The sequence below is a fragment of the Myotis myotis genome, unplaced genomic scaffold, assembly GCF_014108235.1.
Source record: "Myotis myotis isolate mMyoMyo1 unplaced genomic scaffold, mMyoMyo1.p scaffold_m19_p_3, whole genome shotgun sequence".
NCBI lineage: Eukaryota > Metazoa > Chordata > Mammalia > Chiroptera > Vespertilionidae > Myotis > Myotis myotis.
In genome coordinates, this window is record NW_023416335.1 from 151,532,956 (window position 1) to 151,776,721 (window position 243,766).

The 243,766-nt window shown below is 40.3% G+C and overlaps 4 protein-coding genes, 1 long non-coding RNA gene and 1 pseudogene across 20 annotated transcripts; 3 read left to right on the plus strand and 3 right to left on the minus strand.

The window, feature by feature from the left end:
• Positions 1 to 26,781: 26,781 nt before the first annotated feature.
• On the minus strand, positions 26,782 to 75,515 carry TBK1 (TANK binding kinase 1). Of its 7 annotated transcripts, XM_036301634.1 has the most exons (22): positions 72,368 to 72,486; positions 72,129 to 72,230; positions 69,317 to 69,390; positions 67,653 to 67,793; positions 62,792 to 62,921; positions 57,798 to 57,979; positions 56,064 to 56,224; positions 50,780 to 50,890; positions 45,079 to 45,258; positions 44,068 to 44,264; positions 42,791 to 42,849; positions 42,288 to 42,379; positions 39,683 to 39,781; positions 38,789 to 38,867; positions 31,147 to 31,268; positions 30,971 to 31,047; positions 30,334 to 30,373; positions 29,763 to 29,864; positions 29,539 to 29,635; positions 28,803 to 28,909; positions 28,500 to 28,571; positions 27,218 to 27,287 (listed from the first exon to the last, which is right to left on the minus strand). In XM_036301634.1, exons 3-22 carry the CDS (start codon positions 69,338 to 69,340, stop codon positions 27,236 to 27,238), a joined length of 2,124 nt encoding a protein of 707 aa, XP_036157527.1. In that variant the 5' UTR covers positions 69,341 to 69,390; positions 72,129 to 72,230; positions 72,368 to 72,486; the 3' UTR covers positions 27,218 to 27,235. The 7 variants fall into 7 exon arrangements, with proteins under 7 accessions (XP_036157525.1, XP_036157527.1, XP_036157526.1 ...); XM_036301632.1 differs by lacking the exons at positions 69,317 to 69,390; positions 72,129 to 72,230 and adding an exon at positions 75,359 to 75,515 and having other exon boundaries at positions 26,782 to 27,287; XM_036301633.1 differs by lacking the exon at positions 72,129 to 72,230.
• Positions 75,516 to 78,118: 2,603 nt separating this feature from the next.
• XPOT (exportin for tRNA) lies at positions 78,119 to 118,284 on the minus strand. Of its 6 annotated transcripts, none has more exons than XM_036301626.1 (26): positions 117,900 to 118,284; positions 117,164 to 117,406; positions 114,119 to 114,252; positions 109,795 to 109,877; positions 106,296 to 106,352; positions 105,515 to 105,584; positions 104,270 to 104,488; positions 102,836 to 103,020; positions 102,587 to 102,755; positions 100,638 to 100,874; positions 99,499 to 99,537; positions 99,302 to 99,364; positions 98,224 to 98,348; positions 97,460 to 97,604; positions 97,187 to 97,306; positions 96,718 to 96,812; positions 96,071 to 96,140; positions 94,099 to 94,334; positions 92,992 to 93,277; positions 91,121 to 91,310; positions 88,534 to 88,650; positions 88,248 to 88,363; positions 87,542 to 87,589; positions 84,760 to 84,831; positions 82,997 to 83,053; positions 78,119 to 78,737 (listed from the first exon to the last, which is right to left on the minus strand). In XM_036301626.1, the coding sequence occupies exons 2-26, from the start codon at positions 117,189 to 117,191 to the stop codon at positions 78,711 to 78,713; spliced, it is 2,988 nt and encodes a 995-aa protein (XP_036157519.1). In that variant the 5' UTR covers positions 117,192 to 117,406; positions 117,900 to 118,284; the 3' UTR covers positions 78,119 to 78,710. The 6 variants fall into 6 exon arrangements, with proteins under 6 accessions (XP_036157519.1, XP_036157518.1, XP_036157521.1 ...); XM_036301625.1 differs by having other exon boundaries at positions 94,099 to 94,337; positions 117,900 to 118,283; XM_036301628.1 differs by lacking the exon at positions 117,164 to 117,406 and having other exon boundaries at positions 94,099 to 94,337; positions 117,900 to 118,283.
• LOC118652276 lies at positions 109,065 to 109,165 on the plus strand (annotated as a pseudogene).
• Positions 118,285 to 128,640: 10,356 nt separating the features above from the next.
• Positions 128,641 to 188,658, plus strand: CUNH12orf56 (chromosome unknown C12orf56 homolog). Its single transcript, XM_036299816.1, has 13 exons — positions 128,641 to 128,994; positions 149,856 to 150,015; positions 152,918 to 152,990; positions 159,761 to 160,166; positions 162,975 to 163,048; positions 168,225 to 168,369; positions 170,895 to 171,001; positions 171,627 to 171,716; positions 179,105 to 179,228; positions 181,678 to 181,752; positions 182,077 to 182,151; positions 186,015 to 186,193; positions 188,532 to 188,658. Exons 1-13 carry the CDS (start codon positions 128,743 to 128,745, stop codon positions 188,656 to 188,658), a joined length of 1,887 nt encoding a protein of 628 aa, XP_036155709.1. The 5' UTR covers positions 128,641 to 128,742.
• On the minus strand, positions 128,907 to 217,391 carry LOC118651065. Of its 4 annotated transcripts, XR_004966096.1 has the most exons (6): positions 217,286 to 217,391; positions 168,149 to 168,226; positions 155,773 to 156,334; positions 130,467 to 130,603; positions 129,705 to 129,940; positions 128,907 to 128,991 (listed from the first exon to the last, which is right to left on the minus strand). It is a non-coding gene; the product is annotated as an uncharacterized LOC118651065 (long non-coding RNA). The 4 variants fall into 4 exon arrangements; XR_004966094.1 differs by lacking the exon at positions 128,907 to 128,991 and having other exon boundaries at positions 129,458 to 129,940; positions 155,773 to 155,919; XR_004966093.1 differs by lacking the exon at positions 128,907 to 128,991 and having other exon boundaries at positions 129,458 to 129,940.
• An 81-nt stretch (positions 217,392 to 217,472) lies between these two features.
• Positions 217,473 to 242,364, plus strand: CUNH12orf66 (chromosome unknown C12orf66 homolog). 2 transcript variants are annotated; one of them, XM_036299817.1, is made up of 4 exons: positions 217,473 to 217,823; positions 221,951 to 222,007; positions 227,045 to 227,330; positions 238,682 to 242,364. In XM_036299817.1, the coding sequence occupies exons 1-4, from the start codon at positions 217,589 to 217,591 to the stop codon at positions 239,496 to 239,498; spliced, it is 1,395 nt and encodes a 464-aa protein (XP_036155710.1). In that variant the 5' UTR covers positions 217,473 to 217,588; the 3' UTR covers positions 239,499 to 242,364. The 2 variants fall into 2 exon arrangements, with proteins under 2 accessions (XP_036155710.1, XP_036155711.1); XM_036299818.1 differs by lacking the exon at positions 221,951 to 222,007.
• The last annotated feature ends 1,402 nt before the right edge of the window (positions 242,365 to 243,766 follow it).

The following is a 243,766-nucleotide window of genomic DNA, read 5'->3' on the forward strand; positions in this document are numbered from 1 at the left end:
CCAGACACGGACAAGACGCCGAAGATCATGTAATGCGCGTGTCCCCAGCCTCCTGGAAATAATCCACCGACTTCTCAAGAAAACTCCTGCTGTGCCAGGAGAGGAGACGCTAGAAATCACCACGTTGGCAGAGACACGGGCATCGCTGCCCATGGTGCCCCTTTCCCGCTGAGAACGTCAGCAAACCAGGGAGAGCAGAGTGGGTAGGGGTGCAGCAGAGACAGGCTGAGGCTGCTGGACGGAGAGAACAGCCTGCTAGCTGGAAATCCTGCCTTTCATGGGACCAGGGGGAGGATGGAGCCCCTGCAGGGCGTTCACGCTGAGGTTCCGCATCAGGGACACACACACACACACACACACGCACACACACGCACACAGCGGTGAGTACATCTGTGAACACGGCCACATCCTGAATCGCGAAGATCCAAACCTCTCATTTTATCCCTAATCTGTTGGATTAACTACTGACACATGCCATCGTTTATTTCTAAAACCACACCCGGGAGCACAGCTGAGCTTCCACGTGGCACAGAGAGAACCGGGATCTGCGCAGGCACACGGGGAGCTGAGGTGAAGGCCCTCCGCGGGCAGGTGGGTGACGCGCCTGCAGCCAGAGCCTGGGGCGCCCATGGAGCCTACCTGGGGGTGTTGGCCGCGGGGACGGCTCGTTTCACCCGTGCGCACGCAGCTCAGCGATTTCCCGTGTTGTGGGCAGTCCAGGTGCACCAGGTCCCGGCAGTAAGAAAGGCACATCGACTTGCCCTCTGGAAGAGAAAGCGCGGGGCTCCTGGTTAGAGGTTTCATGGGTCTCTCTCCATCCAATAGGCAGAGGGAGATCGAAGCCCCCAAACCAAAAGCCAGCATCCGACCTGGACTAAGGAGAACAATGATGCTCTGAACCATTCACGCCAGACTGTCTCGGCCTTCTCTGAAATTAAACATAGTATCAGTGAGTGCGCTTCACAAAGGCAGGAAAGTAGGCGACTGTAAAAATGTTTTGCAACTTTCTAATTGAGATAACATTCACCATTTTAAGTCATAAAATGCAGTGCTTTTTAGTGTATGCATACTGTTGTGCAACCATCACCACTAGCGAATTCCAGAACATTTCCGTGACTCCAAGCACAAATCCCTGACCGTGCCACAGTGACTCGCCCGCCCCTTTCTTCTTCCTCTATCCCCTACTACTCTCTCTGTGGATTTGCCTATTCTGGACATTTCCAACAAATGGAATCATACAATAGGTAGCCTTTTGTGTCTGGCTTCTTTCACTCAGCAAAATGTTTTCAAGGCTGGTCCTTGTTTTAATGTGTATCAGAATGTCATTCCTTTTCATTGTTGAATAATATTCCGTTGCCTGGAAGTGCCCCATTTTGTTTATCTACTCATCGGTGGATGGACATTGGATTGTTTGGATTCCCATGAGTGGAATTTCTGGGTCACATGGCGACTCTGCTTAATTTCTTGATGGACTGACAAAGTACGTAAATATTTTTTAAAGAGCTCTTACAACAGCCACATTACAACACAGAGATAAAAATGTCTGCAACTCTATTTACCAGCAAACATAATTCTCTAAACAGTAGTCAACAGGGATCTTAGATTATGAAATATTTAAGGGGCTTTATTATGAAATAACTTTACCGATTACAGTGGTGTCTGGGCAAGAAGAACCCTGGAGGGAAATTTAGAGGGGGCTCCACATGAGGTTCTTATTCGGGCCCAGGATAAAGCAGTCTATGTTGTCACCATCATCTTGAGATGGTGCGGGAATAAGCAAGATTTGAGGGAGATGAGTGGCTCAGTGGTTGAGCATCAACCTATGAACCAGGAGGTCACGGTCAATTCCCCAACAGGGTATATGCCGGGTTGTGGGCTCGACCCCTAGTAGGGGCGTGCAGGAGGCAGTCGATCAATGATTCGCTCTCATCATTGATGTTTCTATTTCTCTCTTCCTCTCTGAAAATCAATAAAAATATTTTTTAAAATGAATATAATCTCTACAGAAAAATCTCTAAACATTCTGGAACCCACACTACTGTCAATGAAAAATATATATATTGAGCACGTACCTCCAACATATGCAGATGAAGATGGAAAGTAAAATGTTAGGGATACCTAAAAGCTAGTATTATGGGATGAATTTTGTGCTCCTCACCTTCATATCTTGAAGTCCTAACCCCCAGTACCTCAGAATGTGGCTACAGTTTGAGGTAGTGCCTTAAAGAGGTAACTAAGATAAAACAAGTGACATGGCTGGGCTCTAGTCTAATCTGACTCCCAGCCTTATCAGGAGAGGCTACTGGGACACAGACCAAGGGGCAACCACGTGAGGACACAGTGAGAAGGTGGACATCTACAAGCCAATCAGAAAGGCCTCAGAAGAAACCAATCCTACTGGCACCTTGATCTTGGACTTTAGCCTCGAGAACAGGGAGAAAGTACATTTCTGTTGTTTGAGCCCCTGATCTGCATGTTTTGCTATGGCAGCCCGAACAGGCTAATATAATAGCATTGTCAGGCTTCGGATCTGGGGTGAGAGGATGCCAAGATGACTCCAGGTGAGGACTTTCACGAGGTGAGAGCACTGGGAGGAAAGGTGACTGAGCTCTGGGCGGAGTGAGACTTGGGTGCCCAAGGACTGTGAGAGGATGTCCAGTAAGTCATTGGGTGTGTGAGCCCGGAGCGGGGGGAGCCGAGGTGGGCTGTGGAGTGAGCATCATTGAGCCCATTGGGTGGACGGGGAGACGAGTGTGACTGAGAAGAGTCTGAGAAAGTGGCACACTGGAAAGAGCATGGTTGGTTGGTCACATGTTCTGAATTTCAATTCTGCCTCCACCTCTTACTTGAGGCTTTGCACAAGTTACTAATCCACTCTGACCCTCGTTACCACCTGTGAGCAGAGGGGGAAATGGGGCCTCTGAGAGCTCCTGTGAGCCATAAATGATGCAACATGTTGTGTCCTCGAATGTTCTGGGATAGGAACTCGTACAAAGTGGCAGCTACTCCTACTACAAGAAGAAATAGGACAAGGAACAATCACTGATACAGAAAGGGTGCTCAGAGGGAGGTGGGCATCAGGAGGAGTGTGAGGAGTGAGAGCAGAGGTAAGGGGAGAAGTAAGCTAGAGCAGGGGAGGAGGACAAGAGGGGAGGATGTTTCAAGAAAACAATCAGGTCAGCTCTGTCAGGCATCACTGAGGTCGAGTCGACGAGCACAGAACAGAGCTCAGAGATTTGGCTGTTAGGAAGTCAGAGTAAAGAGAGATTGTCCTGAAGTAATGAGAGCTAGGGAGTGGGGACACGGAGTGCCGACCATTCCTCCCAGAAGTTGGACTATAGTCTGGCAGGCAGTGGAGGGGGGAGGAGGGGATCAAGGGCGGATGGGACTAGGTCCTGCCTGCAGACACACCAGCCATGTATTGGGTTATTCCGTAAAATACAGGCATGATATTGAGAGGAAAGGGGCACCCAGTTCTCCACTTGTCTGCATACCTTCGGTTCAAGTCAACACCCAAATGGAACTGGAGCTAAAATCCTACAGAACTCCTTACAGTAGGTCCTCGGGTTACGTCGGAGATCCGTTCCTTCAGCTCGACGTAACGCGATTTCAGCCGTAAGTCGGAACCCACCTACATAAGCACCTACGTCACTCACATGGAGCACATACACAGCCGTAATGATGTGACACAGTAAAAAAAATTTAAAAGAAAGATAATTCCTGACCTTTACTTGTGGTAAATAAATAATAAAAAACATAAAGCACATATGTACATACGTCGAAATGACAGATTTTATAAATAAATGAGAGATGGCGAAGTAACCACGAAATGATGTATGTCAACTCCGACGTAACCGGAGGACTGTCTGTATTTAATGCAAAACAGAACGGGATATACAATATATTCCAATCCCTTATTCCGTACTTTTCCTCTTTCAAGATTCATCTTTTATCTTTTTTTTTTTTTAACTTATCTGGGAACTAGATTGACACTGTTACCATGTGCATGAGCCTCTGTGGTAATAAACCTCACAGACAGATTGCATTAGAGAGCTGTGTGCTCCCCGGTGCAGTGGTAAGAGGGGATTAATTCATTACTGATGTAGAAAACAGTTTCTCTTTTGATGCATTTTTGTTTCTCATTCTTAATTAATGTTCATCTCTAGCTCTGCAATGCCGAGCCTACAGCAGGCCACTCTCTCCTGTCCAAAGCTCCCTTGACAGAAGGGAGGCAAGTCCACGCAGCGGGGAACTTTTCTTCTTAAGGTAAATGCAACTTTAATAGGACAGGACACCCTTGTGAGGAGGCACCGAATTATACGACTAAAAGGAACTAACTTAGGGCAGCTCTCTGCTAAATGTCATCTATATTAAAAACACTTCTTTTTTCACAGATAAACATCTCTAAAGGGGGCAAACACCTTACAGTGAGTGGCATGTCGAAGTGTAACCGACAGCATGGTCCATAGAATGGTGTCTCTACCGAAGGTGTCTTAGATGTGATGAAGCCTGGTAATGCCTTGCCCCACCACCAGGCAAGCTATTCTAGAAATTCAACTATGTGTTGTTGTTGTTGTTGAAAGCCTCTAATAGTAACATGATATTCGGTGATGTGGCAGACACGCTGCCCTGGCAACATTTCTCATAGCTTAGCGTGAAGGCAGGCATCTTGCTGCTCACGCCAGGCAACAAGACAGGTTGTGGCAAAACCAGGCAGGATTCCTCTTTAAATTCATGCTAGCCCGTCCTACCCTAAACACACGCACACCCCCACACACATTTATGCGCATGCACACACGCGCACACACACACCTCCTTCTCACTCCCAACCTTGCAGCGGTCATTAGCCTTGGGATGGGCAATCTATCAGCCACTGGCAAGAGAAAAGTGAAGACACCTCTCTTTTACGTAATCTTTAATTACGTAATTACCAAGCTTTTGCAGGTGTGTTGCTGTGCCTGGCCACCTCCCCCAGTTCTCCCAGCCCTGCAACCCCCAATGCATTTTCTGTTGCTTCTCAAGAAAGACTCAGGAGCCGTGGACTAAAGCCGGGAAGTCCTTGAGCCCTTTTAGGAAGAATCTGAACTGCAGAACACATGTCTTTGATATTTATAACTGGTCCGAATAACGCTGGAGTTAGTGTTCCATCTGTTATGGAAAATTCAGCCTTGGAGCTGTCCTGTGCGAGAAAGGAGCTGCGGGGCTTGGGGTCTCCATCCTTTGTTTAACTCGGGCAAAATTTGAAAGCACGTTTGCCTACAAGGAGTAAGGCTTCCTTGTGAACTGGCTTCTAATGGAACTCAGCTGACAAGAAACCAACACAGCAGGCCCAACTGCACCTTCCTCCCCAACCTGAAAGCCAGCCGGGTCCTTCGTTAACATCAAAGGCACACACGGTGGAACCAGCGGGCGCTCCTCACCTCCCTGTGGCCCCACTGCCATCAGACTGTCAGAAGCAAGGGTGACCTACCGGGAACATGAGTTTTCTTCACCTGAAAGTTGATTTTGCCCGAGAGCTTGTAAATCGCAGTTCCCATCTCTGAGGCCCGGCTCGGCGGCAACGCAGCAAGACAGCTGAGGGCGACAGGCTGATCGGCCAGCCGGCTGACCTGTGTGTCAGAGCCCACCAGGAGCCCAGCTCCCTCACTCCCAGCCTCATCGCAGGTTTTTCCAACTGGCCACCCGCCTGCTCAGCAGTTCCATCAGGGCTGTCAAACGGTCACAGCCGCGCCCGTAAATCAGGTTGGAAGAGGTGGAGGGGCTATTGACAGGGTGGATTGGAGATGCCTGTGACATTTTTGTTAAGGCCACTGGACACAGCAGCCCAGGCAAGCTGGTGACCTCTGCAAAGTTATTTAACCTTATTGTGCCCCCCTTTCTCCTGTAAAATACAGTAGCGCCCCCTTATCTGCAGGGGATCCATTCCAAGACCCTCCATGGATGCCTGAAACCGCGATGTGCTAAACACTAGAAATACTATGTGTTTTCCTATACATATACACCTGTGATAAAGTTTAGTTTATAAACTAGGCACAGTAAGAGATTAACGACAATAACTAACAGAGCAATTATTACAATATCCTATAACGAAAGCTCTGTGAATGTGGTCTCTCTCCAAATGCCTTGCTGTGCTGTGCTCACCTTCTCACCTAAACTGAAGCACTTTAGGGCCTCGCTGGCCTCCCGGAATTGCCAGCCTCACTGTTCTGGCGCGTTGGGGTCATTATTAACTAAAAGGTTACTTGGACTCGAGAAAGATGAAAACACTCTCACAGGGGAGCCCACCAGCACTGGGGCCTCCAGGCATCAGTGTGAAACCATGGCAGTCTGATGACTGGGGTTTCTATGAAGGGGCTAATGGGCTGGGCGAACACAGTGCGGATACTTCACCTCCCAGGACATCAGAGCGCCTGAGAAATGTCATCGCGCTGCCCAGAACAGCGTGCAAATGACCACTTATGACTCGTTTATTTCTGGAATTGTCCATGTAATATGTTTGGATTATGGTGGACCAGGGGTAACAAAAACCACGGAAAGTGAAACGCAGATGGGGTACTACTGTACTTCCAAGAGTGCTGGGAACCCGCCTCCGACCAGATCCCCAGCGCTGGGGAAAGGGATGCTGTGATTGTCCAGAGTTAAAAGAAGCGATGCTGCTCACTCTTCAGCAGGACTAGAAACCCGATGGCTTTTATTTGTGATGACGGTCACACGGGTCTGGCGTCCTTGCTAAAACTCTAAGCATCCTCTCCCCAGTGGTGCTAGTGGTTAGAGAGCCTTCCTAGTAGCTGCGCCTTCCTGTCCCCAATCGCCCTCTTTTGCTGACTTTGAGGCATTTCTGTCCCTCGGTTAATCTCAAGTCGGCCCTCCGGGGAAGGTGGTTGCGTCACGTTCCTGGCGCCTGAGCCAAGGAAGAGGTTATTCCCCAAAGTCGAAGCCAGATCTCTGAGCGAGGCAGCTGGGATTTGGTGCTAACCCCTCAGCAGCACAGAAATAGCATTTCCCACTTCTCAGCTGGCTCTGCCACTTACCAGCCTGCGATCGGGTTCTCAGTTTTCACATCTGTAAAACCAAGGGCGCTTGGAGGTGACCTCCGAGGTCTCTGTAAATGCTGCCTTCCTCTGAGGTTCTTTTTTTTTTTTTTTTTTATTACTTTATTGTTCAGATTATTACATTTGTTCCTCTTTTTTTCCCCCCATAACTCCCCTCCTCCCAGTTCCCGCCCCACCCTCCGCCCTCACTCCCCACCCACTGTCCTCATCCATAGGTGCACGATTTTTGTCCAGTCTCTTCCCACATCTCCCACACCCCTTTCCCCCCCAGGAATAGTCAGTCCATTCCCTTTCTATGTCCCTGATTCTATTATAATCACCAGTTCATTCTGTTCATCAGATTATTTATTCACTTGATTCTTAGATTCACTTGTTGATAGATGCATATTTGTTGTTCATAATTTGTATCTTTACCTTTTTCTTCCTCTTCCTCTTCTTAAAGGATACCTTTCAGCATTTCATATAATCCTGGTTTGGTGGTGATGAACTCCTTTAGCTTTTCCTTATCTGTGAAGCTCTTTATCTGACCTTCAGCTCTGAATGATAGCTTTGCTGGATAAAGTAATCTTGGTTGTAGGTTCTTGGTATTCATCACTTTGAATATTTCTTGCCACTCCCTTCTGGCCTGCAAAGTTTCTGTTGAGAAATCAGCTGACAGTCGTATGGGTATTCCCTTGTAGGTAACTGAGTTTCTTTCTCTTGCTGCTTTTAAGATTCTCTCTTTGTCTTTTGCTCTTGTCATTTTAATTATGATGTGTCTTGGTGTGGTCCTCTTTGGATTCCTTTTGTTTGGGGTTCTCCGCGCTTCTTGGACCTGTAAGTCCATTTCTTTCACCAGGTGGGGGAGGTTTTCAGTCATTATTTCTTCAAATAGGTTTTCAATTTCTTGCTCTCTTTCATCTTCTGGCACCCCTATAATTCTGATGTTGGTGCGCTTGAAGCTGTCCCAGAGGCTCCTTACACTATCCTCGCATTTTTGGATTCTTTTTTCATTCCGCCCCTCCGGTTGGGTGTTTTTTGCTTCCTCGCATTTCAAATCATTGACTTGATTCTTGCGCTCCTCTGGTCTGCTGTCGGGAGTCTGTATAATATTCGTTATTTCAGTCTGTGTATGCTTAATTTCTAGTTGGTTCCCCATCATAACATCGAGGGTCTCATTAGTTTTCTTGTAGATCTCATTAAGTTTATCGGCGGCTTCTAAACAGTTCTTGAGAGACCTTAAAAGTGTGGTTCTGAACTCTATATCGTCCATTGACAATTTTGTCCTGTTTCTTTGTCTCCGCATTTTGTTATGCTTCCTTGGTGCACCCCCTAGTGGTCTTTGTTCGCAGTCTTATAGTTAAATCTTGATTGTTGTAGCTAATTCCAGGGAGGGTTTGACCTCCAGGCCAAGTGGCTATGAGAATCAGCTGTGTCAGCAGTGAGAGAGCTTCTGTCCTCTAGGGAGGTGCTAATCTAGCCTTTGCCTGAGGCTATCCGGCAAATGCCTCTGTGCAGGACTTGGGCGGGGCGGGTCGAACAAGATCAACAGGGTGGGCCGGAGAGAGCAGTTATGGCAGCTCTCAGTCCTGTCCCCAGGGGCTCTGCCTCTCTGAGTCCCAGCACCCGCTGCAAAGCTCAGAGAGAAAGCTGCACTCGCTCTGACCGAAGCCAGACAGTCCCGCTTCTCCCGTTTGAGTCAGGGTCCCTAGAGACTCGCCTGTATCTGGAGCTCAGAGTCTGCGACTCCCTCCCGATTGAAAACGCCAACCGTGCCCTCCGCCGCAAGCCCGCTCTGCGCACTCCGCACCTCAGAATTTGACTTCAGCACTGTGCCTCCTCTGAGTGTCCGTATGCGTTTCTCTTTCCTCCTAGTTGTAGGACTTCCACTCAGCCAGCGTTCCTGTGGTTCTGGGTGATGTCCCTTCCGTTTTTTGGTTTCACTTTTGAAGTAGTTGTTCAAAGCAGCAAACTCCGGCGTTAACCTATGCTGCCATCTTGGTTCTCCTGTTCCTCTGAGGTTCTTAACTGGAGTTTGCACAACCTGGGGAGGAAGAAATACGATGGAACCCACACAAAGCTTCAGGCTAACTATGGTTCATCTTTCTGGAGCATTAACATTACATTGTACTAGAGGCCCGATGCATGAAATTCGTGCAAGAGTAGGCCTTCCTTCCCCTGGTTGCCAGCACCGGCATCCCTCTGGCACCTGGACCTGGGCTTCCCTTGCAGCCTGGGCTTCATCAGGAAGGTCATCCGGAAGGTCATTTGGTTTAATTAGCATATTACGCTTTTATTATTATAGAATATTACATTGAAACTGGAAGTGTGATGGAATTCAGTATTACCAAGTTTTTTTAAATTGATTATTTTAGAGACACACAGTGAGAAACATTGATCTGTTGTTCCACTTATTTATGCATTTGTTGGTTGCTTCATGTATGTGCCCTGACCAGAGATCAAACCCACAATCGTGGTGTATCAGGATGACACTCTAACCAACTGAGCTACCCAGCCAGGGCCCAAGTTTCTTTTAATTTTTTATAATTTATTTATTTACTGTTAATCCTTACCTAATGATATGTTTTTCATTGATTTTTAAAAATATATTTTATTGATTTTTTACAGAGAGGAAGGGAAAGGGATAGAGAGTTAGAAACATCGATGGGAAAGAAACATCTATCAGCTGCCTCCTGCACACCTCCTACTGGGGATGTGCCTGCAACCAAGGTACATGCCCTTTGATGGGAATCGAACCTGCGACCCTTCAGTCTGCAGGTCAATGCTCTATCCACTGAGCCAAACCAGTTAGGGCTCATTGATTTTTAGAGAGTGGAAAAGAGGGAGGGGGAGGGGGAGAGAGAGAAACATCTATGTTAGAGAGACACATCGATTATTGCCTCTCACGTGCCCCCCGAGGAGGGCAATGAACCTGCAACTGAAGTATGTGCCCTTACCAGAAAGTTAAAAATAAAAGCTACCTGCTGTTGTACTAAGCATTTTCTCTAGAGCAAGCACGTCAAACCCAAAGGCTAACACGGGCCAAATAAACCAGGTTTAAGATTATGTGGGCCACAAAAAACAAAAGCTTCAATTTTCATAGAAACATAGGTTTATTTCGATAGAGACATGCTGAATACAAAGGGCTGAAATAAATGAGTGATCATTAACATAAAATAATAGAACATTTAATAAAAATTAATATTTTTTCTTGAACATTAACTTACCAGACACTGAATAACTGCACAAATTAATAAGTGTAATGCAAACAAACCTATTTTTCTTGTTCTCTGAAAGCAAAATATTTCCTGTTGCACACACCAAACAGGTCAGTCCAAGATTAATGACGTGGCAATCAGCTGCTAAAATATTTGCTGCTAGTATTAATGGAAAGAAGTGGTGCGTCTGCATGTAAGGCGCGTAAGAGAAATGAATACAACACGATTATAGTAATCAGTCATTAGTAAACATTGTAGTTCGTTATTAATAATTATGTATAATAGGATGTTGTAAAAATTAAATTATGAAATTTTTATTAAAACGTTTCTTACATACTGTTACATTGGCTGGGCCGCAAAAATATTCGTTGTGGGCCACATGCGGCCCGCGGGCCATGAGTTTGACATGCTTGCTCTAGCTCGTACTTACCTTTCTCGGCAACCCTGTAAGAATGTTACAGATGAGGGGGCTGAGGTTCAGAAAAGCTAAGTAACTTGTCCAAAGGCCGAGCTTGCGAGTGGTGAAGGGGATCAGAACGTGGCCCATGTGATGCTAAAGCTGTGCCCTTAGCTGCGTCACCACCGGTAGACCTGTCTGCAGCATTACCAGTCACCAGGAGTCACAGCAGCCAAGGGAGCTCCTGGCTCCGCCTCTCAGCCTCACCTGCCCTGAGCACTGTTATCCAGCGCCCACCCAAGGGCTGTTAGGGATGAAATGAGGTGAACCTACACTTTCAATTTGCTCTCCTGTTAATGTTAAAGGCGGGTTTCCTTTGTAGCCAATTTAATATATAAGGGTTATTTCAGTTTCCTAACATCAGGCTAACAAAGAAATGTTTCCTTTTTAGTACATTTCAATGTGCCTTTTAAGAACACTGTAACCAGAGGTTGATGGGGAGTAAAGAGAACTTGCCTAGAGGCAAACATGAATTCCGCTATTTCTGGCTTTTCCCACAAGGCCCTGGGTGATCTTGGAAAATCCACTTAACCTCTCTGAGTCTGTTCCCTGAACTGACGTTGGATTAAATCAGTGTTTACCAATGGTGGTAAACATACTATGGTGGTCCTTAAAATGAATGTTTTAATTTTTCAGGACTTATACACTAATGTTAATGTGTAAAAAAATATAACGTGTAAAAAAAAAATAACATCCAAGCAATTATTTCCAAGGTATTACTTCTTAGGATGACACTGAGTTAAAAGGGCAAGTTATTTAGGAAAAAATGCTAAGTAAGCACTGGTAGAAGATTATGCAAGTATGGCAACAACTGTGGGGAGGGCTGCGAATGGCTGACACTTGGGAAATGAGAGCCCCCATTCACAGGACCCTCATATGTGCCAGGAGCCTTGTGCTTCATGTGCGTTAACTTATTTAATGCTGAATCCTAAGCAATAGGTACTGTCATTATCATCTTTTTAAAAGAATTACTTATTCACTTTTTAGAGAGGGAGAGGGAGAGAGAGAGAGAGATTTTGTGGTCCCACTATGTATGTGCCCTGACTGGGGATCGAATGCACAGCCTTGGCATATCAGGATGATGCTCGGGCTAACCAACTGAGCTACCAGGCCAGTTGTTATTATCATCTTCATTTTATAGAAGAGACCACTGGGGCAGAGAGAGGTTAAGTTCCTTTCTCACTGTTACCGACCGACATGTGGCGGATGGAGCCAGGATCTGACCTCACACCACATTCCTAGGCCTTGTGCTCACTGCAGCCTTGGCGGAGTGAAAAGGACTCCTGAGTCACCGAGACCCAGAGCCAGGATTCTGTAATTCAGCGTGAGCATCACCTGAGAGCTCAGACAAAGGACAGCGTGAGCATCACCTGAGAGCTTGTTAAAACTGCAGACACACAGCCCTCCTCCCAAAGTCCTGGTCCCTAGACTGGAGGGTGCAGGAGTGCAGTTTTCACAATCCCCAGGTAGCTCCGAAGCAGGTGGGCCTACGGTCTCACGTGAGAAGTGGCTGTAATCCCAGGAGTGAGTAGAATCATGAGGGCTGCTGGGAGATGAACTCACTGCAGACTTCCTCCCTTGTTCGCCTGGCTTGTCACTCCCCTCTGAGGCCTTTGCAGCCTGTGGGGCAGGAGTAAGGAGCTGACTTCATGTCTCCTTCAACAGTTCCTCTTCCAGGCATTAGAGTGGCAGTGAGGCATCGAAGGACCTTTACTCTCACGTCTGTTCTGACAGCAGATCTCTATGTTCCTGATCTCCCCACAGTAATAAAAAAAACAACAACTCCAAAGCAGGGAACGACAGGAAAGTAGAAGAAATGCAGGGTAGAGCCAAACCAACTCGTATGCACAATCTCAACCACGCTCAGCACTGCCACCTGCCAGCTCATTCCCCCTTTCGAAGCCAGAGCTCATGTGACAAAGGGGGCTGAGCATGTGGGGCCTGAAAAGGCTGGAGAAGCAGTGAAAGAACAGGTATGCTTCTTCAAAGAGGCAGCGAGGACAGGAGACGCTTTCTCTCTAGGCATGGTTTTGCTAGCCAGACCTGCTGACAAGTGAGATGGGGAAAGAGGAAAAAAAGGGTGAGGATGCTTTCAGAGGACCCTCACTCTCAGAGGATGCTTCCTTCTGGTTTTATTTCCCTCAGACCCACAGTGAAAGTAGGTAAGAAGCGTACACAAATAACTTCAATTTAAAGTACAGATGGCAACAAGCACCAAAAGAAAAGTACAAATCTTTTCCAATAGGCATGGAGCAAATTGGATGAGCAGATGAATGAAAATAGTTCAGAACTCTAGGCCCTGCTGCCCACCAGTTGGTGGAAGAGGATGAGCTGGAACAAGAGCTCTTCCGCTTGCCACAGTCCCCACCATTTCCCGTTTTCCTTGCGCTTGACCCCTTTTGTTCATTTAAGTCCTGCCTGGATTCTTACCGACATCTGAGGGTGCCTAGCAGCACGATGTGGGTGCGGATGTAGCTACGCAGAGGTTGCGGTGCGGGAAGTGGGTGGAGATGAGACTGGCCTTGCGGGCTGGATCGGCGTGGGCCTGGAATGCCATACAAAGGAGTTTGCACCTTAAAAGTCAGTGGTTCTCACTGGAGTGTGGGCGCCCTCTTGACAGCCTATACCTTGACATCACTGAGTGTGATGAGGGCTGTTCTGGGAGTGTGTTGTGTCTGGGAATGGTGTGGAGGTGGAATAGCAGCTGAGAACCAAAGCTGTAAATAATAGGGAGCCACAAAACAGTGGTGGCTTGGGAAGGGCATGAGCACGCTTGTATTTGGAAACATCACTCTGAGGGAAGCTGGGAGCATGAAGGAAGGAAGGATGATTGAATGTAAGAACAGCCAGCAAGTGACAAGTGTAGTCTGGGTGGGACTTGGGACCTGCCTCCCACCTCCAGCTTCCCCAGTTCTCCCTGAATTGGTCACCTGATCAGCGCAGGTGCTGGGGTGTGGGGCACATCCACCGAGGTGGTGAAGACCACTTTGTTAAAAACATTTGTTCTTGTTGCCCTTTGTTTTTTTCCTTTTTCAGCCACCTGAGTCCTGCCTTTGGTCTTAGCCTATAGGTGGCCCTGGCTCATATGCAAACTTGGGAGCTGGTCTCAGCAGAGAGCTCTTGCTGAAGGCTGGCGGACCTGTGAGTCAGAGAGAGATTTTTTTTTTCTTATATATTTTATTGACTTTTTACAGAGAGGAAGGGAGAGGGATAGAGAGTTAGAAACATCGATGAGAGAGAAACATCGATCAGCTGCCTCCTGCACATCTCCTACTGGGGATGTGCCCGCAACCCAGGTACATGCCCTTGACCGGAATCGAACCTGGGACCCTTCAGTCCACAGGCCGACGCTCTATCCACTGAGCCAAACCGGTTAGGGCTTCAGAGCGAGATTTTTGTAACCTCGGGGGACAGCTTTCTTTATCCGCAAGGCAATGCCTGTACATGGAAGCTCATTATTTCAAACAAATGAACAGAAAAAATTTCAGAGAAAGAACAGGTCAGAGGTTTGAAAAACGTGGGCATCTTCCTTTGCCCTGGAATGAATCAGTACTCCCCCAACACCTGTCCACCCTCCATGCCCCACCCCTTGCCTGACCCCCCGGATTTGGGAATGTAGCTGGTCTAGAAGCAATACTCTGTTTCTGGATTCCGAGAGGGGCTCAGCAGCCCAAAGCAGGGGGAGGGGAATGGAAGTGAGGCTATCCTTTCCCATCTCCCTTCCCTCAGGAAGCAGGGTACCAGGATTAGTTTCCTAAGTTTAGTTGCATCTTAAACCCCTTGTGTGTCACCAACCTCTCTAGCTGAGACCAAACAGGTGGATGGCTGTGGAAATCACAGCCAAGAGAATAATTGTGGAAATGGAAGTTGGGGTGACTCATAGTCTCTTAATTTCTTGGGTCCGCATTCTTAGTATACAACTTTCACAATCACTTTCTCTTGGCAAAAAATCTAAGAAAGCAGCCCAGCTGGTGTGGCTCAGTGATTGAGGGTCAACCTATGAACCAGGAGATCGGGGTTTGATTCCCGGTCAGGGCACATGCTCAAGTTGCAGGCTTGCTCCCCAGTGTGGGGCATGCAGGAGGCAGCCGATCAATGATTCTCTCTCATTATTGATGTCTCTATCTCCCTCTCCCTTCCTCTCTCTGAAATCAATAAAAACATTAAAAAACAAAACACCCTAAGAAAGCAGATCATCCAAACCATCTCATAGGGACCAGTGACAAGAGACTTGATTAAGTGCTGTGTGCATGAATGTTTTTACTCTTTGATGTGCATACTGGGCTGGGTGGGAGTAGAAGGAAGGGTAGGATGGAAGATTAAAAAATTCTAACCCCTATTTCAACAATAGGACTTGGCACATCTGTCACAGGCCTACCATTGTGCTGGGCCTCGTTCCCTGGCAATTTCTTCCCATGTCCCAGCAGGAGGAGCTGAGATGAGAACAACATCTGGAGAACAGAACTTCTGTTTTTATTTTGTATGCTCTGAAAAAAAGAGAAAAGAATCATTCCGAGCCTGGACAAGAGCCATCCTGTAACACAGACTCTTTGGTATTTTCAAAGGTGTTCTACTCTGACAGAACTCTCCAGATCTGTCTGGAAAACCATGTAATGGGAAACATAAAGCATTTCCAAAGGCATTTGCTTTCATGCCTCCTGGTGTTCCAAAAAAGTTTGCTGTTTCTAAAGAATTTATAAGTGGCTATTTTTTGTTGTTAATCTTCACCCAAGGATATTTTTCCCATTGATTTTTAGAGAGAGGAAGGGAGAGAGGGAGATGGGGGAGAGAGAGAAACATTGATGTGAGAGAGACATCACTGGGTTGCCTCCCGCATGGGCCCCAACCTGGGTTGGGATTGAACGTGCAACCCAGGCTCATGCCCTTGATTGGGCATTGAACTTGAGACTCCCACTGAACTACATTGGCCAGGGCTATAAGTAGCTTTCTGTCTGACATCCTACTGAGGCTGCAGTGGTAGCAGCTGCTCTTGGAGTGTCGATGCGCTCCCCAGAACAAGAAGAAGAAAGATGCTGGAAAGTCGGCCAAGAAAGACAAAGACCTCATGAACAAAACTGGGGCAAGGCCAAAAAGAAGATGTAGTACAAAGGCAAATTTTGGGACTAACTCAATAACCTAGTCCTGTTTGACAAAGCAACATAGACAAACTCTGTCAGGAAGTTCCCAACTATAAGCTTATAGCCCAGCTGTTGTCTCTGAGACTGAAGCCTTGGGGGATCCTTGGCCAGCGCAGCCCTCAGGACCTCCTCAGAAAAGGGCTTACCCAACTAGTTTCAAAGCACAGAGCTCGAGTAATTTATACCAGAAACACCGAGACTGGGGATGCCCCAGCTGCTGGAGAACAGGTTCCAACAGCTGTACATTTTGTAAAATAAAACTTTATCAGGTAAAAAAAGAATTTCTAAGTGTGGAAGTAAAAACTGGAAGCTTCACAAGTTGAACTTTGTGGACTTGCACAGACTACCCTCTCTTCTAGGGATGTATCAACCAGCAAGTAGAAGGGCTATACTCCCACTACTTGGGGGAAGAGACCCAAGAGAGTTCTGAAGGTGGGGGCAGCTCACACTCAGGCAGAATAGAAACTCAAATTCACGTCCCCTGACTGAGCCACCTTCAGCTGCAGGGCCTGGGCAAGTTATTAAGCCTTTTCGATCCTCTGAGCCTCCGACTCTCTTGGATTCCTTCTTTGGTTAAAAGAAAGTGGGATAGGAATAACAACACTTGCAGTGTTGCAGTATAGGCTTCAGACAATAAATGGTAATGAGCATGATGAAACTTTGGAAAACAATAGCATGGACACATGGAGGGAGAAAAATATTACCTGCGATGCTCTCTCTCTTCCTTTGTGCGTGTTATATGATCCGCATGCAGCTTTTCCGTATCAGATGATCAGGTTAGGGCTTTCAAAATTAACGCTTTCTTTAATTTTGGCCTAGGCAGATTTATCTATTTTCAGTATTTTTGTCTGATTAGTACACCTCCCTGACATGGAGGACATTCTCAAGGGGGGATGTGGACCGGAGGGGAGGGGCGGGGAGGACAGAACAGAAATGCCACAATCTGTTGGGATCTAGTCTCAGCCTCTCAAGAGGAATGTCAGGCCTCTTCCTTTTCCCCCCATTGACCTCTTCCTGCTCACTCCCACCCCCAGCACATGCCCTCGCCCCCCTACTGTCTGTGTCCATTGGTTATGCTTATATGCATGCATACAAGTCCTTTGGTTGATCACTTACCACCCCTCCCCCGCCCCAGCCCTTTGCTCCCACCCTGCCCTGCCTTCCCTCTGAGGTTTGACGGTCTGTTGGATGCTTTTATTTCTCTGGATCTACTTTTGTTCAATTTATGTTGTTTATTATATTCCACAAATGAGTGAGATCATGTGATATTTATCTTTCTCCGACTGGCTTATTTTGCTTAACATAAAGCTCTCCAGGTCCATCCAGGCTGTTGCAAATGGTAAGAGTTCTTTCTGAGCTCATGACCTTTTAAAAAAGTATTGATTCTATTGTGGTAAGAACATTTAACAAGAGATCCTCTTAACAGGTTCTAAGTGTACATACAGTACAGTTACCTATAGGGACAATGTTGTATAGTAGGTATCTAGAATTTATTCACCTTGCATAAATGAAGTTTCATACCCATCGATCCTGGCAACCACCACTCTCTTCTTTCCTTCTATGAGTTTGGCTATTTTAGATAGTCCGCATAAGTGGAATCATACAGTGTGTGTCCTTCTGTGACTATTATTTCACTTAGCATGATATCCTCAAGGCTCATCATATTGCAGGATTTCCTTCCTTTTAAAGGCTAAATAATATTCCATATTTTTAAAAAAATCCACTCATCTGTTGACACTTAGGTTTTTTCCACATCTTGATTATTGTGCATATGAAAGTGCTGATATATCTTTGAGATCCTGATTTCAATTCTTTTAGATTGAACCCAGAAGTAGGATTACTGGGTCAATTTTTTTTGAGGAACCGTCATACTGTTTTCCATAGTGACTGCACCATTTTGAATTCTCACCAAAAGAGTACATGGGCTCCAATTTCTCCCCTTCCTCACCAACACTTGTCTTTTGTCTCTTTTTATAACAGCCATCCTGACAGGTGTGAGGTGATCTCATTTTGGTTTTGATTTGCATTTCCCTGATAATCAGTGATGTTGAGTATTTTTTTCATGTACCTGTTAGCCATTTGTATGTCTTCTTTGGAGAAACATTTGTTCAGGTCCTTTACTCATTTTAAAAACAAGCTATTCGTGTTTTGTTTTGCTATTGAGTTACAGGAGTTCCTTTATCTATTTTGAAAATTAGTCCCCCTTATCAGATATATGGTTTGTGAGCATTTTCTCCCACTCCGTAGGTAGCCTTTTTACTCTACTGATGATTTTCTTTGCTGTGCAGAAGCTTTTTAGTTTGATGTAGCCTCACTTGTCTATTTTTGCTTTTGAGGCTGGACTCACAGCCATTTAAAGTCCATCTTCCCGAGATTTAATGTGGACTCTCCTGAGGCTATACCGACACCTCCAATTTCAATCATGTTGGTTTCCTTTTTTTTCAGTGTTCTCTTTTCAGTAATGACCTCAATATTTTTATCTTGCAGGAACAGTAACAGAAATCTAGAGAAACAGACACCTCAATCACATTTAACATATAATATTCAGGCTCCCAGTCTGGGAACCTATAGCCTTTTTTTGCTTAAAAGGATAAAAAATTAGCAGCTCCTTTTTCTTTTTTCCTTTTTAAAAAGCAGCTTTCTTGAACACACCATTATGACTAGAAATAGACACTAAAATATAATCAGTACTTATTGTGTCAGATTCTGATCTAAGTGCATTATTTCTATCAGCTCACGTAATCCTCATGAATAATCCCACAGGGGAGGTACTATTACCCCCATTTCAGAAGGAGACTGAGGAACCTGACCAAGTCCCACACAGAAGGCAGAGGGGCTGGGATTGGGAACTAGGCTATTGGATCCAGCCTGTGCTTTGCGCCACAATGCTGCTCTCATCTTAGATCTCTTCAGAGCATTTATCTATCTATCTATCTATCTATCTATCTATCTATCTATCTATCTATCTATCTACATACATATTTAGATTAACTTCCCTTCAGTGCAATTTACATACAATAAAATGCACATATTTTCAGTCGAATGAGTTTTGACATAAACACACACACACACACACCCATGTAACCACCACTTCAATGAAAACATAACACATTTCCATTCACTCTCATGGACCTTCAGCCGGTCCTCCTCACCTCTTGCCAGGTAACCACTGATATTCTAGCTCATGTTTTCTGACCATTCTGAGAGAAAGCTTGGTTGTCTTATAAGCCATGATGAGAAGGAGTAAGAGAAAGTATTTTTAAAAATTAACAGGATAGGCTTTTGCCCCCAAGGAGGTATCCTGGAAGACATGTGCAATTGGTGATTAGTAATGACTTGGAAAAAGGAATGAAAAGCTGGGCTGTGAAAGCAATGGCCTTGCTATTGAAATTACATGACCAGGATGATTACTGGGAACTCGTAAGTGCTTTGGAGTAAGTTACACATATAACAATGCTCATCCTGACATGTAGAAGCCTAAATTTCAGGGCTTATAGCTAAATACGGAGTCTCTCTCTCTCTCTCTCTCTCTCTCTCTCTCTCTCTCTCTCTCCTATCTAATAAAAGAGAAACATGGTAATTGGCATACGACCGCTACCCTTCCCATTGGCTAATCAGGGCGATATGCAAATTAACTGCCAGCCAAGATGGCAGCCGGCAGCCAGGCAGCTTAAACTGAACATGAGGCTTGCTTGCTTCAGTGACGGAGGTCTGCAACGTTCCCTGCCTTCCTTGCCGGCCTCTGAGCTTGCAGTTTAAAAAACATTGTAATAAATATAGAAGCTAAACAAAACCCCAGAAACCAGCTTTCAGAGAGCTGGGATCTCAGAGCTGGAGTTGATACAGAGTTTCGATTATAGAACCGAAACAAACCAGATACCTGTTTTCAGCAGCTGAGGCCTCAGAGCTGAAGCCAAGCCTCAGAGCTAAAGCTGGCCCAGAATAAAAAAAAAAAAAAAGGAAAAAAGGAGCAGTTGGGAGCTTCAGTCCCAGCCTGAAAACAGCCCTCAGCCCCTCACCCAGACTGGCCAGGCACCCCAGTGGGGACCCCCATCCTGAAGGGTGTGTGACCAGCTGCAAACAGCCATCGTCCCCTCATCCAGGCTGGCCAGGCACCCCAGTGGGGACCCCCACCCTGATCCAGGACACCCTTCAGGGCAAACCAGCTGGCCCCCACCCATGCACCAGGCCTCTATTCTATATAGTAAAAGGGTAATATGCCTCCCAGCACCGGAATCAGCATGACAGGGGGCAGCACCCAAACCCCCTGATCGCCCTGCAGCTCTGTGTGTGACAGGGGGCGGGGTCACAACCTCCCTATCGGCCCTGCTCTGTTCCTGACAGGGGAAGGCGCCCCAACCCCCTGATCGGCCCTGCTCTGTGCCTGATAGGGGGGAGTTCCCCAACCCCCTGATCACCCTGTGGCTCTGTGTGTGACAGGGTGCGGCGCCCCAACACCCCCACCCCACGGGCCCTGCTCTGTGTATGACAGGGTAGAGCCATAACCTCCCCATCGGCCCTGCCCTGAGTGTGAGAGTGGCGGTGCCCCAACCCCCTGATCGTCCCTGCTCTGTGTGTGACGGGGGCGGTGCCCCAACTCCCCTATCGGCCATACTCTGTGACAGGGGGGAGCTCCTCAACCCCCGATGGGCCCTGCTCTGTGCGTGACAGGGGGGAGCTCCCCAACACCCTGATCGGCCCTGCTCTGTGCGTGACAGGGGGCAGCGCCCCAACCCCAAGATTAGCCCTGCTCTGTGCGTGACGGGGTGGCGCACAACCTCCCCATCGACCCTGCCTTGAGTGTGACAGGGGGCGGTGCCCCAACCCCCCAATCGGCCCTACCCTGAGCGTGACTGAGGGTGGCATCGCAACCTCCCAATCCGCCCTGCTCTGTGCATGACAGGGGGCGGCGCCCCAACTCCCTAATAGGCCCTGCTCTGAGCCCGACCAGGGGCTGCACCTAGGGATTTGGCCTGACCTCTGCCACCTGGGAGCAGGCCTAAGCCAGCAGGTCGTTATCTCCCGAGGGGTCCCAGACTGCGAGAGGGCACAGGCCGGGCAGAGGGACCCCCCCCCCCCCCCGAGTGCACAAATTTTTGTGCACCGGGCCTCTAGTATATATATATATATATATATATATATATATAGATAGATATAGATATAGATATAGATATATAGATATAGATATAGATATAGATATCCTATCTAATAAAAGAGAAACATGGTAATTAGCCGTATCTCCACTACCCTTCCCATTGGCTAATCAGGGTGATATGCAAATTAACTGCCAGCCAAGATGGTGGCCGGCAGCCAAGCTACTGACACGAACAGGAGGCTTGCTTTCTTCAGTGACGGAGGACTCCAACGTTCCCCGCCTGCCGCTGCTGGGCTCTGAGCTGCTAAGAAACATTGTTACAAATATAGAAGCTAAACAAAACCCCAGAAACCTGTTTTCAGTCAGCCGGGATCTCAGAGCTAGAGTCACAACAAAGTTTCAAATACAGAAAGTAAACAAAGCCAGAAACCTTTCAGTAGCGAGGTCTCACAGCTAAAGACGGCTCTCAGCTCCAGTGACAGCTATAAATCCAAGAATAAAAAAAAGAAAAAAGAAAAATGAAGCAGTTGGGAGCTTCAGTCACCCGCCAGCCTGAAAACGGCCCTCAGCCCCTCACCCAGACTGGCCAGGCACCCCAGTGGGGACCCCCGCCCTGATCCAGGACACCCTTCAGGGCAAACCAGATGGCCCCCACCTGTGCACCAGGCCTCTATCCTATATAGTAAAAGGGTAATATGCCTCCCAGCACTGGGATCAGCAGAGCCGTGAGGCCTCCTGGCCCCTGGAGCAGCATGACAGGGGGCAGCGCCCAAACCCCCTGATCGCCCTGCGGCTCTGTTCGTGACAGGGGAAGGCTCCCCAACCCCCTGATCAGCCCTGCTCTGTGCCTGATAAGGGGGAGCTCCCCAACCCCCTGATCAGCCCTGCTCTGTGATAGGGTGCGGCCCCTCCAACCCCGCCATGGGCCCTGCTCTGTGTGTGACAGGGTGGAGCCGCAACCTCCCCATCGACCCTGCCCTGAGTGTGACAGGGGGTAGTGCCCCAACCCCTTGACCAGCCCTGCTCTATGGGTGACGGGGCGGTGCCCCAACCTCCCCATCGACCATGCCTTGAGTGTGACAGGGGGTGGCGCCCCAACCCCCCAATTGGCCCTACCCTGAGTGTGACTGAGGGTGGCATCACAACCTCCTGATCGGCCCTGCTCTGTGCGTGACAGGGGGCAGCGCCCCAACCCCCTGATTGACCCTGCTCTGTGCGTGACAGGGTACGGAGCCCCAACCCCCTGATGGGCCCTGCTCTGTGCATGACAGGGGGCAGCGCCCCAACCCCCTGATTGGCCCTGCTCTGTGCGTGACGGGGTGGTGCCACAACCTCCCCATGGGCCCTGCCTTGAGTGTGACAGGGGGCGGTGCCCCAACCCCCCAATCGGCCCTACCCTGAGCGTGACTGAGGGTGGCATCGCAACCTCCCAATCCGCCCTGCTCTGTGCATGACAGGGGGCGGTGCCCCAACTCCCCAATCGGCCCTGCTCTGAGCCCGACCAGGGGCTGCACCTAGGGATTGGGCCTGCCCTCTGCCACCCGGGAGCAGGCCTAAACCAGCAGGTCGTTATCTCCCGAGGGGTCCCAGACTGCGAGAGAGCATAGGCTGGGCTGAGGGACGCCCCCTTCCCCCCTGAGTGCACAAATTTTTGTGCACCAGGCCTCTAGTGTATGTATGTATATATATATGCATTTGGTATATATGCTCCTTAACCAGGACTTAATATAAATTATCTGATATGACAATTAACAATGCCAGTCCTATTTCAGTAGATGAATAACATGGTGACAAGCTATTTGTCTTCAAGAAACCTTCCTCCTTTTTGTTTTCTTTGATAACCATACAGCTACTATGCTATTGTATCTTTGTGTCATGGCATTGACCAAGCTGGAGGGGATCTTTTTTTTTTTTTAATATATTTTATTGATTTTTTTACAGAGAGGAAGGGAGAGAGATAGTTAGAAACATCGACGAGAGAGAAACATCGATCAGCTGCCTCCTGCACATCTCCTACTGGGGATGTGCCCACAACCCAGGTACATGCCCTTGACCGGAATCGAACCTGGGACCTTTCAGTCCGCAGGCTGACGCTCTATCCACTGAGCCAAACCGGTTTCGGCTGGAGGGCATCTTTAAGACCAAGTCCAATCCCCATGTCATAGAGATAAGAACACTCGTCAGGGAGTTAAGTGACTTGTTCAGTCACACAACTCCTGATAGCAGAAACAAGGTCCCTTGCTGAAGTCCTGTGCTCTTTCCACTGGACTACAAGGCTCTCAAGCTCTGGATTTTTCGTGGATCGCTGAGGCTAAAACCCTGACTCAATTAGAAGAGTCCAGAGATGAGGAAACAGAGGAGAAATGAAGGTGAGCTGGAGGGTGTTAAGTCACATGGTGATAAAGCTCTTTGGGAGCCTTCACTTTAGTAAGTCATCGATCATTGGTCTTGCCTTGAGATCATTTGTTTTCGAGTAGGTTGACTGGGATAGAGGTTTTTAGGGAAACCTTGGTATATTTCTGTAGCGACCTTTAGATGACTGTAGATTATTGATGAGTGACCTGTGTGAGCTGTCTTTTGTAAGTGGCCACAACCCACCAGTCAATGCAGAAGATTGGAGCAAGCATCTCCAGGAATAGGCAGACTTCTAAGAACCAACTCACTTTTCTAACTCATCTAACTCATATGGTGGTCTTCATAAATTAATTCCTAAGACAGATAGTTATTAACTGCCCAATATACAAAACACTGTCAAACATTGAAGAGAGAATAAAAGAGGGGCTATGATTCTATAAGGCATATATTTCAATAATCTCATTAGACTGGGGTAATATCTCAACAAAAGACTATTTCATCAGATTATAAGTAAAAAGTTTGTTGGAAATAGGCTATTAATCTCCAAACTAATGAGAATACTAGCAAGCTTTGTTTTAGAAAAACAAATGACCAAACTTTATAGGTACAGATTATCCACTGACGAGGGCTATCTGTAAAGTGTATTATACAGGGAGTGTTTATATGTTCACAGTCTCTGATATCTACATACCATAGCACTGTGGTGTGGTAAAAACAAAACAAAACCAAAAAAACACTGGACCAGTAATTAGATGATCTAAAGTTCCGTTTTTTCCCCATGTAATTGTGTTGGAAGGTTAAAATGTTTAATCTTTTGCAGACAGTTCACTCATCTTTAAAGTCAAAGGATTGAAAATGATTTTTCTAAGTTCTCTTGGAGCTCTAGCATCCCAAATTATGTTATTCTGTATCTGAGGGATGATATATACAAAGAGGGACTTTCAAACTATTAAGTTAGATTCCCCTTATTTTGATAGTAAAAAAGAATGAAAGAAAATATTAATTCCAGGAAAACTAGATAACTTAAATGTACTAGGTCTTACATTTAATACATTTGTTAATTAGATAACCTCCCTTGGTCATAAGAGATCAGTCATTTCAGTGTTAATTAAAGGAGAATCTGCTGCTGGATCACCTATCACATCATCAGATTATGTTTGATAATCTCTGACAAGAGGTAAATGCTAAGCACTTACATAAGATGTAGAGCTACATGGGTCAAAAAAACATAATTATAATTCAGTTGCAAGATGAAACATTGTGAAGTAAAAGAACTCACTTACCTTAGTCTAGGCCATTTGTCCAACACTTCTCCCACCTGCAGAGAACAAAGGTGAAAGCTGGGCTCTGTAGAAGATGCTTTACACAGAGTTGGAAAGTTCGTTACTCCCGTAATTCCTTCTCCTCTTACCCTTTCACATTCCAGTCAGGCAAGACTGGATAGAAAATGCAGAGCTTTATGTAATAGCATATTTAAGGTACTTTAAAATCTCACATCAATCCCTGACTAAAATATGCTATAGTCTGGCCAGTGTAGCTCAGTGGTTGAGCATCGACCTATGAACCAGGAGGTCATGGTTAGATTTCTGATCAGGGCACATGCCCAGGTTGTGTGCCCGATCCCTAGTAGGAGGCCTGCAGGAGGCAGTCGATCAATGATTCTCTCTCATCATTGATGTTTCTATCTCTCCCTCTCCTTTCCTCTGAAATCAATAAAAAATATTTAAAAAATAAAATATGCTACATAAATTGACCCGAATAAAGGTTCATTGACTTTTCTAGTTTTCTAGGAGAAGGAAGGGGAACTCAATGTGATTAACTTATTCTTTTTTGTTTATTCTGAGGTATTTTAATTCCACAAGCAAATTAAGGTTCATTGAAAATAAGGGCTGTTTTTTACTTTTTTTTTCAAGCTAAACATTTCCATCTCTCTGTAGCAAACTTCTCTGAAGCAAAAGTCCCCAGGAATAGGCAGAAAACTGGATTATAGAAATAGCCTTGGCTTTTAATATAACCTCACCTTCAAATTACTTTATTTTCTCTCAATTTTCCCTCAGACAACTATTCATCAATTACCTAAAACAGGAAGAGTACCTACTGTTCTACCTCAGCAGGAAGGAAGGTTTTCTTCTTGCCAGTAATAAGACCAGCCAATAGAAATACCACGGTTTAGCCAATGAGAAGCTGTCATCACCCTGAACTCATTACTATCCTCGCATACCGTCATTTTTCTTTTGCTGATGACTCCCTTGCCCCACCTCCTTTCTATAAAAACTTTTCATTTTGCATAACTCCTCAGAGTATCCTGGCTAAATGAGATGCTGCCCAATTCCTGAATTAATTAGATATTAGTTGAATTTTGATTTTTAACCTGGGGAATAAAACAGTAAGTATTAATCAATACTAATGTGGAATAGAACTGCTCTTATCAACTTATAAAAATATAATCCCTGCCACTAGGGTTTATTGGTGTTTTTTTCTAGAGGCATTGAAATAAAAACTAGATCTGTGAATATATTAACTGATCACATAACTTAAGCAAAATTTTATCTAATTTTCAATAATATGATCATTTAAATTATACAATTAGAGGCATACATGTTAGATGATCAAACTGAAAATTAAAATCAAAAGGGATTAAACACCCCTTTACTCCACTCTCAGCAACAGGTATAATATTTGACAGGGGATAATTGTGTTCATATAAGTCACTCAACCCAGGCATTTATTTCTATAATGTTCTTATATGACATTTAAAATTCCTTACCACAATAATAATCAATTTGAGATTTCAAATAAAATCCTAATCCACTTTTAGTTGCCCAATGTTCATGACAGTCAAATTTACTCTCTAGGCTTAGGACATGATATCTTTATCATGGACATAGAGATTGTATACAATCACACTTCAATAATCTGACATATTGGAAACGAAAACCCACATAAATCTTTGTTGGATAAAATAATTTCTTGCTGAGCATAATGCTTTAATTTAAAACTCTGGGTAGATTTTTCAGAGAATGTCACCTTAGGATTTGTGCAGCATATATTTATGAAAGAACTACACTGGAGTCAGTGGGTTAGAAGAGAAACAAAATTGTCCCTACATCCAATAGTCTGAGACTAATTTAGCACCACTATCCATAATATTTCTTTAAAAAGATTATTTTTTGTTTCTCAAACTGTTGTACACAGAAAAATACAAATTATTTACATTAAAACTGAGAAATTTATTGATTTTTTTTCATGAAGTAGTAAGCAGAATTAAAGAAGTCATATACAGCTTAAAAGAGTTGAAATGATCCTAAAATTTTTACGACAATTTTAAATTCATGACCTAAATAAAAATGAATAGCTTTTAATAATTAAATTGCTTAAAAATTTTGCTCAGTAATTTATCTGAAAGTAAAAAGATACGAGGATAACCAGTATCTGGGCACCTTGTAAAATAAAATAATGCCACTTTATCCTTCTCAAAAAAATTGTGATCCTTGTGAAAACAGTGGTTCGGTTCTGCTCCCCGCCATAGAAGCAACCTCTCCATTCTACCACTTACAAAAGTGTCATCAGTCTTCTGATTTGTAAGGATGCCAATTTTGGGTCCATTTAAAAATGTTCCAGTCGGCAGTCAGAGATATCTGATCCAGCCTTACACAGAAGAGTAGATGATCAATATCTCAACACAGCAGTAATGGCTTTCTTCTAGTGCTCACTGAGGTAAAATGCCCTCATATAATTATAAATGTTAAAAGATAAAATTACATCTTAACAGCAGCCAAAAATTTATATATTTTTTATGTATTTACAATATTATACATATTTACATGACCACATCAAATGCTGAATTGTAGAAACAAGAGACCACTTATAGAAGCATTCGTTTAATGCCTCAGCATTATTTTCTTGTGCAAACTGAAACTTTTCTCAAACTTCTTAGAAAGCTAAAGACAGTCAACATTGCGAAGTCCACCATCCATGGTTAAAGAGCCAAACCTAAAAACAGAAGAAAAAAGGCATCATCAAAAGATTCTTTTATTTGGCCCCTAACATTTTATTTATTTATTTATTTTTAATATATTTTATTGATTTTTTACAGAGAGGAAGGGAGAAGGAGAGAATTAGAAACACCGATGAGAGAGAAACGTCGATTCAGCTGCTTCCTGCACACTCCCTACTGGGGAGGTGCCCGCAACCAAGGTACATGCCCTTGACCGGAATTGAAACTGGGACCCTTCAGTCTGCAGGCCGACGCTCTATCCACTGAGCCAAACCGGCTAGGCTGGCCCCTAACATTTTAAAGCAGACTATAGAATACTTTTCAGGGGAATAAAGAGTTTAAGCAACTGTGAACCACTCTATTTCTTACTGAAACACAGTGGTATTATTATAAATATGTGAAAAATACAATTCAGTGGCTTGGGAAGAAGTTCTTAAGAGAAAACAGAGAGTGACATAATCCAGAAAGCATTAGGAAGAACTGTATAACTTCTTTTTGGTGTGGTGGGATTCAGAAGCAAAGATGTGGAGTTGAGAGTAAGTATGACATACTACAGGGACAGTGTAGTATGGAACAAAATAGAGATAAATAAGCATCTCTGCGAAATAAGCATCAGACTGCTATTCTTGGTATATGTGCTGCCAAAGCAAGCACAGACTGTCATTTCGGGGAGCAGTGAAAAATACAGTTGGATGAGTAGGCTGAGGGTAGACTATTATATTCTTTGAATTCAAATATGAATTTAGATTTGACCTTTTAGATAACAGGAGTTTAAACATTTTCACCCAACTCCTCAAAAATCTGCATTTACAGGGAGATTTGCAGAGAGCTCTGCAAGTTACCCAGTACCAATCAGGGTGCTGGCATCTTATAAGCAACTCTGATTCCAAAATTGAAAATAATTCTAGTGAGAAAACAGTATATAAAAAATAATTACCACAAACTGATTCAAATAAGCAAATAAATAATTCTATTAACCAGTGCTTCTATAAAATGGAATCAATCATAGTTCACATGGTTTTATCCAAACAATCCCAAACAAATTAAAAGGCATCATGGAAGTCACCAAAATAAGGGTCCTGATTTTATATCGCTTTCCCACTGGCCTAATCTATCGATATAGGAAGACAGAGAGATACAGGTATAGATACGTATGTACTTGACTGCATATAAAATCACAGGGCAGAATGATATCTGCATTAACTCACCTTTCTAAAATATGATTATTTTCAGCAAGTTCTTTAACCACCCCTTCCATTTCTTCTTTTAATTTCTTCATACTATACATACAAAATAAAGATAAATAAGCATCTCTGTTCAAAAAAGTATGCAAGTGTTTTAGAATTGTATTTATATTATATTTTAGTTCTATAGCTTAAACTAAGTCACTAGATAATATTTACAAACATATTCACAACAAATACAAAAAATTTCAAAATAAAAGATCAAGATCACAAACGGAAACAAAAACAAATGGAAACATCATAGTTATCAAATAATAAATTTCTTACCCAAGAGTCATTTCTACTAATGTGTTAGAACATGGATAAATTGGAGCCATGGTATGTTTGATTCCACTGGAGGCTGCAAACATTTTCTGAGGCAACGTTTCTTGTAACTAAAACATAAAAAAATCCCACATCAATCACAGAACAAAATACTTACTACAGATCTTAGATCAAATGTTACCTACTTTAATAAGCCATTTATAGCTTTACATTTTAATTTCAAAACCATCAGTGATATAACACTTAAATCAATACTCTTTTTAAAAATCTTTTGTTATGGATGATAAAATAACAGTCTACCAGATGTTTTCAACTGTAAAACATCTAATTTCTTAAAACTTGGCTCAAAATATATACCACAGACCTGGCTGGGTGGGTCAGGTGGTTCGAGTGTCATCCCGTAAACCAAAAGGTGGCAGGCTCAATCCCTATCGGAGTGCCTATGGGAGGCAACCGATCAATGTTTCTCACACTGAAGCTTCTCTCTCTCTCTCTCTCTCTCTCTCTCTCTCTCTCTCTCTTTTTCTCTCTAAAGATCAATAAAAACATATCCTCATGTGAGGATTAAAAAATATGTATCTCTATATCCCACAAACAGGCAAGTAGAGCTGATACATGCATATTATGTACTATTTCTCCCTTCTCATTCATAATAAAATGTAAACGGAAAAGAATTTATTTCCGTTTTTCCTAATAGAAAAAAAGGTACTTTTCCCCCTAAATACTTTGATAGCTGTACCTCATTTGTATAGTCTTGATACTTTGATATTTCTTCTTCAATATCTAAACACTGATTAGTTAGGGATAACAACTGTTTCTTAAGATGAAGCATCTTTCTGAAAACCAAAAAGAATCAATTAATAAGCAATCTAATGAAATGTTATTCATACTTAAAATATGTAATATACATTAAAATGTGTATTATACAATCAACCACTCATTGCCCCCAAATAGTTTACCTACCTCATCCATTCTTTTGACTTATCCAAAAATGTCTCGTACTTTTTAACACATTCATCTGTGAAGTGGGTCATTGCTTTTGTTGCATGGTAATACAGTTTTTGCCTAGAATTTAGAAATAATCAGAGGCTTAAACCAATATCACTGTTTCTATTTCCAATATTTAAAAACTTTCCAATATGTAAAATTTGTTCCCTGAAAGTTGTGACTTTAGAATATTTACGAAGGCCAAATGTTTCTAACAGACATAATAGCAGCAAGAGGAGGAGAATGAGAAGGGAGAATGGTCAAAAAATATTTACTGAGTTAAGGTTAAGAAGGTAGTTAAGTCTGTACTCTCCATTATCTGCCCTTATGCAACAGAAGCACCTGAGGCAGGAGAAGCCTGCCCCTTCTCCCACCTCAGTAAGCTCTCAATCTGGAGCTAGGTAAGTGAGCCTCAAATATGTGCACACAGTAATAATTGTGTAGAGCCAAGATTAAAACATATTTTAAATTGTAATTAATTTAAACTTTAAGAATCACATTAATAACATAACCAAAAATAATTATTAAACATAATCTGGACACTTACTTATCAAATTTGTGGATTTGTTCTTCATTATAAGGTAATTCTAAAAGTAAAAAAATATATTACTTTTGTAAATGTACAATGATAAAATTACACACAGTATTTTTTTTCTTTGAGATTACTTTAAAAAACCTAAGAGTTTAAAGCAGGGGTCACTAGCTTGTGAACCATGAGTTAAATACAGGCCACAAATGCTTTCATTTGGTCTGTAAGGTGTTAACATTAAAAAGGAAAATGCTGCCAACATTTAAAAACAGGATATTTCAAATAAAACCTGTTTTTCTAGCTCTTTTTGAGATACAGAGAGATTGGGCAATAAATCAGGTGAATTTAAATAGTGACTCTCCCCTTTGGATGGGGGTATCTCCTCTCCGGTTCTCCTCAGTCTCCACTGGCCAATTTTATCCCTGCTATGTGCTGGCCTCCAGAAGTTGTGGAGTTCATGAGCCCTGGTTTGAAATATCCAAAAGGTTGGTTTTAAGAAACATTTAGTACATTTAATTTCTGACAGAATCGAATCTCTGAAAAATAACTTAAGCAGCCATCCTTATAAATATACTAAATTTGTTCTTCACTATAAGCTGGATTACAACTAGTAGGGCTAATTTTATTAGATTAACAAATGGTAAATTTTACTTACTACGTTCTGCTTTGTCTTTTTTGAATTGATAGTAAATCTCTGTGATCCAATTTAACAGGACTTGTAGCTTTTCTACACTATTTAAGGAAAAAAAAAACCCAAATAAATTAACTGATTTGATGTGAAAAAGTACATTATTAATAAGAGCAGAAACTACCAATAAAGTTATAACCTACTGTCTATCTTTTGGATGAGTGCCTTCTTGATGGGCCCATGTATCTGACAGCAATCCACCTGGAGATAATTTGCTTTCGATATCCTGAAGACTGTTTTCTATTGTTCCCCGAGAACTGGAAAGCTAAATAAAATCAATGGGTTCAGGCCCAGATTACCAAAAAATCAGAAATGATAATCACAGTGCCAATGGAGTCTAAAGTTTTAATCATATTTCTTTATGGATTATTTAAACTCAAAGTCTGAATATACAAATACATTTAATCATTCAATTAAGCTTGTTTCTTTCTCTGTAAAATATGGTTAATAGTCTATCCCATAATAAAGCCCCAAGGATAAAATGTAGGTAGTCAAGACTGTGCTCTATATGTTCTGATGCCAAACAAAAAGATAATTCCTATTAAAAACAGAAAATGAAAAGAAATAACATTTAAGATCCTGTTCATTTTAAGCTTAGTATTTATCATTTACCTACCACAGAACTAAGCATTTGTAAAACTTTTAAAGAAAGGATAAAGGCCAGACTTAAAGAATAAAAATACCTAAATATTAAGGATTCTGATACATACTACTGATTTCAAATAAAGTTTTCAGTGGCGGTTTACACTGCCATTAGCAACAAACAATCCTGCCCTTTTTACTACACTCTTGTCAGCACGGGACCAGCAGCCTCAGCTCACATAGGAACATGCTACAAATGCACACTTTGGGGTCCCACCTGTTGAACCAAAAACTCTGATGAAGCCTGGCTAATTTGAAAGACAAAAATAGTACCTTACTGTTATAATACATTTTGCTATTAATATTGTAAACATTTTTTTCCCAAGAGTTTTATTAGGTCTACTGATCTTTAAAATAATTTCTAAACGTTGTCTTTTAACTGCAGATTTAATGTTTCCCTTATCAATTTGAATGAGGTACTTTTATTTAAAAAACCTTTATCATATTTTCTCAGTTTGCTTTTTAACATTTTTTTTAGCATATAGAAATCTTAAGTTTTATGGTCAAATATGTCTTGCCTTCTATGCTTTATGTCTTCTCTAACATCAATGTTAAGAATATGTTAAGTATATGCTTTAAGTACTTTATACTTCCAAACTATGGAAAATAGTTTATGGATAAAGTTATTTATTTTTACAGCATTACATAGAAGTGTGAAAATGGCAAGCAACCTAAAAAACCAACAACAGGGAGATAATAAGTAAAAATACTAATCCATTGGCTACAATATTATTTCCATGAAAAGAAAGTTTTACAAAAAAACCCACCAAAAACCCAAAACTGGAAAATGCTCTTTAATAGTATTATACAAAAAATAAAAATAACAATCGTCTGCTCACAGGGTAACAATCATTTAATAATATATATAAAAAGAGAGAGCTAAAATAGTGCTTGTCAAACTTTAGCAGCATCCAAATCTTCTGGAGGGCTTGTCAAAACATGGATTGCTGGGGCTTTCAGTCAAGATGGTGGCATAGATAAATGTGGTACAATTTCTCTTACAACCACATAAAAAATACAACTAAACTACAGAATGCCTGAAATATGGCTGAATGGAAGTCCTATAACTATGGAATTAAAGAAGTCAAATGGAGACTGGTAGAAGGGGCGGAGACATGGAACACGCTGGTTCCACACCCATGTGGGGACAGATAAAAATTGGGAGGGAAATCTCAGATGCAGAGGTCCACCTTGATGAGCGAGGGGTCCCAGCCCCACACCAGGCCCCCCAGTCCAGGATTCCAGTGCCAGGCAGAGAAGTCCCATAACTTCTGGCTGTAAAATCTAGGGGGGGTTGTGGCTGAGTGAGATGGACGGCTACTGGAGTCACAGATGTCCCTTTTAAGGGCCCATGCATGGACTTACCAGGACTCACACCCTCTGAGCTCCAGCGCTGGGGCAGTAGCTCCAAAGGCACCAGGGACATAGGAGGAACTGAATTGTCTGGCATCAGGCCAAGAGCTGGAGAAGTAGTTTTCTCCCAGAGAGAAGTGTTGGCAGAGGCCATTGTTCCTTTTCTAAGCCTTCCCCCAACACAGTCAGCAGGCAGACACATCTGAGTCTCCATTAACCTGGGTAACACTATTCACCCCACCCTGGAGATTCCCTGAGATGCCCTACCTAACTTGCAGGCAACGGCCTGTTTTGGCTCATGCTTCAGACTTTCCTAAAATCTCTCATACAAGCAGCATCTGGCCTTGGTGTTCCCTGTACCTCGTGCTATGTGGCCTCAGGCCTGCCATTAGCAGTAGCCAGCCTTGGTCCACAGCTTGGCCTCTCCCGGGCACCTCCAAGCCCAGCACAAGTAGAAGCCATTTTCAGATTGCTTTGTAACTCATGTTGGGTGGCTCTGGGCAGAACACAAGCCACAGCGGATTTGGACCTGAACTTCCTGAGAGGCCCCAGAGCCAGCAGACCATGTTGAAGCATCACCCAACCACCTCCAAAATCAACATACTCAGTGGGCACAAGAGCCCTGATGAAATAAACCCTCCTTCATGGAGTGGACAGCTGATCCTTCATAGTAGTTGCAGCCAGTCCTTATAGTTGATAGGCCTAGGAGTAAAGCCCTCCCATTGATGTGCCAACAGCAATTAAGGTTCAACTACAACAGGAGGGTGTACACAGCAAACAGTGGGGAAGGGGTGCGCACTTAGAGTTCCCAACTTGGGTGAACGGGGAGGCTGTGCCTCTGGATCCTACAGAACACCTACTACATAGACCACTCTACCAAGTCCACGAGACGTAGCAGCTCTACCTAATACGTAGAAACAAACACAGAGAGGCTGCCAAAATGAGGAGATAAAGAAATATGTCTCAAATGAAGAAATACAACAAAACCCTGGAAAAAGAACTAAACTAAATGGAGATAAGCAATCTACTAGATGCAGAACTCCAAACACTGGCTGTAAGGATGCTCAACGAACTTAGGAAGAATTTCAACAAAGAAATGCAAGAAACATAAAAATGTAACTGGGAAACAAAAAAATAACTAGTCAGAAATGAAGAATACATTATAGGGAATCAACAGTGGAGTAGATGGAGGATCCAATCAGAGATTTGGAAGATAAGAAAGCACAATCAGCACAGCAAAAAGAAAAAAGAATTAAAAAATAAATGAGGATAGTATAAAGAGCCTCCAGGACAACTTCAAGTGTACCAGCATTCACATCATGGGAGCACCAAAAGGAGAAGAAAGAGAACAAGGAATTGAAAACCCATGTAGCCCAAGCCGGTTTGGCTCAGTGGATAGAGCGTTGACCTGTAGACTGAAAGGTCCTGGGTTCAATTCTGGTCAGGGACACATGCCTGGGTTGCAGGCTTGATCCCCAGTGCAGGGTGTGCAGGAGGCAGCCGATCAATGGTTCTCTCTCATCATTGATGTTTCTATCTCACTTTCCCTCTCCCTTCCTCTCTGAAATCAATAAAATATATTAAAACAAGAAAAAAAGAAAACCCATGTAAAAAAAAATAGTAATGGAAAACTTCCCTGCTCAGTTGGTGTGGCTCAATGGTTGAGCTTTGACCTATAAACCAGGAGGTCACGGTTTGATTCCTGGTCAGGGCACATGCTCAGGTTGCAGGTTTGATCCCCAGTGGGGAGCTTGCAGGAGGCAGCCAATCAATTATTCTCTCTCATCATTGATGTCTCCATCTCTCTCCCTCTCCCTTCCTCTCTGAAATCAATAATAAAAAATATATTAAAAAAAGAAAACTTCCCTAACCTGGTGAAGGAAATAGGCATATAAGTCCAGGAAGTACAGAGTCCCAAACAAGATGAACCCAGAGGCCCACACCAAGGCACATCATAATTAAAATGCAAAAAGATGAAAACAAGGAGAGAATTTTAAAAGCAGTAAGAGAAAAGAAATTAGTTACTTACAAGGGAGCTTCCATAAGACTGTTAGCTGATTTCTCAACAGAAACTTTGCAGGTCAGAAGGAACTGGCAATGATTTTCAAAGTGATAAAAAGCAAGGACCTACAACCAAGATTATTCTACCCAGCAAGCTTTCATTTAAAATTGAAGAACATATAAAGAACTTCCAAGACAAGAAAAAAGCAAAGGAGTTCATTGCCACCAAACCAGTATTACATGAAATGTTAAAGGATCTTCTTTAAGAAGCAGATGGGGCCCTAACCGGTTTGGCTCAGTGGATAGAGCATCTGCCTGCGGACTCAAGGGTCCCAGGTTCGATTCCGGTCAAGGGCATGTACCTTGGTTGCGGGCACATCCCCAGTGGGGAGTGTGCAGGAGGCGGCTGATCGATGTTTCTCTCTCATCGATGTTTCTAACTCTCTATCCCTCTCCCTTCCTCTCTGTAAAAAATCAATAAAAAATATATTTTTTTAAAAAAAGAAGCAGATGGGGGGAAAAGATATAAATATGAACAATAAAATAGCAATAAATACATATCTTTCAACAAATGACTCTAAAAAACCAAAATAAACAAAGAAGCAGAACAGAAACAAACTTATAGATATGGTGAACATTGAAGGGGGTTGCCAGATCAAAGGGGGGTTAGGGAGATGGGTGAGAAAGATGAAGGAATTTAGAAGTACAAATTGGTAGTTACAGAACAGTTACAAGGATGTAAAGTATAGCATAGGGAATATCTATACCAGGGGTCCTCAAACTACGACCCGCGGGCCACATGCAAATACAAATATTGTATTTGTTCCCGTTTTGTTTTTTTACTTCAAAATAAGATATGTGCAGTGTGCATAGGAATTTGTTCATAGTTTTTTTTTTTAAAGTATAGTCCAGCCCTCCAACGGTCTGAGGGACAGTGAACTGGCCCCCTGTTTAAAAAGTTTGAGGACCCCTGATCTATACTAATAAAAGCTTATGTGGACGTCACACCCTCATGCCGTGATTCCTCATGCCATCACAATCCATCACCTGCATGTACAACAGGTGTGCGTGGTTGGGCAGGGCTGCGTGCCCGGTGAGGTACACGCGGGTGGGCGGGGACTTAAGTGCCGCCTCTACACATGTGAGCTGCACAGGAAACACCTTTTCTGACCACTCATTGGCTAAGCTCACGGTACACCACTCGCAGTGTTCTTGGCAACTTGGCTAATAAGAATCCAAGAAGGTGATCTAGGGTTTTTCCACCTCACTCCTGGGGGAAAAAACGAAGGTCCGCTGCTGGAGGGAATAAGAAATGCCATATTGGTGCGGTGTTGGTGGTATAGTGGTGAGCATAGCTGCCTTCCAAGAAATGTCATATCCACCCTAACCAGTTTGGCTCAGTGGATAGAGCATCGGCCTGAGGGCTGAAGGGTCCCAGGTTCGATTCCGGTCAAGGGCATGTACCTGGGTTGTGGGCACATCCCCCGTAGGGGGTGTGCAGGAGGCAGCTGATCGATGTTTCTCTCTTATAATGTTTCAAGCTCTCTATCCCTCTACCGTCCTCTCTGTAACAAAATCAATAAAATATATATTAAAAAGAAAAGAAAAGAAATGTCATATCCTGCCTTAGCCAGTTTGGCTCAGTGGATAGAGCCTCGGCTCATGCAGGAGGCAACCAATCGAAGTATCCCTCTCACATTGATGTTTCTCTCTGTCTTTCCCTCTCTCTTCCACGCTCTCTAAAAATCAACAGAAAAATATCCTCAGGTGCCTTCCCCTGATCATCCTGGTCACCTCCCGCAGAGGGAGGCCTAATTGCAGCTTAGGAGCAGGTGTAAGCCATCAGTAGGACATCCCCTCAGGGCTCCTGGACTGTGAGAAGGGGCAGGCTGGGCTGAGGAACCCGTGCATGAATTTCATGCACCAGGCCACTAGTAGTCAATAATATCATAGTAACTGTATATGGTATCAGATGGGCATAAAAATGCATTGGAAAGATTACTTAGTAAGTTATATAATGTCTAATCACTGGGTTGTACACTTAAACTAATAATATTGTATACCAACTGTAATTAAAAAATAAAAAAGTATTTAAAGAAAAAACCCCAACAACTCAAATAATGGATTTCTGGGCCCTACCATCACAGTTCCTGATTCAATAGCTGGGGCCCCAAAATATACATTTCTAACAAGTTCTTATGTGAGGCTGGGGCTGTTGGTCCATGACCTACTCTGAGAATCATTTTTGGGTGGGGAGCATATATGGTATCATTTCTACATATACATTTTGTTTTACAGTAGGAAAAAATTTTAAGATCTCCATTAGGAGATTTTAAGCAAATAAACAAGTTATGAGAAAAAAACAGTGCAACATAGTGAAAAGTAATTGGTCTGAAGTTAAAGCCCTAATTTCATAAGACTCAGCGACCTTAAGTTATTTAATCATCCATGCTCCAATTCTCACAGGAAATCCAAATCTTCCCCAAAATGTCACACAAGTGAGAAACACTTGGGCTCCCTAAAGAAAACATACAACTTCAATTCCAAGTGCTCAAATGACGCTTGCACTAGAAATAAGTATCTATTCGGACTATGAGCCAGTAAATAAAGTTTTAAGACAAAAGCAGAAAAAGAACAAAAAACACAATATAACTGCCTATATTTAAAAACAAACAAATATTGGGGAAGACAATTTGTTTCTTAACTTTAATTTGCTTTATTCTATATCAACATTTAAAAAAACTTTTTTGACCATGACATTCACTTTAATTTAACTCTGTTTCACTTAAATGTGTATATATATAACTGAACTGAAAGTTTCCTGGAACAGTAATTTCATTATTATATGTGATGTATGCTAACATTTTCTATTCCATTCCATTTAAAAACACTGCTGACTGCAACACACTAAACTTTACAACCTACTAGTTGTTCATGACTCATATTTTGAAAATCACTGTTCTAGATATAAAACTGAAGGAAAAAAACAACTAAAAATCAGCGTAAGCTGGAAAAAGAGAAAAGGGATACTGTATCAAGTTCTTTTTCCTTTTTAATTTAACATCCATCTCATGAAAGAATACTTCAAATGCTAAAAACTTGCAGGAGCATAGCATTTTTATTTATCTCATTTAATTGGTACAACAGGATAAAAAACTGCATATTTTAAAGAAAAAGAAAATAAGGAAGCAAAGAATTAAAGGCCTTGCTTAAGTCACCAGGCAGGAATAGCCAGGTAAACAGGGGCAATCCTGGGATTAGTAATCAGTTCTTTTACAATACATTGTATTAAGAGATCAGAAACTACCTGAAATGCTACTGTATTTTTTTCAGTAGAAGAGAGACTTTTGTCCTAATTTCTTTAGGTATAGAAATGATTCCCAGCCTTTAGGAACCTAAATCTTTCTTTCCTTACTTTTTATTTTAGAAAAGATCTGATATTTTCCTAACTTGCATCTAATTCTAAGCAAGTTTAAGTACCCTGTTGTTAAATTACATTTATGAGCATGCTTTAACTGCCATAGAAGCAACACAAGAACATTATCAATTTTTAAAGAGACAGGAAGAGAGGGAGAGAGAAATGGGCTTAAAGCAAAGCAGGCATTTGGAAACATTGTAAAGATCTGCATGCAGTGACGGTATTTAAATATTATAGACAGTACCTAAAAATAGGAAAAGGATACTTTAGGTATCCTTTAGTATATCATCTCTCGGAAAGTTTAGATCTATTCTCACCAGCAAAGAAACTGATTATGAGCCTATGATTCTCACAATTTTGTAAATACTTACTCTCAACAATTTGGTGTGTATGTCTGAAATTTCATCTAAGTCTGTTGCTTCTAGATTGGTTTTCAACAATTTTTCATATCTGTGTGAAAACCAAGTATGGAAAAATTAAATGAGTATAATGAATACACAGATTTAATCTAAAAAGATTTTTTATAAATTACATTTGAGTTCTTATTATCATCATAATTTAAGGATAAAATTCTGAATACAAAGTCTACAAAGCAATAGATTTCAAGAAAACTTGATGTCTTTGTAAAGAAAGAATTTTATATACTTAGACATTTGCAGGTTAAGAGATAAAATATAAGACAACTTAATTTCATATAGTCTCATGCCAGGATAATAGTCATAATACTACATTTCAGAATTAATAGTGGTCAACAGTAAATTCTGATTTCACTAATCATATTTCCTATGCTGTACCAATAGTATAGTCTAGGAAGAGGGCAATTTAAAAATATTCTGTTTCAAAAGACATTCTCAGGGATAAGCTTAATAAGCAAAGTAAACTAGAAGTAATCCCCAAATTCTAAAAACACTACAAAACTACAGTTCTAGAATACCTCTTCCTATTTCCTCTGTTGATTACAGGCTTTTTATTTTCCTATTCAGAGCATCTGCTTTGCAAAGTATAACACGAGATGTTTCTGGCTCAGGTTACCTTTTCCCTAACAAAGGGAAGGAGAAATACTAACAGAGATGGTGTTCATTTCTTACTGAGACAACTGGATATTTTTCTGCCTTTGTGAGGAAGAAACTTAAACTAAGGTTGTGCCTTAATACAAACATTTGCATAGCATGCAATATGTGTCAAGGATAATTAAACAAATTAAACAGAAATGTAACAATATTTAACATTTTAACAACTATTAGTTAAGGAAGTAACCTACTCACACTTTCATACTTTGAATGCTTCTGAGGCAGAATTCCAATGTGATCACAACTTCCGTCTTTTTGTGAACAGTTTCATTATAATCATCTTTAACTAATTCTCTAAAAAAAATATTCTCATTAGTATATCTAAGGAATTATTTGTTTTCTCTTGCCTACCACTAATTACTCTGCTATCCTTCTGTTCAAATTTCTTAAGTCTTGCTATATTATGAGAGCCAATTCACTTTTTATTAATAAAAGCATTTTTGTGAGTCTTATACATATCTAGGGCATAAACCATTACTACATATTAGGTTAACAATTTAGAAATCCAAAGCATTAATAGATTAAAAATAAAAACTAATCTACAATAAAAGAAATAAGCTAAATAGCATTACATTTTATACCACCAGAATTTTTACTACTCATAGTAGACTGCTGTTCGATTTCTACTTTAAATCAAGACAACCTCTCAAGAAGCAGCATGACATCTATACTAAAAATAGGGTAATATGCAAATTGGTTGGGATGCCCTCATGCATAACGACCAATCAGCAGGTTGCACGCACAGCAGGCGCGGGTGGGCGGGAACTTGCAGCGTTGAGGACGGGGATTGGGGATGGTGGAGGCCTCTCCGTGCGCCTGCTCCGGGGGTCCGCAGGCCTCCCCCAGTTCCGGCCTACCTCTTTGGGGCAATTCATCGAGGAGCCCCAGATGGGTGGGCAGGACCTAACTCTTTGGGGCGATGGATTGCAGGGCTCTTGCACTGTGACAGGGCTCAGGCCAGGCTGGGGGACCCTCTTCCCCCCGCTGGAGTGCACGAATTTCGTGCACCAGGCCACTAGTAGTAAATAATATAATTGAAGGGCTTTTGGTTTACACCAAGGGTCAACAAACTAAGACCTGATGCCTGTTTTTGCTAAGAATGGTATTTATATATTTAAAAGTTATGAAAACAAAGAGACCTTACTAACTGATAAAAAAGTTTACCAACAGTGGTGTACATTAAAAACTATTTTCTCATGACTTAATAAACTAAAAGCTCAAAAGTAAAAGGAATAAAAGCTTCAGGGAGCAGTGATTAGGGTAGGTAACAATAGCAAGAGAAACGAGAGCTGTTAGTAACAATACTATGGAAACAAATGGAGTCAACATTTAGATTTTTCCAGAAACTATTTAGTAAAAGCAAAGAGGCTTCTTAATGGAAAGAGAAAAACATAGGCTTATGAACACATAAAAAATATTATAAGCATACATTTATGGATTAAACATAAAGATCAAAGGGAAAAAAGAGCCCTTTTTCTCCTTAGAAGCAGCAGCAGAACAAGAATGACGACATGCTTCATACATGTTTTTGCAAGAAGGGAAGGCTAGGAATGAGGTGGGCACACAGAAACTATTACAAGAATTTAAGTTGAAGAACACCAGGAGCCCAGAGAACATGATGCCATTACTGCGGGCGTATAAAATTCAAAAACTTCAAATGATGTTGTATAGAACTAGTTATGATTCTTAAAAGACACCATTTATTCTCCATTTCTATCAGAAGCAAAGGTGATATCTATAAATCATGAAAAGTTAAAAAAAGGTCATTCTCAAAACATTTCCGAGCATCACTTTTAGGGGGAACATACTAAACTAGATGATCAATATTCTGACCAAGAATAACTATATTAAGTGGCTTAGTAAAAAAAAATTAGCTTTTAAATTGCTTGTCAGGGTGAGTGTGTGCTCATAGCATATGCTTTCATTTATATAAAATGTCTAGAACAGGCAAATCTACAACAACAGAAAGTATACTAGTGGTGGGCTAGGAGGTTATAACAAAAGTGGGGAGTGAATGGGTGCAGGTTTCTTTTTGGGTTGATAAAAATTAGGGATGATGATTGCATAACTCTGAATGTACAAAAAAACCACTGAATTGCACATTTTAAAAATGGGTAAATTTTATAGCATGCGAATTTAAAAAATGCTGTTTTTGTTTTTTAAAAAACAACTGAGTGCCGTGAAACCGGTTTGGCTCAGTGGATAGAGCGTCGGCCTGCGGACTGAAAGGTCCCAGGTTCGATTCTGGTCAAGGGCATGTACCTTGGTTGCGGGTACATCCCCAGTAGGAGGTGTGCAGAAGGCAGCTGATCGATGTTTCTCTCTCATCGATGTTTCTAACTCTCTATCCCTCTCCCTTCCTCTCTGTAAAAAATCAATAAAATATATTAAAAAAAAAACAAAAATAAAAACTGAGTGCATACTTTATTTAGGAAGAGATTCTGAGGACAAAAACCCTGGAAAGAAGTACAGGTTGTACTGGATTACAACAATGACTAAGCCTCCCAAGACAATGAAATGACAGCCAAGTTAAGGTCCTCAGAAAAGGAATTCATTTGCCATCACATCGTAAGTGTGGTGTAAGTTTTCAAACTCAGATATTAATATCCTGTCTCACAAGGTCATTATAAAATCAATGAATAAAATAGCTGCTAAATGTTTTATAAACTAAATGTGAAAACAAAATATTGTAACAAAATCAAGCAGCTGACCCAACCTAGTCTGAAGAGATGGGGCGGTTATCAGTTATTTAGTGAGGTCTATGTGAAGATCAATTTTTAAATTTCCACTTGTTACTTACATCAACCATCGTATCCCCTTTCGCATTAATTCCTGATAAAGCAGCAAGGTACTGGCAATTCTACAGGCATAACACACAACTCCTGTCATTGCCTGAAGAAGAAATGCAAAATGTTATTATTTGGTGCTAACTATGGTACAGGGCAAGGAAACCTTTTACATAAAAATTTTCAAACATATATTTTTATCAGTTTAATTAAAAACACAATTAACTACCAATTTCTAAAAGCTAAGGATAGATAGAACTGTAATGAACATGTCAACCTTAACATGATAATGTTAAACATGCACTGCCTCCATGGAGAAAGTTTTCTGTGAATCAAAAAAAAGGCTATAACGTTAAAAAGAAAGAACACAAAATAATTTGCAATGGATAACAATTTAAGTGAATGACTTCCTAAATCAAATAGGCATCTATAAAGACACAATACATTTTATTGCTTCCACTATTGATAAGATAATTTGAACTCAGATGTTTATATAGTAATTTAATTAAATACTAACCTTAGCCATGCTAGCATCTCCATCTAAATCATAACGTGGATGTACTTTAGGGAGGGAAACTGAAACATTAAATAAAATAGTTAAAATCAGAAATAGAGAATTTTGAGTAAATTATTGTATCCTTTATATAGTAACCTCTAACTTCAACATCAACCTTTAAATTAAATTAAACATAGTGACAAACTATAATGTTCTTTCCCTGGTTAAAAACAACATCCTGGCTGGTGTGGCTCAGTGATTGAGCATCCTCCCATGCACCAAGTGGTGGAAGGTTCAATTCCAGGTCAGGGCACAAGTCCAGGTTTTGGGTTTGATCCCTAGTAGGGGGCATGCAAGAGGCAGCAGATCAATGTCTCTCACTCTCCCTTTCTCTCTCTCTCTAAAAAAAATAAAAATCATACAACATATTTAAAAGAACAACAATACTTGAAACAATAATGCTCATCCTATAACAAATTACCTACAATATTTCGAAGGAATTTCATTTTTTTCTTAAATATATTCCAACACAACCAGCTCAATACCTCTATTTAAGTTGAAATCAAATCCCAAAATCCAAATAGAAATGTAAAAATCTGGATAGTTTATTTTTTTCAACAGTTAATAATTTAAAAGACTCCAAAATGCAGATCTAATTTTTCTTAGACTCCAAAGCCTGGCAAAGTGTCCCATTCACACTGGGCACAAGAAATATTTGCTGAAATTTATGGCACAAAAGGTTATTTTGAATATGAGTAAAATACTAAAAGCTTTAGAAAGCTATAGTGAAACATACATGACAAACTATTTTACCACTTTATGAAATAAAATATTTAATATCAAATTGTATTACCTACAGAGGCTTTTAAATTTTACTAATTTTGTACAACTAATTTACAAAATTTTAATGTTTATGAAAGGTCTACAATAATGTCATCATCAATCAACTTTATGAAGATAATCATTTTTAGGTTTTGTTTGTTTGTTTTGTTAATCCTAACCTGAGGATATTTTTCCATTGATTTTTCTTTTTCTTTTTTTCAGAGAGAGTGGAAGGGGGGAGGGGGAGAGAGAGAGAGAGGGAGAAACATCGATGTGAGAGACACATCAGCTGGTTGCCTTAAGCTCTGACCGGGGTGGGGAATAAACCTGTTACCCAGGTAGATGCCCTTGACCAGGAATCAAACCTGTGACCTTCTGGTGTGAAGGCCGATGCTCTAACCACTGAGCACACCAGTCAGGGCCAGTGTTGTTGTTTTTTTTAATGGCTAGTAAGAACAAGAAAAATCCCAACTTACTTTTTTCATATTTCAATCCTACGGTATCCAGAGGTTCCCGGCTTACTACAAAGATAGGATTTTCCTCAGTAGTTTTAGGGAAATGCTGTCCTAGTCTTCCAGGTTCTAGAACTAAGCGGCGTCCTTCATATATAAGTTCTTGATTTGCAGAAATAATTTTGGTTTGTTTATACACCAGTTCATGAAATACAGTAGCACTGTGTGAGAAAAATCCAAAAAGACAACATAACTGAGATAAAAAGAGAGGGGAAGTCTTTTTTAAAATGACTGAGTACAACATCCATTTCTAGTGGTACTTCAGGTCAGGGCCAGTCCACAGAAACCCCACTTTGTTGATGTGAACACTACAAAGTCTGTTAAACTAAAAATTTCATCTAAACTGTCTAAACAGCAATTCTAAAATATTTCTGTTTGCATACATATACTGGGTAGGCACAATACACAGGGTTCTTAATATTTAATAATGGGGAGCCAACATAGCAGAGTTAAGAGCAATGGCTCTGAAATCAGACTGAGTTTGAATTCCAGTTATTCCATTTATTTGCTGAATTACTTTCAGTTACTCCTCTGTGCTAGGTTTCCTCATGTGTAAAATGGGAATAATAGGACCCACCTCACAGATTTGTTGTGAGGACTAAGTGACTTAAATATATAAAGAACTGAGAATAGTACTTATAACATCACTACATAGCATTTATTAACTCAATTAATAAAACCAGGTATTTTCAAAATGTTTTTGGGAAAAAGCTAGATTCTCCCTAAACAGATTCATGAAATCAAAGAAACGTTTCAGCAGCAATGTTATGATTTGTCTGCCCCACAAGCCTTTGCTAAGATTTGGCTCAGGCTTGGGTGAGCATATGTATACTAAGCACTTAAACATTATTCTCTAAGTGGGAAGTGGGCGCCTCTGGTGAAGCTGAGGTATCTTTTCTATTTTCTCTCCTAATATATGAAGATAATTATTATATAACATTATCATCTAGGAAGAAAACATAAAGAGGTACTTACGTATTATAGCTATGAATATAAATCTTATGAGCTGTCATTTGTTGTAGCGAGAAAACATGAATTATCATCCGGTGAAGTATATCACTAGTTTCTGCAAAAAACTGGTCAAAACCCCAACATTTTTCCTGATCAGCCTCAAGGATGTTTGCAAGAACAGGGGTAAGTAGAACTTGAAGACCCCTAAAATAGTATTAAAAAAAATTTGAAGAATGAATGTGTATTTTATCTAGGTACAAAGTCATAATATTTACTACCAAATCAAAGGAATTGTTATTAGGTTAGATCAAAGTTTTAAAAAATCTTCCAACTTTTCAAAAAGCCAGGTAACCTTAGTTTAATATTACTTGTCAATAAATCAGGGATTATGGTATTTTTATGTTAATTTATCTTTTACTGGTTATTTTCTTTGATTCTCTCATTCCCAAGTTTCCTCACTTTTCCAAACACATTCTAACACTGTATATACAAAACCATCTAGGTGAAATCAATCAGGTGATCATGAGGATAAGATAATTGTTTAATTTCAGGGTTTTTAATGTCATTTATTTATTTATTTATTTATTTATTGAGAGAGAGAGAGAGAGAGAGAGAGAGAGAGAGAGAGAGAGACAAAGGGAAAGGGAGATAGAAACATCCATGAGATACATCAACATGGATTGGGTGTCTCCTGCACTCCCCCTGGTAGAGACCCGGGCATGTGCCCTGATGGGGAATCGAACCAGTGCCCTCTTGGTCAACCGTTGAGTCACAATGGCCTGGTATCCTTTATTTTTTTTTTTTTTTTTTTTTTAAATATATTTTATTAATTTTTTACAGAGAGGAAGGGAGAGAGATAGAGAGTTAGAAACATCGATGAGAGAGAAACATTGATCAGCCGCCTCCTGCACATCTCCTACTGGGGAAGTGCCCGCAACCCAGGTACATGCCCTTGACCGGAATCGAACCTGGGACCTTTCAGTCCGCAGGCTGACGCTCTATCCACTGAGCCAAACCGGTTTCGGCTATCCTTTATTTTTTAATGTCCTTTTAATATGGCACTGCAATATATAATTGTTTAGGCTGAATTTATATGCCTTTTATAGTATACTTCTGTGAATGAAAAAGGAGTTATACAATAAAGCTGACAAGCTCAGTGGGGGCACATGGCAGGCCTGGCAGGCTCAGGGATCAAGAGAAATAACCACACAGGATGGCCTGACCACTAATCTCTAACTGGGAAAATCATAGCGGGTAGTCACATCCAGGCCTATAGCTTCCCTAGCAAAGGTTAACGTTACCTTAAGTGAGTTCTGTGTATTGTTCTTATGCATCTACAGCCTTGGGCAAACTACGGCCAGCAGGCGGCCCGCTTGAAATGAATAAAACTAAAAAAAAAAAAAAAAAAGACCGTACCCTTTGACTTAATGATGTTTACTTTGAATTTATATTAGTTTACACAAACACTCCATCCATGCTTTTGTTCCGGCCCTCCGGTCCAGTTTAAGAACCCATTGTGGCCCTTAAGTCAAAAAGTTTGCCCACCCCTGATCTAGGATGACATACCTTTGAAATGTCAGAGTAATTTTATTTTCCTACTCTTGAAGCCACTACCGTGGGCACCAGAGCACCAGACCCCCTCATTGTTATTTTGTTCCCTGCATACCATCTCTACATGCTGTAAATGTTAACTATTAAATATCCTGTTTAAAGGAAGTATGTTTTTCTCCATTTTGTCTTTTATCCAGTCCTAGAGATTGCTCTGCTATGCTTTCTCCCGCTTCCTTATTCTATCACCAATGGATTTCATGCACCTTCCTGAGGTCTTCTCCTTTGATTCTAGTATATAAAATAAGCTGGAAAGCTGCCATTCTCCAGAGCATCTGAGATCCTGCTCCTCAGCATATGTGATCAGTTTGCTCAAATTAGTTTCTTACATTGACACTTATTTAGGCAGTAAAATTACTATAATCATCTAGTAATCAATTAGTGCCAATTCAATTACGAATAACTTTTGACTAATAAAGGACTTTATTATTTTTCTAAATTATAAAATATGCTCAAACAGATGCTCAATTATGGAATTTCAAGTAGTCTTAAAAATATATTCTTGACTATGTAACAGGCCTTGAAAGAATTCCTTATCTGAACAATTTTCAAAATATGTAGTGGACATTTTAAATTTTTGCCTAACAGATATGTATATTCCCTCCTTTTGTAAGAGAATCTACACCTCTCTATTCTCTAACTCTAATCCCTGTGCATAGATGGGTATAAAAGCCAGATTTGGTTATGATTAGTTGGAGGTGGTTAGGTGGTAGCATATAAGTTAGTTAAATGTGAATCAATGCCAAAAATCTTTGCTAAAACTACCGGGAAAGAAAATCTTTTTCCCCCACTGAGTTTTCAAACCTGTGAGAATGTGAGTCTGGGAATGTGAGCAGCCTTCCTGTGGCTCTCAGGAAAGAGCCTACTGAAGGGAAGGAGAAAGCAGATCTGAGTGATTTGAAGGGACCAAGTCTTGATATAGGTTGAGTCTGAGGATTTAGCTGAGCTTTGAGTCACATACACATGTGAACTTTTAATTACAAAGTCAATCTATTTTCTTTCCACTTAAACCAGTTGAATTAGGTTTTTCCCACTTGCTATTCAATCGACTAATAAATACTAGAGGCCCGGTGCACGAAATTTGTGCACTGTGTGGGGGTGGTGGTGGTGGGGGGGGTGGGGGGGGTGGTGTCCCTCAGCCCGGCCTGCACCCTCTCCAATCTGGGACTCCTCAGGGGATGTCTGATTGCCTATCACAATCTGGGACCACTGGCTCCTAACTGCTTGCCTGCCTGCCTGCCTGCTGGCCCCTAACTACTCCCCTACCGGCCTGATCACCCCTAACTGCTCCCCAGCTGGCCTGATCACACCCAACCACTTCTGCCTTGCCCAGGACCCAGGCTTCCCTCCTCCAGCCGGTTGCAGGCGCCTGGGACCCAGGCTTCCCTTCCTCTGGCTGGCTGCAGGCACCCGGGACCCAGGCTTCCCTCCCTCTGGCTGGCTGCAGGCACCCAGGATCCAGGCTGGCTTTGCCTGGGCTGGCCATAGCCACAGGAGACCATGGGTGGGCGGCTTTGCCTAGGATGCAGCCACAGGCGCCCGGGACCACAGAGCGGGCGGCTTGTTCCTCTCCCAGGCCACAGCTGCAGGCACTGGCACTCGGGACCATGGGGCGTGTGGCTTGCCCCTCTCCCGGGCTGCAGCTTGGCTGGTCCCCATTCCTCTCTTGTGAGCTCATTTGTGCCTGGCTGGTCCCCATTCCTCTCCCCCCAGTGTTGAGTGTCTGAGCCGTTATGACTATTTGCATATTAGCTCTTTATTATATAGGATAAGAAAGAGATGGTTATCTTTTCTTTTAAAGGAATGCTTATTTTATCCTTAGTTCATCCTCACCTGAGAATATTTTTTTCCATTGATTTTTGTAGAGAGTGGAAGGGTAGCAGGGAGGAAGGGAGAAAAGAAACATCGATATGAGACATATCCATTGGTTGTTTCCTGCATGTGCCCCCTGGGGGGCGGGGAGGTAGGCTGTCTGTGTGGGATCGAGCCTGCAACTGAGGGACATGCCCTTGATTAGAATCGAACCCTAATACTTCAGTTCCCGGGCTGATGCTCTAACCACTGAGCAAATCGGCTAGGGCAGGATGGTTATCTATTTTTGCAGTCAATACATTTTTGGTAGTTGTTTTCATTGCTAATTAGTAATACTTAATATCCTTACTATTAAAAGAAAAGAGATTGTTTGACTGGTGTGGCTCAGTAGTTGAGCCTTGACCCATGAACCAAGAGGTCACTGTTTCAATTCTGACAGGGTATATATCCAGGTGGCAGGCTTCAGTAGGGGGCATGCAGGAGGCAGCCGATCAATGTTTCTATCTATTCCTATCTTTCTAAAAAAATCAATAAAAATATATTTAAAGAAAAAAAAAGCCCTAGCCAGTTTGATTCAGTGAATAGAGCATCGGCCTGTGGACTGAAGGGTTGTGGGTTCAATTCCAGTCAAAGGCATGTACCTCGGCCCAGTCTGGGTGCATGTGGGAGGCAACCAATCGATGTGTCTTCCTCTACTTCTCCCCCTCCCTTTCACTTTCTCTAAAAAATCAATGGAAAATATCCTCAGGTGAGGATTAACCAAAAAAAAAGATCATATGCTTTCTGGTACGTAAGCAATTTTTATTAAAGAATGTATAACTTGGTGCTAAAGACTGATTTGATAGATAAGTCCTGTTATCCTCCTAAAATATGCAATCCACAGTGTAGATTGTCAAATTATTGATTCTGGGTTTCAGCAATACAATTATTACATAGAAAATATTCATTTCCTGACCACTTTAAATTTTGTGTTTTGCCTGAGATTACCAAAATGAGTATTTTATAAATCAAAATTTAACACAAGTCATTATTATAATATTAAATTTCTTCTCTCCAATAAAATGAATTTCTCTTGGTAATTCTAGCTGCATGACATAATTTTATTTTGGAAACTTAAAAACAATGCAATAAAACTGTCAAAACAGTGGTTTTCAGAAAGGATTTTGGCAATGAAACTGTTGGTTTAAATGAGTTTTCACAGAAATCAATACATAAAATGAGAGGTAATATTTTTTGTTTGTGCTATATAAATATACGTATTTATATGTTAAAAGTCATACAAAAAGAAATTATAATAGGTCAGTAAATCATGACCTGTATGTGTGTGTTCACTTGTGTAGTATACAATTATCACACTCAGAAAAAATGGCAGTTAATTCATTAATCACAAATTCTACATATAGGTAAGTGTGTCGGCTTTATTTCCAGAGTAAAACCTAAAATAATTTACTCTCTACTTTTTTGTTTTGTTTTGTTAATCCTTACACCTGAGGATACCTTTTCCATTCATTTTTAGAGAGAATGGAAGGGAAGAGGAGAGACACAGAGAGAGAAACACTGATGTGAGAGACACATCAATTGGCTGCCTCCTGCATGTGCCCCTACTGGGGCTGGAATGCAGCCCACAAATGAGGTATGTGACCTTGAACAGAATTAAACCCGGGATCCTTCAGTCCACAGGCCATGCTCTTACCACTGACTCACACTGGCCAGGGCATCTACTTTTAACTTATTTTACTTTAAATCTTTCTTTGTGGTAACAGGATTCATATCTGAGAATATATATATATATATATATATATATATATATATATATATATATATTTAGTTTAATTCTGCTGCCAAATTAAACCCATTTAAACTTTTGAAATGATGGAAGTTGAAAACTCTTCTCACCTTTTCAGTAATATGAATACTCTTTCAAAATGAGGATATATTGAACTTCTTGAGTGCCTGTTTTTTTGGAATTCTAGTTACTCTTATCTATATACCACTATTTGTGGTCTGCCAATATGGAAGTCAGTATAAAAGACACCAAGGTCTTAACCTGGTTCCCCACATTGCACAGAATTCCAAGCAACCTACAAAATGTATGTCCTATGTCCTCACAGAGGTCTGGCAAAATTATTTATACATTATACTAGTAATTAATTTTTATATCACCACAAAGACAAAAATCACAAATCAAAGCATATGCTTTAATAACATCTAATAAAACAAACAACAATAAACTACACTCAAGGATTTGTGATTTTAGTTAATTAATATTCTAAACACCAAACTGCAAAAGAGGAGATACACTCACAGAGAAAGACTACAAGAAATAGGCATGTCTCCACTCCAGTCGATTGGTCCATTTTCTGCTTTCTGTACTCCAGATATTGCACCAGAAGGCTTTCCAGTAATTATTTTATACCTAGGGAGGAATAAAAGCAGAATAAAATAAGCAGTTCATTATTGCACAGCCTATCAATGGGCTTTGCAATAGTATTTCCCTCGGTTGCACCTATAATGAGCTACTAGACGAAATTTTGTGATTGAGTTCACAGGATCCATAAAACAATCAAAATACTTTAAATCTGACTGACTGAAGTAGAATAGTGGTTGTACGATTATTTTATATATGCCATAACTAATTTGCATTTGAGATCTCAGAATGCCATGTAACAGTATCTTGATGTTCACAACAAAAATATTAATTTTTCCATCTGAAAAAATTGAGCAAACACAAAAAAGTTATGTTAAAGAATGTTTCTAGGTCACCATATTAGCCCAAAACACAGTCAATTGGACTATGAAATTCCTGCAGAATGAACAACAGCATTCTTCAAAAAAAAAAAGGCCGTAATCAGTTTGGCTCAGTGGATAGATCGTCGGCCTGCAGACTGAAAGGTTCCAGGTTCGATCCCGGTCAAGAGCATGTACCTTGGTTGCAGGCACATCCCCAGTAGGAGGTGTGCAGGAGGCAGCTGATCGATGTTTCTCTCTCATTGATGTTTCTAACTCTCTATCTCTCTCCCTTCCTCTCTGTGAAAAATCAATAAAATATATATTAAAAAAAAAGATAGAACTATACATAGCACAGTATCCGAAAGATTCTTTGCATACACAGATAGGAATATGTGTGTATACCAAAATTAAAAGTCAAATTTAAATTTTTATGTCTTTTTAAAAAATATATTTATTGATTTTAGAGAGAGGAAGGGGGAGGGATAAAGATAGAAATACTCATGAGAAATATTGATTGGTTGCCTCCTGCACATCCCCCACAAGAGATCAAGCCCCACTGGCTGGGCTAAAAGTCAAAATTTAATTTGATTCTTGATGAAGGTGATAAAAATAAAGATGAATTGAAGAAAGAGCTGGATGTCCCATGTTGCAGGTTTGCTCTCTGGTCAGGGTGCATACAGGAGGCAACAGATCCATGTTTCTCTCTCTTTCTTTCTCTCTCTCAAATCAATAAAAAACATTTTTTTTTTTTTTTTTTTTTTTTTAAGTAGAGCTAACACAACTAATTTGGACTGCTTGCTGCTTCCTCAGCAGATGCAGTCAGGATTTCTGTCTTAAGAGATTTTTCAGGAAAGAAGGAAATGAATGTGAAAAATAAGTTGCATTCACATAAGAAGGATCTGATTGTGGACATATAAGTAGAGATATGTGAGATTAATGCAAGAAAAGAGAAAGAAATACAATGAATGGTAGAATTCTTAAGGGAATGCTTACAAATTCTTGAAAAAGTTTAATGAATTATGGTAAGCTCCATAAATAGACACATTTATAACATGTAAATGAGATACAAAGGGACCAATATGCTATAATGTGACATAGATGCATCATTCACTAGTAGAGTCATTATTACTACTTCAAGTACCTCTGAACATTTATTAGCATGAGTGTTGCTAAAAAGTTGAAATACTTTACAAATAAAGAAATAAATTCTTATAACAGTATATCTGTCCACATGGTAGTCAGACAAAATCATCAGGTATTCCCAATTACTTATGAGTTTTACTTTTTCTTTATTAGGGAATGCCACAGTTTTATTTAATCCATTTTTGGGGCAGCAAGAAATGTTGATATTTCTTTAAACCCTATCTCTGACAATAAAAGCATGATTAACTGTTAGGCACAATTCATGTTTAATAATAAAACACAAACGGACTCTCAGCCTTCATTAATGAAGAGATTTTATTTAAAAAAGGCACTGCTGTAACACAGGCTCAAGATGACGCTATACCAAAGTCATCAGGATAGCAATAGATGTCTTCTTCCTACGAATATGCATGTTGTCTTTGCTGGAAAACATTTAGATACGCAGGTTTTAGCAAAAGTCACTGTATCAGCTGAATTGGTTTTACTTCCTAAATCAATCAAAGGAAAAATGCCTTTCTTTCAAATTTTTCAGATGAGATTAAGTAAAAGATTATACTTTTACAGCTGTAATTATGAAGTCATGTTTGCTTATAAAAGACAGCATCAGTCCTAGCTGGTTTGGCTCAGCGGATAGAGCATCGGCCTGCAGACTGAAGGGTCCCAGGTTCAATTCCAGACAAGGGCACATGTTCTGATTGCAGGCTTGATCCCCAGTAGGGGGCATGCAGGAGGCAGTGGCAGCCGATCTATGATTCTCATCATTGATGTTTCTATCACTCTCTCCCTCTTCCTTCCTCTCTGATATCGATAAAAACATATCTTTAAAAAGAAAAAAAAACAACACTAAATATTTAGTTGTCTGCCTAGCGGTGTGGCACAGTGGTTGAGCATCAACTTATGAACCAGGAGGTTACAGTTCAATTTCTGGTTGGGGCGCATGCCTGTCCGGGGTTGTGGCTTAATCCCCCATGGAGGGCATGCAGGAGTCAGCCGATCAATGATTCTCTCTCATCACTGATGTTTCTATCTCTCTCTCCCTCTCTGAAATCAATAAAAAATATATACATTAGAAAAAAAAATATATATATATATATATATCTACACTAATAAAAGAGAAACATGCAAATTGGTGCCACTCTGCTATGCTCACCAGCCAATCAGAGCGACTATGCAAATTAACCCAACAAAGATGGCGATTAATTTGCATATGCAGGCACAGAGCAAAGACTGAAGGCTCTGGCTGGAGTGAAGGCTGAAGACTGAAGAGGCTTGGCTTCTCCGCTGTGGCCGGACCAAAGGCCTGGGTCCTGGGTGCCGGAGGAAAACCGGTGCCATCAGCCAGGGGAAAGAAGGCCTATTGCAGGAAACTTCGTGCAATGGGCTTCAAGTATATATATATATATGTGTGGTGTGTGTGTGTATATATATGTATATATATATGTATATGTATATGTATATGTATATGTATATGTATATGTATATGTATATGTATATATATGTAAATAAAATGGTCTGAAAAAAATGTTAAGAGCTAAAGAATGGTTTGGCTCATTAGACTGTCAGTGAGTTACTGTCCCAAATCATTTGCTAAATTAAACAGTGTTCATAACCTCAGTTTTATATGTGTGAATGGTTTGGCTGTTTCTCATGAAGCAAGGTCATTTACTAATTCATTTTAAAATAAAAAGATGTGAGAGAAACCAAGATGGCGGCATAGGTAAACACTGGAAATTGCTGCCTCCCACAACAACTTCAAAATTACAACTAAAAGACAAAACGGACATCATCCAGAACTACAGGAAGGCTGGCTGAGTGGAAATTCTACAACTAGAAGGAAAGAGAAATGCACACTGAGACTCAGAGAAGTGCGGAAGTAAAGTGCAGAGGTACAGAGGCGCACGTGGAAAGGGCTGGCAACTGAGGATGCACTGTCTTTTTGAATTGGGAGGGAGTCACAAGCCTCCGACTGCTCTGAACTCCAGTTCCAGGAAGTCTTTGGGATCCCAGACTCATACGGGGAGAAACTGGACTGTCTGGCAGCAGGCAGACCTCAGAACTCGAGGGCGGCTTTCTCTCAGAGGTGCTTGCAGTGATTACCGGGACACTGAGACACGGGGCCACTTAGGGCAGGGCTGAGGATCAGCCATAGCTGTTTGCTCCACCCTGTTGATTCTCTGAGACCCTGCCCCACCCAGGCTGCGGCAGAGACTTTTGCATATGAATGCCCTGGCCCTTTGCAACCTGAAAATTACCTAAAAAACTGCAGCTGGGCCAGACAGATCCAGAACTTCCAAGAGAAGGCCCAAGGCCCCACAGCAGCTTGCATTGCTTCACAGCTGGGCCTCATCTGGGCACCTCCAAACCCCAAAAAAGGAATGGGAATCTGCAGATCTCTTCGTAGCTCCTGCTGGGTAGCCTCAGGCAGAGTCTAAATTAGCACTTCCTTAGATCCAAGAGCCAGTGTACCCAGTGGTCAGAGTGGGACCATCCAATTACAACTCCTCAGCTCCATAAGGGACACACTCAGGGGGCAGACTCAGTGAGCACCAAAGCCCCACTGAAGCAAGTCTTGCCCCATAAGGGTGTCTTCAGCACAGAAGTTCTCCCAGTGAGAATTCAGAATTGAAGGTCAGATAAAGAGCTTCACAGTTAAGGAAAAGCTAAAGGAGTTCATCACCACCAAACCAGTATTATATGAAATGCTGAAAGGCATTCTTTAAGAAGAGGAAGAAGAAAAAGGTAAAGATAAAAATTATGAACAGCAAATACATATCTATCAACAAGTGAATCTAAAAATCAAGTGAATAAAAAAATCTGATGAACAGAGTAAACTGGTGAATATAATAGAACGAGGGGCATAGAAAGGGAGTGGACTGACAATTCTTGGGGGGAAAGGGGTGTGGGGGTGCAGGAAGAGACTGGACAAAACTCGTACACCTATGGATGAGGACAGTGGGAGGGGTAAGGGCAGAGGGTGGGGTGGGAACTGGGTGGAGGAGGGCCATAGGGGGAAAAAAGAGGAACAACTGTAATAATCTGAACAATAAAGATTTAATTAAAAAAAAATAATATAAAAAGATGTGTAGCCAATGTATGAAAAAATTTTATAATACGGTAGATTTCACATCTAGAAATCTATCTTTCTTTCTTCCACTATTTGGTTTACAAGAGTAATTTTATACACAGTAACGTTTTCCTAATAATTATGGCAGTACATAAATGTATAATGTACTAATAAAATGTATGCAATCTTTGGACTGAAACTGCAATACTAGAAACAAAATTAATGTTACATTAATATTTTTGAAATGGAAAAAGAAATCAAATCAGTTCAGGGTAGGAACTGTACTTCTTTTAGATCTGGTAATGATTCTAGTACTCCACAGATGACTATTTTTTCAGTTATATGAAGGAAAAACACTAATAAGTGCATAAAAAGAAGTAAATAAACAATGTACTGAAAGAAAATCCAAAAAGCATTATATTTTAATGATTGGATGTCATTTATAGTCTATTGTATATAAGATATTTAAAGACAATATGAAAAATTATGCCTATAAATTTTTGTAAGGCTGCAAATAGCTTACTAGTAAAGTCCAGAAATGATCGCTAAATCAATTTTCATTAGCATCCACCTCTAACATTTGATGACACAAAATAATATAAAGATACATTTTAAAAATTGTTTTAAAAATTTAGATGGAGAAATCACTTACATCACTTCCTTATTCCTACGTGGCCCTTCAAATGGCCTAAATGGCAGTGACCCAGTAGCTGCATGGTAAAAAGTTACCCCAATGCTCCAAAGATCAACTGTTGCTCCATATTTCTTCTGGTGATCTTTTCTTAGCACTGCTCTCTCATACATATCAGGATGCTTAAAAAAACAAACAAAGAAAAACAAAACTAACTTGTGTTCTATGGTAATACAGTACACAAAAAATAGGTATTCAATAATGCTTAGAAATTTTACTATATTTTCCTAATAATTTCTCTCTGAAAGTCTGTTTCAAGCCTTCCTCTGCTCAAACTTCCAACACCACCTCATTTGACTCTCAATTTTCATGATCTCATTGCATACGTCAACAAGGAAATGGAAGTAATCAGAGGACCAATTCTCCTTTATACCTTTTACCAAATACCAAGCTACCTGTATCTGTGCCTATACTCTACATCTACTTTCCAGTTACAATGGAACTACTCTTATCAAAGGCTAACTTTTCCATCTGCACTGTGGAGCCATCATGGTTAGGCTTTATTCTTTTTTTTTTTTTTATTTTAAAGGAATTTAAGCCCTAGCCAGTTTGGCTTGGTGGATAGAGCATTGGCCTGCAGACTGAAGGGCCTGGGTTCGATTCTGGTCAGTAGGGGGCGTGTAGGAGGCAGGCGATCAATCTCTCTCTCCTTTCCTCTCTGAAATCAATCAAAACATATTTTTTTAAAAAGGAATTTAATATTTTAAGTGCAGACATTATTAGCTTTTTATTTTTTAAAATATATTTTGATTGATTTCAGAGAGGAAGGGAAAGGAAGAGATAAAAACATCAATGATGAAAGAGAATCATTGACCAGCTGCTTCTTGCACACCCCACACTGGGGCTCAAGCCTGCAACCCGGGCATGTACCCTTGACTGGAATCGAACCGGGGACTCTATCCACTGAGCCAAACTGGCTAGGGCCGCAGACTTTTTTCTTGTTACAAAATTACAACAGCAGAATCCAACTGTAAGAAAGTCACAGATTCTAAGACTTTTGAGAGAAAACTCAGAGCCATGAAAAATTAGTGATAGCTACATACTATAAATTTCCTGATAATGTGTTAAATGTACTTACTTTTAATATTTTCTTAAAAGAACAAAAAAGACTATTTTCTTAAGTGTTCAAATGGTTACTAACTCCACACAAACACACCCAAATAAACAGAGCTTTTCTAGCTTTCTACAGTTTCAAATTAGGTATTTTCAAAGGCATTTCATTTTTTGTACATGTTTCTAACAATGGTCCTCTCTGTCTTTCAATAACTAGTTTCCCTGAATAGATTATTCTGCTTCAGAATTATAATGAATTTTGCTCTACAGGGAATATCATTGTAACAAGCTTGTACTATATTAGCTATTCTGATCCAAAAAATTTTCCCCAAAATTTTACCACCTAGATGCTGCTGGAGTGAACAGATAGCTAGCTTTTCTTTTACTAAAAATCCATAGCATTAGTAAAATTAAAGAATTTAAGAGTGTTATAAAACTTGTAAGAATTTTTAACAGAAAAATGACAGCACCCTTAGAAACAAATCTCTAATTCCCTCATTACACACCATATTCATTAGATTAGAAAATTTAATCTTTGTCCTGAAAGTTACAAAACACACTGTATAGTTAATTGGTTGATTAATTACCCATATTTACAATATATTCAGCTTCTTTAAATAACATTAGTAATGCATGACTTACCAAATATTCTTCTGTGCCATACAAAGAAACAAACTGCTCATCATCTTCTAATTCTCTAGCTGCACCAAAATCGGTGAGTTTGTACACAGACTGTCCGTCTTCCCCTATAACACGCATGATATTTCCTGGCTTGATATCACGGTGCACTATGCCATTTTCTCGAAGATGATTCATTCCACCCACTTAAACAATAAATATAAAACAAAGGTAATAATAATAATGTATGTGTCTATGTGTATATCTGTGCATGTCAAATTCATCGATATAATTCATTCATATTCACTCAATATAAGTTTTTTCTGTAAGTTAGTCCCATGTCATTTTAGTCAAAGAATAGGTGGTAGTGGTATTTTGTATCTCCTGTTTGAGTCATAAAAGGCTTTAGAATGATAAGGATCAGTTTAAGAAAGAGTCCAGTCTCCCTTTAGTACCATCAGAAAAATGGAAAAAAATGATCTTAAGCATATGACTTCCCGAATTACTTTTGGTTATATATCTGGGCAATCTGCCTAAACTTTAGAATAAAGATTCCCTGCACCACAGAAGAAACCATCAACAAAACAAAAAGGCAGCCAACAGAATGGGAGAAGATATTTGCAAACAATACCTCCAATAAGAGGCTAAAATCCAACATATATAATGAACTCACACAACTCAACAACCAAAAAAATAATCTGATTAAAAAAATGGGCAGAAGGCCCTGGCTAGTGGCTCAATTGGTTGGAGCATCAGCCCATACGTCAAAAGGGTTTCAGGTTTGATTCCTGATCAGGGCACATACCTAGGTTTCGGGTTTGATCCCATCTGGGAATATATAGGAGGCAACCGATGAATGTTTCTCTCTCTCCCTCCCTTCCTCTCTCTTTGAAATCAATAAAAACATATCCTCAGGTGAGGAATTGAAAAAAGGACAGAGGCCTAAACAGATAATTTTCCCAAAAAGACACATAGCTGGCCAACAGATACATGAAAAGATGCTCAACTTCACTACCTATAAGGGAAATGCAAATCAAAACCACGATGAGATGCCACCTCACACCTGTTAGAATGGCTATCATCAATAAGACAAGAAATAACAAGTATTGGAAAGAATGTGGAGAAAAGAGAATCCTCCCACACTGCTCATGGGAATATAAAATAGTATAGCTACGATGAAAACAGTAAAGTGACCTAAAAAATTAAGAATAGAGCTACCATATGACTCAGCAATCCATCTTCTAAGTATCTACCCCCAAATTTTGAAAACACTTATTTCATAAATATATATGTACCTCTAATGTTCATTATAGCATTATTCCCCATAGCTAAGACATGGAAACAACCTAAGTGTCCCTCGATGGATGATTAAATAAAGCAGTTAAATATATATAAAATGGATTATTACTCAGCCATAAAAAAAATGATGAAATACTGCCATTTGTCACAACATGGATGGATCCTGAGAGTACCGTAAGTGAAATAAGTCAGGTGGAAAGGACAAGAACCATATGATTTCATGCATATGTGGGATATAAAACAGAAAGCAATGAACAATTAAACAAACTCATATACACAGCTAATAGAAGGGTGGTTTCCAAAGGGAAAAGGGGGTAAAGGGAGGATGAAGAGGGCAAAGTGGGTCAAATATATGGTGATGAAAGGAGACTAGATTGGGTGGTGAGCACACAGCAATATACAATGATGTACTACAGAATGGTATACCTGAAACTTACTTATTTTTAATTTTTTTCTTATATTTTATTTCTACCTGAAACTTATTTGATGTTATTAGCCAACTATCCCAATAAATTAAAACAAAACAAAAAGAATAAAGATTCCCCCAAAAGATCAATCTTTCACTACAGTTTCACATATATTTATCTTGGAGAAATAATTCCACAAAAAAGTACATTGGATTCAGTACATAAAATAGTAAAAAAAAGTGATAGAAAGAGGCTCAAGGTGTCACACTTGTAGCCATAAAAATATATTTCTCATACACTTTTCTAAGAAGGCCATATTCCTTTTTTTTTTGTAAGGGTAAAGGTGACTAAATTAAGCTGTTTTGGCTGACAAGCAGTGTCACTGAGTGATAGTTTGAAATATTTGACAGCGGATAGATACTGTCCAAATATAACATGAGCAAAAGTTTGGGGTATCATTTCATTATGAAAACTCAGGGCCACCAGTATACTTAGGAAGGCATTAATCATCTATAACTTCGATTTGATTCAACAGGTTGTAGTATATATTAATTGTTTCTCTCTTATTTTATCCTCATCTAAATGGCTGTTTCCACACTGCTTTCAGTGTCAAGTTCAAGAATTCCCACTAGCCCTGGCTGATGTGGCTCAGTTGGTTGGAGCATCGTCTTGTACACCAAAAGGTGGGGGGTTTGATTCCTGCTCAAGGAACATATCAAGGCTCCGGGTTCAATCCCTGGCCAGGGCTCATGAGGGAGGCAACCAATTGCTGTTTCTCTCTCTCCCCCTCGCCCTCCAAGATCAATTAAAAGAAAAAAAATTCCCACTAACTTTATACTTTTATTTTTAATCACTGGGCTTTTCCCACTTAAATATTGATTCATTTCTTTCCAAGATATTACTCCTTGTGGTTGTTATATTTTTAAAACAACAGCTTTATTGAGATTAAATTCACATATCATAAAATTCATCCTTTTAAAGTATACAATTCAGTGGCTTTTAATATAGCCAGTCACAGTGTGCAACCATCACCATTAATTTCAGGACATTTCATTATGCTAAAAAGAGATCCTAAAACCATTAGTCACTCCTCAACTATGCCCTCCCTTCAAACCGATGGCAACCACTAATCTGCTTTCTGTTTCTATGGATTTGCCTATTCTGGATGTTTCATATAAATAAAATCATATAAATATTGTGGCCTTCTGTGTCTGGCTTCTTTCACTTTAGCATAACTTTTCAAGGTGCATCTCATTAAAGCATGTATCACTACTGCATTTCTTTCTTTTTTAAAATTGATTTCAGAGAGAGGAAGGGGGAAGAAGGAAGTGAGAGAGGAGGGAGGAAGAGTGACAGACAGACAGACAGACAAATGGCTGCCACCTACACATGCCCTAATCGGGAATCAAACACACAACCTTTTGGTGTATTGGACGACGCTTCAAACAAATGAACCACACTGGGCAGGGCTGCATTTCTTTTTATAAACTAGAGGCCTGGTGCACAAAAATTTGTGCACTCGGGGGTAGGGGATGCCTCAGCCCAGCTTGTGACCTCTCGCAGTCTGGGACCCCTCGGGGGTGACCACCTGCTGGCTTAGGCCCGCTCCCCTGGGGATTGGGCCTAAGCTGGCAATCAGACATCCCTCTGGCAGCCTGGCAGCCCTTGGGGGATGTCCACTTGTCAGCGGGGAGCAGGCCTAAACTGCAGTCGGACATCCTTAGCGCTACTGAGGCAGGAGAGGCTCCCACCACCACCGCTGTACTGGCAGCCGGCAGCCTGGCTTGTGGCTGAGCAGAGCTCCCCCTTGTGAGAGCACCCTGACCACCAGGGGGCAGCTCCTGCATTGGGCGCCTGCCCCCTGGTGGTCAGTGTGTGCATTGTGACCAGTCATTCCCAGTCCTTCTGCTGTTAGGGTCAGTTTGCATATTACCCTTTTACTATATAGGATAGAGGCCTGGTGCACAGATGGGGGCCGGCTGGTTTGCCCTGAAGGGTGTCCCGGATCAGGGTGGGGGTCCCGCTTGGGTGCCTGGCCAGCCTGGATGAGGGGCTGAGGGCCATTTTCAGGCTGGCGGGTGACTGAAGCTCCCAACCTCTCCTTTTTCTCTTTTTCTTTTTTTAATTCTGGGATTTATTTACCTTCTATGGCTGTCACTGGAACTGAGAGCCGGCTTTAGCTCTGAGGCTTGGCTCCAGCTCTGAGACCTCGGCTGCTGAAAGCAGGTATCTGGTTTGTTTGGCTTCTATAATTGAAACACTGTTGCAAATCCAGCTTGGTCGGCTGGCTGAAAGCATGGGGATTGTTTAGCTTCTATAATTGCAACATAGTTGCTTAGAGTGCAAGCTCAGAGCAGCGGCAGGCGGGGAACCTTGGCTTCCTCCTTCACTGGAGCAAGCAAGCCTCCTGTTCGCTTCAGCTGTCTGGCTGCTGGCCACCATCTTGGTTGGCAGTTAATTTGCATATCGCCCTGATTAGCCAATGGGAAGGGTAGCGAAGTTACGGTTACTTACTATGTTTGTCTATTATTAGATAGGATAATATTCCATTGTATGGATATACCACATTCTGTTGACCTATTCATCAATTAGTGGATACTTGGGCTGTTTCCATTTTTTGGCTATTATGAATATTGGTGAATAAGTTTTTGTGTGGGTATGTTTTTAATTCTTTTAGGTAAACACCTAGCATGGAATTGTTAAGTCATATAGTAATTCTATGTTCAACCTTTTGAGAAACTGCTGGACTGTTTTCCCAAGTGGCTGTGCCATTTACAATCCCACCAGCAGTATATAAAGGTCCCAATTTCTGCACATCTTCACCAGCACTTGCTTTGTGGTCTTTTTGATTTTAGCCATCTTAGTGGATATGAAGTGGTAATTTGGGGGTTTTTAAATTTTCATTTCCCTAATGACTAATGATCTCAAGCACCTTTTCATGTGCTTGTTTCCCTTTTATATATCATCTTTGGAAAAATGTCTATCAAATCCTTTGCCCATTTTTAAATTGGATTATTTGACTTTTTTTGTTGAGTTGTCAGGATAAAAATTCCTTATCAGATAAAAGATTTGCAAATATTTTCTCTCATTCTATGGATTGTCTTTTCACTTACTTGATGTTGTCATTTGAAACACTAAAGTTTTTTATATTGATAAAGTTCTATTTATCTATTTTTTTTCTTTTTGTACGTACTTTGGTGTCATATCTAAGAAATCATGGCAAAAAAGTCCATGGTTTTGAATGCAAAAAAATTTATGTCATCAAATTATATATATAAATATACACAAAATCATATAAATAAACAAACATACCCACATCTCGCAAAACAATTAAAAATTCAGACTCTGGTAGTCCATAGGCATTAGATGGCTCTTCTAAAACAGTGTATAAACTCCCGCATGGACAAAATTCCATAATAAGTACTTTATGTCTTGTTGTTGTCTGCAAAAAATAAATCACTGGTTGAAACTCAATATAAAAAATGTTTTTATTATATGACAGTACTTAATCTGATTTCATTTAAATGTGGGATTTGCTACAATGATGAAGGCACTTTAAATTGCTTTACCTAGGATTTGTTAAATATTTGTTGACTGTACACATATAAGAATTAACATCTTATAAATTCCTATTAAAATTGAATTTGTTTTTGAAGACAATCAAGCTACAGTGAGAGCTGGCTAAATCTGAATTAGAGAATCATTGCTCTGATGTTAGAATGGTTCTTTTAAAGTTATCTTTAATTTCTTATACATAATAGTACATATAGGACATTAGCTCTTCTAACAAATCTCTTAAAACACCTGAAAAAGACTTTTACTTCAAATAATGAAGTTCTAGCCTTAAAAACAAACAAGTGGCAAAATAGCTGATCGGTCCCTCTTGCAGCAAAGTTCTAGTCTGCTCATTTTTATCTGAGCTGCTTATTTGTTTTCAACCTTGATTCTAATGTACCATTGATTATAAGATACATCAACTTAATAACAGCTGTGTAGAGAAAAATAAATATTACCTAATTATATATACACATTGATTATAAGATATATGCTATTTCAGAAACTTTAAAATGTAAAAATAAGTCTTCAAATTCAGTTTAAGTCCTTTCTTTCTTTTATAATATTTTCTACATATCTCCAAAATACTTTTATAAAACATTTTACATTTCTCTACTATTGAGTAGTTTATGAGAGAAAATTTTTTATTTATTTTTGAATAATTTTTTATTTTTCAATTACCGTTTGCATATAATATCATATTAATTTCAGGTGTACAATTCAATGATTAGACATTTATATAACTTACAAAGTGATCACCTTGATAAATCTAGTACCTGACACTATACATAATTATTATAATACTAGAGGCCCGGTGCACAAAAATTTGTGCACTCGGGGGGGCAGGGGGGGTCCCTCAGGCTGGCCTGTGCCCTCTCCCAGTCTGGGACCCCTTGGGAGATAACGCCCTGCTGGCTTAGGACTGCTCCCGGGTGGCAGAGGGCAGGCCCAATCCCTAGGTGCAGCCCCTAGTCAGGCTCAGAGCAGGGCCAATCAGGGGGTTGGGGCAGTGCCCCCTGTCACGCACAGAGCAGGGCCCATCAGGGGGGTTGGGGCTCCTTACCCTGTCACGCACAGAGCAGGGTTGATCAGGGGGTTGGGGAGCTCCCCCGTGTCACGCACAGAGCAGGGCCCATCAGGGGGGTTGGGGAGTTCCCCCCGTCACTCACAGAGTAGGGCCGATAGGGGAGTTGGGGCACCGCCCCCTGTCACACACAGAGCAGGGAGGATCAGGGGGTTGGGGCGCTGCCCTCTATCACCCACAAAGCAGGGCCGATCAGGGGGTTGGGGCGCCGCCACTCTCACACTCAGGGCAGGGCCGATGGGGAGGTTATGGCTCTACCCTGTCACACACAGAGCAGGGCCCGTGGGGGGGTGGAGGGGGGGGGTTGGGGCGCCGCACCCTGTCACACACAGAGCCGCAGGGTGATCAGGGGGTTGGGGCTCCACACCCTGTCACACACAGAGCTGCAGGGTGATCAGGGGGTTGGGGAGCTCCCCCCTATCAGGCACAGAGCAGGGCCGATCAGGGGGTTGGGGCGCCTTCCCCTGTCATGAACAGAGCAGGGTGGATAGGAGGTTGTGGCCCCGCCCCCTGTCACACACAGAGCCACAGGGCGATCAGGGGGTTTGGGCACTGCCCCCTGTCACGCTGATCCCGGTGCTGGGAGGCATATTACCCTTTTACTATATAGGATAGAGGCCTGGTGCATGGGTGGGGCTGGCTGGTTTGCCCTGAAGGGTGTCCTGGATCAGGGTGGGGGTCCCCACTGGGGTGCCTGGCCAGCCTGGATGAGGGGATGATGGCTGTTTGCAGCTGGTCACACCCCCTTCAGGGTTGGGGTCCCCACTGGGGTGCCTGGCCAGTCTGGGTGAGGGGCTGAGGGCTGTTTTCACGCTGGCGGGTGACTGAAGCTCCCAACCTGTCCTTTTTTTTTTTTTTTTTATTCTGGGCCAGCTTTAGCTCTGGCTCCAGCTCTGAGGCTTCTGCTACTGAAAGCATGTATCTGGTTTGTTTGTGTTCTATAATCGAAACAATGTATAACTCCAGCTCTGAGATCCCAGCTCGCTGAAAGCAGGTTTCTGGGGTTTTGTTTAGCTTCTATATTTGTTACAATGTTTCAAACTGCAGGCTCAGAGGCCTGCAGTGGCAGGCGGGGAACATTGGTTTCCTCCGTCACTGAAGCAAGCAAGCCTCATGTTAGTTTCAAGCTGCCTGGCTGCCGGCCGCCATCTTGGCTGGCAGTTAATTTGCATATTGCCCTGATTAGCCAACGGGAAGGGTAGCGGTTGTACGCCAATTACCATGTTTCTCTTTTATTAGATAGGATTACTAATTATATTCCCTATCCTGTACTTTACATCCCCATGACTAGTATGTAACTACCGTTTTATACTTCTTAATCTCTTCACCTTTTCAGCCATTCCTCCAACCCCACTTCTTATCTGGCAACAGTCAAAATGTTGACTGTATCAGAGAGAAATAAATTTTTAGAAAATTTTGTTTTTAAATAATAAAATGTTGATTATTGAAAAATATCTGTAATTCTATAGTCCAGAGATAATTATGTTAATATTTTATGCATTTTCTTTGTCTTTTATCTGTGCATCAAATCATATTATAGATACCTAACACTATTTATATATCGTACTGTATATATCAAGATCATACTGTATATGTATTTTAGTCCTGATTTTCTAACATAACAATACACATAAGCAAGTTCCCAGGTGATTAAAGCTTTGGTAGATATCTTTTTTCTTCATTATTGCTTAATTGCTGTGTAGTAAAGAATTAACCAAAAGAGGTCTGGCCTTTGTCCTTGGCTACTCACTAGGCCTCTGGAATGTCCTGTCTGCTCTAAGTTGTCTTTGTTTCTCTGGGGCCTTTGGCCATATGACAGCCTAACAATGTGATTTATGGCGGGGGTTTTAGGTCATGTATATCCTTTCCAACTTCCAGAGGAAAGAGAAACTAAAGTATCTGAAGCTTTGGGAAGGCCTGGAGAGTAAAGGTCGCCATGCAGAGAGAATGTGATTGAGCTCCAACTAAAATTTTGAATACTGGCAATATTCTGTGCATCCTGTCAATTTAAAGTGTTCCTGAGGACAAGGAAGAGTCACACTGAAGCCCTCCCATATACCACCCTATGGATCCCTTGCTTTGGCTAGTTATAATTTGTATTCTTTTGCTACAATAAAACTTTAATTGTAAGTATAGAGCTTTTCTGAGTTCTGTTTCATTCAACACTAGCAAATTATCAAATCTGAGGACAGCCACGGGAGGCCCCGAATTTGTAGCCAGCTGGTCTGAAGTGAAGGTAGTCCTGGGGGCTCCTGAACATGAAGCTCGTGTCAGAATGAGCATAGTCCTGTGGGCACTGTTCTCACTGACCGTGCAGTTTGCCAAACTCCCGGTAGCTGGTGTCAGAAGTCTTGAACAGGTTTGGTAATCTGGAAGGCTATGTTCTTAACCTTGAGTGTAGCTAACTCCAAGTAACTATCCATCACACATTCTAACCTATTGAACCATTTTTTATTATAAACAGGGCAGCAATGAACATCTCTGTGCATAAAACTATAATTTACATTTTTAATTACTTTTTAAGAAGTAATGACTAAAAATAAAATGACTATAATGAGTGTAAACCTCTAAATTGTTTTTCAAAAGGTGTAATTTATTGACTACTCATGTTTACAGGGATTAAAGTAGATTTCTATTTCCATTATTTCTAGATAATTATCCTAATAACATCCTTATTTTCACTCTTTCCCTCTAAAATCAATTCTATCTTTTATAAATGGACTTTACATATTAATCCCTGGATTCTTAAGATTTTTTTTTTTTAAATATATTTTATTGATTTTTTACAGAGAGGAAGGGAGGAGGATTGAGAGTTAGAAACATCGATCAGCTGCCTCCTGCACACTCCCCACTGGGGATATATCCGCAACCAAGGTACATGCCCTTGACCGGAATCAAACCTGGGACCCTTCAGTCCGCAGGCCGACGCTCTATCCACTGAGCCAAACCGGTTAGGGCGATTCTTAAGATTCTTCTTCCTTTACAAAGCCACCTTTCTACTGTTTGACTTTCTCTTTGCTCCTTTTAAAATTATGTCAATTTAACTTAGTTACTTTCTTTTTTCTTTTAGTAAATATAGTAACCATATTCTATACGCTTTTACTTTTTATACTACTTTTTCTGATTCCATGATACTTCATTTCCATTGTTATAGCTAATCAAGAATCTTTTTTTTATTTTTATATTTATTTTTTAAATTAATCTTTTGATACCTCACCTGAGGAAGGGAGAGAGAAACATGGGTGTGAGAGAGAAACATCAATCAATTGCCTTCGAACCCGCAACCCAGGTATGTACCCTGACCGGGAATTGAACCAGCAACCTTTTGGTACATGGGACGATGCTCAACCAACTCAGCCACTTCAGCCGGGCTATTCAAGAATCTTTGAGAATAAAATATTGAATTGTATAAACTCTAATTTGCACCATTTAAAAAACAAACAAACATGTTTATAAAACATTGCTAGGTTATTTCTTCTAAATTATAACAACTATAATAAACATGAGAAGATTAACTAAAACTTGAATACTTACCTCCTCTTCAATAGCAAATAATTTGACAATATTTTTGTGATTGAGTTTTTTTAACACTTCAAATTCTCTCATTTGAACATCTACTGGACGAAGGAAGCTTATGTTATTAAATACTTTGATAGCATATAAGTCACCAGTTTTCTAAAAAAAAAAAAGAGAGAGAGAGAGAGAAAGGTCTTACTTATTAATAATATTATAAAGAAGATAAAAAGGTACCATTTGAACTAGCTATAGCAAACCTAAATATTTTTAAACATAGGTAATTTATACTAGGGCTCCTGACTTTTTTTAAAGCTACACTAAGTCAACAACTGTTCAATATTTCTTTCAAATTGTATGCTTTGGAAAGTAGAAAAGACTATTTGCTTTTACATTAAGAGCTTCCATTATGATACACGTGGCAAAGATAGGCATCTACATATCAGAAAATAAGAGCTCTAATAGTACCAAATGTGAAAGTACATTTTAGATAAGAAACAGAAAGTGAAACAAGAGTTTGATCAGGGCCTAATAATTTTAAACTAGTCAAACCAGGAAAGAAAAGACTGAAAACTATAGTCCACATATGAAACTTTTAGTAAGAATCTCAAAGTAATGTAATTAACTTTTAAGAAATATTCCCTAGCTACAATAATGTGTGTGTGTGTATGAGTGTGCAGAAGTAGGAGTTAGAGAGTAAGGTTAAAGTAGACTCATCCTCGCTGGATTGCACCACTGCTGCCTCAGATAACTTTCTGCAACTTTACCTATGCGTAGGGAAGATCGTTGCTTCACAGATCATCTCTAAAGGATCAAACACATTTCCTTTCCTGCCTATGTAGCACCCTGCTCTCACTCTTATGGCTTACTATATAGAACACACACAGAGTTACAATGCACAGCTACAGCTGAGAGGGAATCTTAGAAGTACAAAACAAATGTTGAATTTCAGGTAAACATTACATTCACAAGTTCTTCATATTAACCTTCCTTAAAGGCTCTTTTCCAAACCCTCCCACCTCCTTCCACTCACTCTAACCTGAAAGCCTCTCCTTGGTGATCAGTCCAGATTCTTTGAGTTTAATATTACTCTCCCCATAATCCAAGGTTGAACTTCCCTCTTTGACCTTGGGGTTCAAGCACCCTTGCCTAAAGGTATTTCATGGCTCTCTGTCGGTCAGGACCTCTGTGCTGTTCCTGCTTTGATGCCCTCTCTACAGTTTCCACACTTCTTCACTTTCAGTCATAACACTCCTCCCCTCACCTCAGAATCTCATGATTTTTTTCTTAAAACTATTTAACTCCTTCACAATCTCACTCTCCAAGATCACTATTTGGAGACCATCTATGTGATGTGATGTGATATGATGAAGCCTCCCTCACTCCCCACTAAATACACATATATTCAGAGGAAAAAGGGCCAATGACCATTTTTCAGACAATATGAAAACTGAAAAACTGAACTACATGTTGGTCGATTATAGTGTTTTTCCATTTGTTCAGCCAGGGTAAGGACATTGCCAAATCTATACCATTCAACAGAGAGATTTTTCTTGAGGACACTTGTCTCAAACTTAGTCTAAGATTAGGTGAATCCTAACAAAGGCATGAGCAGGGAAAACAATACAATGTTGCAATGTACCCACTGTGATCAAGGCCAGTATTTTCTGTAGTCTACATTATACCTGTGAGATTGCTGTGTTACGCATGGGAATGTACAATTTTCCATTTATTCAACTGCACATTTATCATTCACTGTCTGTAAGCCAAAGCATATGTAAATATTTAGAGATCTATATGTCTATACACACACACACACACATACACACATACAGTAAGTTCTCATTTAACATCATCGATAGCTTCTGTGACTTAAAGGGAAATGATGTATAATTAAACCAATTTTACCTCAGGGTAACTGATATAAACAACAGTTAAGTTCCTACAGCATCTCATCAATGTTATAACAAAAACCGCATTAATCAAGGACTTGCTGTACACACATGTTGAAATCAACACATCCTTCCTACAGCTCTCTCCCCTTTAACTTGATCATGGTTATTATGATATATATGTACTACACACACCAATCCACACACTGTAGCTAAAGGTAACTTGATGAAAAAGAGACAGTTAAGAAGGTAATATAATGGAATAATAAATTTAGGGACCTGATCATTCTAAGCCAGCCGTGGGAAAACTACTGAATAAAACTAAAAAAAAAAAAAGACCGTACCCTTTTATGTAATGATGTTTACTTTGAATTTATATTAGTTCACACAAACACTCCATCCATGCTTTTGTTCCGGCCCTGCGGTCCAGTTTTAAGAACCTATTGTGGCCCACAAGTCAAAAAGTTTGCCCACCCCTGTTAAATCTAAGCAATAACATAAGAGAGTTTAGATAATGTGGTTAAAAACCTTAAACGTTTATTAAGGGCAGACAGGATTTTTTTGGTTCTAGTCCTAAACCCTTGAAATTAATGTCACTGAGAACAAACATGGTTTCTTAAAACACATCCCTTGGAAGACTATTACAGACTGAATACTAAACTGGGTCTTAGCAATCTTTTAAGTCACCGAAAGCTAAAAGTGTCCAAATGGCACTTCTGATTCATTCTCTATAAGCCATAAATATATATATATTTTATTGATTTTTTACAGAGAGGAAGGGAGAGAGAGAGTTAGAAACATCAATCAGCTGCCTCTTACACACCCCCTACTGGGGATGTGCCCACAACCAAGGTACATGCCCTTGACTGGAATTGAACCTGGGACCCTTCAGTCCGCAGGTCAACGCTCTATCCACTGAACCAAACTAGTTAGGGCTTAAGTCAATTCTTATGTCTCTCAAATCCTTACTTTAGGCTTTCAAACTATATTGGATAAAGTATATTTTTGTTTCCTTTGAAGAAGAGCTTCAGGTTGTCTTAAGTCTAATCTGTCCTCATTCATTCATTCATTCATTCATTCATTCTTTCATTCAACATTTACAGAGTGCCTTCTATGTATAGGCACTTACATAAAGGACATTGAATATGTAATGTAAGTAAAGAAAGAGGACTGGAATATAAGAAATACTATTAGTGCCAAGCACTTTATTTTTATTATTTTTAACATGTTTTTATTGATTTCAGAGAGGAAGGGACAGGGAGAGAGAAACATCAATGAGGAGAGAGAATCATCTGTCAGCTGCCTCCTGCAAACCTTCTCCTGGGGATTGCCTGTACTTGGGCATGTGCCCTGGGAATTGAAAGGTGACCTCCTGGTTTATGAGTCAATGCTCAACCACTGAAGCACACCGGCCAGGCTAGTGCCAAGCACTTTCATATACATCACCCAATCTCTATCATTTTCTATCACTTCATCAGTTTCAAATTTGCATCCCTTCCAATGCCACCTTGCTGCTGACCCCAAAACTCTTTGGGGGCAGGAAATGTACATTATTTGTAGTTATATTCACTAGGTCCACTGCAATGCCTGACACATATCAAGTGATTATTAAAGTCTGGTTAATTGGGGTTACAGGAAGACAGACAGTCAGATGTGCTCTCAACACTAAATCCTGTGCCGCCACTTGTTTTCACTTTCTGGCACAGGACACAAAACAAAACCAATTTCTAGGACAGAAATATCCACAGTTGAGCACAGTGGATTTGATCAAGGAACCAGAGACCACAATGAACTTGACTGAGAACCCAGAACCTGTGGACAAGTCTGGAATCAGAAGGAAAAAGCTAAAAGTGTCCAAATGGCACTTCTGATTCATTCTCTATGAGCCATAAAAATCTCTTTTTAGTCACATTCTCTCTCCAGGACAGGAAACAGCCCTCTGATATGAATATTTATCTCACTGTCACTGATGGAACTAAATGGTTGGTAATCTCAAGGCTACAGGAAAATATAAAAAAACTCTTCCTTACTCAAATATTTAAGGCTCCTGTTTCTAAAAATAAGACTTAAGGAGCCTCTAAATATCATTTACTCAAAAAAATGCATAGTATTGAAAAATTAGTTGATGATTATTTCAATTATAAAAGGATTTTAAACTCCATTATTTAGCTCTTTTCCCAGAATAGAAACTTTAATGATTATAAATGTCTTCATTTTAAATTATTTTAATTATCTTTAATTTTACCCTCCAATATAGAATCTGACACAATTTTTTTTTTTAGTTATTGAAGTGCCTCTGGGGTTATTTCATTCTCACTTCCACTAACAAGCTCTAATTACCTCATACAAAGATAGAGCCTTTTAAACCTGGGCTCCTTTTTGATAATCGCATTTTATTCTAATCTGCCTTGTAGGGTGCTGTTTTACTGGGGGCATGAAGCCATAGTACAGCATATAGGAACCATCCATGGTTGCCCTCCAAACTACAGATCTGCCTTCCCTACTTCCCCCAGCCCATATCACTGCCGCATTGGACTTCTGTTAGTGAGATCATGCACTACCACAGAGGGCGAGGTTGGGGAAAGACCCAAAAGGCACAACATACCTTCCCTAGTCACTTTTTTCAGCCACCCTCCTGTTTTTCTCTGCTACCCAACATATAACTTCTGTCACCACTCAGTAGAAAGCACTGCCTCTGACATAAGCTCTACCGTATAAAACAACAGAAACAGGAACTCTTTAGACAGTATAACAAAAACACCACGTCTCACATTTTAGTGCAATCGTGCTTCTTAGAAGAGTACATATAAAATGGTAAAAACCTTCAGTTTTCTCTGTACCAACCTTATGTCTTCCACGAAAGACATTTGCAGTAGCTCCTTGGCCTAAAATATCAGATAAAAGCCACAGATGATTAGAAGTGCTCTGCATCTCGGCTTGGTCAGGCAATCCTCTTTGTTATACTAAGAGAAAAGAAAAAAATGTGCATGTTTGTTTTAACGGATTAATACATTTAAGAAACAAATGTGAGTCACTTATAGTCTCAAGTAAGATCACCCCTTATTTATAGCTAAATTGAGGTGAAAAACAGTCCAAAGTAAAAACCTAAGTTTCCAGCAATAGTAAAGGCTAAAGTGTTGTGTGGGCTCTGAATAACAGTAGCCAATGACATCTTATATTCCATTTCATTTACTTATCAAAAGGCTGAAAAAAACATCTATTTCCCTTCCAATTTTGTTTTTGTTAATGAGAGTGATATTGGCCACTTCTTCAAATGTTTTGAAAGATTAATCAATGAAGAATTATATTTAAAGTGTTTCAAAACAATGCAATAGTGGAAATAGAACAATATAGTAAAAATTACTTTGTTTCCTTCAAGGGCAGGGCAACACTAACTGCTGACACTGCATAACATTTACATAACTTTTCATCTACACAGAACAGAGCCTGACAATCACAATGGAAAGGTGCAAAAATGATTGTTGCTGAAAGATTACTAACTCTTCTGAAATTAAAGGACAGTTTCCCCAACCTGCAAGTATATTAATATAGATATGCCAAGTGCATATTACTAAATCTTAAAAAATAAGCAAGAGGAAACTATGCATGTGTGGGGGCAGGAAGTATATGGAAAATCTCTGTTCTTTCTGCTCAATTTTGCTGTGAGCCTACAATTGCTCTAAAAAGTAGTCTATTTTTTAAAAAGCATCATCCCTATCCAATAGTGGAAAAAAGCATCATCCCTTTTTAACACTGTCCTTTAATACTGAAAAGCATGTAAGAATACTAAAAATATTTGACCTCCATGTTAGAATAAAAAGGTATGCTAGAAAGCATAAACACTAGTCTCACCAAACCACCTTAAACTTAAACCTGCTGTAATGTCAGATTAAAACACATCTTAATATTCCTTTGTAGAACTCTGGATGGGTAGCTCAGTTGGTTAGAGCATCGTCCCAATATGCCAAGGTTGCATGTTCCCCATCAGAGCACATACAAGAATCAACCAATGAATGCATAAATAAGTGAAACAACAAATCAATGTTTCTCTCCCTCTCTCCTTCCTGCCCTTCCCCTCACCCCCCACCCCCGCCGTCAAATTAAAATATAATATATATCCATTGTAGTAAGTTACAACAGACTAGGTAGTCAGTGATGAATTCATAATTGCCAATATTCCAAGTAGAATTAGGAACTTAAAGAATGGCCAGGGGTCTAAATTTCAGCAATCTTTGATATACTAAGATATATTTATGCAATTTTACCAGCCATCTAATCCAGATACGGAATGTTACATTCAGCAGTTTATTGGAAATAAGCAATAAAAATAAGATTTCCTTTTCTTTTTCTTTTTTTAAAAATATATTTTATTGATTTTTTTACAGAGAGGAAGGGAGAGGGATAAAGAGCTAGAAACATCGATAAGAGAGAAACATCGATCAGCTGCCTCCTGCACACTCCACACCGGTGATGTGCCCACAACCAAGGTACATGCCCTCGACTGGAATCGAACCTGGGACCCTTTAGTCCGCAGGCCGATGCTCTATCCACTGAGCCAAACCGGTCAGGGCAGTAAGATTTCCTTTTCACAAGTTAGAAATATTTGCGATCTACTGGGGTAATAATTTATAAACTTCTCAAATGTCTTTTCAATAATATCTTTAAATAATGAAAAACCTTCCCTAGTTAACTTTGCTGTTTGAGATAACTAAATGGCCAACGGTATCATTAGGGACCTCTCTGTACCTAGTGGACAATAGAAAACACATTTATCAGCTAAAGATAGCTGCTCTCCGTACACAGATATAAGCCTGTGGTTTCACAGTGATCTGGGGAAATGTCTTCTGAAACTATCTTCCAAAGACCCCACCCAAACAGCATGCTAACACGTGACCCAGCACACCCACAAGGTGCTGGCTGCATAAATGTTTCCAAAATTTTGACACAGTACCGGCAGGCACTCAAGTCTGTTACTGCTGACCCTGCCTTCCGTCTTCCTTATCTACTATCCAAAACGAAAGTTAGCATTTGCCCATCAGCAAAAACCAGGAAAACGGGCCGTTCCAGGATTTCCAAACTCTCCGACCACGTGAATCATGTTAAACAGGTATCCATTCAGCGCTCTCAAGTGAAAGCGGTCGTTCCTTGGGGAGAAGTGGGTTTGGGGCCACTTATGAACAAATACCTGGGAAGCGGCTGCAAAACAAACCTGCGGCCATTCCCCACGGAACGTGTGGGAACCTGCATTACCCACGAATTACGTGTATGTACATTAAAAACGTCGTCAGCTTCTAGCTCCCCGTGAGTCAACCTCCTCGTTATCAGCACTAAAACCTTAATGAAACATCTTTTTCATCATCCGACAAAAATAAGTCAATCCACTGAAAAACGGCCGACCTCGCCAATGCCCGGAAACAGGGCACAGAGCGGCCAGTCTCAGGGCAAGGGAAGGGGGCGTCGTCTCCCCGGGGCGCCAGGGCCCACACTCGGCCACCAACACATCCCCTTTGTCGGTGCCCGACGTCGCCAGAACCCCGAGGGCCCGGGCCGGAGGGCCGGGAGTCCCGATGGAGGAAGTCGACCATTCCGCCCGGCTTCGGATGTCTCAGACCCCCGGGGCGTCTCAGACCCCCGGGGCCGTGTCCGCTCGGCCCGGATGCGCGGAGGGTCAGCCTCGGGCCGCGCGGGGCTCCTGGGGTCGCCCGCCCCGCCCCCGCTCTGACTCAGCACCCCAGTTCCCCACGGAGGGCGCGAACACTCCGCGAGGCCCGAGCCGGGCTCCGCGGCCCTTTCCCCACGCGCTGCAGCCCCTCCGCCCGCAGCCACCCCACTCACCGCTCCCGGTAGCCTCCGCGCCACCGCCAGCGGGCTCCCGCGGCCTCCCAGCGCCTCGGGACACTTCCGGCTTCGCCAACCCTGTCCGAGGGCCACGTGACCGAGGGCCGGCGCTCGCGTGTGCGCGTGCGCACGCCCTAGGGTCCAGCCTCAGCCTCGGTGGAAGCTGCAGCGACGGTGGGTTCGCCGATCGTCTCTAGCGAGGGGCGGGGAAGCTGGGGGTGTCTGCAGCGCGACACCCCTCTCTCTGAGGGTGAAACCGGGGAGCCCTGCACAATGATTCCGATTCCCATAACCGCGAGTCCCGCCCCGTCCCGGAGAGCAGAGTGCGGCGTGGGGCGACAGTGGGGCAGACAGAACGGAAGTCCTCATTGTAACAATCGAATCACAGGTGTGCAGAATGAGGGGCTCTCACGGGGGAACATCCGAGTCCGAAGGGATAGATTTGTATCTGTTTTCAAGACCACGTTGGCTGCCGTGGAGCTAGATGATCGCTTCTTATTAATCACTCGTAAAAGTCTTAATGTACATAAGCTCTTTTAAGTCCCTCTTTTAAGCGGTATTTTGGAAAATGACAATACTGGAGAGCTTTTTATGGACTAAAATCAGGCCCAGCAATATTCGTGCCGCCAAGATCTCAGGCAGCTAGCCAACCCTTCTGACTGACAGCACTGCAGCCTTCTCAACATGAGAGCTCAGACTACTGGCTGACGCAGAGCTTCCCAAAAGAGAACCAGCAAGAAATGGGAAACCGCGAGAGCGGTTTAGAGCAGAGGCTTTTGAATGGAACAGACCTGGGGCTGCTGTTCCAGCTCTCCCTGCCAAATACTGAACTTTAAACAAGTTTGTGTCTTGTTTGTTTTGTTTACCTCTCTAAGTCTGTTATATACACAAGTGCAGTAACAAAAGCCCGCTGTGATGCATTGTTACAAAGGAAGTTGCTTTATTAGACTTTTAAACAATGTTTCAGTGGTGGAGTCATTCTAACAACAGACAAATCTATTCACTGCATACAATTCCAACCAGTTTTCCCATATCTAATGCCAAGGACCTGTCAAAGCTCCTTGCAACAGTGAAGCCCATAGCTCAAAGTTTATGGGAGAAGTGATGAGCTGAGCCCAAGCCTTTTATTCACATATTTACCACATAGTAATTGATACACATTGAAATACCAGTGTTTTCTTAAAGGTCAAGACACTTGTGAACCAGTGTAAGCGTTTACGATTTAAATACAACTGTTAGGCACAAAACTAAACCAGGCATCATAAAATCCTTGTGGTTCCATAGTCAAGTCACACAAATCCCTAAATTTTTTGCCTCGATGTTATCTCATCAGTAAACAGGTGAGATTCACCCTTGTGACAATTATTTGAGTGCTTGCTTTTGGAAATGAGGTGCAATGCAATACAAATAAGGTAATTCATAATCGAACAGTTTCCTGATTACTATGGCACTCTATGTAAAGTGCTCTGGGAAACTTCAAGGAATGAAGATAGGAATTATACATGGTTGTATAACATGAAGTTTCATTTCTATTACACTCTTAATTTCCATGTCTTGATTTCTCTTAGCTCTGAACTCATGTGAATCTTTTGAAGGGCTTTAAAAAGTCAGGGAGAAAGGAGCAGATGCCATTTTTACACATGTGGAATTAATAGTACAGTAACCATAGCTTGTATCAAGCCTTCATGTGCAGGTATTGTAATTAGCTCTTTTCATGTTTAACTTAATCAGTTTAGTTATGAGGTAGCTACCATTATTTCTCCCATTTTGCTCCTGGGGAAACTGTGGAGAGAGAACTTCCTTAAGGTTCAAAAACCAGTTACTGGCAGAACTGTTATTTGACCCCCCTTATATGAACCTTTATCTGGATCCTAGGCCTGTGCTCTTGACCACTATGCTATGATACTCATTAGCACACTTTAAACAATTAGTATTATTGCAATAGATGCAATTATCTCTCCCACAGTACAAGGGAACTCATACACAAAGCACTCAGCTTTTAATCATCTATTTTTAAAAAATCCTTATTGAAGTATAATATACATTCTATTGATCTAGTTTTATAATTCAGTCAACTTAGTTCAGTATGTTTATTCTATAACGTAAGGAAAATGTTTAAAATCACTTCTAGAATTAACCCCAGAAAAAGGTCTATGTGCACAATTTAGAATACAATTTTAGGGAATTTATAGACCACTGAAGCTCATCCATGAAATCCCTAGGGACCATATTGGCGAAAGGTTAAAAAAAAAAAAAATCCACAGAAATACCCAACCCTCCCTTAAAATCTTACTTAGACTTTTAGAATTTAAACTTAAATAACTATAGTAATTCTGCTACTCGGTGTTGTCCCTCTTTTCTTAATTTTCCAATACTACTATTGTTTTTCCTCTTGCCTTCTTGCAGTCATGAATAAAAATGGGAGAAGACAGGGAAATGTACTCCTTCTATTAACTAAATGGGCAGCAACTAGTTATAAGCATCAAACACACAGGTATATTGTGCCCTACGTAGATCCAATAAAAGAGGTAGAAGAAATTGGATTTTTAATTCTATCAACAGAATCACACAGGCTTTTTCTAGGGCATTTAAAAAAGATTCTATTTAACAGAACTAAGTTGCATTTAGCCTTTTAGGAACATAATAAAATAAACGATCTGTAAGCTCGTATGTGCAATCCTTTAAATGGGAAATCACGGAAAGATAAAATGAGAAAATAAGGCTAAAGTATTTATAATAATTCCAAAAAAGACTTGGTAGATTCACTATGTAAAATTTATTTTATTTTTTTTTATAAAAAAATGTGTAACACTGGTACCTACTCTTAAATCAGTTAATTTATGAAACCATTCTTTTTTTGTAGAATACTTATTGGCATTGAAACATTTTAAAGAAATGTAATGGCTATCTACAAAAAATTAGTTTTGATCTGTTGTATCCCACCCCCATACTTTGTCTGCACACATAAAAGAAAATTTAAAATTTCAAACATTTTATATTCTGCAATTTAAAAAAGTACAGTTTTCCTGCTATGGTTTTTAAAGGACTTAAAAGTTTCAAGTAAAAATAAAATGGTACTAGGATAACTCTGCTGTATCTTTTAACAGCTTTTTTATATAGAACAATTTGAATCGGCATGCAAGCAACTTCTCTTGTTGTCACATACCCGTATTTAGGGAAAATTACACACATTTTACAGAAAAATCCCAATACATATACTACAATAAGCTCCGAGCCAAGTTAAAAAGACCAGTGTGAATGGCACACAAAACTGCTTCTTTATAAATTATTAACTGGAATTTCTGATCATAAATCCTGATCATGAAGTAGGCACAGGGAGATCCAGTTCTTAGGGCCTTGCTCTCTGGAAGAACACCTGCAAATAAAGTAATGGTACAGTCAGTATTAATGTCCGAAAATACCACCTTTCACTTGAAGAATGGCTTTAAGTTGCTGAGTGCTAGTTACTCTTTTGTAAAATTCAGCAGATATTGCCCTGGCCAGTGTGGCTCACTTGATTGAGCGTCATCCATGCACTAAACGGTCGCTGGCTCAATTCTTGGTCAAGGCACATACCCAGCATGCAGGCTTGATCCCTGGTAAGGGTGTCTACAGGAGGCAACCAATCGATATTTCTCTCTCACATCAATGTTTCCCTCTCTCTCAAATCAATAAAAACATTAAAAAATGCGTATGTATTTAAAACATTTCACATAAATTCACACATAATACAAGAACTTTGTCTTTTGGACAATTTGATAAAGTCTATAGATAACTTTGGTGACAATATTAAGTTGAAATAAAGTATTACACTAATGCTATGAGAGTCAAGTGATCAGAGGAAAACATGCTTTAGACACATTTTGCTGACTGGCACTACTATCAAAATTAATGCTGAGAAATTAAATTTTGAGGAAGAAACAAGTCAAAGCTACAGATAGTAGTTGTTATCCTTTAAGGGTTTTATTATTTACTTGATTATTAAAAAGTACAGGAAACTCAGATGGTTAGTGTTGTCCTAATAGGCCCAGGTTCAAACCCCAGTCAGGGCACATACAAGAGTGAACCAATGAATGCATAGATAAAATGGAACAACAAATCGATGTTTCTCTCTCCCCTGCCCCTTTAAAATCAATAAAAAAAAAAAAAACTTAAAAAAATACTTTTAGCCCAAGTGGTGTGGCTCAGTGGTTGGTTGAGTGTCAACCTATGAACCAGGAGGTCATGGTTCGATTCCTGGTCAGGGCACATGCCTGGGTTGCGGGCTTGATCCCCAGTAGGGGTGTGCAGGAGGCAGCTGATCAATGATTCTCTCTCACCATTGATGTTTCTATCTCTCGCTTCTTCTCTGAAATCAATAAAAATATATTTTAAAAATATATATGAAAAAACACTGAATGCCAAACTAAGAAACATGAATGTATTTTTAGTCAACAGAAGGCTTTGAAAGTTATGAATTAGGGGAATGAATTTCAGGGGTCTGTTCAGTGTTTTCAAATAGACCTGCTTGGCGAGAACAAGGGAAGGGAGATCAGTGAGATAACAAGCCTATCACAGATAGAAAGGAAGGGACAGCAAGTGAATGAGGAGGAAGAATCTGCAAAGAATCCGAGGATCCATCAGGCATGAAGGGAGTAGGCATGAAAGAAGGAACTTCAGTTTTTCAAACTAGAAGAATGATGCTTCCAATGACTTAATGCTATCAATATAGAGAAGTTGGACTTGGGAGAAAGACATTTTATGAATGCTGTTTGAATAAATTATATGTTTGGAGCATAAACCTGCTACAATGTACATATATCTGCTGTTACAGACCCCTCTAATAGTTATAATTTTTTGAATCCTTTAATGCAGTTTGATTGATTAGTTATTTAATAGGTTATCTTCACAGGCACTTTGCTTTTATGGGGAAATGGGAGTGGGAGGATTCGTGATGATAAACAGTAATTCTCAACATTCTTCTCACAATCCTTTTGTCAGTTTAAGCTGACAAACTACTACTACTACTGGGGGAAAAACTGACAAGGAAAGAGTTTAGAACCAAAGTCAAAGGATAGGATACTTAAACTCGGCAAAGCCCCTTGACTTATAAATCCTTTTGAAAGCTTTGGGCAAAATAACCAGGTAGCTATTCATTAAATTCCCTGCTACCAAAACATTTAGCATGGTGCTTTGTCCTCAGATTTGTTGAAGGTAATAAATAAAAAATAAAGAATAGTTCCTAATCCAGCCCAGGAGCTCCTTGTGGGCAGGGAAAGTTACTTACTGGTGTTTGCAGCAGTTGGCATAGTACCTGTTACATAAAAAGCAGTCAGGATGTACTGAATGACTACTTAGGTGAAAGCAAAATAGTGCTGTCTCAAGAATTATAAATATAATACCAAATAAACATTTGGTACTTCTTCCCAATTTGGAGGGTTTTTTAAAATTCAGTGATTATACAAATGTATAAAGAGCCTTGCTGGCCAAATCTGAGGACTCTACTTTTTGTCTGTTTTACAATTCAAGTTTCAAGATAGGATACACCCAAGTAATTCATACTTCCGTTTTTATATTTTTAGATCCTTCCTTTCAACTCAATATGGGAAACTGTTCCTATTTACTTGTTCCTATTTCATTACATCATGAAACTGTAAAAGAAAACTGGCATTTTCATACCAAATGCTCAGGCACATACACATGCAGTATTCTTACCCAACTCTCTATGATCTTATGTTCAGTTGAAAGGGGTTTCACAGAAGACTCTAAAGTATAACATCCATAACTATAGATTCTTAGGAGCATGTTTTAGAGCAAAGAGATCCCAAAATAAGTAATAGTTGATTAAACAGCCTGAGTCCTGGCTGGTGTGGCTCAGTTGGTTGGAGTCATCCTGTGCACCAAAGGGTGGTGCATTCAATTCCCAGTGGGGGAGCAGACAGTACGGGAGGCAACCAATGGATGTTTCTGTCTCTGTCTCTGTCCCTTCTCTCCCTGTAATCAATGAAAACATATCCTCGGGTAAGGACTAAAAAAACAAAACAAAACAAACTACAGTATCCTATCTATATAAAAGGCTAATATGCTAAGTGTCCAGACCATCCGGGTAATGACATCAAATAGCAACACCTGGCTTCCTCTCCCTATCGACTAGCCTCGCAGTTTCTTCTGCCCAGGAACACGGACTTGCTTTATACGCAGGTGGAAACACTTTACACTATAATTAAATGCCTGTGAAGTGTTTTCCTGTGCCTCATCTCATTTGATCCTCACTAAAGTCTTGGAGTAGGTAGATGGGAGACTAGGTGGAATCCTAATTTCTTTTCATTAGCTGGAAAACGGAGATTTAGAAAGCTTAGACACTTGACCCGACTGAAAAGAAATGGTGAACCTTGAAAATAACTTCACGTTTTCTCACTGCACAGAATATAGTCAAACACTGCTGCAGTTAAATATTTTACCCTTTGTTCTCCCTGTGTGATCTACAATAATAATCTGCTTTGTGTTGATATTTACTGCTGTGTTGCTGACAATTACCTGAAAGAGAAGTTGGAGTGCTTCACTGGGCTGAAAAAAGTTTAGCTACATCAGAAAGCAGGACTAAGTAAGTTTGTTCTATATCTATAAAAGGCTAAGTTGACTTGTGCACGTGTGATACATATAAAGCTCTCCTGGCGCCAATTGCACCTGTGTGTTTCAATCTATCATCAATGATCGTGAATTTGGTTGTTTCTGTTGACATTCTGAAGCTGAAAGAAAGCGGCAGTGTCGCAGGGAAGTAACAATGGCGATTAAATATGATCGTAATAGTGATTCGGGTAGAGATAATTATCCCCGGGTAACCAACGTTGCCGTCATAATCAGAAACTAAGATAGAGGACCTCCTTTTGAAAGGGACTTGCTCATTCATTGTAAACCAGATCCCAATAATACGAATGCCACTAAAATGAAAAAAATCAGTATCCTATTCTTTTCCCACATAGTGGAAAAGGCTGGGGATCGGATACTGCTTTAAGACTCAGAGATGACAGTGTGTCTTAATGCAATAATACTAGATTCAATGGATGATGCTGAAAAGGAAAATTTTCCCATCGAATTTCTTAAAAGTGTTACTCCTTCGGGAATGCCATGTCGTAAATTAGAATTGAAAGTAGGTGCAATCATCATGCTGACAAATCTTAATGGTAAATGGGGGTCTTTGTAATGGTATTAGATTTATTATCAAAATATTGCGACCTAACATAATTGAAGCTGAAGTATTCAAAGGATTTGCGGAGGAGAGGTTGTTCTGATTCCAAAAATTGATTTGTCCCCATCTGACACTGGCCTCAGTGTTAGAATAAGTTTAATCAATTTATCAATCATTGTTTTTATATCATGGTTTTGTTCTTTTTATGTCTTTGCTGTTGTTATATCATGTTATTATTTATTAATCAATTTATATATTATTTTCGTATACATTTTACTAATTTTCTTTCATCTCTGATACTTCTATTATAGAGAAAGGGGGAATAGCGATATTAAAATATTTCTTCTAATTAATTTCCTTTCAATGTGCGTGAATTCGTGCACCAGGCCACTAGTAATATATATTCTCTCTTGGCTCTGAAACATTTCCTAATTATATGAAGATATGTAAGTTTTTCAAATACCTACCTTTAAGTAGTTTTTAAAAACTTTAGCATCAGGCTGCTGAAGAGCTTGACAAAACTCCTTGGGGAGCCATGAAGGGGGAAAAGAGAATCAATCTATTTGTATTAAATTCATAATAATTCAAATCCACAGCACCGTTTTAAAATTGTGATCTTAAGCATTTTTTATGTGTACAGTATAGCAGTGTTAACTATATGCACAATGCAACTCTCCACACACTCCAGCCCCTGGCCACCACCATTCTACTTTCTGTTTTTAAGAGTATGACTACTTTAGGTACTTCAATATAATTAGAATTTTGTAACTTGTCTTTCTGTGACTGACTTATTTCACTTAGCAAAACCTCCAAGGTTTGTCCAAGTTGTAGTATATGACAGCATTTCTCTTTTTTAAGGCTGAATGATAATCCATTGTGTATACATACCACACTCTATTATCCATTTATCTATGAATGGACATTTGCACTGCTTCAAACCTATAATATTTGTAACATCAAAATTAACCTGAACAGTTCCTCACCAAAAAAGGTTATATAGTATCCTCAAGTCTAATATTTTTCAGACAGGCTGCTTTCACTTTTGAGAATAAGCCTCTCCTACCTAAAGGATAAAAACTACACTGCTATGGTCATTCTTAGTAACTGAGCAAAGCCAGACCAAATCCTTATCCTTCTTAATCAAATTATTAGATAGAAATATAATTTTGTTTCAGTCAGAATATGGAGAATATTAGCTACTCAAAATCAAATGACATATTTCTATTTCCATGAGCATTAAGATCACATGAGTAACTAGTAATTTATTGTTTTAATAAAATATTAGCTTATAAGTAATAACTGAGAAAATTCATTAATATCTATAAAGTTAAAGATGATGCGTTATAGAGACCATAAATTCATTCAAAATGAGTTTGACGATTACTCTTATGTGAGGTCTATCCGATTTTTCACTCAATTTTTTCAATGCCTCTTATAAAATAGCATTATAAATCACTGTTGATAAAGAAACAATTCTTAGAGTCTACACAAGAGATTCTAACTAGTTTTAATCAAAACTTTGACACTGTATCAGATCTATGTGCTATAGGACAAGCAGTCTGGATAACTATATGCCAAGAAAATAACTAACTGCCATTAAATATTATTTTGTAATAGTGCAAAAATGAGATAGCTTTCCAGCCCCTTACCTCTAAATATACTTTCAGGTTTACAAAGCAAGCACATATAAAATGAACTACCTGGCATAAACCTTCAGAACAGATTCGTGGGCCATGGTCCCCTTTTAGAATGGTTTTTAACACATGGGGTTACAAAGGAAACTAATAATTAATTATGGTTATAAAATTTTTTTTGGCATGTGGTAGAATAAAATAGACTCAGTAATAAGGTCTAGTGGCATATCTTAACTCCTAATTTCAAACTACTACTGAGTGTAAATAATATTTTGAGATTTCTGAAACTAGTTATACAGAAAATATCTGTGATTACTTATTGATGACAAAGTCACGGCAATGCGAATACTACTGTGATCTGTCACCTACACAATGACTGGTCAAATCTCTATTAAAGGTTAGTGAAGATAAAAATACAATTTTTCCTATTCAACTTCAGAGCCCCTCCCTCTCCCAAGTCTGGGCTGTTGCTATCCTACACACAGTAAAACATCAACTTGAATGCAGTTCGGCTTTCTTGGATCAAAATTTAGTTTGAATTATAGTCATATTTCTTTAATTAAATTAAGAGGAAAATCTGATAGGGCAGCTCTTACTTGAATTATCTCTGGAGCTACTTGCAAGGAAGGTAGGTATTCTTGTTGAAGATACTGAACACATTCTGGGCCCTGAAAATGAAAAGATGGTTATAACTAAGTTATTTTCTTCCTTGACATCAGTAATGCGTTACAAGAAATTGGAGCAACATATGTATACTTTAAACACAATACGGTACTGTGATTAAGAACAGGCTCTGAAACCAGAGTCTGCTTTGTTTTGAAATTTCTGGTAACTTGGACAAGTTACTTAACTTCTCTGAGCCTCAGTTTCCCCATCTAAAAAAACGGAGTTATTGGGAGGATTGGATGAATTTAGAAATATAAAGCTTTTGAAGAGCACTTAGTATTTACTAGCTACAAAACACTACTCAGTGTTATGTAGTGCTAAAGATTAAACAAATATTCTTTTAAACTCAGGTCATAATGTCTTCTATGCACTGAAAGGAGACAGCAAACAGAAGCGCTCCTGTTCAATCCACCACTGGGTGGACTATAGGGCAGTACCATAGTAATGCCTATCTTTAGAAACTAAAATACAAGCAAGAAGATCAAAATGATAGGCTAGAAGGTAATACAAATAAAAACACAACTTCCTTTTTCTGCTCACAAAGTAGGGAAAAGGAATTTAGTAGCCAGATGAGGCAACCAAGACCCAGAAATATAGGATTATTTGCCCAGTCTGCTGATTAAATCTGTACTAAAAAGCAGGTCACCTGATTTCTAAAACCATTGCTCTACATTGCTATCTTCTAGTACTTCTAGGTGCTAAAAACTGTAACAGTAGTTTTCTGGGGCATTTTGGGGTTAAGTTTGGTGAAGGGAAGAGTGAAAATTTCCACAAACTAGCCCTGACTCCCCCACCGCTTCTTAGCAACTATAAAGAAACTCAGGATACAGTTTGAAAGTAGTTATCCTATAGCAATGTGTTTCTGAGAGAGAGGCCTCAAGCAAATGTAATAAATCCAACAGTTAAAAAAGCTAATTTCACTTTTAAACAGGAATCGGACTAAAAGGCTTTAATATGCAGATGACTTCAACCTGGTCCAACTGAAAGTTAACCATTATCAAAATTAAATCAATCCATCTCTCTTCAATACACTTCTCCCTGCATTAACACCTCATTTCTTGTTTAGTACTACTGCTCCTGAATCAAACGATTTCTTTATGTTTCTTCTTCTACCTTGATTCCTGGGCCTCTAACCCAATGGACCTAGGTCACAATTTACTCTTCAAAGGAAGGCCGTTCCTAATTGAGAGGAGGTAGCGTTTCACTGTGAAAATTTCTGATCCCTTCAACTTTCCTTCTCCCCTTTTTCTTTAGTCTATTCTCCCTAAACTTAACTGTTCATGCACTGCTCATCATCTCATACAACCCCACTGTTATCACTTAAAAATAGAGTATACTTGTTTTACTTTTTAAATCAGGTAAAGTAAACTTCTACCTTAAGAGGAAGTCAGTCAAGTGAATAAATGAAAAAAATAAAATGAAGCAAAACATTTTCAAATATTCCATTTGATTCAATTCTGTGTGTCTAAACGAGAGCTTCTAAGGACAAGATAAATACTTCTAAACTATAAATACCATACTTTTTTTTTTTTTATCATTCCTCATCCTGATTCTCTAGCATCCAATAATGTTCAACCCATGTGCTCTTTTGCGACTCTCCTCCCTTAGCTTTCACAACTTTGGTTCTACTTCTAGTGTCCCCTTAACTCTTACTTTAGCCAAGGTTCTTTCTGTCCTGGTCTTAGAAAGTCTCACTTCATCTTGACTATTACACATTTGGAACTCCAAAATCAGTATTTAGTCCTAAACTGGTTCAGACCATATTCCAAACTGTTCTCTGAACATTATTTTCTGACTTAGCTATCCTAAATTATAACTCAACCTTTCACACATAGAGCGCACCTAGTCCCATTTCAGCTTTCAGCTGTTACTCTGCCTTCATACTTTAGTTAAACATGTTAACACTATTTTCTACCAAATCTACCATGCGATGTCTTATTTGTCTCCACACACTGCTTAACTTTGCCCAGAATGCCAGTTCCTCCTGTCAGTCCAATGAATCTATATTTAAGGTCAGAAAAAAAATTTAAAAATTGCCTTCCTAATGGCTTTCTTAGATTGCTCTGAGGCCAAGTTGCTCCTTCTTCTTTAGTTCCACAATATTACATTTAATACATATTAATACATTATATCTATTTAAAGAACTTACTTAACCCATCCCATCCCATTAAGCTATTATGCACGGGTCTCCCCTGATGCTAAGATCTACAAATAAGGGAGAATTTTTAAAAAATAAATGTTTTTTTAATTTTATTATTTTATTTATCTTATTTTATTTTATTGAGAAAGGGAAAGGGAGAAACATCGATATAAAAGCATAACATCAATTGGCTGACTCCTGAACAGCCCACATGGGGGAATCAAGCCCGCAACCCCAGCATGTGCTTTGACCAGAACTGAACCGTGATTTCCTGGTTCATGGATCAACACTCAACCACTGAACCACACTGATCGGGAGAAAGCTGTTTCTTTTATAAAAGGTAATTAACTTCAGTTCTGCCTGAACTGAGGGGGTGTGCAGGAAGCAGCCAATCAATGATTCTCTCATTATTAATGTTTGTATCTCTTTCCCTCTCCCGTCCCCTCTCTGAAAATCAATACAAACATTAGGAAAAAAAGGATACAGCTTTCAAAAACAAGTCAAACAGATTTAAAACCATAACAAATATACAAGTGAGATGAAAATGAACGAGCATGGGGTCCAAAGCTTACCCGCTTGAGATGAATTGTTTTCAGTGTCACTGCACACTCAGATAAAGCCTGTGTAAACAAGTTTAAGAATTTAATATAGTCAATTCTTGGTTACTGATCCACTTCTCTTTTTACTTCCCTGACCACTATTCATTACTCTTCAAAGAAAGGATGAAGGCAGGAAAGGATGGAATAAGTAGGTTGAATAGAAAATATAAAAACACAAAAATGCTGTCTCAATGTAGTGAATTATAGTTATGAAATCTAGCTTTTACTTGGCTATGGGGAAGGGAGTAAAAGGCAACTGCTTGACATTAAGCACCCTGGAGATTTGGGGAAACCATCATACAAGGAAGAGAAAGTTACTCTTAATAGTGAGAAAAAAACATTAAGCACCAGTTTAGAGTGAAAGCAGTAGTAGGAAACTAATAAAACTTTAGACTACTGGTAGTATGCGCTCTTTCACAGTCCTAGAAAGAGTCTTGGTCATTAAAGTTGTAGGAGCTGGATTTTATATAGTGAATTTTAGCATTGTGATTTAGTCAGAATCCACAAAAGGTCCAGAGGTATCATCAATCTCTTAAAAATGAATCCTAATTTGAAATTACTAAATTAGAAGAAAAAAAAAAAGCAATGAAACCTAATAAAATCAACCTGGCATTAAAGAAATTTTTAGTTAAAACACATAAGATCCACACAAGGTAAACAAAGATTCCTGGGTGCTTACCAATACTGTTTGTGCATCTGCCAGGTCAAAGGTTTGTTTTAAAGGTGCTAGGAAACACGCAGGGACAATGTGCTTATAAACAAAATCAGCAAATCCCACTGGTCCATCTTTACCACCTGTCAAGAGAATTCAAATTTTCATCTTGTACATAAAAAAAGTCAATTATAATTTATCATTGGGGAAATCAACTCCCGCTCCTGTCTATTGTGAGGGCTAGGGATCTATTTCATCTCTGAGAGTCTTAGGAAACAGGCTAGGGAATAAAGCTTAAAAAAAATCATCTTACCCCAGAGTTCTACCAACTTGGAGAGGATGATAAAGCATGTTTTCTGTGCAATTGGATCTGGATATTCGACTGCTCCTTGAATCACAGTAACTAGAACTCGTTCTACATTCTCTGCACCTGAGAAGGGAAAAAAACCTTGACTTTAAGAACTGGAAAGGGAGAACCAAGATGGCGGCATAGGTTAACGCCGGAGTTTGCTGCCTTGAACAACTACTTCAAAAGTGAAACTAAAAAACGGAAGGGACATCACCCAGAACCACTGGAACGCTGGCTGAGTGGAAGTCCTACAACTAGGAGGAAAGAGAAACACATACGGACACTCAGAGGAGGCGCAGTGCTGAAGTCAAATTCTGAGGTGCGGAGCGCGCGGAGCGGGCTGGCGGTGGAGGGCGCGGTCGGCGTTTTCAATCGGGAGGGAGTCGCAGACTCTGAGCTCCAGATACGGGCGAGTATCTAGGGACCCAGACTCAAACGGGAGAAGCGGGACTGTCTGGCTTCGGTCAGAGCGAGTGCAGCTTTCTCTCCGAGCTTTGCAGCGGGTGCTGGGACTCAGAGAGGCAGAGCCCCTGGGGACAGGACTGAGAGCCGCCATAACTGCTCTCTCCGGCCCACCCTGTTGATCCTGAGCGACCTGCCCTGCCCAAGCCCTGTACAGAGGCATTTGCCGGATAGCCTCAGGCAAACGCTAGGTTAGCACCTCCCTAGAGGACAGAAGTTCTCTCACTGCAGACACAGCTGATTCTCATAGCCACTTGGCCTGGAGGTCAAACCCTCCCTGGTATTAGCTACAACAACAAGGTTTAACTATAAGACTGCGAACAAAGACCACTAGGGGGTGCACCAAGGAAGCATAACAAAATGCGGAGACAAAGAAACAGGACAAAATTGTCAATGGAAGATATAGAGTTCAGAACCACACTTTTAAGGTCTCTCAAGAACTGTTTAGAAGCCGCCGATAAACTTAATGAGATCTACAAGAAAACTAATGAGACCCTCGATCTTATATTGGGGAACCAACTAGAAATTAAGCATACACGGACTGAAATAACGAATATTATACAGACTCCTGACAGCAGACCAGAGGAGCGCAAGAATCAAGTCAATGATTTGAAATGCGAGGAAGCAAAAAACACCCAACCGGAAAAGCAAAATGAAAAAAGAATCCAAAAATGTGAGGATAGTGTAAGGAGCCTCTGGGACAGCTTCAAGCATACCAACATCAGAATTATAGGGGTGCCAGAAGATGAGAGAGCAAGATATTGAAAACCTATTTGAAGAAATAATGACAGAAAACTTCCCCCACCTGGTGAAAGAAATGGACTTACAGGTCCAAGAAGCGCGGAGAACCCCAAACAAAAGGAATCCAAAGAGGACCACACCAAGACACATCATAATTAAAATGCCAAGAGCAAAAGATAAAGAGAGAATCTTAAAAACAGCAAGAGAAAGAAACTCAGTTACCTACAAGGGAATACCCATACGACTGTCAGCTGATTTCTCAACAGAAACTTTGCAGGCCAGAAGGGAGTGGCAAGAAATATTCAAAGTGATGAATACCAACAACCTACAACCAAGATTACTTTATCCAGCAAAGCTATCATTCAGAATTGAAGGTCAGATAAAGAGCTTCACAGATAAGGAAAAGCTAAAGGAGTTCATCACCACCAAACCAGGATTATATGAAATGCTGAAAGGTATCCTTTAAGAAGAGGAAGAGGAAGAAAAAGGTAAAGATACAAATTATGAACAACAAATATGCATCTATCAACAAGTGAATCTAAGAATCAAGTGAATAAATAATCTGATGAACAGAATGAACTGGTGATTATAATAGAATCACGGACATAGAAAGGGAATGGACTGATTATTCTTGGGGGGGAAAGGGGTGTGGGAGATGCGGGAAGAGACTGGACAAAAATCGTGCACCTATGGATGAGGACAGTGGGTGGGGAGTGAGGGCGGAGGGTGGGGGGGAACTGGGAGGAGGGGAGTTATGGGGGGGAAAAAAGAGGAACAAATGTAATAATCTGAACAATAAAGATTTAATTAAAAAAAAAAAAAGAACTGGAAAGGCAACCTGAAGCTCTCATTCCATATATAGTAACCAGACAAAAGCATTTACAGAGTTGATAAGATCCCTCAATTTTATTAACTGTGCTCCTTAATTTTAAGCATAAAGTATTGAAAAATCACTATTCCCTTGTCATCTTACCCACTGGATTTCCTATATTGCAAAATTATCTACATTGATCTATCCAGTCCCATTTATCTTTAATTTGAAAATGACAAATTAATCAGTAACACTCAATTGTCAAGTCAATTCTGGCAGTAACCACCATGCTGTTTTTAATACTAAAGAACCAATTAAAGAATACTACTTTAGGAAAAAGGGAACTGAATACCAATTAGTTTTAAGGCCCTCAACTTGAAAGTAATTCCCTCCTTGAAATAATGAGCAGTCATCCTAGGGGTCCATATACAAACACTCCAAAAGTTTAGTGTCTATGTTAACTAACTCTTGCTCACATAGATGCATAACTGTGACAAAGACATCAGCAGACAATTTAGGCATCACACACATCCCCACCTTGATTTGCTATGACTTCGCTCATTCCACTGCCTGTGACTGTTTGCAGGAAGGCAAAGTAACTCCTCCGCAACATTTGCTTCTCTAAAGCAGCAGACTGGTCATTTTCTTCTGCTGGTCGAAGCAACACTTCAAAAATTGCATGAAGTAGAGGCATGAACATTTGTTGTAAAAATGGAGATACCTGTATCTGAACATAAGAAATATTACTACTACCTCAGAAATGAGTAAGAAAATTATTATGAAGCTTAATAATAACCCTGTATTGCATATTTGAAAAGTTTTCTCAGAGAAAATCTTAAAAGTTCTCATCACAAGAAAAAATATTCTGAAATAATGTTATTGACGGCTGTTAACTAGGCTTTTGCTATATACAAAGACTGGCTCTTGATGTTGTATACTACCTAAAACTAATATAATGTTGTATGTCAATTATACCTCAATTAAAAAAATAAACGTAACTTAGAAAAAACGTGTTTTAAAGTTTTTCGTAAGAATTTCTATTTGGAATATTTACACAATTCACTTAGCAAATATCAAAGTTAAAACAAAATCTACATAACATATACATTATTAAATTCAACCAATTTCCTACAGTTCAAGATCCACATTAAAATAGTAGGGAGCCGGGTCCAGTTCTCCCTCAGGAAGGACGTCGGTGGAGGAGACTATAACTACCATGTCTTCCAGTGCTTTGTCAAAACCTCAGATGCATGGCCAACATTTCATATTGTTGGAGCCATCATTGTATTCCTGGGGGTTGCAGCTTCCTGTAAGTTTGGTGTGGCTGAACCAAGAAAGAAGGCATATGCAGATTTCTACAGAAGTTATGATTCCATGCAAGATTTTGAGGAGATGAGGAAGGCTGGTATCATTCAGAGTGCAAAGTGATCGTGATATGTAAAGAATTTCTTTGGGTTGAATTCCATAGGAGTTTGTCACTTACCTGTATTCTTGATCTATGAAACATGAATATCTGAGCTAAGAAATAGTTTCTCTTGATAAACAATTAAGAAATAATAATAAGAAAAATGGTAGGGACCCAGAAATATTTCACAATCAAATACTGCCATGGATTATTTTCAATTTAAATTTCAAAATATTAATTCTATTGCTAAATTATAAATGGAGTTACATGCTTGGGTGCTTAGCCTTTATATGCCATTGGGTAATCCTTAACTTCTCTGTGTCTGTTTCTTCATCTATAAAATACAATACTTACCTCCTAGAATCAAATGAATTAATGTGCAGGAAAATGCTTAGAACACATTTTGAACACAGAAAGCACTGTGTGTTAGCCATTCTTATTAGTCAGCTTATACTTGACTTAAATCTCCTTGTACATAAAACCAACTTTAGTACATTACATTACTTTTAAACTCCTGTGTGGACACCCAAATTACAATGCTTTTTATTTACCTCTTTAGACAGGTAGTACTCAATGCTGTTTTTATTTGATTTTCTAAAACAGAAGAGTAATTGTTTTCTTCTGCTACATAAAACAGATAATGTATGTATGTTTTTATTAAAACATCTATTAAGCATGTCTTATGTGTCAGGGAGTGTGCCAGATATTAGGGATGATAAAAATACACAATCCATGCCCACAAGTAACTCATATTTACAAAAACAAACCAAGGGGGCAAATGTCAAAATGCAGGGTATCCCCCCCCAAAATGTATACACACTTTAACAGCTGATAGCTCAATTTTGAAAATAAAATGTATTTTAATAAGCACTGCATTTATAATTATTCAAAGTGTGTACATATACTTTTGGGGGACAATGTATATATCTAAAGATAAATACACCTAATCTTTTAAGCCAGGGGAAGAGCTTTAAGCCAGGGGATGCTCTGAGGTTTGTGGTACCTTAAATTTGGCTGTAATCTGGTTGATAAGAGGAATGAACTCCTGAAGGTCTTTTGCTTCACAATCTTTCAGCATGTGTTCTGAGGCAGATGGGATGAACGGAAGAACTTCTTCCTCTAGGCAAATTATCATGCGATGAAGGAAAGTGCGAACTCCACTTCTGAGAATATCCTTTTGTAAGGGACAACTCAGAGCTGGCAAGAATGTCTGTAAACAGTCCAGATAAACTTCGGAACAGCCACATTGTTTCACAGTCTGCTTGTTGCTGAAAGCTTTGCTGGTCCGACTAGATAAGTAAAATAAGGCAACTATTTTTAACTTTATTCTTTAAAAATTTTATGGAGTAATAAAAAACAATGCATGATAAATTACAAAACAAAACTGGTAGACAATTCTAAATGAATGAGATGTAGTTACTATAATCCTCTAATCTGAAACCATCTAAATGTTTTATTAAAATCCTACTGATGAAGTATGCAGAAAAGAGGGGGGAAATCCACTTACTATGACCAGGCTGTCCTACTACATAATCTGCAAATTACCCATTTAAATTTAGAAAACAATCTTTAGAATCAAGTTATTTCTACAACTCTCTAATATTAGCTTTTGCACTGAAATATTCCATAGAGCAATTGCTTTATATAGCTTATAATCAGCAACCACTACAACTTATATGTTGTTACTGTTTGCCAATAAAAGTTATGGGTAGAGAGAAAGAAATAGCAGCTTGGGTGGTCTTCAGGACACAATGCAACAGGTAAAAAGAAGTCTCAGGACCTACTCTTTAAGATACCAAAACCGAACACCAAGATTTCCCAATTAGTAACTGATATATAAACACTTTAGTTAATCCCCTTAAATACACAATCAATTTACACCAAAGAAGTCAAAGTTAAGGACTCAGTTGTCAAGACAGAAATGCAGAATGTTACGTAATCTATTCCCTTCTTCAGCTAAGTCTTCTAATTCACTAGATTTAGAAAAGAAAGCTTAGGTAATTCTCTAGACAATCCTGTTTTGGAATCTTGGATATGTACCCAATTCTAAAAGATGCAGACAAATAAATGGTCCTGTCTGTGTAATACTCACTCAATAATCTTAACTCACCTGGCAAATCCAACAGCATGATTGAGACAGTCTGCTAGAGATGCCTGCCTTTCTTCATCTTGCGCCAGCATCAATTTTTCTAACAGAATTTTAAACTTTTCCATTAGTGGAGTCAACAGATTCCTCATTAACGCTTGCTTCCGTTCTGCTGGGTACTCACTATTAACAATCAGCACTCCAGCTGTCTCATAAATAAATAGTTGATCATCGCTGCTCAACAAAGACTGGTAACCATTCTCCTAAAATAAAATTTAGACTCACTGAAGTTTTTCCACATTTAAGTCCTCTCATTTAAGCAAAGTGCAAAAGCGAGAGATGTAATCTATGACATCAACTCACTATTAAAAAGTAGGTTGAGTGCTTATAAAAACAAATATTCTCCTAAGACCATATAACAGAAAGAAAACTGAAGTAGAGGTAAAGAGATCGTGGGTCTAATTCTACCCTTTTCAAGACTTTTCAAATAGTCATAATTATTAGTTAGCCTTCTACCTTGTTTTCTCTTGTAAAACTCTTATTTGTAAGATAGTTGGTGGCTAAAAATGAGGTGTACAAAGGTACTTTGAACGTTAGTACAAAGGCCACACAAGTTAATATTTTAAAGAGTGTTTAAGAGTTGAATAACAACAAAAACCACACAATAAATACATATGCAGATTCACAATGGTTATTACTTTAAAACGTTTGAAAATAAGACTGCAAATACAAAACCAGGTCTCATTCAGGCATAAGCAGGCATCCCATATATGGGTCACTTTTATTGAATTTTGTTATTTTTTAATGCAGTAGGGGAGGCCAAGAGGAGTGTGGGGAAATATCAGAGGCCCTTCTAGGTCCAACACTCAAGCTCCCTATTAAGAAATACATAAAACCTTGTCTAAAAACAGATAAATTATGTCATGTTCTCATTTCTTAAAAAAAAAAAAGAAATTCCCAATTTAGAAGTAACTAAAGCATTTTTAAGTAGCACTAAGACTAATCAATGCTCTAGGAGTTGAGGATACAAAGATAAAGTGCTACAGAAATATAAGGTACCCCAAAATTGGGTTACCGTAACTGCCAAGGAAAACTGGCAATAACCGCATGAACTACTTTATATCAGCTTTTCTAGTATGTAGACAAAGATAATTTTTAACCATATAATTCACTACTAACCTTTCATGCAGTGAAATTACATAAGCTGTGAACCCTAAGTGCTGGTATTTACTTAAAAGAACAAAAGTACTATTTTTGTTCAACACTTTTTAAATGGCAGCTCTAGTAATATTTTGTATCAAAGTGAAAAAGAATTGAGTCAATGTCAGTATTTGCTTTAAACAAAAACATGTACTAATATCCATCAAGATGTGCTTACAAAGCACCCCAACTTAAATCTTTCTAGTGAAATGGACACCAAAATATTCAGAAAAACCAGCATCAAAATTTTATCCTAAGCCTGAAAAATTAAACACAGAAAAGCTTCAGTCTAACATCAGCAGTCACTGAGAAGGCCCAATATGATCATAGTACTAAATAATTTGGAAACTGAATTTTTCCTTCTCCATAAAACACTTCATCAACATTTAACAGTATAGAGAAAGCAGACTATTTCTCATATTGCCAAATTTGTCAGTCAACTCTTGCTTTTTTTCTACTTCTATTACTGTTTTATTTACTACTAGAGGCCCAATGCACAAAATACGTGCAAGAGTAGGCCTTCGCAGTCACGGACGGCTGGAGCCCTCCCCTCACAGCAGCAGCGGCTTCCTTGATCTCGCGGCTGTAGCCCCAGCTTCGTCCGGAAGGACGTCTGGTCTAATTAGCACATTAGGCTTTTATTATTATAGCTATCTCAACAGTGTTGGTAAACAGAACTAACCCTTGCACACACCACCCTCATTAAAAAAAAAAGCCCACGAAAGTATTAGTGCTAAAGGTGTATGTGGCCTCAAAATCTGAGGAAAATCTGTAATTTGGAAGAATAGGTACTTACAGGTGGAGAAAGCTCTAATAAATCTTGTATTCTATTCAGAATATCCTCAATGAATGGATTCATTTGTTTACTGAATAAAGGCAAAAAGGAAAATCACAATAACATAAGTAATAGTGCTTGAAAAGTTGCTAAAAACACTAAATCCCCCTTTAAGGCAGAACTAAAAAATCAGTTCTAAGCTAGTCACATGTGATTAAGACTAATGATGATTTTTAAAAATTACAACCTTATCAGCCTAAGAATGAATAGTTTTCATGCCAAAAACTGGTACTAGTAAAGAATATAAAACAGGTTAGGTTAAAAATGTATTTCCAAGGAATATATTCTTTAGAATTTCAAAGAAGCCATATACTATTGATCCATAGCAATAAAACTATTGGTTATGTAATTACATAATGTTATTAGTGATTAGTGTTACATATACAAGTATGCAAACAAATCACTTTTTAATGAATAAAGTAAATTACTGAGAATGAAAAAAAGTCCTAACATCATGATACAAAAAAGGAATACTTAAAAAATGCCTTAGAACAGAAAGAACCAAATCTACCACAGGTTAGAAGATAATTATAGAAGATAATTTATATGTTCTATTTAATAATCCTAAATATAAGAATAAAACGTAACAGCTGAAATTTTGTACTTACTTGAGAGACTTGACAAATCTAGAAAACAGGTAGGCAGTTCTGCTCCGCACTTTTGCACTGGAATGCCGCAAACCCCTGTGATCTAAGAAAGCCATCTAAAGAAACAGAGACACTTTTACTTTTGCTGCACTTGTTTAAAACTCCTGTTGCTACTTTTATGAAACATTTTTATTTATATCAAAAATTTTTTCTTAGCTTCTAGAAGGCAAGAACCAGATACTATATATAACAAGAAACCTTACTTAACACACAAATAGACCCTTGAGGACTTTAGGTGACTGATTAGACAGAAAATTTTTTTAATGGAAGGGGGGTTAGTGCCAGTGCATTCAAGAGTTTCTGAAAAAAAGTTTTTGAGAACCTCTGGCTGTGGAAAAAATTATAAAAGAAAAATAGAATAATATCTGCTCATGAGCTGAAATACATGGGAAAATAACAAACATTGAAAATAAGTAAAATGTTTACTTACTAGTACACATGGAATGTGTTGAGGTTCAACTGTGAAAAACTTTTCATATCTAACAACAGTTTCGAAAAACTCCAATGTCACAGATGTATGCTGATAGGAACTAACTCCTGATGTTACCAACTGGAGCAAGAAAAAGTTAAGAAATCTATCTTTATTTATTGTAACACCAAAATGCCCCCTTTTAACAGACACTAAACTCTAATAAGAAACTCCGATTAGCTTATAGTGAAAACAGAAAATTATGTTCAAATAAATTATTTTCAGTATACTTACAGTTCGCATCATATCCTGCAATGCACTGGCTTTTGAAACATCACCTGAGAAGTGAGCACCATGAGATACTGGAAGAGCTTCTGCCAACATATACAGCAATCTTATTGCTACTTCAACTTCCATAAATCGTGTAGTTTGCCAATTCCTACCAAGGCATAATATGTTACTGAGACCTGAACATACACTTTTTATACAAAATTAGTGATGCAAAGGATAAAAAGACACCAACAAAAGCCTCTTTAATTATTAAGAAGTCATAGATATTGTTAATGTTTTAAAAATATATTTTTATTGATTTCAGAGAGGAAGGAGAGGGAGAGAGAGAGAAACATCAATGATGGGAGAGAATCATTGATCGGCTGTCTCCTGCATGCCCCACCCCCCAACCCCCCACTGGGGATCAGGCCCACTACCTGGGCATGTGCCCTTGACCGGAATTGAACCTGGGACCCTTCAGTCCACAGGCTGACGCCCTATCCACTGAGCCAAACCAGCTAGGGCAGATATTGTTAACTTTGCCAGGCAATATAATTTATACCAAAAGGTAGAAATAACTGATGCTATCCATTTTATTATTTATGTTCTAAAAAGTAGTGTTTCCCCTCAAGGATCAAGAAAAATCAAGGTGATTGAGTGCATTGTTTCAGAGATACACATAAAATCTTAGTAAGTCACACAGATTAATAAAGTAGTGAATCACTTATTGTAAACCATCACCAGGGAGAAAAGGAAAGAGATGACCTGTTACCAAAACAATAACTTACTGCAGTGTAGAACTAAAAACTCTACGAACAGAAGCCAGCAGTAACTCTGGTGAAACTTGAGCAAGCCTGTCCAACAGCAACTTCAGTTGTTTCCTATATTCTACAAACATGGCTTCATCTTCACCCTATGATGGATTTTAAAATTCTCATTTTAAAAACATAAAAGACTATAAAACTCATGTAAATGGTGAACTGTCATTTGTTTTCTGCACTTACAAATTTAATACTTTCATTTATTTCACCAATATTCATTTATACAGGAAAACTTACTAGGCTGAGTAGACCTTCCCCCCCTGCTCACAAATAAGTATTTCTGAACATAGTCCTAGATCTTGAAAGCCAGAACCAGAAATAGTACAGGAAGAAAATTAAGGATAAGAATCTAGAGTCAGAAGAGGTTCACATTGGGTTTTGTGAGAACTTCAGCACCTTATTTATACTCCTTGTATCTTTCTGTTCACTGTAAAAACTATAATATTGTATGATAGAAGCTATTACATGTAATGAGCCTGGCACTTTAAGTACACAGTGTGTTGGTTAGCATCACCATTATCCTTTTAAAGTCCAAAGTTTCTGAATGCCCAAAGAAAGGAATAGGTCACCAGCACACAACTAAACAGTATTATGTCATGACTGAATTACTAGGAAGCACCTGATGACCTTGTGTTTGATGGGAAGCTGACTCTCTAGCAATCCTAGACAAGACTTCTAACCAGAACAAGTCCAGGCCGTTAAATACCTCATTCCCACTCTCCCATACACATTTATGATCTGAGTTCCACCAACTGGGCCTCAATTTATCACTATCATTAAATATAAAGTAAGATAAGATCACCAAAAATATTGTCAATATTATATAAAGATCAATGCTATGAAATGTTTTTTTAAAAAGTACCAAATGTGAAGTATTATGAGGCTTCCATTAATTCTACGTACAGTTGAGGTTAATATAACCAGGATAATTTTAAAAATATATCTTGTTTTAAAGGACTCTAAAATAATCAAAACTTGAAATATTAATGTGATATAAGTAAACAATGAAATTAAAACTGATTTCTCCTCAATGAAAAATTCTCACCTCATTTTCAAAGTTATATTCCTCATCATAAGTCAATTTTTTCATAACGGCCAACATGATTGCCTATAATTAGGAATAAAATACCTTTTGTCAGTCTCCTTTAATTTCATAAAATCATAAGTTAAGCTATATTTAAAGGCAGATTGTAGACACAGATACTATTACCAGTTTAAAAGAAGCAAAAAGAAGTCAATTACCTCTACATTAGCTTTTTGCTGATCCGAGAGCACTGAAAGCTGTTAAAAAGTAAGCAATAATTTGTTAGGTTTCCTAAAGTTATACTTACTCATCAGAATATTTTTCTAATAGATTAACATTTTTAAAAACATGCACACTTTTCTGGAGGGTAGTCTGGCAGCTCCTTTCTATACAGGGTGGGGGCAAAAGTACATTTACAGTTGTTCGTATGGAAAATAATACAATAATTAATAAATAATAACACAAGAATAAATTCTGTGTTCTGCATACTCACACTGTAAACCTACTTTTGTCCCATCCTGTATTTAAAATGTACCTAAGATCTAGCAATTCCATTTCTGGTAAATAACTTGAAATGCAGGCAAAGACATATAAATGAATTTGATTTTTAAAGATACTTACAATGCTTTCAGCAAAGAAGCAGGTTATAGGACAGTAAAGTATGATCTTGCCTTGTTTTGAACAAGGCAAAAAAAGGCCTAAGAATCCACTATGGGATACACAGTGGGATTACCAATAGTGATCTGAATTTTCTTCATACCTTTCCCCATTGCTGGAAATGTCTTAAAGTATGCATAGAGGCGTTATAACAAACAGAAGCTAAACTCGGTGTGGAAAAAAAATTATTTTACGCTTGACTTGATTAAACTAATCAATATAAATAAAATAGGAATGGTTCTCTCACCTAATGTTGTAATGGGAAGTTACTTATTCTTAAAAAGGCTACATGCTATAATATAGAGACTAATACCCTCTACATTTTAAGTTCTTATTGAAAGTAATTCTCTGGGGGGAAATTTTAATTGTATAAAAATTATTTATATGTAATTAATAAAATAAACTATGTTTAACAACATATCTACTGTATTTAGAAATAAACACGATTCAAAAATAAAAATAACCTAAACCTATCATTAATTCTGAAGCTTATTATTAGTCTTATGAATTATAGAACCTGGAAATTTGTTTTCTGGCTAAAAAGTTTAAAAAAGAAAAGAAAAAGGAAATACATTAATATATAACAGCAAATGTCATTAGGTGTTAGAATTAGGGCTATTTTCATTTTTCCTGTTATTTTCCAATTCTTTGTGACCCTTCTATATTATCTACTGGACAAAAAGTTAAAATAAAGACTCACTTGTTTCAAAATATGAAGATAATCATAACAAAATCCAATAATGTTAGATGAGATATCATCATCCTCATGAATTAGTAGCTGCAACATCAGCGCCACTTTTGTTTCAATAGCTTGTAGTGCCTCTTGAGCATTCTTGATATCCCCATTCTTAATTAATTTAGTCCAGCTAACAATCAATGACTGTCCCATTCCATTTACCAGTTTAGAAAATCTGGCAAGGAAGTCAACATCTTCTTCCTGAAAGGAATCAAGGCAGTCCTCAATTTAAAATCACACACCTAAGAGTAAAGAGGAAAAACCCTAAACTTTAGAATGAATCAAATGCCAATTAAAGGATTCAATTTTAAACTAACATTTAACAATTCTAACATTTTGACTGGGAAATTTTTAGAATTTGAATTCTTCTACCATTATTATACACTAGTACTCTTTAAAGCAACTTAAAAAAATACCCACAGCCTGGACTGTGTGCTCAGTGATTGAGCCTTGACCTGTGAACTGAGAGGTCATGGTTTGGTTCCTGGTCAGGGCATATGCCCACGTTGTGGGCTCAAGCCCCGATCATGCAGGAGGCAGCCAATCAATGATTTCCTCTCATCATTGATGTTTCTATCTCTCTCCCCCTTTCCCTTCCTCTCTAAAATCAATAAAAATATATTTAAAAAATAAAAATAAAAAATACCTACAACCTGGGCATGTGCCCTGACCAGGAATCAAACTGGCAACCTTTTAGTGCATGGGACGACACTCAACCAACTGAGCCACACTGGCCAGGGCTAAAGCAACTGTTTTTAACGATTACAGTACTATAAACATTGCTGACTTTATAAAAGCTTAAAAATAGGGACATATGGTTTTAGAACCTTCTCTTTAAACTACTGAATTCAGTAAATATGCTTTAATAAAATCAAAGTATGTGTAACAACTTACAACAGTGCTTTCTGATACTATTTAATTTGAGCCTTAACTATTGCTGCAAAGAGATACTGCTATTATAATTACCTACCTAAGGTCATATCAGTTAGAGCCAGAACTCAAACTTAGATTTTTTTCATTAATTATCCTTATAATGTTCTCCTATAGAAATATATTTTTAACTTCATTATTTTAGGTCTTTTACCAGGGACTAAATAAAACAATTATTAGCAGTATAAGAAAACAATATTGTTTGTCAGCAAGGAAAACACTAGAGTTATGCTAATAACATATCAGCAGTACAAAGATTTCTCTGTAATTCTTTATCACTGTCATAGGTAAAATTAAAACTTTCCAATTGTGTATCTAAATTACTACTTTACCACACCCAAAGCTGTTGGAATTAAATTCTAACAACTCAAATAAGTAACCATTCAAAAGTATGATGAAAATGTAACAATTATAACCAAGTCTAATTTTGGTCAAAATGCACTGTCATGTAAATAGTATAGTCTCTTGCTACAAGTATGGTTTGTGGACCAGTAGTATCAGCATCACCCAGGACTTTGTTAGAAATGAACATTCAAAGGTACCATCCCAGATTTTCAAGTTTAAGAATTGGTATAATCCATTGCCTAAAACAAATGCTACAGAAATATTATGGCTTTCGAGATGCAGTGTTTCATTATTATAATTTCAAGGGGAGTTTCCAACAAAAAAAAGAAAGAAAGAAAGCCGTAGCCGGTTTGGCTCAGTGGATAGAGCGCCAGCCTTCGGACTGAAAGGTCCCAGGTTCAATTCCGGTCAAGGGCATGTACCTTGGTTGCGGGCACATCCCAAGTGGGAGGTGTGCAGGAGGCGGCTGATCGATGTTTCTCTCTCATAGATGTTTCTAACTCTCTATCTCTCTCCCTTCCTCTCTGTAATAAATCAATAAAATATATATTAAAAAAAAGAAAGCAAGCATATTTAAATTACTATCTATCCTAGTTTGATCTAACAATTTAAAAAACTTTATATATAAATTTACTGACCTGGTCAATGATGAAAAACCCAGCAGACTGTAATACTTGACACAAAGATTCTACTAGTTTCATTTTATCAACCGGATCCATTCCTTTATTTACAATTTCAAATAAACAGTCACATGCTTCTTCCCGTAGAACTTCTATTGACATATGACCTAGCAGCATATTTATAAACCTGGCAATGGAATAAAATTGTTATGTTTTCAAATTGATGTATTTTGCAGGCTAATATATTAAAAACAGACTTATACTTACCTATCATTGGCTATAAGGGATAAGTCTATCCAAGATACATAAGCCCCAACTACTTCAAGGCACTGACATGTCACTTCCGAATTAGTATACTGATAATTTTGCAGGATTTGGTACCATGATTCCACCAAGTTTGGAATGCACTGTTCCCTCATGGTATCCTTTATTAGAGTATTTCTACGAGCCTCCTAAAAACAAAACAAAACACCTTATACGCGATCAAAGCAGAGTACCTCACAAAATAATGTTTGACATCTGAATAGTTGCCCACAGTAATTACCTCACCACTAAACTTCCAGACTTTCAACACATTTCCTATTTATCAGCTCTAAAATCATACCCGGTGATTCTTTCTATTTCCTCTTTCCATTCTCTTCCTCAGTGCTAGACTTGATCTCTTATTAAACATAAACTATAAATAAGCATTATTTAGAAATCTTAAGTAATTGAGTATTGCTCAATATAATACAAACATGATGTTTAAGTTAAATGGCAATAAATTAAATGCATGAAAATAACCTTTATAAATGTTTGACATACAATGAATTTAAAGTTATTATAAACACTTGAATTAAACTATTTCTGTTGTGTTCTTTAATAAGGAGACAAAGCCCTGGACGGTAGCTCAGTTGGTTAGAGTCTCGTCCCAATACCCCAAGGTTGTGGGTTTGATCCCCGGTGAGGACACAGACAAGAATGAACCAATGAATGCACAAGTAAGTGGAACAAATCAATGTGGTTTTTTTCTCTCTTTCTCCCTCCCCCTTTTCTCCTCCCTCTAAAATCAATCAATTAAAAAAAAATTACATCAGGTCATGAACTATATAAGGCAATGGGCTATGTGACTGAGAATATAGAAGAACCCAGCACTGATTCATAAGCAATGCTTCTTCCTTAGTCAGTGACTACACAGCAGTAGTCAATATAGATCACATCCCTACAAATTCACAGGAGAAAAAAAATTTGTGTATTTCACAGGAATAAGTGCTCACCTAGTAAAAAAAAAAAAATCTAACTATTCTAATTTCAACCTACATGGGGGAGAGAAGACAAATTTAAGTTCCTTTGTAAAACAAAATTCAAAATGTTGAATAAATCTATAATTATTCTTAAGAAAGTTTGTCTCAAAAATAAGACTTATGCTCCTTTTATTATGTGCCCATTATCTCCTATAAAATATATATTAAAAACTAAAAATTAGGCCCTAACTGGGTAGCTCAGTTGGTTAAAGCCTGTCCCAATATGCCAAGGTTGTGGGTTCAATCACTAGTCAGGACACATATAAGAAGCAACCAATGAATGCATAAATAAGTGGAATAATAAATTGATGTTGCTCTCTCTCTCTCTCTCTCTCTCTCTCTCTCTCTCTCTCAAATCAATAAATAAAATTAAAGAAGCAAAACAAAAAAACCTAAAAATTAAAGGGAAGTTACTTGCCTCTGATGTATGCACTACATCACGATCCACCAACTCAGAATCAATAGCCATGAGGATTCGGAGGTACAGATCTACTCCCCTTGGATTTAGGTCCACTACTGAGAGAATGTCAAAAAAAAACTTGGGCCATTTAGTGAGATATTCTGTAACAAAAAGCAAGGCGAAGACTTGGGCTGCTTTATTTCGTATAAAGGTCTTCTCTGCTTGAGGATTCAGCATCTGACAATCAGAGAAACAGTCCGTGAAATTAAATGTAAATTAAAAAGTTTCAAACACTTGGTTTTCCTATTTATCATCAACAGGCAAAAAACATATCAAACTTCAACATGGTCTAGATTAGCTATGCAACCAATATGCTTAAAAATGACCAAAGTATTTAAGCAACTGAGCAGATGGGGAATAATCAAATGAACAAACATGTTGATGGTTATTTCTTATTCTCACACATTATTTTTTTCCATTCTCACACTTTTAGAGAAAAGTTTCAGGCGTAGAGTTTTACCAGTTCCTATTAATTTTCCGAAGGAAAAAATTCAATTGTTTTCCTTCTAGCTGCTTGTTCTTTATAGGAAAATAAAATTTCTAACTATACAACTGCTTTATATGTACATTAACCAAAATTAACAAATAAGAACATATTATGAATTAAGAACTTGATTGGCCATTTTGAAATGGGGTCTTTGTGAAGAGGTTGTCCAGGAGGACTCATTTTTATGTGTTTTTTAAAAGATTTTTAACATTAAAAAGAAAGCTTCAATTACAGTTGACATTCAATTTCATTTAATTTCAGGTGCACAGCATAGTGGTTAGACACTTATGTAATTTACAAAGTGATCCCCCCTGATTAGTCTAGTACCCAACTGGCACCATACATAATTATTACAATATTATTGACAATATTCCCTATGCTGTACTTTACTTCCCCATAAGAGGGGGTCACCTTTAAGAGTGAACAGAAAGCTGCTTTTGTCAAGTAGTAAAAAAAAATTACATTTTAAAACCAAGTTTCCACAATGTGTCATGGAAAGCTTCAGTTATTAATGGATAGTTTCAGTTATTGATACAATTTAAAATTACTGCTAAGCTTTCATCTACCCATGATCTTCAAAACCAGCACTTTCTAAGAAAGCTACAGGATGAAATAGAGGGTAAATGATCCACACTGACATAAAGTTGCAAACGCTTGCAAAAATAAAAATTTAAATATCTGGCAATTTGAGGTACTAAATGAAATTACAATTTTACCTGAGCTTGAAGCCAAGATATGAGCGTCTCCCTAATTAGTTGCTGTTGAACAGTAGTTAGTTCTGAATATCTGTTCAAAATAGAGAAGAAAAAATAATAATGGCTATATTTGGTGTCTGCGGTTTTAAAAAATAAGGACCTCATATACTTGAAAAGGAAAATTTGTATAGCACTCAATTATCTGAAGTTCTCTAAAATAAACTGATAATGCCTCTCTCTCATCACTTGCTTTAAGGAAAAATGATAAGTGTCACAGTGGCAGGTGGAGTATCAATATTGGTATTAGTTTAATTTGTGGTTAGGTTCACATAGAAAAAATGGCAGCTACACAATTTTTTCAAATGGAAGTAAGTCCATCTTCTGAGATCTGTGGTTTACAGAATAAATCAATAGACAGACTAAGGGTCCTCTGAGCTATGACTCATTGTTTTCACATAATTAAAGCAGGGGTTCTGAATACAAGTGCCCATGTTGCCGCTCAACTCTTACAGAGAGCTGTCATGTAGAAAACAGGCGGGGTATTGCTACATCTTCTGATATTTTCAGAGAAACTGGAAATCTATTTTGTTTTCCCTGTAAAATGTTGGATATTTACATGTAACCAACAAATTCAGTATTGTTAAAACACTTTGGGACAAATCAAAATACAGCTATAAACTGGATGTCACATACACTGTTAAATTACAACCTGTATTATGGTTTACTAAAAAGGGAAAAACTAATTTTAAAAAATGGCCTCTTCCCACAAACTTCAGTGTCAAGCAGTGAGAAAAAGACTTACTTGTATTTAACTTGATGTTCTAAAACTTGAAAGCAGAAAAACTTGATGTGATCATCACTAGGAAAAAGAAAATAAGCAGAACATGAATTGGGGAAAACAAATCAAAGATAAAATATTAATGAATAACATAGTTAAAAAGTTTCTCAAAATAGACCTTTAGCTTGTTTTCTACTTATTCATCTCATTTATTACATTCTTATCTATTTGTTTAAAAAGCTAAGAGAACTTCAAATATTATACAATACTCGGTATTTCCACCAAATCTGGCAAACAGAACAACCTAACAAATTAAGATACACCTTAAGTATAGTACTTTGCACAGAACCTAGACACAGAACCTAGAGACAGAAGAACTTCGCTGGAGAGAACATGGCAAAAGATCCTGGACAGAAACTGGCCAGAGAACCTAGAGACAGAACCTAGTGAGAGAACCTGGCCAAAGAACTTAGAGACAGAACCTGGCTACAGAACCTGGATAGAACATGGCAAGAGAATCTGACTAAAACCTGGCGACCGAACCTGGCTGGAGAACCTAGTGAGAGAACATGGCTACAGAACCTGGCTGGAGAACCTAGCAAGAGAACATGGACACAGAACCTGGCTGGAGATCCTGAACAGAACTTGGCTGGAGATCCAGACCAGAACTTGGCTGGAGATCCTGGCTAGAGATCCTGGCTAAGCTGCTGATCAACTGAACGCTGTCTCCGTGTCATTCCTTCCTCGCTGACTCCGTCTACACCTTTGGGAACCCCTGGACTGGCTGGGGTTGGACCCCAGCAACATAGAGTTCCTAAATTTGGGAATTATTTAAATGAAAAGTCTTCAGAAATATAAAAATTAAATTATACCATTTTCATTAAATATAGTATCAATAATAAAAAAAAAAAAGTATAGTACTTTGCAAATAAAAGACACCTCCCCTAAATTCTAGATGTTAGGATTCCTGGAACAACTGCTAAAGGCTAGGTGTTAAAATGACAAATAGAGACTGAGTTAAATCAGAGTTGTTTATCAAAGTCATACTTAAAATTCAACCCTAGACAGTTCTATTGCAGCCAAATCCAAAACACCCGGTATCACCTGACTGGCAGTCTAGCCTCAAACATCCTGCAGAAAACCAAGGTACAAATATATTGCCCTTACAAAAGGAGAACAAAAATAAGTATACACCAATTATTGACTTTCACTTGTCTCTCTAGGGGTGAGCCACAGAGTTGCAGTGAGCTAGCTACAAACTCTGACAAAGTCCCTCTAGTGAAGAACAATCTATTCATCCAAGATAGTTAGTTTGAGCCAGGATTAGTCATAGAACATTTTTCATATATAAAGCTAACTGGTCACTACAAGAATGGAGATGTTCATTTAGACAACATGAATTAACCAAAGAAATGAAACAATCTTTTTTTTTTTTTAATCCTTACCCGAGAATATGTTTTCATTGCCTTTGAGAGAGATGAAGGAGGGAGGGAGGGAGGGAGAGAAACATCAATGTGAGAAACATTAATTGGTTGCTTCCCGTAATTGCCCCGACCAGGGATCAAACCCGCATCCTTTTGTCTATGGGGCGATGCTCCAACCAACTTAGTCATCTGGGCAGGGCTGAAACAATCCTTTAAGAGTTTTTTAAAGTTAGGTTTATTTAGCACCTCTTCTAAGACCTTAGGATTTTTATCCTTATCATGGATGACATTGAAGCCTTAAACTAAGTATACAAGATTTAAATTTTCCACTCAAAAAGTAAACTATAAGAAGCTTTTAATTAAGAGCTGGTTCTTATTTACTCTAAGACATATGTATGTTCTCAAAACCAACTTTTTCAATAAACTGGAACACTTGGTTTTGTCTGTAAAAATGTAGTAACTAATACCCACAGCATGCGGAGACCTCCGCGAGGAGTCATCACTAGCCTCCAGGAACTTCTACTCACAGAAGCAAGTTGTTTGCTTGTAGCTGGTCGGTTGTGTTTCTCCAAGTCTCACTATGCCAGCTGCACCTCTTTTGTAATATAAACTAACAAATGAGCATGATGAGAGTTCTTATTTTTGTAAAAATCAAGTTGAAGCTTTCGAAAGACTTCATAGGAAATCACATTGCAGGGGGAAATCCTTGTATATATGTAATGTGGGTTAGATAACCATAAGACTTGGAGAGAGGGGGACAAATAACTAAAAAGTTTAGGAACCTGCATTCATTATTCCTCAATGTAGAGGATGGATTATGGGTCTGATCAACGTAAGAGCGATAAAGTGAATGCTAGTAGCATATACACAAAGAAAAGACCTCAGTCCAACATGAAGATTGGTGAGTGAGTGCTCGATTCAGCAGCACTTATACTAAAATTGGAACAATATAGCCCGGCTGGTGTGGCTCAGCGGTTGCGTAATGACCCAAGAACCAAGAGGTTGCTGGTTTGATTCCCAGTGAGGGCATATGCCCAGGATGCGGGTTTGATGCCCAGTGGGGGCCGTATAGGAGGCAGCCAATTGATAACTTCCTCTTATTAATGTTTCTCTCTATCTCTCTCCCTAAACATCAATAAAAATATATTTAAAAAAATAAAAATAGCCCTAACCGGTTTGGCTCAGTGGATAGAGCGTCAGCCTGTGGACTCAAGGGTCCCAGGTTCGATTACAGCCAAGGGCATGTACCTTAGTTGCAGGCACATCCCCGGTGGGGAGTGTGCAGGAGGCAGCTGATCGATATTTCTCTCTCATCGATGTTTCTAACTCTCTATCCCTCTCCCTTCCTCTCTGTAAAAAATCAATGAAATATATTAAAAAATAAATAAAAATAAAATTGTAACAATAGAGAGATTAGCATGGTCCCTGCATAATGATGACACGAAAATTCGTGAAGAGTTCCATATTTTAAATAAAGATTGGTAATTGAATGCTAATATACTTTAAATTAAAATAAAAAATTAATATTATAATTTGATTACCTCCTTTACCAACTCTTCAGAAAACCAACCATCACTCACATCATAAGAAAATAAGGAAGTTTTGCCCTAGCCGGTTTGGCTCAGTGGATAGAGCATCGGTCTACAAACTGAAGGGTCCCAGGTTTGATTCTGGCCAAGGGCACATGCCCAGGTTGCAGACTTGATCCCCAGTAGGAGGTGTGCAGGAGGCAGCTGATTGATGATTCTCTCTGATCATTGATGTTCCTGTATTTCTCTCCCTCTCCCTTCCTCTCTAAAATCTATAAAAATATATTTTAAGAAAAAGAAAATAAGGAAGTTTTCATGTACTACATTCTAGTCGGGATATGCTGTCAGGTGCACAGCATGAGGCAAAGGATAGTTCTACTGAAAAGTCAATCCTGGAAGAGCCAAATTATTAGTTTACTATTTTTCTCATTTCTACACTAAATGATTTCCCAAAACACAGGTCATAAAATGTTCTTATAAAAACATTTTCCAAACACAGGTAAATTTAAGTCCTGTCAAGTTCACAGAAATTTAAATTCTAAGAGTCATGCAAATTTTTGTTTTAATTACCTGTATGTCCTCTGTGCTAGAGCTTCTGCACACACCTGCCAGGCATCTGGGGAGATCTTTAACTGCTCAAAATAGGCCAGGGCCTGTAAGATAGAAAAGCAAAAATGCATTTGTAATGTCAATCTCAATGCCCTCAACACTAAACAAATATTCTGTGAATCACAAACCAGTAATAAATCAGTGAATCTAAAGAAAAGTAGCTGAAACTTTGCATTGGGGCTTCTGATATGTGCCACTTAATGATTTTAGAGAAAAGATTAAATAGAAAACAAACCCATCAGTTAGAAAGTTGAACCTGTTTCCTCACAGCAAAGGAAACACAAAAATGTCCTTCAAACCTCACTGGATTATTAGGAGGCTCAAGAGAGAAAACATACAAGTACTCATCAAAAGCAAGTAAAAATGATATATAAAGGGTGTTTTCCTATTTCATAGCAAATATGCTATTAAAGAGGTGATTATAAAAGATAGAACATAATGTATGCCATTTGGTTTAATTAAACAGAGACTATTTCAATTCAACTATATCATGTAAGTTCCCTAAAATGTGAGATTAAAATCAGAGTACAACTGCATGATATGAATTTTGAGAAAGTACTCAAATAATTGAAAAGGTCAAAGCTTTAGGAAATAGCTAAGTCATTTCTCATCCCTCTATTCATGCATTCAGAGCCTTGTGTACCCTAGAATGAATATAGCACAAAGTCCATCTGGTCGCTACCACACTGTTGGGAAAATGGGGAGCATCTTCTGCCACTCTTCCATGCTGTAAATGGCATCAATGACAGATGCAGGTTTCACATATGACAATGAACAAAGAGTAATCTCAACAACTTATGAAAAGTATCTCAAACAGCCAAAAATTTACACATATACTAGAAACACTGCTAGATATTTTTAAAGAATAGTTTATTATTAGAAAGAGAGGGAGAGGGAGAGAGAAATATGGACATGAGAGTGCAACATAGATCTGCTGCCTCCTGCATGACCCCCAGGTGATAAAGCCCACAAACCAGTCATGTGCCCTGACTGGGAATATAGCTGGCAACCTTTTGGTGCATAGGATGATGCCAAACTAACTGGGCCACATTGTCCAGGGCCAGTGCGAGATGATTGTAAAGTAATTACATACTGATACAATCCTTGAAATAAATTAGAAGGAACGTTAAGCTTTAGCGAAACCTAATTTTGATTAGGCAATATTTTTATTTATTTTTGTTCAATTTATGGGGGTGACACCAGTTAATAAAATTGTATCAGTTTCAAGTATATAATTATATAATACATCATCTTGACTAGTCAATATTTTTAAAAAAGTTTGTGTTAAAAATAATTTTTATCAGTCTTTAATAGCAATTTAAAAATTGAAACAGAATAAAATATCAGAGTGCACCACACTTAGCAATAACTACTATTTTGTGTAACTTGTTTTAGTTATAAATGTTTATATGTATTTAGTTACATACATTTATGCATATACATATATACTGGGTCAAGATGTAAAATTATTTTTTCCTTTGAATTAGAGGGTTTTTTTTTTTAAAAAAAGCAAAAAAAACACCCCCGCTTTTTTAGGTGATGGTTTCCTGTATTATGTAACTGCATGAATGAGGGAATGAGTTTTCATTCGTGGTCTCAGTGGCTGCTCCCTCTGCAGAGAACCAAAGTAAATGAAGGTGAGTAGATGAAGATCACCAAATACTTTTTAAAGTATAAATGATATCTTTAAGAACTAAGAATATAGGAATCCAAGCAGCTGCAAAAGACTCTAGCTCAGTTGTCATCTAACAATATTTCATAAAGTCTAGGGTTTCCTTTACAAATATCTCAAAGGCCAGGGCAGGTGATAAGGTGGAAGTTAATCATGTAAGTTGCATTACCTCTTACCAAAAAAAAAAGGGTGGGGAATTCAGCTGCTAGAATTGTTACTAACATACCATTTTGCTGAAATAACAGCAAGTTTTAAGCTAAAGGAAGATATTCTATTCACACATTAAAAAATGAGTTAATAACTAGAAAGTTCTCAGTTTTTAACTAGTCTTGGCACTCTAAATCCATGTTAATAGCATGAAAAATATTTTTTTTCTGGCAATAACGAACTAGTCAAAGCTTTTATCATGTTGTTCTTCTATCTCATACCTTCTTTCTGAGGTCCTATTGTCTCTAAGTGCCAACAGAGATAATTCAGCTTTTATTGCCCATGGAAAAAACAGAAGAACTAGAACTGAGGATGTGGGTTGGCAGTCATTTCTCTTACCACCAAGCTGAATTAGGTCCCCACTACTAAACTCTAACATCAGGACTATGAGAACTCATTTTTCTCTAAGACTTGTCCTTTTCCATCCTGTTACTCAGGTTGGCTTAATGGGCTATCAAATGAAGCCTGGACCACATATGCCTGTGATTGACAGAACCCATTTTTATTGATGAAAAGCATTAACTTCTGTATATTAAAAACACTAACAATTTCTTGGTTTTACTTTTATGAAAAGAAAATCATGGCATTTTTAAAAAAATGTTTTTTAAAAAACATCAGAGAGAGGAAGGGAGAAGGATAGAGAGATAGAAGTATCAACGATGAATCACTGACTTGTTGCCTCCTGCACACCTCCCACTGGGATGGAGCCCACAACCCAGGTATGTGCCCTGACAGGGAATCAAACCATGACCTTTTGGATCATGGGTGGATGCTCAACCACTGAGCCACACCAACTGGGTAATCATGGCACTTTAAAAAAAATCTGTCAGATGGTGGAATTTAATAAAAAACACACAAAAAATATTCAAAAAGGAACCTAAACAAATAACACAGAAAGCTAATAACTAAACACTTAAGGCTTTTATTACAATAACCATGCAATACCAAGCCAGAATTAGGTAAAGATCCAGGATGCTTCAACTATGTGACTAAGGGTTTAAAGATGGGCAGACAAGACATATCGACTTTTAATGTCTTTTGATGTCCTAACCAGTTGGATATCTTGTAATTAGCCAGCTATTTAAATCCCAATTCCTGTTATTTCCCTCTAGCTGTAGGGCTAACAGCAGGGGCATGCATAGGCGCTATGTTACAAAGTACTGGAAATTTTTTTACTACTTAAGAAAATTTCTGCTTAGCCCTGGCCAGTGTGACTTAGTTGGTTGAGCATTGTTTCCTGTACAGAGAGGTTTGTTTGATTGCTGGTCAGGGCACATGATCCGGTTGCAGGCTCAATCCCCACTAGGGGTGCGTGCAGGAGGCAGCCCATTGATGTTTCTTTCATTGATGTCTCTCTCTCTTCTTCTCCCTTCCTCTCTCTCTAATTTCAATAAAAATTCGTATTTTAAAAAATTTCTGCCGAAGCCGGTTTGGTTCAGTGGATAGAGCGTCGGCCTGCGGACTGAGAGGTCCCGGGTTCGATTCCGGTCAGGGGCATGTACCTGGGTTGCGGGCATATCCCCAGTAGGAGATGTGCAGGAGGCAGCTGATCGATGATTCTCTCTCAACGATGTTTCTAACTCTCTATCTCTCTCCCTTCCTCTCTGTAAAAAATCAATAAAATATATTAAAAAAAAAAAAATTTCTGCTTAAAAGCCCAAGTAAAAGTGCTAACTAACATTTAATGAGATTGTTAACCTCATTTAAAATTATAAAAGATATCCTTTCCTATGAGAAGTAGAATGAAGAAAGAAAATGACTCTCCTTCCACTTATCCTAGACTCAAACTGCCCACATCTTGAAATATTTAATTATAGGCTTGTTCTTTAGATGTTTCTTTTATCATCCAACTATAGTCATAATTATAGGTGTAGACTACATTATGTTTAATTGTTAATGTTAACCCAAATATCCGAGCATTATTTCATATTGGATTCCTGACATGTGATCACTTTAAGCTAGGACATGGCATATCATAACTGCTCATTTACATGTCTGCCTGGACTAAACAAGGATGTTAAATATCACTAATGCAAGGGTTAAACCACTTGTGTAGACCAAGCCATGCACTGGGAAAATAAAATATGCTTGTCTGCTACTACAGAAAGTCCCTTAACCAATCCTTTGTATTACAATTTTAAAATAATTATCAATGATTAGCAATGTGACATAAAATCCTACCTTGAATCCCATGAGATTTTAACACTTGTTGAGCCAACTTAATAGAAAATAAATCACACCCCTCAGTGTTTCTATATTCAGAATATATTCAGGTACCTCAAATTATATTATCTCTATTCATTTCTACACAAATTAAACCTTTATCATCAGATGTACTTTATATTCAAGTCCTCTAATGCAAAACTGTGGTAACATGGTTTAAAAAATTAAGCCAACTTAACTTACCCTTTGTCTGAAGTCTGAATCAGCATTTGGATTTAGCCCTAAAAGAGCCTGTTCATCCATCCCTGCTGCTATACTTGGAGTTTTCTGATTACAACAGACGTGCCCTCTAATCCCACAGAAGAATCCACAAACATCTGGACACACACAAAAGTAGAAAGAAAACAATACTTGATTAAAATAGATGCGTATCCAGAATATTATAATAAGTAACATTATGCAAAGACACAAGGATTTTTTAAAAGCTTCTTTTGAAATTATTCAAATTACAACTAAAAGAGCCTAGAGTCTCAGAAAAATGAGCCTGCTAAATATTCCACAAATGTATAACTTCTAAAAATCCAAAGTATGCCATTAAGGTTCTCAAATTTTCTTCTCTTTCAAGATCATCAGTAAAGTATAGAAAATAATTCTTTTCTACTTGAAATAGAAGCATCTAATTTACGATATGCTATGTACTATCTTCAGTACATACTTAAAAATGCAATTGTACAATTGTATGAAAAAATGACAAATCCAAATCCAGATTATGCTAATTTTAATAATTTGCCTACTTCCATTTATCAATATCACAAGCTTAAAAAAAATTAGAGTCCTAGCTGGTTTGGCTCAGTGGATAGAGCATTGGCCTGCAAACTGAAGGGTCCCAGGTTCGATTCCAGTCAAGGGCACATGCCTGGGTTTCGGGCTTGATCCCCCATGGGGGCTGTGCAGGAGGCAACAGATCAATGACTCTTTCTCATCATTGATGTTTCTACCTCTCTTTTCCTCTCCCCCCCTTTCTGAAATCAATAAAAATAAAACAAAATAAAAAATTAGAATGCCTGGCTAACTAGTGACCTCAGAGTTCAATACCTTTATTGGAGTGTCTACAAGTACTTCAAGAGAAGTCAAATGTAAAGAGAAGGGATAAGAGCGAAAACCTGGCAATTTAGCTTTTGAACAATGGCCGAGCTGCCTTTTACAGATCACTGCTCTTCCCAGTCAATTTTAGAAATGTATTTCAAAAAGTGTTTTTTAATAGCTATAAAAATTGACAAATAACTTAATACTATCCTTAAGAGTATTTTTAAGTCACCAGAAAGTAATGACTTTTTCACAAAATAGTGTCTTAACATTCTCAAATAAGAAAATGATAAACCCCAAAAGACAACTTGGTTTTTGATAGAATGAATATTTGAAGAAACAAGAAACCAACTCTAAATAATGTGAAAATCACATTTATTCTCTTAAGACCTATCAGATAGGTGGACCAGGCCTTGCTACTCCCAATAAAAGGTTTTTTCTTTTTGGCTTGGTGTAATTATCATAAAAAACGAAGATCGGAGCCTAAAGAGGGCAAGAGAGTAAGGGGTGGGCAGTGGAAGCACAGCCTCTAAGGCAGTGGTTCTCAACCTGTGGGTCGTGACCCCTTTGGGGGTCGAACGACCCTTTCACAGGGGTCGCCTAAGACCATCGGAAAACACATATATAATTACATATTGTTTCTGTGATTGATTAATCACTATGCTTTAATTATGTTCAATTTGTAACAATGAAAATACATCCTGCATATCAGATATTTACAATACAATTCATAACAGTAGCAAAATTAGTTATGAAGTAGCAACGAAAATAATTTTATGGTTGGGGGTCACCACCACATGAGGAACTGTATTAAAGGATCGCGGCATTAGGAAGGTTGAGAACCACTGCTCTAAGGAATGGTGAGGCCAGGATCAGATCCAGGTTTGAGGACCCCTACTATTCTGTTTTCCCCTGGGTCTGCCTGAATCAAATGACAGAGATGTGCTGAGAGCCTTGAAGAAGCAAGCCGGGCCCCTCCCTTAAGGTTACTGTCCCACTTACAAACCACAGCAAGGCAGTGTAGCTTCCCACTGCCCTCAGGATCAAGATCCAAACACTTGTGAATGACTCCTCACCAATTGGCACCCTAACCCCAAGGCCAGTGATGTTCTGCCTTTCATCTTTGCACACACTGCTCTTTTCTTGTTACTTGGTTAACCCCTACCTGTCCTTCAGAATTCAGCTTAGAAGTCACATCTTTCAAGGCTTCTTTGATCCCTATTGTCTAACTCTCCCAAACTGGATTAACTGCCCCTCCTAAGTGCTGATAGTCATTGCTTGCTTACTAGCTTTCTCATTAGTCTTAAAGGGCAAGGACTGACTGTCTTTTGTATTTGAAAAAAAACTGGATTTGTATTCTAATCTTGTCATTTTCAAGCTGGGGCCAAGTGAACAGCTAGCAAACCTGAGAGAGCCCTTTCTACAAAACAGGAAAAAGTGCATCTCCTCATAGAGTTGTAAAGACTTCAATGAGGGAAAGCATGCCTGGGCCTTCAATAGGTTATTTACAATTCAGAGCTAGGCACGTGGAGTATGGGAACTGCTTGGAAAATTCTAGATTTACCATATCATACTAGTAAGCTGGCATTTTGAACAGATGGGAAAACACAAAGGCAGTGGTTCCCCCTCCGTCCACCTTTCGCCGCCATCCCTCGCGCCAAAAATGACAAGATTCGATAATTCCCCTGAAAAATGCATACACAGATTATCAAAGACAAACTGAGTTTCTAGAAAGCACAACTCCATAAGTCCTATAAAAGATTCCTGGGGGGGGGGGGGGGCGGGGAGATTCCCTGAATTTGGCATAGCTTTAGGAAAAACTGCTCAAGCTAGATCAAGTCACTCTGAGTTTACGAAGGGAAGACGCAAGGGGTCCTAAGATAAAACATGGCAAGTAAAACTACCAAAGGAAACATAAACGTGCTACAGTTGTCAGTACAGAAAGAACACTTCATAGAGATGGCACTTGGATAATAACCAATGTGCAATGAAACATGGTAAACTACCTACTGTGTGCAAACACCCGAAAAGTTACCACCTGTGCGAAAAGGTGACAACTCCCCACCCCAAACGCTGTGCACGAACACACGCTCTAACATGGCACAGCCCTGCCCGTCGAAACGCTTGTTACAATCCGATAAGCACTTCGATTACGCATCTACCAAACGTTCTGGAGAAAGGTAAGCAACCTAGTGAACATACCAAGCCCCAACTTTTCCTGGGCAGCCATTAAATCAAGAATCAAACAACTGTAAAGAATGCCTCCACGCCTCCTGAAGACTGCTCAGGTACCAACACACCGCATCTCTCCAGCTCCAACACCACGCTGACCTGTCGCTCTAATAAAACGTAACTTCCACCCCCAGTAAAAACTAATTAGCACTTCAAAAAGTACTCCTTTTTTTTCTTTTTCTTTTTTTCTTCTGGTTACAGGAAACGTCGCTCCTGCAGAATTGTGAGGAAGGGACGAGAAGAAATGGCGTGTCCCTGCTGGCAAATTATCATACAGAAATAACACTTTCCTCTTTTTTTTTTGTCCCGGGGTGGGGGGCAATCAGGTTTCAGTCCTCTGCAGGTGAGACACGCTGCAACTATTACAAACGGGCTGGGTCCCTTTGATTAAACTGGGGGCCCCTAGCGATTCCCACCCTCCTTGTCCCCATCCCTCCCCCCGGTTCCCCCCTAAGGAAGCCTCGTGGCAGTTCGGGTGATGAAACACCCGGCAACCCGCAGCCACGCACTCGGGGCGCGCTCCGCGGCGGCCACAGCCGGTACCACCCCCACCCCGCCCGCCAGCCTCCGGGCGCCCCGCGGCGGAGGGGCCCGGCCCGCACCCCGCCCCAGCCGGGGGTCCCGGGGCCGGTGCTCCCAGCCAACTTCCACGTAGCCTCGCGGACCGAGCGGGGTCCCAGCCCCTCCGCCCCCGAGCCCAAGTCACCTTCCCTATCACTCCATCCCGCTTCCCCGCCGGGACTGCCGAGGGCCGGTGAGCGAAACGGCGCGGTGCCGCACGCAGGGAGCGGAGGGAGCGGCCCGCGTCTTCGCCGTCGTTCTCCGCCACGGCCGCAGCGCTAACGCCGGAGACGGGGATGGCCGGGGCCGAGCGCCTCTCGCCGCTCCGCGCCCGCTGTTGCCTTCTCTAGCGTGGCGCCGGGCCGGCTCGCTAGCAAAAGCAGGCGGGCGGGGCCGGTGGCCCAGGAAGGGAAAGAGTGCGAGGGCCTCGCTAACGCCGCCGCCCCCGCTGAGTCAGCGCGAAGCGCGTTCCCCGCGTTCGTGCCGCGCGGGCCAGAGACAGCAGCCTCATGAAAGGCGGACCGCAGCCCGCGGGCCGGGGCCGGGAGCCTACAACTCCCAGCATGCAACGTGCTCGCGGCGCTTCCGGGCGGCGAGTGGCACACGCGCTCCTGGGCGCTGGCCTGGAAGCGTGGTCGCCTGGGCCTGTGGTGCACGCCGGGATGAGGCGTCCGGTCTGAAACCTTCCCGGGGTGCGGATTCCCGTTCCTTCTGCTCCAGTCCAAACCGCGAGTGGAGTTCGCTCAGCGCTTGATACAAGTGACTTCGTTAGATAGTTGGTAGGTGGATGATCAGAGTATCGAGATTCGGGTGACGTGGTGCAAACCACGTGTGAGTCAGTTGTGTAATTGCTCTTCTTGTCGCCCCACGTTATTCCGATGAGCAGTGAAAAATTTAAATTTCACTTTAAGCATAATATTTGTCATTCATGAAAAAGAGCATTCTTAGGAAGCCCTACTCGTAGGTTCCTTCTATGGTACTGTTACTTAGCTTATTCATTCACCGATTTATTAATAATGCAACGAGGCAGTGTAGGCTCAAGCTGCACAGATATGAATCCTAGCGCCCTCTTCACTAGGTGTTGACCTTAGTTTCGGGCACGTTACATAACCTATACCTCAGTTTAGTAATCTGTAAAATGAGGGTGATTCAAGTACTGACCTCGGGGTTGTTGTGAGGATTGAGTTAATACAACCTCACACAATAAGGTGAGGTGTTTGGCACAATAAATACTTGATATTTAGGTTTCATGGTTGACTATTCAATACGTGCTGGATACAGACTAGGTTGCAGTCATTGGGAATACAGTAAAGAACAAACAAAACTTGGGAAGGGGGAATGGAAAAAGAAGTAGAATAAAATTAATGTAGCAATTTAACAGCTACATTTCAGTGACACTGCACCAGGCATTTGATATATAAAGTATCTCGAATAGCTTTTGCATCAGTTTATAATTTTCTTTCTCAGCATGTCAGGCTAGGATTCCTGTCCCTATTTCAGTATATCCTCAGAGTCTAGTACAGTGCCAGCCTGTAGTTATAACTCAATAAGTGAATACTTGCATAGATTCTTACATTAGCTATGTAGGTCAACTATGGACTATGGAGGCCCAACACTGGGTGGCTCTGAAGTCTTTAATACGGTCAATATATTGCACTGCCTTATCCTGTCAAGTAAGTATTTTATTTGCTCTTTTCACTTGTAAATTCATATGTAACATACTTCATATATTAAATGTCCTGACACACCAACAGCTTATCTACAATTTATCTAGTAACATTGAACCTCGGGTTATAAAAATGTCATTCAATTTCATAAACTCACATTATTACAGAACAAATAAGGACGCACTTGAAATCCAACTGAAGAGGACCTGAAAGGGATATTAAATTTGACCATTCCATATTCTGGTTACCTGGACCATGAAGGGCAGTTTCTAATCTCAGACTAATATAAAATGCCAGGTATTAAAATGTTGACAAATAACACTAATTATTTTAACTTAAAGCATATTTTTGTATGAATTGTTAAAATAAAATTTTTGAGCATTTATTATGTGCCAGAAGCAGTTCTAAGTGTTCAGACATTAGTCCTCATAACAACTCTATAAGGTAGGTACTATCATTATCTCCATTTTATAGATGAAGAAATTGAAGTGCATAAAAGTTAGGTAGCAGAGCTGGGATTTGATAAAGTCTAACTGCAACTTTAGGCAAACAAAATCAGTGGAAAGGATTTATGGAAGGAACTGGGGCTTGTGGAAGTTCTCATACTATATGGAATGGTTAGAACCCTACAGGAAGAACTCTATGTTTATAGTAAAGTTCTATGGTTCTAACTTCCCCTTGGCAAACAGGTCATAGCATGTGGCTTGCTATGTCTGCATGCACTGGGGTGCAACCCTTTCTTCCCTCCCACCCCAATAAATAATTTTTGGTGACAAAACACCTAGTCAATATTATTTTTCAGTCAACAGATTCAAACCCAAGGGTCATGTTTATGATACTGCACTGGTGTCTCCTCTAAATCTTCCTGATCTTGGGGTGAAAGGAAATCAGGCTCATCGTAATTATTCTCCTTCCGATCAGTAGGCATAGCTAAATTGCTCCTAGATTGAGCTGGAGACAATAATGATGTGTCCTCTCTAGGTAGGGCTGAGGGACTGTCTTCTTTCTTTAGACTCAGTATGGCCCATCTTCTCAATCTAAGTTCTGTACTATCCACCCTCTTAGCCTACTTATCCTCTATAGGGGGGTCTGCAACACCCTACGGTGGAGTCCTATCAGTCCCAAGTGTGGGGGGGCTTACCTAGGGGTCCCTGTTTGGGCTCCAGTTGTTGGGGTCCAGCCCCAGCAGGTCCAGGGGTTCCCAAAGGTGTGGATGGAGTCGGCGAAGAAGGAATGACACGGAGACAGCGTTCAGTTGATCAGCAGTCTAGCCAGGTTCTCCAGCCAGGTTCTGTCTTTATTCTGTTACATCTGTATTTATACCAGTTGATTTTAATCCTATCCATTCTATTCCAAAGGTTAGGGCATTTGTTATCTCCATTCCAAGGTCACTACTCTATTGTTCTTTTAAGCTACAAGGAAGTGACTGAAGGAGATTATCCTAAGTAAAGATTATGTAGTTTAAGTGTGATTGTTCTTAGTTAAAGTGATTAACTACCCACCTGGCACTTAGTTAAGGGGTTTTACTGATTTATTCCCTTCCTTAGTCCTGTTAATCCCTAACTCCAGGGAAAAATCCCCACCTGGGGAAACAACCTTTCTCAGAGAGGTGACCTTGGTCAACACATTGTATGCGGGAAACGTGTTTACACGTTTCACGTATTTATATGTTCTACCAGTGTAGTAGAGCGCGGGACACGTATTAATACTTTTATAGACTAGCGGTAGAATGCAGGTAACGTATAAATATGTAAACTAAAGTTATCATAATTTTACTGAACGTTGCCATTTGCGCAAAAAATTAGCAAAAATGGCCCGCGCCACCTGTTAGCGCGCGATAAAAACTACCCGCAAACAATGTGTTAAAACACATAGCACTAAGTAGGGGAGCAAATATATTAAGAACAGTATGCCATATATGCCAGGTCCCTTGAAACATATGCTATGCAGATGTTTCTTCCCTGCAGCGACTGTGTCAAGCAGCAAGGATGGACCAGCTTCCGGCAGTCTGACTTTAGAATCTGTGCTCCTAACCTCTGTCTCTCATATGAAGGTCCATTGAGGAAGATGACATCATAGAATTATAGTACTAAATCAGTTCTTCCTATAACAATAAAACTGTGTTCACCTAGCAGGTGTGGCTCAGTGGTTGAATATCAACCCACAAACCAGGAGGTCACAGTTTGATTCCCGGTCAGAACACATGCCTGGGTTGCAGGCTCAGTCCTCAGTAGGGGGTGTACAGGAGGCAGCCTATCGATATTTCTATCTCTCCCTGTCCCTTACTCTCTCTGAAATCAATAAAAACGTATTTTTTTAAAAAAGAAAACAACAATAAAACTTTGTTCTTGTTCTGTGTCTTCTTTCAGTTGCCAGAGTACTTGAAATTATTATGATAGACTAGAAGCCCAGTGCATGAAATTCATGCACAGATAGGGTCCCTAGGCCTGGTTGGTGATCAAGGCCTGCTAGCTGCTGGTCGGGGCCTTCCTTCATTCTGTGCCGCCCCCTGGTGGTCAGCACATGTCATAGCAAATGATCTTACTCCCGGTCTTCCAGTTGAACTGAGGGGACACTTTGCATATTAGCCTTTTATATATATAGATAACATTTACATATTTCATTATGGTTTACAATATGCCTTCAGATATCTTTTTTGATTTGTTCCTCTTAATCTTGTAGGAATGGAACTGGTATCATCATCATCATTTTAATTTATAGATAAGGACACCAAGGTGGATCTATGTTAAGTAGCTTATCCTAAGTCACATAGCTACTACAAGGTAGGCTAGAACTCTGGACTCTTGATTCTAGATGTAAACCAAAATTAATTTTAGACTGTAATAAAGAATACAAAGCATTTGAACAAAAGGAGCTGCAGCCCTGGAGACACGGATTCAAAGAGTAACCTAAATTGTGTTCTGCTGAGAAAAAGGGGATTTTTGTCTTAAAAAAAAAAAGAGAGAGTAATTTATTGATTTTTAGAGAGAGGAAGTGAGAGGAAGAGAGACATACTGATGTGAGAATGCAACATCCATAGACCCCCCTACCAGGGATCAGGTCACAACCCCACATATGCCCTTGACAGGGAATGTATCAACAAGGGGGGGGGGGTTGCCTTTCATAGAGAAAGTTCCCAACCAGGTTCCCAATTAGGTCCATATTATGTAAATGAGATACCCAAATTTGTACACTTCTGATTGGTCCAAGTTTGGAAGTCCTGATTAGTCAGTAACATGTTTCCTGCCCAGTCATTATAGAGCAGTTCTTATTGAGGGAGCAGGTCTTAGTCCATTGGTCAAAAGACAGGCCAGGAACTTCCTCATAACCGTTGATTCAATTTGTGTAAATGAGCAAGAAGCCTAGAGTTCAATCTGACATTTTCCCAGAATATGGAGTACGTGAGAAGCCCCTGTCAGCAAATGGCCACTAGGTTCTTATCATTTATAACATTTGGGTTCTCGGTTGGCCAGGGGGAGTCCATCTCAGCAGATAAATTCTTTCTCAGGGTTCACATCAAATAAATATTTCTTCTTGGGGGCCCACGTTCCTCCTTGAAATTCTCTCCTCTCTTGACTTCGGATCCTATATTATCCTCAAACTCCTTTTGCTTTTTGACTACTATTTGTTTTTTTTTGTTTTTTTTTACTGCATTCCTACTTTTGCTCTCTTAACATGTCTTCCTCATAACTGTGTAGGGGAGCCAAATTTGTTACCCAAAGGTGTGTCTCTTTTTCATAAGGATTATTTTAAGCTGGTTCTTTTTAAGAAACAGCAGACCCTGGGAAGCTCTGAAAACCAAGCAGAAGTTACCCTTTATAAAGGATGCATACATATATAAGGGAAATCTCCATTTCTAATGGTGTACCAGGAAGGGGGATGACTCAATCTCTAGGGACTCTTACTAATGAAAAAGGCAATATTTACTCTTTTTATTGTACTTTTTCCTGGGAACCTCCCATAGCTGATTCTCCTGACCTCCAACATCGGTTGTCTTTAGCTGAGGATATTTAAGGTGATAACGTCCAACATTTTGGTGAGTTACTCAGTTTTTCTGGGTCTCTCCCGTGTATACAGGAGGTATACATGCCATTAAACGTTTGTTTTTCTTCTGTTCATGCCTCATGTCAATGGAATTCTTAGCCCACCTAGAGAAATGAAGAGGTTTTCTGTTTTCTGCACTTAGTCATTATCTAATTTTACAGCTTCAACATTCAGATCTATGAAGATGACCTCCCATTTTTCTACCACTGGTTCTAATATTCTTTATTACCAACTTGTATTACCAGACAATTGTTAAACCAGCATTAGGGTTCTTGGGCTCCCCAAAATAAAAATTGAGGGGAAATCCCAGAGAAATGTCCAGACAGATTTTATTAAGCTTACGTTCATGCACAGGGGAGGCAGCACAGAGGAAAGAAAGGTCCTCTGCACTGGCCTGGGGGCTGGCTCTGCCTGGATGCTTAAAAAAAAAAAAGTATTTTTTATTGATTTTAGAGAGAAAGGGAGAGAGAGAGAAAGAGATAGAAACATCAATGATGAGAGAGAATCATTGATCAGCTGCCTCCTACACGCCCCCCACTGGGAATGGAGCCCACAACCCGGGCCTGTGCCCTGACTGGGAATTGAACCGTGACCTCCTGGTTCATAGGTTGACGCTCAACCACTAAGCCATGCCAGCAGGGCTGTTTTTTGTTTAGAAAAGCAAGCAAGAATTTATTGACCATAGCAAAAATATCATGGAATCCCTTAGAGGTCAAGGGATACATGTGTGGGCTCCGGGGACGGGAATGGCGCAGGCATGATCCCTGGAGGGAGAGTTCCTGCTTGTTTTTTAAACCATTCTTATGTTATTAGTATATTTTACTATGTTCTTGTTTTGTATTAAATTTGTGTGGTTATCTTACTCACCACTAGTCAAGTCTTGAAGACTGAAAATAAGTCTTTTCCTGATTCTGTTTATGGATAATAATGTCTGGGTAAATATTTGTGAAATGTATTAAATTGAACCAAAAATAATATAATTTTCAGCTGACAACTACTAAGTCCTTTGTGAAATTTTCCTCTTAGGCTTCACGTCAATGTTTGTTAAGCCTAGTTCCATCAAAAGCTCGCTCATTATGGGTTTCTTGGCAGAGAAAGAAGTTGAAAAGTAGGTCAGGTAAGCTATCTTTATTGGTTCTAGTCCATTCATTAGTTTCTCTTAGAGGAAGTAGGTGTGAGGCAGGAAACCGGAGGCAGGACAGAGCATTATAGCATCTATATATATAAAAGGCTAAGTGACCAACCACCCGTCCATCCGACTGTCCAACCGACCGACCAGCTGGTACGTCTGACGCACACTGGCAATTTAAAAATAAACATTGACTCACGCATGCGCAATACAGATACTAGTAAAGCTTTTGCTGGTGCCAATGGCACACGTGTGTTTCCATCTATCATTGTCGATCATGAATTTGGTTGTTTTTGTTGACATTCTGAAGATCAAAGAAAGTGACATTGTCAACAGAATATGTCTGAATTTTCTTTCATCTCTGACACTCTTATTATAGAGAAACGGCAAATAGCAATATTAAAATATTTCTTCTAATTAATTTCCTTTCAATGTATACAAATCCATGCACTGGGCCACGAGTCCTATATAATAAAGAGCTAATATGCTAATTAGACTGAACAGCAAATGACCATCTGGACAACCTTCCAGATGAAGCTGGGGCTGCGAGGGCTGGTCAAGGCTGCGAGGGATGGCCGAGGCAGCCAGGGCTGCGAGGGCCGAGCCCCTTGCACAAATTTCATGCATTAGGCCTCTAGTTATTTAATAAAAGAAACAGCTTTTTAAAATCCAAAGCATTTGCATGGTTCCTTCAACTTCATTATGACGACATCTCTCCTTCATGTATTAGTTGATTGCTAATTGTAGATACTTAAATAGCCAGTATACATTAATTCTAAGTATAAACACCAATTCAGACACCTTTAAAAATTCAGGTTCTATTTACCTACTACAGCTTTAAGTATGGTTCTATGCATACTGTCTGTCTTTAGTTTCAAGTTGAGAGGTGGGACACTTGGAATCCATAGATCCATTGAAGGGAATTTCTAGTTTGAAATCTGTATAGAGTTCTTATGACCTATGGCCCACTGGTCACTTCTCTACCAAAAACGCAAATTTTAAAAAAGTACAAATACCATTCTTTTGTTTGTATGTGTGTGCATGTAGATTAGATTTTTGTCCTGAGCCTTAATTTACCAATAAAGTTTAAAAAGTTAGGCTAGCATGCAACAAAAAATTTGATATTACTTTGTATATGGGGAACCAAATGACTATATATGTACCAGGAAATCATATACTTGTTCAATTTATTTTTAAAACACTCACATAGTGTTTATACTCAGTTATACTCTGTACTCAGGTACCTTTTCTAAGTACTTTAGAAACATTATTCTCATAATAATCATATGGGATTGGTACTATTACTTCATTTTACAGATGGGGAAACTGAGGCACTGAGAGTTAAAATTATTTGTTCAAGGTCATTTAGCTATTGAATGTAAGGACTGGAATTTGAACCCAGCTCTACTCATAACCACTGTCCTTTCAAAGATGAATTGCATTGACCTAAGGCTACTCTGTTCTTCTGGTGAGAGTTCTGGTTAGGGCAGCCGTGGGCAAACTATGGCCCGCGGGCCGGATTCAGCCCGTTTGAAATGAATAAAACTAAAAAAAAAAAAAAGACCGTACCCTTTTATGTAATGATGTTTACTTTGAATTTATATTAGTTCACACAAACACTCCATCCATGCTTTTGTTCCGGCCCTCCGGTCCAGTTTAAGAACCCATTGTGGCCCTCGAGTCAAAAAGTTTGTCCACCCCTGGGTTAGGGAGAGTGCCTTTGGGGATTAGTTCTAGGTAAGTAATGTTCCATTTCTTTTGATAGTTTTATCAAGAACATCTATTAGGTGCTTGATTATATGGGATAGGTACCAAATGCTTCTCGAGTCTGGATAGACTTAGAAGATAAGAAGTAAGTGTCCATCTCAGGTGTATTTATGTTCACTGTTCACATAAAGCTTACCAAAAGATAAGGGACTATGGATACTTTACCCGTCTCTAGTGCTTTTAGAATTCACATTCAGGGACTATGGATACTTTACCCGTCTATAGTGCTTTTAGAATTCACATTCAGGGACTATGGATACTTTACCCGTCTATAGTGCTTTTAGAATTCACATTCAGGGACTATGGATACTTTACCCCTCTATAGGGCTTTTAGAATTCACATTCGTTGCCTTTGCTCCTCACACCAACTCTGTGGTTCGCAGGGCAAATATCAGTAGTTTCATTTTAAGGATGATAAAACCGAGACTCAACGTTTTAAATGACTTTCCAAAAATCTCAGATGGTGAGCAGCAGGGTTAGGCCTCTAATCCAGCTCTCCTGACTCCAAATCCAGTGATCTTTCTCCTATATTAAATCCCCTTCCTAGAATCTGAACTTTGCTGTTACTTTGGCAACAGTGCAGAACATTGAGTGCCTAGAAACCATGACGCTGCCTTCTCTGTGCCACAAAGTTAAACGTATAACTTACTGGTAGGTCATTAGCCATCAAGCCCTTTGCTAGATCCCTCCTTCGTGTGCTTCATCTTAACTCTTGTTAAACCTAGTACCCTTGTCACCAAAAGCTCACTTTTGATGGGCTTGTTGGCAGATAGATCAGGCATGCTGTCTTTTCTGGAATGTCCAGACATTCTGTTTCTCTCGGTCCTGGGTTTGGAGTAGGAAGCGGGAGAGACACCCAGTAACAGCTTGGAGTGAGGCCGTTTCCCAAACTTGGGCCTCACATTCCTCCTCTGACATAGCCATTTCCCTGTCAACAGCTCTTGTGAGATGTGGCTGTTTGGCAAAGGTGAAGGGCCTTCGCCTTCTGTGGGTCTGAGGTTACAGACTCTGTCTAGAGTGGTTCAGATAGGGAATAGTCCTGATTTCAGAGGGAGGAGCCGTGCCCTGGGAGCTCACTTTTCATCCAGCTATGAAGTTCTGAAGAGTCAGATGGATGATCAGATTCTGAGAAAACTTTAACTGCTAGGTCATTCACGATTTTGTCAGCAGGTGGCACTGCTCTCTTTACGCACCAAACACAGCCTCTCCAAGAAAAGAAATACTGTTCCTATTTCTTTGCTGCAATTGAGTTCCTCAGACTTGCTCAGCCAGCCCCAAGTACTTCTCCTCAGTTCCCGTTAGTAGCGATTTAGTGTACAATAACCCGAGTATACCCTGTAATGTATATATGCTCTCTTTCCATAAAGAATCTGAAATTGCTTACAACATACAGTATAGGAGGAAAAGGAGAATATAGTTTGCAATAAAGAAGATATAATTTGATTCTGGGTTGCGGGTAGCTTGAGGAATTGTAAGATTATTGGGAGCAAGTTTCTGCTGTACTCATCTCTCTAACCTAATTTATAATGTATTCCTGTTCTGTTCAATCTAAGCAGTACTTTTACTACCCTGCAGCCTCAAGGCTGCGCAATCAGCATTCCTAAACCTATAAGCTTCAATTTTTTCAAGATGCGGGCCTCACCCATTCATTCATCCTATACAGACTGAGTTCTGGCTGTCCCCAAGGCCTGGTCCTGGGCATTGAGACCACAAGTATATCCATTAGGTAGCCTTGACTGTGCCCAATCAACTTACGATAGGATTCTCTTCTCTCCCAGAAGAGGGAAGACCTACGCTTATACTCATTAAGATTAGACAGCTATTGCTAGCAATGCTATCATCAAATGCTAAATCTTTGTGATGGGTCTCAATAGGGATCTAGGATTGCTTTTGCTCATATAAAAAATAAATTAAGTTCCATCTCGTTCAAGTTTCTAACAGAAAACCAGGTTAAAACTGCTGCTTCAATATAATTTGTAAGGACTGGCTTGGTCCACAGTAGCTGGGTAGCCCGGGGTGTGGGAGGCTGGGCGGAGGGCCCACGCAGCCTCCAAGTCCTTGGCGTCTCACCCCGCCCATTGTTGTCCGAGTCCGAGGTTCGGACCAGGATTGGAGGGGAGTGCGGGGTCGGGCGGAGGGCTCCAGGGAACCAGCCTCAGGAATCCAGCTCCAAAGTTGCCACCCCGCCCCCCCGCCCCCCCCCCCCGCCTCCCCGCGGCTCCCTGCGCCCGAGGGCGAGGGGCCCGGGGCCCGGGGCACGTGGCAACCGTGAGGCCGGCCGCTTTGTGCCGCGCGCGGGTTCCACCGAGGGCGGCGCCGAGGCGGGGCTGGGCAGAGGCGTCCGCTGTCCCCGGCGCTCGGCCCGGCCGCGGGCGCCCCGCATGGCCAGCCCCGCGGGGTCCGGCTTCCCGACGCGGACCAACAGCCGCCTGGACGCGTTCCTGCGCAGGCACCTGGCGCCCGAGGTCTACGATGCCATCCGCGCCTACGAGCCGTGCATTGTGGTGTCCGACTCAGAGAAGCACACCTTGAAGTACTTGGTCCTCAGCGACCGGCTCATCTACCTGACCGAGAACCCGCCCAAATCCATCCGACAAGTCGTGGCGCTGCGGGACGTGGTGGCCATCGACCTGGTGAGGAGCACGGGAGGGCAGTCGGGTTCCTGAGCATCCCTTTCTTGCCCCCCTCCCCCCACCCTCAGCCCCCTCCACGCGGGAAGGAAGAGGAGAAGGAAGACCGTCCCCTTCCCTCCCTGGACTCCCGAACTCTTTAACTTACTACAGTGCTAGCAGCCACAGAGGGAAACTGGATTGCTGCGTGCATTCCGTGTAAAGATGTCTTGCCCGTCACACCCCACTCCCGCACCCAATAGGGCTACAGATTTGAGAATCTAGCCTGGTATCAAACGTACAGTTTAAAGGGATTCCTTCGTTCATGATGCACCCAGCTTGCGCCAGGCACTGTGCTACTCAGTGAGGATGCAAAAATGAAGGAGGGTTCCTTCCTAGAGACAGAAAGCCAACCCCAATGCAGATTCATGCCATGTGATAAGTGCTATTATGCCTTGTTTACTTTTTTTTTTTTTAATCTCCAGCGTTTAGACTTTAGAACATGTTAGGTGTTCAGTTTGAATGAATGAATGAGATAGATGTGCACAGGATGCTTGGCAATCTCAGGCGGATCGCTTGATCCACACTGGGCTCAGGTCGGACTGGAAAAACGCCCTTGGTGCGACTGTCATCAGAGTGGAGCCTTGCAGGAGATACAATCTAGCAGAGCCACGCCTTGTCCCAGTTTTTATTGTGCTGCTACTGTATCCCTTTTACTCCAGGAATAGATTTACCTTATAAACCAGCAACAGATTGGAAGCAGTCTCTCTTCTCCAATTACTGTTTTCCTCCCCTTGGCTCCCGTTGTCAGAGCTGCTTTCCAGGTGTGTTCTTCCTTTACCCATTGGGGACAGGTGTCTAGCCTTGTCTTTCCCCCCCTTGTCTGAGTCTTTATGTTCCCAAGGGAGAGGCTGGTGAGACTCTTGGTGGGGCTGTTTTGCCAAGAGAATCATAGCTTGTTTGGAATAGTCTGTAAGAAGAGAATAAAATTAATGAAAACATTCTTTTTTTTTTTTCCTACTTAAAAGACCTCTGTGGGATAATATCACAGTGCAAATTAATTCTTTTGTTTGTTTTTTAAAGTAAAAGTTGGGAAGAATTCTACAAAAAGGCTTACCAATTTATTTGGTCATATTGTGGGTACAAAATTTCAAGCATATAAAGATGCTGAACAAATGTAGAATTTGAGCACAACTGACTGAATGTCCGTCTTGCACAATAGAGTTTAACTTTGGTTAAAGTTGGGGTAGGCAGGTTAATGGCTCCCGAGAGAAATCCCTGGAACCTGTGGATATGTTACGTCACATCATTACATGGCAAAGGGAACTAAGGCTGCAGATGGAGTTGAGGTTGTTTACTAATTAGCTAACTTTAAACTAGGGAGATTATTTTGGATTACCTGGGTGGGTCCAAGGTAATCACAAAGTCCTTAAAAGTGGAAAAGTGAGGCAGAAAAGGAGTCAGTGGAAGAGTGATATAGCATGAGAAAGACTTACTCGTTTTGAAGGTGGAAAGAGGCCACAGGCCAAGGAAAAGGCTAGGAATTGGGTTTGCGCCTCCAGAAGAAATGTGGGCCTGCTGACACCTTGATTTTAGCCCAGTGAGACCCATTTTAGACTTCTGTACTCCAGAACTGTAAGAGAATAAATGTGTGTGGTTTAATACCACCAAGATTGTGGTAATGTATGACAGTAGCCATAGGAAATTAATACAGTAGTTTTCCCTATTACAGCGTTTTAAAATGGGTAATTATTTTAAAAAAATATTGCACCAGTGAGAAATAAATGTAATCATGCTAAGCACAAATTCCTTAAAAATCTATTTTTCTGAGTTTTAATAAAATAGTTCTAGGGTTATTATTATAGTTCAGTGGCTGTACTAACCTCCATAGGATATGTACAAACAGGTGTTGCAGGATTGTTTTACCTGGTATCAATTAATAACCACAGATGTAGTTGACTATCATTCTCCCATGAACACTAGGTCCTTACTTAATATCACAATGTATAGAATTTTCCTGATTTCTGTATTATATCTCATGTAGTTGTCCTCCTATCTACGCTAACAAAAGACCAGAACTTGGACTGGGTACAAGTGATATTTCATTTGCATCAAAGATCAGCCTAAGTTGCACCTGGAGATCTCAGTAGGCCTATGCTATGGTTCATCTCCTAAAAAATAGAAAAAAAAAGAAAAGAAAAGGGTTTCTAAGGTTGCTTGGGCAAAGCTTTTATAAAAGGCCGACATTTTCCTTAAAAGTTACTTTTAAAATTATTCCCTAGAGTTCTGCTCTTGTTGTATGCATCAAAACACTATTCTTTAAGTGCTTCTAAGATTAGACACATATCGTTAAAGTGTGAGCACCAAATATCTAGAACAGTCTGTGAATTTCCTAAGGGCTCCCTCCTAACAGCTACAGAGGAAAAAAGAACTCCAGCAGCCCTTGCCTCCATGTGTCGCCTCTCTTTCTTCTTGTCCTTTCACCACTGCCCCCTCACGGAGTATCTGCTCTCAGCCATCCTAGTCTCCGGCGTGGCCTCTCGGAGAAGCAACAAATGCACCTTTTACAGTCTGTCTTGTTTGCCTGCAGTGTTTATTTATTTCATGTCCTCCTCCTTCAAGGTAGTTCAGATCACCATATTCACAACCCTCCTCCTGCACTTCCTTTTTCTTCTCTTCCTCCTCCTCCTCCTTTTAAAAATGTAAAACACGTTCTTAGCTTGGACAGGTTACAGGCTATGCTGAAGGGACCACTAATTTGCCAATTGATCCCTGCTTTCCCCCTTTCTGTATTCAGATCCTACACATTTTCTCTTTTTGGTTAATCCTCACCAGAGGATATTTTCCCATTGATTTTTTTTTAATATATTTTTTATTGATTTTTTTACAGAGAGGAAGGGAGAGAGATAGAGAGCCAGAAACATCGATGAGAGAGAAACATTGATCAGCTGCCTCCTGCACATCTCCCACTGGGGATGTGCCCGCAACCCAGGTACATGCCCTCGACCGGAATCGAACCCGGGACCTCTCAGTCCGCAGGCCGATGCTCCATCCACTGAGCCAAACCGGTTTCGGCCCATTGATTTTTAGAGAGAGTGGAAGGGAGGGGGAGAGCCACACTGGGAGAAACATTGATGTGAGGGAGGCACATCGATTGGTTGCCTCCCACACGTCCCCTGACTGGGCTGGGGATTGAGCCTGCAACTGAGATACTCGCCCTTGAATGGAATCAAACCCGGGACCCTTCATACCTTGGGGCCAACGCTCTATCCACTGAGCAAAACTGACTAGGGCAAGATCCTACACATTTTCTAGGCTAAGCCCAAGAGGATCTGTCTTCAAATCGAGTTTCCTTGGCTGGGCCCAGGATGGCAGGTTTTTGGTCTGTTTTGTTCATTGCTGTGTCTCTGGTTCCTATACCACCATCTGGCACAGCTGAGATGCTTAATAAATATTTGTTCAATATTCAACGTAATCTGTCTCTTCTCTTTCTGAATTTATTGTCTGCAGTATACACTTGGGCACTTTATAATACATTTTATTCAGCTTTTGCATTCTACCAGTGCAGACTTACTTGGTCAAGTTTTTTAACCTCTACTCGGTGCCTCACTTCGTCATCGGTAAAATGGAGATAACAGCACCTTACTTACAGATTTGTTGGAAAGAGTAAATTAACAAATGTAGCACTTACAAAAGTACTTGGCACATGATAAGAACTACATACAGGTTAGTTATAATAATCTCTATTCCCATATAGTAAGTCAATCAGGTTCACCAGGAACCTGTAAGATCCATATTATTATCCCCTTTCCAAATTAGGACACTAAGCTTTAGGAGATTTAATAAATTTGGAAAGAAAATAACTGTTTTTGAGCATTTATTATATATTAGGTGTTTTAAAATACATGATCTCATTTATTATTCTTAAAAATCTACCCAGTAGGTTTGACAAATTTAATACATTCAAAAATAGAATTCCCCATCTTTACCCCAAACCATGTTCATCCCTCAGCTTTCCCTATTTTAGGAAATAATATCTTCCATCATCTTTCACTCTGTCTTTCTCTTACTCCCACATCTAACATATCCGTACATCCTCTTTTTTAAAAAACGTATTGAGGTAACATTGGCTAATAACATTATTTAAATTTTAGGCATTCAATATTATAATTTGCTATCTGTATACACCATTGTGTGCTCACAACCCTAAGTCTGGTTTCCTTTTTTTACCATATATTTGACTCCCTTTACCCAATTCAGCCTCCTCCCACCTTCCTTTCCTTTTAGTAACCACCATTCTGATGTCTGTATTGGAGTTTGTTTTTATTTATTTTGTTAGTTCATTTGTTACTTTTTTTTTTAAATGTGCACTGCACTCACTTTAAATATATATTTTATTGATTTTCCACAGAGAGGAATGGAGAGGGATAGAGAGTTAGAAACATCGATGAGAGAGAAACATCAATCAGCTGCCTCCTGCAGAACCCCCACTGGGGATGTGCCCGCAACCAAGGTACATGCCCTTGACTGGAATCGAACCTGGGACCCTTGAGTCCGCAGGCAGATGCTCTATCCACTGAGCCAAACCGGTTAGGGCCATTTGTTACTTTTTATTTCATATTCTACATGAGTGAAATCATTGGTTTTTGTCCTTTGCTGTCTGGCATTTCATTTAGCATATTACCCTCAAGATCCATCCCTATTGTTACAAATGGCAGTATTCCATCTTTTTTTATGGCTGAGTAGTATTCCATTGTACATATAATACATTTTCTTTATCCATTCATATACTGATGGACTCTTAGGCTGTTTCCATGTCTTGGCTATTGTAAATAAAGATGGAATGAACATGGAGGTACATATATCTTTACAAATAAGTGTTTTCATATTTTTTGGGTAAATACCCAGAAGAGGAATTGCTGGATCATATCTTAGTTCTAGTCTTAATTGTGAAAGGAACTTCCACACCAGTATATCCTTTTGTCTTGTGTAAAGGAGGAAAAAGTTTTCCTCAACCCTCTTAGGGTTCCTGGCTGGTTCCCTAAACTGGCAAAGACAGATTAACAGGAGAAAAGCGTATAAATTTATTTAATATAAATATCATATGACATGGGAGCTTTTATATGGAAATGAAGACCTGAAGAAACAGTTAAACCTGTACATTTAAAAATATATATTTTTTATTGATTTCAGAGAGGAAGGGGGAGGAAGAGATAGAAGCATCAATGATGAGAGAGAATCCTTGATCAGCTGCCTCCTGCACACCCCACACTGGGGACCAAGTCTGCCATCCAGGCATGTTCCCTGACTGGGAATCGAACCATGACCTCCTGGTTCATAGGCCGATGCTCAACCACTAAGCCACACCAGCTGAGTGTAAACCTATACATTTTTAATACTAGGTTTGATGAGGAATGGAGAGTCATGGAAAAATGTGATAGGACAAAGAGGGGTATGAGCTAAGGGTGATAAACTGGGGAAGCTTAGCAAGGCCTATTGTTTGGATTCCTCCAGGCATCCCCGCCTCATAGATAGGTTGTTTCTTTCCTTGGGGTATAGGGAGGGCACCTCTCCCATGCTAGGGGAAAGGCCAGAGAGACTTTCCTGCATCTGCCTTTTTCTCAGATTCCTTCAGCTTAAAATATTCAGTATGCCAAGGTGCCATACTTTGGGGTCGCATGTTCTGAACCTTGTCACCTGTCTTCCAAAATATATCCAACTATGACCTTGCTGAAACCTTTTTTCTGGTGCCACTTGTCCAATCCCTTATGTAGACTATTGAAATTGCCTCCAAATTGATTCCTCTCCAAACAGCGTCCTTAAACATACATTATGAATTGAATTATGTCACTCTTCTGCTTCAAAGACTCCATGAGCTTGCAGGCTTCTTACTGCCTACAGAAGCCTCCGTGAAGTGACCCCTCCATCTCTTTCTGACCTCTCACCACTTCTATAGGCTCTTGATGCTCTTCTACCATGCCGCCGTGCCTTTGTGCTTGCCATCCTACCTGGCACACTCTTCCCAGGTCCTCGGAGGGTTGATTTCCTTTGTGTCTATTGTGTTTCCAAAGTCAGTGTCACCTCCACAGGGGTGCCTGCCAGGACCACCCAATCTGAAGGACCATCCTCCCATCACACTGACCATATCTGTTTGTTTGAAAGCACTTATCACTATCAGCATTGTGAGATTAATCTTTGCGATGATCTATTATCTATCTCCCATAGTACCTGTAGGCTGCAGGAGAGCAGGACCTTGTCTGTCTGTTCATCCCTGTCACTGTGAACTGTGTTCTCTGACACAGCAGATGGTCAATAATTACTTGTCAGTTGCGAGAATTAATACATGAATGAGTAGATGCTCATGTCTACCATACAGTTGCCTCCTGGAAAGGGAGATTATATTTCATTATTTCTAATTATTGAGGGACGCACAAAGAATGACAACTCATCACACTGGGCAGAGTGACACAGTGAGTGGCAGAGCCATAAATGTTCACAGGTCTCCTGACGCTCAGGTTCAGCTCCATCATGCTCCTGTTGTGTTTGTATGATGTGGTCCCTGTGTTGCTTGTCTGTGTCGTGTATTTTGAGAGGTAATAAGAGTTATATACGATGAGACCATTTTATGGATGCTTCTTTAGCTTTCCCTCTCAATTTTGACTCATTTGTAACATTTCTTTTTTTTTTTTTTTTTTTTTTTCGAAAGCAAAGAGTCTTTATTCAAACTAGTTTGGCTCCCCGACCATCGGACTGTAACATTTCTAAGCTCTCACTGTAGGAGGCAGAAAGTAGTAGTCATTTTGGCTTTTTCTTAATAGTTTGTTTGAATAGAGTAGTTTGGATATTGTATTGAGAAACCCCAAGAGGGCAGGCCTTTTGTCAGTTTGATTCACTTCTACGTCTCCAGTGGATGGAATGATAGTGTATTGGTCAATAGTCTAGGTCAGTGGTCGGCAAACTGTGGCTCGAGAGCCACATGCGGCTCTTTGGTCCCTGGAGTGTGGCTCTTCCACAAAATACCAACTTCTGTGCATGGGCCACAAAGTTTCAATCGCACTGTACATGCGTGCCCACATGTGGTATTTTGTGGAAGAGCCACACTCAAGGGGCCAAAGAGCCGCATGTGGCTCTCGAGCCACAGTTTGCCGACCACTGGTCTAGGTTAAGATACACAACAAACAACCCCAAAGTCTCGGTGCTTTTATACAACATAGTCTGTCTTATTCAAGCTACTTGTCTATGGTGGATTAGCAAGGGGCTGTATTCATCTTAGTCACAAGATATGTGATACTTAGTCACACGTCTTAGTATCAGAGGGTGTATCTCAGCACAAGCTTGCTTAATCACCATGGCAGGGGAAGATTAACTCGGCAAATTATGTCCTGGGTTTAAGCTTCAACCCCAAGGTAACACATGTCACTTCTCACATTTCATTATCCAGTCACTTAAAAGGGGGCAGGCAAATATGATCCTATTACGAGTGCATTCCACTGTCTGGACGAGAGAACAGGAATATTTGTGAACAGCTCTAATGCCTACTTCAAATTGTTGTCATTTATTGAGTACTTACTATGTGCCACCCAGCTGCTATCCTAACTGCTTAATTTGGAACTTCTTTATCCTTTTAATAATCCCAGATAATGCTGTTAGCTGTTTAACAGATAAGGAACCCAATGTACAGAGAATTTAAGCAGTTTGCCCAAGGTCATAAAAATAATGGCAGAATCAGAGTTTGAACCCAAGTAGTCTGGCTCCAGAGTCAGTGCTCTTAATCTCAAGGCTACATCTGCCTCGGTACATAGTTTTCATTATTATCCAGAAAACTCTAAGCTCTTTGAAAACAGAAACTCCATTTTATATTTTTTATGTTCAATTTTGCACTTTGCAGTAGGAACTAAAAAATATCCATGATGAATTGAACTGAATAAATTAGAACCTAGATAATCAACTGCTGAAAGCTAGAGCTTTTTTATTCTCTGAAATTAAAGCTGATAGGGGAAATCTGAATCAAAACTCTGAAACCAAGACTAAAGTCCTAGCTGGTTTTGCTCAGTGGCTAGAGCATTGGCCTGCGGACTGAAGGGTCCTGGGTTCCATTCCCAGTCAGGGCACATGCCCAGGTTGCAGGCTTGATCCCCAGTAGGGGGCATGCAGGAGGCAGCTGATCAATGATTCTCTCTCATCATTGATGTCTCTTTCTCCCTATTCTTTCCTCTTTGAAATCAATTTTTTTTTTCAAAAGTCTAAAGGATAAGGTAAATATGGACTTGTTAACAAAATATTGAAAAACAAGATATAAGGGTTATCCTCTTGCTTTTTGAACGTAGTATTTTAATATAAGAAGTCAGTTCCAGTTGCAAATATAAATATAGATAAAAATGATAGAGAGCCCTAGCTGGTTTATCTCAATGGACAGCGCATCGGACCTCGGACTGAAAGGTCCCGAGTTTGATTCTGGTCAGGGGCATGTATCTTGGTTGCAGGCTCTGGCCCTGGTCAGGGAAGTAACCAAGCTATGTGTCTCTCTCACATTGATGTTTCTTTCTCTGTCTCTCCTCCTCCCTTCCACTCTCTCTAAATATCAATGGCAAAATATTCTTGGATAAGGATTAACAACAAAAATGATATAGATACATGCATGATGACATATTATTTTTAGTTAGTCAAAGACCTTAGGAATATTTTCAGATAAACCTTTAATCATTTGAGGTAATAACAAAAAAGAGCATTCTCTTCTCTCCCCAAGTGTCCCTTGCTGCCACCATCAGAGACAAATACTGGACTGAGTGGACATGATCTGGCTCAGTATTGCATTACGGAGGTTCTTATGAACAACCAAAGATCAATAATTATAACAGATATCTCTTGGGTATGTACCATGGTCCAGCCTTGTGCCAAACACTTCATTTTTTTTAAAGTTATTAGAGAATTCTTTTTTTAAAAAAATCTTTATTGTTGAAAGGGTTACATAAATCCCCCCTTTCCCCCCTGTAACTCTTCCAGCCTGCTCCTGTCCTCCCACCCCCAGTGCTAAACACTTTAAATGGATTATTTCATTTAATCTTATTCTAAAAGGAAGGTGATATTATCTTCTTTTTTTTTTTTTTTTTAAGATAAGAAGACGGTGGCAGAAAAAGGGTAAATCCTTGCACAAGGCCCTGTATTCAGCAAACACCTGAGCTGGAATGTAAACTTAGGTTTTTTCACCTCAGGGCCAGCGTTCTAAAACCACCAAGCACATAGCAACCGCTGGCCTTCCTGTCAGGAAGGAGGGGATGAAGCTATAAACACCTTTTTATTTTAAATTTTTATTTTTTTTTAACTTAAAAAGCTTTTAAAAAGTTTTAACAACTTAACTTTCTTTAAATTGATTTTTTAGAGAGAGAAGAGAGAAGGGGCGAGAGAAACATCAATGTAAGAGGGAAACAACAATCAGTTGCCTCCTGTGTACACCTGACCAGGAAGCGAACCCGGGACCTTTCAGTGCACGGGAAGAAGCTCCAACCAACTAAGCCACATCAGCCAGGGCTATAAACACCTTTTTCATTCTCAAACACCATCTCTCTGTATTCAAGGCCATTGTCCTTCAAAGCTGAGACTGCTAGCATTGCTGTTGCTGATGAGGTTCAAGGGACGGGTTTGGCTGAAAAGACCCAAGCAGGAGTAGCATCCTTTTCACAGGACCACGCCTTGAAAGCTTTCCTCTTGTAGTCTTTCTTAGCTGTGGCTCTTGGCCCTGAGGCAATGGTTTTTCAAGCCTAACATTGAAATTGTCTAGTGAGTCTCCAATATTATGATGAAACAGTGCCCAATTTTTAAACTGCTAGTTCCTTTTGGAAAATGTGGGTGGATCATTCATGCCAGCAGTATTTATAGATTATAAAAATAGCTCATCTACTCAGATTTCCATAGGGATTGGCATGCTATCGCTCAGGTAGAGCATAATGGGGAAAAACACACACACCTGGTTAAGGCTGCAATGAGTTTTTTAAAATTATGACAGTGGAAGGATTTGCCAAATGCTAAATGTAAAAATAGCTTCTACTTCAGTATAAACTTATGGTTTCATTTGAGGGAAATCCATTCAAAATATCTGCATATATTCATTGGCCACTTTATCAGTTGATCGAATCCTTTGGGTTTGCCATTGGTCCTTGTTCAGATTTTCTCTGGAATACACTTGGAACAGGTAATTTATTAAATTGCAACTTGAGTGAATTATTACTTGCTTTCCTCTCTTTGTTGGAGACTGTAGAATTAGAGCTTGCTGGCAAGAGAGGAAGTTAGGACTTGAAAGAACCACGGAAGTTGAAAATACCCCACAGGTTAGCTCTTTTTGGGCCTTACATCTGCTACCTAATGTCCCATTAAGTAAAATTATCTCCAAACTGAAGCCAGTACATGAGGTATGCCTTCAGTTTTTCCCTTTTTACTTTTCCTCTGAATTATGTTTTTCTTCTTTCTATATTGTACAGTTCTATTGAACAGATATTAGATTTTATATGGAGCATTCTACGAATGTTTCGAATTACCAGGGACTATAAATACACACATGAATTTTAAAAATGGTACCTGCTTTTGAGTATCTCATAATTTATTTTTTATTGATTTTTAGATAGAGAGGAAGGGAGAGGGAGATAGAAGCATCAATGAGAGAGGAACATCATTGATCGGCTGCCTTCTGCATGGCCTCTACCAGGGATTGAGCCCATAATCGGGGTATGTGCCCTGACCGGGAATTGAACCAGGAGCCTCTTGGTTCCTAGGTCAATGCTCAACAGCTGAGCTACACCAGCCGGTGAGTATCTCATAATTTAGAGAGGAAGGCAAGCAAATGGGAAAGAAGAAAAACAGTTATAAGCAGATAATTATAATGAAATCTGAAAATAGATATAGTAACTAGAATCCGGTGAGAAACCAGAAGAGGAACTATCATATTCTGCCGGGGGAATGAATGGGGAAAGGTTCACCCAGGCAGTAATTTTTTATCTTGACCTTGAAGGAAGAATAGTAGGTTCCAGGCAGAAAAAAGGGCAAGTATATTCCAAAAGGAGGTAATAGCCATGTGCTGATGAACAGTGATTCCTGATTAAGCATATGCTATGAAGGCACATAGCTGTTCTGTTTTTAGCTGTCTTTTCAGACAGTTTGTTCAAACTAGGATCCTACCAAGAACCATAGATTGCATTTGGTTGTCACTTCAAGCATCAGCAAACTAGAATAACAAGTATAACTTGTCAATGCCCATCGCCAGCTTTGGCAATTATAAACATCTTGCTGATCATGGTTTACCTATACTTCATCCAAGTTTTCCCCTGAAGAATTATTATTATTTTTTTATATACTTTCTTTTTTAAAAAATATATATTTTATTGGTTGTTTTTTTTTATAGAGAGGAAGGGAGAGGGAAGAGAGAGTTAGAAACATCGATCAGCTGCCTCCAGCACCCCCCGCCCCCCCCACTGGGGATCTGCCCACAACCAAGGTATAAGCCCTTGACCGGAATCGAACCTGGGACCCTTCAGTCCACAGGCCAACGCTCTATCCACTGAGCCAAATCGGTTAGGGCCCTGAAGGATTATTTTAAAGCAATTCTCAAACTTCCCATTTTATCCATAGACAGTTCAGTGTATATCTCTAAGAAATAGGAGCAGTTTTTAAAAAGTAACCATAATGCTATTATAGCACCTAAAAAAATTAACAGTAGTTCTTCAGTAACAGTAAATATTCAGTAAATGTTCAGATTTCCTGACTTGCTCAAAAATGTCTTTTTATAGTGTTTGTGTTTGAATTAGGATCCAAATAATGTCCACACATTGTGTTTATTTGTCTCTTAAACCCCTTTTAATCCATGACAATTCTTCCTTCCTCTTCATTTTTTCTTTCATTTATTTGCTGGAGAAGTCATTGTCACTTGGTCTGGAGAATTACCCACATTCTGGACCTAACCAATTGCGTCTCTATTTCCTATAAACTGGGATGGTAGGTTCAGTTTTTTTGTCAAGAATACTCAGTTGATACTATGTACTTCCTATTATATCCCATCAATGGTCACATACCATCCTTTGCCTCTCTTTTTGTGATGGTCAGACAGATCTGTCTATTGCTGTGTCTCTGAAATCCCTTTTTACACTAAAACTATCACCCCTCTCCCCTGCCTTCTTTTTATATGATTTATTAAAGAGATGGCCCCAAATTTTTATAAACTGTATTTCTTCTGCATTTGCTGATTGCTTCTTTCTGTGCTGTTTCACTTGAGAATACATTTTTAAAAATTAAAGTATCATTGACATACAACACTATATTAGTTTCAGGTATACAACATAATTATTCAAATTATGTGTATATTGCAAAATGATCACCACAATACATCTAGTTATCATCTGTCCCAATACAAAGTTATAAATGTTTTTTTTGTTGAGAACTTTCAAGATTTACTTTCTTAGTAACTTTCAAATTTGCAATATGTTATTATTGACAAGAGGCCCAGTGCACAGATTTATGCACCGGTGGGGTCCCTAGGCCTGGCCTCCGCCCTCTTGGACCTATCCTTTCAGAACTGTGAGAAATACCGTTTTATTGTTTACAAGCCATAAATAAATAAATAAATAAATAAATAAAACAAGAGCCATACATATGCTGTCTACAAGTGACCCACTTCAGATGAAAAGACACACAACAGACTGAAAGTAAAGGGATGGAAAAAGGTATTTCATGAAAATGGAAACAAACAAAAAGCTGGGGAAGCAATACTTATACCAGACAAAATAGACTTTAAAACAAAGGCTATATAACAAGAGACAAAGAAGGACTCAGTAATTCCACTTCTGGGTATTTTACCTGAAGAAACCCCAAACACTAATTCGAAAAGACATATGCATCCATACATTCACTGCAGCATTACTTAAAATAGCCAAGATATGGAAGCAGCCTAGGTGCCTATCAAAAGTCAAATAAAGAAGATGTGGTAAATACATGCAATGGAATATTACTTGGCCATAAAAAAGAACAAAATCTTACCATTTGCAATAATATGGATGGCCCTAGAGCAGTGATGGCGAACCTTTTGAGCTCGGCGTGTCAGCATTTTGAAAAACCCTAACTTAAGTCTGGTGCCGTGTCACATATAGAAATTTTTTGATATTTGCAACCATAGTAAAACAAAGACTTATATTTTTGATAATGCCATTTAACAAAGAAAAATCAACCAAAAAAATGAGTTCGCGTGTCAGAGGTTCGCCATCACTGCCCTAGAGGGTATGGGCAGAGTGAAATAAGTCAGAGAAAGACAAGTGCCATATGATTTCACTTATATGTAGAATCTAAGGACAATTTAAATGAGAAAACAAACAGAAATAGATTTATAGAAACAGAGAACAAATTGAGGGTTGCCAGAGGGAAAGGGGTTTGGGGGACTGGGTGAAAAAGGTGAAGGTATTAAAAAGAGCAAATTGGTGGTTACAACATAGTCATGGGGATGTTAAGTACAGCATAGTGAATCCTATATAATAAAAGGCTAATATGCAAATCGACTGAACAGCAGAATGACCAGTTGCTATGATGTGCACTGACCACCAGGGGGCAGACTCTCAATGCAGGAGCTGCCTCCTGGTGGTCAGTGCGCTCCCACAGGGGGAGTGCTACTCAGCTGGCGGGTGTAGCGAGTGCAGTGACTGTCGAGGGAGCCTTTCCTGCCTCCACAGCAATGCTAAGGATGGACTGCTGGCCAGTTGGACACCCCCTGAGGGCTCCTGGACTGCCAAAGGGTGCAGGCCAAGCTGAGAGACCCCCTCATCCCCCCTGAGTGCACCAATCTCGTGCACCAGGCCTCTAGTATAGTCATAATATTGTAAAAGCAATGTATGGTGCCAGATGGGTACTGGATTTATTGGGGGAATCACTTAGTAAGTGATCTAAACATCTAATCACTGGGTTGTACACCTGCAACTAATATAATATTGTATGTCAACTGTAATTGAAAAGTAACAAATTATTTTTAAAAACCAGGAAATGCTCTGGCCAGTGTGGCTCAATTGGTTGGAGGACGGTCCTATAAATCAGAAGGTCTCGGATTTTATTTCTGGTCAGGGCACATACCTAGGTTGCAGGTTGAATTCCTAGATGGGAGGTAACCAGTCAGTGTTTCTCTCTTATATCCATATTTCTCTTTCTCTCTCTCTTCCTTCCTTTCTCTCTAAAAATTAATAAGCATATCCTCTGATGAAGATTAGGGGGAAAAATCAGGAAAATAACCCTGACATATCTCTACTATGTAATCCTCAAACCCCACTCCAGAATTGCCCAGTATCCCAATAATGTATTTTGTAATTTTAAAAAATCCAGCTTATGAAAATCAGCTAAACGCCTGTCTTTATCATAGAATGAAGATGATTCTCAGAATTAAAAATAAAAATTATATACTTAGATTATGTTACAAACAAGACAGCAGGCCCCCAAAACTCCGCATTGCCGAACTGAGATTTAATTACAGTTTCAGCTCTCCCAGAAATGGAATCTTAAGCCAGTCAGTCAAGAATCACCTTGTTACCGGTCCAAAGTTCGTGTGCCTGATGCTTCAAAAGGCCAAAATTTAAACGTCAGAGTTGAAGAAAGGAAAGGCTTATTGATTGAGAAGGCATCAACTGAGAAGATGGGAGCCTTAGTGGTGTCTCAAATCCATCTCACCAAAGTACAGGGTTCAGGCTTCTTTTATGTCAAAGGAGGGGGAATGGGAGGGAATGTTATTGTAAAACTCAAGCCGCAAGCTGAATTCCTCTAATGGTTAGAAGCTGACCAAGATGTAGTGAAAGAGAGACCAAGCATTTCACTCTATTACAAACTGATCAGCATTTAGATAATCTGCCTAATGGGCCCCTTCCCTCCCCTAAAGGAAAGTAAACTTGCAATAACCAACCTACTTTTTTTGCCTAGTGTAACATGCTTGTTCCCATTCTTATAAAAGTCTTTCAGTTTGTAGAGATCCTCAGAGCTCTTTTCTCTCTCTGCTACGTTGGATGCTCCTCAGTTCAAATAGATTTTTGCTCAAACTAACTCAAAATTTTTAATATGTCTCAGTTTACCTTTTAGCAAATCCCATCATCTACAGATTACCACAATTAACCACACACACACACACACACACACATTTGTTGTACAACATTCCAAACTGTGTTCTATGCAAAAATTTGTTGTATAAGAATCCAAACTGTGTTCTATACTCCATGCACTATTTTGTAATCTTTTATTTTTATTCTACAGCATAGTATGGGCATTTCCATGCCAATGAGTACAGAAAAATTTACATGAGTGCTTTTTCTGAATGCCACCCTAGTCTAGTTAAGGAAGAGATGTCTTGAATGGCAAAGCTAACCAAATTCAATGATTACAGCAGCTAAAAAGAGGTCTGGCTCTACTTCCGCCCACATAAAGGAATTAGCATAATTTGACTGAAACTCTGACCTAATATATCCAGCTGCTTGATTACTGTTTGGATTCCAGCCTTGTGTTTTCAGAAGAAAGACTTCCCTATTGCTCCTAGACAAAATCCCCACCTCTAACCACTGGTAGGGTTACATTCTTAAACCTTAGCTGTTTTTTTGTAAAATTGGCTTTTGAAAAACTGCCTTGCCTACTCATTCTAGTTCCACCATTTACTGGTTTTGTGAAGTTAACTTTCTGAACCTCAGTTTCCTTCTGGCAAAATAGGGTAAATAATAGCTAACGACCTCATAGATTTATTTTCTCTCTCCATCTATCTATCTATCTATCTATCTATCTATCTATCTATCTATCTATCTATCTATCTATCTATCTATCTATCTATCTATCTACCTATCTATCTATCTATCTATAAAAGCCTAAGTGACTGTTATAACCGAACAACTAGTTGAATAGTCGCTATGACGCACACTGATGACCAGGGGCAGATGCTCAATGCAGGAGCTGCCCCCTGGTGGTCAGTGCGCTCCCACAGCCAACCTTCCATGGCTGGCCAGCCCCCATTGGCCCCTGGTGCTAAACCATTTGTAGAGGCCTGCTTCTGGGTTGGGGTTTCATACATAGCAGAGCAACTCCTTGGCTGTGATCTATTGAAAGTGAGCCCTCCACACAAGAGTTTGTCTTGCTCCTATCCTCTCCCTTCCCCAGGGGCCACCCGCCCACCGCAGTGATGGCAAGGGGAGGAGGAGGTGGGGAGGTGGGGAATTGTGAGGTGGCAGGACATCAACGGTGGTGTTGGTGTCCGGCATCCGTTCCTTCTGTGCCCAGCCCAGCGACCGTTGCCTCCTCTCCTGACCCCACTGAGGCCCTTGGGCTCAAGCTGGGACGGGGAACCGGGGTGGGTGGCAGCAGACGTGGCCCCTTTCCCAGGGGGAGCAAGGGTCAGCTCTCTCCTTGGGGCCGGTGGCCAACCTCCTGCAGTCCCTCCCCACCCCACCTCCACCAGCCAACCTCCCGCCATGGTCCCTCCCCTAGCCGGCCAGCATCCCTCGCCGTGGACTCTGGCCCAAGGCCCCTCCCCTCCCCTCCCTCTGCCTAGCAGGGGTGCAGACTCCGGCCGAGGCCCCTGCCTTCTCCTCTTCACCCGGCCAAGCATACATGTTCAGCTTTAGAAGTTATTTACTTATTGATGGTTAGTAAATAACTTATAAAGCTGAACGGATCGCCACGAGCCCAGCATTCCTCCCCAGGGACTCCAGCCCCAGGCCCCGCCCCTTCTTTGGCGCAGACTCTGGGCTGGCATCGCAGCGAGCCCAGCATCCCTCGCCATGGACTCTGGCCCAAGGCCCCTCCCCTCCCCTCCTTCCGCACATCCGGGGTTCAGACTCTGGCCCTAGGCCCCTGCCCTCCTTCAGTGCAGACTGCAGCCCGAGGCCCCTGCCCTCCTCTCCCTCTTCCCGGCCAGGGCGTGGATGCTGGGCATCCCTGGAGGCAGACTCCAAGAGCCCAGTGTTTCTTGCCTCGGACTCTGGTCTGAGGCCCCTCCCCTCCCCTCCTTCGGCTCAGACTCCAGCCGGAGGCCCCTGCTCTGCCCTCCCTCCGCCCAGCAAGGGTGCAGATGTTGGGCATTCCTTGAAGCGGACTTTGGCTGGAGGGCCCTCCCCTCCCCTCCCTCCATGCAGTTGGGCCAGACTCTGGGCTCATGTTGCCAGGGCAATGCCGCCAGCATCCTGCTCTGGCCACTATGGGCGTTGCCATCTTTGTCATGGGGTGATGGTTAATGAAAGTCCCGGGAGCCCATGGGCGAGGCTACGGCCTTGCCTCCCGGGGGGCGGTGAACGTTCTGGGAGCCTGTGGCCATAGCCGCCATTGCCTCCTGGGCGCTTGACACCTGCGTATGCAAATTAACTGCCATCTTTGTCAGATACTTTGCATAGTCACTCGGATTGGCTGGCGGGCATGGCTTCAGCATAGTGGAGGGACGGCTAATTTGCATGTTTGTCTATTATTATAGGATGGTATGTGCTATGTTCTATAAACTGTGTAATTATGTTTTTTCTGTTTTTTAAATTTAAATTCTTTATTGTTGAAAGTGTTACATATGTCTCCTTTTTCCCCATTGACTCCTCTCTGCCCACTCCCGCTCTCCAGCACATGCCCTCACCCCCTTACTGTCTGTGTCCATTGGTTATGCTTATATGCATGCATACAAGTCCTTTGGTTGCTCTCTTACTGCCCCTCTCCTAACCTCCCCTGCCTCCCCTTAGAGTAAAATGTGTAATTATTATTCAAATTATTATACTTTGTCTCCCCCCAAAAAACTGCTAATAAGAAATCTGACCCAGAAATATTTACATATTCATTTGTATTCAGTCTACTTAAAGCATAGTTTTCATCAAACCAATACTAAATAGACTTGGAATCACAGCCAGTTGGACTAGTCTTAACAGAAACCACCCCTCAACCCCCGAAACTCCAGAAGGATTAGAGACTAACTGTAAAAGAGGAAACTGGAAAGGAAATAGGAAACTTAGGTGAATATTTATCTGATTTTAGGATGTAAAGGCATTTTTAAACATAAATCAGGGAAAGAAATGAAAAGGACAGAAGTTGATAGATTTACCACTTAGAAATTTTAAGTTTCTATATGTTTTTAAAAAGACACAAAAATCTTTTCTACAAATCAAGCACTGTAAAATAACTCAAAGACAATGAAAGGCATAGATAACCTGGATGGGTGAGCTAAACAGAACAGTGTTTTAAAATATTTACTGGTGGGAGAGGGAGATGGGGAGAAAGGAAGGGAGAGGGGGAGGGGGAGGGAGAGGGAGAGTGAATTGACTTATTGTTCCACTTATCCATGCATTCATTGGTTGATTCTTGTATGTGCCCTGAGCGGGGATCGAACCCGAAATCTTGGCATAGTGGGACAATGTTCTAACCAACTGAGTTACCCGGCCAGGGCTAACAGAACACTTCTAATCTTTTCCCCTGCATGTAAAAGTCTTTCACAATTTTTCCTGATAGTCTGTCCCACACCCACCATCATAATCTCAAAAAAAGATTATTCTTGCCGAAACCGGTTTGGCTCAGTGGATAGAGCGTCGGCCTGCGGACTGAGAGGTTCCAGGTTCGACTCCAGTCAAGGGCATGTACCTGGGTTGCGGGCATATCCCCAGTGGGAGATGTGCAGGAGGCAGCTGATCGATGATTCTCTCTCATCGATGTTTCTAACTATCTCTCTCCCTTCCTCTCTGTAAAAAATCAATAAAAATATATTAAAAAAAGAAGAAGGTTATTCTTAATCACAAAATAACACTCTCTTTAGTTTGTCCTGATTATTTAGGTAGGTGCCACAAAAGTGTTAGTTTATCATATATTTGCAAGTCTAGAGTACTGAACAACTATTGTAACCATAAATTTAACTTTTGTCTGGAAGTTTTTATAAGAATATCAGGTTAAGACTTTCAAATCCTCTATTATTTGCTTTCCCAAGGCTAGGAAATCAAATCCAAGAAACTCTTACCACCAGATTTTCTTGCAGTTCCCATATATTTCAGTGAATTTTGAGGTCCTGAGATTTCTTCTGGAAATCCTGACTCAGTCTACCGGCGTGGTCAGAGCATTGTCTAAATAATGTCGGCTTAGGTGTGAACTGTTAGTAGTTTGAAGAATCTAGTTAATCTTTTTTCCAGGAGGCTCTGAGACCTTCCTATGTTGAAGACACAAACTCTGGTCTTTAACATATAGTAGAACATTCAAGCAAGCATTACAATAAAATAAAATAATAAAATAAAATAAAATAAAATACACTATCTGTAGGAGATAGAGACTTCAAATGGCTGTAGTGAGTTTTTAGAACTTTCAAATGTGAAAGGTCTGATGAAAGTTCATATCAAGAATAGGCAACTGGAAGAAAATTTGGTGATTCCTATGGCTTGTAGAACAAAAATCATAAAGCTATTGCAAAAAAAAATTATACAAAATGTCTCTAAGGACTCTAAGGATAGTGATGAAGCTTATTCTCTCTCTTTTTTTAAACTTATTTTTTTCTTGAAGCCTATTCTCAAAGAAATCAGTTAAAGTTACATCTGATTTGTAAAAGTGAATGAACATAATTTATATAGAGGGAAAGTCTTTTTTTTTTTTGAGAAGAGGGGGAGGAGAGGGGGAGGAGAAGGGAAGGAGAGGGGGAGGAGATAGAGGGAGAGTCTTGAATATAACATAATAATACTGAGATATTGTGTGTGTTGGTGTATATGTATGGGCAAAAGTAGGTTTATAGTTGTTCATATGGAAAATAGCACAATCATTAGTAAATAATAGTAATACAAGAATAAACTTGTTTGCATACTCACAACTATCTACCAACTTTTGCCCCACCTTGATGTATATACATATATATAATGTGCCAGGAATATGCCAACTATAAGCCAAGAATAACGAGTAAAGAGATTCAGTAATCTGAAATAGGCCTAGGTATTTGTATTTTTTACGAACTGCATAGATAAGACTGACATAATCCCCTACTAAAAATTTACTGGCCTAGAAGGTGGTAAATTCAAATTCAAAACAAGGCTGTCACCAAGTCAACATTTTGCGTAATATCTGAAATTATGACTGACAACAATTTGCTATGTCTAATATGATCAGGTCAAGCACCACCAAGGCTGATAAGTAAAAACAAATCTCCAGAGACTTCCCATAAAACACGTAATCTCTAGAATGTTTATACTATTTTATCTATACACATCTAACCTAAGGAAAGCTGAGCATCTCTTCTGATTGGGCAGTTCTTCCCATGCAATTTAGAATAGTAAATAGACCAAATAAAACTAACTGCTTTAAACACTTCTCTTCCTATAGGGTAAGAAACAAATCTTTGTGATTTTCTCTCAGGGGCTCCCTGGGGAAAGTATTTACTGAGACTTTTCCCCTTTTTAATCAAGAATAGAAAATAGAGCACTTTGGGGAAAAGAGAAAGCTCTTTACAAGCAGGAAACTTCCAATAATTGAAACCTGGATGCCTGTGTTCACGGAATCTTTGTAGTCTGTTCCTACAAATGGATATTATCTCCTACCCAGAAAAATTCTAGTGTAAGCCCAATTAATTAAAAAATTTGAGACCTTTTTTTAAAAAAATATTTTTTTTCAAAATGGAAGTGGGGAAATATGTTTTAACAAACAAAAACACTGTTACTATTTACTTAGCAATCCTATAGTGTAAAAAGTTTCTGGGTTCTGTTGCTGAGCACACTTTTAGTAAGGACTAAAACAAATAGAGGAGAATTGGGAAACCTAACAACAAAAAGAAGAAAGATTTGCCAGGGAAAAAATAAAAATAAAGAATGCAGTTTAAACTTGCCCTAAGCTTTGGGGATTTCTTATCCCAGAAAACATAAGCAGTTGTATTTGACTTCAGTCAACTCATTTTTTTTTTTATTCAGATTGATGATTACCCAGAATTTTTGAGTCCACAAGATAGAGAAATCAACCAACACATTCGGATCATCTATTCAACTGTTTTGAAAAAAGAATGTGAAAAGTCAAAAGATGTCAGGAAATTCTTATTACCATTTCACCATGCCCATGCAAACAACAAAAAAGGTATGTAATATACTTTTTTTTTTGTAATATACTTCTTAACATAACACAAGATACATTTCCTTATGAGGCAAAAAAGATAATGTTCTTTTTTTTCCCTCCCCAACTTTATTGAAGTATGACTGGCAAATAAAAGTTTTATATATTTAAGGTATACAGTGTGATGTTTTGACATACATATACATTGTGAAATGATTACCACAATCAGGCTATTTAAGATAGCCATCACCTCACATAGTTGCGCGCGTGTGCGTGCGTGCGTGTAGTGAGAACTCTTGAGATCTACTTACTTTGCAAATTTCAAGTACACAGTACATTATTATTAACTATAGTTACCATGCGGGACATTTTGGTCTCCAGAACTTATCCTATCTAATAAAAGAGAAACATGGTAATTAGCGTACGACCGCTACCCTTCCCATTGGCTAATCAGGGCGATATGCAAATTAACTGCCAGCCAAGAATGGCGGCCGGCAGCCAGGCAGCTGGAAGCGAACATGAGGCTTGCTTGCTTCAGTGACGGAGGACTCCAATGTTCCCCGCCTGCCACTGCAGGCCTCTGAGCTGTAACTCTAAGCAACTATGTTACAAATACAGAAGCTAAACAAAACCCCAGAAACCTGCTTTAGTCGCAACACTGTTTCAAATACAGAAGGTAAACAAAGGCCAGATACCTGCTTTCAGCAGCGGAGGCCTAAGAGCTGGAGTCTCAGAGCTAAAGCTGGCTCAGAATAAAAAAAACAAAAAGAAAAAAAGGAGCAGTTGGGAGCTTCAGTCACCTGCCAGCCTGAAAACAGCCCTCAGCCCCTCACCCAGGCTGGCCAGGCACCCCAGTTGTGACCCCCACCCTGAAGGGTGTATGACCAGCTGCAAACAGCCATCATCCCCTCACCCAGGCTGGCCAGGCACCCCAGTGGGGAACCCCACCCTGATCCAGGACACCCTTCAGGGCAAACCAGCCAGCCCCCACCCATGCACCAGGCCTCTATTCTATATAGTAAAAGGGTAATATGCCTCCCAGCACTGGGATCAGCGGAGCCGCAAGGCCACCCAGCACCGGGATCAGTGTGACGGGGCAGCGCCCAAACCCCCTGATCACCCTGCGGCTCTGTGTGTGACAGGGGGCGGGGCCACAACCTCTCTATCCACCCTGCTCTGTTCATGACAGGGGAAGGCACCCCAACCCCCGATTGGCCCTGCTCTGTGCCTGATAGGAGGAGCTCCCCAACCCCTGATCACCCTGCGGCTCTGTGTGTGACAGGGTGTGGCGCCCCAACCCCCTGATCGGCCCTGCTCTGTGTGTGACAGGGTGCAGCGCCCCAACCCCACCCCCCCCCCCCACCCCACGGGCCCTGCTCTGTGACGGGGTAGAGCTATAACCTCCCCATCGGCCCTGCCCTGGGTGTGACAGTGGCGGCGCCCCAACCCCCTGATCCGCCCTGCTCTGTGTGTGACAGGGGGCAGTGCCCCAACTCCCCTATTGGCCCTACTCTGTGAGTGACAGGGGGGAGCTTCTCAACCCCCTGATTGGCCCTGCTCTGTGCGTGACAGGGGGGAGCTCCCCAACCCCCTGATCGACCCTGCTCTGTGCGTGACAGGGGGGAGCTCCCCAACCCCCTGATCGGCCCTGCTCTGTGCGTGACAGGGTACGGAGCCCCAAGCCCCCTGATGGGCCCTGCTCTGTGCGTGACAGGGGGTGGCGCCGCAACCTCCCCATCGACCCTGCCTTGAGTGTGACAGTGGGCGGTGCCCCAACCCCCCAATCGGCCCTACCCTGAGCATGACTGAGGGTGGCATCGAAACCTCCCAATCCGCCCTGCTCTGTGCATGACTGGGGGTGGCGCCCCAACTCCCCAATCGGCCCTGCTCTGAGCCCGACCAGGGGCTGCACCTAGGGATTAGGCCTGCCCTCTGCCACCCGGGAGCAGGCCTAAGCCAGCAGGTCGTTACCTCCCGAGGGGTCCCAGACTGCGAGAGGGCACAGGCCGTGCTGAGGGACCCCCCCTCCCCCCCGAGTGCACAAATTTTTGTGCACCGGGCCTCTAGTATATATATAAAAACCTAAGTGACCATTCGACCATTCCACCATCTGATCAGTAGCTATCACATGCACTGACCACCAGGGGACAGACGCTCAATGCAGGAGCTGCTGAGCTGCAGTGACTTGGCAGCTGTGGTTCTCGGGTGATGCACCTGGAACCCAAGAGGAGGGACCTGGTTCTGGGGTACGTCACTCAAGAACTGCTCTCTCACAACCCAGGACGCCTCGGGAGATGTTGGAGAGCCAGTTTTGGCCCGATTCCTGCAGGCCAGGCCGAGGGACCCCACTGGTGCATGACCCGGGACTCTAGTAGTCAATAATCTATATATATAAAACCCTAATATGCAAATAGACTGAACGGCAGAACAACGGAACAAACAAACAACCAATCAATATGATGTGCGCTGACCACCAGGGGGCATGCGCGGAATATGGTGGGTGTTGGCAGCAGAGCACAGAACATGGCGGGTGTCGGCCGTGGCGTGATGGTGGAGCAGGTGAGCGGGGGCACCAGACCAAGGTGGGGCACTGGTCGCTGTCATCGGGGTGAGCCTCCGGTGATTACTGAAAATTCTTTGCTCTCGCGTGCCATGGTCCTGCCCAGCGCTCGCAGCCGCTGCCGGCGCCGCCCCGATCGAATCGCTCCATGCCGTCAGTGGGTGTGAGCGGCGACTGCCAGCCCCAATCGCCCCTCAGGGCTTCTCTAACTCCCCCTACTCCTGAGGGGCAATCGGAGCTTATAATTTTGTACTTGTAAGTTTGTGTGAGAATTTATGAGCACTCATAGAATCAGTGACTACATCTTCTTCATAAACTAAATCAAATAATGTAATTAATTACCAAATAACTTTTCTTTATTTTTAGTCAAGGAAGAGAATAATGGCCCTGTCTTATGGAGAGGCAAAGAGCCTAAAAGTCTGGATGAATCCTCTGTCGGGTGAGATTGTTGTTTGGAGTATGTTTTTAACTTGCTAACCAAAACTTATTTTCTATTACAATTTTTTTTTTTTTTTTTTTTAATGCTTTTCCTCTACTAATGACTTTGGAGTTCTGTTTATCTCACATATGTAATAATGAAGAAGGTATTTTGAGAGAACTTGCTTTAAATTCAAATCCGGTTAGTTAAATAGTAAAGTATAATTTTTCTCATTTCAACAGATTATATAAATGCCAAAAAATAAATAATTGATTACAATTAAAAAAAACATTTATTGAGTGCTGGTTCTGTGTGGTGAATACAGAGTAAAGCATAGTTCCTGTCTTTGAGAAGCTGATTCTAACCGGGATACATGATATTTGCATAAATAAAGATAATACAATGGGTACCTGCTACATGTCATCAATGAGTTTGAGCAAATTTCCAAAGAGATTTAAAGATGGGAAGGACTATGTTCAGTTCTGGGGAGAATCAAGATGCCAGACGACAGTTGGTGAAGGATATTGAAAATGGCGGTGAAGTTATTGCAGTTGAAGAGAATAGCAGAAGCTAAGATTGAGGCAGGGAAAAATTGAATATGTATTAGGAAAGGTATGCAGCCTAGTGCAATTTAAAAAATACACCAAGATTATTAAATATAAAGTTAAAAAGTAAAATTGGGCCCATATTTTGGAGGGTCTTACAAATCCAGGGGAAAATTTTACATGTTGTTTCATAGGACATGAGAAAACTATTGAAAGTTTTGAGCCAGAGAATGTGATAAAAATCACTCTTACAGAAAATAACCTGACAGTTGTGCTGAAAATGGACTGAAATAGGGAGAGACCAAAGGTTGGTGGGAAGCAATTAGAATCTGAATTGGGCTAGTGGTAGTGGGAATAAAGAAAAAGGGATGGATGAGAGAAATTGGGGAAGTAAAAACTACAACTGTCAGTTGATTTAAGGAACATAAGAGAGATGGAGAGATAAGCCACTGTGGTTTCAAGCTGGGGTGAGTGCAAGGTGATGCCTTCCAGAGAAATAAGGATGTCAGGGGGGATCAAGCCCTGTACTGGTTTGCACAGGTTAAGCGTGAGGGCCTCTGGCGGAGAAGTTCATCTGGCACTGAAATTTCAGTCTGCACAGTGGGAAAGAAGTCCGGGTATAAATGCAGAAAGGAGCTTCCTAAGCTTCATAACTCAAAGTGTGATGCTGTTACACAGTCAGTATCTAGACATTAGGAGGAGGAGGGGAGCATAGCATTCTAACAGCTGTGAGTCAAGAGATACATAGGCATGTGGAAAATTAATGGGGGTTGAGGCCTTGAAAGACAGGATAGGAAAACAATGCAAAACGCTGCAAAGAAAAAGTGAGCTCCCGGCGGGGGGGGGGGGGGGGGGGGGGGGGGGGAGTATTCACACACCTGTGGTATACCACACTGTGCAGTAACCTAGGCTGCCGAGAAGGGCCCTGGCCCACTGCACTGTTTCTCGCCCTCACCTTCTCTTGCTGTTTTATCAAGATGACCTGCAAGGTCTCTTCTGAATCTAAATTTCATTATTATAACTTCCTTTCTCACCAAAAATTGATTATTGGTTTAGGAAGATTCTTTTTTTCTACTGGGAATACCTCACCAATTCGCTTTACACAATTTTAACTTTACTAGTACAACCAACTATTCTGGATGAGAAAGTTGGTTATAGTAACTGTAATTTTCTTACAGGTTTTTAGGATTTAAGGAGTTAGCTTTAAAAACAGTCTCTGTATTCATGTCAGGGTTCTCAAGTCTTTGGAGGTTTTGATTACATTTGAAGTGGAAACATCAGAAAAACTTACTGGCTAAGAAAGGTTGATGAGTAAGTGTTCTGTTTCGCACTACAAGCCATACAGAGCAGAGTGCACCCCAAGACCTCTTTGTAATGCTGGTATTGCTGAAGGGACCAACAGTCTGTGTAACCAAACTCTTTTCACTAGGGTTTCTCAGTGGAGTGCTATTGGCATTTTGTGTGGGACTCTTCCTTGTTGTGCAGAACAGTCCCACGCAGTGTAGGACTTGCCTTCTCTGGCTCTTGCCCACTAAATGCTAGTAATACTCCCCATCATTGTGGCAACTAACACACAGCACCACACTTTCCAGCAAAACCACCCCTGTTGTTTCTAGCTGACAACACACTTGCAAAGTTTGTTTGCATTTCCTATCCTGTGCTCTATCTCCCTTCTCTGTGAATTCCTCTTTCTAGCCATCCCTAGTACGCATCCTTGTTCTCCCTATACAATTCTGTACTTGGGTTTTTATTGACACCACAATGTGATAACTTAATACTACACATTTAAACTGGTTCCCCCTTCCCTGGGATTTCCATTTTAATTGGCATCAAAGCCAGAAGCTCAAGGGAAGCTCTATTAGTAGAATTTTGTTTTAACAGATTAATTTTTTTATTGATTGATTTTTGAGAGAGAGAGAGAGAGAGAGAGAGAGAGAGAGAGAGAGAGAAACATCAATTTGTTGTTGCACTCATTCATGAATTCATTGGTTACTTCTTGTATGTGCCCTGACTGGGGATCGAACCCACAACCTTGGCATATCAGGAGGATGCTCTAACCAACAGAGCTCTCCGGCCAGGGCTTAAAAGCTTTTTGACACACAATAAGCTGTAATATTTAAAGTACACAATTGGATACATTTCTTTCTTATACATATACCAGTGAAACCATGACCACAATCCGTAACTATTGCTCCTTGCTGCACCATGGCCTGGAAACTTTTTCAAGTTAGTATGATGGGGCAGATGTTAGTTCTCACCTTGTTTCCCACTACTCAGAGCTCTCCCTCTTATGTTGTCTGATGTCCAGTGTCTTAAAAGCTGATTTTTTCTTTCTTCTTATATTTTCCTAGTTTTTGGTCGTTTCCGGTGGGAGGTATATTTAGTCCCTGTTAAGCCATCTTGGCCTGAAGTAGAAGAAAACTAGTAGAATTTTAAGCATATACCAATACATATGGAAAAGGATTTGGACCTGTCTCAGATCCTTCCTAGAGCCAGTGATGGTTCCAGAATCTCAATAGAAGAGATTCCATAAAAGAGGGTAGCAAAAGGGGGAATCAGGTGTCTCATGTACTTGGAATGTATGTTTATTTGGAGTGGCTTGAAGCTCTTTTTCCGTTGGTAGGCACGGATGCATTGTTTTTACGTAGTGTACACATGCATTTATTGTGGTGGCTTGTTCGGAGAGGGGGTGGAGGCTATTGGAGATCTTAGGGAGTGAGGGGCATGAATGCCCCTTCTTCTTGGCCTCTGTCTCTGGAAGCCTGCTGTTCCAATTCAACTCACCAGCTCCAGTTCCAGACTGTGATAATGAAGATAACCCTGAAGCACAGAAGGACCCCAATTATCGAAGAGTCATGTATCATGCCTACTAGTCTGCCTTTTACAAAAAGATAGACCAAAACACTTTTAGAAAACTTTCTTAACAAAGTTGAGTATCCAAAACAGGATTAGGGAGTCAATTCAATAGGAGAGCTCATTTCTCCAAGCACTCCTGCTGTTTGAGGTTAGATTGGCTATGCAGCTTGAACTTGCTTAAATAAGCCGGAATCTGGGACACTGTTGCTGCTTCCCAACGTGCTGTTACTTTGAGATTAGTTTGTGCTCTCAGCAGCCTGCTGGTTAGGCCATGTGAGGAGACAACCCACACCCATTTGGAGTGTGGGAATAAAGCTGACCTGGAATAACGGCAAAAATTCATGGTTTTTTCAAGCATGGCCTTGCGTCAGAATCTCTCTAGGGCTCATGGAGAGTTCAGACTCCTGAACTCCAGCCTAGGCACTAATACTGAGGGATGGGACTCAGTAATCTGGTTTTGGAAGCTCTCTAGATGCGCCTGTTAGCTAGCTACCAAGGTTTGGGAATTCCTGGGCCAGGTAGTTTACTCCTGGATTATTGAGACTCCTGAGTTCGACACCCATAATATATCTCTAATCCATCAACATTTTTTTCTTATATTTTAACATTTTAATCTAATTATCTATTTCAACTTGATAGGTTTTTAGCTCTCCACAAAACTAAACTCTCCATTTTCATATTAACTGAACTACTTTCTTATCCTTTTAAAGAGTTTCTTAAATCAAATAATCATTTTTTTATAATTTGCCATTTTTCTTGATAGAATCAATACGGCAGCCTATAGGTACAATTTATTCTGAACTGAACTCGCATCTAACAGGTTTTTCTGAAGCTGTTCAATTCTGCCTGTTGCTTTTTGGACTGTGACTTTTAACCTGACATTTTCAGTCTCAAAGAGTTTATTTGTCTTTGATGCAGAGGGGAAAAGGAGAGAAATGATTTGTGCATATTTTTGATTTGGAGTTCTCTTTCCCATTTCTCTCATCTTTTTTTCCTTTGTGGCTGTTTTCTCCCTGGAGATACATAATCAGCTCATTAGAAAAACACTTGACTTTTAGCAACTTAGTTTTACAAATAGGAGGTTGCAAAGTGCAAATTCAAGGTTCCAGAACTCTTACTTAGTATTGAACTGCTCTTTAATCAGACTAGTAATGAAGGGCGTTATTGAATTTAAAATGAAGGATACAGTTTAGTTTTATGAGTTGGCTTGTTTAACTAGTGAAGCAGTAATGGCCATGGCATTTTCATTTATGCTGCCAAAACCATAATCCTTTTTAGAAACCCTTCTTAAATCCCCCAAAACAGTAGGTTTTTTCCATACACCTGAGTAAGTAACAGTTGATTAAGTGAGACTTTCTGTAACTACATGCAATCATGTTGCTGAATTTTCACATGAAACATATGTTGTGCCTGACATGAACATTGTAACATATTTTCATAACATCATCTAACATAATCTAGGCACTGGTTAATTAACTCTCTTCAATTTCTGATAGATCCTCCCTTCCCCCAACTGGGCGGAGTATAACGTAACCTGCAGCCAGGAAAAACCTGAGTGACTAACCAGGTACCTTATATGGACTATACATTGGACCACCAATCCACACCTGCCAAATACCCTAAGCCCTTGTCCTATATGGAAAATGCAGTAAGCCACCAGTCAGTGTGCGCCAAGTACACTAAGCCCCCCACCCCTTCCCATTCCGCCCCTCAAAAGGCGTGCCCACCCCTGCACGTGCTGCTGTCCTCCCCTTTTGAGACAGCCCGGCAGGTCCTTCTCCTCTAATAAAGCCTATAGTCCTGGTTTTTGGCCTCTGTCTGATCTTTCAATTTCCATGGAGAAAATTTTAGAAAATATTATCTGTACGAATAAAAAGAAAAGCTGTCACTTTAAAGAGGACTGGAGTATGCGACATCCATTTCAGGGCTAGACACATATTTCTTTAACTGAAAATCTTAGTGTGAGCACCTTATGTACTTAGACAGTTTGATAACATGGTTACATAATAGAATCCTATCGCAAAACCGGTTTGGCTCAGTGGATAGAGCGTCGGCTTGCGGACTGAAGGGTCCCGGGTTCGATTCCGGTCAAGGGCATGTACCTGGGTTGCGGGCACTTCCCCAGTGGGAGATGTGCAGGAGGCAGCTGATCGATGTTTCTCTCTCATCGATGTTTCTAACTCTCTGTCTCTCTCCCTTCCTCTCTGTAAAAAATCAATAAAATAGATATAAAAAAGAAAAGAATAGAATCCTATGAAGAAATAGGACAATGTAAGATAATTATGGCTGTTAAAGGGGATGGAACTTGAGTGACATGTGTGTGTGTGTGTGTGTGTGTGTGTGTGTGTGTGCCTGTGTGTATGCACCTGCACACATGCAAAGTCATTGGGGGAGGGAGCAGATGGTTGGAACTCAGCACAGTTCATAGCACTATACAGATAATGAATGAATTTTATACCTGTTTAAAATTAATTTAGGAACGAATAAAAGCTAAATGACTTTCCACTTATATAGCAGTTACAATTTTATAAGGGAGACAAAGACACTTAAATAGAAAATGACAAACCAGCAATTTAAGACAATATAGGATAAAATTAATTGCTAGCACTTACTGTTTCCAGTGTTACAGACACATAGCATGTATATTTTCTTATTTCATTCCCATAGAAACTCTGTGAGATTGGTACTGTTATGGTTCCTATTTTAAAATTAGGGACTTGAGGCTTAGGTCAGCCAAAGTCACAGCCCCACTGAGTGGCACAGCCAGGATGGGAACTTAGATCTCAGCATACTCTGCAACTTCTAAGCCTCTACTACTTGCTTCTTTGGGCAGCAGAGTAGAAATGGGTCGCGGTGAGCTGAAGAGAACAGGGAAGGTAAAGGATTGATTGTGAAAAAAGTACTGAGGTGTTGGGGATGCTATTGTTAATATCAGAAGAGTATTAGCAAGAGATGAATCAAAACACCATTAAAAATCTCTCTATAACTCCATATGAATGGTTTTTTCTTTATCAGATCAATTAGAAATGCAGAGTGAAAGAAAAATCAGGTTTTAGAAGTAGAATGAAAAGTCCTTTCAATGGAAATATTGGACTTTGTGAAGGACAGGCACAATTCTTTAGATATAGAAAGTGTTTCTTTAAATGACATTGGGTAGAATTTTATTTCTGAAAGCAGAAAAGTATACTGTAGAGTTGTGCTATATCTCCCCTGGGTCAGTGTGTAAGCAAGTGAGATTAAGTCACCCCCTTAACTCTTAGCAAGCATTCCTTTTATGTGAAAACATTCACGTTCAGAGTCTTAAACTACTGTAGTTGGGTCATTGGTGTCTCCTTGTTCCTTACTATTCAATTCTGAATATCATGTTTAATACTAAATTCTCCCTGACAGGTACCACCAAGAGAGCAGCCCACTGTCCAAGGACTCAACTCTCTGTCCTTCAGACCTCAAGAAGCTGTCCCTTCAAGGTCAAAGTGCCGGTCGACCCCTACCTACGCCCTCCAGGAGGAGCTGTCAGTCTACAGCAGCCACTGGCCAGGCTGTCAGCGTGCCATCTTGCACCACAAACACAAAAGGACCCGAGGGACTTCCAGATCACAAAGACTCTCTAAGTGAAATCCCTTTCAAATGCAATGGGAACGGAAATGAGCTTTACTTAGGAAATTCCTCCCCCGCCTCCCTTTTACAAAGCAACCCAAACCTAGAGAAAAAAGAGTCAGAACTCCATTTGTACATTATTTCCACAACGTCATTAATATTTCTGCACTTAAAAAGTTCATGGAACAATTATATTATAGTAAGTGTCCTCATAGGTTAACCTTGACTTGAGTATTGTTTCTTACACGCTGCTCTAGCTCTCCATTTTGGAAATTTAACCTTGGAATTTAATCATATTGTGAAAGACAAAATGCCCTGGACAATTAAGGAAGTGAATTTATTCAGCGATTGCAATAGGGGAAATGCTCATTAATGAGAAGCGTCTGTCCTAAAGAAAAGGAGAGAGACCTGGGTTTTATAGAGGCAGGTAAATAAGTGAGTCATCAGAGAGTCTCATGAGAATCATGGTGAAGGAGACAGGTCTTATCTCGGGATGTGTGTGAGCAGGGTGGTCTTTCGCACTTAGCTGGGGTGATTTTTCAACCACTTCTGCTCTCTCTCTCTCTCTCTTTCTTTCTTTCTTTCTCTAAAACAATGGTGTTTAATGGGAACCATAGATATGGCTATAATTACATAGTCTGTCACAAAAAAACCCATGTGTGGTCAGGAGTTGGAAGGTTATACAATAATGAGAGTCGCACTGGGTACAGGAGAAAACCTGTTTCAGAACCTCAGGAGACAGGCGAAAATGGCATCTCTGCAATCCTATCTGTGGTCACCCCTGGAGTCCATCTTGCCAGGGCCAACCTGCTTGAAGTAATCTTGGTCCCCACCACCCTGGCCACCTCTGTGAGCCCCCATGATCCCTTTCTCGGCCTAGATAGCTGCCCTAATCATAGCCTCCTCTGCCACCATGGCGACCATCTCCATAGCAACCTCCACCAGAGAGCATCCTGGTTTCTGTCCTGGGCCGTCTAGTTTAGGGGCCTTACACAGTTGCATTCATTCCTCCAAGAGTTCAGACTCTCACATGTAGGATTAGGACACTTCCATCTCTAGCTCACTGCTATCCTTTACCACCGCCACCTCCACTGGGGAGTCCAGCCCCACCACCGCCACTACCTCCATAGTCTCCATGGCCCATGGGTCCTCCTCACCCTCCATGACCACTGCCACTACCCCAACTGAAATCTACTCGCCAAGTAGCACATGAAACCTTGACAGGATTCCCAGAGAATTCTTTACCATCAAACCAGTCTATTGCTGCCTTAGCAGAAAGTGGGTCATACCATTGCCTCTCCCTTCAGCTTGCCCGTTTCACTGTCTGTGTACAGATTAGTCATGGCTGTCCTGTTTTCTTATTTATAATCTTGCCCATGCCTTGCACAGAGATGCTGCTGTTGTCTGAATTATCCTGTTCAGAATCATGATGTGATCCTTGGTCCCGAGGCCCACCAAATTTATTGAAGCCACCACGGTTATTTCCACCCATGCCACCCCTGCCTCCCTGGCCACCCCCATGACCTCTGGGTTCATAGCCACCTTGCTGCAGTTGTAACTGCTGCTACTGCTGTGAGCGTGTCCCCCATGGTCCTGCTGGTCTTTCCTGTAGCACTGCCGCCACCACCACTCTGGTCCTGATTTTGATAACCACCATCACTGCTGCAACCGCTCATGGGGGACTGATCTTGGCGACAGTTACCTCTACTACCCCCTTTACCTCCACTGCTTCTCTTGTACTGGTTCTGCTGCCCATAGCCCTGAGGAGGATTAAAGGAGTTTTGGTGTGCACCACAGCTAGGCTGTTGTCCACCATAGCCTGACTGCTGACCATCGTCCCACTCTGGGGCTGCCTGTAATTGCTGCTCTGAGAACTGCGGCTGTAACTTCCCAAGGTGCTGCTAGGAGCCGGCTGCTGACCATAGCCAGGGTAGGACTGCTGCCCATAAGATGACTGAGAACTCTGGCTACTGCCACAGCCAGCAGTTGAACCACATCCCTGGGGAGCTGACCAAGCACATACTCCGCTTGTTTGGAGTAGTAAATCAGCAAAATTTCAGAAATTTCTTCTGAAATAATCTGTCTGTTAAGCCTCAACATAAATAAAACTTGCTGAACACTACCTGACCTTTGGTTTTGAGGACCCAGAATGAATCGAAAATGATAACACTAAAGATTTGAGGAAAACATAACCTCATTAATAGAATAGTTAAATTATTGTATAACGGTACTATGGAATACTAGGAAATCATTTAAAAGATTGAAGTAAACCTATATACACAGACACGAAAAACTGTCCACCATGTATTAAGTAGAAAAAACAGCTCCAGATCAATATATGTGCTATAATTTAGCTAATATTAAATATATATTATAAAAATATATCACCTAATATTTAAATGTATACATTATAATTAGTATGCTTTTTTAAAATTACTATTATTATTTTTATTGATTTCAGAGAGGAAGGGAGAGGGAGAGAGAGAGAGATAGAAACATCAATGGTGAGAGACAATCATTGATTGGCTACCTCCTGCACACCCTACTGGGGGTCGAGCCCACAACCCCGGCATGTGCCCTTGACCAGAATCAAACCCGGGACCCTTTAGTACACAGGCTGATGCGAGCAAAACCAGCTAGGGCTAGTATGCTTTTATATGCCAAAAGGATATAAACCAAACTGATAATAGCAAGGTACTTTGAGTAGCAGGATAGAAGAAGTAGGGAGAGACTAAAAACTTTTGTCTTTTACTTTATACATTTCTGTACTGTTTAATTTTGATAGGTGATTTTATTTTATAATAAACAAACTAAAATTATATTTAAAACTTTAAAATTTTATATAAGGAAAAAATTCCCTGCGGTATTATCAAACACTAGAATAAATTATATAAATAAATCATGTACTGTAGAAGGTATTAAAGATCTATGATACTGACTAAAAGTAGGGGGAATTGATTTTCAGTAAACAAAAGTTCTAACTATTTTCACTTTTTTCCTCTTGCAGAAAGCCACTCTTTTACAAGATCCCCTATATGTTAGTGAGCTCAGTCTTGCTAATGGAGGTCAAAAGCCATACAGGTAAGGAGTGGTGATATAATAGAGTTCCATGGAGGAGTGTTCTCTCCTTTATGCCTCTCCTAACTCTATGTTGCTGACATCACAATGAGCCTCTACCTCAACTCTGTCCTGAATTTTAGGCCTGCAAACACTATGACCCACTGGACATCACTTCTTGTAGGTTCCTTAAAGTCAGCATATTCAAAACAGAGCTCAGCATCTTCCTTCTGGAACCTAACCTTCCTCTTTTGTTTCTTAACACGGGGTATGATGTTATTACCCCCAGATCACTTAAACCAGAGTCCTGGATGTCACCTTTACCTTCTCTCCTCCCTTCACTATCACCCACGATTTATTGTGCCAATCACCATATGATTTATTGTGCTTTGATATATCTGGGTAACATTCACTTTTTTCCACTGTCACACCCTCGGGCCCAGCCTGGGCTCCTAATATTTTCCTAGCTGCCCTCTGCCTTCACTCTTGGCCCTTTCTATACCTTCGCCTGTGCAACAGAGGACTCGTTCAGAAGCACAAATCTGATCATGTGACTCCTCCCTTAAAGCCCTTGAATGACTCCCCATTGCCCTTAGGAGAAGGCTCTAAAATCTTTAACAGCTTACACAGATCTTCCTCATGTCTCCCTTCATTTTTTCATCCTCCACTATTGTGTCCTCCCCACCCCTGCCTGAAGCACCTCACCAAATAAACTCACAGCTCTCAGAAAGCTCCGTTTATTTTACCTCTGGGCCCTCACATGATGGCCTACTCTCTACTCCTCTTCCCCTTCATGAACAACTTCAGTTCATCAAGTCTTAGCTTACTATCCCTTTCTCTAAGATTAATTTCTCAAAACTAAGTTAAGAGGGGCCCTTCCAGCCCTCTCCAGTTTTCTCAACGGTTAGAACATCAGTCTGCAGTGGTGCATTTGGGAGGCAACCAATCAATTTCTCTCTCTCACAACAATGTTTCTCCCTCCCTCCCTCCCTGCTTCCCTCCCTTCAACTCTCTCTAAAAATCAATGGAAATAATATCTTCGGGTGAGGATTAAAAAAAAAAAGAGGGGCCCCTCCATAACATCCTGTGCTGATATTTCATGTAGCACTTACCAGTTGGTATTGTGGCTGCCTGTTTGTGTGCTGCCCTACTATGCAGTGTGCTCTTTAAGGGCAGGGACCTGATCACTGGCACATAGAGGCTGCCAATAAGCCTTCAGAGAATGAATGAATGAATGAATGAATGAATGAGATAAGATAGAGGCAGGGACCAGATCATAAAGGGCTTTATGTTCAAGGCTAAGAAGTTGATTTTGATATTAAGTTTAAGTCAAGGGCAAGTTATGAAAGGTTTACAATAATGATGTTCACTAGCAGGTCATGTAAATGAGTTAAAAGTAAGTTAATTTTAAAAGGTACGTATTCATTTCCCACTGAAGGAACCAAAGTTCCTTACAGGAATAACTAATTCTAGGTCTGGAGGAGGAAATACACAACATGAGTCTGAAACAGCTTGTGCCGGAATGCAAAGGGTAACAGGACCGCAAAGAACACACGAGCCCACATGAAGGTACTCCTAATAGCCAAAATGGGACAATTTCAGTATCAGAAGAAACAATGAATGAGGTGGTTGAAACACAATAAATATATACAAATTTTAGCACCTCCACACAGAAATAAAAAAGCACTGAACTCCATTAGAAGCACATACAACAAGTATCTTATTTACATCTTAGGTTTAACAAACAGAACGTAAAAAATATTTTTAAGGCAATAGAGGACATTTTAATACAAGACTGGGTATTTGACAGTACCAAAGAATTACTGATAATTTTGTTGGGTGTGATAATCATGATATTGTAAGAAAATGCTTGTTTTATTTTTATACATAGGAGTTAAATAACAACGTTTGTGATTTCTTTTGTAAAAAGATGGTAATAGAGATAGCTTAGAGAATATCTACATGTTTTCATATGCTAGCCTAAAAGAGCATTAGTTTTAATTTTGGTGTTTATTTAAAGTGATTTTAAGCTAATTACATATTAAAATAGGCTCTAGCTGTGTATATGTGTGGCTTGTATCCCTGAAGGCAAGAGGGAGAGTTCTGCCACCATCTTGACTCAAGAAAAGTATATTTCTTACAAAGTTAATTCTTGATGGCAACATATTTAAAATGCAGTGATTTAAAATGCACTTTCAGGGATATAGTATATGCACAAGACACACAAGAAATGGTCTTTGCCTGCAAGCCACCTTCAGTTTAAAGAAAACAAATATTCTTTAGGTTTTTAAATTAGAACTCTGTCACAAATGTGAGTTCTGTAACCTGGCCATTGTAAACATGTAAACAGTATTTCTGGAATAATGTATGAAAAGCCTTTTCCAGCTGTCAAACATTATACAAATATAAGTGATTTTATTTATTTATTTATTTATTTACTTACTTACTTACTTACTTACTTATTTTTATTAATCCTCACCCAAGGATATTTTTCCCATTGATTTTTAGAAAGGGTGGGAGGGAGGGGGAGAGAGCCAGAGAGAGAAACATCAATGTGAGAGAGACACATCGATTGGTTGCCTCCAGCACGTGCCCCGGCCAGGCCTGGGAATCCAGCCTGCAACCGAGGTGACTGCCCTTGACCAGAATTGAACCCTCAACCCTTCAGGCTGCAGGTCTAACCACTGAGCAACTCATTAGGGCTATAAGGTTTTATTTTTATTAAATGTCTGGAAAAATGAAAAATATAGATAAAATAGAGTTTATCATTAGATCAAGAATTCTTTTTGCCACATTATTTGGATGAAAATTTATGTTTTCTAGCTGATGAAAATATAGAATATTTGTTAACATGACTATAATTTCCCTTTAGTCATCAACTGAATAATGGTGTCTTCTGGTACTGACTTTTTCTTATTTAAATTAGTCAAAGGAGGTTCGTCATCCATATAAAGGCAAAAGTTCTCTGAATGTTCAAAGAAACTGTGACTATATGTAACTTCTCTGTAGAAATATAGATTACTGAATCTAATTTGAAATTATAAAGTATATGATACCTTAATTTATATATACATTGATTTTTAGTATAAAGAGATTATTGTGCTTTTTCTTATGAAATCTGTTCTGGTCTTTTGGGAAAAAAAATAGTTTAGTATAACAATCTATTATCATAGGTGCCAAAGGATAAAAATGGTTTTTTCCAAGGATCTTCACAAATTGCTAACTCTTATTGGGAAAGACTAAAAAACCAACTTCAAAATAATTCTGCTGATACTGTATTTTTTCTGAGATTTTGCTTTTCTAAGCTTATTTGTTTGTGAAAACTACATTTCTGCTGTTTTTGGAGTATCTCAGAGGACAGAGGGATTTTACCATTATTCTTTAAATGCAATGTGGCAATAACTAGAAGTGGATATATAGGAAAGTAAAATCTCAAAGCTCATTCCTACTTTATTTAGATACTATTTATTAAACACTGTATGCTAAGCACAATTGGTAAAGTATCAAAACAGCACAATGGGATAGGTTCTATCATTACCCTCATTTTATAGATGAGAAAATTGAGGCACAGACAGACCAGGTAACTGGTCTATGGTTATTACCTAGCTGAGTAGGGGCAGATGTAGGATTCCAATTAACCTGTCTGAGCTGCCCCCGATGCTTATAATCATATTCTTCTGCCTCTATCATGGTTATCACTGAATTTTTAATGATTATTTATCTTCCTATGTCTCCACTAGAAAATAAACTTTTTTCAGGAAGTGTGAAAAAACCTTTTTTTTGTTTTGTTAATCCTCACCCAAGGATATGTTTCTATTGATTTTTTTTTTTTTTTTTTTTTTTTAGGGAGAGTGGAAGAGAGAGGGAAAGAGAGTAGAAACATTGGTTGGTTGCCTCCTGCACAAGCCCCAACAACTGGTCTGGGGAGAAGCCTGCAACCAAGGTACGTTTCCTTGACCAGAATCGAACCTGGGATCCTTTGGTCTGCAGGATGACGCTCTATCCACTGAGCCAAACCAGGCAGGGCTGGAAGTTTGAATTTTTCTTTCTTTTTTTAAAAAATCTATTTTTATTGATTTCAGAGAAGAAGAGAGGGGAAGAGAGAGATAGGAACATCAATGATGAGAGAATCATTGATCAGCTGCCTCCTACTGGGGATCAAGCCCACAGTCAGGCATGTGCACTTGACTGGAATCGAATCCCAGACACTTCAGTTCGTGGACCAACGCTCTATCCACTGAGCCAAACCGGCTAGGTCTGAAATTTTCTCTTAATAAGAGAGGTGTGTGATTGGATAGGGGAGAACATCTTAGATTAAAAAAAAAAAATAGAGTGAGAGGTAGTGGGCAAGAATCAAAATTCCATGTAAATAGCTGATATCAAGGTTTGTGGCATAAGTGGTAAAAATATTTTTAATTCAAGTCAGAAATTCTAAGAAGTTTCTACCAACTTACATAGGACAAGAAACCTCTATCCTATCATTACTTTGCACTCTGCTTTTCTGAATCACTAGTTGTGTGAGCTTGAACAGGTTACTTAGCCTTTCTGAGATGCTATAAATGCAACGGTAATTCCCAGCTTAGCCCCTTACTGGGACTGAATGAACTAGTGCATGAAAAGTACTGCATGTGGGAAAATGTGAAGGACTGAGAGGGTATTATACTAAATGAAATAAGTCAGGCGAGAAAGACAAATATTCTATGATATCACTTACATATAAAATCGAAAGAACAAAATAAACAGAACAGAAGTAGACTCATAGATACAGAGAACAAACTGATGGTGCCAGATGGGGAGGGTGGTCAGGAGGCTGTGTGAAAAAGGTGAAGGGATTAAGAAGTTCAACTTGGTAGTTACAAAAAATAGCCACAGGGATATAATGTACAGCACAGGGAAAATAATAGTCAATAATATTGCAACAACTATGTGTCGTGCCAGGTGGGTACTAGACTTATCAGAGGGATCACTTCGTAAGTTATATAAATGTCCAACCACTGTGCTGTATACTTGAAAGTAATATAAACAATATTAAATGTCAACTGTAATTGAAAAATTAAAATAAAATATCCCAAACAGGAAAAAATAACTATATTGAAATTCCATTAGTAACAAAGTTTTACATACCTGTCAATTAATTGGTATTCCTCAACTGCTGTCTCCTATCATTTTGTACATGTGAAGTTTTCTTGTGTTTCTGTAGATCTGAGGAGAAAATCAAGCACTTCAGTCAACTTAAATCTGAACTTTTTCTTAAAGACAATACTTTGAGGAAGATAGTTTGTTTAATTACGGAACTTAAAGTAGCAGCCCAGAAAAACTACATTCTGAAAAGGCTTTTCTGGAAAGTAGGTGTTTTAATTTTAACCTTTAAAATGTGTTTCAACTGTTTATCAAACGCAGTATATTCAAGGATCAAGTAAAATGCTGTATAAAAAAATGCCACCTTGTGTTTTGATGCTGTATTTTACAATCTTGACTAAATTTAATGTAATTGTGCCTTAACACTGGAAATGTGATGTAATTAATGTATGTGTGTGTTGGGGTGGGGTAGATGGGAAGAGAGGAGAGTGGTAGCAAAAAGACAGTAGCTTGCATAGGTTGGGTTTACAGAATCAAAGAAAAGAGTAACTAAGGGGAAGCTTCTGGCTTATGAGATGTATGAGTAGAGACAGTGAGATGAGAAAGTAAATTTGAAGAAGTTTTACATGAAGGTTTCCCTACAATAAAAATACACTTAAAAATTACTTTTGAATGTTTTGAGTCAAAACAACCTAGCTCTCATTCAGCAAGTTTACAGACTTCCCCTGTAAGACTTCCTTAGTTTCATTTTCACCTGAAACTTCAGGTGAAAGGTACTGAGAAGGTATTGAGAAGCCCTGATTAGTGCTGGTTGGTGCTGGTGCGAATGAGGCTCATTCTCGCCAGTGGCCTCATCCATAGTTGCCACCATTTCACTGAGCAGTTGTGATGTGCACAACCTCCCCAACCATACAGGACAGGCCTGGCCATTCCTTAGATCAGCGGTTCTCCATCTGTGGGTCGCCAACCTGTGGGTCGCGACCCCTTTGGGGGTCGAACGACCCTTTCACAGGGGTTGCCTAAGACCATCGGAAAACACATATATAATTACATATTGTTTTTGTGATTAATCACTATGCTTTAATTATGTTCAATTTGTAACAATGAAAATACATCCTGCATATCAGATATTTACATTACAATTCATAACAGTGGCAAAATTACAGTTATGAAGTAGCAACGAAAATAATTTTATGGTTGGGGGTCACCACAACATGAGGAACTGTATTAAAGGGTCGCGGCATTAGGAAGGTTGAGAACCACTGCCTTAGATCCTAAATGCTTCACATGTAGGATGATCGCTATTCTGGTTTGCCCTCTGTAGGGTGAACAACTGTCCCAGTTGACCATCCCACTCAGGATTTAAAACATTTTTATCACCCTCATAGGTTACCTTTTGCCCTTCGGCAGTCACTTCTTCCCAACCCTGGCCTCAGGCAACTATTGTGTTTTCTGTCACTATAGGTTAGTTTTGCCTGTCCTAGGATGCCAGTTATATGGAATTGTACACTAGGTACTGTTTTGTGTCTGGCTTCTTTGGCATAGTATTTTTTAGATTCTTTCATGTTGTTACAGGTAGGTGGGAGATGTTTTATGAGTGAAAATTTCTGAACCAGTAAGCAAGTGGGAGATAATAACAACAGATATTTATTAAGCACTTATGATGTGCTAGCTACTATTCAGGCTTTATAAATACTATCTTACTTAATCCTAACATCAACTCAATGAGGGGACATTATTAAGCCTATGGTAGAGATGAAGAAACTGAGTCACAGAGTATATTTGAAAGTTGCCAAATGTCATCCAACTCATCAGTGGCAGAGCTGGGATTTGAACTCAAGAACCTGGCCCCAGAGTCAGTGTGTAAAACTACCACACTAGGCTAATCTATCAGGGCTCTGGGTGAGCCCAAGCATTTCTGATGGGCCTGGTGACCAGCTTGCTCTTCCCTCTTTATTCCCTCTCTTCACCTGTCATCCTCAGCCTCTTCTCATGCCATATCACCTAAACAAGGGCACACATATCCCTGTCTAAGCAAAGAATCTAAGTTGTCACTAGTTAAAAAAAAAAAGTTCTGGGGAAAAATTGAACAATAGAGGAAGAGAAAAGAGAAACAATTACGTCATATTTCTCATTAGTACCAACTTACCTGATTTCATGGGCCAGTGCTTATTTTCATGCTTGATTTATCTCATGAGACTGGATAGGAACACAGAAAAATTGGTTCCCCCACCATACTTCAGTGTTTATTTTGGCAGGAATGACAATGTACATTTCCACTGCATTAACAGAAGTATTAATATCATTCTGCTCCATCTTCATAAGCTATAGGAGTGCTCTACATTTGTTTTTGTAACAGTAAATATTTTTAAATGAGAGCTTATCTAGCCTTGATTTCATTATATATTCACAAAGGCCAAATTACTTTGGAAAGGCAGGAATTATAGTGGCCCCCAGTTAATATAGTATTCCAAGGTAACTGAATGACTTGCCTGAGATTATCACTTATTTCTGGATACTCTTCAATATTAATGGTCAAACCAAGTCTAGAAGGCTTCTCCCAGCATCATTCTCTAGACTTTAGCTCTTGCTCTGTTCACCAGGACAATGGTCTCCTGATTATAAGTAAAAGTATGTTTTCAATGCAAGTTATGCTAGTATTAATGAGAGATATTTTAAATCACTTCCTGGCCAAAGAAGAAATCATTTCTTCTTTTTATTATTATGTAAGCATCGAGAGTTTTACCAATAGATACCTTAACTTCATCATCTTTCCTGCTTGCTTTCACAGACCAGTGACCTTTTCTATTTCTTAGTGAACAAACTTCAAGAGTACTTACCAGAATCTAGGGATAAGAATGCACTTCAAAATAAAAGCCAAAGAGCTGATGAGCTGGTGTAAGTACTAACTGGATAATCACACATATTATTTTTCCCTAGAGTGTTAAAGATAAATGGAAGGCACTAGACAAAATATATACTGTTTTAATGATTAATGGTGCTGCAAGTTTTGCTTCACATAGAATTTATAAAATAGCATTCATTTTGTGCTAATTTGTAAAGAAAGACTACACAAGAAACTATTGGCTGTCCTAAAGGGGGAAAATTGGGTGTTCTGGAGGAAAGACACTTTTTATTGTATGTATTTTTTTTTAACCTTTGAAATTTTGAGCCTAATATTACCTACTTGAAAAAGTTAAATTATTTTTTTAAAAAGTAGTGCATAATTATTATAAAAACTTTAGAAAATACACAGAAATATGAAAATGACTTTTAATCCTGACATCCAGCTATTCATGCATTCAGCAAGTATTTTTGGGTGCTTACTATGTAGCAATCATAGAGTAGGCACTCAATTAGTGTTGGCAATTTGATATACGGAATTTCCTTCCTGTACTGTACTTTTTTCCACATAGGTACCTGAGTGCAATTCTATTAAGGATTACTGACTTTGTGGAATTTTGAATTTGTATTGAAATCATGCCATTTCCATGTTTTTTTTTTCTTTCTCTCTGTTTTCTAGGGCATGCATTGGAATTATACAGACTCTGGGACTGATGTTCAGAGAAACAGAAACTGAGCCATCACGTCTGAACACATTGGCAGCTAAGAAGTAAGGTTTGAAAATATTTATTAGGACCTTGTAGTTGCAACCCATTAACTACTCTGTTGAATGTCTTCCAAAACTCATAGCTCTCTAACTTCTCTTTTCATCCCCTTGTAAGTATATTAAGTATATTAAGTATATTTGTCCCTCCACTCTGTTCTATGAACAGATTAATTGGCACATGCTGAGTTCTCTCTGTCTCTCTGTATTATTAAGGGCACAAAAATTTTCTTAGCATAATTTTATCTTTTGTCATTGTCTGATGAGCTTGAAAAAGACCAATGACCCATAGTACATTAAAAGCCAGGGGTTTTTCTACTAGAATTTTCCCGAGTACCCTTATATCCACACAGCAGAAAAATTACATTGCAAAGGCAGAAGTTATGGTAGCTTCATTTAATATATAATTATGTGACCTTGGAGTGAATGACGTTGGAGGATTTATTACCATATAGCATAAGCTGCTATAATAAAGATACTCTAAAATATGTGGCCCAAAGAAAGAAATTTACACCTTTCTCACATAACAGTCCAGACAAGATAGTCAACTTTTCCTCGACACAGGATCAGCCAGAGATCTTGGTTCCCTTCCCTTTTGTTACTCTGCCATCTTTTATCAGGCTATCTTTTGTATTTATGGTTAAAACTGGCTTTTCTTCTTGATTTCATTATACCCTATGGGAAGCAGTGAGAGGAGTAGAGGGCAAGCAAATTTCTTTTTAAAGCAAGACATATAAGACTTCTGCTCATGTTCTACTGGTGAGAACTTCAGGCATGTGGTCATAATTAGCTTCAAGAGAGGCTGGAAAATGTGTCTATAGTTGTGTGGTTATGTGCCTAAGTAAACCCTGGATGGTACTGGGGACATATGTAATTAAAAGGAAGAATGAAAGACTGTATAATAGTGGGACAATATTTTTTGCCAATAAGGTATGTGTTTACATGTTTTGCATATTATCTGCTTGGACTTTTTATAGGAAGCATTTTTGGCTTTTCAGGCCATATAATCTCTGTTGCAATTACTCAACTCTGTCAGTGCAGTACAAAATCAGCCATAGATAATACATAAATGAATGGCCATATGTTCCAATAATACTTTATTTACAAAAACAGCATCTGGACCATTGGCCTACAGGCTAGTTTGTTGACCCCTGCTTTTCTAGGAAAAGATACTCTTGTTCTTTTCTCTGCATACTTCTTTATGCAGCTGGTAGTACCACCATTTCCCCTATCTCCAAGGTGGAAATTCAAGATCATTTCTAATAGTCCTGTTTTCTCCCACACTGAAATTATTGCTAACTCATGTTACTCTTTTTGTGCACCTTTTGGTCCCTATCTTTCTCTATTCAAGTTGGAAAAAAAATCACTCTTACTAATTTATACTATAAAGTGTTGTATTTTAATTGTTCAGTCTTAACTTGGTTTGAGCACATTAGCCCTGCTACATCAAGTTTCTTTCCTTATATGTGTAATGCTTTTCATGTCCTTCAATACATATTGCTATAATAGAGTGTGGCTGTAATACTAACTTTTCAGCCAATATTGATCTGCATAGGGTTAAGTCATGTTACCCATAGCATTGCTAGCAGAGTAAATATCCTATCTAATAATAGACTAATAATAGACAAACATGATAATTAACCATACCTCTGACACACTTCCCATTGGCTAATCAGGGTGATATGCAAATTAACTGCCAACCAAGATGGCGGCCGGCAGCCAGGCAGCTGAAGTGAACAGGAGGCTTGCTTGCTCCAGTGATGGAGGAAGCCAAGGTTCCCCGCCTGCCGCTGCCGGCCTCTGAGCTGCACTCTAAGAAACAATGTTGCAATTACAGAAGCTAAACAAACCCCAGAAACCTGCTTTCAGTCAGCCGGGCCTCAGAGCTGGAGCTGCAACAGTGTTTCAATTATAGAACCCAAACAAACCCAGATACCTGCTTTCAGCAGCCAAGGTCTCAGAGCTGGAGCTGAGCCTCAGAGCTAAAGCCGGCTCTCAGTTCCAGTGACAGCCATAGAAGGTAAATAAATCCCAGAATAAAAAAAAAGGAAAAAGGAGAGGTTGGGAGCTTCAGTCACCCACCAGCCGGAAAACGGCCCTCAGCCTCTCACCAAGACTGGCCAGGCACCCCAGTGGGGACCCCCACCCTGAAGGGGGTGTGACCAGCTGCAAACAGCCATCATCACCTCATCCAGGCTGGCCAGGCACCCCAGCGGGACCCCCACCCTGATCCGGGACACCCTTCAGGGCAAACCAGCTGGCCCCCACCCGTGCACCAGGCCTCTATCCTATATAGTAAAAGGGTAATATGCAAAGTGACCCTAACAGCAGAAGGACTGGGAATGACTGATCGTTATGACACACACTGACCACCAGGGGGCAGACGCTCAATGCAGGAGCTGCCCTCTGGTGGTCAGGGCACACTCACATGGGAGGAGCTCTGCTCAGCCCCAAGCCAGGCTGATGGCTGCCAGTACAGCGGTGGTGGTGGGAGCCTCTCCTGCCTCCTCAGCAGCGCTAATGATGTCCGACTGCAGTTTAGACCTGCTCCCCGCTGGCAAGTGCACATCCCCTGAGGGCTTCCGGGATGCCAGAGGGATGTCTGATTGCCATCTTAGGCCCAATCCCCCGGGGAGCGGGCCTAAGCCAGCAGGTGGTCATCCCCTGAGGGGTCCCAGAGTGCGAGAGGGCACAGGCTGGGCTGAGGGACCCCCAACCCCCGAGTGCACAAATTTTTGTGCACCGGGCCTCTAGTCTTATATAACTGTATAAATCAATAGTCTTCTATTGCTCTGTAACAAACTCAGTGGCTTAAAACAATGTAAATTTTTTATCCCACAGTTTTGTGGATCAGGAAATCTTGGCATATTTTAGTTGGATCCTCTGCTCAGAGTCTCAGAAGGCTGAAATCAAGGTGTCAGCAGGGGTTGCAATCTCATCTGAAGCTTGGGGTCCTCTTCTAAGACCATGTGGGTGGTTGTTGGCAGATTACATTTCCTTATAGCTATAAACTCATGATGGCTTGCTTCTTTCTTTTTTTTAACCTTTTTCTTTTTTAAAAAAATTCTTTATCGTTTAAAGTATTACATAAGTCTCTTTTTTCCCCATTGACCTCTCCTTGGCTGCTCCCACCCCTCAGCACACGCCCTCACCCCCCTATTGTCTGTGTCCATTGGTTATGTGCATATGCATGCATAGAAGTCCTTTGGTTGATCTCTTACCCTCTCACCCCTTCCCCCCCGGCTTTCCCTACCCCTGCCTTCCCTCATAGGTTGGACAGTCTGTTCAATGCTTCAATGTCTCTGGATCTGTTTTTGTTTATCAGTTTATGTTGTTCATTATATTCCACAAATGAATGAGATCATGTGATATTTACCTTCCTCTGACTGGTTTATTTCGCTTAGCATAATGCTCTCCAGCTCCATCCATGCTGTTGGAAATGGTAAGAGTTCCTTCCTTTTTACTGCAGCATAGTATTTCATTGTGTAGATGTACCACAGTTTTTTAACCCACTCATCTGCTGATGGGCACTTATAGACTGTTTCCAAATCTTAGCTATGGTGAATTGTGCTGCTATGAACATAGGGGTGCATATATCCTTTCTGATTGGTGTTTCTGGTTTCTTAGGATATATTCCTAGAAGTGGGATCACTGGGTCAAATGGGAGTTCCATATTTAATTTTTTGAGGAAACTCCATTCTGTTCTCCACAGTGGCTGCACCAGTCTGCATTCCCACCAGCCGTGCAGGAGGGTTCCTTTTCCTCCGCATCCTCGTGACGGCTTGCTTCTTGGCAGGAGAATACCTCTGAGCCCAGGAAAGAGCTAAGCTCTTTTTGAAAGGGTTCACCTAATTAGATCAGGTCTCTGCAGGATAACCTTCCTTTGATTTACTCAAGTCAACTAATTAGGAACCTTAATGAAATATGCAAAATCCCTTCACCTTTTTCATCTAACAAAGTATAATCATCATGGTGATACTGTAACATATTTACAAGTCCTGCCCAAATTTAAGGGGGAGGAGTTACAGAGAGTGTACATACAAGAGGGCAGAAATCTTGGAAGCCATATAAGAATTCTGCCTTTTATACACTGAAATCTGAGGCTATGAATTTGCCTTTCTTCTTTTTAAAATATGTTTTTTATTGATTTTTTTAGAGAGAGAGGGATAGAGAGATAGAAACATCTATGAGGGAGAAACATCATTAATCAGCTGCCTCCTGCATGCCACCCCTTGGGCTCTGAGGCCCAACCTGGGCATGTGCCCCGACCAGGAATCAAACCAGAGACCTTTTGATTCCTGGGGTTGACACTCAACTGCTGAGCCACACCGGCCAGGCTGAATTTGCCTTTCAAAGTCTGTATTTTAAAATATTATACATTCAAAATTCTTACATTGGAAATAATAACAATTTAAACAGTGAAAGTATCAAACTGCTGGCACCATTTTTTAAGGCTGTGATGTCATTCCTGTAAGTCTTTATTTTCAGGACGAAACTACCACTTAGATGAAAATTTCTTGTATCTATTATTGGCCTAGTGGATTTTAAATTGAATTGGCAGAAAGGGTAGATTACAAATTAAGTTCCATTTGAGCAAATAAAAAAAGCATTGAATCATTTCAGTATTTTCCTCTATTTTCTCATAAGTGGAGATTTTATTAGTTCAACCCCACTTCCTTGTATTCTTCTTGAAACGCACCACAATCCTTTTATGTTTCAGTATTGTTTGATTGAAGTCATATATTATCACAGCAAGTGAACCAGAATCTGAGAATTAGCCTTAGATATGTGATACTTTGAAAAGAAGCTGTGGTTGAAAATAAAGGACTATAATTAAATATAATAGTGAATGGACTGTCAGTTCAAACTTAATATCAGGAAAAGCTTCTAAATGGAGTATTTTGCTAGTTTTGGGAGGGTCTTCTAAAAGTAAGATTGGCCATTTTTATTTATTTATTTATTTAATTTTTTGTGAGGGGGGAAATTCTTTATTGATAAATAGGTTATAGTAAAATTAATAAAGTGATGTTTTTTGGGGGAATAAAAACTCTGAGTCTTAGTGTCTCTCCACCCTACCTCTAGCTCTTGGCTTCTGCCTTCATACTGGTTTCTTCTGATGATGAGGCCTTGGTGGACATGGCAGGCCTTCTTGGGCCCTTGGGTACCTCTGTCTTCCTGATCAGTGGTACAGGTACCATCTTGGACTCATTGTCCTTAGGAGTAGCAGCAGCCTTGGTCCTCGACCCTTTCCTGGCACCCTGGGCAGTGGCCTCTTTAAAGACCACTTTAAAGAGACCTTAAGGACCTTGTTTCCTATCTTCTTTTTTGCTGGGGAAGTCACACCATTTTCACCCTTGGTGACCATGGGTTTTAAACTTGAGTCCTAGCTTTGGCTTTCTTGTGGGCCTTGGCATCTGCTGGGCTGTCCTTTTTTTGCCTTTAACCTTTGGCTTTCTATGGGGCCCACTGGCACCAGGAGGGGCCTTTGTGGCCTTGTCTGGCTGTTCGGGGCCTTCCTGGCCTTGCCCACTCTTGCTTCTTCCCCCTTGGGCTGATCATCTTTCTTGGGGGCCTCTTCCTTGGCCTCACCAGGACTCCAGGCAGGGGAGGGGGGAGGGAGATGCGAGGGGGGGGGCGGGGGAACGATAGGATGGCTGTCTTCCTGGGCTGGATTTTTATTACTTGGGAACTAATTTGAATCTGCCAGTGGCCCCCGTGGCCCTGGAGTTGATGGGCCTGATGAGGAGGCCGCACTGCATGAAGATTGTCCATTTTTAAATAGCTGAATAAAACATGAGCAAATATCCATAGGACATATCCTGCTTTTTTTTGAGAAGTGTGCTAACTGACATGATTCTTCTTTTACAGATATGAGAACTAGATCTGTTGTTTTGAGTTGAGGAAAGGGCGGGAATTACATTTTTATTAGAATTGTTGTTAATCATGAACTTCTAATCATAGTAATGATTTCAATGATTGTAAAAAGAGCAAGAAGCCTCAACTATTACTAAACAGGGATTGTTTATAGTCTTCTTTAATCCATTATGAAAGGAAAGCTTACGGTTATAGAGAATTTTTATACAATCCTATTTGAAATGTTTTTATTACTCGTACCTGTCAAAGCTACTCTGATCTTGTCATCAGTTAGTCAACTGTATTTCTAGTCATCTGCTTTCAGCTCCTGTTCAAGCACACATGGATTGCACTACACATATGAAGATGGGGTTATTAACCCAGCACCTCAGGCTCCTCAGTTTGAATTATGATTTTTTTCTTTTTCTTTTCGAATCACATGGTATACTATTCAAACATGTAATAACATTTAAGATATTTATTACTGTACATTAGTGGACAGTTCACTGAATTTGAAAGCAAAAGACCTAACGTTTAATTATTTATTATTTTTTATCCTCACCCCAGGATATATTTATTTATTTTAGAGAGAGAGGGGAAGGGAGAGCGGGAGAGGGATCGAGAAGGAAACATTGGTGTGAGAAACATTGATTGGTTGCCTCCTGAATGTGCCCGACCAGAAATCGAACCTGCAACCTTTTGATGACGCTCCACCCAACTGAGCAACCTGGCCAGGGCTTAATATTAGTTTTATTAATAGCCAGTGGTCTTTAGTAGAACAGGAAACCCTCTGAAATGCTTTGTCTAAAAAAGGATTCTAGAATCAAAAAACTTGTGATCAAATAAGCATTTTAAGAAATGCTTCAGCCCTGCTGGCATGGCTCAGTTGACTGAACATTATCCCATGCACCAAGAGGTCTCTGGCTTGATTATCAGTCATGGCACATACCTTGGTTGTGGGCTCGATCCCTGTAGGGAGCATGCAAGAGGTAGCCGATAGATGTGTCTACCTCTGAAATAAATAAAAACATTTTTTAAAAAATGCTTTACACTGTTTCTTTGTCCTGGAGATATACAGGGCATGAACATTAGCATATTAAAGCCTCTGAGAAGTTCTGTAGTAAAGATATCCAGTGAACTTGGTTAAGTCAAATATTTCTCATTCCTCTTTTGAACACAATCTACTTAACTATAATGTTGCCTGAAACTGTTAATCCATAAAAAAAAAACCCCTTTGGAAAATACTGCTAGAATTGAGATCACCCAACTTTCCCTTAAATCCAGATTTTCTGAGCTTTCCAAGTTATGTGAACTTCTAAAACTGTACTTACTCTGAGCTAAAAGATCAAGAAACTATATTTTCATTTAAATGTCTTATCTCTAGACATTTGTCTACATGTCCAAGGATCCAAAAGCTCAGTGAAGAACAGTCTACAATGCTTTGTACTTTTAAGCATAATTCTATTCAGTGTCTGCAAACTTGGCTTCACTGTTTCTCTTTTCAGGCTTTACTCATTAATTGCCTTTTATTTATTTTTCAGGGGAACACTATTTAATCTCTTGGTAATTTTAATTAGCAAGCCTCAGATTCCAGAATCTTGTCCTGTGTGTGATATCCATTTGGTGGCTGATTCAATTTTAGTAGAGACGACTTTGGATGCTGAGGTGAGATGAGTATTTTGGGATAGATTAAATATCTATAATAATAAAAGCAAAACATACTAATGAGACCGGATGTCCTTCTGGGGATGTGAGGGAAGCCTGGGTCCTGGGTGCCAGAGGGAAGCCAGTGTGGGTAGCCGGGAAAGGAAGGCCTACTCTTGAACGAATTTCATGCATCGGGCCTCTAGTGATATATAAGGTCCCTGGCTTCTTGTCTTCTAATGTGGACTGTGACATTGCAGAACATAGACATATAATTAAATCAAAGAATAACTATTTTGTCATTAACCTTAAAACTTTGATAGCTATTTTGTCAACATTAATATATCCATTTTATATGAATAATTTCCTTAGTATACATATCTGGTATGTATACTAAAAAAGTAATTAGCATTCTATAGACATTAAATAAATCTGTTTGTCTCTATACAAAATATGTATGTATATGTAATTCTGTAGTAAGGAGTATTGGGTATAAAAGCACTGTCTTAGAGATTTTAGGTTACCTCTCTTATCTTAGTTTGCCATTTCCTTACCTAAGTAGTATAAACTCAACAAGAGTTACTTATTCTTCTAAGGTTTTACTAAAACATTAGAAACAAAATTGCTAGAAAGTACTTATTCTGATAGAATAAATCAGCTTATTAGTTTATTTTGTGCAGGTCAACACAGAATTTTTTGAAAAGATGGGACATGATTTGATAGTTCTTATACATATAAACAGAATTATGTTTTAGAAAACTCTTAAATTCACTCACCCACTCAATAAATATTTGAGAATCAATTAGCTAAACAGTGTACTAGACAATAGGGTCCAAATAAGAAGCAAAATGGACACAGTCTCTGTCCTCATTAGTTTATAGCAGCGGTTATCAACCTGTGGGTCGCGACCCCTTTGGCGGTCGAACGACCCTTTCACAGGGGTCGCCTAAGACCATCCTGCATATCAGATATTTACATTACAATTCATAACAGTAGCAACATTAGTTATGAAGTAGCAACGAAAATAATTTTATGGTTGGGTCACAACATGAGGAACTGTATTTAAAGGACCAGAAGGTTGAGAACCACTGGTTTATAGTCTGGTTGGGGAAACAGGGGTTAGTCAAATATAACATGAATATACTATTATAGATTATATATGGAGCATCTAGTGTACCATTTTCAACAGTGGAGTGAGTGAGTGGATTAGACATTAAAGAGTAAAGATTGGGTGAGCTGTTAGAAGTTAGTTTAGTAGTCCAGGTGAGGGATGGTATGGGCCACAAGGAAGCTTTCCTTGACCCCCAAATGGTACTAGGCTTTCTTTTTAGAGCTCTCCTCACTTCCTGTATCTTTCTTTTATAGCCCTTACCTCGGTTTGCCACTATGCATTTATTTATTAGAATGATGTATGTTCCCCACTAGATTGTATATTCCGAATGGTAGGGACCATGTCTTTGTTGCTCTCCATTGTATCCCCAACACCCACTACAGAGTCTGATGCATATCTATTGAATAAGTAAATGAAGAAAATAAAAGGGATCACAGTTATAAAGAGGCTACATTCCTGACATTTTGGGGAAATTGAATTGATAGGTTGATGTGGAAATAAAGTATGAAGATTAGATGACTTTTAGATTCAGGCCTGATTGTCAGATAAGAATTACAATAAGAATAGGTTGAAAGGGAAAATAAGCAGTTTGGTTTGGGGTTAACTGATCTGCTTTGGCTATGGTATTTCCAAAATATGAAAATATCTAGAGAGCAGAATAGATAGGTCTGAGTTTCCTGTTTTTGGACTTGATGATCTTTTGCACCTGGGCTATTATTGTGGCCATGAGCAGATCATATACACATTTTTGTTCCAAGGTCTATTAGAGGGAGCGATTTCAAACTATAGCTCTTCTGGCAAAGACTACTGTGAGGAAAAAATGTGTTGGCCTAGAGCATGCCCACAGACACAGTTCTCATGCATAAAGTGGCCTATGGGCTAGAAGACAGCCTCAACACTGTTTGGAGTTCTTGAGAGAGAAAAAAAATGTCTCTAAGCCCTGTATCTACCCATACTATAGGAGTTATAGTTCAAGTTGCACATAAGCTTAAATTTCTGAGTCTCTTATCTGATTTCTGGGGAGCATATTTCTACTGTTTTGAAAAGAAGTAGGATTGTTGATCTGAATGATTTTGCAAATGAAGTGTGCATTTTTTGTTTTGTTTTTGGTGTTAGTTTTCTGTGGGCCATTGTATCTTTTTTCCCTAATCCACTTTCTTAGCCACTATTAAATGTGTTGTCTTTTCGAGAGCCACTCTTTTGAGAATGACTAAACCAAATGAAACAGAAAAATTGGCCACACTAATTGTATTTTAAGTTAATAAAATTTTTTTTATGAGTACATAAAAGGAACTAGGAGAAATGACCATTTTCTGGTTCTGCCAATGATATTGCATTAATTATTATTTAAAATTCTAGTTACAGAAGCTTATCCTGGAATATACAGATACAGCTACAGCACTTTTATATGAGATACTTCTTGTCTTTCAGCAGGTACAATATATATATATATAGTTATTATACATATTATATTTGTGATTAGTATATATCACACAACTATTATGTATGCATATTATATGATTATATATCACATGATTAATAATATACCTTTAAAATGCTTGTATTAGAGATGGTCTACAAGATTGGCTAACTTAATTGTATTATTTTTGCTCTTAAGCACTCACCTAGCTTATTTTCTTAAATACTGACTTAAAAGATTTGATTAAATAAGGATAAAATGTACTTGAGAATGAGTGTCCCTTTGGGCACAACTTGGACCCGATGAATATAACTGGTTTATTTCCGTGCATCTTTTAGGGAAATCTTGGATTGGGGTCAATTAAGTTTGCTCTTAGCTGGATGATGTCCTTGCTACAGAGTCATCCCCCCATAGTAAGTATCTAGAAGTAAAAACAAAACCACCCAAGGCTATTAAACAGATGCTCTTGTGCTTAATTAATAAAACACACATTTTCTCTATAAGTGATCAAGTTTGTAAAACAGGAACAAACTATATGTCTGATGATTTTATTATCTAATTAAAATAAAATGTTTTTATACTTGGGGCCTGAATGTTTAAGGTACTGAAACAACATGTTAAATGGGATCTTTATTTGATGAAAAATCCTAAGATATATGTATAAAACAGAATATTAAAATACTGGCTGTGTAATTAAGTGAAATAAAAGTGAACATTTATTTTAAATAGTAAGTAGGAGTTGGCAAGTATGACTATAACATCTGGGCATTCTGTCCCAGCAGCCACCATTCCAGTCCATAATGTCACTCTCTCCTTGACACTATAATCACATCTACGTAGTCTGCCCCTACCTTTCCACCAGATTACAGCCAGAGGGATCTATTCACAATAAAAATCTGATTATGTCATCCCTTGCTTTAAATCTCTCAAAAATGACATAATGAATAAAGACTAAACTCCTTATTATGTCTTACATGGTGTGCATGTTATGGCCCTACAACCTCATCTAATCCCTCACTTTCCCAGCTATTTGTGTCTCTTACTCACTGCCCAACCCTAAGACCTCCATTATAGGGCCTTTACTACCCCTCTGTCTGAAATGCGTTTCCCTCTCTTTCCTACCTAGTTAACTTCTACTCATCTTTCAGGCCTCAGTACCCCTTCCTGAGTGGAGTGGGTAGATGGTCCTCTGACCTTTAAGTCAGATTCCCCCATTATAGGCACATGTAGACACAGCATGTCACCATCTTCCCTTCCTCCACAGGACTTGTCACTGTTGAATTTCACATTTGTTTGTGTTATTATTTGTTTCTTTCCTATGGTAGCCATTAGTGCCTACACATATTCTGGCTCTCTCTGCTTCTAGACACAAGATTCCGGGATTATACTTCCCACCCCACCTGAAGTTAGGTGGGTCTCTGCTCCTGCTTTTGCCAATGGAATGTGAACAAAAGTAGCCTTGTCACTTCTTGCCAGAAGGTTTAGGAGCCAGTGCATGCTTCCCTGCATTCTCTTTCCTTCTGGCATGGTGACTGGCAACATTCCAGATGGTCCTGAGTAACTACAATGAGCAGAACCCCCTACCACCCAGTAGGGACAAAAAGTATAAGCAAGTAATAAGCCTTTGTTGTTTCAAGCAAAGCATTGATATTTTGTGAGATTTGTTACCACAGAATAACCTAGTCTATCATGGCGGATACGTCATTCTCCCTCAGCAGACTCCAAGTGCCATGAGGGTAGGAGTTGAGCTAGGCATGTAATAGATGTTCAATAAAATGTCTGCTGGCTCTGGCCAGGTGGCTCAGTTGGATGGAGTGTCTTCCCATGCACCAGAAGGTGATGCGTTTGATTCCCCATCAGGGCACATACCTAGGTTGTGGATTCAATCCCTGGTCCGGGCGTGTATGGGAGGCAACCAATCGATGTTTCTCTCTCACAATGATGATTCTCTTTCTCTCTCTGGAAAAAAATATCAATAAAACCATATCCTCGGGTGAGGATTAAAACTATATATATATATATATATATATATATATATATATATATATATATTTAATTAATTTGAATAAAGGCTTTATTCCTTAATCTCTTCTCATCTCCCCAAACTTAGTTTCCTTTAGTCATGCATGTATACATTCAATCACCAGACATTTAATTGGAAATCTCTTCAAAAGGTAATAGTCCAAACTAAATTTTCATTGCTAATGGAGGATTTAACATGAGGTAACAAGTTCTCTTTCTGTATACAAACATGCCTCCATTGACCATCAGTAGGCTCCTTCTTGGAGCTGTTGTTCTAGAGCAGTGATGGCGAACCTATGACACGCGTGTCAGAGGTGACACACGAACTCATTTTTTTGGTTGATTTTTCTTTGTTAAATGGCATTTAAATATATAAAATAAATATCAAAAATATAAGTCTTTGTTTTACTATGGTTGCAAATATAAAAAAATTTCTCCATGTGACATGGCACCAGAGTTAAGTTAGGGTTTTTCAAAATGCTGACACGCCGAGCTCAAAAGGTTCGCCATCACTGTTCTAGAGTGATGTTAAGTCTGTCCTAGGGAATCTAGGTTCTCATGCCAGATCCCTGTGGCAAAAATCTGGCTGGAGCCAGGGGAGGCTGCATTTGTCAGTAGTACAGCTAACTAACTGCATTATACAGGGATTGAGCCCATCACCTTGGCTCCTTTAGCAGCACACAGACCCTAACCAGTCTCAGGCCCACACTGAGGAATGTCAAAGCTATAGTCATTCACAGCAACAGAAGCTCGTATGTGCAAAATGCAAGACACTTTTTCTGTGCTGTGGCTGCAAACCCTATCATCTGAACTGAAGTGTGAAATTTGGGGTCCTAAGGACTCCAAGCATTAGGAAAGTTTCTTTATCAACCTCTAGGGTTGGTTCACCAAAAGAACTGAGTAGAGTATGAGGCCAGTCTGTGACTGTAAAACATGTCAGGATGAAGAGTAGCAAAAACACAAACAAACAAAAACCCCCACAAACACTGTTGAAAGCCTCCATATTAACCCAGTTCTAAAGAGTGCAGGCAGAAATAGATCATTTGAGAAAAATTTACAAGCAAGGAAACTGTAGGGATCATTGAATACACCTGCACAGTCAGTCAGTTCTGGCTGATTCTCCTACTTGGCTAAAGCAAGCTGCTGAAGAAGTTAAAAATTTAATCTCCAAACGGGCATTGCTTTGTCCCACTGCTCCAGACTCTCTCACCTCAATCTGCGTTTGCCTGACACAATATTTAGTAAATATGTGCAAATGGAACTGGAAAACTCACTTAGAAAGGGCCAGCAGCAACATCAGGAGAAAAGGTGACACATTTATTGATACTACCTAATGGGCGTGCAGAGTGACTTGCTGGTTGGAGCTTGAAAGGGCACCATCATTCCTTTCTGTTTTTATAGTAAGCCTACATTTATGGATAGTAGTTTGAAAATGCAACCCAACCACGACCCCCCAACAACTCCCCCCAAAATTAAAACAACACTTGTAGAATCCACTGTTATTTTTTTTTTTTTAACATTTGGTTCTGTTGTGAATGACAGCTTTGCTTTTTTGTGTGTGTGTGAGAAGCAGGAGCCCAATAAAATCACACTATTGCTACTTTTTCCACTGTATTTTCCCCCTAAGAAATGATAACATAAGTGGGGTTTGATGAAAACCCCAGCTACCAGTGACATCAACATCACTTGCTTGTGTCAAGCCCCGTCTTCTTTGCGTTCTCACTTAGTGTTTCTCAGTGTGTGGTGCAGGGAACAAATCCATCAGGATTGTTTACGGTAAATATCTGGAGGCGAAGCCCAGGGTTCTGCATGTTTAGTGAGTTGCCTGGGTGATTTTTATGCATACTAAATTTTAAGGACCATTGCCTTGCAGAACCTTCTCTGAAAGTCAGCCATTTACTTTTAACAGTAAAAGAGAAACCACATTCCTACTGCAGGAGGCCACAGACCTACCTCTCCAAGCTCCCCTTCTGTTTCCACTTCTGCTTCCAGTGCGTTCTCTCCGCTTTGGAGCCCAATGTCCTTGACAGTCAGTACTAGTTCTGATTCTGCTTGTAGGGGGGCAACTGGTAAACCCAGCTACTCTATCGTCTTATGCTCTGAGTACCATTTCAGTGAGAAATAGTGCAAGGGCATTGGCATAAAGGTGGTGTGGGCTTCAGCCTAGATTTCTAGTTGAGGCTCCAGCTGAAATACTAGCAGGTGCTCTATGGGTGGCATGCCGCCTACGTGTAACTGTGTTTTCCTTGTCTAGGTTACTTTTGTGGCCAGTATTGTGAAACAGCTGGTGAAGGGACTCTCAGCTTCACTTCAGCTGTTAAGTCCCAGCCAAGCAGTTCTGCTGTACCAGCAGTTTTACATCCTCAAGAGCTGCCTGCAGTACAGCAAGACTTTAGCTGAGTACATTAGGAATAACTACAGAGAAGAATTCAGGTAAGAAGTCTGAATCTAATCTGCAGTTAAAATCCAATCGTTTCTAATCTTCACGCAAAACTGCACAGCCAACTAATTCTATTTTTTTATATATATATTTCACTTTGATTGGTGGTAAGGCAGGATTTGGGGACTTCTAAGAACCCCTGCCATCTGAAATATATTCCCAGGCTAGAAAAGACTGGTGGAACATCAAACTCTCTTTGAAGAACTGTTTCTTATTCATTGTATTTATTGCAGCCAGTATCTCATGAAAGTTGTAATGATTATAACAGGCTGTGAGAATTAAGAGTAACAAACACTGCTGAAAGGGATGAAAAATGATGGATTGTGAATTCAACTGAATCATTGGGGGGAAATTGATAAAGAAGAAACAATTATTAGTGTTTTTTTGTTTCACTTACCCCTCTTACTCTCAGTAACAAAGCAGCAGGAAAGAGCAGGAGTAGCAAGCACTGGTTTCATCAGCCAGCTTGTTCTGCACCTCAGGGGTTCCTACTTCTATTTATAGGCTGGCCAAGCCCAGCGCACTTAGCTGTACAGCCCTGCATCAGCACCGATCAAGGAAAAATACCAGCTTGTGTCTGACTTAAGAGGAAAAGGGTGCAGCAGGCACAGCTTTGCCACCAGTTTTCACGGAGACATAAAAGGATGTGGAGGCATACACTGCAGCCTTAGGTTGGCTTTCAAGAAAATTTAGCCCAATTTGTGGTTCCTGTATTTTTTTCTCAATGTGGTTTTACAATATAGGTTTCACTCTGGCTCCTATAACAGGGTTTTGTTTGGCCTGCTCTGAGTTGGTTCACACAACCCAAGTTTTTCCTCACTTTTTTTTTTTTTTTAGGTAAAATTCATCTATCATGAAATTCACCATTTTAAAGTATGCAGTTTAGTGGCTTTCAATACATTTTGCAATGCTGTGCAACCATAATCACTACCTAATTGCAGAACATTTTCATCACCCCCAAAGAAACCTAATACCCATGAAGCAGTCATAACCTATTATCTCCTCCCACAGAACCTGACAACCACAAATCTATTTCCTGTCTCAAAATAGGATTTGCCTATTCTGGACATTGCATATCAACCGTCTCTTCCAATATAGAGAATTTTGTGCCTGACTTCTTTCACTTAGCATAATGTTTTCAAGGTTCATCCGTGTTGTGGCATGTATTACATAACCCAATTTTTAAAAATTACTTATGCACATTTAAAAATCAGAAGTACTGGCAAAAAATAGTGCCATACTTTTCCATGACAATATAGTTGGCCGGAGCTCAATAGCAGCTGCCCTCCTAGGTGATAACATACTGTATAATTTGCCACTGTTTCCCCTATCCTTACTTTTACCCTTACTCCTAATATCTTACTTGCGGGCATTTAATTTAGGTTTGTGACCCTTTTTTTAAACTAGTGATTTTCAGCTGGCTGTGCGTTAGAATCACCACAGCAACTATTAAAAAATACTAATAGCCACGGCTGGTTTGGCTCGGTGGACAGAACGTTGGCCTGCGGAGTGAAGGATCCCAGGTTCGATTCCAGTCAAGGGCACATGCCTGGGTTGTGGACTTGATCCCCAGTAGGGGGAGGGGGTGCAGGAGGCAGCCAATCAATGAGTCTCCTGCATCACTGATGTTTCTATTTCTCTCTCTCTCTCCCTTCCTCTCTAAAATCAATTAAAAAATATATATATTAAAAACTAATATTAATACCCAAGTCTTATATATAGAAATTCAGTTTTTCTTGAGGTGGGGTCTGGGCATGGACATTACAAAACAAATAAAACAAATAAACAAAAAAAACCTCCAGGTAATTCTAATGTGCACCCAGGATTAAGAACCAATTCTTTAAGCCATCCCTTAAGCCAGGAAATAGCTAAAGGTTTTGTCCCTGTTGTCTATTCCCCTGGCCCTATACTTTTCCTGAGGCCATGGGGAAGAACTCTAATCTCCTCTCTTTAACTCAGCCCTAGTGGTCACCACAGCTTTGGCTTCCATTTCAACTCCCCACTGAATATTGCCTGAGAAAACAAGAAGCAGGGCCTCAGCTCACACGGTGGGGAGGGCAGTCCTGGCTTCCTTATGAATGCTTCAATGCCTGGTACATTATTAATGAAGTTCACTTCCTTGGCAGAAGTAAAGTGCTCAATGCGCTGAAAGGCACACATATCAGAGAGCTGCTGGGTCACTAAGAGGGGAGGTTGGAGAGTTAAGGATGCTGACTGACTCTCATGATCAATACTCCCACATCCAATAACCCTGGACCAGTGTACATACTGATGTGAACAGTGTGAAAATTATTGTTTTTAAAGCTATTTTATTTCTTTTTATGATTGCAGGTACTTTATTCACATACCAGCCTTGGAAAAAAGGCTTCCCTTGTGTTATCCTATTACCCAGCCGACCACTCAACTTTTTCATGAAGTCCTGAAATTGGTTGAGCAGAAACAATGTGTGAAATGTTAAAAATTGAGTATAAAATGTTCATTGGAAATCAATATTTATGAGAAACACTTCTTTATTTATTTAGTACCTGTCTATCCCTGGGTCCCATAAACAAAGGTTTTATTTGAATGTTCCATCAATCCCTAAGAGAAGTCTTTAACATTTTTTATCTGCCACATAAGAGAAACTTTGGTACACTGACATACATAAAGTGGTGCTAAAAACTAGTGTTTCCCTTTAAAAAGTTCCTAAAGGCATAAAATACTAAAAGGGGTTGCGACCCACAGGTTGAGAACCGCTGGTCTATAAGCAGTTATGCTTTACCAACTGTGAAAAAAATATCTTCACTATATCTTATGGCAATAAACTAACTTAAATCCAAAACAAAACTTTGGAATCATTGTGAGCTATTATTGAATTTGTGCTTCGAAGAACTTAGGAGATGGACCCTCCATTCAACTTAGCGTGACCTGAAGGAGTATCAGAGAGAAATGCCTCCAAAGAAAGAGCTCCCAAGCCAGATTTGCCTGTGCTGTGCAGTAGAGACAATTAAACTCACTCAGAACATTTTATTTATGGTTCAGCCTGAGCCATTAGCCAGCTATCTGACCTCGAGCAAGTCAGGTACCCTTTCTGGGCCTCCTCTGCTAAGTGGAAGGCTGGGAATAGAAACTTTCCAAGTTCTCTCCCAGCTCTAGAATTCTCTGCTTAACACTCTGAACACTTCTTAACACTCTGTAACAGAGTCATGCATTCCTCTGCTGTCCTGGCTGCCGTCCTGGCTCAGTCAATCACAATGATTCCAAATAATCCTGCTTTCTTTAGACCAAACTGGTATCACCAACATCACCCTACAAAGTGTCCAAGCCTTCTCCACCATCACCCATCCAGGACTACAAGTCTTCTACTCTTCAATCTGGGGACAGAAAGGACAACAAAATAGTGTTTATGAGTGTCCTGGGTTGTTGGGTAGGAGATTATTCCCAACAGATAGTGAATCAGAAAATAGGAAAATTCTGGGACACAGGCAAGCAACACTTCAAACTGGACAAATGATGGACAGTGGGTTGACTACTGGGGAATGTTAGAACCTACAGAATAACAATGAGAGAATCAACTCAGCTCTGCCTCACCTTCTAAGCAGTGCCCTGGGCTAGTGACATGCAGGCTCTAGAAGGGGACTGTGGTTTCTCACCCCAAGCATTGCCTTTTTGTCCATGTCACCTCTTCTCTTTCACAGCTCTATTTGCTCTGAGAGCGTACTTAACTTATCTTTGGGAACAAAACCTCTGTCAGAATGTACCCGAATCTTTCTAAGTCAGTAGCTCTTTTGGTTAAATATTTGTCACCTTGATTTTCTTATCACACATGTCTATTCATTGGTACAGTCTGGGAGATGGGGGAAAGCCCAAAATGTAATACTTTGAAGGGTTATCCTATCATAGTTCTTTTCTGCTGTGTATTTTTTGCATTGTTGCCAAAACCAAAAAAATCACTAAATAATTCATCTCTATTACTGATCAGCTACATTTGATTGACCTCAACCATAAAATAATTATTTTTAAGAAGATGTAATTGTCGAAAAATTTTGAATATGAAAATCACATCAATAACAAAGGATCACCAAAAAGATAAACACATATAGCTAGTGTTCAGGCTGGGTTCAAGATTCTGGACTCTGACTACCTTTACAATGCAAGCATTGCCATTTTCCACACCCCCTCTAAGAATAAATTCACTCACAGTAGTTAGCTCTACCATTAAAAATAAAGAAATGTATATATTAGGGGGTAAGAGCATGGGTGTTTTGAGGCCAAAATGGCTGAGTTTAAATCTCAGCTCTGCATTAGTTTTGGACCTTGGGAAGTTACTTAACATCTCTAAGTTTCAGTCAATTGAAAGATAATATAACCTATTGTTAGGAGATTTGAATGAAAAGGTTGGTAATGCACATAGCATGTACGGTATCTGGTGTGTAGTAAGGAATCAGTAAATGGTATTCATTATTATGATTATTAAGATAATACCAAAGCTGGCTGAGAAATTAGAGGTTAATAAGTACTGCCCTTATTTATTTATTTATTTATTTATTTATTTAACCAATCTGGGTGACTCAGAGACCCTTGACCTCTATAGCACTGAAGAACAGATTCATTTAGTTATTAAATTGAAAATCCTATTTCCCATTAGCATGAGGTGATTTAATTGACAAGTAACTATTTCTGCTGCTCACCACCACAAAGAACTGTTGGATCTAATTGACACTATCAATGCAAATGAATATTTTGTGGAAAATATGCTTCCCAAGGGTAGACAGAAAATTTTTTAGTCATGTAAACTTTTTTCAGCCTTTGACTCGAAGAGCTAATAACAAACTGATTAAACTGATGTAGTCATTCTATACTTACAGAGTTCCTAATTGATTCACAGATAGTGTGAGAGGAAATGAATTTCTTCATTTTACTGAAATCTAGATAATCTAGATACCATGTAAAGAGGGAAAAGTTCAACATTCCTATAATTGATAAACATATTTTACATATTTCCATTTGACTCTCACTCATTGGTAGTATCTTTCAATTGTGTGTAGGAATACTTGAGAGAACAGTAATAAATGTGCTATAAGGCATTTGATAAAAGTGGCTTGTAGGTTTGGGGAAACGTTGGGTCAAAGGGTTTTCTTTTTCTCCTTTTTTTTTTCCTGGTCTCTTTCCCCTTTTTTATTGCCTTCCTCTACTTGGAAGGTGACTTTGACTCTGGAGAACTAAGAGGGCCTTTGACTGGGGCAAGAGGAAAGGAGGTAAGACTTGCTTAATATTTGTCCCAAGATTCTGAGAGGCAAAGAGGACCTTTAAGTTTCCTTCTAGGTGGTTCACTCCTTTGAAGGCACCAGAAGAGGTATGGGGCTTCAGGGCACAAGCTGTGCCTATAAATAAAGGTGGTGCATTTCAAAGCACTAACCCCCTTCCCTCTTCTTTCTACTTCTGGTGGTGATGGCAACAGAGTAGTAGTGGTGGTGGCACTGACTGTGGGTATGGTGATTTGTTTGGTTTGGCAGCAAGGAGGGCAGTGGAGGAAGGAGGAGGATTTAGATCAAGGGACTCAGGACTACTATGGGTTTCTGTGAGCTATCTTGCAATACCTGCCATTATTTGTAACATGGTTTCTACAAGGAAATTATTCTTGCTTCTGCACCCTGACCTACAAATGAATTTTGAAAGGACACATTTATAAAGGGAATAGAGTATTTCACTTCTGTTAGCAACTACAACCACCAGAGGGCATAGCTATATTTGGAAGACAAAGGAATAAAAGCTAACTTTGCTCTAACCTGCACTGATTAAACTTAAACTTTTAAAATTCCTGCAGAATATTTTATCATGCTTCTTTAATATGTACCAACATAAATCTTGGCGTAAGAAAGATCCTTATGCTCTTATAAAATCAACACACATTTATAATTTAAAAGTTGATAAAATTAACTGCAAATTAATATCATTAATGTCATGCATGACATTTTGCCGAAACTGCACCTCCTCTTGCAAAACGATTATGGCAGAATGTACAACATAGGCTCCTGAGTTCAGTACCCTCTGCTTTCACATTTCACTTTTCTCTTTCAGAACTACTACATGTCTTTATTTACCAGGCCATGCTGATCTCTGACTTTCACCATGTGAATCCTGCTTCTATTCTCTTTTTGGCCAGGGACAATGAAAATTCTTCCACTTGGAGACAAATAATGGATCAACATAAACAATGCAAAAAACACAGGCATTTCATTGAAATGAAAACAAAACTTTAAATTCGCTAAGAAGCTCCACAGACTTTCAAGTTGAAATCGAGACCCTCATTTGATAGGTTCTGCTACAGGATAAGCAGTTCAAAATGTTTTAAGTATGGTGTCTTAACATGACGGTTTCCCTGGGTGGTTTATGTCTTTCCCCCCAGGACTGCATTTCATTTTCAGAAGTGTCCTCATTTGGATGATAAAAGGTAAGGTTATATACTCTGGTTACAAGCCAGGACTGGTGTGGAGTTTTAAGATCAGGAAAGACCTGTGCCTTGGCGGTAGGAGTTAGGAAACAAAGAAGTTAAAGCCTTTGACCGAAGCTTCCCTGGTCCAATATGAGTGAAGCTTTGGGGGTTAAAGCAACCTTCAGCCACGTTCTGATCTTCCTTTGTGACTCAGAGGCCAGGGACAATGAAAGTTCTTCCACTTGGAGACAAATAATGGATCAACATAAACAATGCAAAAAAACACAGGCATTTCATTCCCCTCCCCACTCCCACACTCTCAAAATACTACCTAAAAACACAGACCAAAGGGAAGGAAATAAAGTGAAAGATTTCACCCACCACAATTAGGACCCTCTGATATCTGAGAATATATAAGGTCCTTTTAAGGTAGGAGGAGCAAAACTTCTGAAAGGGTTACATTTATTCCAATGAGCTGGAAGACAGGACAGCAGTTTTGTAACTGTATGACATAATTTGGCTAACACTGTGATTGGTTGCTACATAACAACACGATTCCTCACTACCAAGTCTCAAGACCAAATTCAGTTGCCAACATGATGAGATGGTTCAGGGTTAATAATGAAGAGATGCCATAAAACAGTGATTTTAAGGAGACTGAGAAATATTTCTCTAAGAAATATATAAAGTAGGAGGAGGAAAAATGTGTGTGTGTGTGTGTGTGTGTGTGTGTGTGTGTGTGTATGTGTGTGTGCTGGACCAAACTAAAAAACTGAAATTGCTGATATTGGTCTGTCGAAATGATAAGAGGATTATGGCAACCTTGGTTCCTCATTCCTTCAGAAGATGACTTTGATTAGCATTATTTCATATTTATCATGCCCCCCTGGGACACCTTGTCATCACAGACAAGAAAGGGAGAAGGGGGAAAAATCCCACCATCTGTCACTGGCATATGTGTCAGGGGTATTCAATGTCTTAAAAGTGGTCTGTCAGAAGGCTTAGCAGGTTCCATATAATTTTTAAGGATCTCACTGTCCCAGAGAAAAATCAATTCAATTCAATAAGCATCTCTTCTGAGTTAGTTGGATACTTAGGGTATACAAACATAATTAAAGTTGGACACCTGTTCTAATGAGCTAAGTTTTATAAGCTAAATTATTTTGAGTACAACCTTCAAATTTTTGCCATGCCATCTATGTTTTTATTAATATTTTTTCTAATATCATTATTTACTCAATAATTTTCTATTCCTATATAAGTGTAATATGCAAATCAACCTAATGGCCGAGCAGTGGGACGACCATCTGGACGACCATCCAGGAACACACTATGACACCCACTGGCACCAGGCCAGCCAAGGCGGGTGCAATGTGATTGGTTGGGGGCCTGGCACTCACCCCATGATCGCCCCACAGAGGGAGGCCCAGGCCACTGGCCAGCGGGGCGGTCAATTGGGGGGCTCCATGATTGCCCCAAAGAGGGAGGCCCCCACCGACCAGCAGGCTGTGGTGGGTGGGCAGGGACTCCCACTGCGAGGGAAGCCTAGGTACCAGGTGCCAGTGCCAGAGGGAAGCTGGTGCTGGCAGCCGGGGGAAGGAAGGCCCACTCTTGCATGAATTTCATGCACTGGGCCTCTAGTATCTTTATAATAGCCATATTCTAAAGAATATCTGGGAAATCATGGAGTTGATATTGTGGCTAAATGTTCTTAAATACTTGTGTATACATATTTCTAATGTACATTTTTAAATAAACACAATTGAAAACATTTTAAATGTCTTTTCCTTGGACTATCTAAAAGAGTCCATTCTGGGAATGATAATCATAAGGAATACTCAAAGACAATATTTTATAAGGGCAGAATAAGTCAGATGATAGAGGTACAAAGAAAGTGTTACAGGAAATCACAGGAAGAAGAGTTTAATTCTGATTGGGTGCATCAAGAGGCCTACTTATAAATCTTTTCAATATCTAAGTCTGTAATACTTTGTTAAAACTAACAAATGTGGCAAAATGATAAGATCTGACAAAGCTTGGTGGTTAGTGCAAAGATAGTCCTATATTATTCTCTTTACTTTTCTGTGCGCGTGAAATATTTCAGAATAACAATAATAAAGTGTGTCTAGCACTTGGCGAAGAGAAAAAAGCATTCCCGGTAGTATAGAAAGCATGAGTGGAAGCACAGAATCCTGAAATTGAGGCTGGGTGTCTGGTTCTGTCGAAGGTGAGTCCTGGAAAACTAAGATGCAGTCGGAGCATGCAGGACCCTGGCTCAGTGGTCCTGACTCAGCTCTGCAGGCAGGGGAAACCCATGGAGGTTCCTGATGAACACTGTATGATCAGAGCAGTAGATCACAAATAGAACTCTGGGAGAAACGTACAAGATGGGGAGAGTCCAGATTTGGAAGGATCTTATAATAATGATTCAGGTGAAAATATGGTGGTCTGACTAAGCTCCCTAACATCCTGATTTTGCTCCTTTGTTCTGCCTGCTTGTTTTCTGTTTTTATTTTTTTTAAATCCATTTCCATTAGGCAGTGATATTTCCTCCTTCTTACTCTAGACCCTTTGTAGTCTTATCCAACTATGTTGTAGTCCAGGGGTTGGTATACTTTTCTTGTAAATGACCAGATAGGAAAAATATTTTAGGCTCTGCAGGCCATATGGTCTCTGTTACAACTATTCAACTCTGTTAGGGAGAAAGGCAGCCATACACAAAACATAATGAATGGGTGTGGCTGTATTATAATAACACTTTATTTATAGACACTGAAATTTAAACTCAGATAATTTTCATGTATCAATAAGAAACTGATGTTTTTCCCCAGTCAATGTGGTTCAGTTGGTTGAGTGTTGTCCAATGCACCAGTTTATTCCCAGGCAGGGCACGTGCTGGGTTTGCGGGCTCAGTTCCCAGTAGGGGGGGTTGCAAGAGGCAGCCAAACAATGTTCCTATCTCTTTCTCCCTCTCCCTTTCCCTCTCTCTCTAAAATCAATTTTTTAAAATTGATGTTTTGAAAAAGATGAAGTCAAGACAACTATGAAATTACTTTTAAAATGGAAAGTATTTTATGACTAAACAGTATGATGTAAATTAGAATAAAGAGAATAAAAAAAGATGGACCAAGATATGATTAGAAAAGGAGGAAAGGTGAGAGAGAGTGATACAGAAAGAAAATAGGCAGAATCACAGCTGTATTGTAAGAGGAGCGTGATGAAAAGAGAGAATTTCAGTTAAAATAAACACTGGTGAGGGCTTGGCTGGGAGGTGCATTTATTTCCAGAATAATGCTTTTAAGAGACTTGAACGTTGTAATCCAGGACTGCTACCCATACACTGGCCAGAATAAAGATTATCCCCAATTTTGTAAAGGACAACTTTGTCTACCTCTTTGTATTGTTTGTCTTAGAATCTCCCAAATGAGATATTACGAACCTCCCTCAGGAGGGCTAGAAGTTTTAGGAATTAAAGCACATAGCAGTGTTTCTGCTTTCAAGAGGGAAGTTTCTCAATTCATTTCCAGGCTCAATTCTGAGGCAATTTGTGCTCCCTCTCCTCTCAAAGAGAATGCCTTGCAGGTGATGATGGCTAATTTTTTTAAAAAAATGGAAGACAATATTTGATTTTATCATTAAGTGTCAAGAAGAGGTCATTTGAGGAAAGCACAGCCCCAAGAGTCTCCATGAAGACCTTTGCCTCATATGCACATGATGAATGGATGGAAATGCTACCTTTTAGTAAGGCAGGCAAGATGACAGCAATGAATGATCACAAGAATTAAGAATTTAAGGACACATACATATTTAAGGAAAAGAATACTCAAAAGATATGAGGAGCACAAGATAAGACTTGTAATCATGCTAATGATGTCACTAAAAGAACAAAACAAGTCCATGATCATTTAAAATACAAAGGAGAGTTTTACTGAGTCTTCAATCCCCTGCATAATTAACTGAAAAGAAAATGTTGACAAAAGGGTCAATTTCAGTCTATTTCTAGAGTTTGAATAATGTCTATATATGAGGACAACATTTAGATTTTATTAAGAAAAATTTGCGCCCTAACCAGTTTGGCTCAGTGGATAGAGCGTCGGCCTGCGAACTCAAGGGTCCCGGGTTCGATTCCTGTCAAGGGCATGTACCTTGGTTGTGGGCACATCCCCAGTAGGGGGTGTGCAGGAGGCAGCTGATCGATGTTTCTCTCTCATCGATGTTTCTAACTCTCTATCCCTCTCTCTTCCTCTCTGTAAAAAATCAATAAAATATATTTTTTAAAAAAAGAAAAATTTGCTGGGGTTCATAGTATAACATTAGCAAAACTGACTACTGGTAATTATTGAGTGTCTACTGTGTGCTAGTCACTGTAAAGATTAGTAAGAACCAGTGCCTAACTTCAAGAAGATATATCAATCAATGGGAATAAGTTAACTACAAAAATAATTATCATATAAGGTAGTTGATAATAAATAAGCAAGTGGTTGAAATTTTTATGAGAGTTAGGAGAAAAGGCTTATCTTTTCTTGAGATAATCAGTAAAAATTTCATAAAGGAAGTAGCATTTGAGATGAGAAAACAGTAGCATTTTCATAGTCTGGGATATGAGAGAAGAGCATTCTGGACAGTGGGTATGGCAACAACAAAGGTACAGAAGTGGGAAAGCAGGAGAGGTGTTTAGGAAACTAAGTAGCTATTTTGCCAGAGTGTAAAGTAAACTATAGGGGGGGGCGGGGCATAGAAAATAAACTGGAAAAGTAGGTAGGAATTAATTGTGCAGAGCTTTCCATTCATTCACTCATTCAACAAACATTCACTGAGCATCTGTGCCTGGCACTGTGCTAAACACTGTGGCAAAAATACAGATAGGAGACTTGAGTGTTATAACCACATCATCTGTGTATTCTTAGGCTTTCACAACTAGAGACCTAAACACCCTTTTGATAAAATGAAATCACATTAATCGTCCGTGCCCCAAATTTCATAGTGACCGTGTCACTCTTATCAATAGTGGTGGCCTGAGTCCCGTGAGAACAGAGATGCCTTCTCTCTGTCTCACAGGGGTTCAAAAGTAATTTTGAGGAAGAAAGAAACATTTGAGACCAATTATACTTTCAAGTTACGCTTCAGCTTCAAGGAACTAGGTCAAATTCCTTAGCAGGTCTGGAAGGAGTTAACCTGTTCCTCTCTGGGAACAGTGACTTTGGCAGCTTGTTCCACAAGAGGCCAGTCCGCTTGGTTTGTCCCAGTGAGGGTGATATCATGATAATCATAATTTAGTGGCTGATCCACCAGACTGGACAAATTTGGGCTTTATCAACTGGAAGCTACTGCTAAAGAATTTTGAAGACAAATTCTTGAGCTGTTTTCAGCCTTGCCTTGAACATGATTAGAATATCAATCTATCAGCTGGAGGTGGCACACTTTGTCGATCCGTTGAAACTACAGGAACCCAGATTTTAAGTAGCAAATACGGGCACCACGGCTATTGAAATAAAGAGGGTGTGTCTTTGTTTAAAGACTGTAAGAACAAATGTGAAATTACAAATAAAAACGGAAGTAATTGAAATGTAGAGCAATTATATAGAGGACAATTTAAGTGAAATGTAAGAATATATTAGGGAAAAGGCTATAATAAAAGATTATCATTAACTCAAGCAGTTATCCTAAGGAGGCTTCCCAGGCTGAGTGTTAGCTGTGTAAAAGGTGAGGGCTAGAGCTTAGAAAGCTTCCTCATTTTGAAGGCTGAATCTGTGAACTCCCTGTCCTTAGGGTTTTAACGCAGGTGTGATATTAAACACTTCAGGAACTACTGACTTGTCTTAGCACCCAGGAAACAGCACCGCAAGTCCTTACACAAAACTTCTGAACCTTGGAATGGCCTCACTGACGAAAAGGAATTTACCTATTCTTCCACTATCACTCACATGTAATTCTTCTAATAATATAGTGTCTTAGAGTACTAATCACTGTCCTTCCACCCCCTCAATCTGAAATCCATGTTTGGCCAACCCAATCAGGAACATGGCCTAGTTCTGATTCCCTAGGAGCCATTTTTTAAAATCAAATTTCTGCCAGGTGACTCTCTCTATAGGTTGGAAAGAAGACATAGCAGAAATACCATTTATTTAATTTATTCCACCAGTATATATATATATATATATATATATATATATATATATATATATATCCGAGTGCCTAGTATATTCCTAACATTGTGCTTGATGCTATGAAGGAAAGAAGTGTCCCAGGCTAACAGTCAGTGATGTAGGATCAACACAATTAAATAAAGAAAGGTATGACAGTACGTGATTAGCTGTTCTCTCTCTCCATGGTATGTACTGGGCTAAGAAGTCACTCTTGTCAAACTGCCTTGCTACTGCTACCATGGTGACAGTTACTAAGAAATGCATAGATCCACATATGAACAGGTTATGGTGCTCTGTTTTGTTGTCGCTGTTTTTAAATGTGCAATTTCTCCAGTCAGGTGAATAATTATTAATACTGGTCTTCAATTTTCTATGTGGATACTCTGTATTCAAGAACCAAGAAAACTGAACCAAGAGCATGTGGACCCATCCATGCTGACCACACAGAGTTTGGGGTTTTCCCATTGCTTGGGGATTGCCTTTAACCCTTCAGGAATGACCTCAAGTGTCCCAGGCATCTAAGTTTATTCAGTCTTTTTAAAAATATATATATTTTATTGATTTTTTTACAGAGAGGAAGGGAGAGGGATAGAGAGTTAGAAACATCGATGAGAGAGACACATCGATCAGCTGCCTCCTGCACACTCTCCACTGGGTATGTGCCCGCAACCAAGGTACATGCCTGTGACGGATCGAACCCGGGACCCTTGAGTCTGCAGGCCAACGCTCTATCCACTGAGCCAAACCAGTTAGGGCTATTCAGTCTTTTAATACACAGATATGATTCTTCAAGATTACCCCAAGGCCAAGAAGGAATTCTTCCCCTCCTCTTAGTCTAAATTCCTATTTTTGTTTCTCTTGTGGTTTTCTTTGCCCCCCTGTCCTCTCCTCATTTTATTCCCCAAGCACCATTATTTACAAGTGGTTGTTTATAACAGACTATTATTGAAAGTCTGGAAATAATAATATAGTGCAGAGCAGGAATATAAGTACCCAAAGTTCTTTAGCCTTTTTCAACATCGAAAATTTCTCATTGTATTTTCTCCTCAGGCTCTGCCTGCTGTCATTTTGCTCAGACCTCCTCTCCTTCATCTCTTTTCAGAGTTCTTCAGGTCCAAAGCTCTATCATTTTATTATCCCAAGCAAGGAAATTCTTGTTGTCACATCCTTCCCCATATGGACTAACTCACATTGCCAAAAGGCCCATCATTTTCTTTTCCTCTCTTCAAATAAAAGTTTCATTTCCCCCAGAGGTAAATTTTGCCATTCCCCCAGAATATAAACTAGCAGCTAAAAATAGCTACTTTAAAAAGTTATTTTATTTCCCTGTTCACATGCTTTTTTATTTAATTTTCCTTCTTGATCTGTATTTATGGCAGCTTTTTTTCTTGAGACTGTCTAAACTACAAGATATAAAATCAAAGTTTCAGAAATATTTTGCATTGTGCATAAGGAATTCGTATGTTTGGGGATAATTCTACTTCCCTTTTTCAACTTCATTGTCTAAAATGTGATTCCTCAAAGAGTCAGAAAAGCTACAAAATGATTTATGATTTTCAGATTTCCGTATAACAGATAGGGAACAGAATAAAAACTGGTTCCCTGTAGAAAACACCCTACAGTATATGGCATTATCTATAGGCCGAGACCCTTTTACATGCACACAGCATAATTTTCCTAAAAGAAACCTTTTTGCATTCAGTCACAGGAGTAGATGCTTGAACAGTGACCACAGCTCTGCTTTAAGGATAAGAATCTTATCTCTGACTACAGGAAAGTTTCCAAAGATGCTGATTGCTGATTTCTGCGAGGCAGCCCTAAATTACAGTTGAATGTCATCTCCAAAGACAGGCAACATGGCAATAAGCACAGCTTCCTGTGAAGATGGATATTTTCCCTTGGACTCACCTCAATCTATATATCTATATATACCTTTCATAAGCCTGTTATATACTATGCAGAGCAATGGTCTAGGTATTTTGGAAAATGTGAGAAAACAAAATTAAACAAAATCAAGATTCTATAGGAACTTAGAATTTAAATGGCGAGGAAACTCTTGGTATATGGAAATAATTATAGAATAAAAAACAAAGTAGAATTCATTCACAGACTTCTAACATTTTAGAACTAGAATTATTCTTAAGATCATTCACTGATTTTTAAGAGAAAACTGGAACTCCAAAGGGTTAGTAGTTACCTGAGGTTACACAGTGAATTAGTAGCAGAGACAGGAAGAGACCACAGGTATCAAGAGCTTTGTATTCCTTATCATCTATGTAATATAAAACCCTAATATGCAAATATACCGAACAGCAAAACAACCGAACAGCAAAACAACCAAACAAGTGAACAACTGGTTGCTATGACGTGCACTGACCACCAGGGGAGGCGCGTGCAGAACATGGTGGGCGTCGGCAGTAGGCGGCAGAGCCTGGAACATGGTGGGCATTGGCTGTGGTGGGATCATGGAGCAGGTGAGCAGGGGCGCCAGACCAAGGCGGGGCGCCAGTCGCTGTCATCGGGGCCAGCCTCTGGTGGTTACTGAAAATTCTTTACCTCTTGCACTGAGGTCCCGCTGGATGCTCACACCTGCTGCTGGTGCCAGGGCTGCCACTCACATCTGCTGCTGATGCCTGGCGCCGGCCCCAATCACTAGGTGCCATCAGTGGGTGCAAGCGTCCCTCAGGGCTTCTCCACCTCTCCCTGCTCCTGAGGGGTTATAGGGGCAGCAGCCACTGCCTGCACCCACTGATGGCGCCGGCCCCAACTGCTCCACGTGTCCGCGGGTGTGAGCAGGGCTGGCACTGTCAGCATGTGGGAGCGGCAGTGGTGGGAGCGGGGCTGCCGGCAGACAGGGGACCGGGGGCCATGGCAGGAGGGGCTGGACAGGAACATGGAGGATGGGCCAAGACCTGCCCCCGTGCCTACCGCAGCCTCATGGCCCACAGTTCCTTTCAAGGTGCACAAATTCATGCACTGGGCCCCTAGTCTATAATAATAAAAGTGTAATATGCTAATTAGACCAAACAGCTGAATGACCTTCCGGACATCATTCTGGACGTCCTTCTGGATGAAGCCACGGTGGTGGGGACTAAGGCAGAGGCAGTTAGGAGCAATAAGGCAGGCAGGCAAGCGGTTAGGGCGATCAGACAGGCAGGCAGAGTAGTTAGGGGTGATCAGGCAGGCAGGCAGAGGGGTTAGGGGTGATCAGGCAGGCAGAGGGGTTAGGGGTGATCAGGCAGGCAGGCAGAGGGGTTAGGGGCCATCAGGCAGGTAGGCGAGTGGTTAGGGGTGATCAGGCAGGCAGGCAAGCAGTTAGGAGTCAGTGGTCCCAGATTGCGAGAGGGATGTCCAACTGCCAGTTTAGGCCCGATCTGCGGGGATTGGGATCGGGGCCTAAACCAGCAGTCGGACGTACCCTAAGGGGTCCCGGATTGCAAGAGGGTGCAGGCCAGGCTGCAGGACCCTCCCCCCACTCCTGTGCATGGGAACCTCCAATATGTGTGTGTGTATGTATGTATATATATATATATATATATATATATATATATATATATATTAAAAAAGAGGTAATATGCAAATGGTCCAGGATGCCATAACATCACGACCGCTTAGGAGGAGACTGTGTACACAGGTGGGCGGGAGGGGACTGCATGAGAGGTGAGGCAAGCCACGATGCTGCAGAGGCTTGAGCAGGTCCGGAGCAGAGAGAGACAGGGGGACCTGCCAGCACCAGCCGCGGTGTCTTGAGCAGGCCTGGAGAGGAGACAGGGGGGCCTGCCAGGTGCCACACGCCGGCAGTCCCGCTCTGCGCGTGAACTGCAGAGGAAATACCTTTTCTGACTGCTCATTGGCTAAGCTCCCTGTATGCCATTCTCAGTGTTCTTGGTAACTTGGGTAATAAGAATCCAAGAAGGTGATCTAGGGTTTTTCCACTTCACTCCTGGAGGAAAAAATGAAGGTCCGCTGCTGAAGGAGCTAACAAATGTCATATCCTGTCCTAGCCAGTTTGGCTCAGTGGATAGAGCCTCGGCCTATGGACCACAGAGTCTGGGTTTGATTCTGATCAAGGGCATGTACCTAGGTTGCAGGCTCCTCCCTGGCCGGGGCCCAAGTCAGGGCTCATGCAGGAGGCAACCAATTGAAGTGTTCCTCTCACTTTGATGTTTCTCTCTGTCTTTTCCTCTCTCTTCGATGCTCTCTAAAAATCAATGGAAAAATACCCTCAGGTAAGGATGAAAAAAAAAAGAAAGAAAGAAAGAAATGTCATATCCTATGAAAGAGACATCTTGAAAATGCCTAAAGAAAGTTGTCATTTTTTTGTGGTGAGGGGGCTGGAGTCTGTGTTGATGAAAACACCTTGGCAGCTGCGAAAGCCAGCAGTGGCAGCGGCAGCGGGGCGATGGTGGTGGCGCCTTCCCTTGATCAGCCTGGTCGCCTCCTGCAGAGGATGTCAGTAGGACATCCCCTGAGGGCTCCCGGACTGTGAAAGGGGGCAGGCTGGGCTGAGGGACACCCTCCTCAGGGCACGAATTTCGTGCACCGGGGCCTCTAGCCCTATCTAAAAATAGACAACAGGGTAATTGACCTTACCTTCACTATGCCTCCCATTGGCTAATCAGCATGATATGCAAATTAACCGCCAACAAATATGGCGGTTAATTTGCATACATAGGCGCCCAGCGGCTATCAGAGCTGAGAGGTCCCCTGCCCAGGCCTGACGCCTCTGTCAGAAGCATTAGGCCTGGACATGGGTGGAGCCGGGATGGTGGGGAGCAGGGGCAGAGCCGGCAATGGTGGGGAGCTGGGGGTCCCTTGCCCAGGCCAAATGCCTCGGTCAGAGGCATTAGGCCTGGGCTGGGGCGGAGCCGGCAATCACGGGGAGCTGGGGGTCCCCTGCCCAGGCCTAACGCCTCGGTCAGAGGCATTAGGCCTAGGCAGGGGCGGAGCCGGCAATTGCGGGGATCTGGGGGTCCCCTGCCCAGGCCTAACACCTCCACCAGAGGCCTTAGGTCTGGGCAGGGGCGGTGCCAGAGATCGCGGGTAGCAGGGGCAGAGCCGGCGATGGTGGGAGCTGGGGGTCCCCTGCCCAGGCCTAATGCCTGGGCCACAGGTGTTAGGCCTGGGCAGGGGCAGAGCGGGAGATTGCAGAGAGCTGGGGGTCCCCTGCCCAGGCCTAAGGCCTTGGCCAGAGGAGTCAGGCCTGTGCAGGGGCGGAGCCAGCGATTGCGGGGAGCAGGGAGGGAGCTGGCGATAGCAGGGAGCAGGGGCAGAGCCAGCGATCATGGGGAGCAGGGGCTGAGTGGACGATTGAGGGAGCTGGAGGTCAGCTGCCCAGGGCTAATGACTCGGCCAGAGGCGTTAGGCCTGGGCAGGGGCCAAGCCGGCAATTGGTGTGAACTACAGAGGAAACACCTTTTCTGACTGCTCATTGGCTTAGCTCCCTCTATGCCACTGATAATATTCTTAGTAACTTGGGTAATAAGAATCCAAATAGGTGATCTAGGGTTTTTTACCACACTCCTGGAGAAAAAAAGGAAGGTCCGCTGCTGGAGGGTTAAGAAATATCATATCCATGCCCTGGCCGGCTTGGCTCAGTGGATAGAGCGTCGGCCTGCAGACTGAAGGGTCCCAAGTTCGATTCCGGCCAAGGGCACATGCCAGGGTTGTGGGCTCGGTCCCCAGTGGGGGGCATGCTAGAGGCAGCCGATCAATGATTCTCTCTCATCATTGATGTTTCTATCTCTCTCTCCTTCTCCCTTCCTCTCTGAAACCAATAAAGAAATATATTAAAAAAAAAAAAAAGAAATATCATATCCTGCCCTAGCTGGTTTTGCTCAGCGGATAATGCCTTGGCCTGACCGCTGCTGGGTCTGGGTTCAATTCTGACTAAGGGCATGTACCTAGGTTGCAGGCTCCTCCCTGGCCTGGGTCCAGGTCAGGGCTCATGCAGGAGGCAACCAATCAAAGTGTTCCTCTCACTTTGATGCTTCTCTCTGTCTTTCCCTTTCTCTTCCACATTCTCTAAAAATCAATGGAAACATATCCTCAGGTGAAGATAAAAAAAGAAAGAAAGAAAGAAATGTCATATCCTATGAAAGACACATCTTGAAAATGCCTAAAGAAAGTTGTCATTTTTTCATGGTGAAGGGACTGGAGTCCATGTTGATGAAAACACCTTGGTGGCTGCGGTGACTGGCAGTGGCTGCAGCAGTGGGGTGATGGGGCTGGTGCCTTCCCCTGATCAGCCCGGTCACCTCCCACAAAGGAAGGCCAGACTGTGGCTTAGGCCCGCTCCCCAAGGGGAGCAGGGAGCAGGGAGTAGGACATCCCCTAGAGCTCCCAGTATGTGGAAAGGGGCAAGCTGGGCTGAGGGACCCCCCCTCCAGTGCACAAATTTTTGTGCACTGAGCCTCTAGTCCATATATATATATATAAGCCTAAGCGACCGTTCGACCATTCAACTGGTAGCTATGATGTACACTGACCACCAGGGGGCAGGCACGGAAACATGGAACCGACTGATGAATCTCAGAGGGAAGTGGGGAGGGGGGAGGGTGGGAAGAGATTAACCAAAGATCTTATATGCATACTAGAGGCCTGGTGCGTGGATTATAGTGGATCAGAAGTGTTCTTTCTGATCCTGCAGGGATCAGGCCAAAACCAGCCCAATGCACGGATTCGTGCACCGGTGGGTCCCTCGGCCTGACCTGTGAAGATCGGGCCAAAACTGGCAGTCTGACATCTCCCAAGGGGTTCCGGATTAAGAGAGGGCACAGGCCAGGTTGAGGGACCCCACCAGTGCATGAATCCATGGACCAGGCCTCTAGTATATAATAACTATCAAGCACCAATTCTATGCAAGGAAGTATATAGCTGGAAATACACATGTAGAATGCCTAGCACAGTGTCTGGAACCATGAGCTGTAACCATTATCACAATCATCATCATCATCATAATGGTTAAGAGTATAAATTTTGGTATTAGCCAGACCTTGATGTGAGTCCTAGTTCTATCTCTTGCTGTGTAACAATGGGTAAGCTACTTACCTTCCTTAAACTCCAGTTTCTTAATCTATAATATGGGAATAAAAATAGTGTCTACCTAATAGGATAGTTGTGAGGATTTTATATACACACATTTGAGTGTATATGTGAATATATAGAGACACTGTTTATATATTAGCTGTTCCATAGTATTAATCAAACTATTTAGGTATACAGAGAGTCAAATAAGGGCACAATTATAGAGTATTGGAGGAACTTTTCTTTGCCATATCACAAAGAAAGCCAGAAAGTTAATATTTACTGAGCGTTCACTATATACAGATATCAGCGTAAAAGAGTATGGAGCAAAGGAAATAGGAGAACTTCTATTTAGGATGTTATAATATAGGAACTATTTACTATTCTCAACAAATATATACTGATTACCTACACAATGACAAGTAAGACTGAGTTTCTGCTTTCAAGGATCTTGCAGTCTAGCAGAGGAAGAATCCAGAGTTAAAGGGGGATGGGGGAGAGTGAGAAGAGGGGTTAGGGTCAGGCAGAGGGATTAGGGTCGATCAGGCAGGCAGGTAGAGTGGTTAGGGGCTATGGAAGCTCACAACAGGTCAATCCATCCAGTAAGGTCGGGTGGAGGTAGGAAAGGGAGTGGCAGAGAAAGTTTCTCAAATAAAAGAATAAGGAGTTGGCCAATGATGAGAAGAGGTGGAAAGAGCCTAAAGCCATAAACCAGCTACGGTGGATGCTCTGAACTGGCTCTCAGCATCCATTCCAAAACCCATAGTGTGCTTTCTGATGCTGCAGGTGCTAAACAAAGAAAACCCACATTTCCCCCATCTCCCTGCAGTAGGTTTCTGCTTGTGCCAACTAGAAGCACTTGGAAGGTAGATCTCAGGCTGGAGTCATCTGCTTTGTTTCTGTTGGCAAACTCAGAGTGGACACACTGGGCTTTTTTGTAGCATTATTTCAGTCTAGGTAGTCGCAGGTGCAGCAGTGGCTTCCTGATCCTTGGGCCACAGCCACAGTGGTATGTTGCTGATCTCAACACTACCAGTGGAGCCCCTGACTCCCCACTTTTCTGATTATTGCAGAGGTGGAGCTGCCCCAGTAGACCAGTCCAGCAGTCTCGTCCTAGGAATCATTTCTGGAGGCCCCGCTAAGAGACCCTTCCTTTAACCTTTCCAGGGATTTTGTAAGCTCCTGATTCCTTGTATTAAATTCCTTTTCCCTTAAAATGGTGTGAGTGGTTCCTATATCTTGCACCTAATACACCAACAGGTTACAAAAATGCAAAATGTGCCATGAATAATATAATTTGCAGGGGTCAGCAAACTTTCTGTAATGGGCCAAGATAGTTAATGTTCTAAACTTTGTGGGCCACTTATGATCTCGATCTCCTTTTCCTCCTGCTCAGCATGGAGTATATTTATGTACATTGTTGTGCAAACATCTACAGAACATTTTCATCTTGCAAAACTGAAAGTCTATGTTCCTTAAATAACAATTCCCCATTTCCCTCTCCCCCACCTTCTGCCCCCTGGCAAACCACCATTTTCCTTTCTGTCTTATAAATATAACTACTCTAGATACCTCACGTAAGTAGAACCATACAGTATTTGTCTCTTTTGTAACTGGATTCTTTCACTTAGGACGTTTTCAAAATCCATGTTGTAAGCATGTGACAGTATTTCCTTCCTCCCTTCCCTCCTTCCTTCCTTCCTTCCTTCCTTCCTTCCTTCCTTCCTTCCTTCCTTCCTTCCTTCCTTCCTTCCTTCCTTCCTTCCTTCCTTCCTTTGTAAGGCTGAATAACATTCCATTTTTGTACAGACACCATTTTCTTTATCCACTCAGCTTTTTACGGACATTTGGGTTGCTTCCACCTCTTGGCTATCATAAATAGTGCTGTTATGAACATGAATGTGTAAATCTCTCTCCAAAATCCTGTTTTCAATTTTTTTTTGCATACATACCCAGAAGTGGGATTACTAGAGCATATGATATTTCTATTTTTAATTTTTTTGAGAAACCATCACACAGTTTTCCACAGGGGCTGTGCCATTTTACATACTTACCAACAGTGCTCAAGGTTTCTAATTTCTCCACATCCTGGTCTGCCGGGAGCCGGTCCATGCTTGCTGTTTCAAGGGACCTGGCATATATGGCATACTGTTCTTAATATGTTTGCTCACCTTCTTGGCACTATGTGTTTTAACCAAGGTCTCCTCTCTGAGAAAGGTTGTTTCCCCAGGTAGGGATTTTCCCCTGAAGTTAAGGAGGGAATAAAACCTCTTAACTAAGTGCCAGGCGGGTAATTAATCACTTTAACTACAAACAATCATGCTTAAGCTACATAATCTTTACTCCCTGGAATGAAGATAAGAAACGCCCTAACCTTTGGAATAGAGATTGATAGGACTGGAATCAACTGGTATAAATACAGATGTAAGAAGACAGAACTAAGAAGACGGAACCTACACACAGAACTTAGAAGACAGACCTACACAGAACCTAAAGACAGAAGAACTTCGCTGGAGAGAACATGGCAAAAGATCCTGGACTGAACCTGACTACAGAAATTGGCAAGAGAACCTGACTAGAACCTGGTATCTGAACCTGGCTGGAGAACCTAGCGAGGGAACATGGCTACAGAACCTGGCTGGGGCTCCGGACCAGAACCTCTCTGGAGATCCAGACCAGAACTTGGCTGGAGATCCTGGCTGGAGATCCTGGATGGGCTGCTGATCAGCTGAACGCTGTCTCCGTGTCGTTCCTTCTTCGCCGACTCCGTCCTCACCTATGGGGAACCCCTGGACCTGCTGGGGCTGGACCCCGGCACTGGTCAACATTTATTATTCTGTTTGTTTTTTATTATAGTTATTCCAATGAGCTTGAAGTGATATCTCATTGTGGTTTTGGATTGCATTTTCCTATGATTAGTGATGTTGAACAGCTTTTTATATACAGCTGTCAACCATTTGCACAGTATTTTCTTTGCCCACTTTTAACTCTGGTTTTATTTTTTGTTGTTGAGTTAGGAGTTCTTTATATATTCTCGATCTGAGCCCCTTTTCAACTAGATGATTTCCTTAGGTTGCTTTTTCACTCCATTGCTGATGCCAGTCCAGTTTTAGTCTGTGCTCACAAATGGAAATCTATTCTGGAGCAACTTGCAGACAGTCTGACCATATCGGGAGTCATCTTCTACCCTAAAGACGCTAGTGGAAATGAGCCAGAGCATCTTTATCTTAAATGCTTCGGGTCTTATGCACTCTGATTCCCTAGAATACTGAAAAGCATCTGCTTGCTTTTACTCAGAACCAGGAACCAAGCCCAAGCTCAGGACTGGTGAGTTAAGTAGGAGTCATGGAGGTAGGCTCACCAGATTCAGGTTTTGCATTGTCAAGTGCCTACCACTAGAAAGCTGAAATCAAACACAATTTCAATATCTATTTTTCAATTTCACCCTGCTCCTTTTTACTTCAAATGTTAGTTCAGTGCAGCTTCTTTGATTCTCCATATTTATTTTGAGGTGATAAAATATTCCAACCCTAGAGACCTTAATGATGCCCAGTCAAATAGAGAGTTAATTCATGACATAGTCTAAAATGTAACCCAGTTTGCATAATACCAGCTCTAAAAAAACCCCCAAAATACACACAAACTCCAATTTGCTGATTTCTGTATTATTGGATAATGAATACCATGACATGATAGATTTGCCAAAAAATCCTATTTGGAGATAAGATTCTGATTTATAAAAGATCTATTTTCTTTTCTAACTACTTGTCTTTTAGAAGAATATAGGAAGCCTCATATGCACTATTTTTCTGATCCCCACAAGGAAAAGATAATGGGAAGGTTAAGGACAGAGCTGCATATGGTCAAGAAGAAGAAATGCTGGGAATGCAGGATCCTACTTCTCTTCTTCCCTGACTTTAATGTTAAGTTGTTGCTATTTAAGTATTTATGTACAATGATGTTCACCTCTAATCATGAATTTCAGCAACAGCGACATTTACAAATGACTTTAGCTGTAAAAAAAAAAACAGAAAACCCAAGCACAAGTACGTTACAACAATAGTTATTTTTCTAATTATAATAAGAAATTCAGCCAAACTGGTTTGGCTCAGTGGATAGAGCATCGGCCTGCAGACTGAAGGGTCCCAGGTTCGATTCCGGTGAAGGGCATGTACCTATGGTTGCGGGCACATCCCCAGTAGGAGGTGTGCAGGAGGCAGCTGGTCGATGTTTCTCTCTCATCGATGTTTCTAACTCTCTATCCCTCTCCCTCCCTCTCTGTAAAAAAATCAATAAAATATATTAAAAAAAAAAAAAGAAATTCAGAGATTGGTAGTTGCTGGCATTGATTTAAATGCTCAACAATCTCCAAGCCAAAAGCCTTTAATTTTCTTAACTTTTCCCTCATAAATGAAAGATGACTAATACAGCCCTAGCTATCTCATTCTATAGAAAGCAGAAAAAAACAGGTAAGAGATGATACCAATTTGGGCTGTCCCATTTAATTCAGGAGAGCAAGATTTCCTGGAACTTCCTCCTCAATCTCAGAAATCTTCAGCTTACTTCCCAATGGCTGAGATTTACACCGCCCTATGTTGTTAATGAGGCTAGGGAAATGAAATAAATGGGAATACTTGTTTTTTCCCATCCTAAAGGCAGGCAAGTGAGAGAGCAGTTGGGAACTGTGTTGGTCTAATGAGTTTTAGGGTATGCCACAGTGAAATCCAGGAAACAGAAAAATATCTACGAATACAAGATTCACTGCCCTATGATTCCTATTAAATTGTGGTATAGAAGAACATGTAGTTGCATGCAAAATTATTCATAAAATGCTGTCAACTGAAAACATATAAAACAATTGATTAAAAAAACCCATCAAATTTGTTGGAGTGGAATAAATTTAGATCGATTTAAAAAATTTAAACAGATATGTGCTAAAAACAATAACAACTGGAACTTACATTCTGAACATGTTGACTTAGGTTGGATGGTCCAGAAAACAGACTCTGAGAGACAGATTTGCATGCAGGTGCTTTACTGGAGAGTGCTCTCAGGAACAGTGCCTGTGCGGAGACAGGACTGGCAGAGGGAGAAGGTAACGGGCAGAGCAGTTGCCACAGTGACTTAAACCAGTCCCACGGAAGTTCTAAAGCTGGATGTCCCAGATGGTCCCAATTGAGAGACTGTGCCTTTGTACCTCCACAATTGACCAGTCATTGGATTTGGCTTGCCCCCAGGGAGGGGATATAACCTAGGGTGAGGTATTTTCTTTCACAGAAGGCAATTTTGGAGAGAAATTCAACTGTGAGCCATCAGCAGCCAACATTCCTGGCAGCTGTATCTTGGGATCTGGGCAGCACACTACAGCGTCCACCAGAAATGTCAACAGTGATTATCTCTGGTTTGGGGATTAAGGTTGGTTCTCTCTCTGTTAAATATTTTTCAAATTTTCCATAATGAGCATAGCATTGTCCTAAGGATTCAGTGAGTTAATTCATGTAAAGTACTAAGCACAATTCCTGGAGTTTATTAAATATTCAATAAATTTAGCTATAATTATTTTTATTTTGAAATATGTATCTATATATAAAACATTTTAAAGAGGAAAACATAAATATAGAGATTGTTAAGAAATTATGAAATAGAATTAAAATAATAGACCTTTTCAGTTCATTTTGACTTATTTTGCTTTATCTGTGAAATTCTGTCTTTATGACATTTTTTCCTCCAGCATTGCCCAAAAGAATTTTCTAAGATAATGAAAATGGTGGTGGCTGTGCCATTCAATATAGTAGCCTCTAGCCACAGGTGGCTACTGATATTTGAAATGTGCCTAGTGCAAATGAAGAACCAAATTTTAAATTTTATTTAGTTTCAATATATATAAATGTAAATAGTCACATATTGCTAGTGGCTACCATACTGGACAATGCAGCTCTATATCAATACTAGGCAATGGTCAGGGAATAGATCTAATATAATCTTTCTTAAAGTTTGGATTAGTGACAGAACCTAGACACAGAACCTAGACACAGAACCTACACAGAACCTACAGACAGAAGAACTTCGCTGGAGAGAACATGGCAAAGATCCTGGACAGAAACTGGCCTCAGAACGTAGAGACAGAACCTAGAGACAGAACCTAGCGAGAGAACCTGGCTGAAGAACCTAGAGACAGAACCTGGCTACAGAATCTGGATAGAACATGGCAAGAGAACCTGACTAGAACCTGGTGACTGAACCTGGCTGGAGAACCTGGACAGAACCTGGCTGGAGAACCTAGCGAGGGAATACGGCTACAGAACCTGGCTGGAGAACCTGGCTGGAGAACCTAGCAAGAGAACATGGACACAGAACCTGGCTGGAGATCCTGAACAGAACTTCGCTGGAGATCCTGACCAGAACTTGGCTAGAGATCCTGGCTAGGCTGCTGATCAACTGAACGCTTCTCCGTGTCATTCCTTCTTCGCAGACTCCATCCACACCTTTGGGGACCCCAGGACCTGCTGGTGCAGGACCCCAGCATCTGGCGCCCAAACAGGGACCCCTAGGTAAGCCCCACTCTCGGGATGGATAGGACTCCACCGTAGGAAGAGGGTGGATAGTCTTCGCTGACTCCGTCCACACCTTTGGGAACCCCTGGAACAGGATTCCCCTAGGTAAGCCCCCCCCCCACCATTGAGAACCCCACACTCGGGACGGATAGGACTCCACCAGGGTACTGCAGACCCCCCTATAGAGGATAAGTAGGGTAAGAAGGTGGATAGTACAGAACTTAGATTGAGAAGATGTGCCATACTGAGTCCAAAGAAAGAAGACTCTGTATTGATCTTAGATTAAGAAGATGTGCCATACTGAGTCTAAAGAAATAAGACTCTGTATTGATCTTTTAACACATATGCTTGCTAGCAGAGGAATTAAGGTTACTCCCAGTCAGACAGAACGTTTTATACTAGAAGTATGTCCATGCTTTTCTGAGGAAGGAAAGGTAAATGTAAAGACATGGGAGGAGGTAGGCCCAAGGAGCCTTATCCTTAACCCCACTGCAGCCTTTCCACCCCGGGAAAGTGCAGGATTGGCAAGCTCTCCCTGGGGTGATAGATCAGGACTCAGGTAATAGCAGAAAGCGCCAATCCTACTCTTAAAATGGATACAAGAGAGCATTTGGGGTTTTCCTTTTTAATGCCTGCTTTTAAAAAATAAAAAAGGGGGAATTTGCCGGGAGCCGGTCCATCCTTGCTGTTTCAAGGGACCTGGCATATATGGCATACTGTTCTTAATATGTTTGCTCACCTTCTTGGCACTATGTGTTTTAACCAAGGTCACCTCTCTGAGAAAGGTTGTTTCCCCAGGTAGAGATTTTCCCCTGAAGTTAGGGAGGGAATAAAACCCCTTAACTAAGTGCCAGGCGGGTAATTAAACACTTTAACTACAAACAATCATGCTTAAGCTACATAATCTTTACTCCCTGGAATGGAGATAAGACGCCCTAACCTTTGGAATAGAGATTGATAGGATTGGAATCAACTGGTATAAATACAGATGTAACAAGACAACAGGACACAGAACCTAGACACAGAACCTAGACACAGAACCTACACAGAACCTACAGACAGAAGAACTTCGCTGGAGAGAACATGGCAAAGATCCTGGACAGAAACTGGCCTCAGAACGTAGAGACAGAACCTAGAGACAGAACCTAGCGAGAGAACATGGCAAAAGATCCTGGACAGAAACTGGCCACAGAACCTAGAGACAGAACCTAGCGAGAGAACCTGGCTGAAGAACCTAGAGACAGAACCTGGCTACAGAATCTGGATAGAACATGGCAAGAGAACCTGACTAGAACCTGGTGACTGAACCTGGCTGGAGAACCTGGACAGAACCTGGCTGGAGAACCTAGCGAGGGAACATGGCTACAGAACCTGGCTGGAGAACCTGGAGAACCTGGCTGGAGAACCTAGCAAGAGAACATGGACACAGAACCTGGCTGGAGATCCTGAACAGAACTTCGCTGAAGATCCTGACCAGAACTTGGCTAGAGATCCTGGCTAGGCTGCTGATCAACTGAACGCTGTCTCCGTGTCATTCCTTCTTCGCTGACTCCGTCCACACCTTTGGGGACCCCTGGACCTGCTGGGGCAGGACCCCAGCACATAACACCAAGATGTGATAGCGATTAAAGAATCTTCAGAGAAATTGAAGGGCCAGTGGATTGAAACACATTTTGGTAGCTTAATAGGATTTGTTTCCAATGGGGGTGGGGGGTAACCCTAAACCTACTCACAACGGTTCTCAAAGTTTTGTTAGTACAACAACTACACGAGATATCTGTGAAAATGCAGATTCTCAGGCTTCTGAGTACTTGCTCTGCATTTTAAACAAGTGTCCCAGATGATTCCCAGACCACTGTTTGCTACTGAAAAGGGCAGAGGCCTAGAATTGCTGTGAAGATATAGTAAGTGATTAATAAATATTTAAATCATTCCAAAAGATTGCGCTTCCTTATTTGCTTCTACTGTTGTGTGCAACTTGCTAGGTGCCAAAGCTTGGAAAAAGGTTTTTTTTTTCTTGGAGAAAGTTTAGGTAAGTTAAATATAAATATGTAAAATGAACAAGACTGTTCAGTGAACATATGTAGTTCTCATCCAAAGTTTTAGTGTTCAGAAATTTTCTGATTATAAGACATAGTCAAATAAAAGTTTAGTATTCATTCATTCAAAAAAAAAAAAAGTTTGGATTAGTTCCAGTATAATCCCCAAATCATGATTTCAGAATCACACTATATTTAGATATGTAGAAAAACAAAATGAGAGTTAATTAAATGAAAAATAAAAGTGGGTGTTTTTGTGTTTTTTTAAAAATCAAACTTTTCTACATACAATAGGGAAAGCATTTAGTTGAAAGTTTGGTGCTTAAAAGACTTTACTATTGCATGGTATTCTTAGTAAATAGTCTGAAAAGAAAATGAAAAAGGTGGTTCCATAGCAAATGTCAACTTGCCAGACATGTGAGAGAGCCGCCTTGTAAATGGATTCTCCAGCTCCAAACAAGTCTTCAGATGACAACAGCCCTAGCCAACATCTGACTACAATTTTATGAGAAAGTGAAACACAAATGCCCAATTGAGCCACTCTTTAATTCCTTACTCACAGAAATTGTAAGAGATTATTTTTATTGTTTGAAGCCACTAAGTTTTTTGATATTCAGGAATCAAATAGGTAATGTATTATCAATAACAAACATTTATCGCTACTGTACAAAGTATCCTGCTTATGCGCTGAACCATATGATCATTCAAGGTAACTTCTTGCTTTATAACTTTAATGTTTTAACAGTTTGACATGTCATCAACTGTATATCTTTTCCTATAAAATTCTTATGAGACAAGAAGACTCAGCCAATCAAATATTTAGCAAACATCCATTAAGTTCAAAGTATTATTCTAGGTGCTCTGTTGATTAAAAGGTACAATACCAATGATAACAATAACAATAATAGGTATTATTGATACTTATTAAGCATCTACTTTGTCTTAGACACTGTTCTAGACACTGTATACGTACTCCCATTTAATTTTAATAAATACTGTATTGTCAAATGTTTTCCAGAAAGTTCAGATCAAGTTACACACCATCTGCAATAGATAAGAACAGACTCACTGCATGTTTACCAGCACTTAAAAGAAAGTTTTAAAAAATCTGATAGGTGAAAAATAGAATAGTTTAATCTGCATTTCTATGATCACTAGATCTTGATATGTTCAGCACATTAAACATTTGTCTGACGGGCTACAAATATTTTCTCCCAAGTTGGTATAGCATTAAAAAAATAGGTTTTTATTGATTTTTTTTTTTTAGAGAGAGAGGAAGGGAGAGGGAGAGAGAGAGAGGAACATCAATGTGAGAGAGAAACACTGATCGATCAGCTGCCTCCCATTTACTGTGACTGAACCTCAAACCTGGGCATGTGCCCTGACTGGGAATCAAACCTGTAACCTTATAGTGCACAGGACGACACTCAACCAACTGAGCCACACTAGCAGGGCTGGTATATAGCATTTTCTTGATATTTTTATATAGTCGGGCCAATCTCTTCCTTTGTAATTTCTTCCAATTTTTATAAATAAAAGGTTCTTTTGTATCCCTAGATCAATTAAATTTTCAATTTTATTTTTTGTAATTTGTGGTTTTGTTTTTTTATACATGTAATTATTTTTCATTGCTGAATGCAGGGTAAAGTTTTCTTTTGCATAATCATGTCTCTGTCACTATTAATTGAATCAATTTTCCTTTCCCCACTGATTTATGATCTCATCTTTATTATCTGAAGAATTCTTATATTACTTGGGTATGTTTATTAGCTTTATAACTCTTTTTTTTTTTTTTTTTTTTAGCTTTATAACTCTTTCATTGCCTGTTGGTTTTGGTGAGAGTAGTAGTACACCTTTTTAAAATTTTTATTACTGGCTTCTATTCATCAAGAACCATCATATTCCCTTCTAGGAAGCCTCCATTTCCCCCCCTCCTCCCCCCAATGATTGCTGCCTCCTTTTTCACCTTTATAACATATAAAATTCTGCCTTGTATCACAGTTAACAGGGTTGCTCATATCCAATTATATTCTTGAGAGCAGGGAATAGGTGTGCTATATATATTCATTAAAATTAAGCTATGGGACTGGCATCAAATACTGTATTGTAAAAATGGTGTGTAGTAATGGCAAAATAGCTCTAGTTTGAAAAAAAAATTAAAATAGAAAATTCCCTCATTTGTCCAATAAACATCACTGGACTATATCCCTTATGAAAAGATAATAAAGGTGAGTGAACCTTATATCCTGCCTTAGGGAGTTTACCACTTAGTAGGGAGAAGAGACATGTAAAAATACAGTGTGATTAATACAATGTGATTAAGTAGCATTAAAAAAGCATGTACAAAGAAGGAGAAAGGAAAAAACGAAGGAAGTGAGTAGCGGACATACCTATGGGCCGGGTGTATGGTGCTTGTTAAATGTCAAAGGAATCTGCAATTAATCCGAATGACAAAGTGCACCCATTCAGATCTTTTAACAGAAGTTACATTAATTTACTCTTCATTCTGAGACCTTTATAAGGAAGCCTCATGTGGTCTGGGTAGTACGGGCAAGCTGAAGAGTAGCTCAGCTTGGAAGCTGCGGGCACGAACCTCAGATGACTAGAACGGGATACAAGTGGCAATTAGCCCATAGTTTGTGACTGGGTGAAAAGTAGACGTGGCGATAAAACATAAGCCTTCTGATCTGTAAACCACTTACATGAGTTGGTTTAAACGCTCTGAGGACTGACTCCTTGTCGTTTGAGAGTGCGCGCTGTTCCAGCCACCAGTCTCACAACCTCGCCCCGCCCCTGGGGCCCACAGAGAGCCCAGGCCAGAGGCTAGGGCAGGAACCACTGACGTCATCTAAACGTGACGTCATCAACACTGACGCGGTGTCGCGGGAGGGGCCTGTCAGCTCACCTCAGAACGCGGTCAGCTCCACGGAGCAGCGAGTTGGGCACTTGGCGCTCGGCCCTGAGGGTCCGAACACGCAGAGCCGCGGGACCTGAAGCGCGGAAGCTGCTTAGCAGCAGAGGGGCCGCCGCCCCCTTCCTGGGCCCTCACCCGCGCCCTCCGCGGTCCAGGCGCGGTCCCGGCGGCAGCGCGCTCCCCAGCCCGCCGCTGGCGGCGGTGACGCGCACGCACGCGGCGCGCACGTTGCTTGAGAACCCGGAAGTGCGAGGGAGAGCTGAGCCACGTGGGTGGAGCTGGAGCGCGGCTCGCATGGGGGAGTCTATCCCGCTGGCCGCCCCGGTGCCGGTGGAACAGGCTGTGCTGGAGACGTTCTTCTCTCACCTGGGTGTCTTCTCTTACGACAAGGCCAAGGACAATGTGGAGAAGGAACGAGAGGCCAACAAGAGCGCGGGGGGCAGCTGGCTGTCGCTGCTGGCGGCCTTGGCCCACCTGGCCGCAGCCGAGAAGGTCTATCACAGCCTCACCTACCTGGGGCAGAAACTAGGTACCTCCGCCCCGCCCCCCCGTGACCCTTGAGGAGGAAGGAAAGGGGGTATAGTCCCCTGTCGGCAGTGCCTTGGGTTCCGTTTCTGTCACTTCTAGGAGCAGGTCCTACTCGGCGCTCCCAGATCTCCTCCCACCGTTCCCTTCCTTCCCTCGGCTTCCACAAACCCCGCCCACCGGCCGCCGCTGCGGATAGATTGGCGGATGGGGTGGATGCTCTTTGCAGGGCCGTGTCCCAAACCGCTGGATGTATCTGTTTTGCCCAGTGCATGGATTGGTGCCATAAGTGAGAAGTTAAGCAAACTCTGTCCCCGCTCTTCTAACTAGTGACACTGCCGCCAGAGGAGCAAAAGTTGTTAATACCAACCCTAGTTGGAGTTAATGAACACAGTTGTCTGGCTTACGAAGGTTAAGGCCCCTGAGAGTTACAGATGGAGTCCTCTCTTCTCGTAGTCCCTCCGTAAATATTTAATGAACGAAGAAGTAAATGAATACTGGACAGGAAAGGCAAGAAATATGCCTAACATTGGCGAGAAGGGATTTACCGGGAAAATGGTAAACACTCTTATCATCCCATGATAAATCTTGCCCCTGAAAATAAGATGCAAAAGCAGATTCAATTAATTTAAACTAGCAGAAACAATGTAAGTAGATCAGAAGGAAATAATATATGTAAAAGCCAAGGCCTATGCATACAAGGTATTACTACTTATAATTATCAGTAATAAATATGAACCACAGGGCTTTCAGAGTTGTTTTAGTCCTTTGGCCTATTTTAGACCCTTTAATTGTCAGAGGCACAGGTTCTGGTATGAACAAAGGACACATAAATATAGAATAGAAATGTAAAAATTGCATGCAGATTCCATTTTGATTCCCCTCCGCCCCCAATTTCCTCATATTGCCTGAAGGTGCCCACGTGTGTACATCTTGTTTTCAGTAAACACTAAAGGAGCAAGTCTTCCTGAGATCTTAATTTCTGCCTTAGCTATTCAGCTGATAACTTGTTATTTAGTATGTTGACTCATTGGCAAAAACTGGTCAGATAGTTTCACCTTGTACATTTTTTCTTCCCCTTTTTACACTGGCACTTGTCACAGATTTCAATTGCTGTTGCAGTGTAATTAGTCCCCTTTTTACAGATTGGCAAATTGTGTACATGCAGTTGTGTGACAGACCCCCAACCAGAATACCTGCTTTTAAACTGTCAGATTGTATTTGTATCCATGATTTATTTAAAATTTTGTACATCTATTATGATTTACATATATATATATGTATTTATATATATGGGGAGGATTTCGACTATAAAATTGAAGGTAGGTAAATTTTCTGGCAGTTTTGTTGTTTATAGATTTCCCCCTCCTCCTGAAGTGTGGAGATTGACCCCAATGCCATGATTCTTAATTTTTTAAGCTTATCTATCAGAATTTCATTAAACCTGTGGGCTTATTCCCCAGAAAAATATACATGTAATACAGTTTTGCATATAATCTGAGAGCATTCAGTTAGATTTCCTAAAGCCTAGTTAGGCACCCCTATTTAAAAAGTTTGCTACTCTAGTTAAGTTGTATGTGCCTGGTTTTAGGTAAACAAAACTGGCTGTCCTGTGTATAAGATCATGTGTAAGACCATCATTGTCTCCAACTTGGGTTCTGTGAAGTGGGCCATATTATCGCTGTGATTGGTTCTGCGTGGACCTCACCTTGCATGGATGAGCTTGAGCACTATGCCTTGAAATTGACCCACAGAGCAATTTACACTGGGAAACATGGCCAGGCACTGTTCTGGCTCCCAGGTGACCTGTCACTTCTATTTACATGTATAGTAAATGTGTAGGTTCCAGATGTTAATTTTAACTTTGTAAATACCTTACAGTTTTTTGGTATTGGAATGTTTGTGATATCAACATGCTTATACAGTACGACTTCATGATTATTGGGTTGACTCTCCATTTTCTTTTAAGTCTTTATTGTTGAAAGTATTACATATGTCTCCCTTGTCCCCCTTCTTCCCCCATTGACCTCTCCTAGGCCCTGCTTTCACCACCCTATTGTCTGTGTCCATGAGTTATGCATATACGCGTACAAGTTCTTCGGTTGATATCTTCCCACCCACCCACCTTTCCTCTGAGATTCAACAGTCTGTTCCATGCTTCTGTGCCTCTGGATCTATTTTGTTCATCAGTTTATTTTGTTTATTAGATTCCACATATGAATGAGATCATGAGATACTTATCTTTCTCTGACTGGCTTATTTCACTTAGCATAATACTCTCCAGGTTCCTCCATGCTGTCTCAAAGAGTAAGAGATCCTTCTTTTTGCTGCTGCATAGTACTCCATGGTGTAAATGTACCGCAGCTTTTTTACGCACTCATCTACTGGTGGACACTTGGGCTGTTTCCAGATCTTAACTATTGTAAATTGCTCTTCTGTGAACATAGGGGTGCATACATTCTTTCTGATTGGTGTTTCAGGTTTCATAGGATATATTCCTAGAAGTGGGATCACTGGGTCAAATGGCAGTTCCATATTTAATTTTTTGAGGAAACTCCATACTGTTTTCCATAGTGGCTGCACCAGTCTGCATTCCCACCAGCAGATTCCCTTTTCTCCACATCCTCGTCAGCGCTTGTCATTTGTTGATGGTAGCCATTCTGATGGGTGTGAGGTGATACCTTGTTGTCGTTTTAATTTGCATCTCTCTGATGATCATTGAAGTTGAGCATTTTTTCATATGTCTCTTGGCCATCTGTATATCCCCAACTCTCCATTTTCTTAAAAAATGGTTTGTGTTGCCATTTGAAACATTCTCATGTTCTTCAACTACTTTGCTAATCAAAATGTTTCTTTTTAATACATATATATATATATATACATTTATTGATTTCAGAGAGGGAGAAATATAGAAACATCAATGATGAGAAGATCGTTGATCGGCTGCCTCCTGCACGCCTCCTAATGGGGATGGAGCCTGCAACCTGGGCATGTGCCCAGACTGGGAATCGAACAGTGACCTCCTGGTTCATAGGCTCGATGCTAAACCACTGAGCCACACCATCCAGGCTCTATGGTTTCTCTTTTCTTTTTTTAAAATATATTTTTGTTGATTTCATAGAGGAAGGGAGAGAGAGATGGAAACATCAATGATGAGAGACTCATTGATAGCTGCCTCCTGCATGTCCCACACTGGGGACTGGACCCGCAACCTGGGCATTTGCCGTAATTGAACCTGGGACCCTTCAGTTCTCCGGCTGATGCTCTATCCACTGAGCCAAACCAGCTAGGGCTCTATGGTTTTCTTTAAAAAGCAAAACAAAAAGTTTATATGTATTTTTTAAACATTTAAAACATGTTTTTAAAAAGTGAGTCTTTTTGACCTCACTCTGTAACTGGTGTATATTGGCGACCTTAGCAGTGAGTTCTGATTATAGATGTCTTTTGGACAAAGGACAGACCTGACAGGGAGCTTTCTGTTCCGGCCTTGGCTCACTTGTGAGAAAGTCTGGGTGGAGCCCTTGTCTTGGAGCCTTCTCTTGCCTTTGAAGGGAGAATATCTCTGTTTGGGGAAGGGTCAGTGACTCAGTGCCTGTGGAGGGTTTTAGAAAGTCATACTTTTGTCCCCTTTGTTTCATTACTGGAGAGTTTCCTCAGCCTCTGGCTGCTGGAATTTAGTGTGGTAGAAAATGACTTAACTTGAGAACTGACATTTAAAAATTATCAAGAAGTTGTAGAATAAAATTCCCAATTAGATGTTTTACATGCTCCTTAAATATACTTATACCTTGAAATTTCATGTGTGAGATAGACTGTTGAAATTTTGAGAAATAATGAGCACTCATAAATCAACATATTCATATTTTATAAATTCAAAAAATTGAAAAGAGAAAGAATTCTGGTATCTCTGGAACGCTAATCCTCATTGGATATTCCTAACCAGCCTAGTCAATAAATAGGATTGTGCTCCTGAGAGCTTTGAGAAGAGAGGCCTGGATAAAGAAATCGCATTGGTGGTCTGTCCCTTCCTTTTAAGTGTTACTTTACTTGTTACCACATACTAGTGATTGATGTTTATTGATAAGCTTTTAACGATGTTCTTTGTTTTCATGTCATGCTTAACTCCCCTAGGTAAGGGCAGTCTGATGAAAGAAGGTATCATGAAGGCCACACTGTTTAACACTGGAAGTGAGTACGGAGTTTGAGGTCACCTACCTCTGTCAAATAGATAGCTATTCTTTTTACAGGTCTTGAAACTCCCAATTTACCATAGAGTTTCAGAGGCCCAATTATGCAGTATTGAGCGTTTTCTCCTATCAGTTATAAATGGAAGGGAAAGAGGTTAGCATGATTGAATATGTGCTTTGCTCTAGGTACATTACATACCAAATGTTACTAATGTGCCTTCTTAGCAGCTTTATTACTAATTTTGCATTTAAAACAGTAACTAAAGTTCAGAGTAGCTAAGTCATTCCCACATCACACAGCTTTCGAGTATGGAAGCTGGGATTTAGAACCAAGTTGGTCAGAGTGTCGGAGCTTTTAGGTCTTAACATGGTACTCTTTATTACCTTCCTAACCTAAGAAATTTTGTCCTAGACCTTGGCACGGAGGTCTGTTTATTCTATACCGTCACTTTACAAAATCTGCAAAGCTAGACTAAGTGTGGGCACTGTACTCCAAGGTACAGTCCTGAATGGGATGTTGATGTCAGGGTCAACCCACCTGTACCTATGGATTTTGCTGCTATTAGGATAATATCCACGCACATCCTCACTTTCAAGAAATAGCATTCTGGGACTTAAACTATTCTTCCAATTCAGAATCCTTCTGTTTTGTCCTCTGATAAAAGGAGAGTTAAAGTAGATTTAAGGTCATCAAAAACAAGAACTGGCCAAGGGCTCATCACTTGTTTTTTTACATTTTCACTGCCATGAAACTGTCCATTTTTCTGTCCTCCAATCCAAACAGACAGTCATGGCCACTTATAAAATGAAGGATATAAACTAGGATATATTGACTGTTTTAGTGAACAGAATTTGTGAAGTGCTTCTGTTGCATTTGATTGACTTCTGACATTTCACTTTCCCAGATTATAGGAAAGATCTGTGTATGTAGTTGTTTATTTCTTTTACATTTTTTATTTTTCAGTTACAGTTGACATATTATATTAGTTTCAGGTGTACATCCAGTGATTAGACGTTATATTACTTACTAAGTGATCATCCCAATAAATCTCATCTGACATCATACATAATTATTAGAATATTATTGACTATATTCCCTATGCTGTACTTTTCATCTCCATGACTATTCTGTAACAATCAATTTGTACTTCCCAGTCTCCCTCCCAGCTGGTAACCATCAAACTGTTCTCTGTATTGATGAGCTTGTTTCTGTTATGATTGTTTGTTTATTTTGTTTTTTAGATTCAATTGCTAATATGTATGTATTTATTGCCATTTTATTGTTCATATGTTTTATGTATTTTTTTCTTTTTCTTCTTAAAGAAGACTAACATTTCATGTAATGCTGGTTTGGTGGTGATGAATTCCTTTGGCTCTTTCTTGTCTGGAAAGCTCTTATATGTCCTTTGATTCTGAATGATAGCTTTCCTGGGTAGAGTAATCTTGGCTTTTCATCACTTTAAATATTTCTTGCCAATCCCTCTGGCCTGCAGAGTTTTTGTTGAGAAATCAGCTTACAATCTTATGGAAGATCCCTTGTAAGTAATGAACTTCTTTTCTCTTGTTGCTTTTAAGATTCTCTGTCTTAAACCTTTTGCATTTTAATTATGATGTGTCTTGATGTTGGCCTCTTTGGGTTCATCTTGTTTGGGACTCTGCACTTCCTGGATTTTTATGTATGTTTCCTTCATCATGTTAGGGGAGTTTTTCCATCATTTTTTTTTTTAAACATAGGTTTTCAATTCCTTGCTTTCTCTTCTCCTTCCAGGACCCCCATGATACTAATGTTGGTATGTTTGAAATTGTCCCAGAGACTCCTTACATTATCCTCGTGTTTTGTTTTGTTGTTGTTTTTTTGGATTCTTTTTTGTTATTGTTGTTCTGATTGGATATTTTTTGCTTCCTTATATTCCAAATTGCTGATTTGATTTTTGCTTTCATCTATTATACTGTTGATTCCCTGTAAATTATTCTTCATTTTAGTTAGTGTATCCTTAATTTCTGACTGGTTCATTTTATGGTTTCCATGTCCTTTAATATGTTGTTGGCATTCTCACTAACAACCTTATAACCAGTGTTTTGAACTCTACATCTAATAGATTGCTTGACTCCATCTTGTTTAGTTCTTTTTCTGGAGTTCTGTTCTTTCATTTGGGATATGTTTCTTTGTCTCCTCATTTTGGCAGCCTCCCTGTGTTTGTTTCTATGTGTTAGGTAGAGCTGCTACATCTCCCGGACTTGGTAGAGTGGCCTGATGTAGTAGGTGTCTTGTAAGGTCCAGTGGCACAGCCTCCCCGTTCAACCAAGCTGGGCATTCCCAGTGTGTGTCCTCCCCACACCCCCAAATCAATGAGAGCGATTTACCCCCAGGTCAATCACTGCAAGGATTGGCTTTGATGACCCACCCCTGTGGAGGATCAGCTGTGCAAGGGCCCACTTCATAGATCTGAGCTTACTTCAGCAGGGATCTGGTGTCTGCTGAGTCTGCCCCTTCAGTGTGATGCTTGTGGAGGTGGTTGGATGGTGTTTCGATGTGGTCTGAAGCTGTCCACTGGTTGTGCTGGCTCTGGAGCCTCCCGGGAGTTGCAAGCCAAGGTCAACTGCTGCCTGAGTTCTGCCCTGGGCCACCCAGCATAAGCTATAAAGCCATCTGCAGATGGCTGCTACTTGTGTTGGGCTTGGAGGTGTCCAGGCAAGGCCAAGGTATGAACAAGGTCTGCTGCTGCTAGTGCTAGGTCCAGAGCCACTTAGTGAGAGGTATGGGGCACACTGAGGCCAGATGCTCTTTTAAGAGGTTATAGGAAAGCCTAAAGCCCGAGCCAAGACAGGCCATATGGAAAAGTCACTGGAAACAGCTTGGGTGGGGTAGGATTTCAGGGAATCACTAGGACAGGGTGAACAGTGTGAGCAAGGTTGATGGAGACTCAGATATGGCACCCTCCTGCTGGCTCTGATGGGGGAGGGCTCAGAAAAGAAACAATGCCCTCTGCGAGCACTTCTGTCTGGGAGAAAGCTGCCCCCTCCAGGTCTCGTCCTGATGCCAGACAATTCAGTTTCTCCCCAGTATATCCCTGGTGCCTTTCCAGATGCTGCCCCAGTGCTAGAACTCAGAGAGAGTGCCCAGATGAGGCCCAGCTGTGAAGCATTGCAAGCTGCTGTGGGACCTTGGGCCTTCTTTTGGATGTTCTGGGTCTCTCTGACTCAGCTGCAGTTTGTTAGCTAATTTTAGATTGCAAAGGGCCAGGCCATTCATATGCAAAAGCCTCTGGGTACAGCTTGGGTGGGCCGGGGTCTTAGGGAATCAACAGGGTGGAGCAAACAGCTATGGCTGATCCTCAGTCCTGCCCTAAGAGGCCCCAGGTCTCAGTGTCCCGGTAATCGCTGCAAGCACCTCTGAGAGAAAGCCGCCCTCGAGTTCCAACTGATGCCAGACAGTCCAGTTTCTTCCCGTATGAGTCTGGGTCCCCAGAGACTCACCCGGAACTGGAGTTCAGAGCAGTCGGGAGCTTGTGTCTCCTTCCGGATTGAAAGAGACAGCCGCGTCCTCAGTTGACAGCCCTTTCGGTGCACGCCTCCGTACCTCTGCACTTTACTTCTGCACCTCCTCTGAGTCTCAGTGTGCTTTTCTCTTTCCTTCTAGTTGTAGAATTTCCACTCAGCCAGCCTTCCTGTGGTTCTGGATGATGTTCGTTTTGTCTTTTAGTTGTAGTTTTGCAGTGGTTGTGCGAGGCAGCAATTTCAGGTGTTTACCTATGCTGCCATCTTGGTTTCCCAATCTCCTTTGTATTCTTAGTTGTAGGACTTTCATTCAGCTAAATTTCAGGTGGTTCTAAATGATGGTTGTTCTGTAGTTTAGTTGTAATTTTGATGTGGTTGTGGGAGGATGCAATAACACATTTACCTACACCACCTTCTTGACTAGAAGCCCAGATTCATTTCTTGAATCATAAGCTGGACAATGAATTAAAAACTTTGTGAAATATTTCATTCATTAAGAGGTTATTTTTACAAATGCCTTGATAAATAATTTTCATTCCTGATATTTTAGAATAGTAATAAATTCACTCATTAAAGCCTTCTGTGTATATCAATAGAAAATTTAAACTGTCACCCATCTCTGAGGTTTTTTTATATTTCCTAAGAATTACAGTTTTAAACTTGTCCTGTTTTTCTTTATTTTCCTAATGTCTTGCCTCTGACCCTTTGATGGTTAGCAGAATTGCTTAAGGCAACATTTGTGAAGCTGGCTTTATAGCTGTCAGAAATATAGTTGATCATGTATTAATATAGAAGTAAGCAAATTATATCTATGCCATTTGATCCTTTTTGATTATTGAAAAGGATAGACTTAGTCTTATATTTTGCTGATTTCCTTTGGAACCCCTGAGTTACAGTAGCAGTTATTTATAATTGCTTGTTGCTCTTAATGATTCACAATGTGCTGCTTATTAAAACCTATATTGTCAACTTTGGCAAGAGTACTAAGCTGTCCTTTTTCCCCCTGAGAGCCAGTAGTCTGTGTTCTTGTATGAGGGAGATCTTTGTGTATTTTCCATTTTCTGGTTTGAAAGATAAGATTAAAAGATGAGATTCAAAGGGAAATGTAACTCTAAAGCAGAAATAAAATTTGCTGATTTACTAGGAATAACAACAGTTTTTCATAATTGTATGTTCTTGTTTGTTTCAAATATATTTATGTGGAAGGAGGGCTTTTTAGATCTAGGATAATTATTCTCTGAAATGAATCTGAGTCCTCATTAAAGTGGGGTGGGTGGGAATTGGTGTGTGGGTAAGGAAACCAATCACAGGTCCATTGCTACACTAATGAGTGGTACCAGGCATTCATTTAACTTACTCTTCAGTGAAATTATCAACCTCAAAATATTTAAATCCCCAGCATAGAAGTTAGAGAATATGGTAGATGCAAACTCACTGAGCTCAGCAGGTTCAGATCCTTTCCTTTTGAATGCTGAGAGGTATTTTGTACTTCTGCTTTCTCTTCCTTACGTGTCATGTGCTTATGTCATTTGCCTACCAGGGGGCCAGTCTTTCTTCAGCAGGAAGGACTCCATCCGAACTATCTATACTTCCCTGCATAATGAGCTGAAGAAGGTGGTGACTGGCCGTGGCACCCTGGGAGGGACCGCTCCTCATGTGGAAGAACTCCTTTCCCACCTGTCAGAGCAGCTCTGCTTCTTCGTTCAGGCGCGGATGGAGATTGCAGACTTCTATGAGAAGATGTATACCCTCAGCACACAGAAGTTCATCAATGCAGAAGAGCTCGTTGGCCTTTTGGACACCATCCTCAAGAAGTACAGCTCCAGGTCAGTGTAGGTGAAGAAGGAGGGAGGGATAGAATGTGGCAGCCTCTGGATCCCACGCAGACTCTCAGTTTTCCCCCAAACTCTTATAAAGATCTATGATGAAAAAACAAAGGAGAATAGCTGTATTGCTTTTGTATAGATTAATTAATTGACAAGTATGCATTTGGCACCTTCTTTGACTTAGTTAATACCATCCTGGATGGATACTTTTCTAAGCAATAGTGAAAGACCAATAATGAAATAAGTCTTAAAAGATGTATTATAAAAAGAGTTTATACAACCAAAAGAGAATCCTATATAATAAAAGGCTAATATGCAAAGTGTCCCCTCTACCAGGAGTTCGACCAGAGGGTGGGGCTGGCTGTCCCCTCTCCCCTGCCGGCCAGACCCCACCTGTGCACAAATTCATGCACTGGGCCTCTAGTTATCTATAAAATAATGTGATTTAAAATTTTTTTTTAAAATATCTTTTTATTGATTTCAGAGAGGAAGGAACTGGGAGAGAGAGAGATAGAGACATCAATGATGAGAGAGCATCATTGATTGGCTGCCTCCTGCATGCCCCCCACTGGGGATCGAGCCTGTAACCTAGGCATGTGCCCTTGACCGGTATTGAACCTGGGACCCTTCAGTTCGCAGGCTGACACTCTATCCACTGAGCCAAACCACCTAGGGCTAATGTGATTTTTAAACAAACCACTGTTTGAATAAATGCCCTTTCAAAGTAATCACCTTGGTGAGTTATCCACTTATTCCTCTCATGTACCTGTTACTTACATGTGTTAGAAACTCCTGTATAATGGCTTTTGGCCTAGTGATTGCTTTGAAGGATACCCCTCTTTCAGATATATGACTTCCTATATGTTTGCCTAAAAGAGAAAGGTAGATATGTTAACTTATATTCCCAAATGAAGGATAATACTTATCTGATTAATGGTCTGGAGAAGAGAGGCAAAGTGGGGGGATTAAAAGAGATTTCATGGAGGACGTAGAATCAGAGATGACTTTTAAGGGCAGGTAGGGTTTTGAAAGCAAAGGTAGGAAAAAAGGGAGCAGATGCTTTGAGATGAGAAGGTGATTTCAGAATACTGAAAGGCCTCAGAGTGAGGTGCCTGCTGGTCTCTCTTCCTGAACTCTTGTCCTACGTGTCTACTCATCAGTTAAGTCTCAGTTCAAATGTCAGGAAAGCCTTCTCTTCTATCCTACCCTTAGTCACTCTTCTGTCCCCCTGATTTGTTTTCTTCACATTCCTTCTTGCCATCTGAAATTACTGTTATTTGCTCAGGGTGTGTTTTCTTTGCTCACAAGTAGGATGTGAGCTCCATGGCAACTTCTGTGTCTTTAGTGCTTTGAACAGAGCCTAGCATGTATAGGTGCTCAAAAGGTGTTTGTGGAATGAATAAGTGAATAGTTGATAGTGGGGAACCATGAAAGGTTTTTGAAGATGGGAGTGTTGTGTTCTCATCCTTATCAGTGACTACTATGGCACTGGTGGGTGGGATGGGATGGGATGGTAAAGGGAGTGGTCACAGGAGGGAAGGTTAGTTCAGCAGGCTAGTATGGTAATCTGATCAGTGATAGGGCCTCATGATTGCAAGACAGTGGAAAAGGAGATGAGGACAAGAAAAGTCTACAAGTCTTGGCAACAGGATAGTGGGAGTAATGAGACGTTTCTTGTCAAAGGTGATTTGGAGGTTTTGCCCCTTAAATGATAATATTATTTACAGAATTGAGAAGTCAAGAGGGGCTGGCTTAGAAGGAAGGTAGTGAGCAAAATTTAGAGCAATTTGAGCTTGAGTTGCTAGCATATTTTCAAGAAGAGGTTCATTTGGTAGTTGGAAATGGGGATCTAGAGCTCAGGTGAAAAAGCAGAAACAAAACAATGAGATCATCTGTGTGGAGAAGTAGACTTGTTTTTTGGTTTCAAAACTAACATATCAATGTTTCTGTTATACAACAGCAATTGATTTTTAAGCTTGCAGGAACAATGGGGGAAATATTTTTATGTAACTATTTTGAAGGAAACTAGTACATATTGAACAACTACTGTATGTCAGGTACTGTGTAATACTCTCTTATATGATATCTGCTTTGAGGTATAGGTGTAGATAGTTCTTTTATGGAGTCTCAGAGAAGTTAAGTATGCCCAGGGCCATGTAGCTTATCTTGAACTCCTTCTCTGTGACCCCAGAGCCCCTATTCTGTCTGTATGCATTATTGCTTGTATCAATAGTGAGATGCTCTTTATCCAGTCCAGGTAAATAATTCACCTCTGTTGATCATTTTGCAAGTCAATAAACAAGATCCGTTTTTATTTTTTGAATAAACAATAAGACAAAGTAAGATTATGAAGTAATAGTCTTCTGTGATAGTAAGATGGAAAACATTGTAAGCACTTACTAACTTCCCCTGCGAAGAATAAGGGTTGTGTACTGGACAAAATCATGTAATGTGCATCTTTTCTCTGAGCACAGATAGTTTGGTTAATATATTATGTTTTTATCCTTCCTTTATAAAGTTTTTTCCTAGTTTTTTTTAAATTTTAAAATTTTTACTCATCCAGAAAACTTGCAAGAATAGGATAATGTATATAGAATTGTAATATGACCAGTAAATTCCATTCCTGAATATATTTATGCCCAATGAAAAATACAAAATGAGAACATATGCCCACACATAAAAACTTTTACAGGAAGTTCATAGTAGTATTATTGGTAATAGCCAAAAGGTGGAAACAACCCAAATACCCATCAATGAATAAATAAATGTGGCATATCCATACAGTGGGGTATTATTCAGCAAATAAAAGGAATGAAGTACTACATGCTAGAACATGGGTGAACCTAGTAAAATTATGCTACATGAAGGAAGGCAGTCATAAAAGATTATATATTGTGTCATTCCATTTATATGAAATTTGTGCAAGGGGCTTGACCCTCACAGCCACAGTGGCTTGCCTTGGCCCTTGCAGCTCTGGCTTCATCCGGAAGGTCATTTGGAAGGACGTCTGGAAGATCATTTGGCTGTCCAGTCTAATTATCATATTATGCTTTTATTATTATAGGTAGATGTCCAGAATAGACAAAATCATAGACACAGGAAGTAGATTACAAATTTGTAGACACATTTTCTGTGAAAATTTTCTGGTTGCCAGGAGTTTGAGGGCTGGTGGAAGAATGGGGAGTGACTGCTAATGTATATATGGTTTCTTTTTGGGGCCATGATACTGTTCTAAAATTATATAGTGGTGATGGTTATACAATTCTGACTATATTAAAACCATTGAATTTTATACTTTAAAGTGTGTATGTTACATATATGAATTAAATACCAGTAAAACTGTTGCTAAAAAAAATTGTTCAATGAACACATTCTTTCTCTAGATTCACTGTTATTAAAATTTTGCCACACTTGCTTTATTTTTCTCAGTATATAATTTTATTTTCCTGAGTTGTTTGGAAGCCAAATGCGAACATCATGCCATTTCACTCCTAAATACTCAGTTGGATCTTCTATGAACCATACAAAACTATAACATAGTTTCCACACAAAAAATTTAACACTGATTTCTGCCATCATCTAATATAGAGTCCATATTCAGATTTCCTCAATTGTCCCCAAAATATTCTCCATAGTTGTTACTTATATTGTCTTGTATTTTTGAACTTGTGATATAGTCTAAATTTTCTTTTTATTAATTTTAATAGGTAATACATGAACATGGGTCAAAATTTATGAAACACAAAAGAATTCATAGTGAAAAGTCTACCTGCTGCTCCCTGTCCTTTGGCTACTTAATTCCCTTCCTAAGAAGCAATAAATGTTAGCAAGCTCTTCCTGTCATGCCAATAGTCCATGCATATAAATATACACATTTTCTTTTTATAAACAAACTAGAGGCCCGGTGCATGGATTCATGCATAGGTGGGGTCCCTCAGCCTGGCCTGCGCCCTTTTGCAATCCGGGACCTCTTGGGAGGATGTCAGACTGCCGGGTTTTTGCCTGATCCCCGCAGGCCAGGCCCTACGGGGATCAGGCCGAAACCTGGCAGTCCGACACCTGGCAGTCCGACATCCCCCCCAGGGATGTAGCAGTGCTGAAGTGGCAGGTGGCCAGGGAAGAGCCCCAGCTGTCACCGCCCGGTAGCACTGCCAAAGAGGCAGGAGAGGCTCCCACCGCCGCAGCTGCGCTCGCCAGCCATGAGCCCGGCTTCTGGCTGAGCGACACTCCCCCTGTGGGAGTCACTGACCTCCAGGGGGCAGTTTCTGCATTGAGCGTCTGCCCCCTGGTGGTCAGTGCACATCATAGCAACCGGTCGACCAGTTGTTTGGTCTTAACGGTTGCTTAGGCTTTTATATATATAAATTTTACATGTGTACAAATTTTCTGTTTGTAAATGTATTCTTTCTCAAATCTGATTTATATATGTATATATTTATTTAAATAAAGTAATTGTTTGAAAACCAAAAACTAAAGTACAGTTGGAGATAATGATTCTCAAGGGGAAGAGATCTCATGTGGTGATTCCTAAAGCTAATGTGAGAGTAGTTTGCTGACCCATCTCAGAGCTTAAGAAAATACTAATTCCTGGGCCCCTCCTCTCTTTCCCTAAGAGGGTAAAATTTAGTGATTCTGGATTGGGTGCCCCGAAATGTGTATGTTTTAAAAGTTCCCTGTGATACTGATATATAGTCTGCATTAAAATAATTGTTTAGAAAAATAGGAGAAAGATGCCAACACTGGTATACACGGAGTATTGAACCTTACAGATGTATGTGCATGGGTGTATGTGTGCATGTGTGTGTCTCCTAGGAATGATTTAGCTGTTTTCGTTTTTATTATATTAATTTTGTGACCTATCTATCATCTTTGAATGTTCTTTGAAATATCGCTCTTCTCAAAGGCTTGCAGATTTCTCCCATTTTCTGCAAAAGCCTGAATTGCATTCTTGAAACTCCAAGGGCAGCACTTGGCTGTGCCCAGCAGCCTTCTGATGGGATGCTGATGGAATCCGATGGAACTGGGTGGCAATACCATGCATGGTCAATGGGTGTTTGCATCAGCAGTCTCCATCTTCCACCCATGCTACCTTTCTCTAATCATTAGGGAATTACTAATCACAGTTATATGGAAGTCAAATGGCATGATGTTCGCATTTGACTTCCATGATGTTTGCATTTGACTTCCTAGCCTGAAAACTATCTACATTAGAGGCTGTGGGTTAATTTGAACAACATAAAATTCCTTAGTTAAGAAATTCTAAAAAATTGAAATCCTGTATAATATATTGATTTTCTTTTGCAAGTGGGATTATTTTAGGTATAAATAAACATGATTTGCCCTTTGCTGGGAATAACATCCTTTTTTCTACAGTTTTTTTGATTTGGCATCTGTGCTACACCAAGCACATTTCTTTTATGGTCCCAGTGTTCTAGAGAAATAATTCATATTTTGCTATTCTGTTGTATTGAATGAGTTAATCTTTTTTCCCAAAGGACCCAATTTATCTTTCAGGAAATGCTTTCTTGCCCCAATATATCTGATCTATGTCAGAACACTTATAAAAAATTGTGTGAATTTTTCATCTTTTAAACCGTGGAATGCTTTTGTATTAAAAAATTAACAAGCATGATATATAGCACGGCGTCTAAACCTCTGGTCCTGATTTGAGATGCAGATCTTGCGTGAGTTATTACAATGTTCAGCCTGCTTTCAAAGATGAATGGAAAGCATGTTTGGGTTTTTTTCTCTGCAAGCCAGTGTGTTTGAGTAGAAAGGTGTTAAAGGTTTCCTCTTTTGGTAAACATTACATTATTATACAAATACAAATCCCGTTTAAGAATCACAGTCATTTATGATGCTGCCTTTCAAATTGAATAATTAACATTACTCATATAAGAGTTTTTGTGTGCCTTCTAGAAGGAAAAACATGAACTTGGCTCGTTTAGGATGAGAGTGTCTACTATTCCTTGAATACTCTTGAGGAGAAATAGAACTGGATTTCTCTCCAAGGAAGCATCAATGAAATGTTTTTTGAGTCTGTAGAATTTGTTTTGACTTTATTTACCTGTTTCATACGGTGAGCATAAAAGAAAATTCTGGCTAATTTTGTTTTGTTTTGTGGTCAAAACAAAACTGGTAGAATTAACGCAAATTAATATTTACCGTCCTAAATCAAGTATATAGCTTTTAAGAAATAATGCTTTTAAAGAAGTCAGCAATTATTCATACATTAGAGAACTTTTAAAAATCCCTCTGGCCAGATCCAAAGACAGAGAAACAGCGATCAGACTATCAATCCCCAGAGGGAAAGTAGGGGAGGGTGGGGGTAAGGGGAAGAGATCAACCAAAGGACTTGTATGCATGCATATAAGCCAGACCAATGGACATGGACAACAGGGGGATGAGAACATGAGTTGGTGGGGGAGGGGAAGTTGGGGGTTAATGGGGGGATGAGGACACATTTGTAATACCTTAACCAATAAAGAAATTAAAAAAAAAAAATCCCTCTGGTATGGGAATAACACACCATTCAGTAGCTAGAATTTTATAACTAGAATTTAAAGAACTTTTTTTTAGTTTCATAAAACTTTTGTTTGCATTTTTTATCTGAAAGCTTCAAATGGCAGAATTCTCACCAAAGGCAGAACTGTGATTTATTTAGTCTTTATGCCCTTATTTTCTTCAGAAAGAGATTTGTGATGGACGATAAGACTTAATGAAACAGTTGTGTGTATAGTTTAACAGGGTTAATTATCCCTCACCGAAAATTTCCTAAGCAAAACCAATAAGAGTGCAGTTTCTGTGAGATGCCTTCTACTCTAGACACTTGACATGCCTAATGTTAACAGTGCAGACTGAAGGCCTTTTGTGATCTTGCCCAGCCTACCTTTTCAAATTCATCTAAGGCCCATCAAATGCCTCAAATTGCAACCAAACTCTTAGTAAAGAGGAAGAAGCTTTAGAGAAATCTTTCCCCATTTCCTACTTTGGTTCATATTATTTATTTTGCTTAGAATTTCCTTGAATTTGTAGAGGAGGCAAAATATCTTTTTTCTCTATCCTTCTAAGTTCTCAGGTGGGGTCCCTTTAACAAAAGACAGATTGCCCTAGCTGGTTTGGCTCAGTGGATAGAGCATTGGCTTGCGGATTGAAGGGTCCTAGGTTCAATTCTAGTCAAGGGTAAAATATTTTTATTGTGGTAAAATATACGTAACAAAATTTAGCATCTTAACCATTTCTAAATGTGCAGTTTTGTGGCACTTAGTACATTCACATTGTTGTGCTACAGATTTATTTTTAATCAGGCTTCTGACTCCTCACATGCATGGCTTGTTTTGGAAGGAACTCCTTGATAGGGATTTACAGAGGAAGGAATGCATTTGTGCATGTACACTCTCTCTTTTTCTGGCCTTTTAAAAAATTGATTTGAGGGGGCAGGAGGGGGAGGGGGGAGAGAGAGAGAGAGAGAGAGAGAGAGAGAGAGAGAGAGAGAGAGAGATTGAGAGAGAGATTGTTGTTCCACTTATTTATGTATTCATTGGTTGATTCTGGTATGAGTCCTGACTGGGGATCGAACCTACAATCCTGGCTTATTGGGACTATGCTCTAACCAACTGAGTACCTGGCCAGGGCTTTTTAAAAAGCAGATGTTCTATGCAAATAGTTGTCAATTTATTCTGTATTCAGGCTCATTTAAACTTGTTGCCATAGCTGAGATGTATATTTTTGGATTATAACAATTTAACAGATTCCCCTATAGCAGCAATTTTCTACCAGTATGCTGCAAGAACTTTTAAAACATGCAATACCTAGCTGTTTAGTCAGGGGCACTGATCTCTTTTCTCTTAGCTTGTCAAATTTTAAAAAATCACAACAGCCATCTGGTGTGAATAAGTCAAATTATACCTGTTGTTGTTGTTTTTTGTCAGATCGGAAAAATATGTATTTTTTTGGTGTGCCACAGAATTTTAATAATTAGTTTATATGTGCTATGAAATGAAAAAGTTGCAAATTGCTGCCCTATAGTGTGGGTTGTGAATAGGTATGAAGCACACAGCAGAATGGAAATGGGGAAATGAGACATCATAATGCTAATCTCAAAGTCTTGGCAGAATAAATTTTAACATGTATTTTTAGGTCTTCTTAAAACTGAAAAATAGCTTCAACATTCACATGCATCCTAATAAATGTTGAGATTTAAGCACTTTTAGTATATATTTATACTTGTTCAGAATTTTTCCTGAAGATTTGTAAGATAATTCGTGTTCTTTCAAGGAGAACATTAGGGATATAAATGATGATTTCCAACTGGAAGTAGAAAAATAACAGAGTATTATTTGTGGTAGCATTTTCTCCAATCTCATGCCATTTTCTGTTATTAGCAGTTTTGCCGTGTTTCTAGTTCCTTGGTAAATTTTCTTGATATCCACGATTATAGAATCTTGTGATGCTTAATGCTCATTAAGTGTTAAGGGGCCTTAGCCTTTAGGCCAAGGGCATAGGAACCTTTCTTACAATTCAAAGATTTTTGTGTGTCTGTGTTAGACTTTCTTAATGTTTATTCAGAAGCATGTCATGTTTGAATAGTCCAAATTAGTTAATTACTTAAGCACCTGAGCTAGAGGATTTGAGGTCTGTTTCATCTTTCTGATTCTTTGAGTATATTATTAGATAGCTCCTCCATCCATGTTTTTAGCTTCCCTATCTTGAGGGTAAAATGCAAGTAATAGAAAAAAACCAAAACGTTGTTGTTGTCGTGGTGTGAATAACTACATCCTGTTGATCACATGGCAATCAGTTCCTGTCTTATAATGTCCAACCTAGTATGGCTCTCTTAACCATAATCCCGTCAATTAGTGTTTAAATACATTTTTTAAAACCCTAGGTATACTTGTGATAATTTTTTTCCTAATTGCTTAAAAGATAACTAGCATTTTCCCTTTCAGCTGGGGCCAAAACTGAGCTGTGCAAGAGGCTTCTGTCTCATTGACAGTGAAGCAGTGAAATCCCATGGGCTCAAGCCTGTAAATCATCTCCTGGGTTGCCTGGATATGCTCAGTAAATGCTCGATTCTGTCCATATCTTTCAAATGGGTCACTTGCTAAGCAGATTCCTGCAACTTTCTCAGATGCTTTGGATCTTCAGGAAGAATATAAGGGCTTGATTGATATAGGCACCTTGAGAAGGGGGGTGCACCAGACTCGGCAGACACTAAACCTCCCTTGGCGCTTCTCAGAAAAACAAAACAACAACAACAACAAACTGAGCAAGAAAGCTCTAAGTGGAGATTCCATACAGAGATGATCTCCTTAGCCATTCTATTTCATTGTTACAGAACTTCACTTAGATCATAAGCAACAGGCAGAATCAATGGGACAGAAACTAGGGTTCAGTTCTTAACACAATTAGCACTTTCACTGGATTTTACTATGTACCACGTGTTGTAGATAAAAGCATGAAAAAGTAGGCAGGTTTTACTTCCCCTCAGAGAGGAGCTCAAAGCAAAGGTAACCATATGTCCCAGTTTATCTGATAAATTATATGATTGAGTTACTAAAGAGGAAGACAGATTTTCAGAAACTAGAGGATGTAATAGGAGGGGGGGGGGGTGTAGACAGAGAAGGCATTTCTAAGGAAGTGACTCTGAAGAGGAGACCTGAAGTACAGAAAAAAGTATTGATGAAAAAGGGTCACGCTCTCATTGACCTTAGGGTCTTTGCACTTGCCCTTTTCCCCCTCTGCTGGGAGGGAGGATACTCTCACATCCTATCCTCTTCCCCCTCAACATTGTTACTACAGGTAAAGTAGACTATGTTTTACAAACAACAGGTAGCAATTCTTGAGTCATAAAATTAATTTAGTGAATAGTGATTCAATTAAAAATATACATATCTATATATATAAAAACCTAAGTGACCGCCCAACTGTTCGACCATCTGACTGGTAGCTATGATACACAATGACCACCAGGGGGAAGATGCTCAACGCAGGAGTTGAGATGCCCCACTGCAGTGACTTGGCAGCTGCGGTTCTCAGGTGATGCACCCGGAACCAGAGAGGAGGGAGCCCAATTCTGGGGTGTGTTACCCGAGAACTGCCCTCTTGCAGGACCCCTCGGGGGATGTCGGAGAGCTGGTTTCAAAAAACCTTTTATTTGTATATGTGTGTGGTGTGTACTTAGTCACAATATAAAATGTACTTCTAACTGTAGATCATGGTCAAAAAAATTTTTTTAAACATTTTGTCTAGAACAAGTAGAAATGAAATCACCTACTACCTTGACCTTCTTTATGATATTGCATTTCTAATTATTTAGTTAATGTCACTATTCCTCTAGTGAGTAGACTGGGAATGTGGCTCAAGCTAATAAGGGACCAGATTATTCAAGCCTTTTTAAGGATTTTAGATTCTACCCTAGATAAATGGAAAATGACTGAACTGTTAGATATTTTTTGTTTAGCTACATTTTATTTATCTTTAACTGTGATTAAATATAAAGGGAATTGGGAACTAGGATTGAATGAGGGCTTTCTGATAAATGTTCTATTCCTTTAATAAACTTTTTTTTATTATATACTGTGTTTCAGGAATAGGTTTATAGTCTATACTCTTATCTGAAAAACAGGTTTAATAATACTTATGGAGTTACTGTGAACATTAAGTAAGTTTAGCATATTATGTACACAGTCAAGAGATGTTTTAGTGACCTTTTCATTACTTGCACCTCTTTAGGACCACATCCTGAAAGGAAGATGCCTTGTTTTGATGATAATGTTAGTTATACAATTACCAGAATAAATAAAATAAGTTGAGAATGATAGCTAATTTAATTTCCCTGTATTTGAAAGAAGGTAGCTACTACTCTCATTTATTTGAAAAGAAGGTAGCTACTACTATCATTTTTTTAAAAAAACATCAGGCTATTGCCATAGGAGAATATGATGATGACATAATTCTGAAATGGTGAAGTTATGTCAGAATGAGTTTTTTAAAAACATGTTTTTATTGACTTTTTAGAGAGAGAGGAAGGGAGAAGGAAGGAGAAACAGCAGTCAGCTGGCTCCTGCACACCTCCTACTGGGCACTGAACCTGCAACCCAGGCATGTGCCCCACAGGGAATCAAACTGGTGACCTCTCAGTGCATGGGATGATGCTCAACCCACTGAGCCACACCAGCAAGGGCCAGAATGAATTTTTTAAATAATTGAACATGGGATCCTTCCATTTTTCCGTCCCCTGCCCCCAAATGTAATATTATTTATCTGACCACATTTCTTTTTTAGGGCAGAAAATGTCAACATGGAGTAATATTTCCACTTATTTCTATTAATTTCCCTTCCCCCTTCAGATTTCACCACCCAATCCTCAGCCCTCTGGAAAGCAGTTTCCAGCTGGAAGTCGATGTCCTGAGTCATCTCCTGAAAGCCCAGGCTCAGGTCTCGGAGTGGAAGTTCCTGCCGTCTCTGGTTAACTTGCACAGCGCTCACACCAAGCTGCAGACCTGGGGCCAGATCTTTGAAAAGCAGCGGGAGACCAAGAAACATCTGTTTGGAGGGCAGTCTCAGAAGGCCGTTCAGCCCCCACACCTTTTCCTTTGGCTGATGAAACTCAAAAACATGCTTCTTGCCAAATTCAGTTTCTACTTTCATGAGGCACTGAGCCGACAAACGACTGCTTCAGAAATGAAAACGTTGACTGCAAAAGCCAACCCAGACCTGTTTGGAAAGATTTCCAGCTTCATCAGGAAGTACGATGCTGCCAACGTGTCTTTAATCTTTGATAACCGAGGGTCTGAGAGCTTTCAGGGTCACGGCTATCACCACCCCCATTCCTACAGGGAGGCCCCCAAGGGTGTGGACCAGTATCCAGCCGTGGTGTCTCTGCCCAGCGACAGGCCTGTCATGCACTGGCCCAACGTCATCATGATCATGACGGACCGCACCTCCGACCTGAACAGCTTGGAGAAAGTGGTTCACTTCTACGATGACAAAGTTCAGAGCACCTACTTCCTAACCCGCCCAGAACCCCACTTTACCATTGTCGTCATTTTTGAGTCAAAGAAATCTGAGAGAGACTCCCACTTTATTTCCTTCCTCAATGAGCTCTCACTTGCCCTTAAGAACCCCAAGGTTTTTGCAAGTCTGAAACCTGGATCCAAAGGTTAGCAGGTTATCTGTGCGAAAGGTTTTCAAGAGAAGAAATTGTGTTCTTAATTGCTCCAATGATCTACAATGGTCTGTGATTAGGGTTTCGATCCATCCATGCTTCTTTCAGAGCTAAATTAAAGACAAATCCTCCCTAATTGTGTCACACACTTTATATGCAATTAAGGCCAATTAAGTAAAGTATCCAAAGAGTAATCTTAGGCTACAGTATATCTCCATGGTACAGCAAAGTACTCTCAGTATTTTCTCCTGTTTTCCTGTATTTTATGTAGACTGAATATTTATTAGCCTTTGATGTTTCTTTCCAGATGTTTCTTTCCAGACGTTTTGTTTTCCAAACATTGTGTTCTAATGCCATTCCAAACGCCCTCTCCTTTCCCCTCCCACTCAGATGAGTAATTGGGATAAGAAATTAAATGGCTATTTTAGAATTAAGGATTATATGTTTCCTATCTCATAAACTAGCCAGTTAACATGAAGTTACTAGTTTTATGATTCTGATCTACAAATGAATATTTTTGATGCCAAAATTAGAGTCTTGGTGAGAAATGTCCGCCAGTTATTAAAGTTGAAGGTAAATCAGAATAGTAGGATAACATCAGATCTTACCAGTTCAGAAGATCCTATGGCAACTTTAATAGCCATGGGTTCTTTTGGGGTGATCTACACACCTAACTGCATTTGTTTTTACCCTTATAACGTTTGAATGTTTCACTCTATTTTAAAGTCAGCATAAGCCGTTATGTGGGATACTTTCACATAGTATCTGCTTGGCTTTCTGTTTATCACCTTTCTGCTGAAATGTATGTTCATATTTGGCTCTACCCTTGGTTATTTTTAGGCTGAAAAAGCATGCAGTCTTGGTTTTTCAGCCACTCTTAAACGTTCATGTGACTCAGCCTACTTTCATAAAATCAAAATGGAATCGCTGCACTTGTTAAAAATCAATTGTGCGTTCAAAGGACCTCTTCATACTTGTGTAATCAACTCAGTACTTAAGCACATCTGAACTTGGGATTCGTGTCTATCTCCAAATATTTTTAGAAGTAGTGCTACATCTTAACACATGCTGCCTTAACCCTTTTCTTCAGTATGTGTTCAGGAGGAAAAATGCATAATGGGACTGTGGAGACCTTCACCTCTAGCTTATTGATTCAGAATAAAAATAAGCCACAAAGAATAATTGTTATTATTTGATATTTCCTTCGAAGCTTGTGTGTCATGTAATAGTCCAGTCAGTCCTGTTTCTCATGATTGCTCAGAGCGACCACAGCGGACAAGCCGGCAGCATTGGCCGAGATCAGAGGAGCCCCTCCAAGTCCAAAGGAGGCCCACTGAGTCTGGACTACTTGGAGGGAGAACCCACTGACCTATTTTCTGGGGAGAACATGTGCTTTCTTTTCTTTTTCCCTTTAAAAAAAATAAAAGTCATATGATTTGTAAAAAGCCAGTTTGCTTTAAATAGAAAGTAGTGATTTACCTCTGCATTTTATTCACTCAGGTTCTATAAAAATCTGAACAGACTGTACAACTTTGACCTTACATAAAACATTGAAAACAATTGGAACTAAAAAGTTAAATCATTTTTCCTCCCTTTTGTGCTTTGCTAAGAAGCTGAAAAACATTCCTTGGCATGCATGTATTCTTTTCTTTCCTAGATAAAACCACCATTAGCCTTAAAGAAAATATGCTTCATTATAACATGGAGAAGAGTGTAAATAAACATATATACAGTACTTAAATACTCGCCTAGAACATATTTGAATTGTATATTTATTTTTAAACATATTTTGGTTCCGGCCAAGAAACAAAGTCACTTTACTCTGAGATTTGTCCTGTTAATTCAGTAATGAAGTGATCTGTAAAGTATATGTTTTGCTAATTGGAAGAGTAAACCTGCGTATTTCCCACAGACTTGCTTATTTTGAAATTTGTTTCTAAACCACAACTTGATCGATTCTTATGGGTAACCAAGGGTGTGGTCAACACTGAGTTTGTGAGTCCATCAAGGAGTGTTGCGTGTTAGGATGCTGTTTGAACACAGGGTGAATGTTTACCACTGTCTTCTCTTAGGTCCAGCCTGGTACCTGACTGTGTCTTTTAGGGAGTGTGTGAAAATAGAGCCTAATTCTTAACAGAGGAACCAAAATCCTTTACCTAACACTTTTGCACATTTGGACATATTGGAGAAAATTTACTTTCAAGAAAGAAAAGAGTTGGTAATTCACTGCACTCCCAGGGGAGTCACTCAGGTGAAGTTTAAAATACTGTGTCCACCCTGAGATCTAGCAGCAAAAATGCAGTTTTGTTTCTTTGGCAAGTCAGCTTGACTTCCTTATCTGTAAAATGGGGATAAGGAAATGTGGGCTTTTTTTCAAAGACTATGTAAGAATGGGATGAGATCATGGAGTGTGAAAAAGGCTCAGAAAACACACTTGGGTTTGAAAGTTGTATCAATAAAAGATGGACCGCTCTTTCCTTAAACTCAAGGCCTCTCCTGTCCTCATTTTTCTCTTCAGGTCTGTGACAAACCTGTGCTAGTCCTAAGTTTGAACAGCACTTAACTAGTGTAGAAGAGGCGGCAGATAAGTGCCTAAGCCACCCGCCCACTCTTCTTAATTTAGAATCTTCGTGGTTCTTTGTTCCTAAGTTTTTTTGGTTGGTGGATAGCATCACTCAGTCCTTCTATATCCAAACTGTTTTGTTTTTGTGTTAAAGTCTCCAGCTGTGATTGTGAATTTTTCCTTTCTGTCTGTCAGTTTTTGTATTTTGAAGCCCTTTTATTAGGTTGGTACACATTTTTAATTTTTCTGTCTTTCTCATGTATAAACCACTTATTATAAAATTTGCTGCTTTATCTCCATTACTACTCTTTGCTTTGAAGTCCATTTTTTTATGATCATTCCAGCTTGCCTGTGCTTGCTGTTTGCATGGTGTGTTTGCATGGTATGTTTTTTCCATCCTCTCACATACCTATTTGTATCTTTATTTTTAAAGTGTCTGTAGTAAGAGCTAAAGAAAGAAGACTGATTAAAAAGAGCAGTAACCAACTCTGTGCTCTCCAGTATGACAGTCTTTGCCTTTTGATTGAAGTGTTTAGTTCACTGTTTCTGTAGTTTTTTGGGTTTTTTTTTACAGTCAGGATTTTGCTGATGGTATTCTCAAACCATCATTTAACATATATTTCTACTCCCCTCCCCCTTCATATTTGGAGTTAGAGCAAGAGGTCTGATCAGGTTTGGTTTAGTTTTATAGTATCAGTGTTGTGCAGTTTCTTAGGAGGCAGCGAATAATCTGGCATTACCAAGATCAAAATGGTGAAATGGAGAAACTTACCTCTATTTGGTTACCTTGAAGAACATTTCATATGGGAGTGGCTGGATAAATGCTTGATTCTTATGCCGGTTTAAGAAATAATGAGTTAGTTACCTTAGCACCTTCCAGAGACATCAGGGAGTTTTTTTAATGTATATGAATTTATGAGCATTTCCGCCTCTTAGATTTCACCTTAAATTTGCAATAAACCAGCCATTTCCCCTCACCCCCTTGTAAATGGGGAAAAAATACGATGTAAATATTACGACCTTCCCTTATTTCTTCTTCGTGGTGAATTTCCTCTTACTATTGACTATTTTCCTCCACTTTCCCCCTCCTCTTCTCCCTTCCCTCCCTTTCCTTCCTCCCTCACTTAGTTTCTAATATCTTCCTCACCAATTTCACGTTGGTCACCTCCTTCCCATGCCCCAGGGAGCTAGGACATACTCCCGTGGTCTCTGACCCAGTTTTGGAAAGCAGCATCTGAAAGCATTTATTTTGATGTTTTTACAACTAGTTAATCTTTTTCAGTCAGCAGCAGGAATACATGGAGGGGAAGTTCTTCTATATTGCCACAAGTAAGCTCATCCACTTCATGAGCACCCAAGACTTTTAGCCAACTACAGCCACGCAGGGCTATATGTATTAAGCAGAAGAGCATTCTTAGCCTATTTGCTGTAATTCATCTGTATAAAAACATCACATTACCTTCCGATTTTGTTTTCCCTTTAAGTAAACGTTTAACAAAATAGATTTTTTTTCTTATCTGAGAAAGGAAAAACATGCCACGTGACTCCAGAGGAAGCCCTGTAGGTAGAGTTTAGCAATTCATCCTCTACTTTTACTACCAGGTTTCTGTTAGCAATGCAGTTATTTCATGGCCCTTTGCCTGAATAATTCTAAGCTGCTTTTCCAGAGGAAATGAATCAGAAGAACTAGGCTTGATGTGCACT

Coding starts and splice junctions, on each gene's coding strand:
- TBK1 (XM_036301632.1), bottom strand. CDS start 72,454: ATGCAGAGCACTTCTAATCATCTGTGGCTTTTATCTGATATTTTAGGC. Junction 67,794..72,367: donor TCTTTCGTGGAAGACATAAG/GTTGGTACAGAG, acceptor TTTTTTTTTTAG/AAAACTGGTGACTTATATGC. Junction 38,868..39,682: donor AGCATTCAAAGTATGAAAGT/GTGAGTAGGTTA, acceptor GTTTTCACACAG/ATATGAAAAATTGTTGAAAA.
- XPOT (XM_036301625.1), bottom strand. CDS start 117,191: ATGGCTGCCCAGGAAAAGTTGGGGCTTG. Junction 96,141..96,717: donor AGATTTGTCAAGTCTCTCAA/GTAAGTACAAAA, acceptor GCCTTTATTCAG/TAAACAAATGAATCCATTCA. Junction 91,311..92,991: donor AGATTACAGCCAAATTTAAG/GTACCACAAACC, acceptor TCTTATGTTCAG/ATACAGGTATCTCCATTTTT.
- CUNH12orf56 (XM_036299816.1), top strand. CDS start 128,743: ATGGCCAGCCCCGCGGGGTCCGGCTTCCCGACGCGGACCAACAGCCGC. Junction 150,016..152,917: donor CCATGCAAACAACAAAAAAG/GTATGTAATATA, acceptor CTTTATTTTTAG/TCAAGGAAGAGAATAATGGC. Junction 152,991..159,760: donor CTGGATGAATCCTCTGTCGG/GTGAGATTGTTG, acceptor TCTCCCTGACAG/GTACCACCAAGAGAGCAGCC.
- CUNH12orf66 (XM_036299817.1), top strand. CDS start 217,589: ATGGGGGAGTCTATCCCGCTGGCCGCCCCGGTGCCGGTGGAACAGGCT. Junction 222,008..227,044: donor CACACTGTTTAACACTGGAA/GTGAGTACGGAG, acceptor TTTGCCTACCAG/GGGGCCAGTCTTTCTTCAGC. Junction 227,331..238,681: donor CTCAAGAAGTACAGCTCCAG/GTCAGTGTAGGT, acceptor TTCCCCCTTCAG/ATTTCACCACCCAATCCTCA.